Source organism: Lytechinus pictus, chromosome 9 (assembly GCF_037042905.1).
Source record: "Lytechinus pictus isolate F3 Inbred chromosome 9, Lp3.0, whole genome shotgun sequence".
Lineage (NCBI taxonomy): Eukaryota > Metazoa > Echinodermata > Echinoidea > Temnopleuroida > Toxopneustidae > Lytechinus > Lytechinus pictus.
Window position 1 is genome coordinate 17,226,691 of NC_087253.1, and position 288,358 is coordinate 17,515,048.

The 288,358-nt window shown below is 36.5% G+C and overlaps 9 protein-coding genes across 15 annotated transcripts in view; 7 read left to right on the forward strand and 2 right to left on the reverse strand.

Moving 5' to 3' along the window:
• Positions 1-762: 762 nt before the first annotated feature.
• Positions 763-35,014, forward strand: LOC129267639 (cleavage and polyadenylation specificity factor subunit 6-like). 2 transcript variants are annotated; one of them, XM_064104825.1, is made up of 17 exons: positions 1,236-1,343; positions 7,616-7,708; positions 9,383-9,499; positions 10,565-10,734; positions 11,578-11,657; positions 13,185-13,274; positions 13,975-14,504; positions 21,841-21,883; positions 22,270-22,388; positions 22,959-23,087; positions 25,290-25,464; positions 27,665-27,804; positions 28,379-28,858; positions 29,660-29,724; positions 30,534-30,646; positions 32,131-32,290; positions 32,583-33,449. In XM_064104825.1, exons 1-17 carry the CDS (start codon positions 1,284-1,286, stop codon positions 32,800-32,802), a joined length of 2,784 nt encoding a protein of 927 aa, XP_063960895.1. In that variant the 5' UTR covers positions 1,236-1,283; the 3' UTR covers positions 32,803-33,449. The 2 variants fall into 2 exon arrangements, with proteins under 2 accessions (XP_063960896.1, XP_063960895.1); XM_064104826.1 differs by lacking the exon at positions 13,185-13,274 and having other exon boundaries at positions 763-1,343; positions 32,583-35,014.
• Positions 35,015-52,763: 17,749 nt separating this feature from the next.
• LOC129268731 (gamma-butyrobetaine dioxygenase-like) lies at positions 52,764-65,273 on the forward strand. Its single transcript, XM_064104322.1, has 8 exons — positions 52,764-52,881; positions 58,184-58,333; positions 58,616-58,946; positions 59,702-59,997; positions 60,886-60,991; positions 61,876-62,075; positions 62,743-62,909; positions 63,582-65,273. The coding sequence occupies exons 2-8, from the start codon at positions 58,200-58,202 to the stop codon at positions 63,758-63,760; spliced, it is 1,413 nt and encodes a 470-aa protein (XP_063960392.1). The 5' UTR covers positions 52,764-52,881; positions 58,184-58,199; the 3' UTR covers positions 63,761-65,273.
• Positions 65,274-76,572: 11,299 nt separating this feature from the next.
• LOC129268732 (gamma-butyrobetaine dioxygenase-like) lies at positions 76,573-88,759 on the forward strand. 3 transcript variants are annotated; one of them, XM_064104828.1, is made up of 8 exons: positions 76,573-76,594; positions 78,194-78,478; positions 79,725-80,052; positions 81,493-81,794; positions 82,957-83,062; positions 84,305-84,504; positions 85,370-85,536; positions 86,539-88,759. In XM_064104828.1, exons 2-8 carry the CDS (start codon positions 78,339-78,341, stop codon positions 86,715-86,717), a joined length of 1,422 nt encoding a protein of 473 aa, XP_063960898.1. In that variant the 5' UTR covers positions 76,573-76,594; positions 78,194-78,338; the 3' UTR covers positions 86,718-88,759. The 3 variants fall into 3 exon arrangements, with proteins under 3 accessions (XP_063960898.1, XP_054762220.2, XP_063960897.1); XM_054906245.2 differs by lacking the exon at positions 76,573-76,594 and adding an exon at positions 77,282-77,481; XM_064104827.1 differs by lacking the exon at positions 76,573-76,594 and adding an exon at positions 77,901-77,922.
• A 1,993-nt stretch (positions 88,760-90,752) lies between these two features.
• Positions 90,753-97,157, forward strand: LOC129268729 (putative 2'-deoxynucleoside 5'-phosphate N-hydrolase 1). Its single transcript, XM_064104829.1, has 4 exons — positions 90,753-90,925; positions 91,871-91,927; positions 95,947-96,060; positions 96,941-97,157. Exons 1-4 carry the CDS (start codon positions 90,760-90,762, stop codon positions 97,042-97,044), a joined length of 441 nt encoding a protein of 146 aa, XP_063960899.1. The 5' UTR covers positions 90,753-90,759; the 3' UTR covers positions 97,045-97,157.
• A 4,460-nt stretch (positions 97,158-101,617) lies between these two features.
• On the reverse strand, positions 101,618-135,755 carry LOC129267636 (RNA polymerase-associated protein CTR9 homolog). 2 transcript variants are annotated; one of them, XM_064104830.1, is made up of 22 exons: positions 135,675-135,755; positions 133,542-133,640; positions 132,343-132,582; positions 130,199-130,316; positions 128,688-128,777; positions 123,926-124,182; positions 121,926-122,033; positions 121,332-121,451; positions 118,446-118,652; positions 115,837-115,965; positions 114,928-115,111; positions 114,355-114,443; positions 113,545-113,730; positions 112,431-112,574; positions 111,499-111,591; positions 110,984-111,100; positions 109,511-109,728; positions 108,299-108,434; positions 107,488-107,625; positions 106,949-107,091; positions 106,209-106,433; positions 101,618-105,718 (listed from the first exon to the last, which is right to left on the reverse strand). In XM_064104830.1, exons 1-22 carry the CDS (start codon positions 135,729-135,731, stop codon positions 105,442-105,444), a joined length of 3,375 nt encoding a protein of 1,124 aa, XP_063960900.1. In that variant the 5' UTR covers positions 135,732-135,755; the 3' UTR covers positions 101,618-105,441. The 2 variants fall into 2 exon arrangements, with proteins under 2 accessions (XP_063960900.1, XP_063960901.1); XM_064104831.1 differs by lacking the exons at positions 132,343-132,582; positions 133,542-133,640; positions 135,675-135,755 and adding an exon at positions 131,728-131,795 and having other exon boundaries at positions 102,712-105,718.
• Positions 135,756-143,614: 7,859 nt separating this feature from the next.
• On the forward strand, positions 143,615-171,799 carry LOC129268190 (protein kinase C and casein kinase substrate in neurons protein 2-like). Of its 2 annotated transcripts, none has more exons than XM_064104832.1 (8): positions 143,615-143,710; positions 153,078-153,354; positions 159,436-159,638; positions 160,646-160,783; positions 161,738-161,964; positions 162,620-162,740; positions 163,662-163,807; positions 171,628-171,799. In XM_064104832.1, the coding sequence occupies exons 2-8, from the start codon at positions 153,141-153,143 to the stop codon at positions 171,782-171,784; spliced, it is 1,206 nt and encodes a 401-aa protein (XP_063960902.1). In that variant the 5' UTR covers positions 143,615-143,710; positions 153,078-153,140; the 3' UTR covers positions 171,785-171,799. The 2 variants fall into 2 exon arrangements, with proteins under 2 accessions (XP_063960902.1, XP_063960904.1); XM_064104834.1 differs by lacking the exon at positions 171,628-171,799 and adding an exon at positions 166,791-166,908 and having other exon boundaries at positions 143,616-143,710.
• A 6,019-nt stretch (positions 171,800-177,818) lies between these two features.
• On the forward strand, positions 177,819-193,308 carry LOC129268189 (protein kinase C and casein kinase substrate in neurons protein 1-like). Its single transcript, XM_054905773.2, has 4 exons — positions 177,819-177,862; positions 182,287-182,340; positions 186,675-186,823; positions 189,135-193,308. The coding sequence occupies exons 2-4, from the start codon at positions 182,288-182,290 to the stop codon at positions 189,239-189,241; spliced, it is 309 nt and encodes a 102-aa protein (XP_054761748.1). The 5' UTR covers positions 177,819-177,862; position 182,287; the 3' UTR covers positions 189,242-193,308.
• Positions 193,309-201,427: 8,119 nt separating this feature from the next.
• LOC129268188 (tetraspanin-18B-like) lies at positions 201,428-220,086 on the reverse strand. Of its 2 annotated transcripts, XM_064104835.1 has the most exons (8): positions 219,921-220,086; positions 216,725-216,830; positions 214,270-214,399; positions 213,292-213,371; positions 211,001-211,210; positions 209,312-209,413; positions 208,192-208,278; positions 201,428-207,588 (listed from the first exon to the last, which is right to left on the reverse strand). In XM_064104835.1, the coding sequence occupies exons 2-8, from the start codon at positions 216,785-216,787 to the stop codon at positions 207,532-207,534; spliced, it is 729 nt and encodes a 242-aa protein (XP_063960905.1). In that variant the 5' UTR covers positions 216,788-216,830; positions 219,921-220,086; the 3' UTR covers positions 201,428-207,531. The 2 variants fall into 2 exon arrangements, with proteins under 2 accessions (XP_063960905.1, XP_054761747.1); XM_054905772.2 differs by lacking the exon at positions 219,921-220,086 and having other exon boundaries at positions 216,725-216,838.
• A 39,073-nt stretch (positions 220,087-259,159) lies between these two features.
• Positions 259,160-288,358, forward strand: part of LOC129268187 (epoxide hydrolase 1-like) — a 29,775-nt gene continuing 576 nt past the window's right edge. Inside the window, exons 1-7 of the mRNA XM_054905771.2 lie at positions 259,160-259,821; positions 267,202-267,370; positions 268,771-268,885; positions 273,468-273,597; positions 281,427-281,632; positions 284,463-284,694; positions 285,283-288,358. The exon at positions 285,283-288,358 is cut by the window's right edge and continues 576 nt beyond it. Coding sequence (XP_054761746.2) covers positions 259,490-259,821; positions 267,202-267,370; positions 268,771-268,885; positions 273,468-273,597; positions 281,427-281,632; positions 284,463-284,694; positions 285,283-285,484 — 1,386 coding nt within the window. The 5' untranslated portion in view covers positions 259,160-259,489 and the 3' untranslated portion in view covers positions 285,485-288,358. The remainder of the gene's footprint in view (positions 259,822-267,201; positions 267,371-268,770; positions 268,886-273,467; positions 273,598-281,426; positions 281,633-284,462; positions 284,695-285,282) is intronic.

Here is a 288,358-nt window from a genome sequence, read left to right on the forward strand (position 1 = left end):
TTTTACATCCGATTTTGATGAAATTTTCAGCGTTATGCTAGTTGGATTTTTCTCTTTTTATTCAAATCAATTTTTTTTTGGGGTGGACTTGTCCTTTAATCGTAGTTTTGGTCACAATATATAATGTTGCACACAATCCCCGGGGGGCACTTCCATTGACGAGTGGTACCACGCGCGACCATGGGTCTCGAAAAGCACCCTAAACACGTATTTACCATATTCTGAAAGGCATGCACCCCAACAAGTATTGGCGTGTGAAACCCTACCCTTATAACAAGTATTGGAAACAAAACGATACTATTGGCAAGTATTCCCTGAATTGAACCCCTAAACAAGTACAGCGATATTTCAACAGTACTGTTATTTCACGTCACGGACGTCGGTTTTACCTCATACCTACATCATTGGGTACTCTAAACACGTAGTAGTGTTGACCCTTGGGGCAAAAAGTACGTCCTTTATGATGACCTTTATCTTAATTTTTTTATACCCTCGCAAATTTGACCCTAAACACGTAGCTTAATTCCCTAGCGAAAATGAATACCCTTTTTTCATTATTTTAGTTGACACCCTCATTACGTTACGTACGTAACGTGCCCTATCTTGAAAAAGACATAATTTTCACGTGTTTTTTTGGTCGCGCATGGTATCCACTCGTCAATGTAAGTGGCCCCCCGGGACACAATCCCAAACGGCTGTAAGCAGTCGCACCACCAATTGTGAAAGGGGCGTAAATCGAGATCTATATATTGGGGTAAAATCATAGTAGGCCCCTATAGGCCTATCATTTCTGAAAGCCGCTTGGTCAACCCTCGATCGTGCATGAAAACAGCTGTGTTCATGTACAACATTTCTCTCTTTTTTGTAACTTCCTGCCTAAGTCTGGTAACGTTGTCTGGATGTCAAATTCATTCAAATCCTTAATTCTTCTGGCATCATTGTTAAAATAAAATTTGAGACGATAATGTTCGGACTTCAACTGTCAACTCGGTTTGTCTCTGTCTTCGAGTACACGGCCGAACTCGTTATCTACGAATCTGGAGTGGGGCGAAATGGTTGTCTAAATATTAACCTCATTTCCAAAAATATTGTCAGACGTGAATGGATAGTAAACTAAATATTTTTTCAAAAGCAAATATTCATATTTCTTATTCAAAAATAAAGGTTAAAAATCAACAACTTACCGACAATATAAAAAATATTACTTCCTAGCACGTAAAATCGCGATAGGAGATTTCCTACAATTTTTGGAGACGAGTTTGCTAGTTTAGATCACTGTCAAGATGGCGGATGGCGTGGACATCGATTTGTATGCTGATGATGTTGACCAAGAATTTAGCCAGGTACGTAGTGTCCATTATGATGTAGAAATTGAAAAGTGTGAGGGTTTGAATTCTAGAGATCATATTGAAGTTAAATAAAATTGTTCACATGCTACAAAACATCATTTATTTTGACGTTAATTTGATTCAGATTGATGAAGTGAGCAGGTGTCAGCCTATGGCTTTTCTGAGTGTGTGTCCCGCAGTCACGTTGCGGTGTTGTGGGGACGAGCCAGCGCGTCCGCGAGGCCGTGCGTGGCCGTCGGTAAGTCACCCCGGGCAGCCGGCATGTAGCTCCGGCGTCCAAGGCTGAGCTGACACTCAGTCACTGCAGTTCCTGACATGGCTTTATGCTAAAAAAATATAGTCTGGGAGGGGGAGAAGTGTAGACTGTTACGAAAAAATTGAATCGAAAGAGAGGGAGCGAAGTGAATGAGCTTGTCTGAGTTTAGACAGGAATAACGGTCGTTTCTGGGGATTTATTCAACAATTTCTGACATTTTACTGTAATCCCCATTTACCGACGGTAGGGTGTACGTGTGGGCTCGCATGTGTTCTCATTCCCTCCCTTTTGTCAATTCACAGTCCAAAGTTTGATGTAATTTTACACATCGAATTTACAATCTAAGGATGTATAAACAACAAACTTTTAATTCATGATATTCCAACATTTCAATACTTCAAACGATATAGATGAAAAAGGCATGAAAAATATACTTTACCGATGTTTAATTGGGTTGAACACGATAAAAATGGTCAAAATGGCAGCCAAACTATAAAATATTTACAAACGAACGTCAACAATCACGAATGTGATATCGATATTGCTTTCGATATTATACGATCTGCTCCATATGCGAACGAAACCGAAGATAAACGATACTAGTTATACTAGTACTAGTACTAGTTATAATCGCGATATATCGATTCGAGACATTAAGTTAATAACGATAATGACGTCATTCAAGATGGCAACTTGCAAGAAAAACCGTCAGGTCAGGGGAAAATGTCTTAGATGACAGATTTCTCAATCATCCAGAGGATTTTTTTCAATAACTCCGGCCCAAGGTATGCAATTACTTAAGTTATTTATAGTTCCCTGATAATGGAAACCATGAAACTTTCAATTTTGCTTAAAAAACAGTTTTAAATCGCGATCTATAAAACGCTAGTTCACTATACGTTGGCTGTAGGTACGGGGCCCCATCCCCTTCAGTCTATGTATGGTGAGTGCAGCCAACGTAGTTCAGCGGAACAACCAAAATACAGAGACTGAAGCTTTTGGTCTAGTCTGAGTTGTCATTTGGACGATTTTGCCGTTTTGCGTTTTGTAACTTAATTAACTTATTAAGCCTTGGAAGGTAAAATTGAATGATTTTGTGCATATTTTTGGTGAATTTTGTGAAATAGAAAATATGAGTTTTGAAAATTTCTGTACCGGGTTGCAATTGCCCTGCTGTGTAGGGTCATTCTCGAGGTTGGACATTCGGGGATTTTCACTTGCGAAAGTAACTTCCGCATAGCAACCGATCGCGAAGGTGCAAACAAAGCCGGAAGACTCACTGTACAAGCCGGGCGCGCATAGGTATATTGTAAACACCTAATTTTCATTATCCTTTCTACGCATTTTTTATTTTAATAAAGAAATATAGTTTTTATTAATCAAATATGGCATATGATTATTCTGATGGCCTACCTGGTGATTCATTGCGGAGATATAACCAGAAATTAGCAGTGATTGGACTGGCTTGGCGTCTCGCTGGCTCTGTGACTCGGCTGGGCTGCATGTATACCCAATGTTGTGTGTCTGGATGATCAATTTTAGAAAGTCATTTGGAAACATTTACAAGCGAAGTTTCATCAATTTTTAGTACAAAATGTTAGGAAATTAGAGAACAAAATAGAAGATGATTACAACTGTTGAATTCTTTTTTTTTAGTGTACTAAATCCAAAGACAAAAAAGAAGGCTTCAAAAAATAGAAAGTGTCCGGACACCCGACCCCCCATCCTAAAAGGATAAAGCTGGCCATCTTGCCTTGTTCTTGGAACACCTGTACACACAACATATTTTCACCATTGTCCAGCAATTCAAATAAAAATAAAGTACAAAACGCGATGAAAATATAATGGAGAAACAGTTCAAATCAACAAAGTTCCAAAAAACGTCAAGGAAACTGCACAGCCAACACGTACGCTCGCACCCTTTCTTTGCACCTTTGCCAAAATGGCCGATTGCGTTGTTAGAGAAATCATGTGACTGTGACGTCATGTCGACCTCGCAAATTGATTTTGGCATGCCTGATCCCGCCCCATTGGCGCTGATTAATATTAATCAATGATTTACAAACCGAATAGTAAGAGGGTTTAAATTGGAGAGGCAATTGGAATAAATAGAGGTGTTTAAATGCCGCAAAACATCATTTAGATCTAGAGTAGCTTTTGATGCGCCCGACATTTGAAATGTGCCTCCATTCAACTTGGGCCATGGCAAACTAATATTTTACAAGCCAGCACAGTCAATGACCACAACACACACCAAACACATTGTTATACACATGGGCACTATCACACACCACATGAAAGTTTTTATTTCAACTCCAAGATCCCCTTTAAGAAGTCGCCAATAAAATGCAGATTCCGCATTATGTTTCCTAAGCATGTGGCCGCTTAGCTTAGATTTAAGAAGTGGGGTCCCTGAAAAATGTACTAAAAAGAAGAAATCTGTGGTTTTTGTTCCGAGTTCCCGAACGTTCTTGCAAATTTATGATAGTAATGCGGGGGGCCGATAACATAAATAATCATACACTCACTTAGCTCACATGCGCTTCACATCGGGAGAAAGTCCTACCTTTTTCACTTGTAATGCAGGGCTCGAAATTGGTGGCGGTCCGGGGGCAATTGACCGCCTAAAGCTCCGTCGGGCACCCTAAAAGTCGGGTAATAGTGCCCGGGCTGACCACCAGAAAAAATAAATGTAGACAACCGAAAATGAGTAGGTCTAAAACGAATGAAACCTCTCTCATATTTTGTTGCTTAAGTGCTTACAACAATGATAACAATTGCATTAAAATACTTGATACAGGTTTGAAAATGATACAGAGGCAATTTGTCAAAAAAATGAACAATGACTGTATTGTATTCACTGTTAAACACCAACTTCCCCTCGATACACAGTGTACATGTGCGTCTTAAAATAGCACACGCAGAACAGCTAATTGCTGATCTGTGATTGGCCAGCGCTCCACTGATGGGAGTTGCTTTCAAGCGCACGTGTGACCATTATCAGAAAAGGTCATGACTTCAGAGGAAAAAATAAACCCCTCCCCATCTGTGTGAGTGTGTGGGTGTGTGAGAGAGAGAGGGGGAGGGGGAGGAGAAAGATAGGGGATTGGAATCATTGAATGCGGGAACCCTTTCATGTTTCAAAACAAAGCCCCCCTCCCCCATACACAGGCACACCAATTTTCCCCAGAGGCCTAAAAATAACATTCCAACACGTACCCTTCGCCTATTCATTCCATGTCTCGACTAGTCTCCAAATATAGACCCAGTTATAGGTTCAAATTATCAAAAAAATTAATTTGGAACTTAGAAATTCTGATTTTTTAATTGAATAATATTTTGCAATTACTTTTTTTTTAAATACAGTGTGTAGCATCGTGGGCAGTGCAACAAGCTTGGGTATGGCACGTAGGCAAGGGATACATTTTTTCCCAAAAAAAGGTGTCTCTGTCACAAGAATACGGCGTGAATGAATTGTTTACTGTGAATTGGAGACAAAAAAGACGTAATTGGACTTTGGACTGAGCTCTGAACAATGATCTGGACTGATTCATTCATATGCGGGGGTGTATAAAAGCATTGATTCAGGATTTTTTTTAAATTGAAACAATGAACTGAAAGTTATTTCATGTAATTTCTTTTGACATAGTCAAAGAAATCAAAGGAGAATAAATAGTCGTACTTTCATTTGTGAGAAGCAGACCCTTGATGTTCAATGCAGTGAAGTCCAGATAAGTGTGGCATTGAGAGTTGTAGATTTTCTGCATTTTTGGTCACTAATAACTAGGTCAACTTTTGCGAGTTTAGAAGACATGATTCCCGACGAACAATCGAATCATTCGATTGTTTTTTCAGGAAATAATCGAATGGTAAACATGACATTCGTCACAGGCCTAAATGACATGATCACTTGTTTATGTTTTGCCTCATCCAAGCCACTTGTGGTTTTGTTCCCACTCTTTCTGTAATGTATACTTCTGGGGCCCATTTCATAAAAAGTTGCTATAAATTCTTTCGCAGCCAGAGGCTGAATTGTGGAATCTTTTACAAATAAAAAATATAAACATTACATAAACATCATAAATAATTACATAATGCAAAATTAAAATACTAATATGATATCCAAAAACAAACTATGAGTACAGGATATCATGCATTAAAAGAAAACAAATTAAGCACAGAGACTCAGAGTTTACCTTAGAGAGAGTGACAGAGAGAAAGGGACAGGGACAGAGAGAGACAGTTACACACAGAGAGAGGGGGAGAGAAACATGGAGAGGGGGAGCGAGGAAGGGGGGGGGGGGCTGAAAGTGAAGCCTTTATATCAAGTTAGTACATTTAAAAAAAGGAAAAAATAGTTTACACATGTGACAGACCAAATCATGACAACAAGTCTTGGTTTGATTCACTTTATGGAGTGAGTGCAATTCAACATTTCCGCGGCAACGACTGTTAACTTGGTGTGATGTTTTGACAATAAATTTATCATAACCATGATCAAATGTGAATTGAATGATGTTCTTTCCAATTTCAGTTTGGTGAAGAACTTTGTATTCATTTTATTATGCATGGTTTCCCTCAGTGTTGGTGAGGGTGTTGTGCTTTTAGGGCTTTTATTTCAGGAAATGTCATTGACCCTTGTTCATTTCAAAACGTACCTCTAACTTTAAGTCTAAAAATGAACAAGTCTCAAGTAAAACAAAGGTGTGAAAAGGATCATGAGTAATTTGTTTAAATCTCCTTTGAAACAAAGGCTTGAGCTTGTCCTTTTTAATCCACAGAAAGGTTCCACCAGTAATGTAGTGTTTCGCAGCAAACTTACACATACAGAGTTGATACTTTACAATTTGTCATGATACAATATTTTCAATATTGAATTGAATTTATTCAAACCAGTCAAAGGAGAACAAACAAAATAAATGGTTACATTATAAACAACTGAAAAAATGACAGGTTTGGGACCCCAAAGAAGCACAGCTTGTAATCAGGGGCCCCTGCATATGATATTTTCCTCAAACATGGAATAACTATGAGAAGAAAAAAAAATACAAGGTATTTAAAGACCACAACAGGAACGTTACCCACACGCAAGCATACACACACTCACACATACAAACACACACATTCACACTCCAAACATGTCACCCCCAGGTGCAACTAACAACTGGTCTTAAATTTATCAAGTAGGTATTTATGACATAATTTCTTAAACCGAGACAGGGTATGCATGTGATGACCACCTAAACTGCCATTTGACCACCTAAAGTTCAGTCCAGGGTGCCCGGCTGACTTCCAAAAATTAAAGTTAATCGAGAGGCCTGTAATGCACAGCTCTGTCACAACACGTCCGCTATAGCCGGGGGCTGAATGTGGAGTGATGCTTCTCTGAATGCAATGGCGTGTGTATGTAGTTCAGTGTATGGTGCGGTACTGTATTGTGCTGCATTGGTGATGGGTGCAAATGTTCCCGCCGGTGCCGATGATCGTGTGACGTTGTCTATTGTCTGCTTAACTACTATTAATCCCCTAACACTATACTAGTATCTTGAAAATAACCAATCAAAAAAACAAACTGAAAAACTCTTACTGCATTGAATTTGCACAGAATTCAAGTTGACAGCATGCTAGCGGCACGCCTCCATTCGACATGGAGGCCTGCCGCTACTGTACTGTACAGTGGACATAGGATACATCTGTCCTGTTTTAGATTACAGAATACCAGTTTACTATGGTAACCTATCAAATAGTTACATGCTTGCCTTGGAAAATATTCAGGAACATGCTTGTAAGATTAAATGCTTGGATGCCAGTGTGAAGACTATTTAATGCATTGGAAACGTGTAATATATTAGAGGCAAGACCTAAGCAGATATGTAAAGACTTTGCGAGTTCTCTTGCCAAGCATCCACAATTTGAACTTTTTTGTAATATAAGACCTGAGTGAATGTTGTTAAGACCTGAATGAATGTTGTAATAATTTGTTGATTTTCTTTGTCTCCCCATTTTGTAGGAGGCAGAGCAGTATAACTCTAGCTCTGGCGGTGTAGATCTCTATGATGATGTCATAACAGCACCTTCAGACGGAAGCGGCAAGTCTCAAAATGTAAGTCTAATTCTTGAGAGGTTTTTTTTTTCATAAGTATTCATATCTGATTGATACACGCCTGTTATAACTCAAACACACACAGTAGTGTGAATGAGACCAAGGAGTATAGTGGCTATAAGAATTGAAGTTACTGTATAAGCTGTAATTTTCGCGGGGGTTTTATTTTCGCGGATTTCGCGAATTGCCGACCGGCCGCGAATTTAACAACACGCGAAAATATTGACACACTTCTTAGTCAGTGCCAATGTCCCCAGCAGCAAAGCTTTGCTATTGAAAACATACTATATAGTGAGAAAATGGAGATATGCACCTCTATATGTACAAAAAATGAGGCTTAGAAAGTACAGTTAGTGATTCAAAAAGTTAGCTAGAATTTCACTTTTTTTAATTTCTCAAACAAAATCAGAGCCTAAAGTATTTTCTAACATTATTTCATCAATATCTATACACTCACTGTAATATTAAAATGTATTTTCCATGAAATAATTTGATTTTATTGTCATCTGATTGACTCTATACACACGTATTGGCAGCTATTTGCATACTCATTAATATTCATAAGTCACATGACCAGAGCTTTTAAAGGTGAAGATTCTGTTCACAAAATTCCACATTTTTGCACTTTTACCATCTTTTTGAAAAATTAATAGAACAAAACACCAATTCTAAAGATTGCTTAACCCTATAAATTAAAGATCAAACTGTGGCATGATGAATTTTCAGATTTAAAGGTAAAAAAATTGAAATTTAAACCACTTTTTTCCACAGTTTGTAACTGTTTTTACAGGGACATATTTATGTAGAAAACACACATCAGCATGGGGACTTTGAGGAGTAGAGATATGCACGTGATTTGCACTAGATTTACTTCTTTTAAGTGCTGTGGAAATATTTTCTACATCTTCCGATCGCGAATTTAACAACCCGCGAAAATGTCGGGACCCCCGCGATTCGCGAAAAATTCTGTACGCGAAAATAACAGCTTCTACAGTACTAGTACTAGACTGGGATAGGGATGGGTGTTCTCTAAAAAAATAAATTACTGTATCTTGGTATAGGTATGACGTATAAGGAGTAGTTTGAACTTTCTCAACAAGTATGATGGTCTCGTCTTTCAATATGAGTGACGTTGTTTCAATTCCCAGCAAGAATTTGACCCACATTATGCTTCACTCGACCCAGGTGAGGTAAATGGGTACCAGCAGGAAGTAATTCCTAAAAAATGCTGTGAGCACTGGAATCCGTAGACTAGCTTAGCCGGGGTAAAATACGAGCACCTAACAAGGTGGATACGTGCGCTATATGCACGTATCCTGTGGAGCGTTGTGGCCCAGTGGATTAGTCTCCGGACTTTGAAACAGGGTCGTGGGTTCAAATCTCAGCCATGGCGTTTCCTTCAGCAAGAAATTTATCCACATTGTGCTGCACTCAACCCAGGTGAGTTGAATGGGTACCTGGCAGGAATTTATTCCTTAAAATGCCGAGCGCTGGAAGCTAGCTGCTTGAGCTACAGCCGGGGTAATACTATCCAAGTCCTTTGGAAGTGCATAGAGACGTTATTCATAATGTGTTATGCGCTATACAAGAACTGACTACTACTATTATAATTATTATACAAATCCTATATTTTAATTTCATTTATAAACCTCACTCTTTTTTCTCTGCATGCAGGTGTCTGGTGGAGGTGACGCTTCAAAAGCCCGTCGTCATTCCAGCGATCAGCATTCCGGTGGTCAGCCACCATACTCTGGTAAGAGGGTATCCCTCTATGTTGGCAATCTTACATGGGTGAGTCAAAATGAAGTAGTAGTAGTAGTTATAGTATTGATATTGATGATGATGATGATGATTATAATGATGATGATGACGACAACGATGATGGTGATGATGATGATGAGATGATGATGATGATGATGGTGATGATGATGATGACGACGATGGTGATAATGATGATGGTGATGATGGTGATGATGATGATGATGATTATAATGATGATGGTGATGGTGATGATGATGATGATGATGTTGATGATGATTATAATGATGATGGTGATGGTGATGGTGATGATGATGATGATGATGGTGATGATGGTGATGATGATGTTGATGATGATTATAATGATGGTGATGATGATGGTGATGATGATGATGATGATGATGATGAATATGATGATGATGATGATGGTGGTGGTGATGATGACGACGATGATGGTGATGATGATGATGACGACGATGATGATGATGATGATGGTGATGATGATGGTGATGGTGATGATGATGATGATGATGATGCTGATGATGATGATGGTGGTGATGATGATGTTGATGATGATTATAATGATGATGGTGATGATGATGGTGATGATGACGGTGATGACGATGATGATGATGTTGATGATGGTGATGATGATGATGATAATGAAAAAATAAATAATAAATGAATAATGTTTAATACCCAAAATCCTCTCTGCAGAGTGCTCAAGGTGCTATGTCAGAAAGTATAATACATGCACAGCAAGAAATAGAAGTCAAGACTCATTGACAGTTAAAAATAGGAAGCTTTAAATAGGCACATCTACAATTCTTTAACAGGAGGACAGTAATCAGTAGATCCTTTTAAAGCCAGCGGCGCCAGCCTCAAAATTATGTAAATTATCTTTTCACCATTATATCAAAGTTCCATTGATACATGGTTGACCATTGTCACTATCTTCATTATCATTGTCATCATCACCATCATTATCATCACCATCATAACCACCATCATCACCATCATCATCATCACCGTCATCATCACCATCCTTGTCCTCCTCATCCTCACCTATCAGTTATGAATCTGAATTATTAATTGCAGTGGACCACCGACAACGACCTGAAGCAAGCGGTCAACGAACTCGGCGTGAAGGATCTTCAGGATATTAAATTCTTTGAGAATCGGGCAAACGGACAGTCGAAGGGATTTGCTGCTGTACACGTTGGCTCGGACAACTCCTACAGACTCCTCATGCACAACCTTGGAAAGAAGTAAGAGAAACACTTGTCTATCATTGCTTTTCCTCACAGAAATGACAGTCACGTAACTTCAGATTAGTAGTAAAAATGACAAGAACACACTTATCGAAACGTCAAGCTTGGGTTGTCCTTTGACGGAGCAATACATGCCTAGAGAGAATGCATAGTGTAAACCACTACACTTTTTCTTCTCTGCCATGGAAACCTTCAGAAGTTACAACAATCAATTTGATATGGCCAGTTGCTTAAATTGGTAGAAGCTAAAGCCACCCCTCAAAAAGAGAAATGATAAAAGGAATGAGGACAAAATATGAGTAATTCAACCAGTAGTCGGTAAAGGTGCTACATGTTTGATTTGACATGGCATTTGATCAGGTATCGTTCACTCTCAAACTTGTGATTGCATTGCTCATACCATGACGTCATGAACGTAAAGATAATAAAGTTGAAATTGTTGGAATGGAGCATGTCAGGCGAAAAACTTACATATTTACAAAAGTAAGATTGGAGGCAGAGAACTTAGAGTACCAAAAAAATACAAGCTACCGTCCAACCTTGGGTATCTGGTGATATGAGATTAATGTAGTTGACACAATTTAAAAGTACCTCTTGTAGTTGACACCATTTAAAAGGACCTCTTGTTGTAGAATAGGTTTTAGAAAATGAAATGAAATGAAACAAATAATAGTATTGTTTCTGGCTCTTTTTACAGGAAATTTGGTCAAAACTGTTGGTCTGAGTAAATGAATGTAGGGCAAGCATGATCAGAATGATTTAAAAGGTCGTGATCTTAAGCATTTGTTCAATATCAAAATTACTGTGAGTACAATCTGTTATATATTTTTCATTGCACAGAGAAATTCATGGTCAGCTCCCGATGGTCACTCCTCACAACAAACAGAGCTTTGGTCAGTTTGACCAGGCTTCAAAGAAAGGTAGGAAAACATATCTCATCTTCGCTTTATTCGCTGGGGGCCATATTCTGAAGATTGCATCATAATATCTATGATTGTTGTTTACACTTGGTACAAATGATCCTTAGGTAATAGCACGTGTGTCAATGAAGATGATAAGGTCAGAGGTAATCTAGGGGTCAAAAGATGATATTACCTATTTTATTGATCGCAAAATCAGGTGAGACGCGTTTGCGGACTACCTTGTATATATTTTCTGAACATATGCAAATTAATATTTTGATGGAAGAGAAAAAAAAATCAGACTTGGGTATTTGTTGCTCTGGGTTTTTAACCCTATCTAGGCCGGGGTATTTTGGGAGTTCATATGGCCGGGGGGGGCCTCCCAGGCCCCCCCCCTTGAGATCTCAACCGTTGGCTGCGTGATCGCGCCGAAAATGGCACGCAGGTTGTCTAGGACATAATCTACAAAATTGTATAGTAATTTATTTCATGGAAATTGCTATTAAGTGATTATGCTAATTTATGCGTAATAAGTATGCAAAATCATACTTTTCCCTCTAACTCCCTAAATGAAGCTCCAAATGTTCTAATTTTTGGTTTGGAAACTCTTTGTTGGGTTCTTAGCAAGTGTACATGAAAAAAATTGCGATATCAGATCAATTTCTTATGTATTATATTGTTTTTTGCAATTTCTTTGTTTTTTTGACCTTTTGTTTGTCATTGTTTTTTCAGTGAAATTTGTTGGGGACTCTTCTGAGATCATAAACAGCATAAAATAAATACATTTGGACCAGCAAAACTAAAAATAATCATACATTTATGATTTTTGGCTGAAAACACAATTTGCATTGACTTTGTACACAAAATCACGTTTTTGTGCAATATTTCGTCTGACATGCACTTACATAATGTTGCGTAAGTTCAGAACCGCATACCCAGGTGACGCAAAACTGGTCTCAAAAGTTGCGCAAGACTTTAAAATAAAAAGTCAGCGAACGGCGCGGTCAAAAAATTTCGCGTGGCGAAAATATTGCGCGATCGTTTGCCTCGGAGGCCCCCCCGGCCTGGATAGGGTTAAGGGAACTTTCCTTTGTCTCCAGCATTTATATCCACCCAAAAGGATTCGCATACATGTAAAAATCAGCTTGTGATCCCTGATGCAAAATGTGTTTGCCTACAACTCTTTTATCCCTTTTCCGTCATTTCTACAAGTCTTTGACTTATAGTTTGTCAAAGTCACGTCTCAATTTGAAATCAAACAAACAAAATTATCTGCAATTAAGCTTTTCGCAAGGGGACTTCAATCCACAACCTTGCCATTATCGTCTTCTGCCATGCTGACGAGTTACTCAAACTGCTGAAAATATAAGATTCTTGTTCATGAATATTCATGAACTCTTTATGATTTGTATTCAAGAATGTTCATGGTCATGAATATTCATAATGTGTAGTCTTTCACTGAATAAACGCAATACTGAAGACAGAAGCATATCTCTTCGGTTTTACCATCCCTGCCATTGTGTCTCCTCTCTCACCTAACCCCAGCCCAAGATAGCAGGGATCAGCGTCCAGACGGTAGACCTAACCAGGGACGAGATGACCGCTTCAACCCACATAACAACTGGAGAGGCGGTGGTCAGTATAAAAGCAGATAGCTGACCTGATCAACTTGACTTTACTCAGTGTTGTTGGCATCTTGGCATTTCTTTCCAGTAGATTATATAGTCACCAAATTTACAGCAAATGATAAAAGCAACTGAATGTGGGAAAATGATTGGCTAAAAGCTAATTTGTCACAGTAAAACAAGCCATTTGATTGGTTGATAGGGATTTGAAATTGTAAAACAAGCTAGTTTTCTGGCTGATACAAATTTGGCATTATCAAACAGCCCAAATGATTGGCTGATACCAATTTTGCATTATAAGACAGGCCATTTGATTGGCCACAAACAAATTTGCCATTATGAAACGGGCCATTTCTTTGGCTGATATCGAAGTGTTTCATTGTGAAACGGATCCCGAACTGGCAGGGACGCACAATAAATTGGTGCAATATACTATGAAACATTGGAGAAGACACGTAGAATGTAACACTAAATAAATGCCATACCAAATGGAAATTATGCACCAACTTGGTTTCAAACTTGGCCACTGACCAATGTACACCAAGTGATCTATCACACCCCATCAATAGACATTGGTCGCACAATGCTAAAGAAATGCCAAGACACTGGCAACATTGAGTAAAGAATTTTGATTTTGTCATTTTGTATTGTTAAGTCAGGAAGATTTTGTCAACCGGCAATATTTTCTTTTCTTATTGTTCTTTCTGTAGCCCAAGGAGGACAAGGGGATGGCAGAGACAACCGTGACAATCGCGATAATCGTGAATACCGCAACCGTGATGATCGTTACCAGGATAGAGATAGGCGTGGTGGGAATAATTACGGAGGTCCAAACAACAACCAAGGCCCGCCTCCGAGGTTCCAGAACCAGGGACCGCCTCAAGGACCACCTCATATGAATCAAGGACCACCCCCTATGAATCAAGGACCGCCTCCTCCAATGAATCAAGGACCGCCTCCAATGAATCAAGGCCCTCCAATGAATCAAGGCCCTCCAATGAATCAAGGCCCTCCAATGAATCAAGGCCCCCCTCCAATGAATCAAGGCCCTCCAATGAATCAAGGCCCTCCAATGAATCAAGGCCCTCCAATGAATCAAGGCCCCCCTCCAATGAATCAGGGACCGCCTCCAATGAATCAAGGACCTCCCCCAATGAACCAAGGACCACCCCCAATGAACCAAGGACCACCCCCAATGCAAGGCCCACCTCCAATGCAAGGTCCTCCTCCCATGAATCAGGTAAGATGAAGGAGAAAAAGCCCCAAGGGCACCCCCGCCCCCTTGAAATTACTTATAACCCTAAAAGACCAGTGGGTGGTATTTTTTGTGATAACTAAAGCACAGTCCCAGTGTGACTGCATGATTTAAAATATCCTAGAAAAGTTATCTTTCTTGTGATACAAGAGACTAGTTCTGTTATCAATAGCCTCTTTTATCACTAGTCTTGTCTATAATCTCATGTTTTGCCACTTAGCGATATCGATAACCTTTCTCTCATTGTCGATAATACCCACTACTATGTAGGGACATGACAGTGATTTTCCGCGATTGGTAAAAACGGACGGAATTCATGGAAACGGCCTTTTGAAAGTGGCTTTTCAAACAGAAAATCACTGAAAACGTATTTTTCCTCAAAATGCACAGAACAGCAACAGAAATTACTCCAAAATCTCAACAAAATACGAATACTTACTAGCCACAAAAGAACGATCTTTCTTCGCTATAATCATGACAATCCAAACATCGTGACTGCACTCGATCGTTTCGACCAAAAACAAGTACCAACTAACATAGAAGGCAGCACACAGCCGTGTGTTGCTGCCCTCTACGTTCGAAGATGTACAGCACGATATCAAAATGGCAAATAGACGAAAGTCTGTGTCTGCTCAGAACAATGTCCGCTCAGAACAATGTCCAAAAAGCCCCAAATTTATCGATAAAACTTCATCTAACCCTAAAATAATGCTAAAAACGTGAAAGGTGAGGATGTATTTATGCTAAATATATTTGTTAAAAGATGTTATGTAATCGTTTACATTCAATGAAATTGGATTTTAAAGCGTTCTTGGTACAGTGGCAGATACAAATTTTGATCAACGCGAGTACTGTGACATCGCTGATATTTAATCAATGCGTATTGATTATGTTCTTTTGTCGATAGTTATCGGTAGGATATTTTTAGCGATACATCAACAGAGAATTTTCTTACCGATCAGCACTAGAGACCTAATGTTGTTAGAGGAAGATAAATGATTTGGAACAATATTTTGAAGAAAAAAATGAATTTCCAAGATATTCAGCATGGATCATAGAGGAAATAATGGAAGGAGAGGTTCTCACCACTACTTGTCAAATCCCTTCTTCACAAGAGAGATCATACTGGCCCATATTCTGAAGTCGGGTTTAACTTAAACTCAGGTTTAAAGTTGTGGTTTAAGTATGGCGAGCCCATTGTTACATAAATCACTAACAGTAGAGATATCATACTTCAGCTCATTTGGCTCTGAATTCATTCATAATTGTCTAGGAAGTATAAAAAGATTATTTTGGAGGATGACGTCACGGCTTTAAACATGGAGGACGTGTAATTTTGGGAGCTCTCGACCCCGCTGCTTTTTTTTACTTTTTTGGAGGGACTCTTTTGTTTTGGTGAGCTCAAACATTGAATTATTTTGCTATTAGTGAATAACTGAACACATTTTTTCAGCATTCAGTACCACTTCTAATGGAAAAGTCTTATTTCTTAAGGAGTGCAACCATGTCGTCCGAGGGCCAACGCACCAAACAATCTACACCGTCAACGTCAACGGCACAAACCAGTACACCAACGCCGGAGGGCACGGGTGAACCGGAGAGTGCATTCACGCTCGCAGATGTTATGCGCTCTATACGGGAATCTGAAGTTAGAGTCTGTGCAAAATTAGATGGTTTACAACACAATTTGGATCAGATCAAGACGAAAGTGGATGACTTAGAAGCAGCAGTTGATTTTAATGCATCGAAGGTCGACATTATCGAGAAAGAGAAGCTTCCTCAGATTGAAAGCGACCTAAGGAAGGAGGTTGATCAACTTCGTACAAAGCTCATCGAATCAGAGATATACCAGAGGAAGAATAATCTCTTATTCTACGGGGTCAAAATGGAGCAAGGAGAAAATGTCTATGTCGTGATTCGCCATGTTTTTACTCTACTTGGTTTGAGCAAAGAGGAAGCGGAGGCCGTTTGCCTTATCAATGTGCATAGGCTACCCCAACGCCACTCACAAGAAGGTGTCCCCCATCCTATCATAGCCAAGTTTGTCTATATGTCACAACGTAATCGAGTCTTAGCTGCGTTCGAAGAGCGAGCTTACAAGAAGAGAGTCGCCACAGATGCTTCGACTGGAAACACCACAGGAGTCGAATGGAGATACCCACCTGTTACACAAGAAACATCTAGGCTTACAGTGAGAACAGACTTGCCTCCAGCACTGAAGGCAACACGCAGTGAGTTGGCCAAAGTTGCATACAAGTTGAGAAAAGAAAAGAAGCTGTCTACTAAAATAACGGTTGTTAGAGCGAAAGTGGTCCTCTTCTACAGAGAAAAAGGAACCCAGAAATGGGAAATACATAAAGAATAGCGGTCTTGCATTCTCGATCTTCATTTCATTTACAATTACAGAGAACAAAATTCAAGTTCATTTATTTTATTGAACGCAAAGTGCTATTGACATTGGAAATGAACACACAACTTTTGATCAGTTGTTTTGATACTGATATTTATTTGCCCTATATACTGCATTGAATAGAATTTTTTATTTTTTTTTCTGCCACATTGACCATTGTGGTTTCTCCCTCCAGTAATATTCGTGAATTTTGTAAACATGTTAAAGGGTGGGTTTGTTAGCTCCTTTAAGGTTTCATGTCTTCGACATGTTCCTCATGTCTAGCATTCGATCAGTCAGACGTGTCTTAATTTTTTCACATTTATTAATGTATTTGTTCGTGTACAAGTGTTACACATTTAAATTTTCTTTGTATATTGTTTCTATGTACATAGTTTGCCTTTGCCAAAGATGTTCTTTTTATAGTTCTCTTGCGTCAGCTGAAAGCAAAACAAATTCCAAGTGTTGGAAAACAACTACTGTTAGGGCAGTTGCTCAATGTACAATTTTGAAATTTACATTAGCCTTTATAGTAACGGTACTTAGGAATGGTGTTTGCAACAGTGGAAAGTTATATTTAGGCTTCTATATGTTACAGGTGCAAGCCAAAGCAATACATCTGACACCTGTCATAAGTACATGTACATGTAGGATGCACGGTTATGTGTTTGTGGATTGGTACATGTATATCAAAGTTACAGATATGATACCTTGCTATGGGTTTTAAAGAAACGAGCATGAAGTTTTTGTCTTTGAATGTGAGAGGTCTAAGATCAGGGTTTCGGAGGCAAAAGGTATTTGGTTGGTTACGAGAAAAAGAAATCGACATTGCTCTCCTACAAGAAACATATAGTTCAGAAGACGTAGAAAGTAGTTGGTCTTCGGAATGGGGCAGTGATGTACTCTTTTGTCACGGATCTCCTCATAGTAGTGGGGTCATGATACTTATCAATTCAAAACTAGATTATAAAATCATTTCTAAACATGTTTCAGGTAATGGTAGATATTTGGTTTTAAGAATTATTATAGACGGCAATGAATTTATAATTTGTAACGTTTATGCACCAACAGCTGATAAGAAACGTGAACAAAAAATATTTTTTGACCATTTATTATGTACCTTAAATTCTTTTGATGATATTGCGACTACTCCTCTATTAATTGGGGGCGATTTTAATGTGATTTTAAACATGAATGTTGACAGACAAGGTGGTCATCCAACAACCTCGCAGGCAGTAATCAGTCAACTTAAAAAATTACAGAGTGATTTAGATGTCATTGATATATGGCGTGTACGTAACCCCATTACGCGTAAATATACTTGGAAACAATTGCGGCCTTTAATCCAAAGTAGATTAGATATTTGGTTTGTCTCCGAGACCCTGCAGGATTATATTAGCAAGGTAGATATGATACCCGGAGTGGGTTCTGATCATTTGGCTATTATTTTAGAATTTAAAGTACAAGAAGAAACAAGATGTAATGCTATGAATTGGAAATTTAATAACACCCTATGCGAGGATGAAGTGTTTTGTTCTGAAATGACGAAAAATTTAGATCTGTGGATTAAAGATATTTCACAATTTGATGATATGAGAATAGGTTGGGAATTTCTCAAGTATAATATTCGCCTATTTTCACGTAAATACAGTATTGAAAAGGCACGGAAAAGGAAAGAAAGGCGAAGAGAACTGGAAAACAGGCTAAAAAGGTTGCAATTTCTGTTGGATTCCGAGGGTGAAAGGCATGCTGAGGAATATAAAAAGATTGAAAGAGAATATGAGTCTTATTTAGATTATATAACACAAGGCATCATATTAAGGTCTAAAGCAAATTGGATGGAATTTGGGGAGAAAAATACTAAATTTTTTCTTAACTTAGAAAAAGGCCACAAAAATAAATCGTCAATTTTTAAACTTAAGCAAGGCGATTGTATACTTACAGATATGAAAAATATTAATTCAGAAATAAAATCATTCTATACACAATTATATAAAAAGCCTAATGTCGACTCGAGGCAAAACTCCTTATTCTTAGGACAAGAAAATATTCCAAAATTACCCTCGGACTCCAAGAGTAAATGTGACTTGCCGTTAACGTTAGAGGAATGTACATCATCCCTATTACTTATGTCAAAAAACAAGTCACCGGGAAACGACGGTCTAACGGTTGAGTTCTATCGCAAGTTCTGGGGTAAAATTGGACAGCTTTTGGTAGATAATCTTAACTACAGTTTTCAACAAGGTCAACTTTCTAGTTCACAAAGACAAGGTTTAATTACACTCATATCAAAGAAAGGGAAAGACAAAATGTTAATCGAAAATTACCGACCCATCACTCTAGTGAATGTTGATTTGAAAATTGGTTCTAAAGCTCTTGCAGAAAGATTAAAGAAAGTTCTGCCTGATTTGATTCACCCAGATCAGGTAGCATTTATAAAGGACAGATTTATTGGAGAAGCTGTCAGGACAGTTAAAGATGCTCTTTTCTTTTCCGACTTGAAAAATATTCCCGGAATATTATTAAGTTTGGATTTCCAAAAGGCATTCGATTCACTAGACCATTCTTTTTTGTTAAACGTCCTCCGATCATTCAATTTTGGAGAAGGATTTTGTAACTTTATTAAAGTTTTATATACCAATTTAGAAAGCGCGGTAATGAATCGGGGTCTGTCATCGGGTTATTTTCCCGTTGAAAGAGGTGTTAGGCAGGGAGACCCATTGAGTCCTTATTTATTTGTTTTAGCTATAGAGACATTTGCCATAAATATTCGTGAAAACAAGACAATACATGGTTTAAAAATATCGGACAATTTAGAATTGAAATTGTCGCTGTATGCGGACGACATAACGGTTTTCCTTTCAGACAATATTTCATTTAGACACCTTTTGAATACACTTCAGAATTTCCGAAAGGAATCATCACTCTCTATCAATATTTTCAAAACAAAGGCAATGTGGATAGGAGCCTGTAAAGATAATCAACATTCACTAGAGAATATCCAGTTTGAGAAGTCTTTGACAATTCTTGGGGTAGATATAGCTTATTCACCCAATGTTTTTTCTTTACAATTGCAAAGAACACTTGATAAAATTAGAGTACAGTTGAATTTATGGAAATCTCGTCATTTATCTTTAATAGGCAAAATACAAATTGTCAAAACCTTTGCCTTTTCGCAATTACTTTACCTTGCAAGTTTGTCAAAAATCCCAGATTATTATATAAAAGAAGTTAATAAGTTAGTTTTTGGGTTCATTTGGAACGGCCCTGACAGGATCAAAAGGGAGATACTTGTTAAGCAGTATGAAGATGGGGGGCTCAAAATGATATGCTTAAAATCTCTTCTACAAGTGCAAAAAGTCAAGTGGATACAAAGAGTTTTTACATCCAATTCAAAGGGATGGAAGATTATCCTGCTAACACTGCTTCAAAATGTAGGTGGTGACTTTATATTCCATTGTAATTATGATCTTAATATTTTAAACCTGACAATTCCTGAATGGTATAAAGATGTCATGGTTAGTTGGAGCACAGTATTTCAAAAAAACATAAAAATATGTAACCAAATGCTATGGAATAATAGATGCATATTACAAAATGGAAAATCTTTTTATAAGCCAGAGATAAAAAACAAAGGTTTTGTTAAAGTGTCACATATGTTGGATGAGTATGGCAGACCATTAAGATGGAAAGATGCCAAAAATAAAGGCTTAACATTTGTTGAATACTTTTTGCTTCTTGATTGTTACAAGTTTATGCCATCAAAATGGAAAGTATTTTTTCTATCTCAAAACTTTCATCCCATTGTCGACAACATTTCATTGATTCCAACTTTAACTATTGATGGCATCACTAGAGAAGTAACGGGTGTACCAAAGTATATTTTTTACACATTTTTTATGAATGAAAATAACCCATCAATTTCGAATATATTTACACGTTTAAAAGACACTTATGGGTTTCAACAAGAAGAAGTAAGAGAACTCTTAAAACTACCTCTACGTACTACTATAGATACAAGACTTCGAGCTTTACATTTCAAGATTATTAATAATCTGATTCCTACTAAGGTTTGGTTATTCCGTATTAACAAGGTAACTGATACACTTTGTACATTTTGTAAAGTATCACCAGAAACTCTAGTGCATCTTTTTTATTCTTGCCATGTTGTTAACCAATTTTGGAATAATGTTGGTACACTTTTTGCTTCACTAGATCTTCCTGATTTCCTCTCAGAAAGATATGTTCTTTTTGGTATCTGTAAGCCCCAAATTCCCAGATATATATTTATATTGAACTTTCTGCTCCTGTCAGGTAAACAATATATTTTTAGATGTCGATGTGACGAAACAAAACCTACTCTCTCCCATTTTTGTAACTTTCTTTTATCATTTGAAACTGTTGAACATACCATAGCACAAAGGAAATGCAAATTAGAAAAACATGATGGCAAGTGGGCTATCATTCTGAATACTTTAAAGAGGCGATAAAGCAGAAGGCTGTTTTTGTTATGTTTATTTATTTTTTTATATAGGCCAAGTGCCTGATTTTTTTTTTGTGTTGTTGTATACAAACATATGTTTTTTTTATTATATACTATTCTGTATGTTAGACATGTTATTTTATATGCCAACGTCATCTGAACTTTTATATGTGATCCATTATATCATGTATGTTTTGTTATGTATATTTTTATGAAAAGGATCAATAAAACATGAATTACAAAAAAAAAAATAAAAAGATTATTGGCTTCACCATCGATGAATCAGGAAAGAGCACATTAAACGTAAGAAACATACAACTTAATAACAAATTTGATACTTTTGGCTTCCCATACTTAAACCACAACTTTAAACCCGAGTTTAACTTAAACCTGACTTCAGAATACGGGCCACTGAATTTAATTAATGATTTTGTTTTGTTTTGTTTTAGGGTCCACGCGGACCACAAGGACCTCCTCAGGGACCACCTCAAGGTTAGTTAAGAAGGGGTGTGTTTCAAAAATTAGATTATTTACGCTCCTGCTTTCATCTGTCTAGCTTCTTAGTTAAGATGTCATAACATGGTTTACAATGCTTTTCTTAATGGCTATTTTATTATTGTCTTGCGGTCTTTTGTTTAACTTCGGCCTGTTTTGTAAAGACTTTTGTCTATGGCATCTTGCACTCATCGTAATTAAAGTATAAAGATATATTTTGAATGGTAACTGAGTGAATTTGGCATGGAAGTCATCATCATGAAAAAGTTTCCTCAATCTGTAGTATTTGCGGACAGGGTCAGAACATATTTGAATTACTGTGCAGGTAAATTCTCAAAGTGTATTTCCATTGAGCCACTATTCTTGTCATTAATTAATTTCAGGACCGCCACCGCCCAGAGGAATGCCTCCACCCAATCAAGGACCCCCTCCCATGCAGGGACCTCCTCGTCCAGGCGGACCTCCTCCACGTGGCCCTCCTCCTGGTGGACCTCCCCCAGGGGTAAGTATTGTCACCAATCATATTTTCGTCAATTCCAAATATGAACATAGTTTATCAGTGCATCGTCATGTAACAAACAATATATTAAGTTTTCCAATGAAGCGTAAATGTTACGTGATGATGAGGATAATAATGAGGAAGAGGGGGAAGGTGATGAAAATGATGATTATAATGATGAACATGATGGTGCTAATAATGGTGCTGATGAGAGTGATGATAATGAGAATGTTGAATATCATAACGGTGTTTCTGAAGATGCTCCTTTTACTGAAAACGATGGGAGCAAATGATGATGATATTGTCATCAATCTAGATAATGTTAGGCGTCTTACCCTATGCACTTGCAAGAGCTGCTCCTCATCTATGGAACAATCTTCCAGTGAAACTACAAGACTATAGATCAGTAGAACATTTCAAGGCCAGTCTGAAAACTTATCTAATGGCCAAACTGTAAAATTGTAGTGAGATAAAATAACATGAAGTTCATCATGAGCACCTCGTGCGCCCTTAGGGGGGATGTGTTCTTGACATTTATAAATGTCAATTATTATTATTGTTATTACATTTCAGATGCCACCTCCAGGCATGCAGGGACCTCCTCCACGTGGTCCACCTCCCCCAGGTGGGCCCAGAGGCCTCCCTCCCCCTATGCGTGGGCCACCACCTCCCAACATGGATAAAGGACCGCCTCCTATGGGGGTAAGTGAGAACATGTACTTAACCCTAACTAGACCGGGCTTTTTTTGCTGTTCTGTGGCCGGGGGGGGGGGGTTGATTCAACCCCCCCCCCCCTGAGATCTCAACCGCCGATCGCGCGAGCGCCGCAAAAATTTGCACGCTGGTAGAGTGCGATGTAATCTACAAGGCTGTATGGTAAAATTTTCCAAAATAATGAGATTTTATTTTATATGAATTAATTATGCTAATTTATACATAAATCATACTTTTTGCTCTAATTCACTAAATAAAGCTCCTAGAATGCTAATTTTTGGTAAAAATATTCTTTGTAGCATCCTTAACAATCACAATTGAAAAAAACTTCGGTTTGTATTTTATTGTTTTATGAATTTCTTTGTTTTTCAACCTTTTGTTTTTCTTTGTTTTTTTCACCAGATTTATTGCACAACCTTTTTGAAGCATAATTATGCTAAAATCAATTGATTTCAGCTGTTTAAAGCAAAAATAATCATATCTTTATGAATAAGATGAGAAAACTCAATTTGCATTGACTTTGTACACAAAATCACGTTTTGGAACAATTTTTGGTCTGACATGCACTTACAAAATGTTGCGTAATTTCAGAACCGCGTACCCGGGCGTCCCAAATTTGGTCTCGAAAGATGCGCGAGACTTGAAAGTATAAACTCTGTGAGTGGTGCGGTAAAAAAATTTCGCGCGGCGAAATGATCGCAGAAAATGTTGAGGGGGGGTTGATTCAGTTTAGGGTTAATCTTACAAATGACTAATGGCAGGGATGTTGCAACAATATATTTGCATTCAACTGCATATTTCATTACCAATTTTACAAGTGATAGGTCAGTTTTAACTTAGAGGACAAGTCCACCCCAAGAAAAAGTTGATTCAAATAAAAAGATAAAAATCCAACAAGCGTAACACTGAAAATTTCATCAAAATCGGATGTAAAATTTTGTGTTATGACATTTTACAGTTTCGCTTGATTTCACAGAACAGTGATATTCACATCCTGGTCGGAATGCAAATGAGGAGACTGATGACATCACTTACTCACTATTTCTTTTGTACTTTCTTATATGCAATATGAAATATTGAAATTTTCTCTCTTTTGTCGTGTGAAACAATTAATTCCTCCCTGAACATGTGCAATTAGCATTGTTTAATACCATATGGTTCAATCAAGTTGGTCCTTATTGTCAAATCTGTAAAAAATGAAATATTGTTTAATTCAAACAATAAAAATCAAAAGAAATGGTGAGTGAGGGACATCATCGACTGTCTCATTTGCATGTAACTGAGTTGTGCATATCACCGTTTTGTGAAAAATAAGCGAAACTTTGAAATGTTATAACTTTCATATATTACATCCGATTTTGATGAAATTTTCATCAGAATGCTTGTTTGATTTTTCTCTATTTATTCAAATCAACATTTTTCTGGGGTGGACTTGTCCTTTAATTAAGTAGTAATACAGGTAACTTGCCTTAGTCAAATATTTTTGGCCACATAAATCTGTTTGACCGCGGAGAAATTAGACTAAGAAGAGTCATTATAACACATAAAAGATTGCTTTTACTTAAGGCGAATATTTGACTCACTGAAGACTGACTTATTCAAGTTTAACTGTATATTGTGTCGGTACCATTGAATAGGTAACGAGATAGTCAGTACTGTGTTAATGCTATCATCATTAAAAACTTTCCCCTCTAAAAATGAAGTGTTATTCGTTTTGTAACAGTTAACATCTGCTGTAGACCGTAACACAAAGCTTAGCAATGATCGTAGAACATTTTTTTGCGATTGATTGCATCGACTACAATGCGCAATTATATGAAAAATGAAATCCATATTGTATTGTTCGAAATAGACATAAAATGAAATACTCTGAAAATTTGCTTTGCCCAATTGATTGTGGGCCCGGCAGCCGCCGTGCAGCGCCAGATCGACGAGGCTCTTCAATCGTTAAATGCCAAACAGGGTTGCAGCAACGCCCATCTTTTAACGTCTTTTGGTCTGACGCGGCCGGGGTTTGAACCCCGACCTCCCGGTTTTGCGACGGACGCTCAACCAACTGAGCCAACACACCGGTACAATCAATGTACAATGTTAAAATCAAGCGTACGATTAATCGCTAACCTTTGTGTTACGGGACCCTGGTCTTATTTTCATGCATGCACTCTCTCTTTCCTTTCCTTTTACTTGTAGCCACCAGGTGGACCACCTCGAATGCAGGGCCCTCCACCGCCCCACCCCGGTGGTCCCCCACCACCCCATCAAGGCCCTCCTCCACCCCACGGGGGCCCTCCACCTCCCCACGGTGGACCTCCCCATGGTGGACCTCCTCCACGTGGCCCCCCTCCTGGACCCGCCCCAAGACCAGGTAAGCATTCATAAAACAAGGGCCCCGTCTTTCGAATTGCTGCGATTGATCCAATCGACCACAACTATGGAAAGCACCAACATCTAAAATGCATGTTTTTTCATGTTTTTCTAGATATGATATACACTCATACTTTCATTGTTGCCTTGACAATTCAGTGTGCTCCTTTTTGTTTACAAAGGTCATAGTGCAAACTTCTTGTAGGAAAAATGATTACATTGATGGATTTCAATATAGTAAAGGTTGATTTGATCAGTCACATCACTTTGTAAGAGGGGGCTTTATTGCATATTGTCACAATGAGAATCTCATATCCCACATAAGTTAATTTCTTGATTTTGTGGAATTGTATGATAGTAAAACGGAGGGAGGGGGGCTTCATCGTCCCTCTTAAACTCCTTTCAGGGTTAAAGCAAAAAGTGATGTAAAGTTTTGTGTAAGATTACTTACTTACTTACTTACTGCCCATTATGCCGGGTTGGCACGTAGGGCAGCAACAAAAGTCCTCCACTCCACTCTGTCCAAAGCCCGGCGCCGTAGTGTCCCCCAGGTGCAGGTCAGGTCCCTCATTTCCCTCTCTACGGTCCTTCTCCAGGTGTTCTTGGGTCTCCCCCTCTTCCTCTTCCCTTCTGGAGTCCAATAGAGTGCCGTTTTGGTAATGCTACCATCCTCTTTCCTTAGCACGTGGCCAATCCAGCTCCAGCATCTTCTTTGTATAATGCCTTCCATGCATCCCAATTGGCATCTATCATATAGTTCTTCGTTTGATATCATATTCGGCCAAAAAATGCGATATATTTTCCTTAGAGATTTGTTGTGGAAAACTGAAAAATGAGAATCTCATATCCCACATAAGTTAATTTCTTGATTTTGTGGAATTGTATGATAGTAAAACGGAGGGAGGGGGGCTTCATCGTCCCTCTTAAACTCCTTTCAGGGTTAAAGCAAAAAGTGATGTAAAGTTTTGTGTAAGATTATCTAGTCATAATTAGATCACTTACGATTATTTCCAATTGTATCAATCACAAAATAGTTCCAAAAAATAAGTATTGACAATTGTAAGAATTCTCTTATTTCATTTACCTGCAGTTTTCATTATTTCACAACATTCGTCTTGCAAAATGTTATGCAATTTGCTGTGATTTTGATATCATGGTAACATAATTGCTCATTACAACGGCTCAATCATAACTCTAAACCATGATTGAAAGTAGTATACTCTCGTTTGATTAGTTCTAATAGCTCGTATTATTCCTCTCCGTTTTACAGCAATAGACTTGTCTAACCCTATCTAGGCCGGGGTATTTTGGGAGTTCATATGGCCGGGGGGGCCTCCCAGGTCCCCCCTTGAGATCTCGGCTGTCGAACGCGCGATCACGCCGAAAATTGGCACGCGGGTTGTCTGGGACATAATCTACAAAATTGTATAGTAATTCATTTCTTGCGAATTGCTGTTAAGTGATTATGCTAATTAATGCATAATTAGTATGCGAAATCATACTTTTTCCTCTAACTCCCTAAATAAAGCTCCAAATGCTCTAATATTTGGTATAGAAACTCTTTGTGGTGTTCTTAGCAAGTGTACATGAACAAAATTGCGATATCAAATCATTTTCTTATGTATTATATTGTTTTATGCAATTTCTTATGTATTTGTCTTTTTGACCTTTTGTTTTCTTTTTTTTTTCAATCAAATTTGTTGGGGACTCTTTTGAGATCATAAAAAGCATAGAATTAATACATTTAGACCAGCAAAACTATAAATAATCATACATTTATGATTTTTGGTTGAGAACACAATTTGCATTGACTTTGTACACAGAATCACGTTTTTGAGCAATTTTTGGTCTGACATGCACTTATATGATGTTGCGTAATTTTGGAACCACGTTCCCGGGTGACGCAAAATTGGTATCAAAAGTTGCGCAAGACTTGAAAGTAAAAAGTCAGCGAGCGGCGCGGTCAAAAAATTTCGCGTGGCGAAAATATTGCGCAAATCGTTGAGGGGGCCCCCCCCCCCAGCCTAGATAGGGTTAAGACATATGTAATAACATATGATAACATTACTATTCCCTGTAATTTTGAAATTGTGGTGAAATAATGACTGATTAATATTAATTGAGTGTAACTTCAAATCAATGTAGTACACCAAAGTGTGTTTGATTAATTATGATAACTCCTATTCCTTTTCTGTGCTTAGGACCCCCTCCACCTCACATGGGTGGTCCTCCTCCTCCCATGTCAGGCCCAGGTGGACCGCCTCCTCCCAACAGAGGCCCGCCCCCTCCCATGCAGGGACCACCCCCTACAATGCAAGGACCGCCTCCAAATCAAAATATGGTAAGAGAAAAATCCTTTGGTCGTCTTTCATGAAGCTGTTTCCAAATTATGAACGACTTCTGCACAACTGATGTCCTTTTGGGTGTAAATTGTGACTGTCACTAGTTTCTTTTCCTGTTAACTATAGTTAGTTAAAATCTGATATTTTAGATTAAATTGCAGACGTGTATTAAGCATAGATCTGCATTGTAAATTCTGTATTATAGTTTAATATGGGTTTTAGCAAGTGGGCTTTCATTTTATGATGTACATGTATAGAAAATATGGGGATCTGCTATCTGGAAAGATGCACTTTAGTTTCCGCACTTAAGTTGTTTATTCAACAAAGCTGACCTTTCTTTATTTGACTGAAAGTGCCAAGGCAGAAGAAAGGAAGTCAAATAATGAGAGTTGATATCCCAACATGATAACTTTTAAGAGCAATTATGATGACAGCATAGAATATTTATAATGCAAAACATCCATATTTAAAGAACAGTGCCAAATCTGATAGGTCAGGTGGAATGCAGATTGGATAGACACATCAATGTTAGTAATTTTCATTTTGATCTTTTCTTGCTTTATTATGGTACAGATGCAAGGACCACCAAGAGGACCTCCTCCTCCACAGGGAGTCCCACCTCCACATCGCCCTCCCGTCTCTGGACCGCCTCCAAACATGGGACCCCCTCCAATGCAGGCTCCACCCCAGAACATGGCTCCTCCACCCATGCAGGCTCCTCCCCCTCAAAACATGGCTCCTCCCCCTCAAAATATGGCCCCTCCCCCTCAAAACATGCAAGGGCCTCCTCCTAACATGAACAGACCGCCTCCACCACACAGCATGAGTGGTCCCCCACCAGGTATGGTGGCCCCGCCCCACAACTCCATGGTAGGACCGCCCCCAGTTGCACCTGTTCAACAGCCACATGTACAGCAGACGATGCCTCAACCTCAGCAGGTCCAGCCTCCGGTCTCTGGCGCACCCCCGGCTCTCCATGTAAACCCCGCCTTCTTCCCTGGTCAGACGCAGGTACAACCCCAGCAAGCTCCGCCCCAACAACAAGACAGATCAGTAAGACCTGAACATTGATCATTTGCCCACACTTCCTCTCAGTTATGAAATCAAAATTTGTTGAACTTCTGAAACTTAAAAAAAAGAACACCTGAGATCATTATGTTTAATTCTTATTAATTTCTTTTGACATTTCTTGAAAAGTGCCATGAGCACTCTAATTAGTGGCTTTGGCATGTTTTAGGTCAAATTTATTATTATTATTCCATTATTGTAGAGCAATTTGAGACTTCTCACATTAACTTGTGATGGTGATTGATTTTCATATTCTTCTGTACAATACTTGGCAAAATTAATGATTTGGATAGATTCTTCCATGCTGTCATTTATTCCATATATATCTTTGTTGCCTTGAAGTTAGCAGTAGGGCAGTTCCATTAAAAAAAACATTTCGTTGTCCAACCCCATTTTTATCTTCATATCATATCTTCTACTGCTCCATTGATAATAATTTGAGAACGTTAATTATATGTACGACACCATATTCCATAACAGTGACACAGTGGTGCACAGGTAGGGGTATTGGGAGGTGTCCTAAATATGATGACGATGACGATGATGATGACGATGGTGATGGTGGTGGTGGTGGTGGTGGTGAAGGTGGTGGTGGTGGTGATGGTGATGATGATGATGATGATGATGATGATGATGATGATGCTGCTGGTGATGATGATGATGATGATGATGATGGTGGTGATGATGGCGATGATGCTGGTGATGATGACGGCGATGGTGATGATGACACATGTATTTTGGAAAGGTATATGACAATTGATAAATAACCTGTTATTTACTATCTAGATGTATGATCCGTCAAGACAAGCGTACAACCAACAAGAATACAGACCACCTACAGAACCTGACAGGTAGGATTTCCTGATACCTTCAGCATAGAGGGCACTCTTCACATAGTTTCTAAAACCCTTCTGTAAAGTTTTTCCAATTGATTCACCCAGCTGCAGAGGTGACAAGCGAATTGAGAAGCTTATATAGATAATTTAAGAAGAGAATGTGAAATCAGATAGAAATAAATTATCTTGTCAGGTCTGTTCTGTTAATGATATTGATGGTGATCAAAGATTATGACGATGGCGATGCTTGATGATAACGATAAAAAACGATAATGGTACTAATTAAGATGATGATGATGATGAGCATGATTATCTTGATACTGATTCTGATGATGATGCTGATGAAGCTACTGACTTTTCTCCGTTAGAAGACTTCCCAAGAACAGAAATTACTCTTAGGTAAAAAAATCACTACTAAATCTTGCAATTTATTGCTGGTCTTTTCTTAAAAATTTTCTATTGATTTTCCAATTTGTTGAAATCAATCTTTCATTTTCTAATTTAGCAATTAAAAATTGCAATTGATTGCAAGTACGTTTCCTGCGACATTACCCAAGGGTGCTGTCCTACCAGAATGATTTATCCAGCATTTGCTGATGTACCTTACGTATTGTAAGCAGTTTTATTATTTAATCCTTTTTCTTTATAATTGAGAAATAGGCTTGCATTAAAAATGGCTTTGCCAAAAATTCATGGCATAGGCTGGCTAAATCGTCCAGATTTAGTTTGGTTAGTTTAAGAGATAGACAAGATAGCCAGCTTTTAATTGACTTTGCTCTTGGTTCTAATTGATTTCCAAATTCATTTCATTTTGTATTGGCTAGGCAACCATCTCCAGCTCCTCAGTTGAGCGAGGCAGAGTTTGAAGAGATCATGAACAGGAATCGTAATGTGTCGTCTAGCGCCATCGCCAGGGCAGTCAACGATGCATCGTCAGGTAGGTTATACTGAATCTCAGACTCCCAGGCCCGTATTCTGAAGTCAGGTTTAACTTAGACCATGGTCTAACCCTGTGCTAAAATGATGGGAAGCCAAAAGTGTCAAAATTTTTATTAAGTTGTATGTTTCTTATGTTTACTGTGCTCTTTCCTGATTCATTGATGGTGAAGACAATCATCTATTTATACTTCCTACACAATTATGAATGATTTGAGAGCCAAATGAGCTGAAATATTATGTATCTACTGTTAGTGATTTATGTAGCAATTGGCTATCCATACTTAAACCACAACTTTAAACTTGAGTTTTCAGAATATGGGCCACAGTCTTGAGGCTTTTACCTGATTTCTGGCCCTGACAGCTTTCCATTTCAGGCGTTTTTATGCTGTTTAATGTACAGCACATATCGGGTCTTTTTGTGCACTCTCTCTTCTTTTCATGCCCAGTGATTAAAGCTAATGGGCAGCCCTGTATATCTACTTGAATAATGATGAATTTCTTATACCAGTGATGTTCATCAGGTCCAAGCCATGACTCATACCCCAAATCTCCAAGGTTTTCATGGGGCCCATTATATAAAAGTTGTTATAATAACAAATAATAATAGTTAAAGGCACCTAAATCATTCAATCTGATTAGCTAATGGTAAACTGCAACCTGGCCAGGCGATGTTGTTTAGTGGCCATCTGCCATCTCGGACTCCCAGCCTTTACATTTGGAAGAACGATTCTCAACTTGGACCTGATTAACATCACTGATAGTCACTATTACCTTCTTCATTACCAACCTGCCTATATACCCAAGTTTTCGAGTGAATCATCATTCCTGATGACGGCCAGAACACGCTGGTCAAAATTTCGATAACATTTCATTAAGAGCTATCAAACAACTAAGAAAAATAACAAATAGTCAATTTTAGGACTACATACATTGTGTTTACCGCAAAAATGTCTGTAATTCTCAACTATGACATAATACATGTATTTCGTATAATGGCTTATTTTGATGCTTTGTAGTGTGCCTTAGAAAAAATTACCATTCCTTGATCATCATACTCTTTTCATTTTTAATTCAATTAAAAACATGCACTCTTTTTTTAGTATCTTACCAAAAGTCAAAAGCCTTGTCATTGTGGTTGGTTTAGCAAGTGTGCGTTTAATAGGCTGCTTGAAATGCTATGAATCAAGTGACCGGGCAATAATAATTGTGAAGCGCTTTGAGCAGTCGTAGATTGATAAAGCGCTATACAAATGCCAATTATTATTATTACCCCCAGCAATCTTGCAGGCATCTTTTCATCACTAATCCTCACACTTTGTCATAGACAAAGCAATGGGGAATGCAAGAAAGCTGCTGCAAAAGACGCTTAGCACCTTTATCGCTGGATTCCATCTAAAAGGACATGGCGCAGACTTTTGAAAGTTTTGGTAATGTGCCTAATTCCTCTTTTTTGTTATCTCCTCTTTTTTGTTGATTACCTAGGTTCATTCACCAGTGCTATAGACACCTTAGAGACTGCCATCTCGCTAATCAAGAGGTCAAAGGTCGCCAATGATGACCGATGTAAGCTTCTCATTAGCTCTCTACAGGATTGTCTTCACGGAATCGAGACCAAGTCCTATGGTGGCTCGTCAGGATCAAGGTAAGAACAAGAAAAGAAATTATTTATTTTGTTCACATCTGCCTGTAACAAAAACAAATGTGAACCCAAACGTAATCTACTTTTCCAGATAAAGTGGAGTGTTGTACTAAGGACAGTCAACATTTTTAAAGAAAAAAAAGGAACCAAGGTTTTGATAAAAAAATCCCCCATAAAGGAAAGTGTATTTTTCATTTTGTATGAAAGGTTGATTGTTTGTGGCTATTGTTTAACACACTTGAATGGTTTATAATTTTCAATATTTTACACTGTATTTTCGATGTTATACTTTCAGTTCCCGGTCACGCAAGGACAGGAGTTCCAGAGAGCGTGACCCCGAGAGCCGCCACAGGTCACGTGAATCCCGTAGCTCAAGACACAAACGCGAAAGATCTCGCAGTCGGGACAGGGAATACCGAGAGCGTAGCCGGGAGAGGGAGTACAGCGACAGAGAGCGTGGGGATCGTCATCGTGATCGAGATCGCGACCGTGACAGGGAGTACCGAAGACGTTAAGCGCTGCTCCGAGAAGAGTCGTTGAATTTGTAAGTAAACGTTTTTCTTAGTGGTGTCTTAAGATGGTTGACACTGGTTTGCTTATGACTGTCGAGTCTGAAAATTTCTCTCAATTATTTGATAATTTACGAGTTGGTCAGGATTTTCAGAAAGTTTTTCGGAACATTAGTCAAAATAAGATGAGATGGCAGCGAAATGCTTCTGAAAGACATGAGAAAAATCTATCCAATCCTAAAGATATTTGATAAAAACACTTTTCCGTGTGGAACTATCTTTCAATATGTCTGAACCACTGGAAACAAAAGCTAACCACAGCCCCAAGACTTATAACCATGCCATCTCAAACCTACCATTATACCACGTCTGACTTGCAAAATGCCCACACTGACAAAATCAGTGTAATGAAAAGAAAAAAAAGGTACAAAATCTGTACAATTGGGGTATTTTCAAACCGTCTCTGAATCATAATAACCTATTGTCATGGAAACGACTCAACATGAAGAAGTGAACCATTGCCAATGCCAGCCATACTGGATATCAGTAATTATGATCATTGTATATTCCACGTCTAACTCCAAGCATTTCATTTTCAGATGCGCAAATTGGTAAGTACCCTACTGATGTAATAAAATCTTAGTAAATTTTTTAAAAATGGAGATGTTTGCTGTTTCTTTGCAAGTTTTTCTCAAGTTTTCTAGCTAGATGACGACTCCAAACGAGGAATGATCCAAGCAAAGCGTGCTTGACTGTGATGGGAGCTCCCAAGTCTTTTGAGGGTTGGGTAAGTAAATTTCGGTAAGTGAAATTATTTTTATAATATTTGCTACTTTATTTTTATTTTTTTCTTTGAATAATAATAAATTATATATTTTCGTACTTAAAACTACTCCTTCACTGGCAGGGGAAGTGAATTGATATTTAATTGAATTTTGATAATTTATTGATTAAACATTCTTTTTTGAATTTATTCATTGTGTTTAATAGTTGCTACTAATTTATTTTAAGAATGATTCTATTGTTTTTTTTTCTAAATCAAGGTTTCATTTGTTATATAATGAATCACAGTAGATTGTCTGTGATTGTTTTATTTCCTGTGGAAAGTTCTCTTCTCTTTTCTTATAATCACTCTATCCGTTTTCTTATTTTCCTGTTTGTTTAACTTTGAAACATTTTCGATACCTACTGTTTTGAAATTCAAACTTAAGTACCTGATTGTATTAAGTGTTGTAGAGAATGATCTAGGAAAACAAAAGTTCAGTTTCAAAATGCATGTTTGAAGAATGATATATTCATTCATTGATAAAGTTGATGAAATATGCCTCGTCTAACATGCAAGAATGTGAACCGACGTATAGTTTCATGTATTTCTGAGACAATATAACTTAATTAAAGTTATATCTGGCAAGCAATAGTAGTAGACATGTTGGAGACTTGCTTCAAGATGGTTAATTTTCCCCTCTCTTTGTTTTGTATGACAAGAGCTCATGTTTTGAAATTTTATATTTGAATACTTTAAAACCTCAGATTCTGTATTTGTCGGGATGTTGTTTAGCCCAACTCTAACTGAAAGGGAATATACATGTTTTTGTGCTTTTAAGAAAACTTTCTGCGGATGATGTAGACATTTGACTGACTGTATCTTTGTACATATGCCTTTAAAGTTCTAATTGTATTGAAATCTGAGATAAACAAATAATTTCTTTTTTTGCCTCGTTACTTTGGGATTCCCTTTGTGTAAATTATCATGATTGTCATTGCCCCAAAATAAGCATTCATTGTGTTGGGGTGAATTTAAAAAGTGAATAGAAACTCAATTATGTTTTTACAAGGACAGTAGTCGAGGGCATGGCGACTACAGACATGCCAACCGTTCCCTTTTAAGAGTATTGTTCCTCTTTTTTGCTATAAATACACTAATACTTTTTTGTATGATTTGTTACTTTTTTTTTAAATTTCTGATCATGGAGTATGTATTATACACAGCGTGTGACACTAGCGCCGGTCCGACAGTCCCAGACTGGTAAAAATCACTGTCGGGCCAGTAACTTGTTGCATGAAAAGAACAAGTAAATTCTTGCCTACGAGCACATGTTTAAACGGATGAATTATCAAGTTTTCAAGTAGTAATTTCACATGTTTTTTCACCGATCTCACTACAACAGGCTAGTGATTGTTACTTTGAGACAAATTTTTAAAAATACTCTTTTTTGTCAAAAAATACTTTTTTTCTCATAAGAATACTTTAGTTGGTTGTAGCAGGTTGGCAGGTCTGTGACTAGTTTTTAAACATTGTTATTACAAAAGTGATGTATCACAAAGCCCACTAGTGGAGATTTTAATTATGCTAATTGCTATGTCCTTATTGCTCCAAGGAGACGATCTGATCCTTCTGTGCTGTGATTGGATCGTTATTTTTTATCAAATGTTCATTGGAAATGTTAATTATGCATCAGAGACGAAATTCAGTATCAGTACTTTATATGATAATCACCTACCCAATTTCTTTTAGCTTGCATAGTTCCAAAGAGATATTTCTTGTTAAGGGGTTGTCTTTCGTAAGCTATTAGGCGATGCTCTTCTGAATCATAAAAGCATGTCATGTATTCCAGGAAGCGAGGTTTAGGGTTTAACTGAGTTCATACTAAACTTCAAACCTATGTTACACTTTATTGCCAATTTTCCCCTCAAATTGTAATTCCGATACGTCCTACATGTATAAATTGCATCCACTTAAGATAATTTTGACTTTTTTTGTTCAAGTCAACATTAGAATACTAAAACAAAATCAGTCGTGTAAGCTAATAATTACTGGGTTCTAAAGTAGGTGTATAATTAGAAATAATGTATTGTAATTGATAATTAGGTTATTGATAGTCACTTGCTTAGCCCAAGTTTTTGTGATTTTTTGTCATATAAAATGTATGAGCTGGGCTTGTCTACTAAGTGCTCTCAAGGTGGGCCAGTAAATTCAATTAATTACATTTACTACTTCTTTTCCCTTCAAATTTCATAGGCATTTCATGTAACAATTTTCAATGTAGCTTGTGAAATATGTTTTATTTTTTCAAAAGGTTGTGTGATCAAATGAAGATTAACTGTGACAATTTATTTTAACACACATTTATTCTTTTTCTTTATCCGGGGTTTCCTTTTCAGTGAATAAATGATCGTTTTTATTTTGAATTTGCTTGAAAATGATTCTCTTGCCTAAATTACATATTCACAGATTAAATAATCTTATGTGTATTTTTATCAGATTTTATGAAATGCTATAAAGTCCACTAGTTTTTCTTAAAGGTTGATAATGTGTACATATTTTTTATAAATATATGGAAATGAAGTTAAAATGTAAAAAAAGAGCATAACAATGTAGCATAAATTAGCATAGCTTTCATTCTTTAAATTTTAAAACTTAGCAAGACAATAAACCAGTTGATATTTGAATAACTTCTTATAATCTACTAACACTATTTATTTATTTTTAAAATTTTTATGCCATGTTTGTTGAAAAGGAACAGGGTTGCGTTCTGCATTTATTGAAACCTTTTAAAAATGTCAACCGGGGGAGTGTTTCATTAAAAGATTAGTTAGTGATTTTCACCAATAGATGTTATAAGCTACTGAAATCCTTGCATCTGATTGGCTCAGAGCAAGTTAGTGAAAATCAATGACAAAACTCTTCATGAAACACTCATCTGATTATGTAAACTTGCTTTCTTACTATTTGCATTTAAAAAAATGTCAATAAAAAAGTATAGTGAAATTGAACAAAAAGAAAGGGGAGTGTCTAAAATGGGGTGAAGTATTTTGAAAACATACTTGTATAGCATTTTGAGGTAAATTGCTTTCTACGATCTTGACTGATCAGCTTTAATTTTATCAATCTTATCTTCCAAATATTAGTCTGCATTTTTATAAATATCTTCAGATTTCCATCTTGTAAATTGTGATAAAGTATTCTAATTCAACAGCCTCTTTTAGTGAAAGTTCTTGAAATTTGAAAGTATGTAGCATACAAATGAATTTTTTTTTCTCTTCTCATATTTTATGATTTGCTTGCATTCAAGATCAACAGATGCAACTTAAAGGGTACTCCAGGCTGATATAATATCTAATTGAATAGAGTAAAATTCAAAGAGCAAAACACTGACATTTTCACAAAAATCTGATGAATATTAATCAAATTGATAAATTTCAAAGTTTTACAATATTTTGTGAAAATGGCTCTATGAATGTCATTAGGTAGGCTGATGATTTTATGTCCTTGCTTTTCTTTTTTTTTATTTCATAAAATGAAATCATAATTATTCCATATTTTCATACATGATGCAAAATTCAACAATGATTATCATATACATCAAATCAGTCATCAAACCTTTTTTTTTTCCTGTTCTTAGAGGACAAAATCTTAAAGGACAAGTCCACCCCAACAAAAAGTTGATTTGAATAAAAAGAGAAAAATCCAACAAGCATAACACTGAAAATTTCATCAAAATCAGATGTAAAATAAGAAAATTATGACATTTTAAAGTTTCGCTTAATTTCACAAAACAGTTATAGGCACATCCTGGCTGGTATGCAAATGAGGAGACTATGACCTCATCCACTCACTATTTCTTTTGTATTTTATTATATGAAATATGAAATATTCTTATATTCTCCTCATTGTCAAGTGATACGACAATTAATTCCTCTCTGAACATGTGGAATTAGCATTGTTTAATACTATATGGTTCAGTCAAGTTGGTCCTTATTGTCAAATCTGTAAAAAATAAAATATTGTATAATTCAAACAATAAAAAACAAAAGAAATAGTGAGTGATTGACATCATCGACTGACTCACCTAATTGTGCATTATCACATGTTTTGTGAAAAATAAGCGAAACTTTAAAATGTCATAACTTTCTTATTTTACATCCGATTTTGATGAAATTTTCAGAACTATGCTAGTTTGAGTTTTCTCTATTTATTCAAGTCAGCATTTTCCTGGGGTGGACTTGACCTTAAATAAACATATTTCCATGAATAAATTATCAAAGAATATATGGGGGATATGACGACATCAGCTAAGATAATCATTTCAGCAATGGTTATCCTACACATCAAATCAGAAATCAATAATTTTTTCTGTTCTTAGAGGATGAAATTAGAATAAATAAAATTCCATAAATAAAGTACAAAGTGATATGTTGGGGATATGATATCATTAGCTATCTCATGACATATTCATGAAGACATGCATAGAACTTTTATCAAAATAGTGCAAAGCTGTGAAATGTTGTAACTTTGTTTTTACCCTTGTCTGTTCTGTTTTCAGCTTAAAGTACCCCTTTAAATGATATTGTGTCCCTTAATAAGTGATGGACTCAACTAATTTACAATTGAGTCCTTTAAAATATTACACTAGCTATTGAAAATATAGTATATTTAAATGAAAGAAAAATATCCAAATGTTATTCATCATGTTATTGAACTATGTTATAGGTTTGTGAATAGGACTTTCATTAAATTTAGATGTTATTAAAGGGAATTTGGTCAAAATGAAGTAATATTGAATTGTAAATATGAGTGTAATTAGGAGTATTTTTTTCGGGGGGTCCAATTTCCTTCATTAAGTGGGAAACATAAACATTTTTATTTGTAAATGGTGTTTGCTCATTTGGTCTAAGACTCCAAATTCATTTTTTTCATTCATCAGGAAAATTCCATCTAGATTTGATTGATGAACTCTAAATCAGAGTTAGAAATGGTTTGATGATAAATTGTAAGAAATATCTAATCAGATTTAAGAATTTCATCTTTATTCATGCAACTTTCCGATTCTGCAAAGATTTGCAAACTTTCATAAAAAGTGTTTTAAAAACTATATTTATGTAATATTACTGTATTCTCTGACCCAACATTTACACATTTTATTCATGACATTTTAACTATGTTATGTGTAGGCTAGTACTGAATTTTATGTGTCAAAGCTAATCATATATGTGATTTGTGCAGAAGTATTGCCAAAACAATACCCTATGTTTGGATTTTTTGACGTTTATCAGACTTATTTAAGATTTTGAAAATTCACAATTCATTTCTCTTTTCAACAGAAAATGATGTAACTCTTGAATTCATTTTCATTTCAATTTTCCCTTATTTTTTTCTTCTCCTCTTTACACTGTTATCTCTGCTGCTTTCCTTTCATATGATGTTCTGTTTTGCCCTTTATTCATTTTTATGATAACAAAAAATGTAAACACAAGTTTAGTTCAGAGTATTTTTGCACATTATTTTTAGTTTGTTTTTATTGTAAGTTCTCCTTATTTATGTTTTTCCTGTTATTTGCCATTAATTATTTGCAACACTCTAAAAGTAAGTAATTCTTATTAAGTGCAATTCTCTAAAACTTACTGTAAATGATGTCGAGGGAAAATGATGAACCATTCTCATGTTGCTGGGGGTGGGGGAATTCTCATTTTCACTCTCATTAACATTTTTTTTACATTTGAATCACATTTATGCATTTCTGGTTGATCTGTTAAGCAGTTTTCTTTTGCCGAAATTGAAGTGTGTTGAAATTGAGGTCAGCTATGGGGAAAAATGATAAGTAGCATCATATACTAATAATTTCCCCCCCACATTTTGTTTCCATATACTGTGATAACTAAAGTAGGGAAAATGTAAGTTTTTTACTTATACATCTTCATAGGCAAATTAGGCACCTTTGTATAATATTTTATCTTAAAAACTAAATTAGGCACTTTAACTGTGGTGTTCTTAATATTTCGAAACCTGTGTAAGTTTGGCTAAAGATATATCTTATTTTTCATTGATTTATCCTTTGAGAAAATTTGAATTTCACTATCAAGTCAAATACGGACCCTCCCTTCAGAATGTTGTTCATCAAGAATGTTGTCTTTTTCAATGATATTATTCACATGGTGGAATGAACAAAATAAATAAAAATGAATGGTCTTTCACACTCTTTTTAGGCTTAGAAAGATTGTATATCAAACAACTTTTTTCCGTGCTTGTAGTGTTTTTTTAAAGAAAAAACATATATGAAATTAAATTCTGTAGGTTTCCATGACAAAGTTAGACAATGTGGAGAGTTTTCACGGTACATGTACTTCATGTAGACATTTGTTTTATTAAACACAATGTTGAGATTTGGTGGTCCTTTTGGTGTACCATGAAACCTCTACACTATAAGAACAAAAGTTTTTGCTTCCTATATTCTAACAGTAATACCCACACATGATATTTAACATTCCATTTTTCCAAAAAAAAGTGTGTCATGATTTATAATTTATCCAGTAGTAACAGAAAAAAAGTGTAGTATGTCGAAATAATGATAAATGTTGGTAATAAAGCTTGGTTTTACTAGATTCACAAAAGTATTTGCAAGTAAACCATGGATCTGGCTACTGAGGATTATCTATTGTTACTGGGGGTGCTGTGACAATGCTCGGCACCCCCAGTAACAATATACTAATCCTCCGTGGACAAGGCCCCTAAGTAAACATACATATTAAGCATGGTTTAAAAGTAGAAATCTTGTTCACTAATGCACACACTAGTACGTTTCAAAGGTTTCATACAGAAGATGCAAATTGAATAATATTGGTTCAATAATGGTTTCTTGGGGAACCCCCTTTCTTTTGAAAGGTTTGGAAATGTATGTCATCAAGTTATATTTCTGGATTATTTTTTATTCAGAAATTATTTTATTTTTCTCTTTTGCATAGTTTGCAAATGACCTTGTTTGAGGAAAAAAATACATGTTTTTTAATTTCAATTCAATTCTCATGTAGATATTCTTAGAATATAAAGTATCTTGACTTACAATGTTTTGGGGTTCGTCATCAATTACTAAGTTAATTACATTTATACTTAGCCTTTTATGAGCTTATAAGAACCAAAACTTGCACAACATTGATCTTAATCTTGCCAAATTTTCTCTTGAACAGTTGCGATTATTGCATTAATGCAAATTATTAAGTTTTGCAATGGGAAAGTTATGCAAATCTCAGTGATTCATTGAAGACACAGATTTTGTGCGTGTGAATGTTTCTTTTTCAGGAGTATTTGATTTTGTTTCGGAGGGTAGGATTTTTTAAATACTTTTCATGGTAAAATCAACTGTAATTTATATTGTTATGCAGATTCATATTAAATTTTCATTGATAGCTTTCATTGCATATTCAACCAAAAAAAAAAAAAATAAACAAAATATATCATACTTGGTACAATTGCGATTTCATCATCACTTTGCCTTATATACATCAGTCAACATACATACACGTAAATGAAGTATGTAAAATCTAGACACAACTTAGGCGTGACAATATATGTTTATATATCTCTTGTTTTAATTCACTCTCAAGGTTTACATGTATATTTATTGTTTATGCATTGAAACAAAGATACATGTTTTATGTTTAGTGGACAATGCTAGAAAGATGTGAAATTGAATGCAAATAAAAAATTCGAATAAAACTTGAATTTCAAGTAATTAAACCAATTAATTCTTTAGTGGCATTTAAGCAACTCTTATTACAACAACAAAAAAATTGTCAATTAACAATCTGCTCTTCAACAATAAATAGCAGTCTGATATAGATAGAAAAAATTATGTACATGTAGGTATTACAATGCTTTGTCTTAAAGGGATATGTGTTGTTTTTTGCGAAGTTATAATGAATTGCATATTCGGTAATAGATGTTTGGTTGAAAGATGTTTATTTCATATTTATCAAGTTACTCATAACATGTGATTTCTGTTCTCTCACTACAGGTTCCAGGCATATCTTTTTCTTTTTTTACTTTCCTTGTCCACAGTTGTAAAATTTGAATATTTGATGATTTTATGTTTTTCTTCATGTTTGGCAAATGTATTTGATTTATTTACCAAGTGTAATTGATATTTATTTTCATCTACAGTTGAGGCCAAAAGTTTACGTACACCCATGGAATTCAGTGAAATTTGTTCATTTGCCAAACATTGTAAAATTTACTATATCTTCAGAAATATAAATACTACCATGGCAAATTTGGTATTAAATGAAAGAGCGTATTAAGTTCTTTCACATTATTGGGATGCCATTGGGTTTCAAGAATTTCAGGTTGAATTTTCTTTGAAGAAAAAAAGTAATATTCGTGCCAAATGTATTCTATTGTTATTATATTTTCAAACGTCGTTTCATAGAAATGTATAAATGTCAAATCTATGATTTATATTACATTTTTTATCATGATATGTCACCACTGAACAAAAATGTGTAATCTGAAATAATTCTAAGATGTTTGTGTTGAGAAGTAAATAGCACAAATATGAAATGTTTTTGTCAAGTATTTATTTTCAATTTGTCTAAAATATGAAGAATTTTTTTAAGGAAAATGGACACCTAAATATTTTTCAGCTCCTGATGACAAAGCAATGTGATGAAAGCGCATGACATACTCATTTTTTTTTATATCATGATAGCACAAATATTTTATAAGATGCAGTAAATTTGTATGATATTTGGCAAGTGGCTACTGTTCTTTAAATTTCCTGGGTGTATGTAAACTTCTGGCCTCAACTGTATATATGAAATGTCTTATTTTACATGTAAATTTTCTGGAAGAAATTGTTTGACTTAATTATGTCTCTATAATTTCTTCAGAGTATTGCCAATGAAACAAATGTGATTTTTGTATCTCAATATGTTATTAATTTGTAAGACGTATGAGCAAAATGAATTAATAGATTGTGGATCCCGTTTACCTTTTATTAACCCTAAAAAGACTTTGCTATGTTGATGTCCTAAGAGTTGGGAATGACTCTATATCTTCAGCAATTTACTTTGATTAATGTGATTTCAAATTTATTTTCTTTGTATTTATTTATGTATTTCGATTTCTTATCCATATCTTTAGGGGTTTTCAATCCTGGCTTGTATTCTTATTTTTTGTTTTTAATGACTGATTCTTGTCTTGTCAGCAATGTTATCACAACCATAAAAAGTGAGGTTATATCAATGACACTAAAAATATATATTTGTGAATTTTAGCATTTCTTTCAAATACATGAAATTTTGCTTTTATGCATTATCCGGCTCATGCAAATACAAAATTATACATTACTTTACAATCACATAAGTGGGCATCACAGATTTGGTCTTTTTAGGGTTAAGCCAAGCATCTGGTCCTTACAAAATTGAATGGTCAATTTTTTTTCAAAGATCATAAATTATTGGTAACAACTTGTAAACTGACTAAAATTGTTCATTATGAGGAAAAATTGGAAAAAGGAAAATCCTTATTTACATAATTTTGATTAAAGGCACAATTTTGATATAAAGTCAAGAATTTAATTGCTATGTAAAAAATTTTCTATGTGATTATCTGGGGTGTTTATTTTGACTTATCTATTTCAATGTGATATGTTTATTTTGGAATGATATATTGTGTTGAAAATTAGTTGCAATCGATATATAATATATGTCTACCTTTTATACTGAAATATGAGTTTGTGATAATGTAGTTTTATATTGTAGAGAATATCAACCATTTCAAAATTTTTAGAAGATTTTCTGTTGATTTACCAAAATTGGTGTTTCATTCTCTTTTTCTCACATTGATTTAAAAAAAAATCATAAGCAGACATGACGTGATTCGATACTAAATCCTTCTCATTCTTTTCATGTCTATGTTTTATGCTATTAAAAAAATTGTGCCTTTACATTTATTGTACCTGAATATGTGATGGTTGATATTTTCTGTGTAATTCAAATTTGTTCATGCATTCTTTGAATGAAAATGATGTAACTACATGTAATTTATGTTCAATATCATTTGTGTTCTAGATATACATGTATTACGCTGTTTGAATACTTCTGTTAACTTGCAATTTTCTTTCTTCTCCCATTATTTGCCACCCTTCTCCATTTTGTTTTCCACTTTCTAGGTGTTTTAGGTGTTTTCTGCCATCTAGCCGTGGCTGAGTAATCGCTTTGTTACATAATAACCTGCTGTATAAATGCCAGTGGTCATGACCATAGAAATTAAACTGTAGGAACATTCTGGTCGGGACCATAAACTTGTTGTTAAAGAAGGGGACAGTTCTGGTTTGACGTTTAATAGGGAGCAGGGGTAAAGTATGGTACATACGACCTCTTGGTCAAACAATTTCATGTTTCGCCAAGCCACTTTTTTGGCAGATCAAATTGATGGGGAGCGTAAAGGGTTTTGGTTTTTGTAGTTGATGATCCGGGAGTGATGCTGCAGAGATCTTCGCAAGAGAACCGTCGTGGGTCAAGAGTCTTCGCAAGGTGGAGCTTTGAGCGTTTATGGACATCGTCAGTGTCACCGTCATCGTCGCTGCAGCTTCGCAAGCATCTATGTCATCGTAGCATCTCAAGCAAGTGGATCAGAGTATCGTCCATCGTGAAGGACATCACATCAAAGACACCAGCTTCGGAAACCTTCAGCCTTCGAGACAATTCAGCAAGGTTCTTTGTAGCGATTCCTCGCAGCATTGGTCAGAGATACACTGAGCATCCACCACCAAGACATACCAAAGTCCTCACCTCCGACCTGCAGACTGAGGCAAGTTATTTGTACGTGTCTTTGTGTCCAATTGTATTTTAGTTTTCAATATTTGATGATGTAGAAGTAACACCGATCTCCTATTGACAATAGAACTCCTTGTCACAGAATACTCTGCCCTCGATCACCCTTGACAATTCAGACCACAATCTTTGTATACACAAGCAATTGAACTTTGAGATGTAGTTTGAAAACACCAAGTCAGCTCTTTTTTGGGTCACTCTTTAATTTATGGCTGTAAAAGTGCTTCATCAGCAAACGATTGTTATGATTTCAGTATAAACCTTCTATCTTACTTCACAGGAGTCCACAAGATATTGACATGCCTTTAGCCATGATCTTTAAACATCATATCTTGACATTCGACAAGTATTAGTCTTTATTGACAGTTGTTTTCGTGTAAGATATCAAATCTATGTGTTGAGTGCGCACTTGAAATCAGCAATGTCTTTGTTGTTCAATATTAAGTCTGGCATTGCATCTAGTCCGAGGTAGTTACTCTGGAGTGACACCCATGTTAATTATGTGAGAGCAAACCAGTTTGAAGCAGACTGGATTTTAGATCAACCTTTGTATATTTACTATTTTTATCTGCTTTGGGCGTTACTATTTTTACATATGAACGAAATTATCCCAAGTTTGCAGAAGAATAGGCTTGAACTTCAGGACGTTAACATTGTCTTATATTAGAAATTTGTGATGTTTTTGTTGTTGAGTATGATTATATGTCATTCAAAATTTTGCTAGATGTATGAAATTTTGGCACTTACATTACTTCGATGAAATCTGCTCAGTGTAACTTCTTTTTAACGAAACACAATCGGTAGAACATGCGTAACCAATAACCTACATTTGTAAGTTCATTTGTTAATAATTTTATGAGACAAAGTGTCAAAACAAAGATGTAAATATTGCATTCGCTGATGCTTTTGTCATGCTAACTCCACTTTCTCAAATAATTTGTATGTGTATCTGTCCCCCTTCTCCTCAACTTAGCCCCCCCCCCCCCCCCTCTCTCCCTCTCTCTTTCTCTGTCTTGACTATCTGTACATATCTTTTTTTCTTACATAAGCTTTTCAATGTCAATCTGAGCATTTTATGTCAGAAGTGAAGAATTCATCGTTTGTAAATTCCCAATTTGACCTTGTAGATCACTGACTGATGATGAACTAAAAAAAAAACATTCTGTGGTTGCTATCAAAGGGCTCTTCACCCTCTTGCAAAGACGAGAATACATTTACTTAATTGTCAGTCAAAAATGAAATGATCTTTATACTGCATTTTGGGGTGAATTACCACTTGGTCAAATCTCAAATTGTCTCAAGAAAAAAAGACAAATCTTAACATTAGACTAAATTGGTTTAGGCAATGTGAGAACAAAGCCTATTCATATTTGACCAAGTTGCAATTCACCCTTAACATTGCTAAATCATAACCACTTTCTCTTTTTTTTTCCCTTTCCTTTTTTGAGCAGGTTGCAGAGAAAATAGCTTTGATTGTTCTTACATTGCAGAGACCCAAGGAACATTAGTCATCATGTCTCTTCTTTTTTTTTTCATTGAAAATTGAAGTTCATCTTCAATTTCTTCTGAAGATATTTGAAAATGGGGGATGATGATGATCATTCTAATAAGTTTCTTGAAGGACAGATCCACATATTAATCAAGTTCATGAAATTTTGGCATAACTTTAATATTTCAAGAGAAGAAAACGTAGCTTTGAAAAAGACCCCCCAAAAAAAAGATAATAATAAAAATAATAAAAAAAATAATAATAAATAAAAAATAATGATGATAATAATTGAAAGCTTCAAGTCTGTATGTCCTCATTTATTTTCTTGGCACATCAGCATCCCCCCGTACATTTTATTGATGTTCTGATCAGAAAATAAAGGGGGGAAATCGCTATATCAGTGACTTCATTAATGTTTAATGTTTCCTTAACCAAATATAAATGCATCTTTGTTATTTTTATAAAAATTCATGTGGTTGTTATGAATAAATGTTTCACTTTTATCCTAAATGTAACATTTTTTGGTCTATACTTTCTTGCATTGTATTAGTTTTGCTTTATTCTTCCTGTGCTGCGAGAGTGAATGTTCAGTCTGAAATAAGATTATTAAAAAGCATGAAATTGGAGCAACATGGTCCTATTACATAGGGATTTATTATTATGGTATGTTTACCATGTTTTAGTATTACAATCAATACCATGCATGTCTTTATTTGATTAGTTGCATCACAAATTAAAACCTTGAGAATTACATTCTCTCATTTTCCGATAGATTTTCATCAAACCTTCACAAATATATTTCTCGATTCCCCCCCCCCCCTTCATTTGCTTGAAGTCACACCAACTTATGTTCAGACTGAACCACCTCTATAAGTTACCTAATGAGTAGACTGCAGGCGCAGATCCCTGGTTTTTGCAGTTCGCATAGTGTATAATATAGAGTCTGAAGTAGTGAGACTAGATTCATTGTGTACTGTGGCTGGCTCTATCATTTGCCATTCTGCCGTACTTTGGCAAAAGGAAGCAAGTTACAAAAGTATAATTTGTTATAAATGAGCAATGTGTGTTCGTCATTTACATAGGCGTCAATGCAATTTAACAGCATATTTTCTTTAATATCTTTCCATAGAACGATAAATTCTTCCCTAAATTTTGCCTTAACGTGCAAACATACAAAGGGTGTTTCAGAAACAACAATAACTCAAATTTGACTGATATGTCACTTGCTTCCTTTTGCCAAAGTTGGGCAGCATTGTTTTGACACAGAGCCTTTGGCGCCTAGTCTTCACTGTAGACCTGTTATTGGTTAAAATGTCAAATATGAGTATGTGCTTGTAGACTAACCAATGGGCACTTTTACACAGAGCTTTGCAGTTGATTGTATTGGACATTATGCACAATCAAGAAAACTAATCAATCGTGTGAACAATTGCAAAGTTTTTGTGTTGTGAAATGGAATTGAGTATTAAATTGTAGAAAAGAAATTAAGCAGATAAGATCTCTAAAGTTGTGACAGAAATCGAGTATTGAAGTTGTGAAAGAAATGGGAGAAAAGAGCGCTAAGATTGTTTAAGAAATGAAGCAGACATTTTTGCTGAAGTTGTAAAAGAAATGGAGCAGAAAAGAGTGCGAAGTTGTGAAAGAAATGGAGAAGAAAAGAATGCTAAGATTGTAAAAGAAATGATAGAGAAGAGTTTTTAAGTTTTGAAAGAAATGATACAGAAAATAAATGCTCTAGAGTTGTGAGGAAAAAGAGACGGAAAGAAGCGCTAACATGACCTGAGTGAAAGAAAGTAAGGAGAAATGAGTTCATGTTTTGAAAGAAACTGCTTTTTTTTTTCAAAGTAAATTATATACGAGGGGCACTGTCTTTAAAAGATTGGCAACGTGCTCGTACACCGCAGATAATTCCAATGGTTCAAATTATAAACAACTATGTTTTCCTTACCAAAAAGTAATGCTTCGAATATATTTATTTATTTTGCATGGGTGGTGAAATAAACCCTTTTCATGGATCCATGGTTGAAAATGACCCAACCGGGCCCTTTTTCTCGAATCAGTAATTTTTACGTTGTGTGAGAGCAGGGTGTCCACTATGTAATGGCAGTACCCCCCCCCCCCCCTTCCTGTTCAGATCATAAATTACAAATAATAAAAGGAATAAATTGCATCAAATTATTTTTTTGTATAAAATGCAGTACAGAAGGGAAATCCAATAATCTGTACAGATAAATATCGGTATATAACTTTTTCTGAGATTTTATCTTTTCCCCACAAATCAGTATTTGGGGTAAAAGAATTGGGATTATACTAGTACTCATTGACTGGCTGTATATATCTCCATAGTTTAAGCCGGGGGAACACACTCGGACATGGGAAGGGAGGGATGTGCGCCCCCAAAATCTAAAAAAAATATAGGCCTACCCCATGAACCGAAGTTGCTTTGAAACGAGGGGCTTAAGAACTAGAACTCTGCGAATTGGGGTAATCGGGAATTAGAATTTAAAACGTGAAATGGGGGTCTTCGAGAGGCTGAAGCCTGAAATGAGGGGCTCATGAACTGGGGGGGGGGGGACGAGTTGGCCCCCCGTTTAAAATGGTGAAAATTATATGTTTGGAACTGCTGGCAAGGCGTGAAAAGGGGGCCTCATGGGCCGCACATACTCACTCTACCATTAAAAGTGAGTGCCCCCCTTTCATCTTCTTTTAAGGGTCTATTTCACAAGAAAATGTGGAAATACTAGTCCCTTTTTACCAATAAATAAATATACGTTTAGGGATGGTTTGGAATACCCGTGGTCCCGTGCACTAGTTTGAAAATTTACATGGGAGTGAAGCCATATAAAGTGAGCCCTCAAATTTCTTAACATGTTTGGCTTTTTATTTAAAGGACAAGTCCACCACAACAAAAATTTGATTTGAATAAAAAGAGAAAAATCCAACAAGCACAACACTGAAAATTTCATCAAAATCGGTAAAATAAGAAAGTTATGACATTTTAAAGTTTCGCTTAATTAAAAAAAACAGTTATATGCACATCTTATCTCTAAACAATTTTGTATTAATGATAATTCTGATTTTAAATGTTATTGAATTCACTCATTACTGTACATTACCCACTTACTCTTTTATCTATTATGTATATATTGTTATTTTATGTTAACAGGACCAGGCTGAAAAACAGTTAATCTGAGCCTGTTATCCTGTATAAAGATATTTTAATAAATAAATAAATAAATAATCTTGGTCGGTATGCAAATGAGGAGACCGATGACGTCATCCACTCACTATTTCTTTTGTATTTCATTATATGAAAAATGAAATGTTCTAATTCCTCCCTGTACATGTATAGCATTGTTTAATACTATATGGTTCAGTCAAGTTGGTCCTTATTTTCAAATCTGTAAAAAATATTGTAAAATTCAAACAATAAAAAACAAAAGAAATAGTGAGTGAGGGACATCATCGTCTGTTTCATTTGCATGTCACTGAGTTGTGCATATCACTGTTTTGTGAAAAATAGCGAAACTTCAAAATGTCATAACTTTCTTATTTTACATCCGATTTTGATGAAATTTTCAGTTTTATGCTAGTTTGATTTTTCTCTATTTATTCAGATCAACATTTTTCTGGGGTGGACTTGACCTTTAAAGACAGACAATGATAACGATTATCATTAGTATAAAAGTTGAACACACAATACTAGTTCTAGATATCATTTTTGTGAGAAGCAAAGATCGCGGGGTTTTCCCGTCCATCCCAACCATAAAATAATAGATGTCTTCCCCAGTTTATCATTAGCATTCTGACATTTATAATGACAAGATAAATGTAACAACGAATTCTAGTGATAAGAACAAATTAAGTTCATGACTGATAAGAATGTCATTTACTGTGAGCTTATCACTGGTGATCCAAAGTCAAGGACATGATATGCCCTCATCAGCAAAATATGACCCCATCTTTATTCAACAAATGATATTGATCATTCATTATTATCATGGGAAAATTTGGATTTGTTTAAATATGGTTACTCTTTATAGATAAATCAGGGGTGTGAGAGTTCAGATTTTTATCTGATTTCAGATTTTTTTTGTTTTGATTTTCAGCTTATTTTTGGCCTTCCTCTGTACAAAAAGTATGGGAGCTCTTTCTATTTCAGACTTTTTCAACACTCTTCAGCTTTTTTCAGATCTTTTTATTTGTGACCACTCACACCCCTGATAAATAGAGTCGGTACTTGACTATGATTATGAATTTAGCTGCTATCAGAAAAATCCCAAATGGAGGATAGCTGAAGCATACAAGCTAATTCTATCAAATAAAGTAGGACTTCATTTTTAATAGGTAGAAAATCAGTTCTTTTTATTCTTTTTTATGCAGCGCGGGGCCTGAGCCATGTATTTCATTTCACAATAATTTATCATCGTTAAATTACAAATTGGTCTAGATCTAGAAGTCTGTCCAACACCGCCGACTTAATAGGGCTATTTTGGTCCGGCAGCCGTTTGTTGGGTCTGCTGGATCTCTGTATAGGATTAACCGGGAGACTATAGTAGTATACAAAATATGCCAAGCCCCTCCTACCCCCCTCCCATCAAAAAAAGATACTAGAGAAAAATATGAAAGCAGGTCACCCAGATAAAAGCAATCGACTAAATATAATTTAACAAAACTGAAAAATCTAAGTGGCCTCACACCCGCCCGTGTCACCAAGTTCGGTTTGGGTGATTTTGTCCGTCATAATGTCAATTTGCCATTTCGTCTTCTTTCCTATTCTCATGTTATCTATTAACCATTTGGTATTATTTTCATATGATTATAGCTACATGTTCGTTTACTCGAATATAGGGTCCCATTTCTTATACATGATAAAGACATAATGATAAATATGTTAATCATAAGTTAATCTTAATGAACAACTTTATTTTAATTGGCTATCCTAATCGTATAGATCTTCATGAAACGGATGCAGTCGAGTCTTGGGCGAAATGGATGAGCCAAAGAGGGCCAGACATAATTTTTTACGTGGCAAAATTTCGACCTTTTTATATTTAAAATCTAATTTTGTGATCATTTTAGAGTTTTGACATATTAAAAAAATGATATTGACATAATATTGATTTAGACATAATATTAAACAAATTATATCATATTTTCCCTTTTTCATTTCATGGTCATGAAAATTTTTGCGGTCCATGCCCCCAGCGCCCCACCCCTCTGTACGCCACTGAATTGCACTTGTTTTTTTTTTTTGGGGGGGGGGAGGTGGTAAGTTTAGTTTTAGATAAAATGATTATAGTCAAACTGGATAAGAATAGTGCATGATTATAAAACGAAGTGGGAATTCGCTTAGGCGTATAATATAGCCTGAATAAAAAAAGGACTTTGTATTTTGCACGACTCGGACTACGTTTATATTCATTCTTGTCACTCAATGGCGCTCAATAAAAATCGAACTCGGATCAAGCTCTCCCGGGGGCACCACTTTCATTTTAAGGTGGACGCAATGCTAATACACAAAAGCGCGTAACAAGGGGGTACTTTTTCAAGACCAGGGTCCCGTAACACAAAGGTTAGCGATTAATCGTACGCTTGATTTTTACGATTGATTGTGCATTGTAGCCAATGGAATCAATCGTAGAAAAATGTTCTACGATCATTGCTAAGTTTTGTGTTACGGGCCCCAGGGGAGGGTTTCATCAACATTTTTGTCCGACAAGTGGTCAGATCTGATATCTTTCCTTGATTCTGATAGGTTGAGAAGCACTGTTTCTATCTGGTAACTGTCGGATAAAATGGATAATGTCCGACAAGTCATTTCATGAAACGCTCCCCGGGCGGAAGATGTACACGCGTCTAGAGTGAAAAGCTTATAATTGCGAAGGTCGGTGGTATACCTTTCGACATTTTCATGAAAATTAATTATTCGAGTATTAGTGTTTTATTGTTGTGGGAAACATACGACAATCAAGATACCAGGGTCCCGTTGCATAAAAGTTACTATTTATAGTAACTTTGCCATCCAATGGTAACTACCATGGTAACAATGCTAATCAGCCAATCAGAATCATGGATTTCAGGGAAGTTACCATTGGATGGCAAAGTTACTATAATAGTAACTTTCATGTAACTGGGCCCTGTTGAGGATATTTTGCGGTTGAAGGATGATTGATAACTCTTGTTTAGGTTCCATTTGGATAATCCGTAGTGTCCACTCACCTCGAAAATAGTTCAATTAATTTCCATGATTTTATTCATTATATAGATACAATACTAATGGTATAGATAAACTTGTACGAGTAAAAAAATATGAATATGCTAAAACCCTAAAGGGTTTGTCTGAACATTTATCAGATACCTAGAAAAAGAATATTTAGGAGGCTGCACTCTAAAAGCTCGATTTTAGCAGCCTCCTATAATTTATATTCCCTAATTTTCTGTGCTTTATTGCTTATAATGTTATGTCAAGATGTGGAACAAAACATATTATTGAAGTTGAAACTTGATTACCATATATATATATATATATATATATATATAAATTATATATAATATATAAAGACAATGTTATTAATCTACAAACACAGAAATGATATCTTTGGTAATAGGGGACCACAAAATTGTAAATGTTGGAAATGGAAATGAACAAATTGAAATGAAATATCAATTGAGAAAGAACAATATTTGGTATGACTGGATGAAACATCATTATGGCAAAATATATGCTAAAGAAGATGAATAACTTGAATTATCGAATAGTGCCAGTGACCCCGAGCGAGCTCTCAAACTACTGCAAGACTAAAACTGTACTCAAGTGCAAAGGGGAGTGCAATCTGCAAATCAAATCATATTTTGTTTGTTTTGGCACTAAGCCTGCAATATCATGTGTCCTTTCATTTCAATACGTGCTAATTTCTCTTCAAGAAGGGATCTGTTGATACGGTAGCGCATTCGTGTTTTTGATTTCCCTTCGTCTTGATTTCAAGGTAAATTCTTTAAATAAATTTTAAAGAAATTTCAACGCTTTAAAATAAGAATGGGCGGGAAATGTTATGTTTTGGTGATATACTTCTGTTCGGGACGACATATTGATTATTTCAAGAAACAGCGCACAACAATTTGAAGAGAATATTGCAGATCCGTAGTTTATACTCCTACATGAATTATAAGCCTATTGATCCTATTTATATTTTAGATGTTTATTTTTATATAATTAAAATAAAGTCTCATAATTTATGTTACATGTATTTAAGTGAGAAAGTAGAAGTTCATCTAATTATATCGATTTGATTAATTTTCATATACAAAATGGTTATTTCACATTTGGATGAGAGGGCCTATTATTCGGTAAATTCGAATAATTAATAGCAAAGTTGTAGGCCTACTTCAGTCTTAAAATATGAGAATGTGTGTCTCAAGTATAATTCATTCTGCTATTTTGTGTACTGTAGCCAAATAATTTAAAATAGTCATTTTATTATATTCCTGGAATTCCGATTACGACGTTAGAGCCCGACGAACTTTTAAGAAGTTTGTTATGCATGTTGTTAGGTACCATAAAAAGTTCGCAGAGATTTAATTTTAATAAAGATAAGTTCGTCAGTGCTCATTCAGTTTTGCACATTTTGTTTACTTTCTATTTTGATTGTTATTATCATGATCGTGTTTACTTTTTTGTTGCTTTTTCTTATTTGAAACATTTGTTTACTATTCATGATTGTTACTTTATTCTTATAGTATACTTTCCTACGTCGTGCATTTAGGGGCGTGCAATTTGCAATTAATGCACTGACTTGCTGAGAATTGGCTCAGAAAATTGTCTTGCCGAACGATTTATTCGTATACAAATATCAAAAATTTGGATTTAAATTATTTTAGTTTTAAAATTAATTTTCATATATTTGTAAAGGATTTAGATATGTCTATAGAATATAGATATATTTGCAATATTGGCCTACATGAGTCTCTGTTTGGTTGTGGTATTTTTTTTATTATCTTCAGCTCAATGAAATATTTCCAATTTTGGCAAGAGTGTGTTTTTAGGAGTTCCTCAAAAGATGTTGGACTGAAAAGGGAAAATTTCGATATTTCTCATTGATAAAGGAGGATAAATCATAAAACAAAGAAGAAAATGCTGTATATTTGTCAAAAATTGCATTTTTTTTTGGTAATCAATATCGACATGAAAATAATGTACTAACAGTGCGCGGAACAATTATTTAATAGATGTTTTTTTGCTGAAAGTTGTTACATGTAAGGGTCGGGTTTTTTTAGATTAAAAAAAATGAAGGAAAGGGATGGCATCAAGGGGACAGTTTTCCGAGGAAAAATTTGATAAGCAAAAAAAAAAAGGTTTTTAACCACAATTTTATGATATTTCGTCCCCGAAAAATATCTACAAGCAAAAAAAAAGAAAAAGAAAAAAAGGTCTTCACTTTCAAAAGGGGTGGGGGCACACTTTGGTTTTAATGCCATTTTTACATTACAAATTTTAATTTTGCTTTTCAAGGGGGGACGGGCCGGCTCCTCCCTACCCCCTGGATCAGCCAGTGGATGACATATCACATTTCTTTGTGAAATCACCTAAATATTTTATTTTTATTTAAATCATTTTAGGGTTAAAATGAAGGTGAGTGTGAAATAAAACATTAGATGCTTCGTTTACCAAAACTTATATTATTGAATTTTTATTTTCGGGTTTTTTTTACGTTTTATTAACACCTTTCCCTCTTCGCGCGCTGATAAAGGAGACACGCCCCTGCCCCGCCCCCTTCTCCAACATTCACCCCTTGTCTGCACTACTGAATTACCATTATAACCCAATGTCAAAGCAGTCTGATAGTGTTACACGCTATAAAAATTGCACAATTTGCATAAATATCCTTATCTTGTTAATGCATAAAGGTGAAGTTTGATTTCATTGTTTGTTGCCTCTCACTAAATCAAGTAATATCGCTATTCAAATAATGACCTTACGGGAATTTTAATAACTCAGAACGCACACACTGGCATACTGGGTGTGTGTGCGGGGGGCACATGGGCAAGGGGGGAAGTAAGGGAGAAAGAAAGGGTGAAATTTGATTTAATTTTCTGAATATAATATTGAAATACGTAACAAAATTAGATTTGTATTTTTAATATGTTAAAATATTGGTTGGCTCGCTTCGCTTCCTTATGACTTTTCAAAAAATTGTTCCATGTACGCCATGTTCTGTCCTCAAATATTTTGCCCATTACGCCAATGACCGTACTTTTATTAAAGTACCTTATCGGGTTTAATATTTACTTGGTATATTTATTAAAGAGTAAATAGCAGAACACTAACCTGGCGGTGTGAATATCAAATATTAAGTAAGCCCCGGACGCCACTGAGCGAAAATTCGCCAGTCAGTGCCATACGGTTATGACTAACATTATGTAAAATCATCAACTTATACTGGATAATAATATGTGCGCGAAGATAGAAAAACACGAAAGGGAGAGTCTTTGCTGGTTAAAGAGAAAACCCACCCCGAAACAGTTGGTTTGAATAAAAGGAAAATCAAGAGAGCATGATGCAAAAAAATTTCATCAAAGTCAAATGCAAATTAAGAAAGTTATCGCTATTCAAAATTTTCGCAAAACATTCATATTTATTCACAATGAGGATGATAAGAAAAATGAGAGAGCCGATGATTTTACTATTTTGTATCTGTATGATCTGAAATATAGAATATATCACTTTTTGCAGATTTTACAATTACTCATTTCATTCAATCACAGTAAATTCCAGATATTCTGTTTTCTTATAGGGAGAAATCAAACTTGGTTTCGATTATTTTAACAATTTGGACATATTTCAAATACTTGCATACAAAAGAAATAGTGAAACTGATTTTGAAATGTGTCAACTTAAAACAAAAATGCGACCAATTTTGGTGACATTTTCATAATCATACTTGGCATTACCTAATTTTTCTTTAAAGGAGAATGAAACCCTTGAAACCAGCTGAATCCATATCAAAGAGAAAAATCAAAGAAACATATTGTTGAAAGTTTGAGGAAGATTGAATGAATAATAAGAAAGTTGTGAGCATTTGAATATTGAGATCACTAATGCCATGTAGATCCTCCCATTGGCAATGCGACCAAGATCTGTGATGTCACACACGTACAACTCCCTCATTACTTTAGTACTTATTTCACTTATATTCTCACTTTTATAGAGTCTATCACAAGGTGAGGTGTTCTCTTTATGAGAGGACAAGTACAGAGGTTTCACACCATTATATCATTGATGAATCGTTTGTCATATGATTAGAATGAGCAAAAAGAGATGTTTTGGGGTATATTTTCAGTGTCCAAAAGGGGAGAGTTGTTCATCTGTGACATCATAGATCTTGGTCGCATTGCCAATGGGAGGATCTCCATAGCATTAGTGATCTCGACATTCAAATGCTCATAACTCTTCTATTGCTAGTCCTATTTTACTCAAACTTTTGTTGATCTTATTCTTTGATTTTTCTGCTTTCACAAAAGCTAACTTGCTCCAAGAGTTTCATTCTCCTTTAATCCAAATAGACCTATGTTTTATGATTTTAGGCTGATGATGAGGTGTGAACCTCGAAACGTGTTCCGTTTGATAAAATGTTATGTTCTTTTCCTTAATTTCGTCTCCAAATATGCCTATTTTTCTCGAGGTGGACTTCCCCTGTAAAACGCCGAACTAGAGAGAAAGTGAAAATCTATCCTAGTTTGATTTCACCAAAGAGACCAAAAAAAAAAACATTATTTCCCTAGCCCTCCCCCCCCCCCCCCCACTGAAAATTCTATCATTTGGTCAAATAGGCCTACATTATATTCAAAATTGAAGTGTACTGCCAGCCGGAGTATTGGTAAAATTACGTAAATTTTTGGATCCAAAGTCAATATTTAATATGGTGTTGGTCAAGTTTACTCGTTACTGTCGGAGTGTAATGTAAAGAAAATTGGTTATGACTATTTTTAGGTGAGTGTATAGTTCCTCTGTCAAATAGAACCAAATATGGTATCTACCCAATAAATGAAAGGGGATGCTATGTTAGTGGGGATCGGGATAAGGGGGTAGATGGGTTTGTTTCGAATGGGATAATGTCCATCTCAGATTGATTAAAATAATGATTGGCATTTCCTGACACATAAACCGTAACTAATAAAGGGATGCTCCAGGCTAAAAATATTTATATCTAAATAAATAGAGTAAAATTCACAGAGCAAAATGTAAAAATTGTCATCAAAATCGGATAACAAATAACGAAGTTATTGAATTTCAAAGTTTACAAATATTTTGTGAAAAACGGTTATTTATGCACATCGTCATGAATATTCATTAGGTGGGCTGATGATGTCACATCCCCACTTTCCTTTTTGTTATGTTATTACATGAAATCATGAATGTTTCATTTTTGTATACATGTGTAAATGATGTGTCTCTATTAAGATGAAATAAGTTGCGGCAATAAATAACTAATGCACTAAATTAGTTGTCAATCCAATTGTTGTAGTTCTTAGTAGAAGCATTTTGAATTAACCTAATTTCATATGATAAAATACAAAAGAACAAGTGGGGATATGACATCATCAGCCCACCTTATTGATATTCATAAAGACATGCCTAGAACTGTTTCACCGGAAAAATGCAAATCTTCAAAAATTCAATAACTTTGGTATTTGTCATCCGATTTTTATCAAATTTTCAGCATTTTGCTTTTTGAGTTTTACTCTATTTATTGCGATAGAAATATTTCCAGCCTGGACCATCCCTTTAAATAAATTTTAATAATAATAATTGTACATTTATATTGCGCAATTTCTATATGTATACTCAACTGCGCATTACAATAATGTTATTATTATTACCCGGCTATACCCGTGCTGCCTACAGGCGCTCTGGCATTCGAGGAATTTCTTCCTGCCCAATCACCTCACCTGGGTTGAGTGCAGCACAATGTGAGAAAATTTCTTGCTGAAGAAAAACACGCCATGGCTGGGAATCGAACCCACGTCCCTCAGATTGAAGGACGAGAGTCATATCCACTAAACCACGACGCCCCACACATAAACCACATTTTCTGCAAGGAAAGAAAGCAAAACCAACAAGAATAGCATTAGCACATAATTTATATAGAACAACCTTTTGAGAAGTCGTTCATCTCTATAGGTCTTTTTATTTAAATCATCATGATTATATTGTACATTCGAAATTGTAATTTGATTTAACATCTTTATTGTGATGTGAAGTGTATAAAGTTATTTCTTTACATTTCAAAGATCGCCCTCTATCGGCATGGCTTTGTCAGCTCTGCGGTTAACTGCATCACGTTTGGCATCTCCGATCAACCACGCCCTCCCATCAAACTGGTCACGTGCTCTGGTCGCCACGGCAACTGGCTGTACATGGAATGGACGTCTCTCATTCAGGTTTTTCCCCTTCTTTTTGTGATTTATTTTTTTTACATATAAATAATAGCAATAACAAAAAAAAGCAACACAAATAAGATCAATTACAATGCATTGAAGTCGATATACTCCGGGCCTGGGGCCAGCTGGTCAACTTGTTATCTTTGGCAACTAGCTCTTGATCCCTCTTGATTTATGACAGTCATGACAATCTGCCTACATCATACTAACTGAACAAAAAAAAAACTATATAAGGTGTCCGAACTGACATTTCTTACTCTTCGAATCAAATGTTCTTTACAGTACAAGCACCGCGACAAGGACCTGTTGGTCAACTAATCCCGGTACGTACCGACCTTCCAAGATCATCACCAGGACAGTGCAGACACAATCCGCCATCACGACCAATGAGGAGATCGCCTCCATAGCGAGAAATGCCTCTGAGGATTGGTTCGAGATCACATGGAAGGATGGCTTCCAAGGTCAGTACCCTTACGTATGGCTCCGGGACAACTGTCGGTGCGAGAAATGCTACCATCAGGTGTGCTACCAGAGGTCCTTTCTGATGGCTAACCTTGACCCGGAAGTGAAACCTGTACAGGAAGGACTCACGGAGGACGGGAGAATCTTGAAGGTAATTGTAATAATATATTGTGTTTTCGCATTTCTTGTATGATGGACTCACACGAAAAATTGACGTTTAAGAATTGATGATTTCAATTTGATTGGCTTGTATTTTTGTTTTATTTAATAGGCCTATGCGGTCTAAATTTCTGGTTTAGGTATGGTTTTCCGAAATGTGGCAAAATGGTAAGCATAAGCGGCAAATTCGGTACTTATATCATACCAGAATCATCTCGGAATAATTTCCCTTTTAAACCAAAAAATCCATAAGAGAGCATATAGTAAACATTAAAAAAAAAAACATACGCAGCGTTAACCAAATGTTTTAAGGGGGGGTGGCACTCATTTAACTTTCAAAAAGACGAGGGAATCTAAACTAGTTTAGAAACAATATGACTTCAAGTTATCTTATTTCATTTGTGTTCTGGAGGCTTCAGGTTTGTACATTATGCACCTTCGCCGGAATGGTCATAATGTTCCTAATAGTTCTTTTGACATAGATTTAAGGCGACTTCTTGTGTTTGTGGCACAGCCACTGGCAAAAGGAAATCACGACCTGGGCAAGTAGATATGCACATTTCACGGTGCATAATTCACATTCTTGATGATACCATTCTTGTCGCACAGATCAAATGTGTGCAAGATTAATATACATCTTCGCTGGTGCACACTACATGTTTCTCGTCGCACAGATCAAATGTGTGCAAGATTAATATACATCTTCGCTGGTGCACACTACATGTTCCTATTCTTTTCCTCCCACAGATCAAGTGGTCAGACGACCACGATAGTATCTACCCATCCGAATGGCTGAAACTCCATCGCTTCGATGAGACGGACTTCGACGTCGTCCGTAAGATCAAGCCGGTGTCCTGGGGGTCTGAGTGGACGATACCATCCTACAGCTACGAGGACTTCATCAACAACGATAAGACGCTCTACGACTGGATGGACAGCCTCGTGAAGTATGGACTCGTCATGATCAAGTATGCACCAGCTAGTGACGGGATCTGTCAGAAAGTGTGCGACAGGGTCGGCTACGAGAGATTCACCTGTTACGGGTATGTTTAAATTCCATAACTGTCATACAGATATTATTGTATTAATTGAAGTGAAATAGATAACACTTCGATTTTTAACCAACTTAAACTTTTAAGGGGGAGTTAACTCCATTGCCACATACAATAGTCATGATAGTCTTGATACGTACGTATATAACTTTCCAATAAACATTCAGAATTTTTTTCTTTTAAATTTGAGTTGAAATTAATTTAAGTCTCATCATAATTATGACACAATGGAATCAAGATAATACAAATTCCTGTAGTCGGATCTTCATCTTTTTTCTTTTTTTTGATGCTTGGAAATATTCTGGGAATTCTGATTGCGGAACATATTGTGGTTTGAAAATAGCGCGAAATAGTGTTTCATTGAAATGAAATGAAATTATTTTTATGGGCATACGTAGTAAGACTACAAAATCAGTATGATGCATCTTGGGTAAGATGCAGGTCTTAAACCGGTGCTGACATGCGCAGTTCTTCACTCTTCTAACCCGCGAAAATAGCAAAATCTAAAGGTCAGGTCCCACTTGCCGACGGACACAAACCGTATTCATAACGGATACAGCGGACAAGCACAATTTCGGGGTGGCTCCATCCGTTTTTATCCTCTCCAGACAATGGACAAAATGGGAGAACAATGAAATCACGGTGGATGCTCGATGGATATAGAGCGTATGAAACACTTCTGCAAAGAGTACACAACGGATACATAACGTTTTCCAATGGATGGCAAGGTTCTTTTCCGTTTTACATCCTCTCTGAATCCGTAGATGCAGTGGGACCAAGCCTTAAAGAAGAAAAGACGTTACGCATTGATGATATGAAAAAGGTTTCTTTATTTTTCTAATTTCGTATTATTATATTTCACTTATCCACTATACTTAGATCTGATTTTAGGGTTGAAAATTTGTTTGATTCGAGTAGTTTGGCTTTCACAACCAACGAGCTCGGATTACACGTGGATTTACCATACTACGATTACAGGCCCGGGGTAAGTGATAATGGTGATGAAGATGATGGTGTTGGTGGTGATGATGATGATGACGACGACGACGATGGTGATGATGATGATGGCGATGAAGAAGAAGAAGATGATGAAGATGGCGATGATGGTGAAAATGGTGATGATGAAGGTGATGGTGATGATAATGATGATGATAGTGATGTTGATGATAATGACGACGACGATGGTGATGATATGATGAGGGAAATGATGATGACGATGGTGGTGATGATGATGGTGATGATGATGATCATGATGATCATGGTGATGATGATCATGGTGATAAAGATGATGATGGTGATAAAGATGATGATGGTGATGATGATGATGGTGCTGGTGATGATGATGATGATGATGATGATGACGATGGTGGTAATGATGATGGTGATAATGATGATGGTGATAATGATGATGACGATGGTGGTAATGATAATGATGGTGGTGATGATAACGATGTTCTTGGTGATGATGATGATGATGATGATGATGGTGGTGATGATGTAAATGATAACAAAGGAAGAAGGGCGATATGCTGTTGCTGATAATAATAAAAATTGAAATAATGGCGATAATGGTAATGATGACATTTGTATTCATTACAATGATATAATTATCATTATATCATTCTTGTAGCTATTACTAATAATAAGAATATTGCACTCTTTGAAATGATCCAGGAACTACATGGGTAGTTCCGGTGTGGTAATTGTCTTTAAATATTAAGTACTGTCTCACAAAAATACTAGGAAGTTGTTTTTTCTTTTCGTCTCTTTTCCATACATCTTGCATTATATTTTTCATACTCCTTGTATTGTATTTTTTCTGTTGAAAATTAAAAAAATACGATTTGAATTTGAATTTGAATATTCCAGGTTCAACTTCTTCATTGTATTCGTCAATGTGAGGTAAAGGGAGGAGACAGCCAGTTCGTCGATGCAAAGCGAGTTGTAGATAGGCTGAAAGCAGAAGACCCAGAATCCTTTGAGACATTGACCCAAGTCAAATTGGACTTCCGGTTAATCGGAAAGGACTTCATCGATACGCATCTTCAACAGGCAAGACCAATGATAGAGTAAGAGGAAAAACTTATAATCTTCTTCTTTCTTTTTTTATTGGTTTTATGGAAACGATTTTTTTCATTTTTAGTTATAGCTTCTTTATTCTGGGGTATCTTATCCAAAACGAAACCGTCGTGTTCATTATTTCCTTTTCCTTTTTGTCCCTCCCTCTTTCAAAATTGCCTTTCCTCCTTTCATGTTTTTCACTTGTAGGTATTTTCTATGATATGTTAGCCACTATATCGAGCCCAGATAGAATTCAAACTGGCAAATAAGTGCTGTATAAAAAGTAAATGCGTACCTGAAAGGAACTTCCATGACTATTTTCCAGGCCATGCGCGTCAAGATTATGACTATATGACTTTTTTACACATCTATATTTTTACTATCAACAAGAGCAACTGGGTTAGACTTTATAGAAACCAATAAATTTGGGAAGTTTAGTCACTATGTTCATGAAGTTCTGGCACATGCGAATTTTATTCAGGATTCGTTTTTACTTGCCTTGGTATGATATAGGCATATAAGGTTATAAGTTTATTTTATCTTTGTCTAATTACAAAACCTTCTCTGCAGCAACAAAGACATTTTAAAACTTGTTTTAACAGTTTCCAGGATGGTGAATAATTTTCCTTCATAAATCGTTGAATGGTCATATTTCCCATTTTAACCGCGCCACAGACTCACTGATGACGGTGAATTCAAAGGGTTGGCATACAACGACCAAGTGAGGTCGCCCTACATCAATATTCCTGTTCGCCAAGTTAAAGGCGTCTACAAGGCCCTAAAGAGATTCCACACAGCTATGTATAGGAAAGATAACTTTATCAACTACAAGCTTAAAGAAGGTATGTTTCGCCACCTAGGACGTTTTCCTTGAACATGTTGTAACATTGTCTTAAAGAATTCTTTATATGAATGTTTCTAAGCGCTTTAAAGATAAAGGGGTCGGGTAAAACACTTCCTAATTGGAAATTTAACAATCAAAAACGAAAAATTATAGTGTAAAGTGTTTTTATATTGAGAAATAACGATTCAGATTACCAATCTACAGAACTTGGAAATACAAAGAGGAAATCAACGAAGTGTATTGATTTCAACGCTGGTGTTACTAAAATTAGAAAAAAAATGTAAGTAAGCATGAATACAATTAAATGAGTGGTAATTCATTAAAACTATAATTATAAATATGTTATCATTCATTATAAAATGAAATTAATCCTCAATGAGAGTGTGAAAATCTGAAAAATGAGAAGAATTAAAGGTATTGATTTTGACCATTGAAACAACATGGACATACCCGAATGATATATCTTAATGTGTTCGTTGACATCCTCGTCATAGGCAGTCTTAAATTGGCCCATAATCAAACCTGAGCACGACAGGCGTTTTAGACCTAACAATTTATTAATAAAATGGTTCATAAGACCATTCACCAGGCCCGAATTTACTTAGTTTTGAATATCTTTTTAATGTTAACTATTTTCTCTTTCTCTTCTTCAACAATTTTGACTTTCCAGGAGAGGTAGTTACCTTTGACAACAACCGGGTAATGCATGGTCGCAGTGGCTATACAGTGACCTTCGAAGATGGCAAAGACAAGTCCAGGTTGCTTGAGGGCGCCTTCCTGGATTGGGATGAAATTTATTCGCGTATTCGCCTTCTTGATGAAGGGATGAACGGCACACCAAAGCTGTAAAATATATCTGGACATCTGGACTGTAAAAGTATATCTGGACTGTATTTAGAAAAAATCTCTGGACACTATATTTTTAGATGAGCGAAGTGACAACAAGCTACAGATGTGTAGCAGAATGCCCTTGATAGCCTGTGTCGTGTGTGTTGGATATTACAATCATAAAGTGAGCGCTGCCTGACCAGGAGCAATATGCCAGCGTTCTGTATATTCTTTGGCTTTTATTTTTCTGTATCAGCTGGAGATTTTGTTGTTATCATTTTCTTGAAACATGTGTAATATGTACAGACGAGGTATTTTCGGATAATTTTATAGCAGCAAGGGAAGGGGGGAGATAATCATTCCCAAATCGGTTGCTGTACATAATTTAAAAGAAAATGCGGGAAGGGGAAGCCCTGCCCCGGTCCCTCCACTTCTTCGGGATTCCCGCCCCTGAATGGATATGAGATAAATTCTGATTCCTAGAGTCGGATTCCCCCCCCCCTACGAAAAATAGATAAACCATTGGAGATAATAAATTTTCTTCAATATGCTTCCTTAAGTTAGGCTGGTGACCCGCTTCCTGATGCTTCCCTCAGGGATGCACAATAGGACCTCACTTTTTCGAACTATCACTGCTCACCGGTCAAACTAGCATTGTTCGTGTAACAGTTTGCCAGAAGATGCAAAACTCTACCAGGCATTTTCCAATTAAAGTGACTCTGATGACACCGGATTAGACATCTCTGTTATTTGCTGTGACTGATTAGGTCAGGTTGTGTGTTGTTTACAAAATACATTCTTGGTTCCTTCCCGTACTAACATGGTATCGATCCAAACACATTTTGTACATGTCACTGTTTCTCTTGCTCTGACATATCAAATTCCCCATTGTTTTTGTTATCTTATATATTTGTTATAAAGTACGTTTTCCGACACCATAATGAAATTCTCCTTGCCCAGACAAAGAGATAGAGACACAAATCATCTTCAAGGGCGCTACGGGGGGGGGGGGGGGGGGGGGGCACCTGCTTCTATGATTCTCCAAGTAATGAATTAAAAAGTAAAGGCCTTGGACACAATTAAGCCCTTTTTATTATGTTACTATCCACCTCACTATAGTCTAACGTTCTAACAAACTAAAAAAGAATTTAAAGGGTTTCTTAAGAAAAGTATTGGTAAAAAGGAAACATGTTCTGATCGATGGTGGGTGAAATATGATATGAAATGCGTATTTCATGTTCTGCAGCAATTCGTATACTTTCCCGTGTTCTTTATTTTTATACATGTATATTTTTGTTAGTTTTCGATTAGAGGCGCACGGCGCGGTTCCCAACGCACAATGGGTCAACTCCCCGGCTATTTTTCAGTTTTTAGTGTATAACTGGTTTTCTTTGGGTTATATTATTGGCCAAGAATTCAGTGCCATTCTGCATGTATTCCCCTCTGTAACTCTTGTACAATTCGTTTATCTTTGCCAAATAAATAAATATAAGAATTGATATAAATAATTCTTATTTTCCGATGTATTCCACATTTTTAAAGTACACTTGTTTCGATTGCTTTGTCATGATAGTAATTGCATTGGTATTGTTCATATGTTGTTCAGAGACAGCCCGAAATTATGGTTCAATTTCTCTCAAATCTAGGAAATTTGTCATGAAAAACGTAGGAAGCAAAAAAAAACTTTTTACTTGCCTATACCAATTATTCACCATTATGACCACTAAAAATATTTTCCTGGCTCTCAAATTAAGGAGGGGGGCTGGGAAGGGTCCTATTCGCGCCACCCCCCCCCCCCCCCGATTTGCCACTGCTTAGATCCCCTTTCATAGAAAAACAAACGTGAAAACCCCGAAAATGACACATTGAGAACAACAAGACTTTAGGGTAAATAGAAAAAAAAACCAATGAGTATAGGCTATAGGACCGAAAACTACTGATTTTTGGCTCCAAGCCTTTTACAAGAAATGATAAATACATATCGACCTGATATGTATGTTTGCAGATTGAATGGGTACATGTAGTCAACATTCATGCCGATTGCGGGATGAGGAGACTATTGGGTTTTGGTTATAATAATCTTAACACCATTTTCTGAAAGAGATGGATAGAAGAGACCGAGCCCCAAAGTAATAATTTTGATTAATTTTATATTTTTATTAATTTCATAATAAGTGGTAGTATCTTACGCTAAGGGAAAGGTTACTTTATGCGGGTTTTTTGGCCAGGTAACATCTTAGTTTAAAATCAACCGAGTCAGCAGAGTTGTGGTTTAACAGGTATAATGAGATCTTTAGTAGCTCATCAATGTGAATCATACACGCAATGTGTACATTTGATAGGAATTATTAGCAAATATAAATGAAGTGTATCTTATACATATTAGTGGGTGAGCAACATGAGGGGAAGCGGGGTGGGAGAGAGAGAGAGAGAGAGAAGGGGAGAAAAGATAGAGAAGAATGGGATAGATAAATTAAGAGAGGAAAGCAGAAAGAAAGAGTGGAGGAAAAGGAAAGAGTGAGGGAGCGCAGAGAGGGAGAGACAGACATAAAAATAATAGAAGACCGGGGAAGATAAAATGAGAGGAGAAAGGGAGGGGAAAGAAATCGAAGAAGAGGAAGGGACTTTGGAAAAAATAAAGAAAGAATGAATAAGGGGGAGAGAGAGAGCAACCAAGATAAGTCAGAGTGGGGAGAAAATAGTGAGAGAAAGAAGAGAGGGAATGTGGAGAGGGGAAGAGATAAAAGAAAAGTGGGAGAAGTGGCAAAGTTGGTGAAAGAACACGCTATAAAGAAAATCGTATATTAATGAACCTCTTCTTACATAATGAGCCCCCCAAAAAAAACAAAAAAAAATGGTTATAATGGAAAATATTCATCTTATTTTCAAACATTCGGATCATCATGCATGTTTTGCTCATACAGTTACACAAGACTATTATTATGTTCATACTCTTTTTTTTAAAGAAAATAAACAATTCCCTAGTAAAATTATCTTATTAAGTAGAAATAATTCATATTTTAATTACACAAACGTTAATTTAATAGACTTCAGTATTCCTACTGTGAGGAAAGCAAATTCACATCCGAAATTTCAGACAAGATTGTAGAAAATATAAGATTTTCTCTCATCCAACGACATAACTTATACAACTTGTCATACTTTTTTTTTCAATATTTAAGTTAACTTGTCATACTTTTCACCTTTGGTTCAACAATCTCTTGTTTACAAATGATATCACATGACCTCATATGAATTCACTTTATCTCTCTCGTTAACAGAAGCTCTCGATGTAATCGAGAAAACTCGTTAACACATCAAACATAACCTGACAAATTTATCTATTCCAACTATGGGCCTTTATCATTATGTAGTCAGCTCTCGACCTCCATGACCTTAGTCAATAGGCATAGGCCAGTTGTAATCGCGACCTGCCACTCCAAAATCAACAACAAATCCCAAAATGAATTTTGAGATTATTGAGCTCATTTCCAAAGCTTTGAAATATACTTTGTCAGAATTGATCAACAATAAACCCACAAGTACTTGATTGAATTCAGAAGAAACTAAGAGCTTCAAAGAATTAAGAGAAAAGAAGGTGTTAAGTTTGGGTCCCACTAAAAGCAAAGTATTCCACAAATATGATATCAAAGAAACCATCTCATCTTTTTATTTAAGTTTACAACGTTAGATTTTGACAGTATAGGCCCGGGTTACAGCCCTAAAAAATATCTTTCGGAAAAGCGCATTATGTAATTATATACTACTTGAATACCAAATTTGTGCTTATTTTGGCTATTTACTGGCGACTAAACGTTGGTTTTGGGGTAGCTGGTCACATTTTTTTTTCAAGTTGAGTCTTTAACAGGAAGTAGACCGAGTCCACGTGCCACAAAGTGCATGGGGTAAGGTAATTAATTTTGTTCTTTAAAACGATTTCAATGGTTGACTTGAACTTCTTAAATATGCTTTAAACATGAAAATAATCCTGAAATTACAAAGAATGAAAAGTAATAGATTGATTCTGACATACAGTACTTGAGATCACTCCGAATGGATCTCCAATCATTATACTATGAAACATTCAAACTGGTAAAGAAGTATGTGAATCGCAATTATATTACCCCCAAATTATATAGAATTAATCGAACTGAACAAAAAATGAGGTAGATTATTTAAACAATAATAATCAATTTTGCAACCTCTGACATTCAATATTTGATATTATTAATATCATCATATTACTGAATGCTTATTGAGTTTGTTCACTTGATATTTTTCCGTCCTCGTATTGTATGTGTTTTGCGTCTGTGTTACAGGCGTATTCCGCCAGAAGCGTTTGCTTTTATTAGGACCTTCTTCTGTTCACAAATCCGTCATATATATTTACACTCTTAATGACAAATGATTAAGTATAATTCATAGTGAAAATTGATATTTTGTGTAAATAGAAGAAATCAATGTTTATTTGAGAGAATGGAAAAATATACATTTACACACGCATGCGCCCACACTCATCATATCACTCCCACACAAATACAAATGAAATGATTCATTTTACTGTGTATCTTTGACATTTGTTATATATATATATATATATAAGAAGAATTGTAAGAGCAATTACATTCATTTATTTAGTTATTTTCTCTTTAAGGATATTCATAGCAAAGAATGATTAAGAATATTCCAGAATGTCTCACTAAAGCTTTGTTAGGCATGTTCTTTAATAGGCTGAATAATCTCTGTTATTTGTGGAATGTAGACAATAGACTAGTGGCAGTGAAAAGAACAATAGGCTTAGCTATGTTGTTTACATTTGGTAATTTCACTGAGGTCATTCAAGAGGCTTCTAAAATTAGACTGCTCTAGAAATTGGCAGAATGTTCTTTTTGTAGACAATACTAGAAGCTTCCAGGATAGTGAATAATTTATATATAAGCTGGCAGTTTCTTCAAGGAGATCATCACATCATATCAGATCAGAACTCAGAGTTCCACGCCAGACTTTATGTCAGAGTATAGTTTATTTCCAACTGGAATACAGCATTTATCTTCTGTGGAATTATGTACACGCCATCAATGAACTGTTTGCAGTTACTTGAGGGAGGAATTCTCAGTTCTCATCGAGATCATCAACCTGTTTTAATGAACGCTTTTCAACCCATGGATTGCTGGAATTGACTGTTAATCATCATCAACAACATCGTCTTCACGGACATTTCACCTCGTTACAGTGACTCTTGTTATTCATCGTGCTTCAACATTAATTTCGTCATCGCCATCATTGTGAACTTGAATTTACGGAATCTTCGCCAACCAACTTGGATTTTATTGGGATATAATATCATAAACTTGGATTGCACATCTAACTCTTCAAGACTTGTAAGATGTTTTGTTTTTATTTTTGTTGATTGATGTACATGTATTTCCTGTAATTAAAAAAAGGAAATCAAATTTAAAACTAAATTTTCATTGTTATTTGTTGCAGTATCGTAACACATTCCATGTTTAAAATGAGATCCTTTAGTCCTCTGACAGACTGTTTCTTGTGTTTGGATATCAACGCACATACACACACACCCACACACGCACTAACGCACACACCTATATCCATTCACACACCCACCCTCACATCAATAACCACGCACTTACCAATACCCACGCACACATGCAAATCAAAGCACACAGGCCTACTTATTAACACACTCACCCACACACATGCCCACACACAAACACTATAAATTTTGCCTTCAACCTTCGATATTCCTTGTTTGGAATAGGACATTTTTGTCCATGTTGGTTACTGACTTCTCTTTAGGAATACGTAGGGTAACTTGACACAGACATATTTGAAAGCTTGCCAGAGGCCTCCCAAACATAACAACAAGCAATGCACACGCAATCCACAGTCCAAGCAAAGTACTCTACGGTTTGTTCGCTACGAACGCACACGCACGCTCCTCTCATGCATATACACATACACCCACACACACCGCACACCCACAAATACACGTGCTTATCCACGCACAATGGCACATCGAACCTGGCTTTCAGACATGACCGCTATTTCGAGGATAACCATATTTTTTTATGACTGTAAATATTGGCAGAATATCCTTACACAATGTCACCTCGGGGCAAATCGATATAATTCCTTTAAAAAAACGACCATCAATCATCTGCGGTCTAAATTTAGTAGAACCGGCAAAACCTTAAATTTTAGGAGAATCCCTATCTAAATGCTTTGAAGAGGAGTCATTAGCGTTGGCTGATATGCTAAATAAATCTGGTTATGAGCGGTGCAAGTGTTCGTATTTGCTTACTCTCAAATCATAGTAGAACAGGCAAAACCTTGAATTTTAGGAGAATCCGTATCTTTTTTATGATTTTAAGAGAAGCCATTAGCATTGGCTGATATGCTAAATAAATCTCCTTATGAGCGATATTGATAGCCCTATTGTTACGCCTACTCACCATTACGAAAGAAAGAGGACATGTCGCAAATTATATGATGTAATTCCTCTGACTTTTTTTTTAATAGAGAATTATTGGTTAAGTCACAAAAAATTAGAAAGATCAGCTGAAACTAGAAATCCCCCTTTCATTATCAGCCTTAGCTGTAGCCGACAATGTTAATTCCGAAATGGATGTATGTATTTGTGAATGGTACATATTGGATTGTACAAGCGGGGACTTTCTAATAAATATATCCAGTGCGTATCAATACACAGTTTACACTTTGAAAAAGTCCTGGGAATTGAAAAATATTCAACATGGGAATAATCTTTTTTCTCATATATTCTTGGGATCGGGTCTCATTTATCAAAATTAATGAAAGTAACATTTTTGACAGAATGTTACAATTGAGTGAGCACTGTCCACTTTTTGGAAAGCTCCAGAAATTGGTTTGCGCAGAAATCTCATTTTCACGCTGTGTCAAGGATAAAAGGCGAAAACAAACTGACCGTGCGGAAAATTTATCATACATTTCTTTTGCATTTTTAGCCAATTGAAAATTATTCCGATACATTTCATCATTTTGTAACAGCTTTGCCACCCAAATTAACATTTTAAGCATTCGTAAGCACAAGCTTTTCCTTTTTTGTGCCAGCTGGATCTGAGGACATAACTGAATGTAAACAAAATTTTATTTCAGATATCTCCAGAATTCTTTCGCCAAGTTTTTATCATTCAAAGTGGGTTTACATTTCATATATTACTTAATACTCCCCCCATACTTTTCCCAAGCTTTACAATGATTAACAAAACGAAAATCAAGCCTGAGCCATTACATATGAATCACAGCTCCGTGTAAAGCAGATATCATTAAAAATGGCCTTAGTGTATGTGGGGGGGGGGGGCGCAGTTGCGCTCTATGAAGTGTTTTGGGCAAGGAAAAAAGTTAAAAAGGTAGAAAATATCTTCAAATCAATCTTCCTAGCTAAAGTCCATGTGTTCTTGATGATTAACGTCTACTTTAATTCATATAACAATTTCCAAAATGAGTTCTGCGCAAATCACTTTTTATGAACTTTTCAAAGGTAAGTGGTGCTCACTCAAGCGGAAAGATTTTTCGACAGTTATATAGAGAGAGAATATAAAAAGAGATCTGTACCAGTTTAAATTTGAAAAAAAAAAGCCTCAGGATATTACATATATAATTTTATTTGATACGCACTGTATGCACACATAAACCATATATATATATATATATATATATATATATATTGTAAAGAAATGGATGAAGAGAACAATGGTAGGCGTAGCTTAAATCAAGGTTCCCCAGAGCTATCTACCCTTTGGAAAAATTGGTGATGCCGAAAAAATGTCTCTGCCGGGAATCGAACCCGGGCCCCCAGCTTTGAACGCCGGTGCCTTAACCACTAGACCACAGAGACGGGTTAGTGGCTAGGGCGACCCCGATCCAATTGACCGTCAGATAGACAGATTTTCGACACTAGACCAATTATAATTTCCTTTGTCGGGTGAAGGTGGGTTTCGAACAATGACAAGCCGCCATGCTTCAGCTGGATCAAAGCTATTGCTTTGATACAGTACACGTAAGGGAGAACGTATACAAATGTGTAAAGTTATACATGTCAACAGCTTTGGCAACTCTTTTATTTAAATATTGTAAAGAAATGGATGAAGAGAACAATGGTAGGCGTAGCTTAAATCAAGGTTCCCCAGAGCTATCTACCCTTTGGAAAAATTGGTGATGCCGAAAAAATGTCTCTGCCGGGAATCGAACCCGGGCCCCCAGCTTTGAACGCCGGTGCCTTAACCACTAGACCACAGAGACGGGTTAGTGGCTAGGGCGACCCCGATCCAATTGACCGTCAGATAGACAGATTTTCGACACTATACCAATTATAATTTCCTTTGTCGGGTGAAGGTGGGTTTCGAACAATGACAAGCCGCCATGCTTCAGCTGGATCAAAGCTATTGCTTTGATACAGTACACGTAAGGGAGAGCGTATACAAATGTGTAAAGTTATACATGTACAACAGCTTTGGCAACTCTTTTATTTAAATATTGTAAAGAAATGGATGAAGAGAACAATGGTAGGCGTAGCTTAAATCAAGGTTCCCCAGAGCTATCTACCCTTTGGAAAAATTGGTGATGCCGAAAAAATGTCTCTGCCGGGAATCGAACCCGGGCCCCCAGCTTTGAACGCCGGTGCCTTAACCACTAGACCACAGAGACGGGTTAGTGGCTAGGGCGACCCCGATCCAATTGACCGTCAGATAGACAGATTTTCGACACTAGACCAATTATAATTTCCTTTGTCGGGTGAAGGTGGGTTTCGAACAATGACAAGCCGCCATGCTTCAGCTGGATCAAAGCTATTGCTTTGATACAGTACACGTAAGGGAGAACGTATACAAATGTGTAAAGTTATACATGTCAACAGCTTTGGCAACTCTTTTATTTAAATATTGTAAAGAAATGGATGAAGAGAACAATGGTAGGCGTAGCTTAAATCAAGGTTCCCCAGAGCTATCTACCCTTTGGAAAAATTGGTGATGCCGAAAAAATGTCTCTGCCGGGAATCGAACCCGGGCCCCCAGCTTTGAACGCCGGTGCCTTAACCACTAGACCACAGAGACGGGTTAGTGGCTAGGGCGACCCCGATCCAATTGACCGTCAGATAGACAGATTTTCGACACTATACCAATTATAATTTCCTTTGTCGGGTGAAGGTGGGTTTCGAACAATGACAAGCCGCCATGCTTCAGCTGGATCAAAGCTATTGCTTTGATACAGTACACGTAAGGGAGAGCGTATACAAATGTGTAAAGTTATACATGTACAACAGCTTTGGCAACTCTTTTATTTAAATATTGTAAAGAAATGGATGAAGAGAACAATGGTAGGCGTAGCTTAAATCAAGGTTCCCCAGAGCTATCTACCCTTTGGAAAAATTGGTGATGCCGAAAAAATGTCTCTGCCGGGAATCGAACCCGGGCCCCCAGCTTTGAACGCCGGTGCCTTAACCACTAGACCACAGAGACGGGTTAGTGGCTAGGGCGACCCCGATCCAATTGACCGTCAGATAGACAGATTTTCGACATATATATATATATATATATATATATATATATATTTGATATATTCTTATCACTGGAATTTATTCCAAATTATTCTAAGTTGCGGTCTCAGTATAACCTTCCGCATGGTGGCAGCATTTACCAGGAGTTTTGAGGGGGTTCCCGTTACATTTTTCTTGAGTAGCAGCGGTGGGATTGTCTGCATTTTCTGCACAAAAAAAAATAAATTAACATTATGTAAATATACATTAAAATTATGTATATATACATTAACATTATACATTAACATTATGTATATATTTACATTATGTATATATACATACATTACGTGTATATATATATATATATATACATTATATATATTACTCCTATTACATTTTCTGAGAGTAACATTAGTTGATCGTGATTCCTCATCAAATATTATTAATGAATAGATCAATTTAGCAAATACCTGAATAAATAACTTAAGAAACGGATAAAATAATAAAGACATACACACATACAGTACATTAATGAATTAATAAAAAATCACGGAAATACGTTTACTGCGGAAAAAATCGTACTCCTCCTGCACTCAACGAATAGACCAATAAACAAATAAATTGATATATAAACATCTAATTAGAGAAAACAGAAAATAGGGGTATAAATTTACCCCCATGAATCTGTTGACAGACTTGAGTAACTAATCAATTCTTATCACAGTCCATTGAATACATTGATTGTAGCTATCACAACAAATAGCTCATGTCCTTGAAAATTGCTAATCCATTCCAATTGGTTACGATTGTTCTTGAAAGTGACATTGATTTTTAACTACACCAAGGTAACAGTTTACTCTGTCGGCTCTCTATTGTGTTTCAGATATGCTAACTTAATAGCATAGGACTTTTAGTTACAATGTTCGATAAAATGGACATTATATCTCTTTGTTAGCATTTCTTTAAATTTCAACCACGATTGGGAGCAAAACTATCTGTATCCTACAAAAAGACTGAAACTTTGTTTAAACACATTCGATTAATCAGTTTTCATATAAAGGTAATGATATATGTATGATATATATATATATATATATATATATATATATATATGTAGAGATATATATATATATAATTTATAAAAACAACTGTCATTTAAACTTGTCACAATTCACGAATCTTCCCCGAAGAAGGTAGATGACTATCGAAAATTTGGAAAGTGAATAAAAGAACTGGTTGGCATTGGAAACTTGCATTACTCGTGAATATCATTTGTTTCGCATTTCTGATGTCTTATATATATATCTTTTTCTTGTTCATTTGGTAGAATACTGAAATAAAGCAAGGTATTTTTAAATCGATTCTTTAATATGACTTCAAAACAAATTCTTCTATATTTTATGGAAATGCGTTCAATGTGTGTTATGATTCATATATATTTATATTCATTTTATGTCTTTAATTTCCTTTAGAAATTGTTTAGGCTACCGAAGAAGCCAATATGGGCAACAGATCCAATCAAATAATAAAAACGAATAGGTGCATACATAATCAAAATAAGTATTTCAAAGTGCTATAAGTTTCTTGGCTCGTAATCTTATAAAACACCGCGCCGGTTTGAGAGCTGCCATTAAAACTCTATATTTGTAAACAAACCAAAGTCTGTCGTAACATGTGCTTTAGGTCATATACTTACTTGACAATCTGGTTTTGACTGGTTCGAATTAGGTAAATTATTCATAATCTCTGTTTGGTTCAAATATTGCATACAACTGCCAGTATCAAGATATCAAATGTGCCAATTCTATTTTGATATAATTGTCGCTATACGACTCCTTCTATGGCGTGTATGGTATTGTTTTATGTTCAATAAAAGGTCTGTATACTAGTCCTCTGTAATAGTTTTAAAAATTGCATTTTCGAGGTTCCTGAACAATGGATAATAACACCAGACGGGAACTTCAGTTTTAAAAATGTTTTCATAATTGACTGATCAACTTATTTTTATTTTAAATCATTCATTCCTCTTTACCTATTAAATCAATCAATAATTTGACCCTTTTATGCAATACTTCTGATGCTCAAGTATTATGATTGTTGCATTAAGTATTTTACATTTTTTGTGATTGATATGCCTTATAATTCCATGTGTTGTATTCCTATCTATTCAGGAGGACCGAATATAGATTTTTTTATATCATTGTCAGATTCCTGTTACCCTCATTGAATATTTTACATGGCTAAAATGAATGATAATTAAAAACAAAAAACAAGTGGGAAAAGACAAAAGATTAATGGCAAAAGTTTATGTCGGAAATTCAAACCATCGACGTTGTATTTATTACACGTATTAATTTTTTATATAATTTCAATTATGAATTTGAATTCACTATCGATTTGTATAAAAAATATCATATGAATAAAATAAAAGATAATTTAAAAAAAACGTACCAAAGTGCAAAGAGACTATAACGATTTCTGACCAAAATATGTGTTTGTCATTCAAACAATAACAGTTATATTACAGGTTTTTTTTACAATTTCATTGGATTTGAATTCATTTTCGATTTGTATTAAATACCCACAAAATGAATAGCTTATTGTAACCATTCCTGGTCTCAAATGCTGCAATCATCTGCATTCAACTAAACAAAGCAGGGCTCCCTTGTAAAGCAGGCCTCTGCTTGGCTTGAATGGGACTACCCTGCTTTTTTTTTAAAGAAAACATGAATAAATAAATAAACCTGTATTGTTTCTCTATTAAAGACATGTCAACCATGTCAACTATGACTGATTAACCTAGACGTAAAATGTTTCCTAGGTAATTGGTTATATATACCAGCTTGGCGTTTACCAGCAAAACGCTGTCCTGTCGAGTTCCTACGGGAGTTACCATAAACAGAAACAGAAACCGGTTCGCTTGTTAAACAAACTTCAGGACATCGATTGGGGTCACGTTGCAATGTCAATATTATTTACAATCCCTCGATGCCGATTGGTCGATTAGGACACACCCCTCCTTATCCAAAACTGCTGACGAAACAAAGGTTGGTTGATTTCGGGTTGGAGCAAATAATGAGATGGATAAACAATAAAAAAAATATCCTTTGTGAGCTAACTTAAAGCTAAGACCACGCCAGACAAAAATAAGCCATTTCATTTTTTTTTCTTTTAGTAGTAGTAGTAGTCTTTATAAGTGGGGGCGTCATGGGGAATTGGTTATGACTCTCGTCTGCCAATCTGAGGGACGTGGGTTCGATTCCCAGCATGGCGTGTTTTCCTTGAGCATGACATTTATCCACATTGTGCTGCACTCAGCCCAGGTGAGGTGAGATGAATGGGTACCCTGTAGGAATAATTTCCTCGAATGCTTGAGCGCGTATAATGGCAACACAGCTAAAGCTAATATCTATCAAAATATCGGTAGACTCGCTATTTACGATCTTGCTTAAGGTGGCCAATCGACCATATCTCAGAACCTCTTATATTATACTGTTTGATTGTACAAAATCCTTTGGAATCTTTCCATCTTAAACATTTCAAGCAATATATGAATTAGCAGTCTTTTTTTTTCAATTTCAGTAATCAGTATTTAAAAAATCGCGTAAATCATGTAAAATGTATAAGACATACCAAAGCACTTTTGTTTAGACTTTACCGACACTTTTCATCTTATTTACTTTCATTCCAGATCTCCAGGTCAAATTACACAATCATGAGATTCCAAAATTATGGAGTCTGACTCTTGAAGCACGGATTGAATTTTTGTAATCAACAATTTCAGCCATCACGGCACGGGTGTTACCATGGTTACAGCACATTTTGGTAATTTCTCGTTTGGGTAAATTGCACATTTTGGTAGCACACAGTTCTCCTCCTTCAATTTCTTTTGCTGAGCAAAATACAAACGTTCTCTTTAAGCAGGTCGACTGCGTTCACCGTGGCAGGGCGCCCTCGTCGATGAGATTAATACCTCAAGTGCACCTCCTTAAGAAAACTGCTGACGCCATAAACATGATTATGCACGTTAATGAGATGGTGTAAAATGTGTTTTGCTTTTCCAGTATTGCGACATCTTCTATAAAGGCCCCTGCAAAAATTAATTCGCTGGTTATAGCAGTTCGAACGTCGAGCCGGAAAAACAATAGTCTTTAGACGGTTTTTTTTTAATTTAAGCAAACTTGTCCGGTTTCACGAAAAGTTTAATCAGGTAATGTTTAATCTGATTTTTCTTTTTCATCTTGTTTTCCATTGGGTATTCTTTAATTGTTACTATACAAGGGCTAACTGATGATTATCTGTATTCTGTGCCTCGCTTTGTGGTGAAACCACAATCGAACTCACAAATTTCTGCACAAAAATGTCAGTTCATTAACATGATATCTCAGATTGGTGTTCCAGTCCATTCTTTTGTCATATATCTGTTCCTATCGGGCTCATAGTTTGATTTCTTGTAATTAATACCTCAAAATTTATGTAGGACGGATTTATCCAACACCTATAAAAGCACTCATATGAAGTTTTATTTCATCCAGATCATCTATAAACTAATTGGTATTGTTTATACCTTCGAAGTTACAGTACAGATTGATGTTGCAGCTTAGGTTTCACTGATGCACTTATTTATATAGACCTACTCAACTCAGATAAGGTAATTTTTGTTTGGAATTCCTGATGCTCCTCATGATAGTATAACTATTTTATGTATTCTACACTGTCCGATACTTTTACCTCGTCATGTTATGTTCATTTTATATTTTGTTAGACTGAAACGAGAATGAATCTAATCTGAACATGAATCTAAATTTAACCCTCACGGAAAATAATTGACGTACCTATATAACTTTTATCACTTTGTAATAGGTTTTGAGTATGATTGATATAATTTCATGTGTTTTATTCATGTCATTCCTCCTCTCCAGGCTCTACACTCCATTGTAGGTTATTTGCAGTGACGACATCCGAGACCCGACTACCTTCAAGAACTTTTTCGCAGCAACCAGCTTTTCGCTTCCCGCATTTTCTTTTCCCGCGTAAAAGTTTCTCGAAGACCCGCCTAAACTTTCAATGGCACTTTCAACACTCCGTTCCGCTGCATCACGCTTAACCCTCTCATCCTCGCTCCGAAGTGTGTTACCGCGTGCACAGGTGACCACATCGGCGGCAGTTGTCACGAACACGCCGTTACAGCAGCCTCGGTGGAAATGGTGAGTAAATTAGAAGATATTAATTAGAATCTTTCGAAGACAGAGAGAAAGAGATGGATTTATTTCCCAATAATTATCTGATATATAATTACAATACACGTCAACGTAACCTTATCCAACGTCCTAATAATTTAAAGAACTAAGGTTTCCTTGAGTTCTTTTATAACAACTTGTATCGTATCAAGAAATGGAACCAGTAACCTGCTGATATTAGGAACTGTCAAACTGAAAGAAGATACTTGGTGTACCGTAAAACCTACTACACTATTTCTTCTTCGCCATGGAAACCTTCAGAAGTTAGAACTTTCAAACTCTTTACCAGTTTGAATGTAAACTGTTAAAACTGTACCTCTTTAACAATGTGAGTTAATTCCAGTTAGTGTTTATCTTTCAAATTATGAGTTATTTCATAGTTGGCCAGCCTAGACAGATGTATGTGTCTGTGGGTGTGTGAGAGGGTGGTTGGGGCGTGCGTGTGTGTTGTGTGCGTGTTCGCTGTTCTTCGTTTAATATACATATTTGTAGTTTGTCATCTTTGCTTATTATGCATAACTCATTTAGTGTAGGGTCCAGTCACAACCTTCACTTTTTAGGGGTCCTAAAAAACCTTTCATAATGTATTTTGATCTGATCATTTGTCTTCGTTTGTTCTCATCTATCTGGGTTTTTTTTTTAAATTAAACTTGAAACTTGAACTTGAGAAAGATAGATAGATAGAGACGGGGTGGTATGAGGGAGGGAATGCGGAAAGATGCAAAATATATAGGGGAAGATGTGGAGAGTAAATATAGAGTGTCTGAGGTACGGTTAGAGGAGTGCAAACACATAAAACAGAGTGGCTGTCGTAAATCTTTCTAATGAAATTCGAACTGCTATACTTTTTTAACTTGAATGTAGAGTTATTGTACAGGATAAAATGCATTATGTTGACAATGCTGCTTTTTGTTGTTGTTGCACTATTGAATGAATAAACAAATCTTGTTTCCTTCCCTCTTATATCAAATCATTTTAACTTAGCTTACCTCACCTTATCTTAGCATAGCTTATCTTATCTCATCTAAGGTACATTTACATAAGCAAAATATTGCGACAACAATGGCGACACTGCCTGCTGAAGAAAGCTGTATCGGCATATTGTCTTGCAAAGTTTTAACTGTTTGAACATATTTTTGTTCATTTTATTTCTTACTACCTCCATTTCATTAATCCGATGTGATTTTATAAATAAACCCATCTGGTATTTCAGCACGGACTGTGGAAAGAACTGCGGGCTTTGCAATAAAGTATCCACCTTCAAGCCGGTCGTCAGACACGCCCATGCACAGCCGAAGACCGCCATCACGACCGCCGATGAGATAGCCACCATAGTGCGCAACCCCGACAAGGATTGGTTCGAGATAATGTGGAAAGATGGCTTCAAAGGAAAGTACCCTTACGTGTGGCTACGGGACAATTGCCGCTGCCCGGATTGCTACTACCCGAGTTGCCACCAAAGGTCAGTGCTGATGTACAACATGGATCCCAATGTCAAGCCGGTGACTGAAGAACTTAAGGATGGCGGAAGAGTCTTTGAGGTAATCAGACTTTCACTCTTGTGATCAAGTTTGTGGAAGGTATGAGGGGGTGATGTATGGGTAACGAACTATCAGAGAAGAGTTGGTATCTTTGGGCGTGCCGATTGGGGGAAGGGCACGAAATGATAGGTAATTCTATTAAAATGGTATATGCTTGCTCGCTTCGCTTGCACACAGCTTTTTTTTAGGGAACTTTACCGTAACCGCCAGATTTCGCCCGTCAAAAACATTAGCTCATTACGCCACCGATTGGTATGTTTCAGAAAACGTCGGTTTACAAATAGAGTATGATCATTTACAACTGTTGACCACCATATTCTGCTGATCACAACTATTATTATTTTGAAAGACGTAGGTACCGCACCTTGGTCCTGCAATGAATTAGTTTTGCCAACCTTCTTTTATCTATAGATAGCTCTTGACATTTAACAATCAAATGTATGTGCGTAAAGTGGCGCCTTTCTTAATTAAACGAAACACAGAGAGTAATTGACAAATAGAAGGGTTGGAGTCTTTTTTCAAGTTCGACAAAATATTTATTTAGGAGAGCTCTAGACGGAATGAATAGTCAATATTCCACCATGAGAGCTCCACATAAAATGGATCATCATTTTTCTTACGAAGGAACATGTACGAATAAACAATAGGTATACAGATTCTATATCATAAGTGCAAAACATATTAAAATAAGACAAAATTCGACAAAGCTAATAAAATACTTCTTTACATACTGGCGCAAAATTAGAAATAATTAAAATAAGTGGTGAGGTCTATCGAAATGCATGGCTTGTTGAGATGATATGGCTCTGAATATTGTGTGTATCCATCCATTCGTGATAATGCCTACACTCTAAGAAATGTTATAACCATGCTTGTCCCGTATTTGAAACCTGGTTTTCAAAGAAGCAGAAAACGCTTCTAAACCGTTCTTTAGATCCGTTTTTTCTACGCCATTATTAAGACAATACTAATGATGGACTACCAGTCACAATGAAATAATGTTTAAGTATTTTTTTAACCATACTCACACAGCGCGAGCTGCTGGCCATCAGGGCCGAATATCCCAATTCACAACAACAGCAACAACAAACCTGTATAACATAGGCCCCATGTGGGCGGCATACAACATAACACCATGGCGCTACCAGGAATCCTCAAAGGTTCTTTATACAACCAATGAGGTTCTTGACAGTGTGAAGAACACTACCAAGTTTATATAGGGTTCTTTACACAACCTATGTTCTTTACATCATCAAGAACTCCAGATGTTGTATAAAGAACCTTCAAGGGTTCGTTGTAGAACTAGGAAGGACATTTCAGAATCCTTTTCTGCTTTAGAGAACATTTTAAGGTTCAGTACAGGACAAAGAAAGGTTCTGATCGGAAAATTTAATCTAAGAGTAATTTAGATATACCTCCTTATGAAACTTCATTGAACAGGTCAAGTGGACGGACGATCACGTGAGCCCTTTCCCCGCAGAATGGCTAAAGATGCATCGATTCGACAAGACCGACTTTGACCTTGTCCGGAAGATCAAGAAAGTGTCCTGGGGGTCAGAGTTCACCGACAAGATTCCTTCCTTTGACTACAAGGACGTCATCAACGAAGACCAGGCCCTGTATGAATGGATGGAGAGCTTGGTCAAGTGGGGTCTGGTCCTGGTTAGGAACGCTCCACACGATGACATGAATGTCCAGAACATCTGCGACAGGGTTGGCTACGAGCGTTTCACCTGTTACGGGTGAGTACTGTCCTTTCATTGTATTCAGCAGTTCCTTTGAATAAATTCCAACTATCTTCGATTAGATATTTATAAGTAATCCCCGCTGTTAACATGGTTAATGCATTTAACAGTTTGGTGACAATACATTATTTTGTGAGTTTTAGGGTTTTGAACAGATACCACATCTATCCAGTACAGAATGGATTAAAGATTATTCAACATTACCTTATAAATGGATATCAAAAGTATAGCCTACGTGGGAGGGGCGAGGGTTAATTCATAGGTTGGCCGAGGGCAGGAAGACCTTATAAGGTATCGCCATCCCCCATCCCTCACCCCACCACTTTTTACTCTTTAAAAAAATTGTCTACCCCTTTCCATATGTTGCCGTCCATGTCTGTATATAACTCTCCGTTTCGGTTGACAGTGCACAAAATATTCGGCATGCTTTGTCCATTTCGAAAGTTTGGTTATAAAAGGTCAAGTCTAACACAATAGCAAGTTAAACTGGACAATGTTAAAGGTCAAGTCCACCTCATAAAAACGTTGATTTGAATCAATAGAGAAAAATAGGACAAGCATTATGCTGAAAATTTCATCAAAATCGGATGTAAAATAAGAAAGTTATGACATTTTAAAGTTTCGCTTATTTTTCCCAAAATAGTTATATGCACAATTTAGTCATATGCAAACGAGATAATCGATGATGTCCCTCACTCACTATTTCTTTTGTTTTATTATTGTTCGAATTTTTGCAGATTTGACAATAAGGACCGACTTGACTGAACCATAAAATCTTAAGCAATGGTAATTCAACATGTTCAGGGAGAAATAAAACTTTGTTTCACAGGACAAAGAGGATAAAATGAGAATATTTCATTTTTAATAAAATACAAAATAAATAGTGAGTGAGTTTTGTCATCAGTTCCCTCATTTGCATACTGACCAGGATGTGCATATAACTGTTTTGTGAAATTAAGCGAAACTTTAAAATGTCATAACTTTCTTATTTTACATCCGATTTTGATGAAATTTTTCGTGTTATGCTTGTTGGATTTTTCTCCTTTTATTCAAATCAAATTTTTGTTGGGGTGTACTTGTTCTTTAATGATACAAACCACCTGTAACAATTAAAAAACCACCGTCTTATATTGTTCTTTGTTGTGTGAATATATGGTAGATCGGACTTCAGAGTGGAGAACATCTTTGAATCAAGTAGTCTGGGATTCACCACCGCTGCTCTTGGGCTTCATCTGGACTTGCCCTACTATGATTACCGCCCCGGAGTAAGTTAGCACTCCATACTCTTCTTTACGTTTGAATCAGTTTCTTTGAAATAGTCACTGATCGATATCAGTCACTCTACATAAAAATCAGTTATAAATAAATTTAAAAAAATGGTAAATAAACATTCCCTTATTCCCGCTCACGTCTCCCTCTCTCGTTCCATTTCCTTCTCTTCTTTTCTCTGCCCTTTCTTTTGTATTGTATTTTGTATTGTATTTCTGTCTATAGGCGTATCCCGTCACAAGCCTCGGCTTTTAGGGTATACGTCTTTTTCTTTATACCAAACATGTACATATTTATATTCCTCATAACAATTTGATTTTTGTATGAACTAATGTTTATGAAAAGTGTTTTGAAATGGAAGAAAATAAATGTTTATTTGAATTGAATTGAATTGAATATTCTAATTTAATTTTATTTATGAACAATAGTTCCTCCAAAATGAGGCAAACAGTGAGGGAACATTTTCACGAAGAACGTAATTGATATAGTAATATTTGCTTTTGTGAAAAATAATCATGAATATTAAAATTCATACTTATAATCATCCCCATCTTTCACGTTATAAGCATAGAATATTCAGGCTATGGAATTAAGAGATAAATAAAAGAATGTTCAGGAATATAGGGAAATCCAGAATACAACTTGCAAAAATGTTTGACTGAACGCTGAAATTGTTAGAAAAAGAAAGTGTATTTTTTTATACAAATGAAGCTTCATCAATTCAAGTTAGGTTGCAGATTTATAAATGGCAAATTCTGGTAATTTATTCCTCACCATAGCCTTAGCATATATATCAATCATATCTTATTTTTAACTTGTAATTGCTTTCTTTGTTTATTTTCAACCTTCAAATCACATCAGCGCAGAAGTTTTTTAACAGATACAGCCTAGATTACTATGACTAATACAAAATCTCATTTTGAAAAAAAAAATGTTATCAGATTAGCCAGAATTCTTTCCAAACAGATAAAGAATAAATCTCTTGATGCCTGGCTTCTTCTCTGTACTGGAATCGTCGTGCTTTAAATGAATCCATGCTGAAACATGTTGTTGGAGCTCTGGGTGTCTCTTCAATCCCGTGCTTGGACATGCTGCAGAAAAAGTGAGGGCGCTGTTCATGCTCTAGGGAACCACCACCAGTCAGTCGGTTTACATATCAACCAAGAGGCTAAATGTTCGATCGTAATTGAAAGTAGTAACCTTATTCCTCGGAGCCTACGGTTTTATCCCAATCACAGGTACAATTCCTGCACTGCTTGCGCCAGTGCGAGGTAAAAGGCGGCGAAAGTCAGTTCGTTGATGCCAAACGAGTTGCAGAGACGCTCAAGGCGGAGGAACCGGAGTGGTACGAGTACATGACCAAGGTCAAACTTGACTTCCGGCTCCTTGGGATCGACTATATCGACTCGCATCTTCAGCATGCAAGGAACTTGATAGAGTGAGAAAAACCTTTTCATATTCAATTTTCTTCCAATTTCTCCCCAAAAGGTCACAAGAGGGGAACACAGCAACGACGGGCGAACGGTGCCTAGAAAAGCTGTCCTCCCTGGTTGTGACGCTGGCATGACATAACACTGTGTAACCATATGGCTTATTCTCTTGAAATTAATGACGCATAAATGCTTTTCAGGTATAGATTCCGGAGAAGCACTTAACTTGATCAAATGGTGAAATGGTTAGGAGGTGGGTATGTCTGGACTTGAAAAAAAAAACTCCACTTACCATCACGCTTGCTTGCATTCTTTCAAAAATAACGAAAATTACGCATAAATATTCTCAAGGACTACCTTGACCATCTTGCAATCAACAAGTTTTCGATGGGTCCATTTCATATGCAACAAACTAGCGTTTACTTACGTATTCCAGTAAGAGCATCACGTATTTACTTTCAGGATCCTCCTCTGGAATGCCAGCCAAGCCAGGTGGAATTATGCCATCATTCATCGGACGGGTCTTGTTCTTCTGTCAGATGTGTCGTCAGGTTGGATGCTGATCAGCTACCAGATATTTGTTTTAAATCTAGGCCATGCTTGGAATACGTTTTTAAAAACTGGTCATATTCTACCTTATGTCAAGCAATCCCAAATGAAACTTTGACCAATCTGTTGCCAGTCTTCCATTGAACATCTTTTCATAATTTCAATAACCTTGAACAGACAGCCCTTTTGTTCACAATCAAAATATGAATGTCTATGACCACTTATGTTGTATATGAAATGGACCTTCGAAAACGGTCAACAAAGACATAGGAATCTGTCGATTTGCACAATTTGCTAAACATTATTTTCTTGATTTTACCATAGACTTGATGAGAATGGCGACTTCAGTACTCTGGCCTACAATGACCAAACTCGATCACCTTACATGAATGTCCCCGTGGAAGAAGTAAGCAAGATCTACAAAGCTTTGAAGAAGTTCAACGACTTCCTCTACAGAAAGGAAAACTTCATCGACTACAAACTCCAGCCAGGTAAGAAGATAATGTTATAGATTATTTTGCCCGAGAATAAATGAACGTATAAAGGGGCGGCACCACGGGGGGATAGGGGGCAACAACCATTTGTATTAAAGTTTCAAGCAGTGTAAAGAAAAACAAGAGAAAAGGCAGGGAGGGGAGACAGGAGAGAATCAAATAGAGAGCTATGAGTCATGTCACCCTATCATACAAAGAGGACAAAACGATGTCGCATTTTGTCTCATCCACCACCCCCCCCCCCCCCCCCCCTCCCACCTCCGATCAAAATGCCCTCCAGCTGGGACTCCATGGCGCCGCGCGCTACTGCATGTATTAATGCATACATTATACAGGGGCGTTTAGTGTGTCGACCTGTACTTGACAGTTATCAGATGAGTTTACACGGGATCGAGTGACGTGATGCAGTTGGTGGGTTGGAGTATGTGGGTGGGTTGTTATGGTGTGGACATGTGTATGATATGTTTTCTGAGTGCGTGTGTGTGTGTGAGTTGGTGTGTGTTAGAAGGATGAGTGTGTGCATACGTGGATATAGGATAAACGGGTTTTATATGTGCATGAGAAGATTGTGTATAAAATTATGTGAATCATGAGTGTGTATATTAAGAAAGGAGGATGAGTGGGTGGGTGTGAATGTGTGTGAGGGTGTGTGAGTATGAATGAGAAATTGTTGAGGGTGTGTGTATGTCGATGATGGGTAAGAATAAAAATGTGAGGTTTGCATTGATGTGTGTAAATGTGAAGATCGCGTAGTAAAAGCCTATTTGCGGTGGGATGATGCCGTTGTTGTATGGATGAGGGTGTGTTTGTGTATTTGTGTGTGTGTGTGTGTGTGTGTGTGTAGTGAGTGGGTTGTAATGTATGTGAAGGATGGTTGAGTTGAGAGCTTGTTTAGTTCCAGGTCAAATACTAAATGAAAAAAATGCAGGTTGGTGACCGGAATGGGTTGACATTTGCGAAACGGTTTTAAAAATTATTATATTTTTATTTTCTTTGTAGGTGAAATCGTCGCCTTCGACAACAACCGCGTGATGCACGGACGCAGCGCGTACACTGTCAAGTTCGTCGACGGCGAGGACCATTCCAGACTTCTGATTGGTGGATTCCTAGACTGGGATGAAATCCATTCACGCATGCGCCTTGTCGACGAGCGCATGCACGGCACACCGAGGCTGTGAAGCTGTTGATCATACCGATTTAGAAGTTTGAGAAGAAGTATTAACTTCTGTCGACAAAATATGAATATATTTCTCCGTTCTTTCCTTTCATGCATGGAAATCTTAATCCTGAAATTACCTTTTCTATGTTTCGAATACTGACACTCACTTTGTATATACAACCCTTGCTGACTCGTACAATTAGACTTACTGCCGAAAGCATGTAACTAATGTATACATTAAATTAAATCAATCCAAATTTTGTTAGCCACTTTCTGAGTCTTTTCAAATCCTTGAATACATTGTGCAACACTTGCTGACTCGTACAATATTAGGCTTACTGCCGAAAGCATAAATTCAAATTAGATTAAAATCAACCAAGATTCTGTAGCCACAATCTTGAAGCATTTATTGTTGATATTGTGTACATTTATTAAAGCTGATATCGTTTCAAATACAAAAAGTTGCGTAAATAAACTGTACATACATATATTTTTCTTTTTAATGTAAATATGTTTAATCATGTTCGGTATATAAATTTATTTACATTCAATTACTATCAATAAGATTAATCATAGGAATGAATGTAGCTATGTCAAATATCATTGTGTTTAGATTAAATTGGCACGCTTGAATTTCAGTCAATATTGAATTAACATCAATGTTATATGATATTTACATAGGTATGTATAAACAGTATCAGGATAGTACGTTCTGTTATCATGTATACCATACCTTATCGTTCATTAATTTCTCATTGGTGAGGGGGAGGGGTGGTTCTGTTGGAATTTATAATCCCATCATGGAAATGGCACATATGAGTATAGGCCTATATTATGCCCTTCATTTTTTTTTTATTCTTCGTTCGCCCTACAGCTATCCAAAAATAAATCTATCCTGAATTAACCAAACAATAAGATCTAGACCAAGTCTGTGCCATGGGGGAATATTGCCGCGGGGGAAGGCATCCACCGTCACCTAGGGGTTTTTTGTGTTTGTGATTAAAAATGGCGTAAATTGTAAGATAGGTGGAACCCCAACCCCCCCCCCCCCCAAAAAAAAAAAAAATAATAATAATAATAATAATAATAATAATAATAATAATGATAATAATAATAATAAAATAAATAAAATTTTAAAAAATAAAAATTTAAAAAATTAAACGAGAAAATAAAACAAATAGAAACCATTTTGACACCTGGCACCCCCTCTCTCTCAAAATACTCTGATCCAGTCTAGATCAAATCTCACCCAAGCTGATCCGCCCCACATTTTGACAGGAAGATCATGAATGCAAGGAAGAAATTATCCAATGTGCTTCGAAACATTTGACCTTAACAGGAAGTAACGGAAATTATATATCTCCTTAATCTAAAAACAGTAATTTAATAACGTCGAATAGAGTTCATCTGCGCCGGGGAATCCCAAACATTGTTTAAGTTTTAAACTCAAATGCTCAATGCATGGTTTATTGTTGTCATAATTCAATCAGTTACTGTCAAATCATCATTCAGTCAACTGTCAAATAATAGGTCAAAGTTAAATTATTTACATATTCCACATCGGAGAGAAGGTAAATATTTTTTTCTTATTCCTTAATCATGTAAACACACTGCAGATCTGTAGAAAAAAATATAGAATGTGATTATTATTCGAAAAGTATTGTGTTTATGCCTCAATACAAACAATTATTTGTCAAGCTATTTTGTTATTTTTTATTTTTTTGTATTCACAAATATTTGGTGTATGGTCTTTCTAAATGTTGTAAAACCTAAAAAGAGAATACAATTGTGTTTAATGAAAACTTAGCCACATTCTTGGAACGAATAGAAGTTTCATTTTCGTGATAGACCTATTCAATTGCGCATTGCCTTAATAATAACGTACTAGCAAGTTTTATATTTATTTGTGTGTGTATTGGGATGTGAAAACTCCTTAATTTCTACTTCAATTTATTTTACCATGAAAATATTACGTCATCATGTTCAAAACTACATATCAACAATGTGCTACTGTTATTATTTATGAATTGCATGCCTGTAAATAAAATAAATGCAAAACGATTTCGTTCTCTTTCTATTTTCTCCATTGTTATTTTTTTTTTTTGTGTGTGATTTTAGTTAATAATTTTGTATGAATAAGTGTCATTTAGGTCCCGCGATTGCGCCATCTAATTAGGGTGAAATTTACAATGCGTCATAATGATAGAAATAGAATGTCTTTTGTCAGAATATCCGATTACCAATAATCCTCCGGTAAATAAAACTGGAAATAAAACTTGGTTATTTTTAGTTGAATTAAATATTTCGATAGCAAAAATTAACGTGGTTGTCGCCCAAAGAAAATTTACATGCAAAGGAAAAGAAAAGGTAATTGCGAATGAGGATGATCAGATCTCTCTCTCTCTCTCTCTTTCTCTCCCTTACAAGTTAAAAACCTAAATCTTAAATCACCAATTAAAATGACCAAGGCGTGATCCCTTGTTTTGTAATGTTAGATAAACATTTTCATTGTGGTAGAATCATCTGTTCTCACGCGAAATCCAATTATTCAGTTGAATCTAACATGTTCAATAGTATAATCTAACATTTTGAAAATATGGTCACTCCTCGGTGCTTTTTAAGGTTTCGGTGTGAGTGGGTGTGTGTGGAAGGTGTGTTTGAGATTTTACAGACGTGTGTCAAATCATATATGATTATTTACGTCTGGGACCGACCTTTAACGTCACCATCCGAAAGACGTGACCAGCGCTTGAACCTCTGAATCAATAGGCCTATGCGACTTCCCCCACGTAGCTTGTGGATTACAGGCGCACGCCACAGCGCTCAGTGTTTGATAATAATAATAATAATAATGAATATTTAGAGGCGCTAAAAACAAAAAGTACCATAGCGCAGACAATGTATGAATAATAATTTACCATTTGCAATAATTACTCCAATATTCAAGATAAAAAGGGAAATTAATTATTGAGGAAAAAGGTATGTCTTAAGGGAAAATTTGAAGCCAAGAACACTGGAAGCATTTCTTACTGAAAGAGGGATAGCATTCCAAGTCTTGGCAGCTGCTACAGCAAAACGTTTTTCGGCAGAGGAGAGTTTTGACAAGGGAATGCAAAGTCTGCATGTGTCAGTGATTGAACGAAGATTACGAGAGGGTGTGTATAATTTGATGGTATTATTAAGATATTATTAAGATGGTACTATTAAGATATTTCGAGTGCAGTCATTATGATTATAAAAATCCTGGAGGGTCCCCCACCCCTGGATCCGCCGCTGATACTTCTTACCCCTCTTCCTCCCCCATCCTTTGATATAGTCATGTGAAGCCTTTTTATGAGCAAGTGGATAATGATTCTATAGGGTATTTTTCGTGCATATATCATGTAATTGTGAGAACTCAAATTTTTATTTCAATGCACCCACTCCATCAAAGCTTGAAAAACTAAATTCTTATGGGGTATTCTATTCCTATATTAAATAAGGCAAAACAAATTGGGGGAACGTGATTATCAACTTAATTTTGTGATTTGGAAAAGGGGCAGCTTGGAAAAGATTCTGAAATAACCCCGGGTAAGTTTGACTCTCAAATTTGTCCTTAGGCTCCGGTCCTAGTCGAAATTACCCGGCATGAGGTCGATCCGTCGTCACAGAAATTACATCGGACCATATTTCGGTTAGATCTTTTACGGTGTGGTACTAACCGACTCGGGGTCTTATACGTCGATCTGACCAAGAATTTTTTTAGAGTGGGTGCACTGTAAAAACTGGTGTTAAAACTGACACCAGTTGGTGTTAGTAGAGGACCACACCCCGAGGTGTTAAAATTACACCCTAGAGATTGAACATAACACCAGAGTGCAAATGTAACAACCAAATGTGTTGTAATAACACCTATAGGTGTTAAAATAACACCATCAATTTAACACCGGAGTAAAATAACTGGTGTGGTCCTCTATGTACACCGGTTAACACCACAGTTTTTGCTGTGTGGGGCCGTGGGGTGGTATAATACATAATTATGATGTAAAAATGATATTTATTTATACAGTTAAATTGAAGACATGTCTCGACAGTTTCTAAAGATCTACTTCGGACGCAGTATCAGGGGTGGGCAGAAGGAGGAGGATGCTAATGTCTTCGGTTTCCTCGTTCGGGAACTCAAGAAATACGGTGAAGTCCTGACAGAGAAATTTGGAGACGATAAGGCAATACAGAAGGAAGATGAAGGTCGGTCACGAGAAATGTTTTAAGATTTGAAAATAGGGAGCTGTTATTCGAACACACTTAAAATGTTGGGAAACATACTGTCCACTGTGTTGGGAAACGCATGTTGGTAAAAACATATATATATGCTTGGCAATTATTATCCAATTAAGCAAATTTATTACCCAATTATTAGTTTTTATTTCCCAATTTGGGCAGAATTTTAATCAACAGTTGTGTCGACAGTATTTCATATTCAAATTGTTTTATTCTCTCAGTAAAACCTTTACATAAAAACAAATATATTACAAAGTTAAAATACATGTATTACAAATCGGTGTCTAAAAATTGGATTTTGGTTCAGAATCATATATGTTGCCCAAGGTTTGGCATTTTTTGCCCAACTATTTTAAGAGTGAATAACAATGGGTTACAACAATGAGTCCATATGTTCAGGGGGAATCGATCACATTCTGAGGACACATATATCATTTCATATTTCCTTTCGTAAAAGTCGCCCCCCCCCCACCCCTGCATTCGCATATCGACTATATTTTGTAAAATTAAACGAAACTTTTAAATATGCCATAACTTTCTTATTTCACTTCAGATATTGTGTGCTTGTTTTGATATTTTTTGTCTCTATAATATTCCAGTCAACTTTCTGTCGGGTGTTACTGGGCAGCCGGGAATAAGTTGAGTTCATTTTTGGTCATGAACTCATGCAATAAAAAGGGGCACATATTTTATCTGTGACGCGTTTATTTGGGAGAATTATTGGTATACATGTAGGGGCGAAGAACAGTTAAGAATTGTTTTGCGCATGCGCATATCAGTATTTTGGTGAGGTAAATGGGTCGCAGAAGTTGCGTTGCGAATCTAAAGCTGATTAATGTTCTTTTTTGGGGGGGAGATTGTATGCACCTAATCGGGGTGATAAAATTTTCTCTCTTTTTTCTATTTTTCCAGTTACATCTGATGAAGCAATTTACCAAGCTGACATCAAACTTATCGACCAGGCGGATGGTAAATGAGGAATCGTCTTTATTTCCATAAACATGTTTCGACAACATTGACAAAACTTGAAGGTTTTGTTGATACAGGAAAGTTAAGAATTTCATTATCCCAGCTCATTAGACCACTAATAATATTGAAACGGGTGAGGACATGGTTTACGATTATATATATAATAGGCATATACAGGAGGGGGATCCGGCCGGATTTACCAAAAGGGACCCACTAAAATGTTGACAATTAAAACAGGGGAAGCTTTCATCACTCACAGTCACATGATACATTTTCGAGTTTTTGTGGCTTTTTTGTAAAGGGCGTAAGAGGGAAAGGAGCTAAGCCCCCTCCTGGAATCTGAAATACATGAGTTGCCGATTAAACATTTCTATTTTTTGAGAAAAATCTGTGAAGTTAATGGTAAGTGAGGTCAGTCAACAAAGCATGGCTATACGAAGCGGGGAGGCGACACGGGTTGCCCCCTCTCTCCCCAGAAATTTTGAAAACTTACATTCTCCACTGAAAATGTTCACAAACTTCACCAAAAGTGTGCATTAATCATTCAATTTCACTTTAGAAAATGCAAAAGTGTCCCCATAACAAGCTTGTTCGCCATCGCTCCCTCGCTTTGGAGTTTCCCCCCCCCCCAAAAAAAAAATAATAAATAAATAAAAAAAAAAAAAAAATACTCGTCTTGTACCCCCATCCCATCTCCCCAACCCGAAAAACTTATGTGTATGCGCCGAGCAAGGAAACCAACCTAATCAGCTTAGCTTTCATTAACGTTAATTAGCTCTGGCATCAGTCAAATTGTATCTTTAACCTGACTTTGGGCCTTTTCACACGTGAATCTTGAATCATCATTGTAATCAGTGGCGGACCGTGACCCGGAGGAGACAAAGCATTGGGGGGACACAGCATTGTTCACAAACAATACAGTGCCCCCCCCCCCTCAATGCTTGTAATGTTTGCTATTGTAATCATGACTGTGATTCGCGTTCGTGATTCTAATCATGTTCTAGTTTGGTTTCACACGTGCTAAATATTGGTCATTAGCTTTATTTTTTACTGGAATCATCATTCAAATTACGATTTTTTTTTTACCGTGTGAAAGGGCGGTTGGCAAAACTTGGAGAATGGAATTGTGACCGTTTTAAACTATTGAGTCAAGTATGACGTGAGACTGAGGAACAAATGATAATTATTAGCAATTAATAAATTGAAATCCACCACTATTTATTCAAATGTAATTTACCAGAGATAAATTACTGTCCGCCCTCTAAATTCTGATTACAATTCTGAAGCGGCAGAGTGAGAAACTATACACGAATTATCCATTTCGGGTTGATGGAACCAAATTTGACACACAAGTAGGTATTAGTCAGTAACACAATAAATTCAGAATATGATACATCTAAATTCTGCACATGTGGCCGTATAGTCCAGGATAGAAGAGGCATAACCTTGCTTTTTTATACATACAATATTTTTTGATGGTTTCTTGTCAATTCGAGGGTACTGATTATGAATCTGAATGATGCCACTAGTGTAACCTTGAGTATTTTCTGCAATTTTCATGGGTAATTTGCATATTTTGACGGCCATATTGGATTTTGCCAATTTGCGGGAAATGCTCAAGGTTTAACAAGAGTGGCATCATCCAGATTCGTAATCAGCACCCTAGAATTGACAAGAAACCATCAAAATATATTGTATATATAAAAAAACAGGGTTTGGTCAAGTTTCTATGGGGCCTATCCTGGACTAGTAGGACCTTTTTTATAAGTCGTCATCGGGGCATTCCACCCCCCCCCCCCACCCGAGCCTTTCATCCGATTAACATTGCCTGAATGTAAAGTGACAGTTAGGTATAGTAATTAGTATCAGTAATCCATTTTCGAATGATTGTCACATGTTCACGAAAACACAGATTCAATTCACTAAAAAGGGGGTTATTTACCCCTTTCCCTCCACCCCCCATAAAAAAGCAAATAGCACAGAGTTCACGACTATTGCGATGAAACGATCTAAAATTGCTATATATGAAAGTGATTTTTTTTGTGTGTTCAAATATAATTTGTTCGCTTTGAACCAATGTGATACTTTATTTATTTCATGATTTAAAATATTGTATAAGGAAGTGAGATTTTTATGAGAAAAAAAATATTTGTATCGTCAGCGAATAATACAAAAGATAAAATGGATGATGTATTAATAATATCATTGACACATAGTAAAAATAATAGTGGGCCTAAGATGGAGCCTTGAGGGACACCACAATGAACTAAAAGTGAATCAGAGTCGTAACCATTAATGCCACGTATTGTTTTCGATTTCTTAAGAAATCTTTAAACCGAAGGAGGGATTGACCTCGTACGCCGTAATAATTAAGTTTTGAGAGTAAAATGTCGTGATTAAGTGTATCAAATGCCTTACTAAGGTTACAAAATATGTGACTTGTAAAGGCGATTACGTGTATGTATTGATTTCAATATACCTTTTGTTATCCAGGGATGTTTGGGGTTCGATTATTTTTCATTCTACCTATGTGGATATTCTTATCATAATAATGTTGTAATTTATCATTAAAGCGATTATATGATGTGTTGTTTCGATAATTCAATATTACGTCACAATGGATGAGCAGACGAATCATGATAAATCTGTTGGACGAAACAGCTAGTATTTATATTGGCTGCATGCATTCTAAAGGTAAGTTGTAACTGCCCGCTTTAAATCAAATTAAGGCCCCATATTACACATCATCTTTTCTCTAATTATTTTGCCTTTTGACTTCACAGCACCTATATGAAAAAAGTCCTGATGATGATCATTTTTTTTCAATGTAGCCTCATGACTCAAAGCAAGATTTTGAGATATCTCCTATTCTGAATTTGTTTATATATCTACAGTTTTACCAAGTGTTGTTTAATCAACCCAATTGAAATTCATGGTTTTGCCGCTCCACCATTACCTTTTATACGTAATGTATCATCCTAAAGAGAATGTTAATCAAGTCCTATATACGCAACAAGAACTGTTTCGAACTGTGCACACATTGCATGACGTATCGTACACATCTGCTCCAGTATATAGTATTATGACTGTGAACCAAGGGCGGAAATCTCTCCCCAAAGGTAGGGGGACCAGGGGCTTGAAAATTTGACAAGCAAAAAAAAAAGTTATCACACCGAATGTAACGTCATTTCCACCAAAATAAATTTGACAAACCAAAAAAAAAAGGTTATCACCCAAAACGTAAAGTCATCTCGTCCAAAATACATGTTTTATTTCGAATTTGAATGATGTATTTCTTTCCATCATAAAAAACAAAAATAGTAGGGGGATATTTGATAATGTGTCTCCACTACTATTTTACCTGGGATTTCTGCCCATGCTGTGAACGACTGACTTTTATTTCCAGGGGCTTATGCTATGGTTTTGTTTTACTCGCGATTAAAAAATACATAAAACATACACAAAATATGCATTGCATGATCAAATGATTATATACAACAATATTTCAACATAACAATGAATGTAATACAAAATTATAACAATCATATCGTAGGGATAAACCCGTTTTCAGTTTGGCTACGAATAGCCAATATGTTCTTCCCCGGATGGGAGAATGGGGTCCCCCCCCCCTCTCCCTACATGAGTTTTAATCAATTGCAATATTAAGTTAGGATCAGTGGCGCAAAGAATCGAGCATTTTGAGGCAGGGGAAACATGGCGTAGGCCTACGAGGGAGGGGGGAGAGGGGGGTTCGAAAAATAATTGTGCCTGAGTACAAAAATTTACCATTTTTTAAATAAGATTCTAATTGTGTGACCGACTTTAAAATAATATCCAGAAAATAATTTAATATTTCACACTTCACCTTTCATTTTCTTTCTCTGTCATCTTTGGCCCTTTTTTCTTGATTGTGGAACCATAATTTTTTTCGGGAATGACTCATAAGCTATGCTCCAAAGCCCTCTCCGTATACGTCAGTTGTTCTGATTATTGATTCATAAATTGTTATAATTTCACAGTTATGGTAGCAGAAGTTAGCAATCCTTCGATTGGTGTCGGTTACGAGATAGGAAGGGCGCACGATGGGAAAAAGAAGATACTCTGTCTATACAGACCCGAAGGTGCTCCAAAAAGTAAGTGCAAATACTAAAAAATACAATTTGATTACAAGTTTATTGATACAAATCCTGATATTCAAGGATCATCATCAATAAAACAAAATCTGCATATACACGTATATATAATCCATGCCCCCCCCCCCCTTTAGTTGCTGGTTCAAATATCTTTTTAAAAATTTGGGCCTAAGCTATCATTGCTTTAGATAAGTCAAAATCCATACATCAAAAGCATGTATGGCAATTTCTGACAACCACCCGCCCCCGGGGGGGGGGCACTCAGTATAATGCATAGTGGGTATGTGCCGCGGAGGGGACCCCCATTTTTACACTCAAATTTCCGTTCCAAGGCATAGCATTTTGTCTTATTGAGAAAAATAACAAAGAAAGCCGCTCCAAAGCATAGCATTTTCTTCTTATCGAGAAAAAAAGAAGAAAGAAATCCGCTCCAAAGCTTCGCATATTTTTCGTTACGCCGTTCCGGTCGCATTGATCTGCTACAGTGAGCTGCAATTTTGGTGAAAAGCGGCCGCAGAGCGCTGTTTGACCATCGCCTCTGCGCGAGCGCACCCGGCGGAGGCACTGGGCGGAGACCGCGCTAGCTGCATCATGCACGCATGCCCGTTCCATAGGGATGCATACGCACTTACACGCTGGCGATCCACTAGTTCCAAGGACCCCCGTTTTCACAAACATTTGTAGTTCCGAAGCCCGTTCCGAGGACCCTCCTTTTACAATAAGCCCGCTCCAAGGCCCCCGTTTTTTGTCTTGCCCGCGGCACACCCCCACCACTTTTTTGGTCGAGTGCCCTCCCCCCCCCCCCCCCCCCCCATGTTTGTATGCAGTCATTATATATGTATAATATTAAATTTACCTTTCGGTATATGTTTTACTCTAGAGCTTTCTGCGATGATCCGTGGAGCAGATGGGGTCGATAATCTCACCGTCAAGGATTATGATATATCAGACATATCGAACATCCTGGCAGATTACTTCAAATAAAACTTTCACTTTTCAAGCCTGGACTTCCCTTGTAATATTCATCGTGTAATATATAATGTCCAGCTCCTTTTTTAAAGGGGAAGTTCACCCTGAAGAAAACTTTGTTGTAAAAATAGCAGAAAAAATAATGAAAAATATTGATGAAGGTTCGAAGAAAATCCATCAAAGATTAAGAAAGTTATTAGAATTTCAAGTTTTTTATTTGTGACGTCATAATCGAGCAGCTGCCCCATATGTTATGTAATTTAAAATGCATAAATTTTAATTTTTTAATGGTTCGTGATGACTATTTTGTTTTCTTTTTAGAAACAGGGTGAAATGAATTGTCCATTGATATACTGAAGATACAGTAAAAACCATTTTCAATTTTCTGAGAAAATGACATTTCATTGATTATTTGTCATACGATATGTAGGAAACCTGCTCGCACACAACGCCACAAATCAACTAATTAAAATTCTAATAACTTTTTTATTCTTGGATGGATTTTTCTCAAACCTTCAGCATTATTTTTTATTTATTTTCTCTGTTATTTTTACAATAAAATTTTTGTCAGGGTGAACTTCCCCTTTAATGTTGTAAGTTGATTTGAATTAGGAAAAGATGAGTCTTAAAGTATCTTCTCATTATATTTTGTTCAATTAATATTCTGTACTATGTTTAACTAAGTCTATGTTTGATTTTTGCGGTCCTAAATTATGGAACAGTTTACTAATTCATCTTCGATCTTGTACATCTGTAGAATCATGTAAAAGACATAACATAACTATTTTTGTAATATTGGAGAGCTTTATATGTAAAGCGCATAGAGCAATTTTTTTTATTATGCACTATATTATAAGCATTTCATTATTATCATTATTAAATCAGTGTTTAAAGTCTGCGTTTAAACAATGGAAGTTCAAAATGTCAAATTCATCCGCCAAAACCTTAGGTTCTAGCTATTAAACTGGGTTGTAACATGCAAGCACATGTCAAAAGTCTAATCCTGTTTATCAGACATGCCCTAGCATGTTTGAATAGTAACAGAAATTATGCTTTATCATTAAATAGTTTAAGTACCAACATTCTGATATCAAGTATTTACTTTTTATGATAAGTGTCATATTTGACTTCCATGAGTTCATTCACAGGTTCTAAAAATTGTATAGTTTTGTACATCTTATCATTGTTGGGCTGTTAAAAGCTTGTATCGCAATTTCTTTTTTAAAAGAATCGATGACCCAGAAAAAGGTCAATATTAGAGTTGGGACGTAAACGGCAACCTTCTTTTGCCTAGAAATAATTCTCTACATAAAGAAGACTGACTACTTTCAGAGAGTTGCCGTCATTGCCATAATTCTAAAATACTGCTTTTTTAGCCAGCCTCAAAATTTCCCCAATTTTGAGATACGAAATACAATACAAAGCAAATCCATCTATACACAACGAACACAAATACAAACGGTATAAAAACAGTCTTACATGTACTCTACGACATGCTAAGAAAACATATTTCTCTAACCAATTTGAAAAAAATAAATTTGATATCAAAAGTACATGGAAAATAATCAATCGTGTGCTCAACAAAAACACTGATAAAACACACATTCATAAAATCAATACACATGACACTATTATAACAGACGTAAATGAGATTGCTCAAAGCTTGAATGATTACTTTGTAAATATTGGTCCCAATCTTGCCAAAGATATCGAACCCTCAGGAAAAGTATTTTCCAGTTTTCTGGAAGATCCCAACCCCAAAACAATATTTTTTGCCCCAATACTAGAATTCGAGATCATAGACATTGTAAATAACTTAAACTCTCAAAAAAGCCCAGGTTTTGATGGAATCACGAATAAAATTCTAAAACACGTCATCTCAGAAATTGTGACACCAATAACACACATATTCAATCTATCAATAACATGTGGTATCGTCCCCTCACAAATGAAAAAATCCAAGGTCATACCTATATTTAAAAAAGGAGACACCCGAGATATGGGCAACTATAGACCTATATCATTATTGACTTCATTTTCAAAAATATTAGAAAGAACTGTATATACTCGAACGATTAAATTCATTCACGAATGCAATATTCTCAACGAATTCCAATATGGCTTCCGTGAAAAACACGCAACAACTCACGCTATGATTACACTCGTCGATAAAGTCATCAAAGCTATTGATAAATCCCTTCACACTGTTGGAATATTCCTGGACTTCTCCAAGGCCTTTGACACTATAGATCATGATATTCTTTTATATAAACTCGCTTATTACGGTATTAGAGGAAAGGCCTTGGAGTGGTACAGGAATTACTTAACTAACAGAACTCAATACGTTTTTGTTAATGGGTGCGAATCACACCTGGAAAACATAAATTGTGGTGTACCACAAGGATCACTCCTCGGCCCCCTATTATTTATATTATTTATAAACGACTTCCATAAATCTTCTAAACTATTATCTTTCATTCTGTTCGCTGACGACTCCAACATATTTTTCTCCCATCGTGACCCAACAACTTTGATTAATGTTATGAATACCGAATTGAAATCGGTCCATGCTTGGATACGGGCGAACAAACTATCATTAAACATAAAAAACACCAATTACATATTATTTAGTAACACAATACAAACGCTCCATGGTAACATTAACATTAATGGCATTAATATTGACTCTACCCAATCAACAAAATTTCTTGGCATATTCATCGACAATAAATTATCATGGAAAACACACATTGATATTCTTTGTAGAGTGATCGCAAGAAACATAGGTGTCATCAACAAACTTAAAACATTTTTACCTCACAAAATACTTTTGACCCTCTACTCAACCCACATCCTCCCTTATCTAAACTACGGAATTTTATCCTGGGGTAATTCACAAATAACACAAACTAATAGAATATTTTTGCTTAAAAAACGAATTGTTAGAATAATTGAAAATGCCCATTACCGTGCTCATACAAGCCCGTTATTTAAAAAAAAAAAATACTAAAAATCCACGATCTCTATCTCCTGAACCTTGGAACTTTTATGTTCCAGCTATCAAAAAACGAATAACCCACCGCAATTACTTCACTCTTTACCAAAAACACTGACATCCATACATACCCCACAAGACAAGCTATACAACACCAATATCACCCCCCTCTGACTAGAACCACACTCGCACAAAAAAACCATCATTTATACAGGTCCCAAATACTGGAATGGTATTCACCAAAGCCTTAAACAATATAGAAATATAAACACCTTCAAAAAACACCCAAAACTCTCATTCCTTAATGAGTACAATGTATGAAACACATGAACTGCTTTATCTTTTCCACGATACTTGCCTCTCGACCCTATTTCACTTTCTCCTCCCCTTTCCTTTTCTGCTGGGCACATAATCGTTTCTTTTTGTTTTGTTTTTTCCCCCAGTTATTTAATATTCCCTTATCCCTCTAACCTATGTAGTTACTGCCCCCCCCCCTTTCTTTCCTTGTTATTCAAACCTATTTTGCCGTTCTTCATATATGGTCTAGATTGTCTTACTTTACTTTTAATTACATACGATTAAGATTACTACAAATTTATCCTAAGGGGCTTACAATTACAAGCTTCCTCATTTTCATTTTCACATGCTAACTGTAATCTATAATTTGTCTAATCATCAAAATGTATCTTGAACAAAAATTGTATACATTTCATCTATTTCCTACGAATTTGTTAATTGATTATTGAAGTATACTTATAACACTTATTTTGTTTTGTACATTTATACATATGTATATATATGTTTGTTATGTTTATTATCAGAAAATGGAAATGAAATAAACTAAACTGAAACTGAACCTGAAAAGGTTTTGACACCCAGGCAGCGATATAACAACAATAATAATACACTGCAAAAACTCCGGTGTTGATTTAGCACCAGCCTGGAATCTATATATGTCCACACAAGAGAAGTGTTAAACTACACCAGTTTGGTTTCGGTCTAACACCAGATAGGTGTTTATACAACACCAATTAGTATTAAAACAGCATCGGTTTGATTCCAAACTGGTGTTGTTTCAATACTTCTCTGGTGTAGACATACATGTATATAGATTCCAGGCTGGTGTTAAATCAACACCGGAGTTTTTGCAGTGTAGATTGGATCAATTAGTAATGCGCCAAATCCACTCTGCAGAGTGCTCAAGGCGCACTTTTTTTTATCTCGATGTATATTAGTGATAAAATTACCAGATGTCTTCTGATTGTTTTTTTATTCCAAAATTAAATTTATTAGTACTGTGTAATACATCGCCTATGTTTTAACAATCATTCATCTTTTTAAATGTTTTTTTTTAAATAATAATCAGAGAGCCCTGAGGAAGACCAGCTTTTAATGTTTGTATTTTGCATATATATGTCATGTATCTTGCCATTTGTATCTCGTAACATATTATCGTATTTTTACTTTTTATTTGTTCTTTTTTCTGTATCTCACAAGGTCCTGTTACTATGTTTTTTCGTATATTGTATGTTTTTTTATGTTGATTAGGTTACGGAATCAAAAGAAACACAATAAATGCAAGAGAGAAGAGTATTTTATATAAACAAACCTGTTTATTGTATTAAAATTCTTTTACTCATGACATGCATCGATGACATGCTACATAATTACAGTACAAGGGTACTTTGTTATGTCTACATGAAGTCTTTGATAACATTACAAATATTTGGGACTCTGGATTAACAAAGTACTTACTAATTTACAAAGTCGATAGGATATATACAATTTTAACTATGCAAGACAAGACAACTCAGTGAGCCAGTCGCAGGGGTTGTTGCACGAAACTTTGTTGCAATCAAATTTTACTATTATTTGATTTTTCAAAATCGTTGATTGGTAATGTCACTATATTTAAAGGGGGTTAGTAGCTCTCCCCCTCCCCCCCCCCCCCCCCCCCCCCCGAAGAAGAGATTTACTGCTCAAAAGTACATACGACACAAATATTTAGGTAGATTCCTCAAAGCATGATTGCAAAGAGTTTGTAAACAGGCAGCCTATCTCAAAATCGGTGACTTGTTTTAGAAAGGTGGATGTTCAACAATTTTCTAAGAAGGAAAATCTGATGATATTTGTAGGTTCGCATGGTGGAGTTTATAACGTGGAGGTTTACGGTTCACCATGTGTAATATGAAGAAGGGAAGGAAATACAGGCAGAAAGATTGAAAAGGAAAGACGAGAAAGGACGAAAAGAGGAAATTAGAAGTATTCTTTTCTTGAAAATGAGTGAAGTCCTGAAAAGGATTCAACCTGCCCGAAGCGTTGAGTGACCTCTCTTCACTTCATCCAGCTACTACTCAAACCATCGCTACTCAAGCCATATTCAGCTCATCTCATCTGGTTTACAGTCCTTTTCGGGACTTCACTCACTTTCAAGAAAGAATACTTCTCATTTCCCTTATTCATCCTTTCTCGTCTTTCCATTCCAATGTTTCTGCCTGTATTTCCTTCCCTTCTTCATATTACACATGGGGAAGTAAAATCTGTTGGGATGAGATGCAGTTTATTTTGTCTTTATATGCAACTCAAAAGTTAAATTAGTGTAAAATCTTGATGGTTTCACAATCTAAAGAAATTATGAATAGTTTGGTATCAAAATCTCAAAATGCCTAAATATGAAATATGTCATTCTGTTCTTCAACCTTTAATACTAAATTATCACTGTAGAAAAATAGCAAAGATTTAGAAAGGTATATACATTGAAAAGAAAAAGAGAAGTTCTGGGCCCGATAATATTCATATATAAGGTTGCAATCATCAATCACAAAATGTCAATGTCCAAGCAAGATCAACGCTGTGAGTAAACATTGTTCAACATACCCTAGATCTTAGTGTCAATGGGCCCAGGCATCTATAATATTATATCAATAGTATGACCACAGAGTTGCAATTGATCACAAAATGTCAATGTCCAAGCAAGATCAATGCTGTGAGTAACATACCCAAGATCAGCCAATCAGAATCATTCTTAGAAATCATTTGCAATCAATCATAAATCTTGGTGTTATAGGGTCCAGGTATGTATAACATTATATCAATAATGTGACCATATTGAGTTGCAATCGATCACAAAATGTCAATTCTGTCAAAGCAAGATCACTGCTGCAAGTGAATACCATGCAACGTACCCAATCAAACTTGCAATCAATCACACGTCTAGGTGGTTGTGGGGCCCAGGTATTTGTTGTAGGATTAAGATGAGCTATCTTGAAATCGTTGGTAAAGGTTGATCATGTACACAGTACGTGAAAAATGTTGAAAATGTAAAATTGTAATGGTGAGAATTTATAAATTGCTTAAATATCAAAATAATTAGAATTATGCAATCCTGCGAAGTTGATGTCATAATACACAAATATGAAAAGATGGGACTACGTCACTACACAAAACACTTCTTGTTCTGAATTCGAATTATTCTTCTGCAAAAGAGGCGATGATAGACCAATGACAACATATTCATGACACCAGGGCCTCGTCTTACAAAGAGTTGCGATTGATCCGATCAATCGCAACTAAGGACGGCCAGCAACGTCAACTTGTATTAAGCATGCTTGTTCAAAATATTTTCTAGCTTTGATGTATATTCATGCATTAATTGAACTGATGCTCATGACCTGTTAAACACCTTTTAATCCAAGGTGTTCTTGACAACCTGAAACCTTGCCAGAGGCTTGCCAGACATAGCAACAATGTAATGTAAGCAAACACTTCCAGGTATGAGAAGCTTAGTTATCACTAACAGGTGAGAAGAAATACCCTGTCACTAGGTGCCCAGAAAAGAAACATTCATAAATCTGAATCACTTTTGTAAATGAGCTTATTGTTCTCACCACTTTCTAAAAGACAATCTAGGCCCTGTCTTACAAAGAGTTATGATTGATCCAATCGATCGTAACTCTATGGAAATCCATTAGTGTCATAATTTTTCCTACAGGAAATTTGCAAAATGTCTTCTGTAAATGAAAGAGAACACGCCAAATTGTCAAGAGATCAATGAATTTATGGATATGCATTAATATCTAGAATTTTTTTTAATGAACATGTATTTTATATGTTGACTTTGCTGGCTTTCCATAGTTGCGATTGATTGGATCAATCGCAACTCTTTGTAAGACTGGGCCCAGTACTGCATACAATTCCCGAATGATCAATATTTGTCTCATCCTTGTTTTGTTTAGTCTCATCGCATATGGACTCATCTTAGCATCTTAGCTAATCTACAACCAGTAGTTCATCTGCAGCCAGTTTGTCTAATAACCATTTGGTCAAATCGCCACTAAGCCCTTTTCCCATTTTGTCTACTTTCCTGTACCGGCCACACACACACATTAACAGCGCAAACAATGCGCTAACAGAGGCCCTGTTTAAACTGGTAATGTCGCAGCGATGCCGAATACAACAACAACCGTTCATTACATCTTGGATCAACGTTTGACCTCACATTCCGAAAGACGTAACTGGGCCTACTGTAAGTGTTCTGTTAGTGGTAACATTTCTGTACGGTCAGCACTGGGGGCTTTTCGTGAATGGACTTGTCAGACTTTTTATCCGACAGTTACCGTAGTAACAGTGCTTCTTAGCCAATCAAAATCAAGGTAAATTGTCAAATCTGTGAACTTGTCTGATGAAAACGTTGATGAAATGCCTCCTAGATATGATTTACTAATTTTGTTTGATATCTAGTCTGTCTATCATCACTTGGTCTCTAAGGTTAGATGAAGTGCTTGTTAATAACCCAATTTTCCTTTGGAAAAAATAAGAATATCAAGTTGACGAAGTGGAGATTAGACAAACTGAGTATTAGACTAAATGGCCCGTAGTCTGAAGTCGGGTTTAATTAAAACTCTGGTTTTAAGCTGTGGTTTAACTATGGATAGCCAATAGTGGCATAAATCTGTAGCAGTATAATTTCAATGAATCAGCTCATTTTTGTCTCAAATAATTCTTAACTGTTTCGGAAGGATAGAGAGATAGCTTTCTTCACCATTCACGATTTAGGAAAGAGCACAGTAGACATAAGAAACATAAAAAGTAAGGAAGATTTTGACATTTTTGGCTTTCCATAATTTTAGCACAGAGTTAGACCATGGTCTAAGTTAAACCTGACTTCAGAATACGGGCCATGAAGTATTAGACAAGTGGGTACTAGACTAAATTGATAGTTGATGAAATGGGTTTAGCCCATGTGGTGGCTGAATATTCTAAAAGACAACTGCTAGTAGAATAAATGAATATAAAACTGTCTAGCTTGAAATGTAGAATAAGGAAATGTATGAGGATGTGAATGTTCAGAGCAAAACTCAATCTTATTGATTAAAGATGGGTCCATGGATGATGAGTTATGAAATGATAAAACTGCTTCAATCACTTTCCTCTTGCTCTGACCCTGGAGCTGACCCCTGAGCTGACTCTTGACCTGACTCTTGACCTGACCCTTGACCTGACTCTTGAACTGACCCCTGACCTCCATCTGACTCAGACCTTGCCTCTTCCATTTCCTCACCGGCCGGTGAGGCTCCGCCCCTGTCTGATCCCGACTGATCGCTGTCTGAGTCGGAGACCATCCTTCGCTTGATGCGTCCTTGCTTGGGTTTCCTCTCTTCTTCCTCTTCGTCGCTCCCTTGGGTACCGCTACCACTGAAATGGAAAACAAACACAGAACTCAATAGGTGGGTCTACATGGCACAATATACCTGCTAATTTCTTTATCATGACTTAAGAATGAATAAATCAATCTTAATATAAAATATAACAGAGATTATCATAAAAAATGCAACTTTTATTAGTCTACCTGATGCATCAGTTGGCGGCAAGGAAAGAGGAGGAAAAGAGCTTTAATAACTGTAATGATAGTGGTCCTTTCATCCAACCAAACAATGAAGTTAGAAGACTGAAGATTAATCAAATGACAATTATAAATAACAATGTTGAAGATGAAGGCCAAGAAACACATATTTCACATATATATATTCTGTGTTTTGTATACTGTTCTGTTAAATTTGTATGTGAATCTTTTTACTCTGTACAAACATTTACAATTCAGCCATTGGCTGCCAAGAATGTTTTGATGCCTAATAAAGACCATTATTATTATTATTATCTATCCAACAATCCATCTGTTACCTACCTATCAATCGGCACATCCGTAATCTTCAGCCTTTCTCCATCCGAGTCTGAGTCTGTCGACGACAGAATAGCCTTTGATTTGAACTTTCCTGGAACCTCTCTCTCCATCGATTTCAGTTCCTTCATCTTCCTTGACCTTCCACTCTTCTCCTTCCTCTTTCGTTTTCTTGGTCTATCCTCTCCTCCTTCTTCATCATCCGAGCCTAGTCTGTCCTTCTTGCGCGGTCTGAAATAAGAAAGAGATTCCAAACAATAAAGCTTTATTCAGACAAGGCATTGTGGCATGAACATCAGTCAAAGTGAAAATTTTTGAAAGCATTATTTGAAGCAAAATACATGTATGCAAACTGTCATGTTTAAACAGCGATTTGTCATGTTTCATTGCATTTTCAACTTAGTGGATGTTGAAAGAAAATATTTGCAACCAATAGCAAATACTCCATTGCATGTTTACAACTGTAGCTGTAGAAAATCAGATAACACTCCTTAATACAAGAAGATCAAAAATCAATCTCAACTTTGCAAGTAGATACAAGACATATATATGATTGATTCATGGGCGGAATATACACTTACAATTGATCGCAAATTTCTCACAATGCCCCATTATATGATGATTAGTTGAAGACAAATAACTGTTATTCTGAAACAGTACCATATATTGCACAAGAAACAGTAATAAAACCCTGAACATTTAGAATCCTGCATCTCTCTCTCTTTCGCTCTCTTTTGTTATCTAACCTTCTCTTTTTCTTTGGCCTTTCTGCTCCGTCTCCTTCCTCGTCACTTCCTCTCTGTTTTCTCCTCTTCTTCTTCTGCCTGGGTTCTTCGTCCTCTTCGCTTCCGCTTCCTTCGCTGTAGATCTCTCCCGTGTTCTTCCCTCGCTGTTTACAAATCAAACAAAGCGCATTTATATTTTCAATGGAGGTACAAAACGCTGGAGCAGCGTTCCTTCACTTAAAATAATGGATCGTTGGCAGGCTGTTAAACCTTTATCTAAAAATATAGAAATTTTGAGGACAGCTACAAAAAATAGGCACAGGCAAAAATGATCAATTCATGTGCTTTATTACACATGTGCAACCAATGTTCCTCATCACACAAGGTGCTCCTATATTACCCCATCATAAACCCAATGCTGAATTTGGTCATTTGATTTGTGTGTGGAATTTAGAGCGGAGCAATTGTAACTGGAGCACATGTCTAGCAACCACTTTGTCAGCCCAATTATAATGGGTAGGTCAATCACGGGAGACAAAACGATTGGGGGGAGGGCTTACCCTTCCTTTGCGGCCTGCTTTGGGCTTGGTCTCGACAATGTCCGGTAACGTTAGGATATTCTTTGTCTTCTCGATGAACTCGGTTCTCTTCTCAATGAGAGCTTTCGTCCTCTCCTCCTCTTCGTGTCTCTTGGCCATCTGGAAAGAAAAAAAACACAGTGAATTATCGGTTGGTATTGTTTTAGTAATTATTAACCCAGAGTCGCCAACATGAACAAGAACATTTCAGTATTTCAAAAGCCATTAAAAAAAATCAGTACTTTGGTGAGGAAATTAGTATTTTCAAAGAACTATCATAAGACAACGTATAAAACTGAAACTATGGAAATCAGTATTTTGTATGAAACCAACAGTATTTTTCTAATTTTCTTTGTACTAAATACCGATTGGCAGCTTTGTTACCCCGTAAGGTGACATACGTTACGGGTGGTCCCGTAACTTTACACTCTTACGTTGTTTGAAAAAATTATTATAAATATAAATATGAACCATAATGATTTATGAGAGCAAAATGTAAGTTAAAACTGCCTATTTGCACACAGAATACATCTTTTTCTTATTGTTCTTTTCAATTTGATTGTGTATGATTATCTTGATTTTGCTGATTATTGTGTATATTGTTTTAAAATTATTGAAAAATCAATCAATACACTGAAAAAAGACTGCAAACATATGCTACATTCAAACAGCTCCAAAACTGAAAAAGCATTACATTGTGTTGAAAAAAGACTCAATGACTCAAGTCCCGTTTGAACATTTGATTTTGTTTTTCTCTAATTATCACTACCACAACCAGAATGGCTATTCTTACTTGTATCTCCTTGTGTTTCTGTCTAAGAGCCTCTCTTTCTTCTTCCTGCTTCTGTCTCAGAGCTCTCTCCTCCTCGTCCTGACGCCTTGCTCTCTGTACGTGATACTGGGCCTGGCTTAGAAGATCAGCACATTGCCTGCATTGAAATATAAATGAATAGGAAGATGAGGGTGGGCAGTATTCTAATCATCATCATCATGAAGACAACGACGATGATGACGAAGATGGTGACGATGATGATGGTGATGATGGAGATGATGGTGATGATGATGATGAAGATGTAAAGGGGGATGACAACATGGACATGACAATAATGATGGTGGTGATAAAGATCACGACAAACAAAGATAATGATGAAGACGACATGATGATGGTGATGATGATAATGATGTTAATGATGATTATGGTGATGGTGATGATGATGATGATTATGGTGATGATGATAATGATAAAGTTAATGATGATGAAGAAGATGATGATGATGATGGTGATAATGATAATGTTAATGATGATGAGTTTAATGATGATGACGATGATGATAATGATGTTGATGATGATGATTATGATGATTGTGGTGGTGGTGGTGGTGGTGGTGATGATGATGATGTTAATGATGACGATGATGTTGATGATGATGATGATGATGATGATAATGACAATGATGATAGTGATGATGAAAATGGTGGTGATGATGATGATGATGGTGATGATGATGTTAATGATGAAGATGATGATGATGATAATAATGTTAATGATGATGATGATGATGATGTTAATGATGGTGACGATGATGTTGATGATGATGATGATGATAATGACAATGATGATGGTGATAGTGATGATGATGAAGATGGTGGTGATGATTGTGATGATGATGATATGTGGACGATGATGACAATGATGATGACATTGATGATGATGAGGATGATGAGGATGGTTGAGATGATGGCGATTTCAATGATAATGATAATAGTGACAAAACTCATGACTGCGTTGATGGTGAACATGAGGTAGATAATATGATGCCTTTCAAAGTAGCAAATTCCTAATAACTAAATGTATAATCACTGTCATTATTAGCATAAATCATACAAGAATTAGCATTTCATATAATTTTTTAACAATGCTGCCGGAGCCAATAAGATAAGTTAACAAAATGATACCCAATCCCAAACTCAGGTAGCCTCCACTCCAGCCTGATCGCACACTCACCTAGCCTCGACTCCAGCCTGCGTGAGATCAAACCTCATCCGATCCCCTGACTTACTGAGGTACGTGAAATACCTCTGGGCGGTCTTGAGCTCCGACACCGCGCCCAACACGGTCTTGAGATTAGACTTCTCATCACGCAAGACGTACATGGCAATACGCTGTAGCACCAGGGACAGGTTGTATGTTATGAGAGTGTCATGGGGAGAAACACGCTTTGCCTGATGGAAGGTTATGATTAAGAGAATTAAATCCAAGTAAGTATACAGTCATCAAACTCGTACAGAAATACTTGAAATATATTTTAAAACATTTTTAGTTTAAACATTGCCTGTTGAGTGTCTAATAACAAAGATGACTCATTTTATTTCTAGGCCAGAGAAGAACATTATGAATAATGGATACATGCTTTGTATGTCATCAGAACAAATTATGAAAGATATGGACAATCCTTAAAGGGATGCTCCAGGCTGGAAATATTTATATATAAATAAATAAAGTAAAATTCACAGAGCATAATGCTGAAAATTTGATCAAAATCTGATAATAGCGAAGTTATTGAATTTTATAGTTTAGCAATATATTGTGAAAACAGTTATGCATGTCATCATGAATATTCATTACACGGGCTGATGATGTCACATCCCCACTTTTTTCTTATTTTATTACATGAAGTCATAATTGTTTCATTTTTTTCATACATGTGTGAATGTGTCTCCCTTATGATGAAATAAGTTGCAGCAATGAATATCTATTAAATGCACTGAATCAGTGGTTATTCCAATGTTTTTGGTTCTTAAATGAAAAAATTGAAAAAACCTTACTTCATATAATAAAATACAAAAGAACAAGTGGGGATATGACACTGTCAGTTTTCTCATTGAATATTCATGAAGTCTTGCCTAGAACTGTTTCACCAGAATAATGCAAATCTTTAAAATGCTATAGCTTTGTTATTCCTTGTCTGATTTTGATCAAATTGTCAGTATCTTGTTTGTCTGATTTGTCTAAATCTGTTCAAATCATATTTTCTTCAGCCTGGAGTACCCGTTAAATATAAAACTATTGATAATTACATATTTCTATTAACAAGAACACATACAATACACAAATTTGTGACCGTCTGCCTCAAAACTAATAACAAAGCACCAGGCAAGGTACTTTGTTATTAGCTTAAACAGTAATTCTGTCTCTCTTAATTCAAATTTAGTGAATAACCTTATCTTGGAAAGAGAAACTATTTTTCTCCATACTGTCAAAAATATAAATTGTAAATGTTTAGAACCAGGCTAATTCGTACCAAATTTTAGCAGTGGATGTTTCACATCATTCTTGTCTGAGATATGATATAAAACCATAATGAAATGCAATATCTGTTATTTTTTAAGGCACACTTCATTACCCTATAAGACCCAGATACAAATTTTAATAGGAGTGATGAGGGGGTGGGGTTGCTGGAGGAAGGAGACGTGTTACCTTGAGCAAAGTCTGTCTGCACTCCTTCAGCTTTCCTGTTTTGAAGTACGCCCTCGCTAGGTAGCTCAGGACAGTCGTGTTGTGGTACTTGAAGAACTTCTTGATGCAGTTCTCATACTGGATAAGGAAGCAAAAAGAAATGTTAACCAAGATATAATATTTTTTTGAAAGTGCAACATTTTCTAAGACATTATGATCAGAGCTCCGTAACACAAGGTTAATTTGAAAGAACGATTCTGATTGGTTCCTACTCAGTCAACTGAGCAAATTGCGCATGTGACGAAGGTCTTGATAGGTCAGTTCATTTAGCGATTAATCGCTAACCTTTGTGTTATGGAGCCCAGGTCATTAAAGTGGTTCAGTTATTTAATATGCAATGATGAATTCATGAGAAGGGGTGAAGATAGTAAGCAATTTTAGTCTTGCCAATTTGACAAATTACCATCTGTATAGCACTGATTTACTGCTTCTGTTCTACATAAAAGTTTTTTAGTCTTGCCAATTTGACAACTTACCATTTGTATAGCACTGATGTATTGCTTCTGTTCTACGTAGATGTGTGCTAAGTTCAGCCAAACATCAGAGACATCAGCTGTGGCTTCCCTCACCTACGCAAGATTAACAAAAACATTCATGACTGTAACTGGCAAAGAATCATAAATTCCATACAGAAAATTTACATAATCTAGTTCATATTCATGGCAGTATTTGTAGTTGTAGTCAGAGTCACAGTCAGTTGTACTCATAGTTGTAGTAGTTGAAGTAGTAGAAGTAGTACTTTTTTTAAACAAAAATGTACAAGAATACTAAGTAATTCCATCTGTATCAAATCCATGTTGAATTTTGAATATCAGTATGAGAAGGTGTAGAGTTGGTAGTAGCAGAAATAGATGTTGCTGTCACAGTTTTGTAACATTTATCCTACAAGAGATATCAAAGAATAATAATGCTCAAATGCTGATAGCTACCAACCTTATTAGACTTGATCGGGGGTGCATTTTATGAAACAAAATAGTCACCAAAGCTACCAAAATCTAAGCACCTGATTGGCTAAAAGCAAATTTGACAGTGAAAATCACCGACTGTATTCTACATGAAACACTCCCTAGAACTAACCAGAGAGAAGACATCCCTAGCTTCTCTGATGTCACTCTTCATGGCCCCTATTCCACAGGCTGCATATGTTATAAGCTACCAAAACCTTAGCACCCGATTGGCTAAAAGCAAATTTGACAGTGAAAACCAATATTGCTACATGAAACACTCCCCAAAACTAACCTGAGAGAAGACATCCCGAGCTTATCTGATGTCGCCCTTCATGGCCCCTATTCCACAGGCTGCATATATGTTACAAGCTACCAAAACCTTAGCACCTGATTGGCTAAAAGCAAATTTGACAGTGAAAACCACTGCCTGATTGCTACATGAAACACTCCCGAGAACTAACCTGTGAGAAGACGTCTCTAGCTTCTCTAATGTACCCCTTCATGGCTAGGATACACCCTATCCCATTAGCTGCGTAGATGTTACGACTATCGCTCCTCAGCACCTGTTTGTACCGAGCCAAAGCCCTCTCCTGATGACGCTTCTCCTGCATAACATGGAAATATCACATATTGTTGAATGTGGTCGAATCCATCAAATGAGATTTATGGATTTACACAAATATTAGAGCTTACAAATGGTTTGATGAAGAACTTTAATAATCAGTACATAACAATTTGCTTATTTTATATAGAGCGTATCACGTAAGAAAAATGTATCTAAGCATATTACAGATATATTCATTATTACCCTGGTCGTTAGATTTGCCTTGCCCGCATACAGTGTATGTACAATCTCCACTCCCTGCGGAGAACTACGCAGTCATGCATAGTCACTGCACTCTTATTGCTATAAACGGCATTAACATTCGGATTCTATCGGGTATCCATTTACCACCTGGGTGGAGATTGGCAAAGTATGGGTTGATGCCTTGTCTAAGGATGCGAGTGCCTTGTTGGAATTCGAACACACGGCCCTCTGATGGCAAGGTGGCAGTCAGAACCAGCACACCACAACCCTTCCAGACAACTTTGATACCTCTCTTCACCTTATCCTGAAAACTAACTTGCCTAACATCCCAAGCATTATTTCAAAGAAATTCTTTCTTTAAGGGTTCCAAGACATTTGCTCCGGTGACAAAATCTCCGCTGGAAAATCTGCATGTTAAGCCAAACCTATAACGTAACCTCCACAACTAAATAAACCCTAATCCTTATCTGTACATTACTCTGAACCAAAAAGCTCTATTACAATCCTAACTCTAACCCTATGCCCTCTGAGATATTAAGACCAGAGTAAATGTCGCAGGAGCATATGTCGTTTCACCTCCTCAAGACATACTGTACATGTAGCTAGCAAGATATCCGTTATTTCAAAGCTAAGAATTTGACTTTTTTCAACACAGCTAAACCTGACCAAAAAAACAATCCAATTTATTTTCGATGTGAAAGGTCACAAAAACGGTAACGCACAAATAAGCAAGCCCACAACATTGGAGACAAGTCTTTTTTGCAAACCTTTTCTTTGTCCCTGGTGGGCTGGTAGAGGGTCTGTAGCCAGACGTTGCCTAGAGCAAGAAGGGAGTATGTGTCATTCTGGGTTGATGGTTGTTTTAGGATCCTCTCAAATTTCTTCTGTCCAGGGCCCCATTCTTGTTTACCAAGATGGAGATTGCCGATGAGTGACCATGCATCAGGATGATCCTATACAGCAACAAAGGATTCATTCATTAAATAAATCTATTACAATGAGAAAGTAAGGGTCCTGATGAGAGGTGTGTGTTTTAGGATCCTTTCAAACTTCTTATGACCCAGGCCCCCATTCTTGTTTACCAAGGTGAAGAATGCCAATGAGTGACCATGTATCGGGATGATCTGACATAGCAACAAAGAATTTAATTAAAACATCAATCAGTTTGAAAGCAACCAAGTGTCATTTTCAGATAGTTGTTTTGTGATATTTTCAACTTCTTTTCTGCCAGATGTCATTCTTGCTTATCAAGTTTAGACTGCCAACCAGGCATAACCGTTAAGAAAAACAAAAAGAAGGGAATTAATATGAGGTATTAATCATAAAACGAGGAAAATAGGACCCTCAGAACCAATACTCACTTATACTCACTTGATACTGAATAAATTAAAGACATCATTTTCTTGTAATATTCCTCATTCATATGAAATTAAATTAAAACTAAAAAGATATCAGCAATTTAACAATTAATTCCTATCACATAACATATACATATCTCATTGAATTTTATTTTGATTATAATGTGAGTATTGCTCTACTATTAATGGGAACACAAACCTGATTGGTCAATTACTCACCTGATTGATCTGAAGAGCTTCTTTGAACCAATCAGAAGCCTCGTAAATTTGACCCCTTTCTCTTGCCATACAGCCCAGTCTAAGATAGCCTGTAGGCAGAGAGGAATGTAAAATACTTTCTATTGGTAATTGTGCCTGAGTCATCTGTTTTGCGAAATCTGTTCAACTTGGAAAAAATTCTAAGAGGAGAATCGCAGGTTTTGCATTATCTGATTTGAATAAATGCTCCACCCTAGGTAATCATTTACAATAAAAGTTCAACAAAGCAGACTCAACATGAATTTAGGTCCTTTTGCGAAAAAAATTTGCATTGATTACTGAACCTTTCTCAGTGTAAACACTGAATAAAGCACAATTGTATATATAGAAAAATCTGTAGAGAACATGGACTATTGTGAATTCGGATTGAAGTGTCGCACCCATAATGACGAACATTAGCAAGATCCTTACCCAAAATATAACAGTTTGCATTTGTATTATCGTTACAGATGTGGAAAAAGTGTTAAAAGTGGCTTTGACATGGTGAATTTAAACCATTGTAAATCACCCCATGATTTAGTTTCAAGAACTTACAATCAACATAGTTAGGATGTTCTTTCAAGATTTCCTTGTAGAGCTTGACGGCGTTCTCCATGTTGAATTGGGCTTCATGGAGACGGGCAAGATTAAAAGTCGTTGTCACGGAGATGGAGTTGTAGTACATTTCGTCATGTTCCCTCTCTCTCCTAGAGTGTTCCAGAGATGCCTCATAGTAGCGCTACAGGGTGAACAAAAAAATAATTACTTGAATTACTTTGAATTACTATGTATACGGCCAACTTTTCCTCCACTGTTAAATCTAACATATATTTTTAAGAGTGAATTCACTGACAAATAAAACGAAAATGTATATCATGATATACCTAGTTGAAAGGAAAGATCTCAAAACATTTATGGGAAAAAAAACGTTTGCTACATCGTGAGACAACTGGTTATTTCTTCTACTCAATCCTTCACCACGATGAACCTCTTCCACATCATAAAAAAAAATGCAATCAAAATGTCGAAAATATTTCTTCTTTTTTTTGGTATGACCAGTTTCGAAGCATAAAAACATGAAAAAAAAAGAAATGGTATGAAGTTTTCAAAGGACTTTAATATTACAACTAACTGTATGAAGCATGGTAGAAATCTGAATTATCTATCATGTGTCACAAGGCAGAGCTATGAAAAGAAAATCTACCATGATTACCTATGTTATGAAGACTGGTAGAAATCTCAGATGACAAAAGCACAGTCAAAATACAGCAAAATGGTGGCTATTTTTAATTTATGCAAAACAGACACTGGTCAATCACTTCAATTTTCCTACCTTTTTTATGTTATTATGATTAGATGGTAACTATAACAGTTTAATGCAAAAAAATATGTTTCTGTTGCAATTTGTTTCAGGTTTATCCATTATTTTTCCTACTTTTAATGGACTATCACACTCTGACTTACCTTGGCTTCTTGAATGTTGCCGAGCCGATAGTGAAGGGCGCCCACGTTGTTGAGGATCTCGGGAGGGACGTCGGCTTGGACCTTGTCCTTGAGGATTCGCGTAGCTGTACCATACGCAGAGAGAGCAGCCTGTGTTGTTGGAGAAAGATAAAGGTAGATACATGTACATACAGGGACTCGGTTTTATAATTATAAGGGGAGCAATAAAAAGCTCTCCTAGAACTTTTAAGGAGAGCGGTAGAGGAGCACTTCAAAAAGCTCTTCTTCAACATACAAGGGGAGCTTTTGCCCAATTAACAAAATGGATGGAGGAAATGTATGTACTATAAAATTACAATCAACAACCAAAGGAAGTATTTATAATTGTTTTACAATGTATTGTAATTAGATTGTGTGTTGTAAAACCTGTTTTAGTTAGGTTTTGACTTTGGCTAAAAGTCAAGTCACTGACAATTTTTTTTTTTTTTCGGGGGCTCCATTTTAATTTTTTTGTCAAATTTGGGGGGCTCTTTTTAAATGCTACTTTTTTTGTATTTTGAGGAATACCTGTTCACTTATTAAGGAATTATTACTTTTTGTTTAATATTGTATGATTTTTAAAGTTATTTATCATGTTTAGAATCTTGGATGTGGGTGTGTGTGGATGGGTGGGTGTGTGTGTGGGTGTGTGTGTGTGTGTGTGACTGTGAGTTGGACTTGGATATAAATTAATTCAATATATAATTTCTACTCCATTTATTCCAGTACAATACCCTAGTCAGCCATGTACATGTAATAAAGGCCCACTTACGTACCCTAACTTTTCCTGAAGTTCTTTGAAAACGCAGATCTCCATGAAAATTTAATTTCTCTATGGGGGAGTCTAAATTTGGTGAGAATGTATTCATTAAGAACTTAAATATACATGACAATGAAGAAATCATCAAACTTTATTGGCAGTTTTGAATAATATTCCTGAAATGTAAACTCTGTCTGAAACAGAAAATCACCATCATTGAGGCCTTTACTGAGCGAATTGTCCCCCAGAGCTCTGGCAGAGAGACAGAGCTCCAACTGGCTAGCTAGTAAAAGCGCCAATGCGTGAGCCTGCCGCCGTCCTTGTAAAAAAGATGGAGCTTTGTTTGATGATTTATTGTCTGATATAATACCTCATCCCCTAGAAAAAGAAAACAAATGATTTTTTAGTTATAATTGATAAATTAGATAACTTATTTTGGAAGTTAATAAGCCGTTTTGAAAAGCAAAGCCGAATGACAACTCACCAATGCTAGGTTACTAGACTCTGGGATTTATTTCCTGTGTAATTCGAATTATTTTATCACAGAATTGTGATATCTGTAGGGGAAACATGTGCATTCGAAATGGCACACGGTGGTAGTCATAATGGATCCCTATATACATGCAACTCTTTCCCGACCGTTGCGTTGATTTTTTTTTCCATACCTGGTACCATGTGTATGGAAATACGTGGTACAGAAAAAATAACGCAACTTCGGAATTTGAAACTGCGCTACTCGCTACTTTTAAGGCTTATTCGTGATTTTGAGTGTGGATTTTGGATGGTTTTTAAATGGTAAGCGGAGCTCGAGCATATGGCACTAGTGGGCCGTTGAGTTGTTATCACTCGGCAATAATTTCGGGGGCGACATTCAGATTTTATGTCGCCCCCGAAAGCATGATTTTGGGCGATTTCGAGGGCGACTTTAGGCATTTTCGCGCAGGTTAGCTATCGCGAGGTGCGCTATTAATCGCGCTACCAAAAATGGATTAAGGCGCGCATGTAGCGCGCGATCGCTCTCGCGCGCCTTAAAATCGAGTCCCTGTACATAATACTAATCATTAACCGTATCAGACATCTCAGCAGGGAAACTTTAATACAAAATTGCCTGCGTATGACTGTGATCAAATGGTGGGTCAATAAGTTTCCAATTGTTTATCCACGGACCCAAATTATTGCCCGCTCAGGAAAGTCAATGAGAAAATGCGTGGAAATGTAGCGGGCAATAAGGCAGAAAAAACATCCGGGTATTCTACACGTCCTTATATGCGTCATATACCGCGCAACAACAGTATACATCATAATGATAATCAAGAAGAGACAATCTTGATACTGGGCCCCAGGCCAGGGACGCGACATTTCAATTAAGTCACAATGGTTAAGTTCAGAGGCCCAGACTGCTCAACATGACAAAATAGATTCCCATTCTTAAAGGGTAAAATATCTAAATTTTCACGATTTTTGCTCTAGATGTCTGACTTGGACAATAATAAAAATATTGACTGGCTTTTCTTTCGGGGAACATAAAACATATTGCCCTTAAAAGAACCATATTGCCCTTGTCTAAAAAAATGTCCTTGTTTTCTACCTCATAAGGAAAGTTGTGTACTCTCAATTTTTTTAAGACTGGAGCAGTTTGTGCATTGAATTTTAAAAATGGGGTTACATGCAAAGAGAGATTTATTCTTTCAGAAATTTGACCATTCTACATCTTACATCCTTTGTGACCAACATCTTATATCTGATCTCAGTTTGATTTACGATAAATTATTGGTCACACTAAAATTGTTGTATCTATATAAACAATTCTGTTAACAAGATGTGTACTGACCTGTACATCTGTGATCTCGAGAATCTGAGCAAGCTCTATCCAAGCCTCGACGTCGTCAGGTAACTGCTCGACGACCTTCTGAAGGTGACCTTTGGCGATATCTCTCTTCTCTTCGTCTCTGGAGTTTGAGTAGAGGGATCCAAGGATCTTCATGGTCTCATAATTGCCGGGCTGAGCCTTTAACACCTTCTCAAAACACTGAGAAGCCTGGAGAAAGAGGATATGATATTCAGTGGGTGTTCAGTTTAGCGTAATTGTTGGTGTTTAGTGTTGATAGCATGATTTAGACTGCCTGACCTAGCTTCAAGGACCCAAGAATCTTCATGGTCTCATAATTGCCGGACTGAGCCTTCAACACCTTCTCAAAGCACTGAGAAGCCTGCCGTGACATTAATAGAAAGTATCATTCAGTGACTGACTATAAGTTTGGTGTTAGTGTTAAAGTTGAATTAAGAAGGGGGTGAGTTTCCATAAATATGGGTTCCACACACAATATATAGTATATATCAGTTGTTCAAACAGATAGCATGTCACAAAAATCCTCTGCCTTCTCGATATTTTGCTTTGAAAGTCTATAAAATTAGCCACCTGTCAGAGCCCGAGAGACGAGTGTACAGAAAATCACTCTGAGTGTGACGTCACCGAGGGGAATTTAGTATAAGAGGTGCCCGGATGAAATACAGAAATGCTATGCAGAGAGAGAAAGATAATTTTACAATTTTTTTTTCAAAGCAACTCAAATCAAACAAATAGGAATAATATGTACAAATCTTTACTTTCCCTGTATAAAAAACAGTATGAATAACTATCATGAACTCTTAAATCATGATGTAAGATTGCAAACAGTGAGTTATTGAATGATATTTTCACTATTTCTCATTTATTTTATCACGATGTTCCATCAAGTGAGTAGCTGGAAAGTAATTCCGGCGGCAAGCTCAGCTCTGCGCGCGCTGCACGCCTATACTTACAATACACACAACACCCAGGCATTGAGTGTACTGTAGTGGTCTGGTATGTCGACCCGCAATTAATGACCATGCAGCGACCCCCTGGCGTCTTTTTCTTCTTTCCTTTTGTCTTTGACTCCATTTTTATATCCTCTGGATCATTTCTACTCATAGCTCATTCAACAGAACAATCTTGAATCAAACGTACTATTCTTCTCGAATTCTTCACATACAAACGCAATTTGCAAGTGAGTTGAAGACAGCAAGAAAGGTATGTGGTACGGTAGCTCGACAGCTAGCTGCGCCGGAGCGGGCGGCTGGTCGGCACAAAGCAATTCCGCAACCAACTGTGTTTTTTTGCAACAGCCGCGTCACACGCGGATAAATATGTCATAATAACACGTCTGCTACGTTATCGACTGGTGAGAAGATCTCGATCAAATTTCATATTATTAGCCTTGAAATTATTCCTTTAGGGTCTATGGCATCATTCTGAGGGAATTTACATATTTGGAATAATAGTACGGCCATAAATATACTTTTAATCATTTCCTCTTTGCAAGTTCTCCGGCTCCCAGATATAACTTCAACTGCAGTTTATTCCATTATGACTTGTTTCACCACGGACAGTCCCGAACGAAAACAAGGCATTAAAATCGTCTAAAATCGCTACAAAGAAGAACAGTTTTAACAATGTAGGGACATATTATTGACTATATGTCTTTGAATAATTATTACTTCCTTTCAATATCGTTCACATAAAGTCAATAGCGATAAAATGAAGTTTGACACAAAAGTAAATATGAAGGCGTATGTGCATAGTACACAAAACGGCACTGCCTTGTTTACTACACCGGGACCGAATACCCCCCCCCCCCCCCCCCCCCGTGACGTCACAGTCAAAGAACACCCGTCTCAGTAGGCATTGCAGGAGCGAACTCAGGGGAAATGGGTAGGGATAAATCGTTCAAATTCACTATTTTGAAAAAAGAAAATGGGGGGTCGAATCACCTCTTAGTGTTTGGGGGGTTGTAAGGTTGCAATTAATGTAAATATCTCAATATTTGGAATCGTCTTCTTAATTCAACTTTAAGAAAATAATTCAGGTTGTTTAACCTATTGACCCAAGGATCTTCATGGTCTCATAATTGCCGGGCTAAGCCTTCAACACCTTCTCAAAACACTGAGAAGCCTGGAGTAACACCAATAGATATTATCATTCAGTGACTGACTATAAGTTTGGTGTTAGTGTTAAGAAAATGATTCAGGCTGCCAAACCTAACTCCATTGGCCTAAGGATCTTCATGGTCTCATAATTGCCCGGCTAAGCGTTCAACATCTTCTCAAAACACGAAGCCTGAAGTAACACCAATAGACATTATCATACAGTGACTGATACTATGTTTGGTGTTAGTGTCAAGTGTTATTGTTAATAGCATAATTCAGGCCACATTACACACCTCTGAGGATTTTCATGAGTTTCTATTTGTCAGCCTGAGCCCTTTACACCTTCTCAAAACATTGAGAAGCCTCAAGTTATACCAACAGACATCATTCTTCAGTGACTGACTCAAGGTTTGGTGTATGTGTTAGTGTTGAGAGCATGATTAATACCTTACTTTGCTCCCAACGAACATTAATCAAATGTAGCTCCTGGACACAGCAAGAATATACTTTTGTGGGTGGTTAGTTTCAGTAACAAACATTTGCCCCCAAAAGAATATATGGTGTACACTGAAGTCTTTATACTGATTTAATGACTCTTTGGAATAAATCTAAACTTATATTTTCTTGATTTTGCAAATCATATTTATAGCCACCTGTCATCAGGTTTTATACACACATGCAAAACTCATGAATTGCATTAACACCACAAATATATACAAATCTGTCCCTCAAAGAACTGAAAATACAAGAAAATAGAGAAGGGTCTTACGTTCTCTGTGTCTCGTCTGTGAATGTACATCTGACCAAGACCAAAGTGGGGCAGAACAAAGTTAGGGGTGGCGTAGGTTGTTGCTTGGTAGTAGTACTGAAATGCCTGGTCGTAATCACCCTATCAAAAAAAATTAAAGAAAGTTATATGTCATAACTATCCTATGAGAGAAAAAAGACTTATTCTTAATCACTATATGAAACAAAAAGAGGTTTGATTTGTCATAATAACCTAGGAATGAAAATGAAAGAAAATAAGATAGGTCATAATAACCCTAGGAAAGACAATAAAAGAAACCTAGGTTGATAGTAATCACCGACACTCCGACAGTATAAAATGAAAGAAAGATAGGTTGATCATAATCATACTATAATAGAAAACAAAAGAAAGTTATAGATGGCAATAATTCTTTAATTGATCTAATTCAACTCATGGATGAAAACAAAAAAATATCATTAGGATTTAATGTGTAATTTGTGAGAAAGTACAAACCAATAAGAAAAGGCATTTATGGCTAAGGTTTGAAAGAAATCAGACCTTGAATAAGAAAGATATGTATGTTTGACAAAGTTTACGTTCCTCATAGTCACATACCTGAACATGGAATGATCTAGCTAGCTGGTAGCAACTCTCAGCTTGAATGGCCTCATTCTCTGTCCCATGTAGAGCATGTAAAGCAAGATGCTGTACCTTGGTATAGTCCTGTCAATCAAACATTAATATATCTACTAGCGTATCCAGCATCAACTATGACAAAGAAATGTATGGGCTCATGCACAAACATAATAGAGTCACTATTGTCCCCAGACAATTGGGTCATGGAAATGCTTTGTAGGATCTGATGCAGGATACATGCGTGGTATCGGTGGTAGAATTTAAGGCCATATGATAGTGTGATTATCATCAAATGTAATATCAAGAGATGGCACTATATCCATTGTCCCCCTTGATTGATTCTCAAACAATCATCTGTTCAATGAAACAATAAAATGTTGCTGGGGGCCATTTCATAAGCTGTTCGTAAGTAAAGAGCGACTTGAAGAACGACTGGTGATCCTTTCTTGTGGTAAATGGTAAGCACCAGAATGTTCACTGGCTATGGTTTGGCGCATAAGGTCCACCAGTTGTTCTTAAAGTCGCTCTTAAAGGGGAATCCAACCCAAATAAAAACTTGTTTTTATAAGAAAAAGATAAATCAGACAAGTTGATATGTGAAAGTTTGAACAATATTGAACAAACAACAAGAAAGTTATGAATTTTTAAAAGTTGTAAATATTGGTAATCACTATACTCATGGAGACTTCAAATTGGCCACATATGGGATGTCATATTGATGTAAGGCAAGGACTACTCTTCCATGTACTCCAATACATATTATGGCTAAAATGTAATTTTTCCCAAAAGTTTTATTTCAAATTACATTTTTCTTTCATGAGGACATTAAACAATATACTACCTGGGTTATATTTAGATTACTGCCCCAGGGGAATGGGTACTTAGGAGAAAACCACAAAACCCTGATAATAAAGTACATGGCCTATGGGAAAGTTGTCCTTGCCCCTTGTCATAATTTACTTACCCAGTTGCCAATTTGAAGTCTATATACTATTAGTGATCCCAATTTTAAAGCAGCTATAACTTTCTCATTGCTTGTCCGATTTCTTTCAAATTTTCACCATTCTGTTTAATTTATTTTTTTTCTCCTTCCCAACACAACATTTTATGGCCAAGGCTGGATTCCCCTTGTATGAACAGCGTTATGAAACGGCCCCCTGGTTGGTTTTAGAGCTGTATGATTATACAACATACCGGTAATTATTGTGAAAAATGTTCCCAATTATACCATTTTAATCTTCTGCTCAGGCTTACATATAAAACAGGTGCAATGGAGAGGGGGGTTGGTTAGGCTCAACGTTTAGGCTCTTCCATTAGACCCTGGCGAGATTGATTATGGGTAAATTCCCCCTTTCCGAGATTTAGAGCAGTTTGTAAGCACTTTTTGTACTAAAAAAAGTGTCTTGGAATGACAAGTATCACACTTTTGTTCACCATCAAGGAATGAGACTGAAATCCACAAAACATTAAACAATGAAAAATTTGTAACAATTTGCTACCTATAGCTTCAAAGCTAGATAATGATTTTGGTGAAGATTCTATAACGGGAATTAAAATGGACTGTCCGAAAACATTTATAAATCTTACAAACAAGTAGAGTCTGCCATATCACACATGACTGATTGATTTGTTGTGCAATTCTTTTTCACTGAATCATTTATCTTTTCTTTATATTGTAATATTAAATTCTACTCAATTATGTATGCATGCCACTATTCTATTCACTATTTATTATTTAAAGCAAACGTTGAACTGTTGCATTCATTGACTTTTATTTTGTGTACATTGTAACAATTGTAATTCTGTCTCTGAATTGCAGGGAAAATCCTTCAATCAAACAATTATTACTTATAAACAAAAGATTGAACTGTTGCATACTTGACTATTATTTTGTATATAGCATTTCAGTCTTAGAACTGTGAGGAAAATCCTTCAATCAATTTAATTCAATTTTATTTCCATTTTAGAGTGACACTGACCTTCTTGAAGAAGAAATGATTAGCAAGGTGGTTAAGGACCATAGGATTGCCCGAGTCGATGGTGTACGCTCTGCTTAGGAGTTGGACGCCCTTCTTGATGGAGTCTGTAGCTTTCCCATTCGCTTCAAGGATGGCTAGGCCAACGATGGCTCCGACGCAACGGGGGTCCAGCTGCAAGGCTCGCTCAAAGGCTAGCTTTGCCTTGTCAGGTTTGCCGAGACGGACAAAGCAGTGCCCCATTCCCAATCGTACAGCAGCTGTAAGGGAACAAATTAAAGGTGGACAAATGTTTACATTCTATTATTATTTTTATCAACAAAAAGAGCTACATGTAGCTGTAAGGTTCTCAAAGGCTAGCTTTGCCCTGTCAAGTTTGCTGAGACGGACATAGCAGTGTTCCATTCTCAATCGTACAGCAGCTGTAAAGAGACAAATTATGAATGAGAGAAAAAAAATGAATTCACATTGCAGCATATTCACTCAAAAACAACAAGATATAGCTGCAACGGCCTCGGCTAGTTTTGAATTGTCAGGTTTTCCAAGACAGACAGACAAAACAATGACCCGTTCCCACTCATACTGCCACCGTTCTCGCTACCACGCGTCACGGTTGGCGGGCGCCGCCAAGCCTGAAAATTTTCAGGGCAAATCCGCCAACCCTGAACTTCCCCGACAACTGTGGCCGACAACTGTAAAGCAGGCCTAGATCTACACAAAAACTGAATAATATATAAAAAAAATAATCTGCTTTTCAGATCCTAAAATAAACTTGTCGATTATTTCGTCCACGATTTCTTCCCGGGATTTCTTTGACTCACTCACTACTACTAGTGCGCTATATACGATACGACCTCGACTCGAGGCCCAATCTCTTTTGTGGGAAGCGCGAAAATGTTTACCTCGCATTTGCGTATCGCATTGCTCACATTATTTACGTCTTTAAAATGGTAGTAAATACGCTCAAAAAGGGGAGAGGGGTATCGTGGGTTACTGGCTTGGGCAATGTAATTTAGATTATTACGAATTTCAGTTGATATTGTCACTTATTATGTCAAAAATAAAGTGTGTCAAAATTACTATCAAAATTCGATCGAAATATAGTTTCATCTCGTCCCAGGCCCCAGCCTTTATAGCTACATCTACATGAATTCATTGAATGCATTTCTGATGACACTGCCGTAGAGCGAATTGAGAAAAACTATTCAAAGATCACGTTAATAATGACAAAGCCAATGGAATGGATTGATATAATGTCCAACTCATTTACTTACATCAAAATGATTTATTCACATTTAAATTCCGATTTTACTCCATTATTTCCAAAGTCTTGATCTCTACGTCGATCTTTTGAAACTGTTGATTAATTTCGCGACGGCGTGTCTACCAAGGTTTGTGCCACTGCACTCGCGCTCGCAACGGTCACATTCATAATACAAATCGCACATGGCATCAAAATCCTTGATCCGGGGATCCGATAGTCTTCCAAGATTAGATGGGATCCAAAACTAATTTAATTTGATTTTTTTCATATATTCACTGAATCTGTTATAATTTTCATAATTAATAATCTTTATTAATATTATTCACATTTTTTATCATTACGACTCATTTTTTTAATGTGAGTTATACGTACAGTGTATTTTCATTTGTATTGTTCTTTATTACTCTTTGCCTGCCAATTAAATAATGAGCGCACCTGTCGCGGGCCTGAGAAATGTTTTTAGTCATCACAGTGAATGCTTTATGAATTTGTTGTACAATTGCTTAACTACGATTTAAAACAAAATATCATTTGAAATTAATTTGTGTAAAGGAAAAAAAGAGAATGGGGGTGGCCGTGGGCAATGTAGATGAAAATGATGGGATGTTTGTGACTTTGTGGGGAGGGGATTAAGTTCGTAGCGAATGAAATTAATATTCATTTATGGATGTGTCTACTGTGATTGTGGCTGCATAATCTTTATGGCGATTGGAAAATCCACCTTGGGTCGGGAGAGGTACGTGATTCAATAGATTTCGATAGAAGTACACATTCAACAAAGTGGAATTGGCAATTCATTCACAGATATTCGTTTCAAGTACGAATTATTGAAGTTGATATGTGTGAATGTTTTAGAGGATATCGGATATGTATATCGTTTTTTCACGCCCACAATGAGTTGCTAGTATAATTTTAATATCGTTGGATGAATTTTTCAAGTTCACTTATGTCTTTATGTATTATATCGGAATTGTGCTTTTAATATATGAGTTATATCTTGGCAACGTCGTTAGCCTAATTATACTGCGAGTGGATATTATTTATGAAATGAGTTGGAATGTGAACGAGACGCCCCAAAGCCGATGGCACGTGATCTAATTAGTTTTCACTTTCTGGGTTGAGCCAATCATTGTGCTTGAAAACGGGTTTCCCCGAATTCCCGCCCTTGGAATGTGTCCCACGTGTGTGACCTGTTAACCTGTTGTTTGAGTGCGAATCAGCTGATTTCGTGACCTCAAAAACTCTTCATGGTGTTTACGCTGGATGGGGGCTATAAAATTAAGAAGATCTTTCTCTTTTATTCATTTTTAATAAACTGTTCGTGATTTTCAAACTACACCTATAGTGATATTGTGAATTTGTGATGCAATTTATTGAATCACGTACCTCGATCATCCCACTCATGGTGCAAGAAAATATTTTTTTAATTCACCAAAATATACATGTAAGAAAGATTATTCGGCCGTCATCATCGGTAGAAGTATAGACACGTCTATAAAAATGTATTCGCTTCGAATATTGACTTCTTCACCAATCCCACACACACGATCTCAACATCCCCTTGTCATTGTCCACGCCACGACCCCTCCCCTATCGCTCTCTCCCTTCGACCATCCTACAACCCCACCCCTCTTCCTCTCTTTCACACACGCTGTATTTGTAGGCCTACATAATGTATTATGTAAAAATAGAAATCTTATTTCCTGTCAATTAACCTATACTTTCAAAACATTTTAAATCGCAGTTAAGAAAAACCAATTCGTAATATTAGAGTATAATGAATGACTAAAAATATTTCTCACGCTCGTGATGAGCACAGCACATTCATTATTTTATAGGTGAGTAACGAACAATACAAAGGAACACAGCAATAATTGACAGTGATAAAAGAATCTCGATTGGAAATTATTAGTATAAACATCATCAACAGAAGTCTTCTTCTTCTTCTTCAAGCTAGACTGCCTCCTTCAATCCTGAAGATTCTTGCAGTATTGTAGTACCGGGGACCGGCAGGTGCAATACACCGGGTGAACACCCTACTCTTTGACGAATAGTGTATTGGTTTTAACGTGCATAGGTTGTGACTCTCCTATACACGGGACCAACATTTGCGTCCTTTCCGATGGACGGAGTGTTTTCCAACTGCATTCACACCCGCACTGAACACAGCGGTGAGGCACGTTAACACACAACGCTAGCATCAGTTTTTTTGTTAGACGTCTTCCGGCATGCTGCGGGACTCGAACCCAAGTCTTATGAGAGTTATAGTTTCAGTGAGTATCGAATAAACCAAACAAAAAACCATGCAAATTATATAAGTTGGGGACCCCGTCTCATGGATACCGATGCCCATTATTTGGAAGCCTCGGAAGAAAACTTCCGAGGCTTCCAAATAATACCTCGGTCACATTTGCTCTACGGCGAGTCGAAAACAGCCGTTTTATTCATTTTTATTCAAACCACGGTAACCACCTATATTTAGCTGGTACAACAAATGTTAAAACGGCTGTTTTCGACTCGCCGTACGGCCGCCGTAGAACAAATGTGACCGAGGTATAAAGTCGGAACAATCTTTGGATTTAGTAAGGGCGTGACGCAGCGCAAGCTCAAAGGGCTACGCATGCGGTCCGTAGATGCAGTCGGTCATTGACATAAGAAACAACACGCATTCACAAAATTAATCGCACTTTCTAAGGATGTAGCGATATCGATCTGAACATTGGAAAGTATGGAGTTAATTCATCGATGTAAATAGTCTATAAACTGTAAGTATAAAATGAGATTGACTTCAATATTTAAGTTATCAGTAATTGCCTTTCTGCTTCAATCGCAATTCGCGCAACCGTTACGGCTGTGTGGCCGGAGAAGCATTAAATAGACATAAAATGTGGTGCATTTAGCAGCAATCTAAGCTCGTCGATATTGATATTTTCGATAGCTACCGCGCTTTGCGCAGGAGGGGGGGCACCCCCCTCCCGAACCCTCCCGAACCCTCCCCCCCGTGCGTGCTTTGCACGCACCGAGGCCGCTGCGCGGCTTGCGTCGCTTCGCGCCGCCAAGCGTCAGAGTGAACCTGGCGAGAACGTTGCATACTGCAGCTGTGAAAATACAAATAAAGAATGGAAAAAGTAAACTGAAAATTGCATTTGTTTTTTTCATTGTACTGAGATATAGTTGCAAAGCTCTCTCAAATGCTAGTTTTGATTCGTCAGGTTTCCCCCGAGACGGACAAGGTAATGCCCCCTTCTCAATTGTACACCAGCTATAAAGAGACAAATATAGAAAGGAAAATAAACTGAGTTAACAGTACATATTTTCTATAATTCAAAGAGGATCTAGTTGCAAGGCTCTCTCTCTCTCTCTCAATGGTTCTTCAATTTGATTCATGGAAAATTATTATTGTTCTTTTGTTTATCATTTTTCAAATGTTAGCAGATAATGGAGAAGATCTATCATATTTTTTCATTTCTTGGACTCTGGGCTTCTTTTTGACCTACATACCTGGGCAGTTTGGATTTGTTCTTAGAGCTTTCTTATAGTAAGCCAATGCTCCTCGCCAGTCCTTCTTGTTAAAAGAGATGCATGCTTTACCTGCAATTGAAACAAAATAAGAGAATGAAAAAAAAATAAAAAAATTCAATGGAAGGAATAAATATAATTCACACTGCCATACCCGATTCAACAAATTGTTGGATTTTGACATCTTAGGTACATAATCAGATTTGAGTATTTTCATCATCTTGAACTTTCAAAAACAGAGGAGTTAAAATTAAATAATACACTGAGAAGCTGGTTGCATATCACAATTAAAAATTCTTAATTCTCTTCTTCTTTGCTAGATTTTCATCAAACCTTCACCAACTTGTTGTTGGTGTACATTTCTCCTTCAATTGCAAAACGTCAAAGTTTGTACCGATTGGTGTTTCACAGAGCTGTTGGTAAGTTACACACAACTTCACAAACACTTTATGCACTGCTTTATGCTCATCTGGGTCCCGTAACACAAAGGGAAGCGATTGATCGTACGCTTGATTTTCACAACCAATTGTACATTGCAGTCAATGCAATCAATCGTAAAGATATTCTTCTATGATGATTGCTTAGCTTTGTTATGGGCCACTGGCTACCCTTTCTTGGGTGCTCAATCAGATTATGAATAATGTTCATTTCAAATGGCTACAGTTAGAATACTATCTTTGTAGCCTTAAATTCTCAGTGGTTACTAGCGTAAGAACAGAAATTTCAACATTTTTCAAGATTTAATAGGAGTAGAGGAGACGGTATTCTATCAAAGTAAAAACAAGGTTAATTGATTCAGCACATGAAAGGGTGACCAGTCGTGTGCTAAGTCAAGCTCAAAGCAAGAGTAGGGGGGGGTGCACTGGGTGCATATGCACCCTCCCGCTGAGGCAGAGGAGTTCTGACACTGGCAAGCAAAATGACATTTGTACCCCTTCTTCTGCTTTCCACGGCTGATTTTCCAAACTTTAGTTCCACCCAGGGTGCTACATAAGCACTTGCCCGATTGCTCGGGGCAAGTAAAAGTTAAAGTCGGGCAAGTGTTTTGAAATAAAGACCAAAACTACTTGCCCGAATTGGGCAAGCAAAAATTCTCACAGCAGAATGACCACAATTAGGGTCGATATGATATATCGATCCTAAATTTGGTCATGGCGGACAAGATAAAATCACTTAGGAAAAAGAAATTCAAGAACAAGGTACATCAGTTCATGTCAAAAGAGAAAAAAAGGTAAATGGTTTATAAAACTGCAATATTTTCCTTTGAAGAGGTAAAACTTTTTTTTCAAGGATTGTTTTCGGGCAAGTATATTCCAACTATTCAAAAAAATTGCTTCTAAAAATTTATGTAGCACCCTGGTTCCACCTCTCAAGATGTGCACCCCCATACCACTTTAGTTCCACCTCCACAGGATGTGCACCTCCCGATGCTCAAACCAGCCCACGCCCTTGCTCAAATTAAGATCAGTCTTATATTATTGCTGATTGCTTACCTAGTAAAGCTGGAATGTTATTAGGAGCTTGGTTGAGAACAAAGTTAAACTGAGCATCGGCCTGGTCCATTTTATCACCTTCAAGAAGACAGAAACAAGCACGGCCAAGAAGATGGTTCTAGAATGGAAAGAGAAACAAAAAAAATTTGAAAACTCTTTTAACTGACCAGATTTATGTCTTAAAAAGAGTTCAAATAGATTAGAGTCAAAGTTAAATCAAACTAAATTGCGACTGATCTGAAATTCTCTTGACTACACACAGTAAGATCAATCACAATTTGAGTTTGATCTGAATTTATCACTCCTCTTTGTGTCATAGTGCCAAGGACTAGTGTAAAAGTTAAAAGAATAATTACAGCAAAATATTAGAAAGCATAAGATCTTATATTACGTCGTCATGTAATATAAAACAAGTGGAATGCCTCTGGCCGTCTCACCTGCATCACGCGATTCAATATAGCAGCAGTGCTGATTTTTGAAAACTACTATAACTCGCACAAGATGTTCAGTTATACTTGGTTACTCTTATTTCCACGTTTTATGAACTAGACCAATACACTTATAGAGATATGATGGCAATTCAACAAATACCCCCAACGTGGCCAAAGTTCTTTGACCTTACATGACCTTTGACCTTGATCATGTGACCTGAAACTCGCACAGGATGTTCAGTGATACTTGATTACTATTATGTCCAAGTTTTATGAACTAGACCAACACACTTTCAAATTTATGGCTGTAATTCAACAAATACACCAATATGGCCAAAGTTCATTGACCCTAAATGACCTTTGACCTTGATCATGTGACCTGAAACTTGCACAGGATGTTCAGTAATACTTGATTACTATTATGTCCAAGTTTCATGAATCAGATCCATAAACTTTCAAAGTTATGATGGTAATTCAACAGATACCCCCAATTCGGCCAAAGTTCATTGACCCTAAATGACCTTTGACCTTGGTCATGTGACGTGAAACTCATGCAGGATGTTCAGTGATACTTGATTAACCTTATGTATAAGTTTCATGAACTAGGTCCATATATTTTCTAAGTTATGATGACATTTCAAAAACTTAACCTTAGGTTAAGATTTTGATGTTGATTCCCCCAACATGGTCTAAGTTCATTGACCCTAAATGACCTTTGACCTTGGTCATGTGACATGAAACTCAGGCAGGATGTTCAGTAATACTTGATTAACCTTATGGCCAAGTTTCATGAACTAGGTCCATATACTTTCTAAGTTATGCTGTCATTTCAAAAACTTAACCTCAGGTTAAGATTTGGTGTTGACGCCGCCGCCGCCGTCGCCGCCGCCGTCGGAAAAGCGGCGCCTATAGTCTCACTCTGCTATGCAGGTGAGACAAAAACTATGGGATTCTGAATAATGGTGGATTTTTGTGTAGCATTTACGTCTGTCAATTACAACACTCAACAACTACCCTGATTTTGCTATATAGCTGCTAGTGTACACCCAAAACTGTAAAGCTGTGATTGTGTAATACAATAACCCTGTTCACACTGACCTGATCGTACATAACAATCCTATCAGCCATGGTGTAGAGAAGCGTGGCCTGTGTGAACAGCTCCTTCTCAGAGCCTGGTATATTGGGATATCATACGTATTGTACAACTGCCTGTTCATACTTACCTGATCGTACTTAACAATCCTATCAGCCATGGTGTAGAGAAGCGTGGCCTGTGTGAACAGCTCCTTCTCAGAGCCTGGTATATTGGGATATCATACGTATTGTACAACTGCCTGTTCATACTTACCTGATCGTACTTAACAATCCTATCAGCCATGGTGTAGAGAAGCGTGGCCTGTGTGAACAGCTCCTTCTCAGAGCCTAATATATTTGGATATTATACAAATTGTACAACTACCTGTTCATACTAACATGATTGTACATAACAATCCTATCGGCCATGGTGTAGAGAAGCGTGGCCTGTGTGAACAGCTCCTTCTCAGAGCCCAGTATATTTGGATATTATACGTACAACTGCTTGTTCATACTTACTTGATCGTACATAACAATCCTATTGGCCATGGTGTAGAGAAGTGTTGTTTATATGAATAGCTCCTTCTCAGAGCCTAGTATATTGGGATATTATACGTACAACTGCATGTTCATACTCACCTGATCGTACATAACAATCCTATCGGCCATGGTGTAGAGAAGCGTGGCCTGTGTGAACAGCTCCTTCTTGGAGTCCTTGTTCTTCTCCTTACGAGCCTGCTGGACGTAGTAAGCTGCCAGGGTGTCCAGGGCGGTCATCTGGTCTTTCTCGTTGCCGGAGTAATCCAGGTTGGCGTCGGCTTGCCATGATGCGAAGATCTTCACGAAGTCGTCCACGCTGTCTTTCTTGTAGTACTCCAACTGAGAATAATCATATCAAAAAAGTATAAAGAGATATTGTAGGTCCTGTTAAAAAATATTTGTTTTACTATTCAAATGCACACTTTCTATAACAAGTTAACTACCGGCCAATCAAATTGAGTGATTTGAATAGCTAAAACTCTTATAGCAAATTTGTTATTCTAACAAGTTTTGTGAAACAGTACCCTGAGGTGTTCAATAAAGTCCTACGTGTGACTGGAAGCCTTTCTTAAATGCTCGAAGCAGATATTAAGAATTGATAAATATGTTGCAAAGCTCATCCTTTGAGCATTAAGCTGAGTGATGCTGTAACGTCAGACAAAAATTTATTTCTTCTTTTTTTTTGGGGGGGGGAGACTTTTTACAGCCTACTGTGTAAATCTGCAACATTGGATAAGCCTTAACGTTGCAGTGAATAAGGTTTTTCCTGAGCTCTTTTATTCTTATTCTCCAGGGTTTATTTTGAGCATTTCCGGGGTGAAATCACCCAGAGCCCCCGTGTAATTTTGTTTCAGCTTGCCATATTACAAATCACGCACAATTGGTATTTCACAAGCGGCTAACAAGAAATATTCAATCTGTTTGAAATATTCCCTGAGTTTTCCCCTAAAAAGGACTGAAAATGCACTGCAGACAGAAATAAGTATGGGAGAACACACCGACTTTCGACCCAAACATTTGTTTTGGTTATACTGTAATGTCATTGATGATTATAGATAGAGAAAAGGTTAATTGCTGGATATTTTCACCATTCTTCTGAAATATCCTGTAAGGAATATGAAATCTCACTTTGATTTTTAATTCCAAATAAAAAATAACAATCTTAAAAAGGCTTTGATAATTTTAAACTCAGGGCCAACACTGGCAAATAAAACTTGTATTACTGACAAGGTTACCAGGTTCAAATAAGTATAACAAATTAAATTTACATGTAATTTATGAAATGATTAACATCTTACCCCAAGTTCTAGCCATGTTTTAAGAGGGGCATTCTCTGATTTCAAGATGGTGAGGACCTCCTCGCCATCGGGTAGCTGCTCCAAGTCTAATTCAATCACCTGCATGAAAAAGGGATATTTAGAGGTAATTAAGTCTAATACAAGTATACTTAGAATAAATGGCAGGGACAGTGTGTACTGAGTGCTGTCTGCAACATTCACTGGTTTATTTTCAATTGGTCTACTGCCAATTCCTCCAATTAACAACTCGTCTACTGTCATTTGGTCTAACATCAGTTCGTCCACTATCCAAATGGTCTAACTGCCATTTCATCCATTCACCATTTCATCTAATAACCAGTTGGTCCAATAGCCATTTAGTCCATATACCATTTGGTCTAATTGGACTAAGTGTTAATTGGGCAAAATGAATGAACATAAAATGGCTATTCGACCAACTGGTTATGAGACGAAATGGTCATAGACAAACTGGTGATTAGACAAAGTGATGATTGGACCAAATGGTTAATGGAACAAATGGTTGTTAGACAAAATGTTGGACGGAATGACATTAGACAAAATGAAAGTAGATCATGTGGTGAATGGACGATTTGGCAGTAGACGAATTGGCAATTTACCCATTCATCCTTTTCCCCTTACACTCGCTATCCTCCTCTGTTTCCTCTCTGACACGTCACTTCTTCAGATGCATCACACCTGAAGCCACAATTGACCCCTTCAAGTTCTTGTTCTATCCAAGAACGATAAGGAACTGGAACAACCTACCCAGCTCAGCTGTCAACACCAGTTTCAAGGAGGCTGCTCTCCCTGCCATCACAATGATGCAGCCCCCTGTTGGATCCCAAATGATTTAAAGTCAAAAGCTTTGTTTTTACTTGCACTCAGCATAGCATGTTTTACTATATAAAATTGCTATGTCTATCCATCACCATTTCTGCACTTCTTGACACTCCTTCCAATGGCTCACTTTATTCATCATCCCAGTATAGCTTCTGTATGTGCTGCCAAAGGGATTACTACATCAAATATCAAGTATCACAAAGATTCACTTGTTTCGACAGCACTATCTCTAGAACCTAAATTATTCATCACTCTGCAGCTTGCCGCCAATCTCTGAATGATGGAGGGAGGAAATCTAAATTTAGGCCTGCAGGTCACATTTATCATCATCTTGTAGATCTTTCACAGAGGAATATATGGTGTGTCCAACCAAAGTATCTTACAAGTGGTACATGTAAACAGGATGCAAAAGCATTGCCGCAGTCATCCAAACACCAGTTGCTGGTTTCACTGCTTATTTTTTCATTCTATCAGGTAGTATAAAAGCAAAATTGCACCTATTTTTTCATTCTCCTGGCCAGATTTAGTAAACAGATTAGCAAAAAAATGTGCTGGAAATGAAGAAATCTGCAGTTTAGTTCTGAGATTCTGAATCTTCAAAGTGACATATAAAAACTGACCACACAAAACTTGTGCATAAATAAAGTCAAATGCAACTTAACTTCTGGGTTGCCTTGATTCAACAGTAAATTCAAGTGCGGTGTTGATGCAAATGGCGCTGCAACTTTTGAGTTGCATCACATTCATGCATACATTGACTTATTATTATGTCATGAACACGCAAAGTTAAATCACAGCTGTGAAACATGGTGATAAAATATAATTTGAGCTATATATATGTTGAAATTCAACAGTGCAAGGTAATGCTTTTTAGTAGAAATGCTGTTTCATTTTTTTTTTGTCCTACCTTTCCAATGTGTAAATATTTTTATTCAAAAAAATAGAAAGTGAAATTTAAATTAAATTTAAGAGAACAAAAAATGTTACAAAAAAGCAAAACGATAACATGCTAAAATCGAATATTTGGCAGTTTATTCTTATCTCAGGCTGAACACACATTCAATAACCTCCTTTCTTCTTCACATAACAAAACATTAAAAACAGCGCAACAAGCAAACATACACGAATTCTAATGAGTGGGCACACATGGTAAAACTAAAAATGACATTGGAAACGCCATCTGTTCCAACGAAATAACTCTCATACTCTTCTCCTGCTCACAAATTATTGTATTCTATAGAATCTAGAAATCATAATTTTTCAAAAAATATTTCAGAAACATTTAAAACTTACCTCATCCGTGTCCCGGAGAGGGATTTCTACGAATCTTGGGCCAGAAGACAGCACCATTCTGAGTGAGGTTTTGATCTCAATGACACTGATTTACCGCTAGATGGCGCACTAGTAGCAAAATCGATATAGTATAGTATTATTATTTTTAATAACAAGCGTCTTTAATAATAAGACCTTTTTTTATATTGAATTATTTCAGAAAGGTATAGTTAAGGTCTCGGATATAATAGTTGGAGGTCAATTAAGACCAGTTTCATACTGGTATAATCTGAAATTTTCATCTGAAAACTTGCTCAAAATTCAAAAGATATTTTCAGTAATAACAGAAGAGTGGATACAAAATGATTTTATGGAAATGGATACAGACAACTTTGAAATTCAATTGATGATATGTGGGCATGTTCAGAAACTGTGTGATATAAAATCTAGACGAATATATGACCACTTCATTAAAAATTTTCAAATTGATTATGTATTTCATGTTACAGATGGGCAATCCGAATATGATTTGGGAATGGGGGAACTGAAAGAAGTATTTTTGAGACTGAAATGTGCAATGCTATGCAATAAACACAGAGAATTTCAATACAAACAATTACAAGGGGCTGTATACACGAAAAGGGAACTTTTTAAATTTGGTTTTGAGACAGATAATTTGTGTTCCTTTTGTAAAAAAGAAGTTGAGTCTTACCAACATTTATTTTTTCATTGTCCTGAAGTTAAGCGATTATGGGAAGAGATGAGTAAAATATTTCAACTGAATGAATTTGGCAGTGACGTTTGGAAAACAATTTTCATGGGGATATCTGGAAATACTACAAGAGTAGCTTTAATAAACTGTATTATATTCTTAATTAAGTATATTATTTTTAGTTCAATAAAACAGGGAATATTGCCAACCGTACAGAAAGTGACACATTTGGTAAAAGAGTAAAGAGATACGGAATATCAAATAGCGTTTAAAAAGGGGAAGCTGGGGTGCACTTAAGGAAATGGGAACAAATCAATGCATACCTTTCTTAATACTATGGATGTATTGGTTGCTTCATTTTGTTTCTGCTTTGTTTTGTTTATTTGTTCAAATACAGATAGTTGTACCAGAGCAGGATGCATCGTGTGTGGGTGTACGTGTGTAGATGGATGTGTGAGTTTTGTGACGGGGAAGGGGGGGGAGCTGTGGGTGGTGGTGAGTTGAAGTGAGCTTGTGCGAGTGTCTGGGGAGAGAGATGAGGGGGGAGGGGGTATGGGGGTAAAGTGAGTGTGTAGTGACGTTTAAGGATAATAACCTTCCTCTAATTAATCTTCTAAATAATCTTTTATCCTTTTTTTATTTCTTGTACAATTAATATGTGCAAAAGAGATTATTTCTATGCTATTAGGGAAAAAAGTCATCTTTTACAAAGTATGTATTTTTTTTTTGTCGATTGATATGGGTTTTTCCCCTCTGCTTTCACATTGTTGTAGAAGAGAAATTTGGCAGTTTAATTTCATTTGTAATCATTTAAAAACATTTGTAATCTCATTGATATTGATATATTTATTTGTTTGATTGTTTATTGATTGGATATATGCAAAGAATCTTTATTTATATGAATTGTGATTGTAAATTTATTGATTTGAAAGAGGAAGAAAATAAAATATTATTCAAAAAAAAAAAAGTATAGTAGGGGAGGTAATATATTTATTTTTTTCATCTTCTTTTCTTTTTTTTCTTCTTTTTTTTTAAAGGAGAATGAAACTCTTGGAGCAAGTTAGCTTTTGTGAAAGCAGAAAAAATCAAAGAATAAGATCAACAAAAGTTTGAGTAAAATAGGACTAGCAATAGAAGAGTTATGAGCATTTGAATGTCGAGATCACTAATGCTATGGAGATCCTCCTTTTGGCAATGCGACCAAGATCTATGATGTCACAGATGAACAACTCTCCCCTTTTGGACACTGAAAATATACCCCAAAACATCTCTTTTTGCTCATTCTAATCATATGACAAAATGATTCATCAATGATATAATATTGTGAAACCTCTGTACTTGTCCTCTCATAAAGAGAACAGATCACCACGTGATAGACTCTATAAAAGTGAGAATATAAGTGAAATAAGTTGTACGTGTGTGACATCACAGATCTTGGTCGCATTGCCAATGGGAGGATCTACATGGCATTAGTGATCTCAATATTCAAATGCTCATAACTTTCTTATTATTCATTCAATCTTCCTAAAATTTTCAACAATATGTTTCTTTGATTTTTCTCTTTGATATGGATTCAGCTGGTTTCAAGGGTTTCATTCTCCTTCAAAGATGCATACTAATATTTTTTTACACTTAAAATGTAAATTCCAAATTAAAGAATGTCTAGGAAGAGATAACTCATACTTTTATTTCCTGCAACGGAAGAAGTAGAAAAAACATAGGCCTATATTGGACCAAATCAGTAAAAAAATAAAAAAATAAAAAATTATCATTGCAAACCACTCAGATGATGTCAGATTTTTATTTTTATTTTTGTTTTGCTTTGTTTTTTGTATGTGGTTTTTCTTTTATTCAATCAAATGACTTATAGGGGTATTATTTATTTTCATTATCTTAAAATCCAACACGGTTAATTACATGATTAATGAGAGCACTTTTAGCCCCATGTACTCCCCCACCCAGTGGCGTAATGAGCCAACAATTTTGAGGAGCCTAGATATGGCATATCGCATAATTTTTTTTTTCAGTTGCGAGCAAATATTTCAAAATTTTTACTTAAAAAATCAAATTTTGTGTAGAATATTTGACATAATATTCATAAAACATTACTATTTTTTTCAATTTTATCTTTTTCCCCCTCTTGGCCGTGAAAAAATTGGGGGCAAGAGAGGCCCCACCCCCCAAAAAAATACATCAAAGGAATTACCTTCCACTATACTTATTTTTGTCTTATATGAGCTAGTGGTATGATGTAAAAGCCTCGTCCCTAAAATTAAGTTACACATTCACGATTGAAAACTCTACCCTTGTAGGTTCAAATTGCAGGTGGCTTCTTTCACTCAATATGTGTTTTGTAATACTTGGTTTCATCTCTCTGTCTTAAAGTGTATTTAAACTTTGACAATTAAAATTCTTAGATTTACCAAAACTAGACACGAGCTTCAGGCTTGAAGTCCCATAGTGTTAAAATGAGATTCAATCATTATTTTTTGATAGATTTTTAATGCAATTTTCTGAAAATATTTCTCTTTTTCATTTCCTTTAAAAAAATTATTTTATTTTGACCGTCAAATTTGTCGGGAGTCCAGTGCAGTGCCCCAAGCCCCCCGGCACCCCTTCTATACGCAAGTGATATGTTTACACTGCCCAACTGTCCCTTCCGATATTCTTCTTTCTTCAGTGGGCCCCGGCTGTGGGCCCCTTATAATTTTTCGACGTCCCCTTCCCCTTTTACTTCATCATTTGTAAAAAGGAAGATATTCCCGCACCATCTCTGCATCTGTCCAACAAGTTCATGTTTCAGTAGCTTTACTGCTGTTATTGCAAATTAGCTGTTACAAGTTTCATGAAATGGATGTTAAGTAAGAAAGTTATGAAATTTTGAAGCTTCGCAGTTTTTTTTCTTCCAAAAAACAATTTATGCAAATGAGGGATTTGATGACAACATCCAATAACTATTTAAATATCCCAAATATTATGAAATACCTATACCCCGGGTCCTGCCAACGAGTGTTAAGAACATAGGTTGTTAAGGTTAATATCAACAATTTCCTTCTTTATCAAATATGCTCAGGCAGTGGAGACTACTTTGCCATGAGTTGCCGTATGGGGGGGGGGGCTGGGCTTTTATTAAAAGAGAAAAGGAAAAGGGAGGAAATCATGACTTACAACAACGTGAAAACAACAATAGAATTGTGTGATTTTATGGAATGTATGCATGTTCAGCACGAGATTTAGCGCCCTCGCAATCCTCCTTCTGATTTGTTCTGCTTCATGCAGCTTCTAGGCCTCATTTTCCCTAATTTATTTAGACATAAAATCAGAGCGCAGAGCGCATCGAAAGAATGGCTAAAAATGTGGCTTGTTAATCGCCCCGAAAAGGCGATTTTTCGCGCGGCGTAACGAAATAATAACGGGCTTCCGCTATCGTATTAATTTCGGCGGCTCAGCTGATCTCCAGCGGCTAAATTCCTGCTACTTGTCAACGCTTCCGGTCCCAGATTGTCAAAAGTTAATGGGAGTGATATTATCTAATTCGGTAAGTCATTTGATACTCTGTGACAGTTCAAAATCAACGAAATAATCCATAAAATTTGATTTATAAAAATGGCAGTTTGATGTCGTTACTGTGCGAGTGCGCAGTGGCAATATGGAGCCAGCCCAAGCGTAGCGTGTGTGTGTGAATGGGAGGAGGAACGCCTCCGATCCAATTCAGTATTCGGTGACTGCACTCTCTACATCATGTATGTGTGAGTGACTGAGCTGTGTGATCAATGAGAGTTTGACCAACATTTTGTAGAACTGAATAAATGGTGTGTGGTGAATTTGTCAGCAGAGTTGACTCAGGCCGGTTGTGGGCGATGTGATGATTTAAATGCATTGAACTATACTGTAGACTATTTTTTTAATTTTAATTATCTTACATAAAATTCTATTATGTATTAATTCTAGTCAATTATGTAAAATTGCAATGTTTACTTTATCAAGTTTATGATTATCAACATTGTCATTGTCATTGATCTTCATGATTCACCGTTTCAAAATGTAGGTTTGAAAATCAAAGTAAAAAATAGGTATGAAATTTGTTGTCTGGCTTATAATTTTTCTTTTCTTTTCACAATTACCGATGCAAACTCAAAGTTCTGGGGGTGGGGGACTTGAATTTTGTTGAAATGAAACATTGGCATTTCCCTCTTGGAAAAATGTGGAGCTATTGATTGCGTTTTTGCACTGGTCTTGTTGAGGAATGAGGGGGAGAGAAATTTATTTATTTAGACCTATTTATTTATTTTTATTTTATTTTATTTTTTGGTGGGGGGGGGGGGGGGGAGAAAGATGAAGAGCAGGAAGAGGATAAGATGGTTAAAATATATTTCTATATTTCTGAAGATCTTTCATTGAAAAACATTGGATCTATTGTACCAAGTCAGGAGGCATTTTATGAATGATCACCATCCATCATCACCATCATCATCATCAGGTCATCATCATCATCAACTCCATCATCATCAGCAGCAGCAGTAGCCTCCTCCTCCTCCTCATCATCATTATCATCACCATCATCATCATCCATCATTCATCATCATCATCATTTATCATCATCACCATCATCATCATCATCATCATCATCATCATCATCATCATCATCATCATCATCATCATCATTGGTTTCATCATCATAATTGCTTTCCTGTACAGGTTGAATCTGATTAACAATAGTCTCTGGTTAGTCTTTTTCACATGTTTGTAAATTGTAATATCATCTTCAAATTTCATTTTTTTCATGGAATCCAGGGTGTTCTAGCATGTACCACAAAAACAAAAATGCTTTCATAATTTTCAAACATGTACATTACTGTACAGTACGATAAATTGCCAATTCCTCTAGTAGTCTACTGCCAACTTGTCTACTCACCACATGGTCTACTTTCATTTAGTCTAATGCCATTCCGTCATCAACAATTCATCCATTTCAACCATTTGGTCCATTAACTATTTGGTCCAATCATCACTTTGTCTAATCACCATTTCGTCTCATAACTAGTCTAATATCCATTTCATTTTCATTTATTTTGCACAATTTAACATTTAGTCCAATTAGACCAAATGGTATTTATGGCTATTGGACCTACTGGTTATTAGACAAAATGACATGAGGACTTTTAAAATGAAAGTAGACCATGTGGTGAGCAGGTGAGTGGACGTACTGATGGTAGACCAAATGATAGTAGACGAGTTGGCAATTGGACGAATTGGCATTAGACGAATTAGAAATAAACCTACAGTACAGTACACAAGTACATATGTACACATGTATAGTTACTTGTACATACTACATGCATCTACAACACATCAAAATATTGATGTTAATAGTGTCCATGTACCGTACATTGGTATGCCATGCAGAGCACTAATCAATGATCAATCTAATTTGTCAGTGTACATGTACATGTAGCTCAGTGACACTGTTCATGTATCTATAGAGCTTTGTGCAGATTTTTTTTTCTGTGCCATTTTACTAATCTGGTTTATGGATTTACCCCATGGTGTAGTCCCAATCAATCATCTTTAATAGACTTGGCACTCTATAAAACTCTCTATCATCCTAATGGATTAATCTCATTTATTATATGATTGATGATCCAATCAACCAGACTTAACTGTTATCCTTCAGGCTTATATACAAGGTATACAAATAGTACACAAAATTACACGATGGAGCAGTCTGGCAGTAGGCTACTGAGTTCATACTGTAGAAATTCTGTACTCTTATACATGGTGTAAAACTGTGTTATGACGCTCCTGCATACTTTTTTTTGTTCAATGTATAAGTATACAAATAATATCAAAAAAATGTAGGCCTACTGGCACATATGAAGGAGCAGTCTGGCACTACTAATACATTTGTGTACATCGCATGGAGTGTCTCTTGACTATTAAAATATGCGCTATATTTAATAGTTCTTTATTGTTTGATTATAAAGGCTTTTTATACGATTGATACCAGTTTAACTTTAAGATGGATGATTATAAAGCTGACCCTGTTTAAAAATATTATATCAAAATTTTATGTGAACATGACCTTGCACTGGAATAATGGCTGCTGAAGTACAGTTGAGTCAGTGTACAGTGCACATTGTACATGTGCATGTACTGTTTACATTGTGTACATGTATGGCTCACTGGCTCTACCTGTGCATAATTTTCCTCACAAGGCATGATTGATTTTGATTGATTTTAGGCTTATTCTGATCATAAAGCGAAGAATCTGCTTTATTGTCAATACAGAATTTCTATGATAATGTGTACTCCTGACTGCATGCACTACAAATGTACAGGGGCGGATCCAGGATTTTCTAAAGGGGGGGGGGGGCCATTTTTCAGAGGAAAAATGTGACAATCAAAAAAAGAAAAAAAAAAATTTAACCCAAAATTAATGATATTTTGTCACAGAAAAAAAATTGACGAGCAAAATTTCCAAAGGGGGGGGGGGGGACACTTCTGTTGTAATGGCATTTTTACATTACAATTTGTTATGTTGTTTCTCAAAAGGGGGGGGGGGGCGTTGGCCGGCTGTCCCCCCCCCCCCCCTGGATCCGCCAGTGCACATACATGTACATGTACGTACATGCAAGAAACTACCTCAACATTGTAGGCCTTATCGTTGGATTGTACATACTCTGTACATGTAGGCCTAGTGCAGGTCTGGCCATGGAGATGTTTGCATGCGTTGGAGCATTAAACCACACTTTAATAATGCACACACCCCTTCTAAACGGCATTCTTTAATTTGCTGAAAGTACAAAAATACCCAATTCTTCCCCTCGCCTGTTTGCTCATTCATAATTATCAGAATATTTCATAGTGATTCAGTTAGTATGAATTTCGGAAATCCATAGATCCCGTAAAATGCACAAAAGATTGTACGGGGAATGGAATGTAATTCTTCAGATGTATCAATGAATGTCCGCATAGCTTGGACCCGGTCACCATGAAAACTGATAATATTGGAATATAATAAAGTTCAGTCCAAATTCAGTCAACATAGGGATGAGATGGACAATATTCAGTGAAGTAAATCATACCTGTAAGCCTACATACATTTAAATCTACCACCAGAGAATAAGGAACTGAGTATAAAAGTAGTGGGTAATGTATGAAGGAGTGTACAATGGTACAGTGTGCAGATTAGTCTGTCTGAGCAGTATAGACTAGATCATGTATGTTTTTAGACTGTTCAGTAATAAATTATCAAAACTTGGGTTTGCATACAATTTCTGCTGTGATTCATGTACGTCGTGATAGTATTACAGCACAAATTTTTGTTGGATTCATACTATTGAGGGTGAGTAAATATTTCATTTTATATCATGATTGTTTTGTAGATGCACATGTACCTGTATATGTACAGGTATGTATTTTACATGTACATGCATGTAGGGCCTACTGTACTTCCCATGTACTCAATATCTTTTTTTCAATTAATGTTGCAAGGACACAGGAAAGAACCTTTTTCATGTTTGGGTGCTACTCTAAAAACATGTACGTGTACATGATCTTGTGCACTATGATGCACCCTGAAAGTTCATTGCACTATTAGAATGAGACCCTGTTCACATTTAGTCTGCAGGCACAGACCTTCGGTTTTCGCAATTCACAATAATAATGCAGAGTCTGAGGGAGTGAGACTACATGTAGATTGACTGTGTGTATTCACATAGATGTATGTCCTGTGGTTGCCTTTCTTCCTACCTCCAAGTACAGACGGAGAGTATCATGGAGTCTAGTCTTAATATCTAGACACGGTGTAATTAGATAATGTGTCAAATTTGAGTCTGTGCGTACAGACTACAGGTAAATACACATTCATGGTCACTTTCCTAACATTTAGAACCAGGCCAATAATACATTGACTTCAGTGGGGATAATTATGTACACGTATGTATTCATGAGGTCATCTGGGGGCCCCATGGACCGATTCCCACCAAATTTGGTTTGTGGGGGTTTTTCATCCTGTTCTACCAAAATGTGGTATCAAAAACGCTGACGTGCAAAAGGGAAAACCGAAAAATCAATGACGTCATACTTTGGTACTCTATCTGCATACATGTATATGAAACATAAGGCCTAGGGCCTACATTGTACATGTACAGGTATGTGCCTCTTCTATTATTAAAGCCAAGAAACAAGTGAAGTACACTGTATGTATGTGTCAAGACTGTGTAATGGGTGCGAGTTTAAAGCAGGGCCATGCATTTAAGGTCATGGCACACCTTACGACTGTTCGCGATCCGATTTTGGAACAAATCTCACTTTGCTCATTTTCTGAAAATGTGAATGGAACATATCCTTTTATTTGAGGTTAAAATTAATTGAAAGAAGAATAATAATATAACCATTTTGAAAGATTGCAAACCTTTATTTTGGAGTAAAGACCAAATTAGTTTTAAATCGTAGCCAATCGTACGACTGCTATGACGTCATTACGACTAGATATTAAATTCGCTTTTATTCTAAGAAGGGTGATGGCATAGTCACAGATTTGAACATAGGTATTCGTACGATGATTTCGAACATTACACAGTAAGATATTCCAAGTCTCAATATTAGCATCAAATTCTACAACATTATTCTGAAATCGGGTCGCAGACCAATCGTAAGGTGTGCGGTCGCCTTTACACTGCGTTTTTTGTAAAATAGTGCTGACCAAGCAATAAAAGTTGTGATCATTGATTAAAATATAGGTCTGCTGCACTATTTTGTATGAAAACATCGATGAAGTACATTGTAGTCAGGATTGTGTCATGGTAACATCATGTGATTATTAAGTTTCCAAAATTAGACGTTCAATCACATCATTTGCACATAGTGTAGAGTATGCGGGGAAACTGACTGTAGGGTTAACACTTATCTTTATCCTGTTCATGATCAAGTGCGCCCAATTGTAGGCCTAAAGTGTATTCTTTCGTGTCCACCATCTACATGTAGGCCTACATGAATGTATATGTGTATAGCCGTAGAGGATTAAATGTACAGAAGATTCCTAATAGTATAGTAACACTTGTACCTCTTTCATAAACCCATCCTCCAATTAGCCGCCTAAGAGTAATGCAGATAATTCAATAAAAATTGCGTTCACAAACTCCGAAAATAATCCGCACTATTTTTACGAGCGCCCGTCCTGAAAAAGGCGGTTAATCATCATGGCAACCGCACACACCCCCTCCGATTCGGTTGTGTTGGAAAAGGGTGACCTTGTGACCGCAGCATGGCAATTATCCGCATTACTTTGGAAATGCGTTCATAAAGTCAAAATCTGGTCCCGATGCCGCTATTACGCGGATAATTGCAGCATCAAAATAATGCGGATAACTCTGGTCCTCCTCCGATTTTACGACCTAATTATGCTGCTATTAGCCGCATAATTGGGTTTATGAAAGGGGTATAAGTTGTCCAGACTATTTTGGTCCTCGACCTTTCAGAATAACATGTCATCCACACCCAAGATGACATCGTGTCCAGAGCTTTTTCTACAGTATACATATATATACAGTATGTACACCGTACAGTCATCATCATATGCCATACTGTCGGTGGTTAGTCTGCAGGCACAGACCCCGATTGAAACTTTGATCAACCAGTGTGTCTCCACGCAAAGACTAGCACATACAAAACTTGCTGTTTCAATTCAGCTTTCATTACACAAGGCATGAGCAGGCTGCAATTCAGACCCTTAACTCGAGTGAAGGGTTTACACAGCAGACTAGTCTGTGGTAGGTCTGCTTACATGTAAACACAACTTCCCTTTTTCTCTGGCTAATGAAAAGGCATGCTCTCTGGGGGAAAGCCCCTTCTCAGTAGTAAACAACATGTAGGAACTACGTCATGAAGGGGTTGAGTCTATTCCATTCCATCGACACTGTTCCCACCCACAGAACATAAAAAACTCAAGCACAGTAGGCATACAGTGTACACTGTATGATGTACATTTCATGTAATGTACATGTTTTACTGTATCTTGGATTGATGCAACGGTTCCACGTCATAAAATTTGCTCCGCTGTTTATAATTCTATACACTGTAAAGATAAATACCAGTTGTGGTAACAATCTCAAAATGAGTTTGAATAGAATCTAATAAAACTACCACCCAAGTGTTTGAACATGTATGAATAAAAAAAATGTGCCAAATGGCTCTGGAAGAAAATGCATAATTGCGGAGAAATTAGCAAAGTAAACACAGAATTCCATCAAATGTTGGGTATATTTCCAAGTAATATTTACATTGTTCCACATATTAGTGATCATCAGAATATTCAGTTTTGAGATACATGTTATTGATTTCATGATTTTACAATACATAATTTACATTATGAACCAGATCTAGATATATTTGGGGACAAGTAGCCTTGATTTAAAAGACTTTCTCAAGAAATAATTGTTAGCTGCAACTACTTTCTTTATAAACAATGGATAACACTCATATCCTACATGTATGTAAAGTAAACCCAACCCTTAACCTATTAAAACCCTATTGCAACCCTAACCCTATTATCTAGATGAAATAAAGCCCTGAGTATTGTCGCCGGATCAGATGTTGTGTCACCAATACAATATTGATCAGTGCTGGGCATAAATTTCATGGTTTTACTTCCAATTCGTCTAATGCCAATTCGTCCAATTGCCAACTCGTCTACTATCATTTGGTCTACCATCAGTTCTTCCACTATCCACATGGTCTAAAATTTTGCCAATTCGTCCACTCACCATTTCGTCTAATAACCAGTTGGTCCAATAGACATTTATACTTAGTCCATGTACCATTCATTTGGTCTAATTGGACTATTACATGTAAGTGTTAATTGTGCAAAATGAATGAAAACAAAATGGATATTAGACCAACTGGTTATGAGGCAAAATGGTCATAGACGAATGGTGATTAGACGAAGTGATGATTGGACCAAATGGTTGTTTTTTAAAGGACAAGTCCACCCCAACAAAAAGTTTATTTGAATAAAAAGAGAAAAATCCAACAAGCATAAGACTGAAAATTTCATTAAAATCGGATGTAGAATAAGAAAGTTATGACATTTTAAAGTTTCCCTTAATTTCACAAAACAGAATATATGCACATCCTAGTCAGTATGCAAATGAGGAGACTGATGACGTCATCCACTCACTATATCTTTTGTATTTTATTATATGAAATATTCTCATTTTCTCCTCATTGTCAGTGAAACAACAATGATTTCTCCCTGAACATATGGAATTAGCATTATTTGATACTTGGTTCAGTCAAGTTGGTCCATATTGTCAAATTTGTAAAAAAATAAATATTGTAAATTTCAAACAATAAAAAACAAAAGACATAGTGAGTGAGGGACATCGACTGTCTCATTTGCATGTCACTGAGTTGTGCCTATCACTGTTTTTTGAAAAATAAGCGAAACTTTAAAATTTCATAACTTTCTTATTTTACATCCGATTTTGATGAAATTTTCAGTGTTATGCTAGTTTGATTTTTTTTCTATTTATTCAAATCAACATTTTCCTGTGGTGGACTTGACCTTTAATAGACGAAATGTTGATGGACGGAATGGCATTAGACTATTCAATATTGGTAGACCATGTGAAGTGGACGAGTTGGCAGTAGACGAATTGGCAATTCACCATTTTCTTGATACCTACATATTATGTATTTTGTTGTTGGCAACTGTGCTTATTCTAAACCAACTCCTGTACACTTTGCTTTTAAATACACCTCTTGTAGTCTTTCATTATGCACATGTTATGCAGATCTACATGTACATACATTACATGTACTGTACATTGTACATGTATACATGAGAGCCTTGACCTCATGAGCACATTTGTGCATTGTATGTACATTGCCGGGGGGGGGGGGGGGGGGGGGCCACTTACAATGACGAGTGGATACCATGCGCGACAAAAAAAAACATGTAGAAAGGATGTCTTTTTCAAGATAGGGCACGTTACGTACGTAATGTAATAAGGGTGTCAAAAACACTATAAAAATAATGAAAAAAAGGTATCTATTTCGCTAGGAAAGCTAAGTGTTTAGGGTCAAATTGCAAGGGTATAAAAATCAAGACTAAAATGTTTTATAAAGGATGTACTTTTGCCCCAGGAGTCAACACTACGTATTTCGAGTACGATTTGCGCGAGTTGGGCTGTACTATTAAAACCCAATGATGTAGGTCCCGGGGGGGGCACTCAGTATATAATGCATAGTGGGTATGTGCCGCGGAGGGGACCCCCATTTTTACACTCAAATTTCCGTTCCGAGGCATAGCATTTTTGTCTTATTGAGAAAAAGAACAAAGAAAGCCGCTCCAGAGCATAGCATTTTCTTCTTCTCGAGAAAAAAGAAGAAAAAAATCCGCTCCAGGGCTTCGCATATTTTCCGTTACGCCGTTCCGGTCGCAATTTTGGTGAAAAGCGGCCGCAGCTCGCTGTCCGACCATCGCCTCTGCGCTAGCGCGCCCGTCAGTCGTGCCGTCGAGCTAGCTGCACGTACGTTCCATAGGGATGCATACGCACTCGCACGCAGGCGACCCGTTCCAAGGACCCCCGTTTTCACAAACATTTGTAGTTCCGAAGCCCGTTCCGAGGACCCTCCTTTTTACTATGAGCCCGCTCCAAGGCCCCCGTTTTTTGTCTCGCCCGCGGCACACCCCTACTACTTTTTTGGTCGAGTGCCCCCCCCGGGATGTAGGTAAAGGTAAAACCGACGACCGACGTCCGTGACATAACATTGAAATATTGCTGTACTTGTTTAGGGGTTCAATTCATGGAATACTTGCCAAGACTTTCAAGAGGGTATCGTTTTGTTTCCAATACTTGTTATTAAAGGGTAGGGTTTCACACGCCAATACTTGTTAAGGGGTGCATTTTCAGAATATGGAAAAAACGTGTTTAGGGTGCTTTTTGAGATCTCATGGTCACGCATGGTATCCACTCGTGAATGGAAGTGGCCCCCCCCCCCCCCAGGGTACATTGTATGTGCACTGTAGGACCTACATGTACTGTACCTGTATAGATTATGGGGCACAGATTGTTTCTCCATTGTACAAGTACCCGCCCCCTCAAATTACAAAGGGATCTATTGTACTCTCTTGCTATTCAGAACTATAGCAGAGCTTGACACTTTTGGTAGGGGCTTCAGGTACCGGTATGTGTAGGCCTACATGTATGTACATGTAGGGCCTACACTGGCAGTACATGTGTATTATTATGTAAACATTGTACACTTTCCTTCATTGTGAATGGTAGGTGTTTGTTTACAGCAAACTGGTCATTTTACCCAAGCCTCTCTATGAAGAATGAGCATTTAAAAATGTATGTGAGTGTGAATACTTGGGGTGAAGGTGATTTTTTAGCCCCCCCCCCTCCACAAATGACCAAAGCAGCCCCAGTATGTATGTTGCACAACATTTGACCAAGGTTTCACATGTTGGGTAGTCTGTAAGCACAGACTCATATTTGATACTTTAACCGATAACAGGTCTAGAGTAAAGACTAGATGCCAAAGGCTCTGTCTGTGTGTAGAGCCAGCCACAGTACATAGTGAATCTAGTCTCACTACTTCAGACTTTGCATTATATGCAAAAGCAAGGGTCTGTGCCTGCAGACTATTAAGTGTTGGGTGTCTTAAGACATACCTAAATAGTGACAGAAATTGTGTCTCATCTCAGTCTCGGATAGTTTCAGATGCCAATAACTGTCTCTGATCCAGCCAAATCAGCCTTATGACATGAACATTTTATCATACACATCCTGACATGGGGCTGGTCACACAGATCTTAATAGCATTTGATCATAGTGCTTTAATATTTTTAAGCTTGGTATACAAATATACCAGGCTTTGAGTATAAAGTATAGCAGGAATTATTTGTCAGAGGATTAATAATTCCCTCTATTACTTTCAATATAAAAGGCCTGGTATATTTATATCCTACATTTAAAGTTAGAACAACAGATCTTGATGGTCTAGTTCTTGTACACATAGTTCTTTTTTTATCTGAACCAAAATAAAGATAACGCACTGCACTGACTGACCTACTTTTCCTGAAGCTACGCTGTCAGCGTAACGCGGATTTGTGCCTGGGCTGTCCCTTCACAGGACTTGCCCGGCAGAGTCACCTCGCTGACCGGTGCGCCCGAGAGATTGCATGATCTGTGTCAATGATCTGTGACGTCAATGATTTAAAGTGTAGTGCATTATTCCATCATTGACGTCACGGAATGGTAAATTTTCTTCAGTGGGCGTTTCGTTTTCAACATCATCGCAAAATAGTGAGAATATTTTTGGTCACATGATGCTATTTAAACCAATCAACATACAGGATTTATATGCCATTTAAAGAAGCATACTACATACATGTATTAAACCAACTCTACAAACAATTGATCAGCTTTGTGTGACAGACTCCAAAACAACGTGATTTCTGAAAGTCAAGATGAGTGCCATTGAGTTTCAATGGTTGATGGAAACTAGTGTTAGATCTGAAAGCAAACCTAATAAATGTGCTCTGAAACAAATTTTGATTAAAATCATTGTTAAAGGTAAATGCTAGTTTTGGTAACGATATCAAAATGAGTTCGTACAGAATCCAATGAAATGACCACCAAAGTGTCTGTTTGTATAAATAAAACGCATGTGCCAAAGGATTCTGGAAGAAATTGTGTAATTGCTGAGAAATCAGCAAATAAGCACAGGATTCGGGTAGAGCGTCGGGCCCGACGCTCAAAGCAATAACTATACACTGTCCCACGTGCGCTTATCTGTGTTGGGGAAGTTCAGTCTGAACATTATTCAGTGTAGATATCAAGATTTCACAAAGTTCAGTTTATGTATTAAACTGTACCAGATCTAGATCCTCGATGATATACTGACAATTAAGCCTGGTTTTACAGACTTTCTCATGAAATCAGTGTTTACTGCAACTACTGGAATTTCTCTTTAAGGAATGAAATAAGTTTTGGGTAGATCATGATGAAAATAATTTGTGATTTTTCTCATCATGTTCACGTCGGTTGGAAACAAAAAAGTTTCTCGAACTTTTGTGTATCTTGGAGTGTTCTGTGATAGTGATACATGAATACATTGTATCTCTTTCAGAACCATAATGGAGATCTCGGATTCAGTTGATTTTTATTTTTCAACAATAGATCTGCAGTTGTCTATCAATATGCGCCGTTTTCCCTGCAACTTTGAAAGGCATTTTCAAAATTTCTGATTTGATTTGTTGTTTCACATTCCACCAAAAACATTCATCTTTTTAAAATATTATGCAAATTAGAACATTATAACATTAATGACAATAATTGCATTCACTGTTGGAATTTTGCAACTGCCGTGGGGGTCAAAAGTTAATGAACCCCACCGGAAAATGAACTTTAATAAAGTTTTGCCATGATGTTTTATTGCGAAGTCAGGTGATAAAATTTTACATTCAACAAAGTTTGTTTCTCTGGGCTTGCCGAACATTAGTAGTGTTGTTGTCTACATTCAACACTCGGCATGAAGGAGTTCATTTTGTGGTGGTGTTTACTATACTTTTATAAGCAAAACAGTTCATGTATAAAAAAAAGATCACTTCAATCTAAACCAGATTGAACAAACATTTTAAACACTATCATGTAGGCTATGCCTACAGGTAAAAGATTGTTGGTTGAGTTCAAAATACAGACAACCTGATGCTGAAAAGTCTGAAATTTGTCTATTACAATGACCTTGAGGTTGTCTGCACCTTGAAGGTCATTGATGATTTTCTCACTCTCTCTCATCCTTCCTCTCTTCCTCTCTCCCCTCCCAATCTTTCCTGGGTCAGGTTTCACCAAGATTCCTATCAATGGCAAGTTACTTCATACACAGCATGATACTGCACTGTGATTAGCCAAAGCAAGTTTTGTCATAGAATTCTAGCATTTGTTATTGAATTATTATGTTTTGTGAAAGAGGACCTTTTTATTTTTATCACAATGCTTGGAAGCCAAAGAAAATGTAGCCATCTTTTCACAGGCTTTTTTCATAAAATTTTAACTGACTGACAGGTTCTCATCAAGCACTGCTGTTGTTGTTTTTGTACTTTGGCAAGCTTGTGTCCTGTCACTCAAATTGTACTCAAGTTTCCGCAGAGATAATTTCTAGCTGTTTTTAGGTTTAAGTTAATTAAAAAAGTAAAAAAAGAAACCCTTCAAACTGGTTCTTGAAAGTAAAATAATTCTATATACATTGTACCTAGCCGACATGTAACTCTGTATATAATTACATATAGTGCAAGTATTTTACATGGACATTATCATTTATCCCATCTGTTTGAGCCAGACTTATTTTCTGCCTGGTGAAAGTCATTAAATTCTGGGTCAAAGGATATGTACATTGTACATGCTAGCATTTCAAAAAAGCAAACTGTATGATAATATGGACATGCAATTAAAGTTTCTAGTTTATTTTTGGAGGAAGACTATTGTATTATGTTCAACATTAGGTGGGACAATTCATTTTCTTAAACAGATATTTTATAAACAATTATTGAGTAATTTTGTATTTTCTAACTTGAATTTTTACACTGTAGCTTGTACATACATGCAGAATTTTTTGATGTAATTTGCTTTGATGAAATTTCTAAACATAGAAATCAAAAAGTTTCCCTAATTTTTCTGTCTGCCTTTTTCATCTCCCTTCAGGTGTATGGCTAAAAACAGAACCTGAAAACGTGATTGAACAACCCCCTACCCGCTACACACACGATGTCTACCTACAGTCAAGAGAATGGCTTTGACCAGACAAGCAGAAGCTTCTGGGAGATTGGCCAGTATCAGCGGACGGTCAAACGGATGGAGAATGGTCATAAACTGTCCAATGAATTAATTCTACTCATTCAGGAAAGAAGCGATATCGAGAAAAAGTATGCGAAGAGCCTCAAGCATTGGTCAAAAAGATGGAACGAACTTATAGAAAAAGGTGAGAAAATTGACAGAAAATACTTTGGATTTGATAAATGTGTGCAGCTTTATTAAAAAACTTTGATTTTATTTTTATAAGAGAACTTTGTCTTTGACCCTGTTCTCATTATGCTATCTAAAACTAGTTTACTGGACACCGGTTCAGGAAACCAGTTTGGAAGATCGCTTTGCTAGTGTTCCCATTTGATCACTCGAAAGTGGTTTTCAAAATCACTTCACGTAAACCGATTTTGGTGCTATGGGAATGCTCTCAGTGGGGTGACACGTTTGGCGCGAAATTCAAAACCGCATCATAGGCGTTCTACACACAGTGTGTAGAATAGCGCGCTTAAAATGTGCAAAGATCCCTTCCCAAAGAAAGGTTGTGTCCTCACTTACGCTAAAACCAGTTTAACGAGGCAGAGCGATCTTGAAAACTACATCGCGAGGTGGTTATATGAACAGGTTTGGAAAATTGCTTCCGAGATCGCTTCGACCGTTCTCATTACATGTTAAACTAGTTTCCAGTGAACTAGTTTCAGGGAGGTAGTGAGAACGGTGTCTTAGATTTCAATTCTTTCTGCAACGGGCCTGACAACATGTCAGATGAAAATGGTGTTATGAATGCTCTCAGATAAAAACAAAATTTGAATATTTGACAAACTGTCCATTTAACACTCCCCTACAGTGTGCGTATATTCTAAATATGTTTTAAGTAAATCAATCATCAATGTAAAGGTAATATTTCGGATGTTGCATAGGATGTAATCGAGACATGATGCCCCGCCCATGCCCCTCCCATGCCCCAGTACCCCTCCTACATGGAATGGTAAGTACCCATATCCTTTCTCCTGTATGTACGTGTATATGAATAGTTAATAGCCTTTAATAAACGAAGCAATTGCAACAAATTCCATAAATGTCCATATACATGTAGGTAGAATTTAATTTATGATCCGTCTGTACATTAACCACTTCCTTTCCTATGGCTGCAGTCGCCTTTCTATTCATGATCACTTGTCTCCTATTCATCATTTGTCCCATTTGTGGGTCAAAAGTGGAGCCAGATTTGTGGAATGTTTTATAGTTCATTGTACAGTGTCAATGGCATCTATTGTACAGAGGAGAATGTAAACAGTCAGTGAATTGTACTTCATCTAGTAGTAATCCTGATCTCTGTATACTGTACTCTGGACCCAATTAAGGAGTCACTGAATGTCCACAGTAGCTTGTTACTGTATATTGTACATGTTGGTCTACTGGACTTTGGATTGTATGTAGTACATTGTACATGTATGTATTGAATGCATTTGTAGCTCCATATGCAGCCTGATGTTCAGCACATATCGCACATGTAGGTACAAGCACATGTACCTATCTGAATTTACTGTTAATAAGTATTCTGCATAATTCAGGTATCTTCCTGTAGGCCTGTATGAAGCCGTGCATGTATGAAGTCCAATATGTAGAATATACACATTTGCTGTACATACATACATGTACATGTATCATCACCATTTTCATGTGACCAAGAGGCAAATATTAATGAAAAAAATTGAAGTATCATTGGTTGAAGTCCTACATGTACATGTATATTGTTCATATTTCTAATCCTGAGCATTATTATTACTTTTTGTATGTGTGATTATTATCGTTAATTGTTGTTATGATTATTATTATTATTGTTGTTGTCGCCGCTGCTGTCGTCGTCATCATCATTATTATTACCGTAAGTAACGGTGTATTAACCGCACCCGTGTATTAACCGCACCCCCAACTTTGGACTAAAAAAAAAATAAATAAATAAAAAATAAAAAATAAAAAATAAAAATCCTTCTCACATTTACATGCATATTTGAGGTACGAAGAAACAAAAACTAAGTTCAAGATTTCAAAGTATTCAAAGAGATTACCGGTTTGCGGAAATCTGCTGTTCTTGATCAATTCATCTACAAATGTTAGCAAGAAAGAAAGAAATTGGCATTTTTTCCAGTTGTTTTACGGCTTCGTGCCGTCTCTCTCATACGTGGTGCACGGTGTACATGGTATCTTATGAAAAGCAAACAGGAAAGAAAAAAATAAGCTGGCGCGAAACGGGACTTTGAGGGGTTAAAATGAATAGCGCCAGCTTAAGTCGCACTAAAACCACAATACAACGCAAGCTAGCTCTCGGCACTTGCTCAGCTGTGACAATTATTACCGAGAATGCTTGGCGTCTCTTTGAACTTAGCCAGGGAACTTCGCTGCTTTGAATCGAGAATAAAGTCAAAATTAGTGTCATGAAGGTGGGTGCATTTGTTATGGACACTATTTGATTAAGATCGTAATAATCGCTTCCCATTACCCGCGGCTCATACCCCTCTAAACGACATTGCCCTGGGCGGCTACGCCCGGCCACTCGATGTGTTGTGAACTGGCAGACTTCTTACATGTTCGGGAGGGGTTACGCGGGCGGGCTCAGACCTGTCACCGTGGATAAACTGCACCCCCGACTTTTGCTTATATCCCGCCGAGAAAAAGGTGCGGTTAATACACCGTTACTTACGGTACTTTTATCATTACTTATAATAATAATAATATTAATAATGATAATGGTGAATTCTTTTAAAGTGCACACATCCATCAGGCATGACGCTCATGGCGCAATAATTTACAGAATCATAAAAAGGACATAAATACAAATTGTCTTACACCTTATTAAGTACAAACTTTCAAACTTAATAATGATACAGAGCAAAAAAACTGGAGGAAATTTTAATAACACAGATATATACAGAACAGAAACATTTCTTTTTTAATCAAATATACCACTACCGCATTGATATCATAATCAGAGGTGTAAACATTTGTTTGGACAGATAATCACAACTTGCCCTTGAGCTGCATGGCAAGCTGTCATCCACTGGGACAGCGCCTGAGTGGATCTAGACAAAAACACTTCCTGATTTAATCAAATCAATTAAGCAAACAAGCCAAACGCCTGCGACCAACCAGTTCAGGTCAATCAAGACTTGCTCAGCCAACTTTTTACGCATAGGAAATTCGACACCTACATGTATAATGCGTGGTGAGGTTTTGAAAAGGAATCTCAAATCTCATCCAATGACGGTATAAACCAAAGATCTACATGGACATACAATATTACATACATGTACACTGCAGATGCTACTTCCTAATTTCTTTCTTTCATTTTTAAAGGGGAAAATCAACCCGTTGTGTATAGTGTCACAGCATGCATAGTGAGGTTTCGAAAAGGACTCTCAAATCTCTTCCAAAAATGATATCAACTAGTATAGATGCTACTTTCTGTACTTTTTTTCTTTCATTTTTTAAGGGAAAAAATCAACTCGGGGTATACATGTGCACATGTATGTATGGTGAATAAAATATGTACTTGTATGCCTAATAAGCCAGTTCGTAGTTTCTTTCTGCGCATGATCAAAAGATTCTACGCATGATCAGAGGAAGGTCATGTGTACTAAAGTGACATGGTGGTTTAAAATCTAATGAGATAAGTACCAACTTTTGATTTCTTGATTATTCATATTCTTTTGAATTGTGGTTTTCATTTACACCCACAAAAAACAACAATGCGTCCACGAACGACTGGTATTTCACAGTTTGCCAAGTACATTGTGCAACATGCTATGATATGCATTCAAAGTAGGAATGCAACAAATACCTTCATAAGGTGTTCATTGGTGTGCTATTCTAGTCACCTGGTCTATTCAATTTCTTCATCCTGCTATGTAAGGCAAGCTTACGTAATATCTTGCTTTGAAATCTGCCTATCATAATGAAAGAAATGAAAGGTCATTTGACCAAAATTGTCCATGAAGTAACTACGAACTGGGGGGCGTTTCATGAAAGGACTTGTCGGACGTTTTATCCGACAAGTCCCATTTTATCCGACAGTTACCATAGTAACAGTACCTCTCAGCCAATCAACATCAGAGAAAGATGTCAGATCTGACAACTTGTCGGATGAAAATGTTGATGAAACACCCCCCAGGTCTATACAGTCCTCACCCTATTATGCTGCTCTTTTTCCTCCTTCCCTTTTCCCTTCCTTTTCTTCCTCATAATCTATTTTCTCCTTTTTTTGTACTTGAAAAAAACACGATGAATAAAAATGTAATATTTTCATTATAGAGAGGAAGGGCAAGCATTATTATTATTGGGTTGTGATTGATTTTTTTTTTACTGAGTATTTCCCCAAACAAGCATACCCTGTATAAAATACTTAGTTTTAGAAGTGTAAACCTCTTTTAGTTTTATTGCCAGTCATCACACAATCCCTTGTATAACATGTAATGTTGAAGCAGACATTAAAAGAAAATGCCAGTTGTGGTAATGATCTCAAATTTAGTTAGAACAGAATCCAATAAAATGACCACCCAAGTGATAAATGAAAAATATGTCCCAATTGGCTCTTGAAGAAAATATATAATTTGCTGAGAAATGAGCAAAGTAAGCATGGAATTCCATCAAATATCAAAATTAATACATTGTCCGACACATGCTTTTCTGTGTTAGTGATCATCAGAATTATCGGTTTTGAGCGAAGATTTACCGGTAATGATTTCACACAGATAAAAGTAGTGTATGTAATACATTAATGTATCAGATCTAGATGTGTGATAATATGATGATAAATAAACTGATTTGAATAAAATACTTGCTCATGAAATAATTGTTTGCTGCAGCTAAAACCTAAAAAAAAATTAAAAAACTTTCCTGGAATGTTGCCACCACCCCTTTAAATGTCCATGTTGCTTTGAATGTGTGTTTCCGTCATTATGATGTGATGGTATTCTACCAAGAGGCAGACTCCCTCTCTGATGTACAATCCAGAGACGGTTTATACCTGAAATGAACTCATTTTCCCTTTAAAGGGAAATATCCATATTTTATGGGAAACTACATGTAGCTAGTTGGTAATAAGCACCACCATTTCAAATGATACCTAAACATGGCCCGTAGCTTCTATTAGCATCCCCAATTGTCAAATCAAATTCAAAGATTCCTAAACACTGCAGCTGTATTTCAATTGAAAGGGGTAGTCATGTAAATATCAAATTTTAATGTTATTCAAAAAGCAAAATAGTGAAATTCAAATTTGATTTATTATCAGATTAAGAATTGATATAAAGGAAATGTCAGCATTTCGAAGTTTGCAATGTTTCCTATAAAAAGTCAATATTTATAATTGATAATCATCATCACGGCCGTCATTGTCATCCTCATCTGTAGCATCATCACCACATAATTAATTATAGTTATCAATATTATCAACATGATTAATATTATTAACATCCTCCTCCTCCTCTTCCTCATCATCATCATCATCACCACATCATCATCATCTTCATCATCATCATCATCACCACATCATCATATTCATCATCGCCATCATCAATATCATCATCATCATCATCGCCATCATCAATATCATCATCATCATCATCGCCATCATCATCATATCATAATCATCGTCATCATCATGTCCATTATCAACACCACAAACACAATCATTATCAACATTATTATCACCATCATCAATATCGCTTCATTACATGCAATTCGCATTATCATGATAATGTAAAAAAAAAAAAAGAAGTGATTTGAGATAGATGGGCCATGAGTCGAGGAGGGAAGACGATGATCCTGTCTAATGGAATGCGGTGAAGAAGGAAATATTAAAGGTCTGTCTGAATGAGGAGAATGCTCAAGAGAGAAAGAAATGGAAGGAGGGAGTGCCATCATGGCGCAAGCATCAGTAACCCTTCGTAAGAGTGGAAATGCCGACGGAATTAAATTATAAGTGATGATAATGATGATCATCATTATTTTCATCAATATCCTCCTCCTCTTCATCATCATCATTATTTTTAACTGCATTGTATTTGTGATAAAATGGATTCATGCATCGTGGGAAGCTACGTTTACATGGTCTACATGTAGTTCCTCGCCCTCACCGCTGCAATGTTATTATAATATTATTATTATAACATTATCATAAATACTTTTTAGTAACTTGTTTCTGGGCTCTATAAATCTTATTATTATTAGTAAATATTATTATTATCATTATTTGTAGGAACCGAATATGGTACAACCAAGTCGGCCTGGAAGGCGGTATTGACAGAAGCCGATAGGAAAGCAGAACTCCACAGCGAGATTGACCAAAAACTCAATGCAGATGTCATGTCAAGCATCAAGAACTGGCAGAAAGAAAACTACCATAAGAAAATGATGAGCGGCTTCAAGGAAACGTTTGAAGCAGAAGAAGGATTCAAGAAGGTAGCATTGTTGTCTTTTTGGTGAATGCTTGGTGAACACATGGCAAGCATTTGTTGTGTAGTTTTACTTATAAACTCTGAAACGAGTTGTGTCTTATGCTGAGGAATCAATATAAAGTTGGCTATGATTAGGATTAGCTATAATATGGAAACCCTGAAGACACATCTCAGAACATCTTGGTCTAGTCGTTCTTGCCTTTCAATCAGAGGGTCATATGTTCAAATTTAAGCCATGCCATTAAAAAATCCCATGTTCATTCAGATTGTTCTGCCTTTTGAGATAAAATTTTGTTTTACATGATTTTCATAGAACATGTGTTGTAAAATATCAATCAATCAATCGATCGATATATCACCCTCCCATCGATCAATCGATAGATATCACCCTCCCATCGATCAATCGATCGATCAATAGATATCACCCTCCCATCAATCAATCAATCAGTCGATCGATTGATCAATCAATCGATCAGTCAGTCAGTCGGTCAATCAATCAACCAATCAATCGATTGATCGATCGATAGATATCACCCTCCCATCGATCAATCAATCAATTAATCAATCAATCAGTCGATCGATTGATCAATCAATCAGTCAGTCGGTCAATCAATCAATCAACCAATCAATCAATTGATCGATCGATAGACATCACCCTCCCATCGATCGATCAATCAGTCAATCAATCAGTCAGTCAATCAATCATTCAGTCAGTCAGTCAGTCAGTCAGTCAGTCAGTCAATCAATCAATCAATCAATCAGTTGCTTGTTCGTAATCTTCACTTTCATTTGTAAGTCTTGTTTTCTTTTGTGCCATAGTCCTATACCAAAGTGCAGACTGTGGAGAAAGGCTACCATTCTTAAGTCAAAGCAGCGAAGACAACAACACTGCAAGATACTTCTGTATACAAAGATTGTGTGCACCCTGCTAATTAATTCTCTTTATCTATATGTGTTGTTAAATCTCTCTTTTACTTTAATTGTGTTTTGTTTTGTTTTCGTTTACGATAGGCCCAGAAACCGTGGGCCAAGTTCTACACCAAAGCCCAAACAGCAAAGAAAGGCTACCATTCCTCAGTCAAAGCAGAGAAGACAGCAACGCTACAAGAAACATCAGCAAATGGAGATTCAGCTATATCACCAGACCAAGTAAGATAATGACAATAATAATATATAAATTTATAGAGCACAGAAACTATTCCATAAAGTATATATTCTACTGCGCTGTATGGGACTCCTAAAATGCTTGTTATTAATTAAATAGATGTGTTTTGAGCTTTGATTTAAAGTTGTTTATGGATGGTACTTACAGTGTAATTTATTTTTTAATTGAAATTTCAGACTGCCTAACAGTTGCGATTGTCACGATATCCAGTACCAAAAAAAAATTCAATCTATGCAGGTTAAAACCAATACACTATTTGTCAGAATAGGATTTTCAATCGGTGTGATGCACCTGCCAGTCACCGGCAAACCTCAATGGTATGATAATACACCAGAGGTGGTCTGTACCTAAAAGAGGAAGGAAGAAGATAAAGCAAGTTGACAGTTCTAAATTCAAGTTCTAGGTTCTGTTTTATAAACAAAACTTATCAATTTAAACCATGTTGCTTATTTCTATGCTTGATCGTACACAATAATCAATCATTGATATCAGTCCGACGATCAGTCACTATTAAAGTGATTGGTTATTAACATTGGTTTGACTTTAAAAAAATCTGAGCTAGAAGGTCACACTTGTCACCTGTGGCTGTGATATGTTACAAAAATGAAGCCCAGAAAAAAATTGCGTTCGAAAATAATTATTTAGTGCTTCAAAAATTGAAATATAAAGTGACCGAAAACACCATCTTAATTTCATCCCATACACTTATGTGTACTATTTAGGCGTCTATAAGACGCCTATTTACAAAATCGGGGTTTGCCTTGTAGTTTTAGCTTTTCATTCTCAATAATGGTTGTTTTCAGGGTTTATTAGTTCTAATACATGCACTTGTACACATGTTTCATCTTGGTTTGAGAATTTTTTAAATCGGCTGCTCACAAAGTTAAACAATACCTTTAAGCTTTATGTCACTGGTCCCTTATTTCTGCTGATTTCAGGTAAAGAAACTACACGACAAGGTGGAGAAGTGTCGGCAGGAGAGCATGCGAACCAAAGACAAATACGAGAAGGCACTTGATGAGGTCACGACGTACAACCCCAGATACATGGAAGACATGAAAGGCCAATTCGACAGAACACAAAGCTTCGAGAGGCGGCGACTCGAGTTCTTCAAAGAAACGCTACTGTCAGTCCAAAGAGTACTTGATCTATCTGTTAATCCCAGGTTTGCACATTTTTTCCTTCCACCTCTCGTCTATCCCGAAGGGGCAGTCAGTTTCAAGAAATTTGTTTCAGATTGATTTTCAATTTTAGTTGCAAATCAATTTCAACTTAAGCAAATCAAGTCATCTCTTCCAAGATGAAGGCCGTGGAACAGTTCTAAATTGAAGTCGTAATGTTGAAATTAATTGAAAATGCTCGCAATTCCCTCGCAAAGCCGCTTTACTCTAGCCTACTCTGGGGCGCTATTAAGATGTCTTTTTTGTACCCTGTAAATTGTTGTTGCTCACTCATGCATTAGATGTATCGAATGAAAGAGAAGGATCTAGCTTTACATTATTTTGGTCACTTAGTATTTTTCCATCTCTTGTTGGAATGCTCCCCAAGAAGTAGTTGGAGGAAGTGCGTATATTGTGTGCGGGCATGCCAGGATCCGATGACTGGGGTAACAATAATTGTAATGTAAAGCACTTAGAAACATAAAGTATGAAGAGCTATATAAATATAACTATTATTATTTATTATAATTAATGAAATAATGATTTGATAAAACCTTGATAAAGTTCATATTTCTTTTGCAATGCATTGAATAAGCTCGTCATTCAATTTGATTTAATTATCATATCTTTGTGCTCTCTCGGTCTCTGCGACATATTTAGTTTTGCCCAGGTGTACGTAGACTTCCACAACTCCTTACAGAATGCAGACGCAGAGAAAGATTTGAAATGGTGGAAGAATAATAATGGCACCGGAATGTCAATGAACTGGCCCGTCTTTGAGGTAACAAAACTTTCTACATTCTGAAGATTACCATGGCGAAGAAAAGAAGAGTGCAGATGTTTCATGGTACACCATGCATTCCCTCTTTCTTTTGGTTATATGTTGGTCCTGAAAAGGACCACTCAAACTGAATGTTTCAACAAATATGAACTTTTACCCTATTCTGCAAGCTCAGACCCTGATTGAAACTTTGATCAACAAGTGGGCCTTCACACAAGACTAGTGCATATGAAACCTGTTGTTTCAATTTCTGAGTGAGAGGGCCTTCAGTATTCTGTGATAATAGAGATACATGTATGTGTTTATATTCCCTGATTTCAGAGGGTATATAACTTTTTATATTACAAAGGTTATGTAGATTCAAATCAGTGATAGGTCAATGCGCCATCACGTGACCATAGCTACGAGGATCGCATATGATATATTCTAGGTTTTGACGTCACCTCAGTGAATATAAATGCATTGCATTGTAAACTGCGGCGTTATATTCACTAAGGTGACGTCACTGGCTGCTTACAAGTTGCATAATCAGGTAGTTTCTTGATGTATGCGCTAGTGTTTATGCGTCGATTGCATTAAGAATGCGCTTAATACATTTAAAAAAAAAAATTATATTATGACATAAATGGAATAAAGCTACAGCAAGAATTTTGGGTTAATCATAAAGTGATGAATGCAGTCTCTGATGGCGAATATGCATGAATTATATAATATAACAGATATTGCCTTGTCTATCGTTTTGATAAATAAAATTTCAACTTCCCTCCGGAGCTATATTATTCCCTCAGGAGAATCTTTTCCCTCAGCGCTGCGCGCTTCAGGCAAAATATAATCCCTTGGGAAAAATATAACTCTGTCGGGGAGGGGAAATGTTATATTAAAACTCTAGGTAGGCAATATCTGTGTAATCTCTGATTTCAGGAATACACTGATGAGATGCATGCCATTAGCTCAAAGAAGTCCAAAGGCAACATAGGCGGATCGGGAGGGGAGAACGTAGCGATACACACCTACAGATCGACCTCCGAATATTCAAACCAGGATTACGACCAAGGAATAGGCGATAGGTGAGGTTACAAGCACTTCTTGAAAGATCGTTGAGGGTTTATTTATACTGGGTTTATCTGTACCGGGTTTTGAAGGTGTTTGTTTTAACCGTGGGATCCAGTAATCAAGGGTTTTACTAGTTGGGTTGTTTGTAAGGTGGATATTAATAAAGACGGTATCTTTCCTCCGTGTATTATGGTATGGAACCCCCTCTCTCTCTCTCTCTCTTTCTATCTATCTCTCACTGCCTATGTGTATAGTATGTTTGTCTGTCTTTCTGATTGGCTCACTCTAGTCTGTATCTTTTTCTCTCTTTCTTTCTCTCTCTCTCTCTGTCACTGCCTATGTATATAGAATATGAGTGTCTCTCTCCAATTCGCTATCTCTTTACTGTATCTTTCTATCTTTTTGTCTCTCTCTCCCTCTGTCTCTCTCCTTCCTACTTCAACCTGTATAAACACCAAAGGTTGTAACCTGAAACTGTTCACAGTTTTACTACTATAGGCATTTTCTCAGCAAGAGGTCTTCTTAATTGAAAACTACTATAATATATCAATTTAAAGACTATATTTTTAATCCCCATCCCGCTCTGGCTTTTTGATATTCTCTCCGGTTCTCACTCTCTCTTCATTTCTACCTCTTTCTTATATTACTTGACTGCCCTAAACTGGGAAATATCATAAAGCATCTAAGAGAATTGCCTTGTCAATAAAAGTCTGTTATCTTGGTGATTTACATGTACTTATTTTAAGGCTTGGCATAGCAAAACGTATCTAGCACTATACTATTTCAGGAGCGATCACATTGTGCCTTTTAAAAAATCCTATTTCTTTCCAAGTTTACAATAGTAAATGCAAAGATTTAATTTATTACCAGGCCTCACAAACCTGTCCTTTTGGCAGGTTTGGTAGGTTTGGTTGGTTTTAGTGTATTGTGTTTAGTTTTGGTGTTAAGCTTTTGGTTGGTTTTACTGGACTCCATGGTGTTATCTTCATTGATGAGTTCAATGGAAGTCACCTATTGGTCTACATGTCCAGACCTTTGTTGACTCTAAATTCAAGTTTGAAAGAATCAATCCCCATTGACCTATTTCACAAGTACATGTAGTCTATCACTCAAGGTCTTTTGTTTTGTTCCAACAGTCTGAGTTGGTCTACTGACTAGGCGATTTCGTTAGTGAAAATGCATTAACAATTTCCATGTGGAGACCTGCATGGACTCTTAATCAAAATTAATCAAGTCTGGAGATAATCGACCCCCATTGACCTCTGTTAGTCTTTCATTCAGACCTCTTTTGTGTTTCAACAGTCAGGAGTTTGGCATGCAAACTAGGCACCTTTGTTAAGGAAAATGCATTACTATTACTAAAGAAAAATCATGAGTTGATTTTGTTTTGAACCCAGGACCTTCTAGGGCTCTCGCCGTCCATCACCCTCTAAGCCAAAGTGGCTTCACAGCCGATAGATATAGTTTCTTCCATAATCAATCTCATGTTAAAACCAGATATGGAGTTTATCTCTTTTTATTGAAATCATCTTGTTTTGGATGAGCATGTAGTAGTTGGTACTGGGCTAGATCTATTTTTAGACTTTGATTCGAGGCAATTGAGACTTGTCAGGTTAAGCAGCCATCTATCTAAGTTCAAACCGATTAGATCAGTGAGTAGCGAGCAACTGATTTCATTCATTGGCAACAAACATCGTATTAAATCAATGGTAGTTATAGGGTAATCCCCAGGAATTCCTGGGGATTTCCCCCAATAAGCAAGGGGATTCCCCCGATAAGCTAGAGGATTACATGGGCTAAGGCAATGTCCTGGGCCTGGGGAGGGCATTCCATCAATGTTGATATGATACTGATGACTATTCTGTCAAATTGATATGAGGTTTATCAGTTTGTCATTAAGAGACATTCAATAAAAAAATGGATGCTTGTGAATGTGGAACATTGTGGTCCTGTGGATTAGTATCCAGACTTTGAAATGGAGGTTGTTGGTTCAAATCCCAGCCATTTTGTAATTTCCATCAGCAAGACATTGATCCACAGTGTGCTGCACTCAATGTAGGGGAGGTACATGTAAGTGGGTGCTGACAGGAATTAAGTCTTTCAAATTATAGTGTACATAAGTTCAGTTGTCATGGTTTCCTATGCAAATATTGATTGGTCAACTCAATTTTTGTATTCAATGCATACAAAGTTTCACAAGATACCTTCCAGACCTGCAGATTATGCCTTTGACATTTATTTATTTAGGAAATTATTACAATATATATTGTTTTTCACATTTATTTGAATTTATTTTATTTGTTTCTGATTCTCTCTTTGCTTTCCTTGGAATCAATTATATCAACATTTTTTTGGTTATTTGTTTGTTAATTTGTATCGATCCATTTTTGATACATGTACATTATTATCTTTTATCCTTGTTTGATATTGCTTTGTTATCTGTTTTTATTATTACACTTTTCTATGCATACATGTATACCTTTGATATTTTGTTATATTGTCCTGTATTTTTTTTGTATTTGTATTTTGTTTATTTTTTCAAAATACCAATACATATACAAATTGAAAATTAAACATCTTGCGTTTTGTCTGTAATTTCTGATCTCAAACTTTTTATTTATATTTTATTTATTTGATAAACCCAATCCTCCCTATGTCTATATTTGGATGTTTAATTTCTATGTGTGACCACCTTTGGTGTGTTCCTACCTTGTTTGGATGCACAATTTCCATGTTTTTGTATATCCCTACCTTATTTGAATATATGCAACTTCCATGTTTGGCTATTTTGCTACCTTATTTGGAACTTATAAACCACGTCTATACTTGTATTTGACTTTGTTGCTTTGGTGTTATACTTCCTTTTGGATATATTCCTTCCCTCTTCCGATTTGGTATGTTTGGGCATACTGTTCCTAATATGGCAATGTTGCACCCATATTTGGGCATACTGTTCCCAATATGGAAATTCTTCATCCATATTTGGACGTCTTTCAGTAGTGCTAGCCCGCCCACATCTGGTAGCAGCCCTAGACTGGCTTTCAAGTGGCCCCATTACCAGGGCTGGGACGAAGAACCGCAGGGAAGCCAACATAGGTGAGATAGATGACCTTTGACCCTGTGAGGTTGTGACCCTGTCACATTTGACCTTTAATATTTACCCTTTGGTAAATCCCTGTACTGTATATCATTGTGTATCAGAAGTAAGATAGTTCACCTTTGACCCAGTGAGGTTGGGACCTTTTCACCTTTGACCTTTGAACATTTATCCTGTGATTACTGTCTGTAAATATCATTGTTTAACAAAGGTAATATAGTTCACCTTGACCCTGTGAGGTTGGGACCGTGTCACCTTTGACCTTTGAACTTTTACCATTTGATTAATGTTTGTATACCATTGTGTTTATGGTGTGCACAGTGTTTGTTAGAAGAGTCGCCCTTGTGGATAAATAGTTGTAGAGATCCAGTTCAGTTTGAATTTTCTGTACTTAGTCACAGATAGTTTTTTTTTATAGAAATGAATATAGAACTTGTTTGTTCAAAATTGTGAACTTTATTTGATAGTAGTTGTCAGTTTGACTCTAAAACCCAAATTACATGTAGTGTAACTTTTTCTGTGGTATTTCTCACACAAAGTTCTGAAGTATTTCCGTTTTGTAGTCGTCATCCTTGAAGTATTTGCGTGTAGTTATAGAAACCGTGTTCAAATTGTGATCGGTCTTTGGTAGGAGTTGACACATTGGCTTAAATGATACGCAGTGCATGTTAGCTGTGTGGCTGTGTTCATACTTGCTTTTAATCTTAGAACAGGGAATGCGTGAGCACGATAGCGTTTTGCTCTCAGTGTGTATTCATACACTTTAATATATACCTGTTGGCTTTTAATAAAGCTTCTTTGAGACCTTTTGTAGATTGGTTGTAAAAGTAGAATTAACCAGACCATATTCAGTTCTACATTAGGTTTATTTAATATTTCAATTCATTTATTGCTTTGATGGGGAAGCTTTTAGGCTTCATGGAGAGCATTTCTAGAAGCATTGTGTCACTAGTTTTCATTGAACATTGTTATAAGCTACTGAAATCTGCATTTCTGATTGGCAGAGAGCAAATTTGTAAGTGAAACTGTCAAACTGGAAAAGCACTGCCAGGATGTCTAATGGAACACCCCCCATTTGAAATAGTTATTGTAATTTCAGTGTAACTTTAGAATTGTGTGAACCCCACCCTGTGTGCTGTTCTCCCCCCCCCCCCGACTTCTCTGAATAGGAATAGATTATCTACTTGCTCATCGTCGTACGCCAATGAAAGAATCTTATACGAGTCCGCCAAGATGTTCTTCCTCACGTAAAGATGCTCTTTTTTCACTTGCTACTCATGCATTTTGACGTAGATACCTTTATCCATCCACATACATGTGTTATATGATCCACACCTAACCCCTTGCATTTGCTCTGTTGCTTGTATCGCTATCCTTCTTTATTAACCATTTCTCCTGTATTACCTTTATCTTTCTATCTCTCCTTTTCTTCACTACCGCATCTTGCATCCTTTTTGTCCCTTTTTCCCTATTTCTATTCCTTCCTTTTCTTTCCTTTTCTTCTTTCTATTATTGTCTCTTATCTTTTTTTGCTCTTCCTATCCCTTTACTCTCTCCTCTCTGTCTATACTTTATCCCTTTTTCTTCCCTGTGTATTTTACTCCAACTCTCTCACTGTCTATCTCTCTACTCGTCTCTGTCCTCTTTATGTTTCCTCTCCCCTCTTCCATCTCCCCCCCTCATTTTGTTCTTCCTGTTTGTGCCCCCCCCCCCCCCCCCCCGCTCTCCAGAGTCTACCCTGCTTCCCATTTCACCCACTCCCCTCCCTTCCCTTTCCCCACCTTCCTCCTCCCTTCCCTTTCCCCACGTTCCTCCTCCCTCCCTCCCCTCTCCACTCCCTCCCCTTCCCTCCCTCTCCCCCTCCCCACCCCACCATTTAAACCCCGTCCTGCCCCACCCTTAGTCCCTCTTTGTTTCTTCCTTTCTCCTCCTTCATATCCCTTTCTAATCGATTTACATGTACTTCATTTTCCAAGTACAGGGAATAATTTTGCTTTACAAATTTGAATAGCATTTTTGGTCATAAGAGAAAAGTTCTCAACTAAGTAATGTACAGTCCTATGTAAAAATATGCTATACAAAAGACTCAATGCATAGCAGTCTTTCAAAAATGTGGAGCAAATTGCGATGCGATACCAGGAAAATTATTCCCTGAAGTACGACTAAACATTTTTAACACTTTATTGATATTTTTCTTGTACATGTACTTGTTGATTGTAAATATGAAGTATATTTCAAGCAATGCCTTGCATTGTGAGATGGTTTTTTTAGTCTTGGGTAGTGCCATGGCATTGATCCTCTGCTTGTTAGACCTCATTTAGGCTATACTGTTAGACCGAGTTTGGGCTACCTCAGGTCTTGGACCTGGTGCTTCTTTTGAATGAATGGATGGATCTAGGAACCAGACTTAGTACAGGACTTAGAACTGCATTTGATGATCTTGATTGCATTTTGAATGATAGATTCCATTGCTTTCACTGTTTAACCCATTTTTAGATTGAAACCCAAACTTTATCCTAATCACCATTTTAATTACAAAATATTGGGTTCGAAGTGACATTAAAACTACAATTTTATTACCAGGATGTACCTCACGTTTTTATTAGTTTTTGTGAATAATGTAGAAATTAATATGTGATCATTGATCATTGATGATTAATGAATAACTACAGAATAAAATAGTCTGTTAGCACAGGCTCACATTTGACACTTTAACCAATGAAGCCATGTCTAGAGTGAAAACTAGACACCAAACTCTATATCTGTGTCAACCAGTCACACTACAGAGTGAATCTACATGTAGTCTCACTATTTCAGACTTTGCATTATGCACTATGTGAATTACGAAAACCAAGGGTCTGTGCTTGCAGACTATTAAGAATAAACTTGTACACAAGACTACCCAAAGGAAGAAAAAAAAACATATATGAATAGCAGTTGGTCTGTATGGATATATTTGTGCAATTTTATGTTTTAACTTGGAGTTTTGCGAATCCAAATTTGTGGTCTTTTTTATCAGGTGGTCCTTCTGTACCAGGCGTTCGCTAAACCTTGTTTTTCTCAATGAAACATGCAAAGCTTGTTTGACAAATACCTTTGTAATATCTTCTATATTTTTTAATTTTTTTTATAACTAAGGAGATAACCTGTTTTAACCGAAGTTGAAGGATAAAAATGAAAGAATTATTAATTGCCAACAAGCTGTAAGCCATTCTTTGCACTAAACTGTCTCTATCAAAAAAAAAAAAAAAATGGGTAGCATATTTATAATCACATGTTTTACTATTGCAGAAATTTATGCACTTTTATTTTAAAATAAATGTATATAGTGTATAAATAGAATATATATATATATGGACAGAATGGTTATGAATGAAAGGTGTGCAGTAAATTTATGCTACGTGTATATTATAACAGACTTCTCAACTATAAAAAAAAAAATAAGTACAGAATCTTTCAGCTTTTGCCTTTTTGAGCTCTTCTTTTGTTTTAATTTTACTGTTTTTTCTTGATAACCTTTCCTAATAGTACACACTTGTAAGGGAGTACTGTTTATTTTATATCTTTGAGCAAAATCCCCACATTCCTAGTGAATTAAATGAGTGATGTGATTCAATTCAAATTAATTGGTCTGGGAAGTCTGATATAATAATAATCATGATCATTATCACATCAATCGGAGTGAGAATTATTAGATAACTTTGACTTTTCACATCACACAGTAACTTTTTATTATTAAACCTTTGGTTTACATTTATAAACATCTTATTTATAATTAAAAAATCATCATGCAAACACTTTCTAGGTATCTGTGACTGAGAAAAAAGAACATTTAATTTGTCTCCTGGGGAGTCTAATTGTAACAGTTGGGCCCGTATTCTGAAGTCAGGTTTAATTTAAACTCTGGTCAAAATTTGTGGTTGGACTATGGTCTAAGGTTGTGGTTTAACTATGGAAAGCCAATTGTGACATAAATCTTTAACAGTAGAGATTCAATGTACATATTATCATCTCATTTGACTCTCAATTCATTTTAAATTGCCTGGGAAGGATTAATAAAACAGTTGTCTTCAACATTTATAACGAATTGGGAAAGAGCACAGTAAACATAAGAAACATACAATATAAACAAACTTTTGACATTTTTGGCTTACCGTAAGTTTAGCACAGAGTTAGACCATGGTCTAAGTTAAGGCCTGTTCCCACTGGCCCACGGACACGAAACGTATTCATAACAAATATTGTGGATAAGGAAAATTTTGGGGTGGCTCCATCTGTTTTCATCCGCTCCAGACAATGGACAAAATGGGCAAACAATGAAATAACAGTGGACGGATGCTCGATGGATATAAAGTGTCTGAAACATGTATATGCAAAGAGTACACAACGGATACATGTACATAACGTATTCTAACGGATGGCAAGATTCTTTTACATCCTCTCTGCGTCCATAAGTGCAGTGGGACCAAGCCTTTAAACCCAACTTCAGAATACAGGCTTCAGATTTTCTGGATTGAAATTGGGAAGATGTTTCTTGTTTTTTTTTCCCCACTCCTTTAAGTATCAAATAATGATTTTGGGTGCCAATACCTATTACTTAATTTTTACACAACAGAAGTGATGAATAGGGCCTATCAACTCAGAGTTTTAAAAGTCAAATCAATGTTTTAATAAATAACCAATGTCTTTAAAAATCACTATGTCCCTGTATATTAAATCTTGATTATCAATACATAGCTCGTTGGGCGATGAGACCGCGTCAGACAGCGACGCAAGAAAATCGTTCAAACCCACCCCAGCCCCTCGACGAAATGGTTCTTTGCCTACCTCTTCACTTTATCCTGAAATAAATAGTCATTCCTCCTCCTCCTCCTCCCTCCCCTCAAACCGGTGAGTGTTTACCCTGTTATCATGGCAACTTGGCATTTAGAAAAAATCCTGAAAATGTCACAAACCTGCAAGTGCATTCCAAAGCGTTTTATTTCATCTATTAGATTGCTGCACCAAACAATGATTTTCTTTCAAAATTTTTTATTTTCCTTTTAAATTATTTGAATTATTTAGACCGCTGCATCAAACTTTATGATTCTTTAAAAAGTTCTTGATTTCCTTTAAAATTATTTGAATTTTTGAGTCTGCCGCACCAAGATTTATGTTTTACATGCAATATTTTCTTGTTGTTTGCATGAAGCATGTTGTTGGTAAAGTAGGGGCATTGCACATAGCGGGCCCTTTCGCACCTAAGTTAAATGCTTTAAAACGAATCTGATTAGCTTGTAGCAAATACAGCAAGATGTTTTTCCATAAACGAATTGCCTGTTTTGGAATTGGGATGTTTATAGGAACTTACCATTTCAATAGGTCACTGCAACGTGTGGATACAAGGTTCTTGGGAAAATATGTCATATTAGCATTGTTTTAAAGGGGGTCATTACAGTCACTGTCATGAAGCAGTGTTTTAGAACATTGATTTTAATAAAATGGTGTCAAAGAAAAGTTAAAACATTCATATCAAAACTGTGTTTTGATTCACAATTATTAAAGTTCCGAGTGCAATGGTTGTATGGTAAACCATGTATTCTTTTGTGGACATATGTTGGTCCAGAAAAGGGCCACCCAAACTGATAGTCCGGCATTTGATTCTCGGCACAACACTACTGTGAGGCATTTTTATCTACATGTACATGGCTCTTTTAATTGTACAAATACATGTAAATCAAATAATAATAATGTTACCCTCCCTCCCACCCCCCCCCCCAAAAAAAAAAGAACCTAGTGAATGTATTTTTTGCTATTATAAGTTTGTCAGAGCACAGAATCTCGAAGCAAGCTTTTTATTTGTTTGTGTTTTTTGCATGAAGCATTTTGAAAAGAAACCTTGGCATGCATGAGACTGAAGTTTGTTTTCTTCTTAAGATTGACCTCTGCACCAAGCATCATGGTTTGATGATTGTGCATTTGGCCTGATCTTGGCAAAAGCTTGCATCTCCACGAACACAAGTATTCCAATGCGTAGAACATTAAAGAATGATAATTCTGTTTTAACCTCGTTCTCACCAGGTTGCTTTCTTCCACCGATTCCCAGTATTAACCAATTCACAAGACAATATTAAACACTTTGGCCTGTATTCTGAAGTCTGGTTTAACTTAAACTCTGGTTTAAAGTTGTGGTTTAAGTATGGATATAGCCAATTGATACATAAATCACTAACAGTGGATAAATCATATTTCAGCTCATTTGACTCTCAAATCATTCATAATTGTCTAGAAAGTATGAATAGATGATCGTCTTCACCATCGATGAATCAGGAAAGAGCACAGTAAACATAAGAAACATACAACTTAATAAAAAATTCTGACACTTTTGGCTTACCATAATTTTAGCACAGACTTAGACCATGGTCGAAGTTAAACCTGACTTCAGAATACTTCTATACAGTACTTTGTATTTTTGTTTTGAACCAAATATTCAGGTGCAGATCCAGAGTTGAAATTTTACGGGGTGCTACAGGATCCAGGATTTGTAAAACGGGGAGGCACATTTTACCCATTGGAAATTTGACAAGCAAAAAAAAAGGTTGTCACCTAAATTTAAGATCAATAATTTGTCCGCAAATAAATTAACAAGCAAAGAAAAAAATAAAGGTTGTCACCTAAATTTAAGGTCAATAATTCGTCTGCCAAAAAATGAACAAGCAAAAAATAAAAAGGTTTTCACCTATAATTAAGGTAAATTTTCTCTTTTTTTCAAAAAAAAATCCTATGGGGGGCTAGCCCCCCCCCCTGGATCTGCGCCTGATAGTGACAGATACAAATGATGTTCCATTCAATTCAATTCACATTGGTCAACAATGACAAACTTTTCACATTAAATACGTGACAAATTTCAGAAGAAAAACTTAAAATGTAGGCCAACACAAAATAAAGTCACCTCTGATCACATGAACCGGTGCTGTTACATCTTTAGTTTAGATGGGAGCAGTTGACTTTAATGACTTGATATTTAATTAGAACAGACAAGAAGAATCTGTTGATTCAAAAATGTTTTTGGTGGATTTGAAAGTTGTACTGCCATGATGTACAAATAACACTCTGACAATTATGGGTACGTGATCCTGTTATTCCTCTGGAAGTGATTCAAATCAGTGATAAAAAAAAAGCCTTGGTGATTTAAACAATCAATTTAAATCACAATTCAATAAACATCAGCCAACCCTATTCAGTTCAGAGCATTATTTCCCCGCACAGTTCATTTGTACACCTTGATAGCTGTTTCAGTTTGGTTCGGATCTGTTCTGCAATGGAGTGAGAACGAGGTATTCATGTGATCTGTGAATGACGACATTGCAATAATTACGATTCCTTATAATTTACAAACCATACCTTAAGCCTGCATTTATATGAAGATCATTTGCTTCATTGCACGTCTTGGTTGGATTCATTTTTTTTTTTTATTGGTGAGCATGTTTAATTCATTATTTTTCATTTCGCTGCCTCTGTATGCACAATTTTTAATTCTTGGATGTAAAATATTGCTGCCTTGATGAGAAAATGACAGTGGAAATAAATTGCCAGACTTTGCAACAAAGCAGATAGAAAAGAAAGCTATCCTGACTTAACTATGGTAGGTTTTGATTTGGTTTTTCTTGTTTGTTTGATTGAGATTCTTTTGTTGAAATGTCTTTACTTGAAAAGGGCGTATTTCATACTGAGCGGCGATTGCTTGTAAACGTAGCAAAGTTGAGATCTCTCCAGGGTTGGTAACAGGATGCAAAAGGTTTGTAAATTGTTGCAAGAAAGTTTGTGAACAGTTTCTAATGTTGCAAACAATTGTATTGTCACAAAGAAATCTTGAACATGTTCAATTTTTTTTGCCAAACTGATTTTCAATGAAGGGTTGCTAGCGTTCACATCACAGTCATATGCATTGTTGTAATTATCTTCCTTTAATTTTATTTTTACCTATTATTTTGAGGGATGTGTAAATAATTAAAACTGTTTTTAGGGGCAGGAAAAGAAATATAAATAGTGTTAATCTTATTTCTGTAGTGCTTGTCATATTAGAAAAAAAAAGTAAACTTGATTGGTTAAACATTGACGCATGCATGAGTGGTCATCATATTTAGATGAAGAAAACAATAGGAAACCATGTATTTAATAGTATATATTACTCAAGGGGATGGACCTCTTTGCTCATGTGCAAAGTCGACACCTATGTGGTTTATTTTTCCTCTCTTTTTTTCATTTTTTCTGTGTTGCAGTTTCATTTCTTTTTCATCATCAAGTTTCATTTCATTTCCTTGTGTGTTGTTTTTTCTTCATTTTTATTAATTTTAAATCATCTGGAAGGGGGGGGGGGTGGGACTATTGAGTGATTAACAGTCCTGTCATCGTTGATTTGTGAAGGTTGGGTTATCTATTTTTTAATTTTTTTTTTAATAGTTAGGTGTAGGTCTTGATTGAACAGCATTTATTAACCAGTCATAATTCCTTTGCCCTTTCATTCGGAAAGATTTTCAGATGCAATTTCAAATGGAAAGTGCATTTGATGTCATGTTTTGTGCGTTCATTATTTGTTGATTTGTTGCTTTCTTCTAAATCAAAATCAAGAATTTTAATATATTTGCATTTGTACTTTTCTATTTCTTGGTTCCTTAATTTACAATCACAATTATAAAAGTTGTAACATCAACCCTAGAGTAAATGGTATCTCTTGGGCATTTCTTTTGAATTTTCAGAAGTCACTTATAAAATAATTATGTCCCACTTTCTTTCCGAATGAATACATAATTTGGTGCATTATAAGTGAAATGTTAGGAAATCTGTAACATATATTTGTGCAGTGTGGATGGTATTTTGTTATCACTTGTAATAATTATAAACACTGCCGCCTAAAAAGAAAACCAGCCTTATGTTAAACAGGGTACAGTTCTTGGTACTATCAAGCTCTTTTGCTTAAATAATATTTACAAATTTATGTTTGTATTTGTTACGGTAATGATGGATTCGCATTCAAATAATGCGATTTCACAGCTATCTATTTGAGGAAGTTTCCTCCAATTAGTATTGCTAGTATGTAATGGACACTGAGCATTTATTCGAATTGCCACATTTCTAAATTGTTCAAGGTATTACTGACATATATAAAGCAAAGTTAGTGTTGGGAAAAATAACTGGTGGTTTTTGTAAAATTTCTAAAACTGAGTATATCCAAGTAAATCAATAATGTCTTTGAAAATGCAATTGATATGTTTATCATTGTTTTAACTTCGAGGAACTTGCATTCATGAACTTGCATTCATTGCAATGATTGCTCAAAGCTACATCTTTCTGAAATGTGATGTGCCATCAATTTTTTGCAATAATTGTGCATATAACAAGGCAGCACTTTGATTTATCTCAACCATCTTGATTTTTCATTTGTTTCAAATATATTCAAACGTTTCAAATATATTCAAACGATTCCAATTTTCTTTGTCATTTATAAAAAAAAAACGTCAAATGTCAATCACCTCTCGTTCTTATTCATAGATGAATTCAAGTTCAAACAACTTTTTCAAAAAATTTAATTACCTATTAACGTTTTCCTTCATTTAAATAGACAGTCCATTTCACCGAAAATTGAAATCATTCTTTATGTACTAGAAATCACCAATCGCACATCACAATTCAATGTGTTTTCCTGATCATAAAAAGTACATGTACACTCTTAAAACAACTAATAGTCAAATTGACTAGACCAGTAGTCAGCTGGGTGCAACTGATATGTCTAGTCACATTTCGGAATGATATTCTAGTCAGTAATAACTCTGTTCTAGTATTAAGTATGACTAGAAAATAGTCAAATATGACTAGAATAACATTTGCACTCAGCTGACCCTATTAACAAGTCATTTTTGACTGATTTGTTTTAAGAGTGTAGTAGAAGTAATGAATAGCGCATCCTGCATCTCATGAATAATGCATGACGTATGATTTGAATGACAATGGAAACATGACATCATCAAGTCTCTTTCAGCCAATCGCTGAATGTGTTTGTGTTTGTAAAAGTTATGTATTAATCACATGAAGGTGCAAAGCTGGGAAACTCAACTATGTATGATGAAGGTGCAATGAATGTAGTTAATCCACATTTATCCAAATACAATATCATTTTATTCCTTTTTCCCCAAATGCTTGTGTGTCTGTTTTTGATGGTACGTTGTGTTTGTTCTGATGTTCTATGTTTTTGCTGTTTTATTTTCTCCCCTTTCCTCTCTCTTCTCTCCATCTGTAATATATATTCTCTTTTCATTTTTTTCCTCTTTCACATCCTTCTTTTATGCCTTCATCTTTCCTTTCCCTTCCTGTATTATTCCTATTTCCCTCCCTCTTCATCTTTCTTCCTTTTTTTAATTATTTTTTTCCTTGTCTCTTCTCTTTCTGTTTCTTTTCATCTCTTTTCATCCCTCCTCTTTTTTCAACCTTTCCTTTCTCCTCCTTTCATTCCTGCTTGCCTTATCTTTCCTTCTCCCCTCTCTTTCTCTCCTTTATCTTTCTTTTCCCCTCCCACTCTCGTTTCACTTTGTTATCCCTTTTCAATCCCTTTCTATCTCATTCCATTGTTTCTTTTTCTTCATCTTTGTACCCTTTTTTTCATTCTCTTTAATATACCACCTCTTCTTCCTATACCCCCCCTCTCCATCTTTTTCATTCCTTTTTTCACCCCCCCCCTCCTCCCCCCTCTCCCCTGACTCTATTCTCCCATATTTCTTCTTCATTACTCTCTTAATATCTCATTTCTCTCCAACAATCGTAACATCTCCATCTTCACTTTATCTTTCGTTTTGTACATGTACATGTATCTACTGGTATTTGTACCTTTGTCTAATTGTATGTTTGTGTGATTGTCTGTTTGTGTGATTGTATGATTGTATCAAATCAGCTCACAGTCTTATCCTGGCTACTATCAACATTCAGATTACGATCTTGGGTAAGTTCTTACTTGCCCTACGAAGGAAGCACAGCTCTTATGCCCCTTTTCCCCCTCTATTCATGGATTTATTATCATAGAGCAACTCCATGCTCTACTCAAAAGGGAATCCAACTGATATGGAAAAGTTTTTTAGCAGAAAAAAATAATCAGAGAAGATTGGTGACAGTTTAAAGTTGAACAAAATCAGGCAAACGATATTAGGGGAAGCCATGAACTTTCAAAAGTTGTAAAAAGATGTAGTACATGTACATGTAACTACCTAATGTAGGCACGGTTCCAGGTCCGGAGGGTCGGAAGGTTGCGGATGTACTCTGTAATACTAAAATGTGAAAAATTACCTGTGCAGTGTGTAGAATGCATTAATTGCGCACCCTTTGAGTTATGAATTTCTTTTCACTTGTCAAATGTTTCACACACATTTTGCACCCCCTGGGCCCTTTTTGTATAATTTTCATAGGGCAATAACTTTCTTTTATATCTGATTTGGTTCAAGCTCTTGCCATTATCTTTTTCTGATTTTTCTCCATACGAATCATTTCATGATCATTGTTGGATTCCCTTAAAACGCCCATTCCTTGCAATCCTTTGCGCTGGCTAGGGTAGCAATCGCTTTCCTACTTGCGTTGTCGCTTTCCTTCTCCTCAACCAAGAGGTAATCCACAACTAGTTGTTTTGATTGCTAAAAGTGGGTTTTCAAGGGGCATGCAAACAAACATGTACATTTGCATCCCATATTTCTCACTTGGATTAAACCATGGTCTGAAAATCTGTTAAAAGTTATGATTTACCAAAATGTGACATGTCTTTCACAGTTGTATGTCAATCTATTACCTTTGGCATTTCTCATACAATTGAACATTTTCTAATAATTCAAGCGTGAATGATTACGAAAAGAAATGTGTAGAAAAAAAAATAACAAAGTTCGTACATATTGGTTTACCATAATCTAAGCGCTGATGTAAATCTGTGTTCAAAGGTCAAGTCCACCCCAGAAAAATGTTGATTTGAATCAATAGAGAAAAATCAGACAAGCATAATGCTGAAAATTTCATCAAAATCGGATGTAAAATAAGAAAGTTATGACATTTTAAAGTTTCGCTTAATATTTTTCACAAAATAGTTATATGTTCATGTAACTATTTTGTGAAATAAAGCGAAACTTAAAATGTCATAACTTTCTTATTTAACATCCATTTTGATGAAATTTTGAGTGTTATTCTTGTTTGATTTTTCTCTTTTTATTCAAATGAACTGTTTGTTTGGGTGATCTTGTCCTTTGATGATGCGCCTTTGGGAAATTCTTTTTTGTTTGCACCATGAAAACCCACCATTAGTCTTATAGCCAACTCTACCTAAGAGTGAATTGTACCCTTCTATTTCAATTCCCCCTATAACTCTAGTTCCTCAGAAAACCTGAAGTTGGGCAGTTTACCAACCTTAAATTGTTTTGTAACTCCTTGCATTGATGCAAATTGTGATGCAGGCTTCTTTCTTTCCTTTAAAAATCTTCTCCCTGTGTATTTTACATTCTAAGTGTATGTATACAGATTTGGCGGTTGTGAAGTACATTTGTATGTCCAGTGGCATGGATTATATCATCATGAATTTTGTGACCACTGATTGTTATCAAATGTGACAGTGTTTGAAATAGAAGCTTTCAGTCGCAAACTTGATGATTTTTTGTGTGTGTGCTAATTTGGTGCATAAAGAAGATGCATAACTGCCAAAACTTGCAAAGAAGTCATCAAATTGGTTGTCAAAGGTAACAAACTGCTTGTCAAAGTAACAAACTATCAACTTACAAAATCTGTGAATTGCAATTGATGGTCACAAATCCATGATGCTATAACAGGCAAGCAAATGTCTTTCCGACCAACATATTTAACTACTAAAACTAGAACCCTGTGTGCCTACTAACATATTAACTAGGTATTAAAATAATTTTAAGTCATATCAATGTTTTATACATTATGTTTAGAATGGAAGTGCTGGATGTAGATTAATGTTTTAGATTGAGTTTTTTTTCTGTAGGCCTACATACTGTGCAACAAGTATGGTAGTTCTTTTACCAATGGTTGCATATATATTATCATCAAATTAGCAATACATATGCTACAATGGTGTGTAGAGTGTATAGCCTTTAATAATTAATGTGTGCTTGAATGCTTTATACAAGCCTTGAATTACAATTAATGTGATCAATGTTTTTGCCGTTCTTTTAGACTAATTATGGACTACGTGAGCATATTAATATACTGTATATGAATTAACATTGTGTTTGAATATTAAATGTGTGCTTTTAAAATAGGAAATGTATTACATGTATATCAATTGCTGTGAGTTTTTAACTAACCTTGGCTTCAAAATAGGAAAAAAGTATTGTTTTCTGGTTTAACATGAAAGAAAAAGATGATCGTTCTGGAATACATTAAATTTATTGAAAATTGCGCCTCAGAATAGATAACTTTTAGATAGACAGCAATATTTAAATGCCTTATATTTATGACTGCTACTAATTACTTCTACTATTGTGTATTATTATCACTCTTATTATTGTTATTATTATCATCATCATTGTTATCATATTAATGATAGTAATTATAATAAAATAATATTAATAAAATAATGAAAAAAGTGATGATCTGATGATTAATATTACATTTGTAATTATTATGGTTATGTTGTTTCAAAAATTATTATCGGTCCTAAAGATATGTCTTTCAAAATACAAACATGAAACCCTGAAAAGTATGTATTTTGAATGGTAGTTCTGTAGAACAGCAGCATTGTAACTAAGGCCCTTATGCTAAAAAAAGGGTTTTAATTGTATCATCTAAAAAACCATGGACTATACAGATATCTCATATTATTGCAGGTCATTCGAGTCCCCTTTGTCAGAGGCACCCATTTATTTTGGACTTTTTAATAGTGTGCGGGATGAAACAGCATATTGATTGATTGATTTTATTCGTCAAGAATATCACAGGAGATTACAATGAAATTGAAGAATACCTTGACAGGATAGCCCATGAAAGCCGAAAGGCTTATTTCCAATGGGGTCCTATAGTTAGTATAAAACATTAACATATTGTAACAAAAAGTATAAACTACGACAAGTACTGGAATATGGAGAAAAAATAATAAAATACATACATATCCATGAGTCAAATAATATGCAAACATATAATGATAATTTTGTACACAAGATCTGCTTATTCCATGGTTTTGCACAATGGTACAATTGAACCCTCTTTTGATAGAGAATATGGAACTTAAAGTTCATTGAATGCAGCAGAGATGTCGAACGCGATTCTAGTCCAAGCCTTCTTCTGGATCGGACACGTAATTGCATTTACTCCAGCTCTCTTGACCTTTACTTTCAGAGGTCAAACTCAACCGATCTGGGATGTTTGGTAGGTGGGCTTTAAAAGGAGGGGAAAGCGGATTGAATGCTATCCCAAAATAACCACGTTCTATGGTCACGTTTGTATTTTTTATACCTGTTTGTTTGTGATGCAAGCCTTAGGAATTTGTTTGATTGCACCTTTTATAGCCACCCTATCAAAAGTCTGTTCTGTTTTTTACACTGCAAAATAGGAATGTCTCACTCAGCGTTTCTCACAGCCGCTTCAGCCACATTACCGGTACCCATTGCCTTTTCTATGCTGGGACAGGGTTTTATTGAGAAAAAAGACATCATGCGTGATTGCACACTTTCATATTATACAGCATGAATTGGGGAGAGGTGGGGGGTGGGGTGGTTGAAAAGGGCAAAAAGAAAAAAATCTCCAAGGCAAGTGTGAAGGTAAACTACCAATTCGTCTACTGCCAAGTCGTCCACTCACCACATGGTCTACTTTCATTTTTTAGTCTAATGCCATTCTGTCCATCAACATTTCGTCTAACAACCATTTGGCCCAATCATTACTTCGTCTAATCACCATTTCGTCTATGACCATTTCGTCTCATAACCGGTTGGTCTAATATCCATATCATTTTCATTCATTTTGCATGATTAACACTTTAGTCCAATTAGACCAAATGGTATATGGACTAAATGGCTATTGGACCGACTGGTTATTAGATGGAATGGCATTAGACTATAAAATGAAAGTAGACCATGTGGTGAGTGGATGAACTGATGGTAGACCAAATGATAGTAGACGAGTTGGCAATTGGACGAATTGGCAATAAACCAATATGAAGGGCATTGAAGCTAAAATACATATTGGGCATCAAAGTATTATATTTTTTGCCTTGTATTAATTCACTACCTGAATGTGTACAGTGTAAATAAAACGTACTTAAACTTCAAATTGAATTTTAAAGATGAGGGGGGGCTATTATGTATTAATTAATTTATTCAATTTTTCACATGTTTTGCTTTTATGTTCAATTGTTTTTTGTATATTACATGACAGGATGCCAGCGGATGATCTTGAACTTGATAACAAAAACCCCTTTGCTGAGTCACTGTGAGCTTTCGTATAATATTTCCCTTTATTTTACAATCATATTCTCGGCATGATATTCATATAGGCCATATACTTTATTTGAAAATAAACCTTCATAATTTTACTTTTTGTTTACTTTTTAGGCTTTCGTGCATGGTTCAAAGGACTATTCAAAAGTTGAAACCATGGAATGTTTTGACAACTAATAAATAGGAAAAGGGTCTGTAAAGGCCACCGCACACCTAACGACCCGACTGGTCGCCGACTGGCTTGCGACTGAGTGAGGGGAGATGTGACGTCACAGCTCTTGTCAGCTTGAGCGTCGCAGACCGGTCAGAGACAAGTCGCAAGGAAAATCGTAAGGATTTGACATGTCGAATCCTTATGACTGGATCGCAAGCTCAATCCAACTTCCAGCCAATCACACAGCAGAGTTGCACGATGCGTATTATGATAAACAACGCGCATACGCTGTAGTAAGCGCACTTTCTCAGTTGCTATGCCAAAAAGCAAAAAGCGCATGCGTGAGTCGCAGATCTGATCGTAAGGTGTGCGGTGTCAAGGCTTATGACTGCCTTGCGATTAATCTCCCCTCACTCAATCGCAAGCCAGTCGCCGACCAGTTGGGGTGTAAGGTGTGCGGTGGCCTTAACGGCCAGAGTTCTAGTTAAAAGTTAAGCTAATATTTTGGCCATTTTGACCAGTCTGATTTATAGAACATCATATTCCATATTGGTGCCATACTGCCATTCATGAATTAACATAATCAGATTTTATATGATAATATACAGTACATCCCAGAAATACGTAAATATACAGTGGTGCTAAAAAGTTAGTGAACCCCAACAGAAAATGGACATAAGTGTTTGAGTTCTGCCATGTTACAGATATTTAAAAATTGTGCAGTCAGGTGATGAAATATTACATTCAATAAAGTTTGATTCTCTGGTCTCGCCCCACAAAGTAGTGTTGTTGTCTACATTCAATACTCAGCTTGAAGGAATGCATTTTGTGGTGGGGTTCACTAAGAACTTTCTAGCACCAATGTACACTGGGATTTTCAGTTATTGTTGTGTTTTTCAACTTTGGCAATGATTTAAAATTTCATTTAAACCATCATAAAGTGTTATTTTTCTTTTGTATTTTGATAGCTAATATGACACAAAAAAAATTCATGCATAGTAGAGCAAGATGAATTTGAAATTTTAATATCAAATTCAAATTGCGTAGAAAAAAATAGTCACAATTTGTCTAACATATCATGTATTAATAGGAGAATACTAATAATTTGCATTTTTTTGTGTTTGTAATTTTTTGTTCACAGAATTATAAAATTCTGCTCCTAAATGAGCATGAAGAGAGCTTCACAAATTATTTTTTGCAAGTCGTTCCTGACAATCTGCTGTTTTTATTTATTTCTTAGTAATCTGCCATTGTGCAATAGCAGGGTGCTACATAACTTTTTAGAAGCGCTTGCCCGGTCGGGCAAGTAAATTTTTAAATAGGCGGAATATACTTGCCCCAAAATCTATTTCACTTGCCTGAAAAATCCTTGAAATTTTTTTTTACCTCTTCAAAAGAAAGTTTTGCGGTTTTATAAACCATTGACCTTTTTCTCTCTTTTGACATGAAACTGATCTACCTTGTTATTGCATTTTTTTTTTATAAAGTGATTTTATCTTGCCTGCCATGACCAAAATTAGGGTCAATATCATATATCATATCGACCCTAATTTTGGTCATTCTACTGTGAGAATTTTGCTTTCTACTGTGTGAATTTTGCTTGCCCACTTTGGGTAAGTAGTGTTGGTCTTTACTTCAAAACACTTGCCCGACTTTAAATTTTACTTGCCCCAGGCAATCGGGCAAGTGCTTATGTAGCACCCTGCAATAGTAATTTTGCATAGAAATGCATAAATATTATGAATGTATGTGATGAGTGTAAAGGGCACCTTGACATCACCTACATGTGACACTTAAAACAATCATAACTTTTCAACCTTCTCAAATTTCTATACTTTTTTTCAATTATAAGTAATAAAACCAGGGGCCAGTATCATAAAGCTTTAGGGATTGATCATGGGGCTTAGTTTTACGATTGGTCATAGACAATGATCGATGCAATTAATCGTAGAAATCAGCCCTGCAATCGGTGACACGACATTTGCTCCGGTGACAATTGCTTTCTTTCGTCTAAGATATAGGGTTAGGTTTACGATAGGGTATGGTGTTGAATCCAGGGTTGAAGTTGGTCATTCCATTAATGTGTGGAATTTAGAGAGGAGCAATTGTCACCGAAGCAAATGTCGTGGAACCCTGCAATCAGTCACTATTAAAGATCCATGAAACTGGGTCCAGGTTGACATTGGGGTATCTTCTGTTTTGAGATCTCCATACATTAATTTAGCAACAGTATGAATGCTCCTTTGCAGGAAGTGTTCTAAAATATTATTTTTAAATCATGATACCTATTTGTCTCTGAATTTAATATTCATATGAACACAGCCTTGGCATGATGATGATGATAATGTGTATGGCCATGCACCATGAGCATATGGTGAATAGATGCTACATGCCGTTGTCATGGTAATATGTACTGATACGTGATAGCATCATGATGCAAGCATTCAAGTGTTGGAGTTTGATGAACAGTAGACGCACATGTGAAGCATGTTGCTACATGTATGTGCTGCATGTTCATATTATTTTGTCATACACAATTCCTTTTGATTCGTAAGGGAAAGTGGCCTGAATTTGCAGCCTACGTGCTCTGACTGGGACTTGTGTATTGAAGCTTCTCTCATTAGAAGTTGTAACAAGTTTTATTTGTGCTAGACTCGTCTCCAGACCCAGTTGTTGGTAAAGGCATCAGTCAGGGTCTGTGCATCCAGACTAGCTTGTTATTATGATTTATACTAACTCAACTAACAATAACTAACACACAATGCTTGTTTAGCTCATAATCGATGCTCCTAGCTAATACGCAGAGTGTATATTAGCTATAGCATGCTACCGTCACACCACCAATACCGACTCCAAACTGACCGATTAAATTTCATTGGAAATAACGGAACTATTGATCGGTGTCTAGTTGGTTTTATTGGTATGACTGAATCATAAATGCAGTGCACAGTAACTAATGCCAGCATAGTGCTACTAATAAACCTACATATACTGTAAAATGTTTACTCAAAATACCTATGTATAATACTAATTCAAAAAAAGAAAAGTGTTTAACAAGATTCGTTTTGAAATATTAATGTCATAACTACACATATTATGTATCTTATAGGACAATCAATTTTGTACTTTTTACCAGCTGAAAGAAGCCAAGTTAATATGGCAATATACACTATATTTACAATACTGTATGTTTTTTAGTGTATTGAGTATTAATTAATCGTGAATCTTTCAAGAAATTATTACAACTTTCTTAGCTTTCCCCACTTGAATTTGGGTATATCTATTTGCATCTTGATGGGTTTTTTTTTAGATGAAGATCTACATATGTACGTACCGTTACTCATTTTTTGTGCGGTTATGTCGTAAAATCTTCTTTAGAAAAATAGAAAAATAAAAATGGCAAATCACTCACTGTTGATTTACAAACTGCCGAATTATTATAATTGTAATCACAGGCTTATCTGGCAAACCTCCTCAGAAAAGGCTAACATTTTCTGACAACCCAGCCCCCCCCCCCCCCCCAAGAAAAAAAATAATAAAACAAGGATCCGAAGTATAAAAATAGATCATGTCGGAAACTTTTTATTTTTTTATTCATTTTGTCCGTCCAATTTTTACTCAAGACAAAAAATTTGTCACAATGGCTCGACAAGGGTTGGCTGTGACCATAATATTCATACGACCCCTCCTATGATTTTTTATTTCTATTCAGTATTAATTATGGTTTACCTTAATTATTTGTCCCTCTGATAATGATATCCATATTCCCAGCTAATCAAATCCAAATCAAATTTTTTTTATTTAAAAAACAAAACTATTTAAGTTTATTTTTGTGGATGTTTTATTTTTTTATTTACTTGTTTATTTTTTGCATTTTCACTTTTTTAACTTATCAGTCACTGATAATGATATCCATATTCCCAGGTAATCAAACCCAAGCACAATTTTTTTTCTTTCTTTAAAAAATAAAATATGATTTGAATCTATTTGAATTTTTTTTTTTGGGGGGGTTATTTTCATTTTTTATTCTTTTGCTCTTTCACTTTTCTAACTTATCAGCCATCGATAATGATATCCATATTTAAGCGCTTAGAGACATGTTTTGTGATTTATGAGCACTATACAAATATTCATTATTATTTTTTTTATTATTTTTTTGTTCTGTATCTCAGCAGTAACCAGGAAGTGACCAGCACACCGTTCGATGACGATGATGACGAGGATTTTTCCCCGCCCAGTTTAGTACCCAACGGGGGCGTTAAAGTGAGGGCGCTCTACGACTACAACAAAGTAGAGGATGACGAGCTTTCATTTAAGCAAGGTATGATGGGTTAATTACAGACATTTGCTCCTGCAACAGTTGCTCCGATGGAAAATCTTCATGTAAAAAAAGCTTAAAGGTCAAGTCCACCCCAGGAAAATGCTGACTTGAATAAATGGAGAAAAATCAAACTAGCATAGTGCTGAAAATTTCATCAAAATCGGATGTAAAATAAGTTATGACATTTTAAAATTTCGCTTATTTTTCACAAAAAAGTGATATGCACAACTAGGTGAGTCAGTCGATGATGTCCATCACTCACTATTTCTTTTGTTTTTCGTTGTTTGAATTATACAATATTTAATTTTTTATAGATTTGACATTAAGGACCAACTTGACTGAACCATATAGTATTAAACAATGCTAATTCCACATGTTCAGGGAGGAATTAATTGTTGTTTCACTTGACAATGAGGAGAAAATTAGAATATTTCATATTTCATATAATGAAACACAAAAGAAATAGTGAGTGAATGACGTCATAGTCTCCTCATTTGCATACCAGCCAGGATGTGCATTTAACTGTTTTGTGAAATTAAGCGAAACTTTAAAATGTCATAACTATTTTACATCCGATTTTGATGAAATTTTCAGTACTGTTTTTGTTGGATTTTTCTCTTTTTATTCAAATCAACTTTTAGTTGGGGTGGACTTGTCCTTTAAAACCTAACCTCCAAAACTAAATAAACCCCTGCTATTCCTCACATTATTCTGAACCAAAAACTCTTATTACAATCCTTACTCTAACCCTATGCCCTTCTGAGATATGAAGACCGGAGCAAATGTCGCAGGAGCATATGTCGTGTCACCATAGGCTATAAATAAAGACTGAAAGCTTTTATAGTCGTGTGCTTCGTCGGTAGTTACGCTGGACTACGTTTTTCTTCCATCATCCCCTCCATATCGACTGAAGTCATTCTTCCACACAGTACAGGAAACCTATGCCCCCTCCCAGTGGCGTACCTAGGATTTTCCACAGGGGGGGCAAAATCGGCCGCCAAAAAATTTGACAAGCAAAAAAAAAAAAAAAAGGTCTTCAATAAAAAAATTTAGGTTCTCGTACCAGAAATAATTTGACAAGCAAAAAAAAAAAAAAAAAAAAAAAGGTCTTCAGGTTCTATAGGGGGGGCATTAAAGGTCTTCAAGTTCGTCAGGGGGGGGGCAAAAAAGGTCTTTTAAGCTCGTCAGGGGGGGCAGGTATATGTCTTTTGTATGGGTTGTGGCTCGTCAGGGGGGCAGAGTGCCCCCTCTGCCCCCCGAAGGTACGCTAGTGCCCCCTCCCCATATTAACTCTTGATTTTTACCATTAATGGAACATTTTTAATCAAAACATAGGTCTACAGAGCTGCCAATTAGTATGATTTTATCATATTTAGAAGGATTTTAAGGGGAAAGTGACATTGAATATTATTTTCCCCCTAGTAATAGGAATTTTTAAAACTTGTATTAATGATGATTTTTGGTACGTTTTTCAAAATTTTAATAATAATAATAATAATATAGGGTATTTATATTGCGCACATATCCACCTTGTTAGGTGCTCAAGGCGCTCCTATATTACCCGGCTAAGCTAGGCGTTCATAGCGCACACAGCTTTTTAAGGAATTACTTCCTACCGGTACCCATTTACCTCACCTGGGTTGAGTGCAGCACACTGTGGATCAGTTTCTTGCTGAAGGAAATTACGCCATGGCTGGGATTCGAACCCACGACCCTCTGTTTCAAAGTCCGAAGACTAATCCACTGGGCCACAACGCTCCACATTTTAAAGAGAAAATAAATAAAGAATATGTTTTTTCACAATTTGAGTTGGCAGATCTGGGTCTACGAATGAATTAAGTTTGAAAATAATTAGAATCTAGTAATCAACACCTTTTATAATACAAGTATCACTAATTGTCTTGCATCAGTTTCAGATTATATGATTATTAAAGGTTGAATGGCATGTAGGGTAAACAAAACAAAAAAAACTTGGACCATGTTGGGGGTGTTTATTGAAATGCCATCATAACTCAACATTCATTCAAAAAAATTCATATTCAAAATGGTTTATTAAAAATACTTTCTTTGCGGCAAAAGCCGGATTGCAAAAATATACATTTGAAACAAATCATTAATAACAAGGTAAAAATATCTTGGTACTACGAACAAATTTAAGTATAGACATGTATGTAACAGAGTATATCATAAATAAATTTAAATCGATACTCATTGATCAAAAAGGAAAATATGCAAAATACATGTAAATATACCTAACATTGCCAACTTTCACCATTTCCCATCCCGCCTCTCTCTCTCTCACGCATTTCAGGTGATGAGTTATTGAAACTGACAGAGGAGGACGAGCAGGGCTGGTGTCGTGGGAAACACGGAAACATTGAAGGCTTGTACCCCGCAAACTATGTGGAGGAGATGTGAGAATTCATCCATGCATTACCGGAATTCTCAAGACCTTTCTATACATGCTATCCAGTGTTAGGTGTTTACTATGGTGTTAGGTGTTAACTAAGGTGTAAGATTCCCTCTGGTGGGGATTCTCTTGAATGGGATGCTTTTTATGAAAGAGATGTGATTTCATGCCAAATGATTGATGGACATGCACCACTGTGTTTTTTTAATACAAATTTTCAACTTACATGCACATGAAGAATCCAATTCCCATTCAATTAAATATAATGGTGTTTGGTCGGTATGAATTTAACTCTCATTGATGTTTTGATACATCCGACCCCGTCTTAGGTATGAAGCTATGTAATGAACTGCAACCAGTGTATTGAAAATTCATTCATATTTTTTGTTTAAAATTATGTTGTGAAAGTTTTTCATGCTCATATCTTGGCTCTTCACATGTCGTTCATTTGTAAACCAGGAGTTGCGGAAAGGTTTCAAGAGGGGGGGGGGGGGGGGTAGTCTAACCATGAAAAAACCCTGTCAGATGATCGTTGTCGAACCCTCCCCGGTTCCCTGGCCTCTAGAAAGTCATTCATAACTTTGAATATTTTATGAAATAACCTTCAACTTCCTCAAGGTGCTGTAACATACAAGCCTATCACTTGATGTAACATAAACCCCCCCGCGATGTAATGTGTAAATCATATCGCCTTATATTACTTAATCCCCTCCTGTAATATATGAAGCACATTGCTTTACTTTAAATTCCCCCCTTCCCCTCCCCACCTCTGTGATATTTCTTTCATGCGGACAAAACCACAGAGTACAAATAGTCCAACTCACCTTCTTAAATATGTGCAGGGCGGGGCTTCAAAAAGCTGTTCATAAGTCGCAACTTTATTCAAGACTGGTGATCTGTAAAGAGTTGCATTTAAGTACTCGATGGATGTTTTGTTGGACAATGTCTGTTTTATTAGTTTTATCCAACTGTTACCATAGTAACAGTCAGACACCCGCGCTTCTCGGTGAATCACACTCGAGTTGTCAGGTTATCAGACGACATATATTGACGAAACGCTCACCCGATCTTCAGTAACAATATGAAAGTAATACAAGGTCATACCTATTTACATCACCTGACAGTAACCTTTGGTCAGCTGATCTGTCACATTTCAAGTCACATGACTGATTTATCATACAGTAAACCATACCTAACATAAATGAACAGGTTCAATTAACCAATGTGTTTAATTTCTAATCCATGTATTTGAAATGTACGCTATACAATGTAAATATTTTCTTTATTTTTTCATTCGTGTATTCTAAACCATCTGGATAGGTATTATATGAAGTATTTTTGTTTGTTATTGATATTATTTGTTCAGTACAAAGTCGATGCATTTTTGGGAGATACATGTAATCTTTTCTTTATTTCTCAATATGATTTGTACTGTAGGATGAGTACTGCTTATATTACTATCGGTTTACATTTCTATTTATTTATACCTTTTCCTTTTCCCCATCAAACCTGGGCGGTGTTTCACAAAGATTTAGGTATGATTCAAATGGCACAATATCTAACGCAGCACTCCATTGGACAGATCATGTGCACACTATCGCATATTAACCAATGAGAACGCATGTTGAATATCATGTTTGTAACTGTCTGTGAAACCTGCAACTGTATTTGAATATCAAGTAATATTATCTTTAATTATTTTCCTATGTTAGAGCAAAGGATATATCAAATTGTAAAATTGTTTACATTACTTTTTTATCTGTTAGAAGAAGGATCTTTGATATTAAATGTACTAATAAAAGTTTTTTTTTTAAAGAAATCAAAACGGTAATTACAATCACCGAATCGATCATTGTGTGGGTAAACTTAGAAATAAAAATGCGATATCTAATGGGGTGAATGGTAGGAAATGAGTTACATAAATCAGTTTTGTGAGACTGGTTTCACAAAGCATGGCATCCCAAGAAATTTGGCCATGCATAAGCATCCATATTCATTTTTTTGTAAATGTTATATTGAGTAGAGCTTTGAAACTTACATGTAGGTTTTTTTTTAAAAATAAGTTTCATATTCCATTCGCTTATCAGCTCTGGTGCTGGTTTCTATTAAACCATTATAACTGTATATGTACATTCATGTATATACTGATACTTGTTTTGGTCTAATATTCCTTTGATACGCCCCTTCCCCTTATGTCTCCTCCCCCTTATATGCCCCTCCCCTTTATATGCCCCTCCCCTTTCTCTCCCTTATAATTTTGTACAATAAGTGTAATAATCATAAACATAATTGTATCAGTTTGATGTGAAAAATCCGCCCAATGTGTAAATGTGAATGCATCAGGGATAGTGCCAATCGTGTAAATGTTCTACAAAGAAGTATAGCGCCCTCATAGTTAGGAATTAGACACATCACATTATCCCTGTATATAAACTGAACCCCTTTTCTGCTGCAAGACCCCATAGTTTGTGTTTGATATTTAAGATATGTAGACGTCATCACACTTTTGTCTGTTCTTTGGATGTTGAATGTTTTTATACTTCAGAGTAGAAAACGATACTCGTGCTGTAAATACATCTCTAAATATAAATCCTTAAGTTCTCTCGCTTTGATATCCAGTGCATCCCGGTGAACGGGAGACCCATTTTCAGGAATAGGTGTCCCAATCATCAATATTTGTTGGTTTCAAATTTGACATTTACAGAAATGAGAAAAATCTACTAATAGATTTGAGACCAAGTTCTCAGTGGACTCATTACACATTGCAGATTACCACCAATTAATTCATGTTATATAAATGTTTTAGTTGTATTCACTAAACTAGAAGATTTTTCTTAGACCTAGAATAATAAAAAATTTATCTTAAGCAAATAAAATTAACCCTGACTTCAAATTTATTTGAATAAATTAAAAATGCACAAAGGTGAAAAGTTCAGCAAAATTAGATGAAAATGAAAAAAACATGCCAGCAATGTTTTTTCCTTGAAAATTTGGAATATGCATAACGGCCTGGAAGGCAAGTGAACCAATGGCATCACAAAGCATTTGTTTTCTTGCGTATTTTGTTATGTAAGATTATTTCAATTTTCGATACCAGCACATCTATTTTAAGAATAAAGGATGTTAATGCTTATGACTTTTGGAAACAGTTTAAGTCATCATTACTATTATTCATTTGTGATATACGGTATGAGACATATTATTTATACATATGAGTATATATATAATAAGTACATGTATGTGAATTCATAAAATGAAGTCCACTAAAATAAACTTATTTAGAAAAAAATGATATGGTATTTATACAGGGCCTGATATTCATAATCCCTATGCGCTTCACGCATTGCATTAGAAATTTGAAAGAATTATTACTTTATGTCATTAGCTCCCCAATTTACATGAGGACAATGGGCCGGTATCACAAAGATTAGTGATTAATCATACAGTTGATTTATATGTGTAATTGCACATAATGATGAGTGTAATCGATTATAAAATCAGACTTATGATCAAATGCTAAGTTCTGTGATATAGGGCCCATATGTTTCAGTCCTGGTATTGTTGAAGCATTCTGAAATAATAGTCAATATTCAGGTGGTTATTTTGGGGGACATTAGGGCATGTATTTTTAAGGATTTAAAGATAGTACTTAATAACTGTAAATTATGTTAAAAGACAGCTATACGATACATGTAGGTCCTCAGAACATATCTTATAGATTTTAGAAGAATTCTATGAGTTGATCATTTGAACTTCATAATATCATCTCTGATCTTAGTAATCATATCTTTAGTAGCTTTGACTTATTATCTAGTAAAATGAAAGGTTAGACATTGCCAGTGGATCACAAACCTAGCTGCAGTTGTAAAAGATAAAAGACATGTTTGTGTTAACACTTATCTTTGTTAATGAGTCGCATTAGTCTCCTGAAAATGATATCCTTTTATTTTTAGATTATGGGCAAGATCTTAGGTTGATTTCATGGAGTTTTCAAAAGTTAAAAATATATATATGATGAATAAGGGATTTTTTACAGCAGATAATAGCAATAATATATACTTTGATGGAATGAGAATATTTCCTGAATTTGTATCTGTGTTATGATGATGAAAATGTTGTTTTTATGTATATATTGCCTAGCAGTTATTCAATGTACTATGAATTCTCTCTCTCTCTCTCTCTTTCTTTGCTTGTCTGTTGAAAATATTCTGTTAATGAGTTGAATGTCTCCAATATGAATACAGTTCCAAACCAAAATACATACTTTTTTACGATAAATCTTTTATAGATACATTTATTGTTCCTTTTGATAAAGATAAAAGGGTAGGACTTCATGAAAATAAAGAAAATGAACATTGTGAGTCCAAGAATTTTTTTCTTTCTGATTTCATTAAAGTGCAAGCTGTTCCCTCCTCCCTCAAAAAAAAATGTGTGGGAAACGAGGGAATATATGTCCATTTATTCATTCCTCATTAGGTACAATCGTCAGGTTTTGTCTGATTTCACATGCTACACAGTAAAAAAAAATTATACAACGCTGTTTACAATATGAACCTTACAGTAATTGTTTAAACAGTTTAAACAAGTGTTTAAATCTTAAGCAACAAAGTTTAATTTTCAATATCTAATCTTCAAGAAATGAAACATGATTGTTTAAACGGTAAACAAATACTGTAAGGTTCATATAGTAAACAGCGCTGTATAAAATCTTAAACAGCGTTTTTGTCTCACCTGCATAGCAGAGTGAGACTATAGGCGCCGCTTTTCCGACGGCGGCGGCGACGGCGACGGCGACGGCGACGGCGGCGGCGGCGGCGGCGGCGGCGGCGGCGTCAACACCAAATCTTAACCTGAGGTTAAGTTTTTGAAATGACAGCATAACTTAGAAAGTATATGGACCTAGTTCATGAAACTTGGCCATAAGGTTAATCAAGTATTACTGAACATCCTGCCTGAGTTTCATGTCACATGACCAAGGTCAAAGGTCATTTAGGGTCAATGAACTTAGACCATGTTGGGGGAATCAACATCAAAATCTTAACCTAAGGTTAAGTTTTTGAAATGTCATCATAACTTAGAAAATATATGGACCTAGTTCATGAAACTTATACATAAGGTTAATCAAGTATCACTGAACATCCTGCATGAGTTTCACGTCACATGACCAAGGTCAAAGGTCATTTAGGGTCAATGAACTTTGGCCGAATTGGGGGTATCTGTTGAATTACCATCATAACTTTGAAAGTTTATGGATCTGATTCATGAAACTTGGACATAATAGTAATCAAGTATTACTGAACATCCTGTGCAAGTTTCAGGTCACATGATCAAGGTCAAAGGTCATTTAGGGTCAATGAACTTTGGCCAAATTGGGGTATTTGTTGAATTACAGCCATAAATTTGAAAGTGTGTTGGTCTAGTTCATAAAACCTGGACATAATAGTAATCAAGTATCACTGGACATCCTGTGTGAGTTTCAGGTCACATGATCAAGGTCAAAGGTCATGTAAGGTCAAAGAACTTTGGCCACGTTGGGGGTATTTGTTGAATTGCCATCATATCTCTATAAGTGTATTGGTCTAGTTCATAAAACGTGGAAATAAGAGTAACCAAGTATCACTGAACATCTTGTGCGAGTTATAGTAGTTTTCAAAATCAGCACTGCTGCTATATTGAATCGCGTGATGCAGGTGAGACGGCCAGAGGCATTCCACTTGTTACTGTGTAATAACTTCAAAATTATAGTGATTTCTGGCTTTGTAATGTACATCTCATTTGGGGCTTTTATTTTACAAGATTATTTTAGGCCCAGTGAGTGAGATTGGCTGGCATCTCGGGCTTTTACCTTTTACAGTTTCTGTTCTATATAGGTGCGGTTAAAAAGCTTCAAATATCAGGAAAGTATAATGGAGATATTTATAACTCAATGACATATTTTCTGCAGACATCTCTAATGTGTATAGGGGATGTCTCACCTGGTGGGTGTTTCATAAAGCTGTTTGTAAGTTTAGAACGACTGGTGATCCTTTCTTACATACTAAATAATCGCCAATGAACATTTAATATTGAATATCATTAAACACAAGAAAGGATCACCGGTTGTTCTTAAAGTCACTCTTAACTTACGAACAGCTTTATGAATCGGCCCCCCTGGTTGTTTGTAAGTTACAAGCGAATTCACAAAAGACTGGTGATCCTTTCTTAGTGATGTGTATCACTTACCACAAGAAAGGATCACCAGTCGTGTGTAAGTTCGCTCGTAACTTATGAACAGCTGTATGAAACCCCCACCATGGATGACTGTCTCTTTAGATTTGCTATGGTTCCTTTTATTGATTTGTATACAAAATGTCTTTTGTTAATTAAATTCTCCTGCCTACAAGTTAACTTTTATGTTATATATATATGTATGTTATTAATAATTGAGTAGGATATGAAAATGTTTCAATTGTGTACTATTGTCCAAATTAGAACATGATTTTTTGTTGTTGAGAAATTGATTATAACAAAGTGGTTAGACAAATGATTCATTTAGATTTTATATTTGGTTTAATTGAAGATGTATGTATGTACAACAAACATTCAATAAGGGCTTATATATTGATCTATTGATTGCTGTTACGCAGCACTCCTTTGTATATTGTCGTCATGAGCAACACAGATTATTCAGCTGTGAAAAACCAAGAGAATTTCAGAATCAGACATATCTATTAATGTAAAACAGTTTGAAGTTTTACCTATCATTTGTAAGTAAATGAGTTGAAGATTCTACATATGATTTTTGAAGGGCTCGGCAAAACCCTGTAATAAGTAAATATATATATGAGTATGTACTCAGGTCACATGGAGCTAATCATTTAGCACACATGCAATAGTAACATGGAATAGTCAAAATATTACATGTACCTGGCTTAAATCCATGCTATACTCCTGAAACTACATGTATGCTTTTTGCATATTTATAATTATCTTGTTTACTGTTTGTCAGGACGCTTATTGCGATGGCAATGATTTAAATCAAAATAGTTATACAAATGCATATTGGTCAAAGTTGTAACTTAAAAAAGCTATTTGGATTGGCTATGTGGACTATCGACTATCAGACACTTGCTTTTAATACTAACAACAGTAAAAACGTTACAAATTTGTTACGATGTAAATCTGCATAAAAGGTGTAGTAAAGCCATTTCCCCCCCTCCTTTCCACTATAGAAGGAATTTTTCTGGGCCACATTACACAAAGCATAGCAATTGATCGTGGAACTGATTTCTACGATTGATTATACTGATTTATTGTGTATGATTGATCATTGAAATCGTTCCCATTATCAATCACTAAGTTTTGTGTTACTGGGCCCTGGGCTATATGCAATACAAAGATTGATTGCATTGTCCACAATGAATGCATAATTGTACAAAAATCAATCTTACGATCAATTTTACGATCGATTGCAGGGCCCACGATTCAAGTACTTCAGAAAATGGTATTCAGTCAATTTGATGTAAAAATGATATAGTAGCTGTTGTTATGGGAGATCGGTTAAATCGAGGAGGTTTTCCTTGGTAAATGGTGTAGAAAGCCTTTCTAAAGTTAAACAAACATGGAGGTTGAGAAAAGTTCTACTTGGAACTTGGTTTTGCTTGTCAGTTGTCATTAGAACTCTTTTCTTCTGCTGATCTTTGATAGTTTATATGTTAACTTGACTGGTTGCGGATTTACTTTACAACGTTGGGTACAGTATGTACATATAGATGCTGTAGGAATATTGAAAAAACAATGAGATTGAGCTTTAATCTGAACGAGGGTTTGTCCTCTGTAATGTCAGCAAAGGCTTGAATTTCACATTTCATACTGATTTTTAGGGAAAAGGATTATTCTGCGGTGCTTATTAGTGCTTATGACAAAAAAGCGAATCCACATATCTTTCAATTTAGGTGTGCTGACATTTTCTAGAGCTTTCAAAATATAAGAAATATTGTTGGATTATACAGATTATTTGAATTTATAAATTTCATTAATGAATGAATCTTGTATTGCTGCTAAAATCTTTAGATTTTTATAAAGTTTTTGATGAAATTCTTGGAGGTGGATTAAACCTGCAATTATATAGACTTGGGTTTTTGTGTCAAGGCATAGCTTTTCTAATGGCTTGTTAATATTTTTTTTCAAAGCAGATTTCTCAACACTTGAGGTTTGTCTCTGATTTTATACAAAATTTGAATTAGAAGGGTGATTGCATAAGCTCAAAACGTCATTCAAAAGACAATTCGTTATAATCTCCATGGAATTTATTTAATTCATTTTCATGAATTCAAGAATGAAAATTTGGTGGCAAATATATTGAAATTAGCGTTTATTTTGTCATTATTTGTGTTATATAACATTGTCAGTTTAGTTTGCAGGCACAATTCCATGTTTTTCCACATATTGCTTAATGCAGAGTCTGAATATATAGACTAGATTAACGCAAGTACTGTGAACAGAGTTTTTTGGGGCCTCATCACCAAACTAGACAATAGTTTGTGTCGATATTGGGTCTGTTCTTGAAGACTAATATCAGATACATTGTACATCAAATATTTATGGATACTTGCATAATGTCTATTTCATCCGTAGAACATCCATTACCATGGGTTTGTGTCAAATTTGAATCTGTGCTTGAAGACTGCTGTCAGATACATCAAATATTTATGGATACTTGCATAATGTCTGTTTCATCTTAATGGTATCCATTATCAAGAGCCTGTTAATATACTTCTTACAAAATTATTCAAGCGTTGAGAATATCTGCGTCATTCCATTGAATCCATTAGAGCTGCTCCCCCCGGTTATTAAATCTTGTGTATATACATGTAATGAGATTTTGAAAATGTGAAATTTGTCATTTGATTTTGCACTGTCGAAATGCTTACACATCGGTCTAGACATTTTGGTACAATGTATGTCCATGCTATCATTTATACATATAAATATATTATATATATTTAGTCACAAAGTTATTGGTGTGTTGAAGTGTTTTTATTTCCAAGTTTCTCTTTCTTTGTTATCCCTCTCTGTTAACTCTTCATTTTGCATCTTTCTTTATCGTGATTTAAAGTCCTATCAATGAACTCCAGGGCCCGTATTCTGAAATTGGGTTTACTTAGACCGCGGTCTAACTCTGTGCTAAAATTATGGGGAGCCAAAATTTAAACAAAACATTGTTTATATTGTATATTTCTTATGTTTACTATTTTGATTCCTTTTACTTTCATAATGAGGAAATATACTTCAAAATACTTCAGTAATTATTTAGAGACAATTATGAACAATTTGAGTGTCATATGAGTTGATGAATTGGATATGTACTGTTATGGATTTGTACCCCAATTGGCTCTCCATACTTAAACCACAACTTTAAACCAGAGTTAAATTTAAACCTGACTTCAGAATACGGGCTCAGGGAGTGCTTTACATAGATTTAAGTGTGACTGCAATTTGTTCTGCAATTCCTTGTGTGCATTCAGCCCGTCTCACATTTGTTGCGATCCGAATTTCAAATTAATTGCGATGACATTTGATATGGATATTCCAACTAATAAAATCTTACGGATCAGAGATCAGAATAGTGGTAGGACTACTGAAATTGAAATTCAGTCCAGTTAGAGCCTCCCTGAATGAATAAAAACAAATTCAGTTCCAAATCGTAATGACGTCATCATCGGCTGCGACTGTAAGCCGATTTGGACTTTATTCCGACCATAGGGCTTGCCGCAAAGTAAAAATATGATTTAAGTTTTCCTAACAATATGCCAAACTTTAAATACAATAATTTTACTTCTTGGAACTTTCATATTTATTGCAAAATGCGATTTCTTGAAAAAACGTGTCGCACCGGATCGCACAGTGTGAGACGGTCTTTATATACATATACCAGCACTTTATTCCTCTAATCCAGTCAACTTGTAGTTAAGAATTGTGAATTCAAGGGGTATTTCATCCCAACAATATTTTTATTGTATAATTAGCAGAAAAAAAATAATTAAAAAAATATTTGTGAAGGTTTGAAGGAAATCCATAAAAAAATTAAATTAGTTATTGATTTTCATTTTTTTGGGGGTCATTTGTGATGTCATATGCGAGCAGCTTTCTGACATATCGTTTGGTAAAAAATCATTGAAATTTCATTTTCTTTGAAAATTGAAAATGTTTTTTATTGCATCTTTAGTATATCATCAGAAAAGATATTTCACACCTGCTCCTAAAAGAAATATAAAATAAGTCATCACAAACCATTGAAAATTTGAAATTTATGCATTTTATATTTCATAACATATGGGGCAGCTGCTGGTAAATGTATATGACGTCACAAATTAAAAACTTTAAATTCTAATAACTTTGTTAATCTTTGATGGATTTTTCTCAAATCTTCAATATTTTATATTATAATTTTCTGCTTTTTTTTTAATACAAAAAACCTGTTGTCAGTGTGAACTTCCCCTTTAATGTGCTTTTTGTGGTTAATTTTGATAAATCAATTTAGTTTGCAATTGATTGCAAATAGGTTCCTTATACAATTCTCCTTTAAAATATTATATTTCCCCGGTAAGAGAGGAAGTAGATGCAAAAAAAATGAGAGAAAGAGACAAAGACCAAAAATATACATAATATATAAAAACAATGTTGTATACCGTAATTTGTACCCTGGAAAAACAATTTGTCACATAAATATACAGTGTATGTACCAGTACAAAATGAAATGTGAGAAAATAGATGTTGAGAATTTGCACTCGTTTCTTTAGATGAACAGGGACAGACAGGTTGCCATGGCAATGGCTATGTACGTGATAGTTTACAATCAAGGAAAAATCTATAGGTACTCTCTAAATTTAAACACAATTATGGCGCAAGTGTATACTTGGATGAACTTACATGTATTGATTTTCCTCAACGATCATAAAAATATATATATGTATATAGGAGAAATTCTTTAAGGATGAATAAACTTGTTTTCTCAAGTTTGAAGTAAACGATTGCTTCCCATAATTTATCCATCTCATTTTATCTCTGTCGATGTATTTGTTGTGCTTGATTGGACATTTGTGTACTTTTAATAAAGCATATTTTGATTTTTTTTTTTACAATTCACATTTGCCATGTTACCTCTGAAATTGGTATCTCTCTCTCTCTGTCTCTACTCCAAACTTCCCACAAAACTATGTCTGCATTTCAGTTTCGGTCCTTTCTCTCAAAATTATTAAACCAAAGTAAAACCGAGCATATTATTCATATATCAAGAGCTTTCTTTATTTGGTTTTTATTTGGAGCCATGATGTATCCCATGGACCAAAGCCGTTTCAATGGTAATGTTGCAACCCAGTTCCATATATATTATTATATGACACCTAGATAGATCCTTGTCATTTGATTGGTTGTTTGATATCGTTCATTCAGCCCATTTTACAATGACGTCATCAACCGTGCAATTTTAGATCCATTCATCGTGCAATTTTGGATCCATACGATTTTGTCCATTGCACTCGCGCACCGAGACTGCAGCTGCAGGCACCAGCAGTGCGCATGTTGTAATGGCGTAACAATCAACAGACCGTACTCGCACTGCATGAGCATGTTTTGCATCGAAATTCATAAATTTCATATGATAAAAAAAATTATTGAATTGATTAAGGTGAAAGATGAAATAATGATCCATTCAACTCGGCTACGCCTCGTTGAATGGATCATTTCATCTTTCACCTCATGAAGTATTCTGTCCATTGCACGAATAAAAAAACATTCATTATTTGTATACTATATTTTGAGGGGGGAGGGGGTATATTATATTCGTCTCTCTCCCCTATATCTTAATTCACATTCTTTGCTTGTCTCTCCCTCTCTCTATCAGTCTTTCACTTTTTATTTATTCCCCTTCCTTTCATTATCTATTCTTCCCCCTCTCTCTCTTCAAATATCTTTCTATCTCTCCTCCCTTTTGCTACTTCACCTTTCTCTCTGTAAATGAGTTTAAGATCCATTTATTCCCTCTTCTTTTTTAATCCCTCCCCCCCCTCTCTCTCCTCCTCCCCAACCCTCTCTATCTCCCCCTCTCTCTCTCTTTCTCTCCTCCTCCCCCTCTTTCTTTCGTTCTTTCTTCCTCCCCTTCCCTTCCACAAAATGAATGAAACCAAAATAAACCACACAAAGCCGAGAAGGCATAGGGGAGATTAATTTCATTTTATTCATATCAAGTAAAAATCGGACCATACGTGATTGCTGCCATATCGATCATCAACCTTTCATCCCATGACATTCATTCACAAACATACCTAGGGTTTGTTGGATTGATGTTAAACCAAACTGGCAATGTAAGATTAGCAAAGCCTGCATCACATAACCAAATCACGGCCCAAGAACCACTTTCAACATGATTATACACTTGACCGTACTGTCGTCTATACTTAATCACCAAGAACCCTGATGTATATGTACATGCAGTTGGGCAATTATAAACAGGGCATGAAAACATGTATGCTGTCCGACGTTACAGATTTTAAGTGAAAAATGGGCTAGACCATTGGACAGACTAGAAATTCAGTATATTTTCTTGCGGATTTGATTGGATTCCGTTGGATATGTGACGCGGAGGCCTGATTGGTTTGAAAGTCCTACCATGCAGCAGAAGCCGTTCCAGTATTCTGTATACACTCTGAATGTAACATCGATCCAACAACGACCAGATCCATACTGATTTTAAGTAAGACCAGATCTAACATGATTTCAAGCAAGACCAGGTCCAACATGAATATAAGTGAGACCAAATCCAGCATGATTCCATGCAAGACCAGGTCCAACTTGAACACAAGTGAGTCCAGGTCAAACATAAAGTGAGACCAGATCCAACATGATCCCACGCAAGACCAGGTCTAAACTCAATCCAAGCAAGACCAGATCCAACATGATCCCACGCAAGACCAGGTCTAAACTCAATCCAAGCAAGACCAGATCCAACATGTTCCTATGCAAGACTTGGTCCACCATCAATCTAATCAAGACCAGGTCTGACACTAATCCAAGCAAGACCAGGTCCTACAACAATCCAATCCAATCTACCACTGAGTTCCGAGCTAACGGCTCTGTACCATCTCAAATTTATTTGGGCCAACACTGAGAGTTTGAATCAAAAGTCACGGCATGTAAAAAAAAAGAAAAAGTTATGACCAATATCAATATATACAAACAAATACACTGCATTTATAGTTGAAGGGTGACTGCCATAGCTTGTATTGTAAATGACGATTAAACAATTTGAGTTGAAAAACTTAAGGATGTTACATATTTGTACTGTTATTTCAAATCAAAGTACTGATGTGAATAGATACTGATGATGTGAATATATTCTTTAATTGATCCTTTAATTCAACACAGAACGCATTTCTTGAAATTCAGCATTAGTGACTATCACAGTTTTCTCTAACAAACCTCATTCAAATCAATTTTCATATTTTTCCTCAATATTTCATTGTGTACAATGGAATAGATTCCATTGTGTACAATGCCTCAATAATACTTGACAAAGTCTGATCCGGATGTCAGTTCAGAACTGTAATTGCACATCCTATAAAAATGATGTAGTGTCTTCAAATTTTTCTCTTTAATAAACATTTAATTTCTGATTTTACAGTTGCAATATACATGTACCCTGTACAGTCGACCACTGTTCTAGTAAAGTCGACATTCAAACTACTCCTTCCATCATTGCAAAATGGAGGAATAACCACCAGACCATGACGCCCCCTCAAACCTACAGAGTATTCAGACAAATGCAACGCAATTGTTCTTGCAGCCATGCAAGTGAAAAGAATATATTACGAAGAAAACAGTAAATTACTAGCTAATTGATAAGAATGTTTCAAGATAATTTTCATCATAATCATACAAAATAGGGTTTTCACAAAGACTTACTGGTAAGTGTGACTAAAGGTCATGCGTACATGTAAATGCCAAAGTGCACGTTATTCGCAGCGTACGCTCATTGATGATTATACGTCAGCGCTATACCCCCATCATGATCTAATTAATGTGGAGATTCACTACATATCACATGCACTGGGTATAACTATAAAACGTGATTTTTAATCACACTTAAATCTTTGCGGAACACCACACATATTGTCAAAAAGCATAATCTCTTTCTTCGGAGGCGCGTTTGTACGTGTACCAGCTATGGCAGCCACCTATACCTAGGAATCATATATAGATATATACATCCAAATACATTCAAAATTGTGCATAAATCTAACATAATTAAAGTGCCTTTGATAGTACCTACACGTAGTACAATAGTTTCTAGTGATATAGAGCTTCTATTAAAGAACAATCTATGACTGTTTGCTGAGGAATTGGGATTCTGTTGTATAAAGTTAAGAGACTAAAGGGGTGAAAGGTCACCCATATAAGTCACAAAGTTCAAAGGTCATAGTTGAAAGTTCAAAGGCTGTTGATTTCAAGGTTTGAAACAGGTGTAGAATTACAAATTTGTTCTATTCTTCTTATTTCAGAATTAAAGCTCGGGTTTGAAGTTTACAAGGGCTCAAACATTGAGTTGTTTTTTTACGAATAGAAAAGTCAGAGCAATCTCTCACTCTAACAACCAACCGAGATGACCTCTTAAAGAGTGGTATAATTTCTACTATCACACACAGGGTGTATAGCCACTCTCTAATGGGGAATTAGAGTGGAATTGCTCATTAAAAAAAAATGAGAAAAATGAATGAATTTGTGCTTATTTTCAGTAGTAAATCTGGCCCGCCAGAATACCCTTGATACCTCATTCGCTTTACATGTATTCATAATTGTTTGATATTGGTCAATCAATAAGTATTATTTATTCTCTAGCCTAGGCAATATGCTTTTTTTTTCACAGAGCCACTAATCAATTTGATAATTTTGGTTTGGGGATTTTTAGCAGGATAAACTTGAATAGCAAACTACATGTATCTGAGAGTAAAAGCTGTGCGTTGTGAATCTCGGGTGACTCCGCCTCTAAATATCGCAGAAATAATTTAAAACATATCTCCCCCAAATTTTCTCATATGCTATACATTAATTAGAAATCAGTACATGGGATTCTTCTCTTTTTTTCAAAGTTCTTTCTTGAATATTTTTCTGTTGCCTTAAAAAATAGAATTCCAAATATCTGATATGAAATGTGTACATCCTGGGTAATATAAAAAGATAAACATGTTTTTTTTTTCCTCACTTGAGTCACATGACTTTAGACCTTAATCACATGACAGAAGCTAGTCATGTGACACTTTAATTCTAATTGTAAAACCAATTTGTTTGTTTGTCATTTATGGCTCTATACAGAGTTTCATATAGTGACATGAAAACTCATTCATGTATACTCATGGATTGAGATACTATTCGATAAGTGCCAAAAACGCGTTCGCTTTCAAACAATGAAAATTCACGCTATTTCGGCTCTAATCTGGTCTTACTTTTGAAGAGAATCGATTGTTTGATCCGAGATTAGAGGTATATACTGAAAAGAAGGCACAAACAAACTAGAAACAGACGAAAATAAGCACCTACCGACATCATGCATACAGTATACGTAGCCATACAAACAATAATTCACAAAATCCACATGAACATATCCTGGAGAATCGAAAGATCCTGACTATACATGTATACATTAATAATTTAAAACATCACTATGGTACCATAAATGAGTAGTAAAGAGTGCCCCCATTTTGATGCATCCCTATTATCAACAAGCCAGGCTAAATTTGACGACAGTCATCTATCAAAATTCAATCATTGAGACACATGTTTTAAAGAGATAATCACACAGATGTGTTCAATCCTCAAAATCAATTGAGGATGAACACATACATTGTATCACATTCTGATTCATTTTTCCCAACACCATTTTGCATGTATGGGTCAGTTAATCATGATTTTTCATAGATAACCATATCAGACCTTGGAATCTCTTTATTTCTTAACAATACAAAACAAAATCATTTTAAAGAAAAACTGTGTATATAAATCGCACTGCTCCTGTTCAGCATTTCTTTTTGGGAAAAAAAGTATCTATGTTTTTAATCATTTCATTTGAAAGTAGACTTTGCCTACATTTTTCTTCAAGATTTCCCCTTATACACACACCCAAAAGTGACTTATATAGTACATGTACATACAACATCTATTAATACACTTAATACATGAACACACATAATCTATTAGTTACATAATGTTTGAATGCAGAATATATTACAGCACTGAGTCTACTTGTACAATATAGCTACTTCTTCTTGAATAATCATCTGTACTGTCAAATATCATATTAAAGTGCAAATAAAAAATGAAAGTGCTTGAGAATTTCTTTCTTTTTTATAGATGAAAGTATAATTCCTGCAGAATAATATAGGGGATTCGTGTAGCGCAAATATCCACCTTGCGCTCCTATATTAAAAAAAATAAAAAATATAAGAAACAAGAATGAACATATGGGAGTGGCAACATCTTTTTAGATTTCATACTGAAGCTAAAAGCAATTGTAATAAATGAAAATATACAGAAATACTGTATATGAATACAGCAAATAATTTAATAATCGCCATTGGGACATATTTTGCACCCTCGTAAAGGCAAAGGAAACGCTGACTAATACATGTATTTCTTCAACTTTACTATGATAGAATGATTATTTCTCCAACATACTCTGGAATGAATGTGAATGGAGATAGATGTATATCCTAACAATATTCCCTTCCATATATTTGAGAATAGAGATTTATTCCTAGCTATATAGGGCAGCCTCGTTTCAATACATTCTGTACTATTCCATGTCTAATACTGTAAAACAAAAATAATATATTATCATATATATGTACTTCAACTTTATTTGAGAATTACAATGCAACCAACGCCCCTCATTTTTTGGGATTAAAAGTTTCTTTTGTATCAATAAAACTGTTTTAAAGCCTCCATATTAATAAAAAAAAATGTTCAGCCTCATTAATACATTTAAGTCTATTTTCCTCAGGTATTTTCAGTCATATTCTGTCAAATAAACAATAGTTTGATATTGATCTTGTTGAAACCTTAATGTATATCAGCATAATGCACCTCTGCATAATAATAGCCTCCAAATTTTATAAACAATGTTTCATACCCATGTCATAGCCTAAATTTTTTTTTCAGCATGTAAAAGACATAAAGCCTCATTTTTCAGCAATAAAAGGATACATGTATGTTACTGCACGACTGATGTGCATCGTAATCGCAGTCAACCCACACTTTACAATATTACAGAGAAATGTACAAGTTACTTATCGATTTTAAAAGCCTCTAACATTTTTTCAGCATGTTTTGAATGTTTCCCGTTCCTGAAAGCCTCAACTTTTTTTAAATGGAATTTCAGCCAAAATTTACACAAGGTATCATTACACCTACAGTATAAAGGCATTTCTCTGACAAATGCACAGACTTCAAACCTGTGAAATGAGAATTACAATCGGGGAATAATAACACATGACGCAACAAGGTCAATTGTAGTACTAATAGCTGTAGTAATGGAAAATTTTAAGTAAAAAACTAAAACTATTCAGAAAAATCAGTACTTTTCAAGAAGTGAGTAATTAAAAAAAACATACCTGAATATTTCAATTACTTCATAAAAACAAACAAAAACTCTTTATTTTTATAATCACGATGTTAAACAATGCCACGATATAAACAGGTACGACACTTATTACTTAATTGACAGCATGGCAAAAGAAAATATGCAAGAATTGCAGCGAATTAATTAAAAGTGACAAAATAATTTGAGAATGACCAACTTTCTGTCTGTTTAAACAGTCAAATAAAGCATAGTACTACAATTCATTACTTTCTACTCATTCAGCCCATTCACATCGCTTAGAGCTTTTACGCTCTTCCGTTACACACGACACTACGATACGTCACTAGAACAAGATATATACCAACCCACGGGCTATCCAAACGTACTTGCAAATTCTTCGCCAACGATCATTGCAAACTTTTAACATAAGTTATTACACTGCTTGACTTCATACACAAAACAAGTATCACGTTATTACCAATTGACATTGGGATATGATGACCTTTGACCCCATGACATTTGACCTCACAGTACCGAACCATCCCAGACAGCAAGTTGGCCATTACAAATCATCTTTTGGTGGTGATAAAAAAAAATGTTACACTAGAAATTTTCCGCACTCCCTTTTTGAGGTTTCACAACCTGTATTACTTAAGATCAACTACTATAAGATTGACTCCGTTGATCTTAGTCATCTTGACCAACGTTTCTGCACAGACAAACGGCGAAGACCATACAGAAGAGCTGCAGAAAAAAACAAAATGAAAATTACTTTCATATAATTATCAAGACATTAGTCATTTCAGGCTACTTCAATCACATAAGATTATTTTCTTCATCAATCCTCTCTCCATATAGGTTTTTCAACCAATAGTGGCGAAAGCACTGATCCCTGTGGCACAAACAAATGCCTACAATGTATGAAGACTTTTACCAAGTGAGTATCTTGCCACCAGATTATAACAATGGCAAGAGCAATGATACCTGTGGCACGCTTCTCAAGCAAATGCCTACAATACTTTTAAGAAGTTAAGGTCAAACGGGAGTATTTCTTTTTCTCAATTCCTTTTAGAAAGTAAGTACCTGCCTTCTCATGTGGGGTATTGTTATTCATGTACAGTGTATTGCAATTATCACATTTTTTAGGGTGTTTCGCAATCTCCCTGTGGCTGTGCTTCAATTTTCTAAGCTGTTGTTCTTGCTTTTTGTTTTTTATTTTTTCTTATGCATCATGTTTTTTTTTACTATGATTGTATATGATTATCATGATTTTGCTGATTTGTCGTATATTGTTTTTGAAATTATTTAAAAATCAATAAATACATATTAAAAAGTTGACAGTCTTACCTCCAGACAGGCTACACCGATGGCAGTAGCACCGATAACTGTGGAGTACATCTCAAGCAATGATTCGAGAGGCTGTTGGCATCCCTCCTGTCAAAGAAACAAACAATAACACTGTAAACCAACTAACAAATCAAAAACATATCAAAGCTCACAGTTTGAGTTCAAAAGGAAAATAATGATGTAGAGTTTCAAATGAATCAGTAAACAATAGGGTGAAATATTAGCGTCCACCAGCGAAAATCTACATGGGGGCTCTTGGCGATTTTTGCCCCCGAAATGCTCTCGAGAGCCCTGGAAAATGAAAAAAAGTGCCCCCGAAAACCCCCACTCACTGCAAACATGTCTAATGTTGGAGATTTAAGGAGAAGCTTGAGAAAAAATAGCCCCTGAAGATATTAAATAAAATATTTTTGCCTGGCATCCCCCCCCTAGTGAGTCAACTCTTTGGTTCATATACACAAAATAGTAAGGCGCTCAAATTACAATGGCCTGAGCTTCAGCAGTTGGTGAAGTGAAAAAAATGGAGAAAATTGGGGGTCAGAGGTAAAAATGGTAAACTTGATGCTATTTGAACCAATCACTATACAGGATTTAATCAATGTAGGGTATAATTATATAATATTGACTGGCCTTGAGGGGAACAGAAAATATATTACCTGCAATATATTTTATGTTCCCCAAAAGAAAAGCCAGTCAATATTTTTATCATTATCCAAATCAGACATTTTACCCTTTAAGAATGGGAATCTATTTTGTCATGTTGAGCAGACTGGGCCTCTGAACTTTACCATTTTGATGTAATTGAAATGACACGTCTCTGGCCTGGGGACGCAGTATCCAGCGTTGTCTAATCTTGTTTAACATGACATATATGTTACTGCACAGTTCCATGGGATGCGTAGAATACGCGGATGTTAGCTCTGCCTTATTGCCCGCTACATTTCCACGCATTTTCTCATTGACTTTCCTGAGCGGGCAATAAATTGGGTCCTTGGATAAAAATTGGGAAACTTATTGACCGACCATTTGATCCCAGTCATGAGCAGGCAATAATATATTAAAGTTGCCCTGCTCAGATGTCTGATACAGGTAATAAATAATGTAGGGTATAATGACTCACCCTGAGGGATCCATCACTTGACATGCATGATGTGATTTCAGCAGAATTCACATACGGGTTCTCCTGATAGTCCTGTATACCGTTCACACCACAGCACTCGAGCTGAAGGAAGGAATTCACAAAAAGAAATAATTTTTATTCTAATTGCAAGAAAGTTGCAATCAATTGCGAGTCAATTTTGGGTAAAAATGAAGTCTGACAATTAACGATATTATGGACCATTTGATTTATATAGCGCAGCTACTATATTAATATACTCTACTGAGCTTTTATTTGGTATCATAATTATTATTACCCAGGCTGTAGCCGAGCCGCCAAATAGGTGCTCAAACATTCGAAGAATTTCTTCCTATCGGGTACCTCACCTGAGTTGAGAGCAGCACAATGTGGGTAAATTTCTTGCTGAAGGAAAACACGCTATGGCTGGGAATCAGACCCAAGTCCCTCAGATTGAAAGACGAGAGTCATAACCACTAGACTATGACGCCCCCATTAATTGCAAATTCGCACCTGCTTGCAGTAAGCAGTAAAAATGGATTGGACCTTATTGAGAGGCTTCCGGCATTCTTGCCTTCAAATCTTTCTTCAAAACTTACTTTTTTCCTCAATAATTTATTTCTGTATTTTTCTTTGAATGACTGTATTCACAAAATCGAGTTAAACTTTAAAATTGAATTTAAACTTTGTTATTTGTTGAAATTTTCAGCATTTTGCTTGGAGAAGTTTATTCTATTTATTCAGATATATTTTCAGCCCAGAGTACCCCTATAATACACATTACATGTACTAAATTGTACTCTTTGTTTGTTGATTCTTAATGTTCATCATTATAGTTATCAATATTCTTTCCAATGCTGGTTCCGAATATTGGTACATGTAGTTGAATTAATAATAAATCATTAAACTTTGAATTGGCAATGCTGGTTCCGAATATTAGCACATGTAGTTGAATCAATAATAAATCATTAAACTTTGAATTGGCGATGCAACGCGTATTATCATTATTACTACAATGTTAATTGAATAAGTTTGCATGAATGAGTTATCAAAATTCCCTTTACATCCTCCTCTCCAAGACAACAAGATTTTTACCATAAGTCTTTAAATTCTGTTTAAACAATTCTACAGACAAATATAGTTTTTTATCATTTAAAGTGGGTTTACATTTTATTTTTCATTTAATACTTGTTTCTCCACTTCTTTCGCAAGCTTGACAATGATTAACAAAATGAAAATCAAGCCTAAGCCACTTCATGTAAATCACAGCTCAGTGTAAAGCAAATATCGTCACGATGGCCTCGGTGTGTGGGGTGAGGCGCAATGCACTCTTCAAAGTTTTTTGGGCAAGGAAACAAGTTAAAAAAGGGTAAAAGATATCTTCAAATCAATTTACTAGGTAATTTCCACGTGTTCTTCGTGATTAAAGTCTAATTTTATTCGCATAAATATTTCAAAGCTCTGCGCAAATCATTTTTCACTAACTTTTCAAAAGTAAGTGGTGCTCACTCAAGCAGAAATATTTTTGACAGTTATATCGTCATTTGCTTAAATGGATCTGTACCAATGTTAAAATGTGGAAAAATCTTCAGGATATTACAAATATATAATTTTAAAGGATTTTTTCTAAGTGTAAAGGGCTTTACTGTATAAAGCAAGTATCATTATCATATGACATCCTTAAAAACTAACCTGTTCTTGGATAGCATTCCACGCTGCTGTGCCGAGCTCGTTAGCGTAGGTGTCGACACTACCGGTGCCATTTTGCGTGTTGTTGTAGTTAGTCTTAAGGAATTCCACACCCTCATTGGTGACGAAGGTCTTGATTTCGGCCGAGTAGATCGCGGCGAGGATACCGGCTGCAAGCTGAGCGCAGAAGATTAACAGGAGGAGCACAAAGTACTGAAAGAGAACAAAAAAAGAAAAAAAGAAATGAAATCTTGACTGGAGACAGAATTTGATAAATACAGAGCCTTCTACATGTACGTCTGTGGACCAAAGATGTGGAATGGCCTTCCCCGACTTCTAAGGAGAGCAGAGACCCAATCAACTTTCGAGTCTCACCTGAAGACCTTCTGTTCCCCACTCTAACACCGCCGCAAGAATAACATAATTGTAGAACTACTAGGACAGTATTTAATTTGAACTGAATGATGATTCTAAGTACTGTTTAAAGATATGAAACTTGTGAGACACTTCCTTTTAAAAAAAAAGCGCCATGAGCGCCTGCAGAGGCGGATACCGGCGTTATATAAGAACCCATCATCAAATACAGCGGTCCAAAAAAAAAACACCAGAAAATGCACTCCTTCAGGCGAAGTGTTGAATGTAGACCACAACACTACAATGTTCCAAGAGCCCAGAGAAACAGACTTCAACGAATGTAATATTTTATCGCCTGACTTCACAATGAAAAATTGAACAGATGGCAGAACCTGAACACTATATACATGTTCATTTTCTGGTGGGTTCACTTAAACTTCTTAGCACTCCTGTACAAACTCATTCCAGAATTGATTTTGGTTAACATTTCACTTCTCCAAGTAGGGCAACAGTGCTGTAGCCTTATAGTTCTCCGGCAATCGGGGGAGCGTTTCATGAAAGGACTTGTCAGACATTTTATCTGACAAGTACTGTTTTATCTGACAGTTACTATGGTAACAGTTCCTCTCAGCCAATCATAATCAAGGAAAGTTGTCAGACTTGACAAGTTGTTAGACGAAAATGTTGATGAAACGCCCCCCAGATGTCCGATGCTCTGATTGGTCAAGTCGCTGGAGATTTATTGTCCACAAGAATATTAAGAATGTAGGTAGCTGAGCAGTGGCATAATGAGCCAAACATTTTGAGGGGGCTAGAAATGGAGTATCGCGTAAAATAAACAACAAAAAAATTGAGAGCAAGCGAGCAAAAATTTCAACAATTTTATTTCAAAAATCTAATATTGTGGTTGCTTTTGACGTAATATTCATAAAATAATATCACATTTCACCCTCCTCTCTTTCCTTTTATCTTATTTTTTCTTGGTCATGGAAAATTTTGGGGGCTCCCCCCCCCCATCATTTGTACGCCAGTGTCGCTGAAGAGTAATGTTGGGCCACTAGCAATACAATTCTAAAAAATCACAAATAGCTGTCCGGGTCTGGCCATCTGTGGTGCTCCATAAATTGTTTTTTCCTTGAATTATTGGGATGTAAAATTCCAGTATGTTTCTACTTACTTTGTGCGTTGTCGAAGATATCACTCACTAACTTGCTGTTCATACATGTACAATCTCGTAAATGCTATTAAGGTATTTTACAATTTAACATTTCGCTTGGTATATGAGATTTTTCTATGAAGCAGCCCAATGTTGGGCTGATGATGCCGAATGCAGAAACTGAGGGAAATATCCCTGGATGAGGACCCCAACCAGGGTAGAATGGTATCACCTGGTTTCAACAATAAACGATATTGAGAAATTCAAATGTCTCAGAATGGTAGGGCCCTTATTTCTGGAAACTCTCAAGAATTACTCCCCTCTCCTGTGTGCCTTAAAGCAGATACGAACCAACAGCGCCATCTGGAGTCCTCAACTACTCATACCTGGCCAGTTTCCTGACCCATAATGCTAGTGTAGTCTAGTAATATACATGTAGACCCACCTGAATGATAACATGCTAATTAATTACTCAATACATTTATACCGCAACAATCATGTTACCAAGTAGCAAAACAATTACTTTTCTTCTCAAAACATTTAAGTTTCTCTATACAAATACAGTTATAGGTCAATTTATTCTCTGTAGTATTTGTAGATATCTGAAAACGTATATTTTAAGACTATGCATTTATACAGTCAATGAGAGACCACACATAGTTCACTCCTTCTTTAGCATGATATGGAAAGTCAAGGAAGTTTTATGCAGGGAGTCTATATTTTTCTATTCATTATGGATATTTTTATTATTTTGGATTATTTGTAATAAAATTCAGAACCTTACCACTCCCAGCATGCACTTGTTCTCACAACAGGCGCCCCCACAGCCGAATCCAGAAACGATAATGACAAAGCAGCCAGCAGCTGAGTATTGAATGAGAACGAAACAGGATTACATGTATAAAATATTAGTACATTAATATGGACACCATATTACATCATCACCATCATCGTCATCACCATCTTCATCATTATCATCACCATCATCAACATCTCCCTCACCACTATCTTCATCATCTTCACCATCACAATCATCATTATCATCATCATCATCATCATCACCACCACCATCATCTTCACCATCATCATGTTCACCATCAACCCTATATCATCATCACTATCAACTTCACCACCACCACCACCACCACCATCATCTTCATCATCATCATCATCATCATCTTCATCATCATCATCATCATCATCTTCTTCATCTTCATCACAATCATCATCACAATCACCATCATAATCATCACCACCACCATCATCATCATCATCATCATCATCACAATCACCATCATAATCACCACCACCACCACCACCATCTTCATCATCATCATATCAAGACCATTAATACCCTCATCATCTCTATTGCATTCCTGTCTTTTGATAAAGATGTTAGACTCTCTAAAAGTGGTGTGTTTCATATAAAAGCCATTTGCAAGTTACAAATTACTTTACGAATGACAGTTGATCATTTTTTATGAACTAAACCAGTATGAAAATCCAGTGCATATAATTTTACAACAAGAACGGGCCACCAATTGTTCATAAAGTGACTTGCAAATTACGAACAGCTTTATGAAACACAAGCTATTTGCAAAGTTACACATAATTTTACACACAACTGCAAAATATTCTTGGGTATGTATTCAGTTCAACAATTAGCATGAGAAAGAATCACTTGTAGTGCGTAAAGTCATGTTTAGCATACAAACAGCTTTAAGAAACGGCCTACAAGTCGTCAGAAGCGTGGAAAACTCACCGATGATGACGTAAGCACCGACCCGGAGGAGGTCATTTTGGAGAAGGTTGGCTACATCTTCGATCCTAATCCAATCAGTAAAACCCAGAGCTAGGAAAGTCCCGGTTACTATCAGGCCAACACCGCAGAGCTATTCAGGAAAAAAAAGGAAAAGCACAAAATTCATGATAAAATAATGACAGAATTTTAAAGTTTTTTATTTTGTGATGTCACGTGTGAGCAGCCTCCAGCCCAAGTCATTTTATATAAAATCCTTTATACAGGGGGGTGTTTCACAAAGATTTAACTATGACTTTAGAGTCGCACTTAAATGTCGAAGTGTACATGATATGCAGCGCGCAATCTTATTGATCAATGTGCAGTAGTGCGCGTTCTCTTGGCATAATCTGACCAATGTGGTCATGCCTTTTATAACACGAGCAACTAGGCATTTAAGTGCAACTCTAAGTCATGCTTTTCTTTGTGAAACACCCCCAGGTGTGGTTTTGATGCTATACATTGAGGTTGTACAAGTTTGCGAATTATTTTGCAACAATAATGTGCCATAAACAAAAAAGAATTTCGGGCCAATATTTTGGAAACCTAAACCAATTAAGAACTAAAATGAATAAAAAAATTCTTGAATTTCTTAGCCAAGCAAAACACTTTGTCAAAAATTTGCTTTCAAATCCAAATATAGAATTGAATACCAGCCCAGAAATATTTCCTGTTGGGTGTGACCCCCCCCCCCCCCCGACAGGATGGTTTATTTCCAATTGGTCTAATGTCAATCCGTCCAATTGCCAACTCGTCTACTATTATTTGGTCTACTATCAGTTCAGCCACTATCCGCAGGGCCTAATTCGTCTAATAACCAGTTGGTCCAATAGCCATTTAGTCCATATACCATTTGGTCTTATTTGACTAAGTGTTAATTGTGCAAAATGAACGAAAATGACGAAATGTCATAGACGAAATGGTGATTTGACGAAGTGATGATTGGACCAAATGATTTATACTGAACCAAATGGTTGTTAGACGGAATGTTGATGGACAGAATGGCATTAGACTATTAAAATTAAAGTAGACCATGTGGTGAGTGGACGAGTTGTCAGTAGACGAATTGGCAATTTACCATACAGGATGAATGAGTTTGTCAAAGGCGGAGAGAAAGAGAGCAGACGATCTGTTTTGGATTGAATCAATTTCCTCCTCAAGTTGCAATAAAAATAACCGCCAAAAGTTTGTAGACCCAAGTCTGCTAATCTAATCTGGGTACAAGATTTCCTTTCAAATGTTTTATTTGCATGTACATTTGTACATAGGTGGTTTCAAACCGCCTTGATCACAAGAATCCCCGTTAAACTATGAGAACTTTTTCAGGCTAAAATATATCTGTAAAATACTTGTTCACTTGTTCAGTCACTTTCACACCGTCCCGAAACATACCCTTCAGGATAAAGTTCCTGAAGTTACAAGCATGCGCAATATGGTCTGATGATATAAAGCAAACAAGGCACGAGATTCAAAATTGCTAGCTCAACAGCCACCCGTGGTGCTCGCACCCAACTACACGCTGGGCTAAAGGTTCCCGTAATGTGCTTTCACACTGCCAAAAATACCAGAGACCTTGAAAAAAACCCGCGAAAGTTCTCGTAATTTTGACAAGAACTTTTACTATTTAGCGGGTATTTTCTTCAGGGGAGATTACATGTAATTTGCTTTCACACTGCCAAATTACCTGGAACTGACAAACTTTAAGGCGGTCTAAAACCATCCATACACATAGAATTAGAGAGGACATACAATGTGCATACTTGTTAATCTAATCAGCAGAGTCCCTAAAACAATTAAAAAGTATCTCAAATCGTATTTGTTTGGTAAAGATAATTGCTTGTAAGCCGCGATAATTGCACCCACACATAATCACAAATGAACACATTATAAATTTATCTTCCTTTATTTGTAGTCCTTAAAGCCTTGTTCGAATTTTTGGCAAAAGCACAGGGGCTATTAATTCTGTTATTAGAAAATATACAAAAACATATAAAAACTTAAACGAATAAAAGCGTGCGCAAGCTCATGCACTGCAAGTTTTTTATTTGGAAGTGGACTCACTTTGTAAAACTTTGGTTGTTGTTGACAAGAAAGGTTAACTCGGGTGGGGGGGGGGGGGGAACGGTCATCATTGTCCTTGAAAATTTGACATGCAAGCAAATAAAATTTGGTACAAAAAATGAAGCTTCCAATGTCAAATAATAGTTGACATATGCTGATTTTTGCCATTTTTGTGTATTTACTTTCAACAGGGTGGGGGTGGGGTCATACGTACTACCCCAGAAGGCCCTGTAATGCAATTTACAATGTCTGGTGCGCTTGGAGGGGGAGGGGGGGTCGGAGAAGGGTGTTGTTGGGAGACCTGTGGAAAAGGAAGGGGGTGGCTGTGTTAAAGAAGCCACCTTCATTGTATACTTACAAAGATGAGAAGGTTTAAGAAAACCAAGATGAATTTGAGACAGTTCTGAGCACAGCCTTGCATGATGATAGGGTGAGTTTGGTCTTATACAAGAAACAATTAAAATCTGAAAAGAAAAAGAAAATGACAATCATTTGAGTTTGAATTAAAAAAAAGGTCAAAAGCAGGCTACTACTTAATAGTATAATGTAGTTTGAGTTTGGTCTCTCCAGCAAACAAAATCTGAAAAAGAAAGATGATAATAATTTGATTTGAAATTCTCATCTGAGACAGTTCTTACTTCTGACCACAGCAGAAAAATAAGAAAAATCACAATAATTGATTTTGGAATAACATGAATTTCAAGTCAAGTGCAGCCTTTATGACTGTAGTTTGAGCTTTGGTCTTTCAAGAAATAAAGGATCTAAAAATTAGACAGAAAAATATCAACAATATTAATTAAACATTTAAAGCAAAATTCCCATACATGTACAGTAGATATGTAGATTATGAACTTTTTATCTGATGTCTTTATCGTGTATTATCTGTTCGATTTAATAGTGAAACATAGATACTGTAGGCGGCAAGGCCTACTTGATAATTGTTAACTTCAGTTTTCCTTCACTAGTATTTCATGTATTGTTTTTCTTTCATGTACATTGTACATTTAAGGTTACTCATCAGAACAAACATCACAAATGCAGATCTGCCAAAATGAACAAGAACATTGCATTATTCTAGAAGCTGAAAATCAGTACCGGTACCGTATTTGGTGAGGAAATAGGTATTTTCAAAGAAATACCTATTTGGTCAACACATGAAACTGGAACTTTAGAAACAGTATTTTGCATGAAAACCATCAGTATTCTTCTCATTTTTCACTAATATAATGAAAATCAGTACTTTTGGCAGCTCTACAAATGAAATGATGCAAACATTGGAAGATACATGTATTTGTATCTCTATATAATTGATAAAAACACAAAACTGGAACTTTAGAAACAGTATTTTGCATGAAAACCATCGGCATTCTTCTAATTTTTCACTAATATAATGAAAATCAGTACTGCATATACCTCAGTCACATTTGATCTACAGCTGCCGTACGGAGAGTCTAAAACAGCTGTTTTATTCAATCCACCTGTAATGAGGCTATTACAAAAAATGTTAAAACTGCCGTTTTCGACTCGTCGCCGTACGGATGCCATAGATAAAATATAACTGAGGTATAATTTGGCAGCTCTGCAAATGAAACGGCAAGAATTAATCAGACAGCTGACACTCTCATCGAGTGATCTTTCCCTTTAAAGCTACTGTATTCCTGGCTCTACCACCATGGTTGCAATGCTTTGCTATCTGTACATCAGAGCATGCATCACTTGTCAAGTATTTTATCATTTATTCTTCTCAATTCAACTGTGATGGTGTTGAATATTGCATCGGATCGAAATTGATCTGCATTATATATACAGTAGTATGGGTGTTGTTACACACATGTGCAGTATGTAGTTGAAACTCCAAATATATTCACAGTTTGACCTTAAAATAATACTCCAACGGAGCGCCACTCCCTAAAGTCACCCACAGAATAAACATGAATTCATTGAATTGAGAGGCATAAAGATAAGGTGCAGTTGATTGATTGAAAGAGTAAATTCTTTGGCCTGATTAACAATGAAATGATTTTTGATTTCACAGGGATACAAGTAAAAACAATATTTATACACCTAATAGGTGGTTTGAATTTAGTGGTCTGAACCCATTTTACATTGTTTCACAAAATATTTCTAAACTTAAAATTTCAATTTGAACTTTGCTATTTGTTATCAGATTTTGATGGAAAATTTTCAGCGTTTTGGTCAGTGGATTAAAATATAAATGTATCTATTTATTTGCAATAATCAACCCGAGCACCACATTAACAGATGCATTTTGAACATGTTTATATGCATACATAGATGTACATGTACATGTATATAGATTTGATTATTGTTTAATAGAAAGTTATGACAAGAAAATTGTATTTTTCCCTAAAGTAGAATTTTACTGGGTTGGGTCCAGACCATACATTATAGTTTGAAACTTTGACAATATACATGTAATTGTAGCCTTTACACTTGTATACAGTGCACAGTACATGCATGGAGCCAACAGAAGCGGAGGGGAGGGGGGGGGGGTTGGAAGCTGTCCCACTTTTTTTTCCAAATCCATGTACAAAAACATAGATTTTGACCATCTGATTGTAATTTCTTGAATGTTCAGGCCCCCCCCCCCCCCCGGTCCCAATTTTCAAAACCCTTCCGGGGCTCCTGTACAAGTAATGTATTAATCATTAGAATTAAAAAAAAAACATCTTCCACATGCTCCATAATATCTAGCCTATATGCTACATGTAGGCCTACATGTACATGTACATGGTAGTATTAAAGTTGGTACATGCATATGAAATCTATTACTTTTCATTTCAACAAGTAGCCTAAACCTTTGAAAATGGATGAACCATACAGACTTACCACCCAAAAATGTTTAAAATAAAATTGGCTTTCAAAAACTGCCTCAGAAAAGTGTTTTGACTTGTTTCAGTGTAATTACATGTAAATTTATCAGAAAAATACACCCCTAAAGGTCGAGTCAACGAAAATGTTTCACAGTGAAAGGAAATGAAAGCGAGGAATAAATAGAGTTGAAAAACAACAATAGTTGATGACACAGACTTACCACCCAAAATTGTTTAAAATAAAATTGGCTTTCAAAAACTGCCTCAGAAAAATGTTATGACTTGTTTCAGTGTAATTACATGTAAATTTATCAGAAAAATACACCCCTATCAGATCTGTGGAAAGCTACTATACATATAATACACCCTCTTGTGATCAGTGAATTGCACGGTCGAGTCAACAAAAATGTTTCACAGTGAAAGGAAATGAAAGCGAGGAATAAATAGAGTTGAAAAACAACAATAGTTGATGACACAGACTTACCACCCAAAATTGTTTAAAATAAAATTGGCTTTCAAAAACTGCCTCAGAAAAATGTTATGACTTGTTTACAGTGTAATTACATGTAAATTTATCAGAAAAATACACCCATATAATACACCCTCTTGTGATCAGTGAATTGCACGGTGGAGTCAACAAAAATGTTTCACAGTGAAAGGAAATGAAAGCGAGGAATAAATAGAGTTGAAAAACAACAATAGTTGATGACACAGACTTACCACCCAAAATTGTTTAAGATAAAATTGGCTTTCAAAAACTGCCTCAGAAAAATGTTATAACTTGTTTACAGTGTACATGTAATTACATGTAAATTTATCACAAAAACACACCCCTATCAGATCTGTGGAAAGCTACTATACCGGTACATATAATACACCCACATGTGATCAGTGAATTGCATGGTAGAGTCAACAAAATGTTTCCCAGTGAAAGGAAATGAAAGAGAGGAATGAATAGAATTGAAAAACAACAATAGTTGATGACACGCACCTTACATTCCAATTTGTATTCACCACTTTGACTCTGTAAAGAATAATTGTCTCAGAGGGGGCTTTCATACCCACCCAATCACAGAAAACACCAGGGCCCCGTATTCTGAACTCGGGTTTAAATTAAACTCTGGTTTAAAACTGTGATTTAACTATTTTTTCAATTCAATTCAATTCATTTATTTCCATATTCAAATTCAAATCGTACAATATAAAAAATGATAAAAAATACAAAGATTGATTAAAAATGACAAAATACATAAAATACCAATACCAAAAGGTACAAAAATAAAAACAACAACCAAAGAAGCAGAACATATGCAACCTGAATATGGAAGAATTGCCAAAAAGCCAAATACGCTTATCGAGGGCAATCCCAGAATAAGAGTAAAAAATAACATATATATATGGATAGCCAATCGTGGTACAAATACATGTAGATGTCCAATTTATCAACTAATTTGATTATCACATCATTCACAACAGTCTGGGAAGGAAAACAGAAGTCTTTTTCTTCATCATGAATGCAAGGAGAAATAAATAAAATACAAGTAAACAGAGTTTTTATTTTCCGGCTTTCGAAAATTTAGCACAGAGTTAGATCCAAGTTCAGAATATGGGCCCAGGAATAACTAAACATGTACCAGATAAAAATTAAAAAAACCTCAGGATTTTTTTTCAATACTTGCATCAGAAAATAGATGTGCCAGTTACAATGTACATGTACTTTGCAAGTTTAAAAGCAAAGTTTATTACTAATATCCAGGTAGAAAAAAATACATGTACCAGCAAGTTTTTGCTTTTCAATATTACAAGAATATTTGAAAGGATTTCTACAGGAATTTAATAATATAGATTGGTTTCAGGTATTAAAATTCCAAGAAAGAGTAATAATTTTTTATACAGGAATGCAAGTGTATTTCAAGCGCATCTTTTATAGTACATAGTATTCATGTACTGAACATGTACATGTAGCTCAATAATGTGAATTTTATCAGATTATTATCTATAAACTTGAATTACAAGAATCGAGTTTGGCGATTTGGCATCTAGTGTCCTCTCTCGGTATAAATGTTTTTATTTTTTATTGAAAAATAGCCCTTAAGTATTTAATACATGTACAGGTACTTGTACTTTAAATACAAATTTTTATAGTACGTGGATATTAGAAAGCAACAGACAAAACATGTATGTATAAAAGTAACACCCTACATGTATTCCTTGCTTGGAATGGGGGTTAACACAACAAAAATAGAAGATAAAGATAGGAATCTCATATTTCTTTCTCATATCGTGACGAGTGCGAATACACAAAGTAAATCTTTAGGTAATGTACGTGTATCATTTTGAGGCCAAACAACCTTTATAGATACTTGCAATATCACACAGGTGTGAAAGAAGTTCCAACAGTAGTGCACTCTTCATTGCTTGAATGACTTCATGGTATTTTAAACACGCTCCGCACACCTCCTGGTATTGACCGAGTCTAGATTGTAGATCTGGGCGTTTATATTTGTTTGGAAAACCCTACACTCAACTCATTAGGGCTGTCTGCACCAGCCCGAGTTTTCAAATTAGCGCGCTATTTCTGATCCGGCAAATTATCCCGATCTGAACAATCTCAAGATTATTTGTAAAAGAGACGCAATCATCGCGATAGTTCACTGGATTAATCTCGAGATTGCAATCCTAAGTCAACTTTAATAGGATTATTTGCAAAATAGCACACTATTTACGAATTATCCCACTAATTCACAGTTGCAGACGCACTCAAGATTCGACTCTGGATTATTTATTCACGGCGTCGGACAATATTGCATCGATGCCTCGCTCGAGCATGAATTCCTTTTCTTGCGCTGGTAGAGATGGGGTTTCTTGAATCTTGAGATTAAACGCAATGAGGGCTGATCGGGCTATAAAATCTCGAGATTGAGCAAACTCGTGCTGGTGCATGCAGCAACGCCTCCAGCTATGGTATACTCTATACACCACTACACCTGTCCTCCTTTTTTTTCACCTTTCGGGGATGAAAAAGGGGACTAGTGTTAAGTGTGTGTACCAATCATATGCAATGAATAAGTGTAGGGTTTCCAAACAAATGTAAATGTCCAGAGGGCCGTTTCATAAAGCTGTTCGTAATAAAGTTAAGAGCGACTTTAAGAACGACTGGCGAACCTTTCTTATGCGCTAAATAATCACCATTAAACATTTAATAGTGAAAATCATTTAGGCCCTACCATGAGAAAGGATCATGAAACACCCACCAGGGGTCCGTTGCAGAAAGAGTTGCGTTTAAACGCAAGCCAAAAAATAAATCGCAAGTCCAAAATGCGCGCTGTTGATTAGGGCCCATTGCAGAAAGAGTTGCAATCAATCGCAACTCTAAAAATCACACGCAATTTGATTTTCAACCAATCAACAGCGCGCATTTTGGACTTGCGATTTATTTTTTGGCTTGCGTTTAAACGCAACTATTTCTGCAACGGACCCCTGGTGGGTGTTTCAGATCTAGACTAGTATTGACCAGGTAACATGCGGGTCATCGTGATTCAGTTTGCTTTTCGCCTCCCAGGCACAGGTGACGCCAAACAAATAATAATATCATTTTCATGTATTGTTTTATTTTGCAAATCCAATGGAATTCAGCCTAATTCACTGCGATATGAGGATATCTTAATAACAAAACCATAAACCTCTCAAATTTTTTGGCACATAACGCTACTGTTGAATACTGTTGGATATGTAGTGCAAATGTACATGTACATGTATGTAGCATTTAAAAATATTTGATCAGATTGGAAGATTGAGAAATTACAATATCCATTATTATCAGACTGTCATTTTTTTAGGGTCTTTTATAATACCGGGTATCAGATTAAGATTTCCCTCATTTTTCAGACGCCATGGTAGCCTCCCTGAAAAAAAAAAACATTCATGGAAATTCAGCTCCATGCATTGATTGTGCCATCTCACACACACAGTAGGCCTAATGAGCAGGCCTATTAATATGAAAATTATATGTATTTTCATGAGTAACACAGACACCAACTGATGGCTTTTTCTTGAGTCACTATCTGGGGGTGGATTTTCGCTCAGCGGCTCATTAATAGCTGGAGCCTTGTACACAGGCATCATTACAACATCATCAGTATTCTAATTATTTTAATGGCACCAGCAGACACATGCGGAACGAGCATACAACAAACACACACACTGACTCGCTCAAAAACATGTAGGCCTACTGCTGAGAACACAATTATGTGCCTTTAATAGTCTGTAAAAACAGACTCATATTAGACACTTTAAACAAGAACGGGTCTAGAGCAGGGTGCTACATATTAAAGCACTGGCCCGATTGCCCAAGGCAAGTAAAAGTTAGAGTCGGGCAAGTGTTTTGAAGTAAAGACCAAAACTACTTGCCCGAATTGGGCAAGCAAATTTCTCACAGTAGAATGACCAAAATTAGGGTCGATATGATATTGACCCTAATTTTGGTCATGGCAGGCAAGTTAAAATCACTTGGGAAAAAGAAATGCAATAACAAGGTAGATCAGTTCATGTCAAAAGAGAGAAAAAGGTCAATGGTTTATAAAACCGCAAAACTTTCTTTTGAGGAGGTAATTCTTTTTTCAAGGATTTTTTGGGGCAAGTGAAATAGATTTTTGGGCAAGTATTTTCAAACTATTTAAAAATTTACTTGCCTGACTGGGCAAGTGCTTCCAGAAAGTTGTGTAGCACCCTGTAGAGTAAAGATTAGATGCCAAAGGCTCTGTCTGTGGAGCAAGCCACAGTACATGTACATAGTGAATCTAGTCTCACTTCTCCAGACTGCGTTTATGCACTATGCAAATTGCAAAAACCAAGGGTCTGTGAATGCAGACTACATCATAGTCTGCAGGCACAGACCTCTGGTTTTCGTAAATCGCATTAATGAAATGCAGAGTCTCAAGTAGTGAGAATAGATTCACTGTGTACTGTGGCCACACAGACATAGACTTTGGAGTCTAGTCTTCACTCTAGACATGGTACATGTATATTTGGTTAAACTGTCAAATTTGAGTCCCTGCTGGCAGACTAACGACATGTACAGTGTACTGTACACTCTTCTCCAGACAACTCTCATTGCGTAGCTCAATATTCTACAACAGAAAACAGAATGCCAAAAGCCTTTTGTCCAGGAATGCTATTAACTTCATTACAAAATTGCTGTATTTTTAAAGCTAAATGATAGTAGTTGCAGTAAAACACTAATTTCGTGAGAAAGTCTGTAAAACCAAGGTTAAGTAAGACTATATCATCGTGGATCTAGATCTCGTACAGTTACATAAACTGAACTTTGTGAAATCATAAAATCTAAGCTGAAATACGATCACACTGAAAATCGCCAACACAGATAGGCACACGTGGGACAGTGTATTATTATTGCTGGAATAAAGACCCGACGGAAGTGACCGAATCCGCGCTTATTTTGCTTATTTCTCAGCAATTACACAATTTCTTCCAGAATCCTTTGGCACATATTTTTTATTCATACAAACAGACAATTGGGTGGTCATTATATTAGATTCTGTAAAAAGTCATTTTGAGATCGTTACCAGAACTGGAATTTATCTTTAAGGTTGATATTGTGAAAAGGATTGTTAATAGTGAAAAAGCACTACATGTATCTTCAAATGGAAAGAGTACCTGCAGCATTTATTTGTTGATTAAAAATATATAAAATACAATGTACTGCAAAAAGAGAACATCGGTTTAGATTTCAGGCCCAGACTAATATGTAATCGTCATAAAAATAAACCTCAGCAGGATTCCATGTTATCATGGTTCGTGTTAGTGAACACATCATAGTGTTCATTTTATATGTTTTTGTTAAATTTTGTATTACACTGTATGGTTTGTGTTTATGATCCCAATAGTGTGAACACATCCTATAGTGTTCATTTTTATGTTTTAATAATTTTTAATTTCTTATCATGGTTCGTAGTTGTATCCAATAGTGTGAACACATCCGACAGTGTTCATTTTATGTTTTAATTGTTAATTTCTTATTATGGTTCGTGTTTGTAATTCCAATAGTATGAATACATCCTTCTGTGTACATTTGCTATCAATTAGTATCTTTAGTAATGACACTTTAATCTAGTATCATTGACATTGTAACACCTTGTATTATAAAGTTTGTTATCAAAAAGTGTACAAATTATGTATACAGTGTATCTATTATGTATTATATTGACTACATACATGTACATGGGTAAAGGCACATTTGGGTGCTTAGGGTGGATTGTGAGACTCAGTTTAGGATTGTCCACTGTGTATTTTTTAACATTATCATTCTTCTATAGTCACGATTACAGTGTTCATTTTTGCTTTTAATTTCAACAAAATGATTTTCATCGAATTTCCTAAAATGCAGTCAACTTCAAGTTTATTCTTATATTGCTGCAGAAGTCACAGGTACCGTACAGGTGTATAGCATTTTGCAGTAAAGGTGTAGGCCTACATGTACATACAAAAGTGTACAAGAAAAATACGTATCCATGTAGTATGTTTTGACATGTCCTTGTACGTATGTACATACTTTTTTTCATGCATCCTTTATTATGATGAATTTGAACATTGTACATATTTCCATATTGTTATCTGCAAATTTAAAAACACCTCTTCCCATTTTATGTCACAATGGATTTCACAACCTGATGAGCGCCTGTCCTTCTCCTCAAAGCATAGCGACGACGCCAGGTACCGGCTGTTGCCTGTTGTTGTCGAGGGTGCGGGATGGAGGCGTGACAAAAATCAATTTTGAGTTTACAACCCTGAGAGAGAGTGAATAATACATGGCTTTACGACCTGGAATGGTAGAGGAGTTGCCATGACGATTTGCAGAAGAGCTCCCTGCAACAATGCGTTTCATTAGCAGCTGAGGTAATTAGACATGGCTATACAATGGAAAAGCATTTATTATATTTTGCTATTCACTGGCAGCCGCAGGATATGCTCTGTCAGAGTGAAAAGAGCATCCAATTCTGTGATTCATTGTCTTAAAAAAATCTTTGTGTAAAATGCTGGCGATATCAAACTACATTTGTGGAGCTGTCTTGTGCAGTGTAGGCCCTATAGGCATACAAGTAAAATATACAAATTTCCTCGTATGATCTTTGAAACAGTACTGTACGGTAAAGGACGGCCTGTAGTCCTCATCACACATTACATGCCCACCATTTCCAGTATCGGGTACGTGTATGTACTTCGGCCTTTTAATTGAATCAATTATGTAAGATTAAACATGCGAAACACACTGACAAAAACTTTGTCAAATCAGGGCCCCGTCTTACAAAGAGTTACGCTTGATCCGATCAATTGTAACTCTATAGGACATCCAACAATGTCATAGTTTTGCGTACAAAATTTTTTCACAATGTCCTTTGAATGCAAAGAGAAGCACAGTGAATTTCCAAAAAACAATGAATGCATGAATATACATCATAGCTTGAAAATATTTTGAACAAACATGCGTAATAGATGTTGTAATGCTAGCCGTCCATAGTTGTGATTGATCGCATCAATCGTAACTCTTTGTATAAAGACGGAGCCCTGATAATTCCAGTTCATTGGTATTACACGAAAGTGTTGCATCATTACAGTGAACCAGATGCTGGGAAAGGTTAAGACAGATGAAATCGTCAGCTCACACCTTGCAAAAATTCATGAAAGCCATATAACAACCAACATGTTCATGACAATTCATTTCCCACAAACCATGGGGTTATTTTTAATACTGTTTTATAATAATAATCTCATCTGATATTAAATCCCTACATGTATGTCTTGCTTGTTTCAATATTAAATTCAGATCATTTTCGGCCTTCAGCACCCTACTGTACATGTACAATTTATACATGTTTCTCACGATCGATCTTCTCATGTTATGAAAGAACATAACTTTTTAGAAGCACTTGCCCGGGCAAGTAAATTTTCAAATAGTTGGAATATTTCACTTGCCCGAAAAAAATCATTGAAAAAAAAGTCTTACCTCTTCAAAAGAAAGTTTTGCGGTTTTATAAACCATTGACCTTTTTCTCTCTTTTGACATGAACTGATCTAACTTGTTTATTGCATTTCTTTTTCCAAAGTGATTTTATCTTGCCTGCCATGACCAAAATTAGGGTCAATATCATATTATCGACCCTAATTTTGGTCATTCTACTGTGAGAAATTTGCTTGCCCAATTCGGGCAAGTTGTTTGGTCTTTACTTCAAAACAATTGCCCGACTCTAACTGTTACTTGCCCCGGGCAATCGGGCAATTACTTATGCAGCACCATGTAAACTGATGTTTTGCTATCACAGTCAAAGTTATATATGTTGTAGTTTACAAATCACTCTATTCATTCTTTCAAATAGGCGTACATGTACCACTGTGTCAGAGGAAGAATGTGAGATTGCAAATCTGACCTTTTTGTGAGAGCAAGATTTTTGTCATCTATTTGCTGCATTTGTTATCAATAAAAACTTTTACGCAAACAGGTCCCAGGAGGATTAGAACAAGTACCCTTGGAGCGGTGCATCTAGGCCAGGAGTTCAAGTTCACATTCTTGGTCAGGTATAATAATAGATGTAATATGAATCTATGACCCTGGAGTGATGGAAAGTTCATTCCATTGTATTTATGCTCTCTCTCCTTTTAGTCTGCAGGCACAGACCCTGATTGGAACTTTGATCAACAAGTGTGCCTCCACGCAAAGACTAGCACATACAGAACTTGCTGTTCCTGAGCAAGAGAGCCTTCAGTACACAAGGCATGAGTAGGCTGCACATTCAGACCCTTAACTCGAGTGAAGGGTTTGCCCAGCAGACTAAAATCACATCTCATACATGTACCTTTCATGCAAAAAGTGTTTTTTTTTTATCAAACACAATCTTTATAATGATGCATTCGATGTACAAAATTTCAACAAGATTACATTTTATGAAATACTAAACCGCAGCTTGAAAGGTAAATTCCAGTTTTGGGAACTATCTCAAAATGACTTTTTACAGAATTTAATATAATGATCACCAAAGTGTCTGTTTGTATGAATAAAAAATATGTGCCAAAGGATTCTGGAAGAAATTGTGTAATTGCTGAGAAATAAGCAAAATAAGCGCGGATTCGGTCACTTCCGTCGGGTCTTTATTCCAGCAATAATAATACACTGTCCCACGTGTGCCTATCTGTGTTGGCGATCTTCAGTGTGATCGTTTTTTAGCTAGATATTATGATTTCACAAAGTTCAGTTTATGTATAAACTGTACCAGATCTAGATCCACGATGATACATGTATATCAATACTTTACCTTGGTTTTACAGACTTTCTCACGAAATCAGTGTTTTACTGAAACTACGTTCATTTAGCTTTAATCATTGGCACGCTAAAGTAATCCAGGAATAAGAAAACAGGATATGTCCTATTATAATAAAAGAGGAATTTCATGTTGCATTGTCAAAAGCAAAAACATATCTTATTACCTTTAATGATCAAATCAAGCTTGACTTGTCTGGAGTTCACAATCTGTCAGCCTGGAAGAGACAAGAGAGAAAACCACATTATAGAACATGTAAAAATGTAGGATTAGTATAGCAATCACTGAAATCCAAAGAATGAAATTAAAATGAGAAATACAATTTAATAAAGACTCACTCGGGAAATAGCTGTGTTCACAAAATTAACAGTGCAAAAACCCTCTAGTCATGAATATGACTTGGATAAAAGAAGCTACTTTTTCAGGGCTTGCCGACTGACTGTACTCCTCCATAGATATATGATTTCAATCCAAATATGACGACTGTATTCTGAATAACATATTCCTGAGGGAAATTAAGAAATGCACATTACAGTAACTACCACATTATCTGTTAATTTCACACATCCATTTTAAAAGACAATTACAAAATTCCAAGGGTGATCATTATGAGGGTTTAATGGGTCATCATGAATAAATGACACTATACATGTAGTACTTAGACATTTAACAGATGCCATACATCATAGTTGTATGGTGAATGTTGGATTTATTGTCATTATATGGTAGAATTATTAAACATGCAACATAAATTTTATAGGCTACATGTATTTCATTATGAAGATGACCTGTCAATGATACTGATGATTTTGATGGAGTGATGATGATGATGATGACCATGATAATGATGATGATGATGCTGATGGGCGATTCCATGCTAGAAAAATCAGCCATTTTCACAACATTTTTCAGCCTGCTGTCCAAACGAACGAAGAACTTCTATTTGCTTTGTGGTAATATTAAAGTACTACTGGGAAGACATGCAAAAGACTGACAACCAACAAAAACATGTCGTCCATAGATGAATTAGAGCTTAAAATGTTGCGTTTTCGTACGGGACATTTCTCTGTACGACACACAACATTTTCACCTACATGTATAATTTACCTAGTCTGCTGGGCAAACCCTTCGCTCGAGTTAAGGGTCTGAATGTGCAGCCTACTCATGCCTTGTGTACTGAAGGCTCTCTCCCTGTATTGGAACAGCAAGTTTTGTATGTGCTAGTCTTTGCGTGGAGGCACACTTGTTGATCAAAGTTCCAATGAGGGTCTGTGCCTGCAGACTATAATTTACCCATAATCAATTTTTTTTGTATTGGTTATTAGTTTTTCACATGACTACCAACTATAGCTTTATCATTGAAAAAATAGAATATTTTATTGCTCAAGCATTCGGCTAGGAAACTAGAAATTGTTGTCAAAATGTCCCGTACGACACGTATGGAATCGCCCTGATAATCATGATGGTGATAATGATGGTGATAATGATGGTGACGATGATGATGACGATGATGATGATAATGATGGTGACGATAATGCTTGTTGGTGATGATGGTGATGAAGATGATGGTGATGACAACGACAATGAAGATAATGGTGGTGGTGTTGATTAGTGGTAGTGATGGTGATGATTACAATAACGTTTGGTAATTATGATAGTAATGATGACAGAGGTATCATGATGAGGATGATGATAGTGAATGTGACAAGGATGAACATCCTTGTTAAAAGCACACTGTATCCATTTCTTGCTAGTCAAGTGCAAGCTTCAATTGCATATTTACAATCTATAAATCACTTTTAACTATGGCATGTCAAATAAAGCCGTATTTTCTCACGCAAGAACCGGACCAGCAAAAATGAATACAATGCAGTTAAATGCAATTTTGTAAATATGAAGTTATGAATGACTTCGAGACCGAAAGGTGCGTTTATGCACCACTATTTTACCCTAGAATCATGATTCAAATCATGATTCTGCAGAATCACGATTGCCTTTAACGGTCATAAGTGAAAATAAACGTCTTTCAAATCACAAACATGAAACACCGGAATCCGTGGAGAAAGAGCATTGGAATTGGAATGAAGGTCGTCTAAACGCTGATTCTGTGGTATTGTGTGATTCATGTTTGTGCATTGAATCCTGATTCAAATCATGATTCTTGCTTGCGGTCGCATAAACGCAGCCTAAAACTGACTTGCAATCAATTGCCATCTTCTTAATACCTCATCCCCCCCCCCCCAGATATCCTTCTCTCCCAGCAGTCATAAAATTCATCATAAGGTGGTTTCAGACCGCCTCGAAGTTCGCCAGTTCCAGGTATTCTCTGATCGGGAAATTTACCCCGATCAGAAAATACCAGGTATTTTGGCGGTCTGAAAGCAAACTACGCGTAATATCCCCGAAAGAAAATACCCGATAAATAGTAGGTACTTGGCGAAATTACGAGAACTTTCGCGGGGATTTTTCCAAGGTCGTGGGTATTTTGGCGGTCTGAAAGCAAATTACGGGAACTTTTAGCCCAGCGTGTCGTTGGGTGCGGCGCCGTGCATGGGTTGCTGCTGGGCTAGTGATTTTGAATTTCGCGCCTTGCTGCTTATCAGACCATACTGCGCATGCTCGTAACTTCAGGAACTTATCCCGAAGGGTATGTTTCAGGGCGGTGTGAATGCAGGAATAATTAATGGGTATTTTTCAGCCTAAAAAAGTTCTCGTAATTTAACGGGGATTCTTGTGATCGAGGCGGTTTGAAACCACCTATGGACAGTTTCAACTTTGAAATTGTGTATGAAATACCAGGATACCCCGAGGGAGCCATCTAGAATGGCATGCTGGTTGTGGAATCATAAATCATGTCTAGAGATACAGGTTGTAGAGTTTATGAAAAAAATACATGTACTTGCTGATATCATCGTAATAGGTCCATGCTGATATCATGGACCTTCTTGGGGCATCATAAATGTAAGAGAGGGGGGATGTAGACACAATGGAAGGGGGAGGCGAGAAGGGGGGGAAAGGGGAGGGGGAAAGGAGGGGAGGAGAGAGGGGGTGCGAGGGAAGTAGAGGATGAAGAAGCGCAGGGTAAGAGAAGAGGGGAGATAGATACATGTACACATGCAGAGAGCAGGAGGGGTCAGGGAAAGAGAGGAGGAAAAGAGTTAGAGAGGGAAGGGACTCAGGGTGGGGAGGGACAAGGGGGAGGGGCATAATTAAATGTGACAGAGGGGGGCTGAAAATACATGGAGCAAAGTCAAAATGCAACTGGCATATGGGTAACTGGAAACTAACGTGTAATGAGAACGGTTGAAGCGGTCTTCGAAGCGATCTTCTAAACCGGTTCAGAAAACTACCTCGCGATGTAGTTTTGAAGATCGCTTTGCCTTGATAAACTGGTTTTAGCGTACACGTGAGGACACAACCGTCCTTCCCACATTTTGAGCACGCTACTCCCCACACTGTATGTGGAATGCCTAAACTGTGGTTTCAAACTTCGCACGAAACATGTCCCCCCACCGAGTGTTTCCATAGCAACAAGACCGCTTTACGTGAAGTGGTTTTGAAAACCACTTTCGGGTGATCGAATGGGAACACAAGCAAAGCAATCTTCCAAACTAGTTTCCTGAACCGGTTTCCAGTAAACTAGTTTTAGAAGGCGTAATGGGAACGGTGTTGTAATGTCACTGGCCTACATGTACATGTATCTAGGAAAATCGACCCATGTTTTACATATTTACAATGTGACACTGAATATAAAGCCAAGGCCTACCACTCCTACCACATCTTTCCTTCCTATCTGGCTGGCATACTAATGAGTAACATAGAGGCTGTTCTCACTACGTTCCTAAAACTAGTTTACTGGGAACCGGTTCAGAAAGCCAGTTTGGAAGATCGCTTTGCTAGCGTTCTCACTTGATCACACGAAAGTGGTTTTCAAAATCACTTCACGTATAGCGCTCTTGTTGCTATGGAAACGCTCTCAGTGGGGAGACACGTTTCGCGCGAAATTCGAAACCGCAGCATAGGCATTCTACACCTGTCGTGTGGAGTAGCGCGCTCAAAATGTGCGAAGATCGCTTCCCGAAGAACGGTTGTGTCCTCACTTACGCTAAAACCACTTTTCCGAGGCGAAGCGATCTTGAAAACTACATCGCGAGGTGGTCTTCCAAACTGGTTTGGAAGAGCGCTTCCAAGAGCGCTTCGACCGTTCTCACTTAGCGTTAAACTAGTTTCCACTAAACTAGTTTCCACTAAACTAGTTTAAGGAACTGAGTGAGAACAGCCTCATATTAAAACACAGGCTATAAAAGCTAAATGTAAAGTGCATGAGCGTCCAAGTGACTAACAAGGGGGGGACGGGGAGGTGGTGTACACGTAAATCCTAACAGGCGCGTAGCCAGGGGGGTAATGGGGGCGGTCACCTCCAAAAAAACAAAATGCCCCAAAACGAAAAAAAAAAGAGAAAAAGGAGAAGCGAAAGGAGAAAAGGGAAGAAAGGTATAGTTTTGTTGTTCTTTCCTTCCTTTATTGTCAAAATAATAAAACCTAAATGAAAGGTTGATCTTCTCTCTTCAACCAAAATTTTGCTTCCGCACTCCGCGCGGGAAAAATATTAAAATCGCCTTTCCCTTTTTTTTTCAATTCAGAGCTTCAACGCCATTCGAAGGGAAGGAATAGGGTTGATTTCCTTCCTGCATATATCCCGTCATTCTACTCTGTTTTGCGACTTGAGTTAGCAAAATTTAAATCAAATCTGATGTGACCAAGGTACATGTAGGCATTGCTTCTGTTCTCAATTTTATAAGATGTTTTAGCTTCTGCGCTTCGTGTGGTAAGAGGAATTATTTCGAATTCCTCAATCTTTTTCCATTTTGGGGCGCCAATAATTTCTTTCGATTACAGCAAGTCAATTGAATTCGAGTTTAAGGGTACTAGAGACACAGGAAACATCGTTTTCTTTTTATTTGAATTTGATGAGAAATCAAAATCTTTGTGCTTTGCGGGAATAAATATTTCCTCCGTGCATACATACCCGTCTTCTACTCTGTTTTGCGACTTGAGTTAATAACGAAATCTAAATCAAATCTGATGTGACCAAGGTAGGCATTTTATACCACTTCTGTCCTCAATTTTTATAAACATTTTTTAGATTCCGCGCTTTGCGCGGTAAGAACAATTATTTCAAATTCTCCAATCTTATTTCAAATCAACAAGCTCATGATTTCTTTTGAAATTTTTTTTTTAATAACAGCAATTCAATTGAATTCGAGTTGATAAGGGCACTAGAGACGCAAGAGACGCCTTCATTTGATTTGAATTTGATGAGACTCCCTGCACCCTCCCCCCTAGGGAGCGCGCTTTGCGCGCTCTGCATTGGCCCCCTCCAAAATTAAATCCTGGCTACACGGTTAAATCCTAACACCATACCCAAAGTATGCCATACTGGATATGTAGACTGACATTAGAGACTAGTAATGTATAATGAGTGATGCTGTGAGTGTGATGAGATGTTGCTTCATTACTAATATCATCCAGGTTGACCTGTTTGAGGTACTGAACGAGGGAAGAAATTTTTCATCGCCATCCATGACAAATCTTTATAATCAAAGCATGCCAATGCCATACTGTACAAGAAAATGTATGTCTTGAAAGGGATGGGGTGGATTTATTTAATATCTATTTTTTTTTTTGGGGGGGGTGTGATGTATCTTTTAATCATACATGTAAATGTAGAGCTGTGGGTTCATATCCCAGTATGGATCCCATTTTTTTCAAGCAGATCTCAAGGAATCATATGGTAACAAATAATTTTCTTTACCATTTAAAAAAAGCATGGGAAAAAGCACAGTAAACTTATTAAAGAACAAGGTTTAAACGTAATGTGGAGTTCAGATATTGTCATAGGGTAAACTTTGTGGGTGGTATTCTGATGCAGTGTAGCCATGTACACTGTAGTTTAGTTAAACTTGGGTTAACATAAACTGAATTTTTAAAAAGTTTTATGGAGTGCCAGTTGTCAACCTATCCTGCTGCAAAAAGTTTTCAAGAGATTAATTTAGTCGTGAAATGGGAAGAATAGGAAAATGGGCAAATGTGATTTATTCTAATTATCTAATTGGTACATTATAATTTATAACTGCTACAATAATAATAGTCAGTTCTTGTACATGTATAGCGCATAACACATTATGAATAACGTCTCTATGCGCTTACAAAGAACTTGGATATTATTAACCCGGCTGTAGCTCAAGCAGCCTTTCCAGCGCTCGGCATTTCAAGGAATAAATTCCTGCTAGGTACCCATTCACCTCACCTGGGTTGAGTGCAGCACAGTGTGAATATAACATTTCTTGCTGAAGGAAACTACGCCTTCTACAAGTGTAGAAAAAAATATTGTGAAGCCCAGTATATTCCATTGCAGTGTGGTTTAAAATTAAACCTACACTGTAGGTTAGAATACAGTATAAACCATAAAGTGTGTACATATCACTACAGTAGCTCATCAGTCCTTGACTGTCAACTTCTATTGAGATTAATGGCATTGTAATACCAATTATAATGGTGTTATTTCTATTTACATTGTATCAAAGATAGAGAATATTGGGCTTTATAAACCAAAGTACCAGGAAATGAGTAAAGGCCTAGAGTACAAAGGTGTAAAAAATAGGGAGGAAAAAAGCTGAAATGAACAGGGAAAACTACCCACAGGTCATGCATGTAGTCTGCATGCACAGACCCTTGATTTTTGCAAGTCCCATACATGTACATGTAACTGCAGAGTCTGAAGTAGTGAGACTAGATTCAATATGCACTGTGGCAGGCTCTATTTATTTGACACAAACAGAGACTACAACTTGTAGTTTGGAGTTTTGCCTTCACTCAAGACATGGTTTTTGTTATTGTGTCAAATTTGAGTCTGTGAATGCAGACTAGCCTGTACACATGAACATGTACAGGTATAGTATGTTGGGTCGAAAACTTGAACATGAATTCTAATTGTGGAATTCACGTTCACAATAAAATGAATTCGAGCTGACTTTAACAACACAACAAAGTGTGGTATTTAATCATGTACATGTACATTTACCAAATAAGATAGAAAAATATTCCGTTATTAAATAGTTCTTTGACGACCAATAATGTCCCCAAAGTGAGCTTCAGATTTGTGTTTGATTTTCAACGTACAGTACTCAGTAATATTCAGTGATATCATGTACACATCAGTTCCTTCATAATGCAAAATATAAGATCGACTTCAAAGTCATGGTTTTGAGCTAACTTTAATATTAAAGTTCTGTCGTACATGTAGAAGATAAAATCTTTTTTTCATAAGACCCACTTCTTTTTTATTGAATCATTATGTTCTTGAAATACATGTACTCATTATAGCCCAATTTGATTTTATTGTCTGATTGTGTTATAAAATGTGTAAATATCATGAAGCAATAATCTCCAACAAATGATATTGAATTTCACTTTTTATGAATCAAGTGCAAAACTAAAATCTTTGGGAACTTCCCCTAAAGACAATGGACAACAAAGCGAAAATGATGACCGTGCAACAGACGGTTTGATCAAAGTCCATGTACATGTACATCCTACTTTCGAATTGCTACATGTATATAATAAATGTTTTGAAGGGGTTATTTTAAAACATTGGGATTATTTTTACAAACTTCTTAGACAGATTTCCTATTAAAATTACTAATCCTGTTTAATGGTTAATCGCATTGTTTTTATTTTAAAAACAATCACATCACGAACATGTATACCAATGTTTTTCAGACTGCATTTTAGAGGCACATACCGGTATGTATACAAAAAATTGTAAAAATATAATTCAATTTGGCACATACTGTAGTACAATTGTACAAAAACTTGTAAAATCCCAAAACAAGATGAAATGAATTGAATAATCATGATGAAACTCCCACAATAAAGGTCAAGTACACAACCAATGCCCACACAAGAAAAACAAATAACAAAATTCCACATGAAAACTACAATATGTAAATATGACACACCCTACAGTTCCCTGTTCCATAAAAGAACACGGTCACGCTTGATGCATTAATAGTGGTCATTTGAAATTGGAACAGCATTTACGTTTTCATAAACGTTTCGACTCAATTCAAAGTTTCAAAACTGCTTCATCGTGTACATGTACAGGTGTACAGTACATGCAAGAAAGTGAGACACCTCTTTAATACACGTATATGTGTATGTATACCAGTTGTGGTAACAATCTCAAAATGAGTTTGAACAGATTCAAACGAAATTACCACCTAAAAGAAAATGTTCAACTGCTGAGAAATTAGCAAAATAAGCTCAGAATTCCATTAAAAAACCCGGGGGGGGGGGGGCAGTCAAATGCATTGCTGTACACACGCGTGGCCAATTATTTCCAAACACCCCCTAAACAAGTTTTTCGCGCAGGCATTATTGACTTATTTTGGCCCCTAAACAAGTTGTTGCCAAAATATGACCCCTGGGAAAAAGCTTGGGGGAAAAAAACATACCCTGAAACACGTTTGGCTAGTCTTAAAAAAAGCTTTGGAAAAAAAACATACCCTAAATACGTTTTACCCTGCAATTGACCATTGACCAGTCTTTCAAAACTAACCCTTTTAAAAAAAAATCGGTGTTTTTATATCCTTAATGAGTGCCCGCGCGGCCCGCTTTCAAAACTGAAAAACACCCCTTTAAACGCGCTTTTTGGGTCACGCGTGTGTACAGCAATATGTTTGACTGCCCCCCCCCCCCCCGGGTCAAAAGTCATGTATTTTTCGAAGCAATATTAAAACACTGTCCCACATATGCTTTTCTGTGTTTAATAGTGATCATCATCGACTTTTAAGCTATTAATTTCATGATTTTACAAATTATATACATGTAAGTTTTAACATGTACATGATAACAATTTGGCAATCTTGATTTTAAAAACTTTCTCATGACAATAACTGTTTGCTGCAACTACTGTCTTTTGCCTTATCTTACAAACGCAGAATGTCATGAACATGAACACACCCTGATCATGCCCGATGTAATTTTCATCACCACCTTTAATGCTCAATGATTATTGCAATGGGAATATAACTCCTGGGGGGATCAGCGTTCGCACTCGGTAGGGTGATGAACGATCTCCTTCACGTTTCAGCCACTAGCCTCTCAGGTGGCTCAGGTTTCAATTTTCTCCAATAAGCCTTGTCAAAACAAGCCAACGAGATGGCCCATTTAGCGATGTTCACATGGGAATGTTATGGTCTATTCATGAAGTCAACTAATGATGATGATAATGAATATGATAATGATGATGATTGTGATGTTGATGACGATTATGTCATCTTTTCTATATATCATCTTTTACTATATCATCTTTTTTCCCAGTGGCTCAGGTTTCAATTTTCTTCAATAAGCCTTGTCAAAACAAGCCAATGATATGGCCCATTAATACATGTAGCTATGTTCACATGGGAATGTTATAGTCTGTCTATTCATGAAGTCAACTGATGATGGTGATGATGATGATTGTGATGTTGATGATGATGATTATGTCATCTTTTATATAATCTTTGTCCCAGCGGTTCAGGTTTCAATTTTCTTCAATAAGCCTTGTCAAAACAAGCCATAGAGATGGCCCATTTAGCGATGTTCACATGGGAATGTTATGGTCTATTCATGAAGTCAAATGATGATGATGATGATGATGATAATGATGATAATGGTGATGATAATGATGATTGTGATGTTGATGATGATGACAATGTTTGGTATAATTATATCATCTTTTTTCCAGTGGCTCAGGTTTCAATTTTCTTCAATAAGCCTTGTCAAAACAAGCCATAGAGATGCTCTATTTACTACTGATGTTGACATGAGAATGTTATGGTCTAAATCATAAAGATGACGATGATGATGATAATGGTGATGATAATGATGATTGTGATGTTGATGACGATGATTGGTATAATCATATCTTTTTTCCAGTGGCTCAGGTTTCAATTTTCTTCAATAAGCCCTGTCTAACATGCCATAGAGATGCTCTATTTAGTGATGTAAACATGGGAATGTTATGGTCTAAATCATAAAGATGATGACGAATGGACGATGATGGTGATAATGGTGATGATATTGATGACGATGATTGTGATGTTTATGACGATGATTGGTATAAACATATCGTCTTTTTTCCCAGTGGCTCGGGTTTCGATTTTCTTCAATAAGCCTTGTCAAAACATGCCATAGAGAGTGATGTTCACATGGGAATGTTATGGTCTAAATCATAAAGATGATGATGTTGATGATTGATATTTTTTTCAAGTGGCTCAGATTATATCACTCGGTCAACTTAAAGTGACGATGGTGATGATGATGACGATGTATACATGACATTTTCCTGTACACATATTCATGTACATGTAGCTAATTTTCATAAATGAGCCTTGTCAAAATGTACGTACATACTACATGTACACTATACAAGGGGAGCTCTACTTTACAATGTAGCGGTGTTCACATGAGAATGTCAATATATGAATCTCAATTTAATATGTTGATCAACATGATGATGAAGACGATAGTAATTCTTAACCAGCCACCCCACAGAACCTATGTCAAAAGAAACTCCGTTATGGCAGGGCTCGACATTAGCAGTGGCCCGGGGCAACCAAAATGAAGGTTGGGCCACCAGAATTCTGTAAAAGCCAACCGGGCTAGCAAAGTTTTGTATTTGTTTTCTATTGTTTTAGGGCAGCTAAATTTGCTTTACGGGCCATCAAAAATATGAAATTGATGATTTTGGTGGACCGATCGGGCCACCAAGCAAAAAAGTTAGTATGGAGCCTTGGTTATGGCAATGTTTTAAACTACAAAATCATCCTAGTTTATACCCACATACAGACATACAAGTAGGCCGAGACAAATACTGTGTACATACTTTGATTGTACTTTAGAATATGACAGACAAGACTTTATCCAATCTACTGTAATCCAATCTAATTTTACAAGAGGGACACTACACTGATAGTGAGATAATGGCACTTGGATGGGGCACTCAAGTCAAGGAAACAAATGAAAAAGATTTTTATTTTTAATTCTATGCACTTTAGAAATTTGCAGGTACTGCACGACAATGTGCATAGAGGGCCTAATGTACATGTACACTGTTTAGTATGAGGGTGTACAAAACTGCAGACACAACTCAAATGACATTTAATACTGTAGATGTACATGTACATATGAATTGTACCGGTAATAAAAGTATTAGGACCTTTCTCACAGAAATGTACATTGTACTTTACATGTACATGTAGAAAAATGTAATTGTACAATATTATCATGTACAACATAAATTGTACGCATACATGTACATTGTACAGTGTACATGTATGTGTAAAATTTATTGTACAATATTATCATGTACAACATAAATTGTACGCATACATGTACATGTACAGTGTATGTGTAAAATTTATTGTACTTGATAATACAGTTCAATAAAAGATTCTACATACATACATGTAGTACATGCATGTATAAACAACCAACAAGTACATGTACATGTATAATAATATTTACATTTGGTAGCCACTTTTGCATACTGTAGGCCATACAATATAGAGCTGCTATGTTTGTCAAGTCTCTGGCAAGCTCTCTGGTTGTCGAGAACAACTTTTCAACAGATGTACTGTAGAACAATACATGTAGAAGTTTATTATAAAAGGAAAGATGTACCAACATATACATGTAGATGGACAGAAAAGTGATATTAAACACATGTACATACTGTACACGCTTGAAGATATCAGCTCCAATAATTCATCCATAAATTCAAAAAGACCAACTATATATATTAATAATGTACAAAGTACAATGTATGTATGTCGTTAAAATGTACATTTTGGGTGTGTGAGTAATTAGACATCACAACATGGCATGATGAGTAAATACTATTTCTACAGAGTACATGTACATCTACCATAGATTATCCTATTCTATTACCCTCGATGATGCAATGCAACCAATACACTAAATCAAACAACTGTGCATATATAGTACACTATTCCACACACACACGCAATAACACTCTCGCCCCTCGTAAATAACAAACGAACGTCTCCATAAATTCAGGTCACTCACAAGCCAACAGCCTCCTCTCTCTCTCTCTCTGTCTCATCTCGCTTGTATCGTAGAAAACATTATCCTCCGTTTGGCGCTGCGTCCCTCACCCGTGCCTGTATATGCTTCGATCAACGATCCGTGCATAATGCACCTCCCCAACTCCCAAAGCCTGCGCTGTGGCTGTGTCTATTCATACGGTGGCCTCTCTCCGTGGTTCTTGCCAGTGCTTCTCCGTCTAAAATCCCGCATAATTTCACCATTATTCCTCCAGCCATCTCCTCAATTTACACATGAAGGCTTATGCATGCTAGTCTACTGACCAGACTCCGACAGAGTTAATGCCAATTTTTCTCATCATTCATTGTACATGTACATTGAGTTTGCTGATTTTATTAAGTTTAACAACCTTTACATTTTCATAACAATTGTAGAATTTAAACAGCAAATTTGTTTTTCTCTCATGCTCTCAGTCCTCTCTCTTTCTTTGTTCTTTTTATGCATCTTTTTTCAATACCCATCTCTCTCCTCTGCCTCTCTCACTTTCTCCATTTTATCGCCCCCCCCCCCTTCACTCTCTGTAAGTCTCTCTCTCTCTCTTTCCACTTTGTGACAGAACTGGAAGAAGACTGTGCTTCACACCCTTCAAGACACCTCATCACACATACACTACACCTACATACATGTATTCACACTTTGCACATGCAATGTACAAGGTGCGATACACCTGTTGATAGTGACACCCTTTCTTCACACTGTTCTACTACAGTGTAATCCTGTTCACAGAGAGGTCCTACTGCAGTGTAACCCTGTTCACACAAGATATATTTTCAAACAAATTTGGGCAAATAAAGGCAGTTCCTCATCAGCTACTGATTACTGGTAACCTCGCTAGATCTAAAAAAATTCTGGCCCACTTCTTGAAAGAGCTACATGCAGGGCTTCTGATTCAAGAAACCATTTTCCTACAGTATGTGTATCTGAATCAGAACGGGTATTGATTTTCGCTAAGCATGGAATGTGGCTTTAAATCAAAGTCGTACATGTTTGCTATGGAATTTGTTACTTATTGTTTGAATTATACAATGTTAATTTTTTACACATTTCACAAGGACCAACTTGACTGAACCATGTATAAAACAATGCTAATCCCACATGTTCAGGGAGGAATAAATCGTTGTTTCACTTGACAATGAGGAGAAAGTGAGAATATTTCAATACAAAAGAAATAGTGAGTGGATGATGTCATCAGTCTCCTCATTTGCATACCGACCAGGATGTGCATATTAATACTGTTTTGTGAAATTAAGCAAAACTTTAAAATGTCATAACTTTCTTTATATTTTACATCCGATTTTGATGGAATTTTCAGTGTTATGCTTGTTGGGGTTTTCTCTTTTTATTCAAATCAACTTTTTGTTTGGGTGGACTTGTCCTTTAACTACAGGGCCCAAGTTTGGCAGAAACAGCAAGGATACATGTGCATTACAAGAATGAAATGTGCCTTGCTTTCACACTGGCAAAAAATTCAGGTATTTTTTCATTATCAGTTATCATGGAAGTGTGAAAGACCCCATAGACCTGTCCCAAATAAACTACTGTACATACATGTACATGTAGGCCTACAGTACATTCAAGATAGGAGCTTCCATTTGAGGCTTCTCGATTCAAGAATTATGATAACATACTGTAGGCCCTATGTAAAAACAAAAAGTGTTTCACTGGACACACAGGACCCTCTGGCATGTGAGTAGATTACCAAGAAATTTTATCTCCTAATCTGATAAAAATATTTCTGAATGCTACACAAGAACATCTTTATGCCCAAGGGCAATGCCAACACACCCTACATACATGTACATGTAGTAAAATAGGAGTGAGCATTGCAATAGCTTGGCCTACTTTTCTGTGTGCTGTCGAATGTACAGTACAATGTCAATGCAGGGGTTAATTTTTTATTTTTTTAATAATAATCTGTCAGCGTCGCCCCTTTAGCCTCAATTCTGTATTACTGTCAGCGTAGGAAATACATGGAGGCGACTGGCGATTTCGCCCTCATTATTCTTTCTAATTTTTTAGTCGTCCCAAGATCTGTCACGAACAAAATATAAGATTATAAAAAAATCAACATGCTAATTTATGACAGAACATTTGACTTTACTGCATACATGTACATGTAATTGCATGTTGCTCACAAAAGAAGCCCTTAAAATGAAAGAAAAAGCCCCAAAATGTCTGCAATTGCCCCAATGTTAAAAAAAGATAGCCCCTATGAAATAAAAATTACCGGTTAAAATTATTTCCTACCCTATGCAGCATAGGCCTAAATATCAAATTTAAATACATAAAAAAATTGGCCTTTTCAAAAGAGTTTTGCATAAAACACATGGGCTGTATAGACCTATACCTGTATGTAATCTAATGATGTATTTAAAAAAAAAACATCAGAAGTGGTAACGATCTCAAAATGAGTTTGAACAGAATCCAATGAAAATACCACATCCAAGTGTTTGTATCCGGGGTTTGTAAGTATAAAAATGTGAGCCAAATGGATCTGGAAGAAAATGAGTAAAGTGCTGACAAATGAACAAAAATAAGAACAGCATTTCTTAAATGTCAGGTATTTTTCCAAGCAATAATACACTATCCCACAGGTGCTTTCCTGTGTAAAATACGAAGTAATTTTCAGAGTTTATGTTTTCAGCTATTAAAGATTTCACAATGTTAAGTTTGATAAATCTACATGTAAGATAAATACTGGTGACAAATTATTTTAAAGACTTTCTCCTGAATTAATTATTTGCTTCAACTACATGTACATGTTAAAGTTAATTTTTTCTGAGCTTTCTGAGGAGTCCTTGACTTTAAATGAACAAGCTTCGCTTTTCGGTGGATCTCCCCATTTCCAGCCACAAGCATTATAAATCATGCACCACTGTTAAAAAATAGTGATTTATGTTTATATACACATGTACATGTATTCTGTGTTTAATATTCTGATTTTTCAATTACATGCATAGATCTTTAAAGGTATTGTTTAACTTTGTGAGCAGCCGATTAAAAAAATTCTCAAACCAAGATTAAACATGTGTACAAGTGTATGTATTAGAACTAATAAACCCTGAAAACAACCATTATTGAGAATGAAAAGCTAAAACTACAAGGCAAACCCCGATTTTGTAAATAGGCGTCTTATAGATGCCTAAATAGTACACATAAGTGTATGGGATGAAATTAAGATGGTGTTTTCGGTCACTTTATATTTCAATTTTTGAAGCACTAAATAATTATTTTGGAACGCAATTTTTTTCTGGGCTTCATTTTTGTAACATATCACAGACACAGGTGACAAGTGTGACCTTCTAGCTCAGATTTTTTTAAAGTCAAACCAATGTTAACCAATCACTTTAATTCATGTTTCTGTATTTATATACATACATGTAGAACTTTTTTTTTTGGAGATGGGAAAAAATAAAACTGAAAGTGTGTATAGCAAAGGTGATGTAATGATAATATCGGTACATGTATATATGGCCTTGATACAAAATACATGCAGAAAAGTACTGTACATGTACCTGCAGTACATGTATATACTGTATCAAATGCCTATTTTATATGCAGATCCGTAAAGGCATTTTAATACTGGTACATTACACAACAAGGATTGAAACTGTTCATAAAAAGGGCCAAGTGGATGTATTGTATTGTCTTGATTTTACCACTTTATGTGCATGTAGGCCTACATGAACATGTATAAGATAGGCCCTACATGTATGTATACAGTAAGCCTGGTGGGTGTTTCATAAAGCTGTTCGTAAAGTTACGAACGACTTTACGCACGACTGGAACATGTTCTTAGGTCATAACTCAGTTATATAGGGATATCACATAGCACAAGAAAAGATCACCAGTCGGGCGTAAAGTCATTCGTATCTTTAATACGAACAGCTTTATGAAACACCCACCTGCAAAACTTTATGTCACAGTGACTGTACAAGCCCTGATGTGAAATAATGGTATTCTTGTTCAAAATATTAATTCTGATAATGTAGCTGATTGGTCTCAAGGACCTTGTAAAAGTCATTCCGTGTCTCCAACAAGCGATTTCATACTTTGCCCAGGAGAAAATTCATTAGTCACCTCCATTGCAATTAAATTTGCAAAAATCTACAGGCAGGATTACCTACTGTATAGGAAATACCCACACAAAATGACAAATGGCTGATACATGTACGATTAATTACCTTGGATATAGGGGAGAAAAGCCATGTTAGTCTGTAGGAACAGACCTTTGATTTTTAGCATAGTTCATAATGCAGAGTCTGAAGTACAGACTACATGTAGATTAAGAATTCATAAGGTGGTGCTGCACCATCCCGAGTTTGCTCAATCTCAAGATTTTAGCCCGATCGGCCCTCTTCGCGATTAATCTCGAGATTCAAGAAACCCCGTCTCCACCATCGCAAGAAGAGCGATTCCTGCTTGAGCGAGGCATCGATGCATTATGGTCTGACGGCGTGAATAAATAATCCTGAGTGCGTCTGCAACTAAGAATTAGCGCGATAATTCGTAGAATAGGGCGCTATTTTGCAAATAATCCCAAATTGACTTGGGATTGCAATCTCGAGATTAATCCTACGAACTAGCGCGATAGTTGCGTCTCCATTGCAAATAATCTTGAGATTGTTCAGATCGGGATAATTTGTCGGATCAGAAATAGCGTGCTAATTTGAAAACTCGGGATGGTGCAGACTAGTCTTCCCTCTAGACTTGGTATCATTTGTTAAGTGTCAAATTTGAGCCTGTGTTTGTAGACTACACATAGTGCACCATGCCACCAATAGCTTCTTCTTCTTTTTTTTACAAATCATCCAGGCAATTCATGAATAATGGATGAAGATGAGATGTCATGAGTCACAACAGGTTTTGAGGGTGGGGCATGGGTTGCCATAGCAACTTCCCATCATGGCACAGAATTTGAGAGTGAAGGTGGTATTTTTTTTACATCAGTTGCAGTATATGATGGTTCTATTTGAACTTATTAAAAATACTGACTACATCCCGGTGTCCAGGATAACCCACAAAGCTCACCCCCCCCCCATCAAGCTGTTTTAAAATCCAGAATTACATGTATGTACATGAGTAACATGGCCCTACTCTCACAACCTGCTTCAGTTCGAGTTCTGGTAGTTAGGAAATAATTTGGTTTAACAAATTTGATTATCATTTTGAGTCATAAAAGAAAAACTCCCAACTAGGTTCTGCACTATCCAATGTACTATGATACAAAATAATATATTTGTGTAGCACACTTTAAACAAAATGTGGAGCAAATTCCGATGTGATACCAGGACAATCATTCCCTGACCCCTGTGCAGAAATCTAATTTTTATTATTCGATAGGAAATGGCTTGCACTTTGAAGCAATCCTGTTTAGTGTTATCATACACCAAAATGCTTACTCTTAGAAAAATCAAGTTCAATTCATGTTTGCTTGAAATTATATTTGTTTCATTATCACATGCTTTTCCTGGTGAAGCTTTTATACTACATAGCAGAAAAACATGTGGGGCATCAATATTAATTATAAAAAGACATGCATTTTTTTTGTCAGTACTGATCTTCATTTGCTTGTTACTCTGTAATTATACATTTTCCTGAAAAATCATTACTGATAATTATGTTTGGATTTTTCAGCATTATTAAAACAAATAAAAAATAATAACAGTACACATAGACCAAAAGGAAGGCAAGCTTTTAGTCACCGAGTAGTCAATGATTGGAACTCTCTCCCAGCTGAGGTAGTTGAAGCTCCCACAGTAGACACCTTCAAAATCAGGCTAGACCGACACTGGAAATATAAACATTATGATTCCCACTACTCTTAATTAGATATGAGAAGTCAATTTTCACCAACTTGCCCCACTGCCTCCTTAAACTTTTTGAAACATGAATGAAGCAGACAAAATTAGAAGATAGACCTGGAAGCTCGACTGCTAATTCAGCATTCTTCCAGTATTTGCGGTAAGGTAAGGTAAGGTAAAAGCTTCAGTCTCTATACATGTACATGTACATGTAGGTTGTTCTGCTGAACTACGTTGGCTCTCTTCACCAATGGGGATGGTAGTAAAATGTCAGAAATTGTTAAATAAATCCCCAGAAACGACGGTCATTCCAGTCTAGAGTACACATAACAAGCCCTAAATAATCTGGCAAAAATATTGCTTTCCTTTTATTATAACAACACACTTTTTTTAAGTTTGTGTGAAAGATTTCGGAATATTGACCAATAGAGAACCTCTCAAAATATGCTCAAAATTACAGATTTAGAATGCTCTGGTGAATACGAAAATAACAGCCTCTTGAGGTGGAGTGTCTATTGTTCTAATCAGGGAAGTGTACTTGACACAATTACCTATTGGACAATAATGATATATATCTTAAAGACATTTTGGTGTATATGCAGTACTTGGCACAATGAGCAAAAAAAATTGAGGGGCCAAATATTGTGTATCCATATGACATAATTTCTTTAAAAACTGTGACTGTGAGCAAGCAAAAAGTTTGATCTCTTTCATAATACCAAAATATCATTTGTGATTATAGATTTTGACAAAATTGTAATATTCAGATGATACCATAATCCATCACTACTTTCCTTTTTTTTTCTTGGTCAAGATTTTTTTCTTAGTTATTTTTGTATTTTTTTCCATTTCTTATGTATTTATTCACTTAATTCAATTTTATTTATAAATTTATTTAAAAAATTCAATTCTATTTATTCATTGATTTATTTATAAATTTACTGGAGGGGATCCATGCCCCAACCCTCCATTTGTATGCTAGTGAGTGTTAATGTTGTATTGCAAACCTACACTTTTTTGGTACATAGAGGCCCGTATTCTGAAGTCAACTTAGACCATGGTCTAACTCTGTGCTAAAATTATGGGAAGCCAAACATTTAAAAAAGTACAGTGAATGCTTCTCATGTTAACTGTGCTCTTCACTAATTATTTACTGGTGAAGACAATTGTCATACTTATCCTTCCCAGGCAGTTAATAATGTTTTGGGAGTCAAATGAGCCGATACATTGAACCTCTACTGTTAGAGATTTATGTATCAACTGGCTTTCCATAGTTAAACCTCAACTTAAAACCAGAGTTTAAATCAAACCCGACTTCAGAATATGGGCCGATAGGAAAAGGTGGTTGTGGGTACCAATATTATTTTAATCCCCTGGATAAATGATATTCACTGAACGACTGTCAAGGAGGCCAATCCAAAGCAAGTCTTCACTCGAATCTACCAACTTTATGTCAAACTTGTGAAATTAAAGGACAAGTCCACTCCAACAAATAGTTGATTTGAATAAAAAGAGAAAAATCCAACAAGCATAACACTGAAAATTTCATCAAAATCGGATGAAAAATAGGAAAGTTATGACACTTTAAAGTTTCCTGGTCTGTATGCAAATGAGGAGACTGATGACGTCATCCACTCACTATTTCTTTTGTATTTAATTATATGAAATATTCTAATTTTCTCCACATTGTCAAGTGAAACTACGATTAATTCCTCCCTTGACATGTGGAATTAGCATTGTTTAAAACTATAGGGTTCAGTCAAGTTGGTCCTTTTAGTCAAATTTGTAAAAAAAATGAAATATTGTATAATTCGAACAATAAAAAACAAAAGAAATAGTGAGTGAGGGACATCATCGACTATCTCATTTGCATGTCACTCAGTTGTGCATATCACTGTTTTGTGAAAAATAATCGAAACTTTAAAATGTAATATCTTTCTTATTTTACATCCGATTTTGATGAAATTTTCAGTGTTATGCTAGTTTGATTTTTCTCTTTTATTCAAATAAATATTTTTCTTGGGTGGACTTGACCTTTTAAAGTTTTGAAATTCATGAAGGTGGCAGGCATGAATTATAACAGCTAGATTTGAACGTTACATGTAGAAGGTTAAAAAGAGTGAAGCATGTATGTAGATCTAATTAGGCCCTGTACATGTCGGTCTAACTATTCATGGTTTATTAACAAAAAAAAGAAGTTTTTAGAAAGACTAGATTCTAGACTCGTCTCTAGTTTGACACTTTTTTTACAGGAATTATTGTCGCTTCTGGGGATTTATTTAACAATATCTGACATTGATTTATTACTAGGTGAGTGGAGCCAACGTAGTTCAGCGGAACAACCAATGTCTACAGTACAGAGACTGAAGCTTCAGTCCATCTATGTTCTGGGGAGCGTTTCATGAAAGGACTTGTCGGACGTTTTATCCGACAAGTCCAATTTTATCCGACAGTTACCATAGTAACAGTGCCTCTCAGCCAATCAGAATCAAGGAAAGATGTCAGATCTGACAACATGTCGGATGAAAATGTTAATGAAACGCCCCCCAGGGGAGCGTTTCATCAACATTTTTGTCCGACAAGTTGTCAGATCTGACATCTTTCCTTGATGTTGATTGGCTAAGAAGCACTGTTAGTAACTGTCGGATAAAACAGGACTTGTCGGATAAAACGTCTGACAAGTCCTTCATGAAACACTCCCCTGGTTGACCAGTCTCTTATGCATCTATGGGAAGAGTGTCAAGACTCCACGATGAATAGGTATATATGTCAAAATATTAAAAAAAACATCATCATGGAGTCCTCAAGACTAGGCATACCCTCCCTTGTCTGAGGAGTGAGGAGAACTGAGAAAAATTGAAAAATTAGAAAATGTTACGAAAAAATATTCCAAAATCAGCAGATTTTTTAAGTCTAACATAACAAGTTACATTTATTTACATGATTTAGATCTACTTGAATCTTGATCATGTAGATCTTTCTTCAAGTTCTTCAAGCTAACACTGACTGCCTCCTTCAAATCCTGAAGATTATAGTACTAGACTAGTATACAGCCATGGGCATATTTTATGCCAGAAGAACTTTAGTCGAGGGCCCACTAAAATGCATGAGTGTATATAAAGTACGTTTAGATATATATACAGGCACACTGTACTGTACTGTGTAGTGAAACACCGATTGAATTCCCGCAACATTGAGCCCGGTCATTGAGTTGAAAAAATTTAAACAACTTTCTCCCATCTCGCTCGCCATCTCATCAGTTATCTGTACCAAAAATAATCCAGGAATACCACAGGAAAACTCACCTCTAATCCAATTCGATAGATCCTATTAAATGTCCAACCCTCCTCTTTCGCTAAATCACTGATAAGAATCCACAGAAACGGCCAAATTAGAAGTAAATCCGACACAGAATATTGTCCGAATCCTTTCGTTTGTATGTATATGTGGCTAATAGCGAATGCGTACGTTATTTACGTGCGTACTGTACTTCGCGGCGAAATCAGAACGGAAATACGCTACGGAGACTCAATGCATGTGCTTTTTGTTTACATGCGCGAACGCATTTTGACAATAAGCTACATATGGGTGTGGCCAGTTTGTCATTGCGTTCAAGATTGCATCCGCTTTTTATTCCTGCAATACGCGAAGATCGATTTCATTATTTTCCAGAAATTTCTGCTTTTCTTTTGAATTTCAAGAGACGTATACTAGTACCGGTACCGATATTTGTTTGCAAATTATCAGTTTTATTTATTTGTTTCAATGCTCCTTTTTTATATACAGAACGGGAGGCTGGGGCGCGCGCTGGGCTGGCCCAGGGTCGAAAAAGGCAACTTGCACCACGCCCACCACTAAAGCAGGCACTGGAACTCTTTTAAATCCCGCCCTCTTGATATCACGGAAGATCATGTGTGACCTAGACACTAGCAGCAGTCTTGTTTAATTTGGAGGAATTTTTTAATATCTTTTATTTTTTATTACTTTTTGCCTTTTAAATTTCTCATGTAATAGGTGAATGGCGCCCAACGGAGTTTAGCGGAACAACCAATGTAACAGAGACCGAAGTATTTGGTTTAGTTTGACCATGGCAACAGTTAAAAAGGGGGTAAAAGCTTCTTAATTGGTCTCTAACAGTTACGAAAAACTCCGAATGATAATGATCTGAGATTTATTTATTTATTTTTTATATAATCAGATACCAACAAGTCTTGTAAATCCGGTTCGAGCAGTCGAGGGGGGGGGGGTTAGGCGGGGTGATAGCAATTATTGAGCTGAAAATTCAAAATCTTGGGGACACCGCCATGTGAAGGGATATACGTATACGGGGGTATAATCGTGTATACATACCATTATGTCACAATTTATTTTCGATGGCTGGACTGTTTTCATATAAATTACTGAATTACAATTGGGTTGACTGCATTTCAATGTAGGCCTGCGAGTAAGCGAAGCGAGCGAGCAAATTTTCAGAAAAGAGACTCAATGGTGTCTAAAAACTCCTTTCAATTAAAGTGTAAGTATATTATGTGAGGGACGTAAAGCTGCATGGCATGAACGAGCGTAGTGAGTGAGCCTTTATAGAGTTGCTTCAGGGTTAAAAAGGGGGGAAGGGGTGAATATAAGAGCAAAATATAAGGGTCACTTTTCAATCAGGAAATTAAACTTTAGAATGACATTAAAAAGAAATATAGATTGTTAAATCAGAACGAGTAAATGAGATTAAACAGTTAATATTTTAGTCGAAAACTCATTTACTCGCTGGTTAGAGGTGAGATGAAAAATAAAAATAGGGGATCCTCATTATTGGGAATAAAGTTGCCTTATGAAATGAATTATAGGCCATCGCAGACCACAAAATGATGTTCCAATGACGTGGAAATAGAACAAGGATGTAAATGATTGCAGGAAGGACAGATTTTGAAAAAAAAAACATTAAAATTATATTCAGAGATGGTGCACATTGGAAATATTTTTTGACTGTTATCAATGTGATAATTCCCCTTTTGATAAAATTGTAATACGGAAATTGTTGCTGTCCTGATTTAATTTGATATACGATAAAAAAATATGATCATAAATAAAAGTAATTGGCATCGTGTAACTATATTCTCGTGATGTAGCGATATAACATTTGCAATAAAGACAATGTGGGAGTTTATCTGGGTTTGCTACAAATTTCATTTCATTAACCATGTTAACATAACTTTATTTTCTTCCTTTTCAGAAATTTGTTCATTTCGTAAACATAAACTCATACAAATCAATTTTTTTATAAATACCAGTTATATAGTGCAGAAAAGGTGCACGCAAGTTTCCGATAGCAAAAGCTTGTGGCGGGATACCCTGACATGCAGTAAAGGCAAAATTCTCATAAAACATAGAGCGAGTGAGCGGGGCGACCGCGCGAGAAATTTAACGGTTTTAGAATGCAAAATTGAGCTAAATGCAACACTTCGATAGTATTTTCGATTAAATTAACTCATTAGCAGTAGTATTAAACATTATTTTGATGACGAAAAAAAAATACCGTTTCTGCCTTGAAAACAAGTGGGGTGAATATACATGACACCCCCCCCCCCTCCGTCCGAACAATAAAATGTGTGTGTGTGTGGGGGGGGGGGGGTAATTCCCGGATATTCTCAACCCTCCCCCGGATTTACACCCGTGATACACACACACACACACACACCCACACAACTCTTCCTCAGTGCCCCTTCCCCGAAATCCTGACGCAAAAATACTTCAAGTCTGCACCAGAATCATGACATAAATTAATTCATAAATCATAAAATACATGGATGGAAGTAAAATAGACAATTTCATGGACACAATGTGTGAATCGGTGAATAAATGAAAAATATCTTTCAATTATTTCTTCTTTATTCCATTTTCTCCCGGTTGTTTATCAAACTTGAACATCTTAAATATTTGATATTCGATATACAGATCTGGGTGTTTGGCCATCTTAAGACAGATAAGTATGACAGAATAAACAATGTACTTGAACATGTTGAAACAAGGAAATGACATTAACATAAGTTTAGTGAAAGGATATGACTTCTTTTAAACAATGACAAAGTGGAAATACTTCTCAAACTTTTTGCTGAAAGTGATATTTTAAGAGGATATTTATATTCAGGGTCGATTTCTTGAAAATTATCCGACAAACAAGAATTCACTAATCATGTATTATACATAAACAAGGAAATAATTGTCTGGGGAAAATTATGACTATTCAATAAAAAGACTTCGGTTTTTGTTAAATGAAATATGTTTTCCTGTCAAAATCGGAATCGTTTTCACTTAGGGGAGACACTTTTGTCACAGATTCGGGGGAGGGGTCTCATAGACCCTTTAATTTTTTAAAGAAAAAATGTAAAGCAAACATGAGTGGTTATAATTAAAGTCCCCTATTTCCTCTCTTTGTATGTATTTTGCTGTGCAAACCTTCACTCGAGTTAAGGACGTTCCACAGTTAAAATTAAATCCATGTCATTTTCACCAAACTTTTTACATAGATACTTCAGAACCTGAATAATCGAAATATGCAAAAATTAACATCGGTCCATGCGCTTGATTTTTTTGCTATAGAGCTTCAAAGTTCACTCAAATGGATGTTCTCAAGAATTGCGCATTCAAAAGAATTTGCCAATTTTAGACCTCACGAGATCACTACAATGAGTTCAAACCTCTAATACTAAGTCAAAATCCATGAAAATTTCATCAAATTTCGCAAGAGTTAATAATTGTATCGTTAAGATTGAGCATATATTTATAGTGCTATTTGTTTGCTCTTTTAAGTCTAACAGCACTGTCAGTTCTTTAAAAATAGCGTAAAAGATAAAAAAAAAAAACCAATCTAAAAAATGTGAAGTTTCAATAACAAACTAGAAAATAATAAATGCTGCATTTTATTAAAAATCCATGACATTTTCACAAAACTTTGCAAAGTTGTATAGGAAGGTATACTATAAGAGGTGCTTTTTAGCTTCATAAAATAACGCATCGTATTTGCAGTTAGAGTGCAGATAATGAGAAAAATTAGCTCATACCTACAGCTAATTAATCACCTGTTCATCCATTGTGACGTCAGCGCGCAGAGTGTAAAATATGTGCAGATCATAATGCGCACGTCCTTAAGGGTCTGAATTGCAGCCTACTCATGCCTTGTGCACTAAAGGCCCTCGAATTGAAACAGTAAGTTTTGTATGTGCTAGTCTTTGCGTGGAGACACACTTGTTGATCAAAGTTTCAATCAGGGTCTGTGCCTGCAGACTACTTTGTGTGTGTGTGTGGGGGGGGCTGGCAATTACTTAATTACCCGACCCACTCTTTACCAACTCTGGATTCGCCCTACAGGCACTCCATGCATGTAACATATGTTACTTTAAATCACTGGCGGATCCGGGGGGGGGGGGCAATGCCGGCCCGTGCCCCACCCACTTTGGAAAGGCACAATTACAATTTGTGATGTAAAAATGCCGTGTTTTTTTTTTTGCTTGCCAAATTTGTCCTCGGGGAAAATGTGCCCCCTCCCTTTGAAAAATCCTGGATCCGCCCCTGCTTTAAATAAAAAAAATTATCTGAGGTAATTCTCTAATTGTGTTCCTTAAGATATAATGTCATGTAATGTTTATCTTTATGTTAATCATGTACAGTTGTGAACGGAAATCAATTCATTTTTTTTTACAGACCTTTAAAAAAGAAACATTATTTAGCTTTGAAAATAATTATGATATCGATGACAGGATCTTTTGAAGTTATACGAGTATTTTTTTCTGAAGAGTGTTGTCTTTGATTGTATCTTGTTTTTTTTTTTTAGAGAGATGTGAAATAAATGAATTTGATTGCGGAAACTGATGTATTTGCTCCTGACCACTTATGAATCAATAAGGAAAGCGCATTGATGTTGGGGAGGGGCGGTCCAGGGCTGCTGAACAAATTATTTCGTGGCTTGTCAAGTTTTTGTTCCCCAAAGCAGCACCCCTATTAAAAAATCGTTCCCATCAGGGCCTAGGAGCAGAAACGTTATTTGTACCTAACTCAAACTTGTTATATGATTTATTTAGTTAATTTTACTTTATTTTTGTAAAATCATTTTTTATGTTTCCCCCAAAATACAATTTTAATATATTTTGATATAATTAGGCCTATATCAGAATCAAACGTCTATATCATTTTGCCATGTCATGCTTTGTTTATATTTTGTCATAAACTAGATGATATACTATCACACAAAAGATCAAAGAAGCCTAATTATTATTCACTCTTTTGTGGAAAAAGACACATTTGGGGGCAACAAGGGCTGACGCTGCTGACATAAATGCTGAGAGCAAATTAATTGTTATCGCAATCAAGTGGACATAATTTTTAAAGTTCGAATACTGCCCGCTTTTGGCACATGCTAGTTAGTCTGGTTTATAAAAAAAAAACATTATCCGGGGTCCCGTATAACCCAAAGGTTAGCGATTGATCGTACGCTTGATATTCACGATTGATTGTACATTGTAGTCTATGCAATCAATCGAAGAAAATTGTTCTACGATCATTGCGAAGCTTTGCATGTTACGGGCTCCAGATCAGTGGATAGAATTAGTTGGGGGGGGGGGGGGGGTTCTGGCTATATACATAGAGGTTGATTGTCACATTGTGGTCGGCTTATTACACCTTTTTTACTTCTCACTAAATAAGTATATACCACCTGTGGTTTATTGTCGTATTTCCGTATTGACATGATATAATATTTTGGCAACTTTTGTATGCAGATGAAAATAAAGTACCAGCAAATAAACATTTTGGGTTAAGCAACTTAAATTTGAAAAAATAAAAATGGTTTAAAACTACTCCTGCATGCATCCTTATATGACTTGTACAGATAACACCCAATTCCAGATAAGCGACGGGTTATATCGATTTGCACACTCTCCTAACAAAAAACACAAAAAAAAAATATATATAAAAAAATCATTATCGCTTTGAGGAAATGTTTATTAAATAAAACAATATAAGAACCGCACTTTTGATGACGGGTGTTGATTTCTGATATCATTTCAGCACTTATGATAATTATTAACAGGATAAACAGGCTGAAGGAAACCGAAGAATTGAAAATTAATCATTTTATTTTCAAATCAATAAGGAAACGTCTAAGATTACATGACAATTGAATTCAAGTGAGGATAAGTGTAGCTATTATTTCCGAACGACTGGGACTTTTTAAGAAAGTTAGATATTATTTGTTGTTGAGGCGTGTGATTTTATAGTAGGCCTAATTTGGCAAGAGAAGGATTAGGGTCGACGAATCTGTAAAACTAATCATTAGCAAAGTCACCAATCAGGAGGCAAGGAGGTCTTTTTATTTTTCATTCAACCTCTTTCTTTGAATTCAAGTGAGGATAAGTGTTGCTATTATATCCGAACGACTGGGACTTTTTAAGAAAGTTAGATATTATTTACTTAATAATTGTTGAGTCGTGTGATTTTCATTAGCAAAGTCACCAATCAGGAGGCAAGGAGGTCTTTTTATTTTTTATTCAACCCCTTTCTTTCCTTTCCCTTCTTATTGTTTTAGTTTTTCTCCTTTCTTTCTTTCTTTTTTTTTCTTCCTTCCTTTCTTTCTTTCTTTCTTTCTTTCTTTCTTTCTTTCTTTCTTTCTTTCTTTCTTTCTTTCTTTCTTTCTTTCTTTCTTTCTTTCTTTCTTTCTTTCTTTCTTTCTTTCTTTCTTTCTTTCTTTCTTTCTTTCTTTCTTTTATGTTATTTTCATCTAATTCTTGTGAGTTTTATCTTTGCTTTTTCGCTTTCATCATTGACCCTCCCTCTTTCTGGGGCCGCGAACGGGGGGGGGGGGGGGGGGGGGGCCGTAGGACTCAGCTCCCCACTTCCCAAAACTGTTTACAAAAACATAAAAATTACTATCTGATTGTGATTTTTTAAAGCATGGTCAGCCCCCCACCCACTTTTAAAATCGTTCCCTGTATGAGATGATCGCGATCTTATTAAAATCTTCTGCCGCCTTAAAGGAAACCAAAACCCAAATAGAGAAGCGATCTTATTGGAAAGAGTAAAATGAGAGGAACAATTATAAAAAAGTTTCATCAAAATCGATTATGAAATAGGCAAGTTATGGACGTTTGAAAACTCTTGTTGTACTTTCTATGGGGATCCTCAAATTGGCAAACGTAGTTCCAAATGGCTGATTTTGTGACAATTCCCCAAATTTGTACACAAATTTTCAAATATTCCTCATTATCTTTCAAATTGCATCTTGCCTCCTTTTGAGCACAACATAATTATGTCATGGGAGAATATAATTCACATCACATATATCAAGGTCAGGAGAAGATACTGTGAAATATGTAAACTACCAAGAGTTGGATATTTTTTCTTTAACCAATTGTTGTGTGGACAGTATGTTGCCCAACATTTTAATAGTGTACCCATATGGAGACTTTAAATTGGCCGCATATGTAATGTCACGGTGGTGTAAGGCAAGGACTACTCTTAGATGTATTCCAATACATAAAATGGCTAAAATGTAATTTTCCCCATTTTTGTTTTTTACTTCAGATTATATTTTTTTCGTGAGACCATAAGATAATATGCTACCTGGGTTATGTTTAGATTGCTGCCCCAGGGGAATCGATATTTAGGAGAAAACCACAAATGCCTGATAATTAAGTACATGGATTTTGAGAAAGTTGTCCTTGCCCCTTATCACAATTTATTTACCCAGTTGCCAATTTGATATCTACGTAGTCTTTTTTTTTCTTTTTTTCCTGTTTTTATTATAACAAATTGAAATAAATCACAAAATTTACAAATCTACATAGTCTTAAGGCCACCGCACACCTTACGACTGTTCGCGATCCGATTTTGGAACAAATCGCATTTTGCTCATTTGCTAAAAATGAAAATGGAACATATCATTTTATTTGAGGTTTAAATTAATTGAAAGAATACTAACATATATAACCATTTTGAAAGATTGCAAGCCTCTATTTCGGAGTAAAGGCCAAATTAGTTTCAAATCGTAGCCAATCGTACGACTGCTATGACGTCATTACGACTAACTTTTTTTAGATATTAAATTCGCTTTTATTCTGAGAAGGATGATAGCATAGTCACAGATTTGAACAGAGGTATTCGTACGATGATTTACAACATTACACAGTAAGATATTCCAAGTCTCAATGTTAGCATCAAAGTCTACTACATTTTATTGCGAAATCGGGTCGCAGACCAATCGTAAGGTGTGCGGTCGCCTTTAGTGATCTCAGTTTTAAAGGAGCCATAACTTTTTATTGCTTGTCCGATTTCTTTCAAACTGTAACCATTCTGTTATTTATTTATTTTTCTCCTTTCTAACACAACATTTTTTTTTGGGGGGGGGGGGGGCAAAGGCTGAATTCCCCTTCAATGCTCAGTTGTCTTCTTCACAAGAGGGCGCTCTTTGTCTATGATGCTCTAAAGCAATTGAGTAGGAACGGTAGCAGTGTTGTATTTTGGACGGCAATTGTCATGCTCATTTCCGTGGTCATGCCCCATTGGTCAACTATCTGTAGTTCATCGTGGACAATAAAAAAATATTTCAGACTTTTAAATCCATGAACTATTGAAAATATACAATTTGCTATTAGTTTGACGATTTACATAGAGTCTTGACAGCAAGTCCACACTGTTAAGCAACAAAGAAAAAACAAACAAGTAACTAAACTCAACCAGAAGTACACGGCCCTGGTAAGCGGGAGAGTTGGGGTGCTGAGACACACCCCCCCAAAGTCCTTGGGGGTGCTGCGTGTATTATTCTCCGTAGGCAGCAAGCCCAGGACGTTATTCAGGAAGATATGTAAAAAAAAAATGCAACCAAAATTACCTTCATTTTGTATTGAAAACCTCTTTTTTTTTGCTTTTCAAATTACATCAGCACCCCACTCAAAAAAATCGTTCCCAGGGCCATGCAGAAGTAATGGCATTTCTAAGTTTTGCTTCGTTGCACAAATCCATTTAATAATACTTCTTGTAGGCCCTATTGTTATTTGTATACTTTTTCAAAGAGGCCTATATTTGTCTTTCTTTCTTCATTCCTAAACAGCAAAAACAGCGGTGTTAACCGGTGTACATAGAGGACCACACCACTTATTTTACACCGGTGTTAAATTGGCAGTGTTAGTTTAACACCTATAGGTCTTATTACAACACATTTGGTTGTTACATTTACACTCGTTGGTGTTATGTTCAATCTCTAGGGTGTATTTGCCTCAGGGTGTCATTAACACCAATGGTGTCAGTTTTAACACCACAGTGTTTACAGTAATCCTTTCTTTCTTTCAGTTTAATTCTGTCTTTCCTCTCTTTCTTTCTTTTTTCTTTCTTTCTTTCTTTAATTCTGTCTTTCCTTTCTTCCTTTCTTTAATTCTGTCTTTATTTCCTTTCTGTCTTTTTTTCTTTCTTTCTTACCCCGCCATTGCAAAATTTCAAATGAATCATCATGATTTTTTTTCGTATTTCTGATGACAACTATTCCCCAAATCTATCAAACTTTAATCCTACGGACCCCTTTATCGGAATTAAGACTGGGTAACCAGTAATGGGGGAGGGGCTTAATGAAAGTTGTCGACACTGACCCGTCATTGCTGACAAATTTTTCAGTGTTATCCTTGGTTTTCATCGATTGAGACTCGCTGGTCTCTGACTGTACTGTTTCTTTATGTCAGTCAGAGAAAGACAAGATTTAATTCGGGGGAGGGGCGTGGATCGCCGCCAATGATGGACCTAGCTCCCCCCGCGGGCCCCTCCCTCATCTGGGCGATCGTATGAAATATCCAGGGACGCGCGCGACGTCCGTGTGGGATCGATCTTATGTAATCATTGACATTGTGAGACCTGTAAGTTCGGACGGCTGGCGGGAATTTACGTCCAATAAACATTCAATATTCTATTTTCTTCGTCAAGGAGGTAGATATTTCACTCAGTCAAAATGGGCTGGAAGTTGACATTGTTCATCGTTTTGTCCGCAGTTGCTGTTGGGTATATCATTCACATTACCTTGAACCCGCCATTGAAAGCCGCGCCGCCCTCAGACATCGGAGACGGGTGGTGGGGTCGAGGCCTGCCTGAAGTCTCGGGGAGCAAACAGGACACCTCCGTTCGCAAGTTCCGTGTGAATGTGTCGGATGATGTGCTGAATGATTTGGATGCCCGGCTTCGGAATACTCGTTTTGTAGACCGCGTAGAAGACGCTGCTTTTCATTATGGCTTTGATTCTGATTATATGAAACAGGTCCAGAGATATTGGCTTGAGAGATATAGGTAAGTATAGATCAGATGGATATGAGAACACTTAACGAAATGAAAAAGGGTTTGGATTTGGAAGTTTTCAGTCCCAGATGGAAGTGGGCGGGGATAGTGGCGCCTTGTCACGAGTCAATGTCCTTGACATTGGTATGCCCTGAGCATACCAAACTTATGTAGTAGCGACTGCCCTGGGGGCCTAGGTCCGGGGATTTCCGGAAGACATCGGGATGATTCGGCGGGGTTTCCCGACCTGTGACCCGGGGTCGCGGGTCGTTCTCCGCTGAACCGACACATGTGTTCAGAGCTCGAGAGACAAACATTGCTTTTACCAAACCTTTTGGAAAGTGCTGTTTTGGGATAGAATTCAACCAAGCCGGCTGACTAGGTTCAGGTGAGTCGAGTACTTATCTTAATTTAGGTCCCGCGCGGCTTCATTGGCGTCACGGACCGGATCTGTGACAAATTTGGGCCAACCCTAGCTAAAGAAAAGTAATTTGGTCGGGTCAAATCGGTAGGCCGGGAACAGGTAGCAGTGGGATTTCTGCGACCGAGGGCACCCGGGCTGTATTTTTCCCTTCCGTTTTCCCTTTCTTTTCTCGGTTTTCCTTGACTGTCACTGTCTGTTCTTTTTTCATTTGTATTCTCTATTCTCTTTTCGACGGATTTCCTACTGTCTTCTTCTTGTGCCTTTGTTCGGTTGCCTTTTATTATCAATTTTACCCGAGGTTGCTTGTTGTTGTGCAGTGATTCGGGTTGATCGATCGCGCGGTGAGTGTGCACCGCGAGTGGTGACCCCGTTTACACTACCGCTTAGTTGTAGGCGGTGGGGGTTCGGGGTTTCCTGGCAGCCTTGTGCACCGATTTGTGTAGCACCCGTTATATTCGAATTGCTTTTCTGCGATAGTGCTTTGATTTATTGATTTATCGTTTCGATTATTGTGTTGATTGTTTGTTACATTGTGTTGCGTGTGGACCCACCCACTCGGTGTAGTGGGGAGTCCGTTACCAAATTAAAATAGAAAAATAAAAAAAAAAAAAAAATAAAAAAAAAAAAAAAAAAAAAACAACAACAATTTTTTATTGAGAGAGTGTGGAGTGATTGTGATTATTTGTTGGGTGCGTTTAGATTCAATTGTATTATTGTATTGTAACCGGTGACCTGATCGGTTAAATACAGCCTGTCGTAGAGGCTGTCAAGTGCAGGTACCTGTGGATTCATCTTGAACTTGACGTAGTCTGACAATTCAGACTCTTGTGTACCGGTTACACCGGTGTTATTGCAAGGGTTTGATTTTTGTGATATTTGTTAGATTTAAAGTTAATTGGTAGGGTTATTGTCAATTAAGATCAACGTTGGGTTTTTGTGAAATAAACTCAGGGTTAGTCTGATTAATCAGACCCTTTGAGATAAACTTTACGAAGTGAAAACATATTTATTTTTATCGGCCCCACTTAATTATTTTACATATTGCTCGTGGTTTGGAGTACAGTTATTCTGTATTTCAGACTTTATCTTTAATAATTGTTAGTCTGTATGCCAGACCCCGGTTGACAAATTTCGTCGGCTAGTCGGGGTTTCAGACCTATGATTGTTTGTACTGCTCTTAGTTAGCGGTTAACGTTTGTACAAATTTTCTGATCTATATTTTTACGATTTTATATTGGGCTAGTCTAGATAATCAGACCTGTCGATTAATTAAGAGTTAGTCTAAATATCAAACCCTGTTGATCTAATCAAAAGTCAGTCTATATATCAGACCCTGTTGAGTTAATCAAAGATTAGTTTATATATCAGACCCTGTCAATTTGATTAAGGGTTAGTCTATATAGATCAGACCCTATTGATGTAATTCAGAGATAGTCTGGATATCGGACTTTGGCTTTTAATAAAAAATATATTTGATCGATTGAGCAGTTATATAATTTAGACTGATAGTGTTACATCAACATTTAAGCTAGTCTTTACATCAGACTCTTGGTTGATTAAAATTAACAAGAGGGTTTATTACCCTAGTGGATATAATTTTTGGTTACCAATACAGAGCTTATTTTTTAGAAGGATAGTTATTACCAGGTACCTTGCACGGAATCGGATCAACGCCAACTATTGACTCGCGAACATTCGGCCGGGCAACCGTTATTAAAATTACCTTCCGTGTCGTGTAGGCTTGGCGCACCGTTAGCTGCGACACAACAAATAAAATATTATTAAAGACTTTTTGGATATCAAAGAAATAAAATATTACAATACCTAAAGACTTTTTGGAAACAACTAAAATAAAATATTTGTAAAGGCGTTTGGAGAATTTTGGATATAAATAAACAATAGTTAAATATACTGGATATATAAATATATATCTATATTGGAATATAGTGGCTATATATATATATATACTCAGCGGCAATTGTAGCTGTGTATAATTAAATTGCTTCCCTTCTCTTTTAAGGGTAATTAGTCTTGGCTTATTTCAGTACATGGATGAGAATAATTCAGATCAGTTTGTTATTGAAATTAGGGGGAGGCTACGTCTTCTGCGATTTCTTTTATTAGCATACCGTGCAGGAGCAATTACAAGGGCGGAATTAATTCAAGTATTGGTGGATCTATTTCCGCAATAGAAATTACTGATTATTAATATATAGGCATAATCAGTTAGGTTATTTGATAAAATGGCGGAGTCAAACCGACTCCCTATTAATTCATGTTCCATGTTGGAACTTGCGGCTGTGCCCGGCATGACTGCCGCGGGCCTTGCGGTCATCGCCGAGGCCAGGTCACACTATGGGACCATTACACCCGACCTGTTTGCGTCGGCCCCATTTCTTGGGGATATTCCGGTGGAGAGTTTCGATTTCGCACCTCCATCCGTATCCACCGCATCATCGAGCGGTGCCACGCCAGCGCGTCCCGTGGATAGTTCGGCAGCATTCCACTCTATGCCGGAGCTGCGTCCGATGGGGGCGAGCACACCCCGCGGCAACCAAATTCCGGATCCATATCGGTTTGACTTCTATCCGCCTCCGGAATCCCACGGGAGCAATGGGAGGGCGAATGCCTCCGGCACAAACGGAACTAATCCGCGTGCCAATGCCACACCAGGCCCTCGCCCGAGAAGGGATAATCCCTTCCCTGGGGACGGTTCCGGTCATACACCGGATCCCCAGATGCCTCATGCAAATGCTGGGTTAGACCCACATTCGGCAAGAGATGCTTCACACCAGGCAAACCCTAGGGTATCTCTGCCCTATAGGGATATCCGAACTGTGCCCCACAGTGCACCGGTGAGTGGGTTTAGACCCCCGGTGGTCTATGCCATGGGCCGCCCTCGCACCGGTCTGTCTTTCCAAGGACTCCCCAAAGGTCTCTCATTTGATGGGAAGTCTCAATGGGATCCGTTCTTTCGGAAGTTTTCACTTCTCGCTGCTGACAGAGAGTGGGATGGCCAGGAAAGCTTGGCCCAGCTGTGTTGGTGTTTGGAGGGCAAGGCCCTTGCCTACTATGACCGTATAGCAGCTCAGAATCCGGGAATGGATTACACTGTCGCCGTCAGAAAGATGGCTGCCCGATTCAACTTCTCGGAGCTTCCTGAGTCCTCTCAGTTAGAATTCATGGCCGCCAAGCAGGGGGCCGATGAGTCATTGGAAGAGTGGGCGGACCGCCTTCTGGAACTTGCAGCTAGGGCATTTCCAGGCAGTCCTGAATCCTTCCTCCAGCAACAGCTTGTATTGCGCATGTGCCAAGGAGCATATGATCGCAATGCAGGGTTCCAGGCCCTGAATCACCGTCCGAAGTCGGTGGAATCCGCGGCGGATGCTATCCGGTGGGCACAGCATTCCCACACCGCGGTTTTTGGTCGCTCAAAACCTGCAAAGGTTTCCTTAGCCGAAGTTGGGGATCACTGGGAATGGGCTGCGAATCAGATTCAAACTACGCCTACCCAGCAGCGGAGCACCGCTGGATCTAAGTCAAGTCACCCACGCCCAATCGGCCCGGGCGAGGTGATGAAGCGAATGTTTGATTTTGAAGACTGCCTTGATTCCATGTCTAAGAATGTGGCTAGGTTATGCGAAGCTGTAGAGGCTTTGAAAGCACGTCCTTCCTCTGAACCCGGGGCATGTTTCAAGTGTGGATCCACCGGACATTACCTCAGAAATTGTCCAAAGCGCAGCTCCGGAAACACCAAGCCCTCAGTCTCCCTCATAGAGCTTGAGGAGGGAAACGAGGAGGGGTCGGGACTGATGGCCGAGTCTCGATCCAGGAGCCATTTGGCCGAATTGATTCCAGAATAGATTCACCAGTGCTGGCACGCGATCCTCTTGATACAAGTGCTGATGCTGAGTTATCATTGTGGTGCTTGTGTCCTGGCAATCATGGAGGACAGACGCCTGCTGGCGATCATCTAGATCTGGAAACAGATATGAGAGATCTCAAAGACCTTGAGACAGATCTTGGGGATCTCATAGATCTCCATACAGATCTGAACGATCTCATAGATCTCAATACGGATCTTGGGGATCTCATAGATCTCCATACAGATCTGAACGATCTCATAGATCTCAATACAGATCTTGGTGATCTCATAGATCTCTCAACAGTTCGTGAATCAGTTACACCGGATACTCTGAATCAGAGTATACAACCCGGTGAATCTTCAGAGATTCTGTCTGAGAATGAACTGGAGGTGGACGCAGTTGTCTGCCGCCTTAATACCAGTTCCATGGCCTCTATACCTATGTCATCGGGAGGCCTATCCGAAGACTCCGGATATGAAGACTTGGAGGAGTTTCCTCTAAGCCTGCCCAAGACTGTAGGGCAAGAGCAGAGCTGTACGCTTAGCCCAGAAACTTCCGGGTCCGCTCCAACAACTCTGGATGCAATAGTTCCTCAGGAGGAGTGGTTTGCTAAGCGCCATGAAACAGTTTTGAAGCTGTTAAGTCTTGATGATTCTTTCATACAGCTAAAATCCTGTAAGCCAGGATCAGCCCATACTGGTGTCACCAATATGTACTTGTCCTGCTGCATCACAGCAGGAAACCATTTCCGGAGGGGACATCCAGTGGCATTGCCTGACACCCGGCAGAGGAGGCTATGGGATCCGGGAATTAACAGACTTCCTAAGAAATCCTTGGGAAACACCTGACTCGAATCAGGGACCGCTTGGGAGATAGATTGTCTCCAAGGAACACCCGTGAATAGTTCGGGAATTCCGGAGCAATGCTATAAGACGTTGTGATCCGGTTATTGGGACCACCGCTTATCTACATGAAGGGTTTGGTTTTTAGATTTTCGCGGTGAATGTCTTAGTAAATTCTCCCTTTTCTGAAGGATTGTCTGGGTAGGTGTTAATTCCTCATCTACACAGTAGGAAGGAAGTTGATCCTACAGGCACGGGACACTATATGAATCCCACCACATCGTGGGAGTGGTGGGCGTGAGTCCCTAGAGGTGGATTCAATTGCATTGCATAATATCGCAGTGCATACCCTGAATGTTATCCCAGGGTTACCGGAACGATTCGGTTTTAGTGAATCCCAGGAGGATGGGAGTACTCAGAATACTGGATGAGTGTCTCTTATTGGAGATTGACTCCCCATACTTGCCGGTTCATGGCCTCCAGGGGCCAGACTCCCCATTGTATATTGGGGGGTCCTGCAGACAGAGTATATACTTTGTCACAACCGGGACGCCTTTCGGCTGTATTTCCCGGGAGCCTGGCAATAGGCCGGGTTGTATCCAGGGTGCTTCCCCCAGTGATATAACTACTGGTGTGAGTGTTCCCTGGGTTTTTCCTTCAGGAGGCTTGGCCTTCTGGAAGGTTTGTAATCATTCTTTAGGCCACTTTGTTTAGAGTATTGGGAGATTGTTTGCGGCCTCCAAATTTAATGTTTTAAGTGGCCGGGTTATATTTGTTTTTGGCTAACCCATGTTTTAGGGGGTGGGTTTAAAAAAAAAAAAAAAAAAAAACTTTATTGGACTCTCGGTGGAAATTTTCCGGGAACCATTGTGGGTCAGTCGCTACTTTTTTCCACATTGGGTGGCAGAATTTTGTCCCCATTTTTATTTATTTTTTGGAAATGCGGCCAAAATTTTTTAAAACGGGGGAGCCTGTAGTAGCGACTGCCCTGGGGGCCTAGGTCCGGGGATTTCCGGAAGACATCGGGATGATTCGGCGGGGTTTCCCGACCTGTGACCCGGGGTCGCGGGTCGTTCTCCGCTGAACCGACACATGTGTTCAGAGCTCGAGAGACAAACATTGCTTTTACCAAACCTTTTGGAAAGTGCTGTTTTGGGATAGAATTCAACCAAGCCGGCTGACTAGGTTCAGGTGAGTCGAGTACTTATCTTAATTTAGGTCCCGCGCGGCTTCACTTACAATGGAAATATTTCAACATGATTGATATTAAAAAATGCTTCTGAATTCCTATATTTTTAATGAATCTATTCTATCTTCTGTCACTGCATGTCATTATAATCATAATGTTTTACAAGCGTGCTGTCCAACATTCCAAGAGACACAAACATAATATATCATTATCAATTGGATTTTTTTCTGTTAAAAGTGAGCTAATATAAAGTAATGAGAGCTAAAATGATGAATTATTGGAATATGAAAATATCAAACTTCTGTGTAGAGAATGGAAGCTTAGTTTGGTTTATTACTGTTAAGTGTGTACTGTTTTATCCCATTTCAACTAGTATGGTTCAAACTTGATTTGATCAATTCAATCATCGTGGAAAGTTTAAAGTTAATAGGCCGGTATGTACATGCTATAGGACCTTATTTATCTGTTTATTATAATATTGAGATTTATAAACAAAGTAATATAAATCTATTTTCTTTTTTGTTTTATTATTACCAATACCATGCCTGGCTTGTGGGGGGGGGGGTCTCCTTTTTTGTTTGGCAACCAGTCAATTTGACTGCTTTTGCCATCATAAATATTCTTTTGTTTTCTTGAAAGAAGAAGAATATATATTTCTTTTAATATCTTACTTTTTGTTTTCCTTTCCTCGCTCTTTCCTTTTTTTCTTTTTTCCAAGTATATAGTAGACCCTACTTGGATTAAAGTCATGTAGGTGTGTTTCAATATTAAATTCAGGGCTTTTACTGAAAATATATGTAGATATAGGCTGAAAACTTAGGAGGGAGGGAGATGATACAGAAAGGAAAAAGGAAAGTCACAGCTCCAATCCTACACCCGTACCGGAGTAGGGGGATACGTCTTGCCTAATTATACTATTGCGAGCCCTGACCCATAGAAAACAATTTTTTACTCACTTCTCCTTTTCTGACATTTTACGTATTTATATTGAATAATTCTGTATGATTTGTATGTTTTATGGCCGAAAAATGAAATTTATTATATTTTTGCTGATCTTTTTTTTGGTTTTAGTTGGAGGGATGCAGAGAAGAGGTTGAATCAGTTTGATCAGTTCCTGACCAATATCGAGGGTATCGATGTTCATTTCGTCCATGTTAAACCTAAGCTAAAGCCTGGACAGAAGGCTAAGCCTATCATCATCGTCCATGGGTGGCCAGGATCAATTTATGAATTCTACAAGGTGGGTCTAAAACGTTCAGTGGCCTGTTTCATAGAGAGTTATTAAAACTATGATAACTTTGCCATTATGTCAACTACCATGAATGAGAACCTTGATTGTGATTGGCTGCTGAGCCCTGTTACCATGGTAGTTGTAACAGTTGTAAGTCCTTTATGAAACGTTTATGAGAAAATTTGTAATGGGATACAAATCTTGTATAGTGAAAGATAAGACATATGAACTAAAAATAATAATTTTTATAGAAATGATGCATCATAAAACATAAAATTGTTGAATCTAAAACATCTAAAGAAGTGTGTCGACTACCATGAATGAGAACCTTGATTTTGATTGGCTGCTGAGCCCTGTTACCACGGTACAGTAGTTGCCATTACAAGGAAAAAATTACTACAGTCGTAAATCCTTTATGAAATGTTTATGATAAAATTTGTACTTGGAGGTACAAATCTTGTATTACCAGATAACATTATTAATAAAAATCATAAGTGATAGACTAGACGTATAAATTAAAAATGATAATTTTTATAGAAATGATGCATCGTAAAAGATATAAAACTGTTAAATATTAAACATCTAAAGAAGTGTGACAAAAAGCCCTTTTTCTACTGATCTGAAATTTTGAGGAAGATTATCAATGAGTAATAAGAAAGTTACTTATGAGCATTTGAATATTGAGATCACTAATCCTATATCTAGATTTATCCATAAATTGGCAATGCGACCAAGGTCTGTGATGTCATACACATTAAACTTCCCCATTTCTTATTAAACTTTGAAACTTTAATTTTGTCTTTTATCTACATGTAGTCTATCTCAAGACCAAGTGTGTTCTTATTTTTTGATATAATAGAGGTTTCACAAAATCAAGGATGACTGGTTGAAAATTGTCATAACATTTAGTATGAGTGAAAAAGCAATGTTTTGGGGTATATTTTCAGTCTCCAAAGGGGGAGTTGTTCATGTGTGACATCATAGATCAGGTTCACATTGCCACTGAGGATCTTCATAGCATACATGTACATAATCTCGACATTCAAATGCTCATAACTTTCTTATTATTGTTTGTCCAATATTACTCAAGTGTTGGTTGATCAATCTTAACCTCTGATATTTCTGCTTTCACACAAGCTCACTTGCTTAGCAATGTTTTTGGGATATATTTTCAGTCTCCAAAGGGGGGGGGGGGGGAGTTCATGTGTGACATCATAGATTTGGTTCGCATTACCACTGAGGATCTTCATGGCATACATGATCTCAACATTCAAATGCTCATAACTTTCTTATTGTTTGTCCAATATTACTCAAGTGATATTTCTGCTTTCACACAAGCTCACTTGCTTAAAGGGTTTGGGTTTCATTCTCCTTTTATTTTCCTTTCTCTTTAATACATTTCCCTCCAGATGATCCCAATGTTGACTGACCCTTTGAGCCATGGAGGGTCAGCTGAGGATATCTTTGAGGTCATTTGTCCAAGTATTCCTGGTTATGGATTCTCTGAAGCACCTCACAAACAAGGTAAGTATTTCGAGGCTTTTTTTTTGTATTATGTGTCCTGTATGTTTATTAATGATAATGATAATAAAAACATTCAGCTTGTATGATAATAATAATAATAATATAGGCATATTTACCCAGGGTAGCCACTTCAGTTCCAAAATCTGTTCTCCGAGCAGGCCCTGCTATTATTATTACCCTGGCTTTAGCTGAGCTGCATAGGCGCTCAAGCATTCAAGGAATTTCTTCCTACCGGGTACCCATTCACCTCACCTGGGTTGAGTGCAGCACAATGTGGATGAGTTTCTTGCTGAAGGAAATTACGCCATGGCTGGGATTCGAACCCACGACCCTCTGTTTCAAAGTCAGAAGACTAATCCACTGGGCAACAACGCTCCACATGTAGTTATAGTTCATAATATTTCAGAACAATATCTTTAAGCCCTTCACAGATTATCACCTTGGTCATTGGATCCTGGATAACTGCTGACAATGTAGGCACTTTCTCCACTCCTTGGGGAGCATTCCAACAAGAGTTCCAAGCCTCAATTGCTAGGCATACTACATACATGTACATGTATTTGCATACTACTGGGTACCTGGCATGTACAATGTAACACCTGGGTGGAGAGTGGAAAAGTGTGGATTGATGCCAAAAATTTTGCCAATAAGGCCGCAGTGGGATTTTAAAACATGGCGGCCTGATTACAAGGCGGGAGTCAATCTGCTTCACATACATTTACAAGCCTTTCATGTTTTATAATGAACAAGAATATTGCAATCTTGAAAAAAATTATTATTTGTTCATTTCCTATGTAAAGATTCATTAATTAGTGAAGCGCATATAAGGATTATTAGAGTCAATCTGCTTCACATACATAAATTTACAAGCCTTCCATGATTTATAATGTACAAGAATATTGCAATCTAATAAAATTAATTATTTGTTCAATTTCCGATGTAAAGATTCATCAATTAGTGAATCGCATATAAGGATTATTATAGTGTTAAACATAGTATTACTGTTTTTCATGAGTAATACTAATAATGCAGAATAATATGTATGGCTGTGTTTAATGACATTTGGTTTTGAACATTCGAATTCTTCATACAGACTCGACATAGTAATATCCTAAACTAATTATAAAGATAAGTGTGCCTTAAATTAAAAAAGTATTTTGACTTTCAGTTCTTTTGGCCTCACTTGCGGAGAGCAATGTCATGTCGTCTGCGATCACCCCATTGGTTTATTTGATTTAGCTCACCCATTGATAATCTTTAATAATAGGAGTGGGCTATAAATGGGTGATTTTTAGTTTTACTGTGACAACAGTTTTTTTGTGTTCCTTTTACCTTATCTCAACATGAAATGACAATATTTTTTGTCTCGGGTCCGAGAAAAAAGTGTGCCGGGCCAAAATCCAAAATGGCCGCCAAAACCCCCCAAAATGACAGTTTTGGCCACAACTTTTTTATTTGGTGGTAATTTTCTCTGGTTTTGGTGTCTATTCATATGTTTTGGGGGGCAGGCAATTTGTTTTTCCTATAATTAGTACTTTTAAACCATTATTTGTAGAGTTTAAAGGTAATTATACCTAAATTTTCCCATTTTTGTAGCCTTTTTTCAGCCAAAAAGTGGGTTTTATCATCCTGGGGTTCTGGGATATTAGATGGTACGAGGTCAACAATAGCAAGCAGCTTCATGTAGCTATATTGCTTTTATTCCTCCACTTTGGGTTTTACGGATATTTGTGAAAAAATCAAATATATCTTATCAAATAAAAGAAAATGTCATTTATCCATAGGGGCTATACGGTGTACAATGCACTGTACATACTACACTGCATATACATGTATCCATGCATTGACCACCATGGCATATGACAAGGCCTGTATATAAACTATAGTGTCATAGAAATGAGCTTCAAAGGTTTAGAATTAGATTGTGAATTTGATTCCTTGTCAGCTGATGTACATGGTGAAACCAGCAACGTAAATTACACTTACATGTATTGATATCACATACATGTATATATACGTACATCACATTTTTAGCCATATCTTCTTCATTTGGAGGCTTTTTTTAAAACCTGGTTCTGGTGTCTAACTGGCCTATGTTTATGGGGTCAGGTAACTACTAGTATCATGGTAATGCTGATCAACAGCCAATCAGAATAAAGGATTGCATGCAAGTTACCATTAAGTTAAGTTAACATAATGGTAAATTTTTATGCAACGGGGCCCAGAATAGCTACTGTGTAAATTACCTCCCTCCGCCCCCTGAATTAGCATATTTGACAAAACATGTCCTCAATTTCTGAGACAAAACATATCTTCAATTTCTGAGGCATCTAATTCTAAACCTGAGAGCTCATTTCTATGACACTATAGTTTATACAAGCCTTGTTATCTGTCATGGTGGCCAATGCATTTATGCAGTGCAGTATGCATGTACAGTACATTCTGTATAGCCCCAATGGATAATTGACATTTTTTTATTTAATAAGATATATTTCACAAATATCCGTAAAACCCAAAGTGGAGGAATAAAAGCAATATAGCTATATGAAGCTGCTTGCTATTGTTGACCTCGTACCATCTAATATCCCAGAACCCCAGGATGATAAAACCTACTTTTTGGCTGAAAAAAGGCTACAAAAATGGGAAAATTTAGGTATAATTACCTTTTAACTCTACAAATAATGGTTTAAAAGTACTAATTATAGGAAAAACAAATTGCCTGCCCCCCAAAACATATGAATAGACACCAAAACCAGAGAAATTGACCACCAAATAAAAAAGTTGTGGCCAAAACTGTGATATTGGGGGGTTTTGGCGGCCATTTTGGATTTTGGCCCGGCACACTTTTTTCTCGGACCCGAGACAAAAAATATTGTCATTTCATGTTGAGATACATTACAAGGAATAAAAAAAAACTGTTGTCATATTGAAATTACAAAAAAAGTATTTTTGACCCATGTATAGCCCACTCCTATTAATAAGCTCTGGCATTTTGTCTGGACTGAAATACCCTGAGTGCTGCTCAAGATAGTGCCTTGCCAAAAGATAATGTAACACAGTGCAAAGTTGGAGGCATACATGTACATACAGATCAAAGTCCAGTTTTGGTGTATAACTTAACCAGTAAAATACATGTACATACATTTACTTAAGTTATATTTAGAAAAAAGCATAAGTATAGAAGTATCTTCAAAACGTTAGGCTAGTAAGTGGGGGTATTGTAAATTTGTACAAGCATCAGTTTGCATTACAATTACCATACACAATCAGCATGTATACACAGTGGACTGACTTCTCAGATGATTGTGCAGGATTCACATTTGCATATGTATAGGACAAGGCAACTTTTCTACAAAGGTGTACATTATGACTCTGTTGCAGCACAAACAGAAGAAAAAAGAATACAAAAGGGTGCCACAAATCCCCAAGGCCAATCAGGGGAAAATTGAGGGCAATCAAATCAAATGGGCATCTAAAGCCATGGCACAAAAAAAAAATGAAAAAAAATAAAATGGCCCCCAAACTAGTTATAAATATAAATATATTGTACTGTATGTACAGCAATCTCGAGGAGGAGGAGGAGTGTGGGGGGGGGGGGGGTTGTGTTTTATGTAAGTTTAATGTACCACAGCCGTGTCAGTTCCTCTTCAAAATGATAATGATGGAGAAAGGAAAAGGGGAGGGAGGGGGGAGGGTGGCTGTTATTTTCATGTAAGTGCAGTGTACCACAGCAAAGAATTCCTTTTCAGGGACATCCTATAAAGCAAATGCTGTGAAATAAATAGGATCATGAAATTTGTTGGACTAGAAAAAATATGTGGCCATGTGTATCATACATTGTTAGAAAAAGACTACCTGAGGCAACATAATTTTTGCTAAATTTCTCAGCACGTACATGTAGATCACATGTACTCGTACCGGTCTTTTAGATTATACAAACACTTCTGATCATTTTGTTTTATAGATTACTGTTACCACAACTGGAAATTATTATAAAGAGTCTTACTGTAGGTTTATTTGGTACCAAGACAAATTAAATAGTTGAAGACAAAGAACTTGTGCTTCTATGGTATAACTTGGTATTATGCAGAGTAGGCCTATGGAAGGGATTTTACGTTTGGTATACTTGACCCAGGTGTGGTAAATGGTGGGACCTTATTCCTTGAAATGAGAAAGCCTGTTATTTGCAGTTATGCTAAAGCCTGCAACAATAGGCAGTGCTTTATAGAAAAGTTTTTACAATACATTAATAATGATAATAATGATGATGATAATAATAATAATGAATATAATATGATGATAATGATAATAATAAATATGATATAATAATAATATTGAAAATAATATTGAAAACAATATTCAATAGTATGTGCATATCACGTGCCATTTACCATGGAACTTGGATTACCATGGCATGCCTTTCACAAAACACTTTAAAGCATTCCCAGGGCTAAATGTACCGGTATATTAAGTGCTGCAAGTATTATATAAATGTTGCATATTATCATGTTTAAGAAACAACTTCTTTGTAAGAATTGAAATGAAAATGACCCCCTTTCTCCCTTTTTCTTTTATCTGACAGGTTTTGCAGCTTACGCTGCAGCAGGAATCTTTAACAAGCTGATGCTTCGCCTTGGCTTTGATAAGTACTATGTTCAAGGGGGCGACTGGGGAAGTATCATTACACTTAACATGGCCATCATGCATCCAAGGTAATTAACACCCATTGTCAATGGTGTTATCCTAGGTGCTAGTGTTAATCATTAAGTATGGTCATAACCGCCACTGATAACTAGATACGTGATGACTCATCATGTATCTAGTTATCACTGGCGGTTGTGCTTGGTGCTACAGTAGTTTTAATAATCAAATTTGGCAATTATTTATCCAAGGTAATTAGCACCCATCAGCACTTGTGTTCTCCTAGGTGCTAGTGTTAATCATTAAGGTTGGTCAGACATCATGTATCTAGTTATCGCTGGCGGTTATGCTTGGTGCTACAGTAGTTTTAATAATCAAATTTGGCAATTATTTATCCAAGGTAATTAGCACCCATTAGCAATGGTGTTATCCTAGGTGCTAGCGTTGTGGCCCAGTGGATTAGTCTTCGGACTCTGAAACAGAGGGTCGTGGGTTCGAATCCCAGCCATGGCGTAATTCCCTTCGGCAAGAAATTTATCCACATTGTGCTGCACTCGACCCAGGTGAGGTAAATGGGTACCTGGCAGGAATTTATTCCTTGAAATGCCAACGCGCTGTAAAATATGGTGGCCCTGAAGGGACATCGCATATAGACCAAATCGCGAATATTCACGACGAAATTCACGACGTCGCCAATTTCGTCGTGAATTTCATCGTGAATATTCAAATTGACGACGAAATTCACGACGAAATTGGCGCCAATTTCGTCGCCAATTTAAATATTGACGACGAAATTCACGACGAAATTCGCGACATCGTAAATTTCGTCGCCAATTTCGTCGCGAATTATTCACGACGTCGTGAATTTTGTCGCCAATTTCGTCGTGAACTTGTTTTGCTTGCCTGGGCGGTATGCGGGTTGAAACCAATTCGTCTGCTGCTAATTCCTCCACTGCAGGGTCGATCTACATTCATTTTACTCTAATGCAATTCTGGCCATTAACTTTTCGCCTAACAACCATATGGTCCAATAACCATTTGGTCCAGTCATCACTTCGTCTATAATCACCAGTTCGTCTATGACCATTTCGTCTCACAACTAGTTGGTCTAATATCAATTTTATTTTCCTTAATTTCGCCCAATTAACACTTAGTTCAATTAGACAAAATGGCATATGGAATAAATGGCAATTGGACCAACTTGGTTATTAGACAAACTTGGCAGTTAGACCATGTGGATAGTGGACAAACTGATGGTAGACCAAATGAAAGCTGACGAGTTGGCATTAGACCAACTGAAGAAAAAACATTGAAACGACAGAACGATGTCCACTGCTATCCATATGCATAGGCGGATCCAGGGGGAGGGGGCCGAGGGGCCCGTCCCGTCCCCCCCCCCTATTGGCGGAGCAAAAAAAAGGAAATAAGGAAAGAAAGAAAAAAAGGAGGGAAAAGAGAGTAGAAAAAAGAAGAGGAGGAGACGAGTGAATAAAGTAAGATGAGGGGAAGACATGGAAATAAAAAGAATATTTCATGTCACTACATAAAATTTTCGCTCGTGCTTCGCGCTCACATTGCCTGTTAGGTGATTTTAATAATCTTGTTCAATATGGAGTTTAGATATCAAGTTTGGAAGTCAATATACAAAACATATTTCATCTCGAAAATCAAACTTTCATTATTTTGCGTGATTTACAAATTGATTTTTAAAAAGTGTTCTGTAAATATGACAGTTTTATGGTCTGAATATTAACATTTCCCGCTCGCGCTGCGCGCCCGCAAATTTCGATTTATCAGGTACCTATTATTTTCGTGTATTCCATAAAGTTGTCAAAATATCCCTTTTCAGGTCTGATTGTCAAAACGTATCAGCCAGCGCTACACGCTCACATTTTGATCGTATATGTCTCAATATTGATTATACAATCCCCTTTTCATGACAATGCAAAGATTTAGGCTCGCAATTTGCGCTCGCATTAATTGTTAAAATATATTAACTGATGCATAGCACGAAATGTCCAGTTTTCAGGCCATCGACTTCACGCCCTCATTAAGCATTAATGAATAAGATATTAATTTAATAATCAAATTGTCCCTTTTGTTTCATCTCGCGCTTAGCAAGAGGAATAGGAAGACATTCATCATTTTCATACGATGACATGTCCTATATGTCCTAAGGATGTACCGGTCCTATGTCAAAACTCAAAGAATTATAATGAAAAAAATCAGCTCTGTGTGAACCATATCCACTTTACAACTTTCTTACAAAGTGCTTGAAATATAGAATATCAAATAGTTTAAGCTTGTGCTTCGCGCTCGCTTTGATTTTCATGATAAAAGATGTATTTAGAATGCCTAGATTCTAGGTCTAAATATGAAACACGCGCGCGCATGTTTATTCAGATATTCAACTTGTTCTCTATTTAAATTATTATCCAGTTTCAGATCACAATATAAACAATTTTCTGCTCGCACTTTGTGCTTGCATCATTAATGTAGGAATTACTCATTCTTTTCCAAATTTACAAAACATGAATAGAGTGTCCCGTGTTTCGGTCTAATCTCGATTTTTTCCGCTCGCGCTTCGCACTCGCATCAATTGTTTAGTTATATGGCTATCCTGTTCACTATTACAAAAATTGATTAAAATTTTCCATTCTTTATGTAGAAATGTCAAAATTTTTCAGCTCGCGCTTCGCGCTCGCATCAATTGTTTATTATATACCTATTCTGTTTAAGTTACAAAAAGTCCTTAGAATTTCCATTTTTGTCTCACCTGCATAGCAGAGTGAGACTATAGGCGCCGCTTTTCCGACGGCGGCGGCGGCGGCGTCAACACCAAATCTTAACCGAAGGTTAAGTTTTTGAAATGACAGCATAACTTAGAAAGTATATGGACCTAGTTCATGAAACTTGGCCATAAGGTTAATCAAGTATTACTGAACATCCTGCCTGAGTTTCATGTCACATGACCAAGGTCATTGGTCATTTAGGGTCAATGAACTTAGACCATGTTGGGGGAATCAACATCAAAATCTTAACCTAAGGTTAAGTTTTTGAAATGTCATCATAACTTAGAAAATATATGGACCTAGTTCATGAAACTTGGACATAAGGTTAATCAAGTATCACTGAACATCCTGCATGAGTTTCACATCACATGACCAAGGTCAAAGGTCATTTAGGGTCAATGAACTTTGGCCGAATTGGGGGTATCTGTTGAATTACCATCATAACTTTGAAAGTTTATGGATCTGATTCATGAAACTTGGACATAATAGTAATCAAGTATTACTGAACATCCTGTGCAAGTTTCAGGTCACATGGTCAAGGTCAAAGGTCATTTAGGGTCAATGAACTTTGGCCAAATTGGGGGTATTTGTTGAATTACCATCATAACTTTGAAAGTATGTTGGTCTAGTTCATAAAACTTGGACATAAGAGTAATCAAGTATCACTGAACATCCTGTGCGCATTTTAGGTCACATGACCAGGGTCAAAGGTCAATGAACTTTGGTCATAATGGGGGTATATGTTGAATTACCATCATTACTTTGAAAGTTTATGGATCAGACTCGTGAAACATGGACATAAGAGTAATCAAGTATCACTGAACATCCTGTGCGAGTTTCAGGTCACATGATCAAGGTCAAAGGTCATGTAAGGTCAATGAACTTTGGTCACCTTGGGGGTATTTGTTGAATTACCATTATATCTCTGTAAGTGTATTGGTCTAGTTCATAAAACGTGGACATAAGAGTAACCAAGTATCACTGAACATCTTGTGCGAGTTATAGTAGTTTTCAAAGTCAGCACTGCTGCTATATTGAATCGCGTGATGCAGGTGAGACCGCCAGAGGCATTCCACTTGTTAAGTAAAAATGTCAAAAAAATTCAGCCCGTGCATCGCGCTTGCATTATTTGATTTTTAAAATATATAACGTCTTCATGACTAACTGCATGCTGTCTTTAACATGTACCTATTCCACCAGTTCATTTCTGCTCGCGCTTCGCGTTTGTAGTAATTATTTATTTGCATACACATCTTTTTTAGGAAAACAAACATTGCCCAGAATGTTCAAATTATAGGAAAAAATACATAAGATTTCCAAGAAAAAATTAGCTCGCGCTTCGCGCTCACATTATATAAATAAGGATTATGATATTATATATTTACATTGATTTATAAGAATAAAGCTAAGAAGACCACCCCTTCACAGAAACCAAAAATCATCTTCGAGCGGCCGATCGGGGAAAATATGGCTGAAAAATAATTCCGCCCCCCCCCTATTGGCGAAGGCTGGATCCGCCCCTGGAACACCTAACAGGCAATGCGAAGTGATGACTGGATCAAATGGTTATTGGACCATATGGTTGTTAGGCGAAAGGTTAATGGACAGAATTGCATTATACTAAATGAATGTAGATCGACCCTGCAGTGGAGGAATTAGCAGCAGACGAATTGGTTTCTCAAACCGCATACCGCCCAGGCAAGCAAAACAAATTCACGACGAAATTGGCGACGAAATTCACGACGTCGTGAATTTCGTCGTGAATAATTCACGACGAAATTGGCGAAGAAATTTACGATGTCGCGAATTTCGTCGTCAATATTTAAATTGGCGACGAAATTGGCGACGTCGTGAATTTCGTCGTGAATAATTCGCGACGAAGTTCACGATGTCGTGAATTTCGTCGTCAATTTCGTCGTGAATATTCAAATTGACGACGAAATTGGCGACGTCGTGAATTTCGTCGCCAATTTCGTCGTGAATATTCGCGATTTGGTCTATATGCGATGTCCCTTCAGGGCCACCATAGTAAAAGGCTGCGAGGCTAAAGCCAGGGTAATAATATTCAATTAAGCGCATAGGGACGCATTTGGCAGTGATATGCGCTATATAAGCATGTTGGTATTATTATTAAGTATGGTCATCATGTATCTAGTTATCGCTGGCAGTTATGCTTGGTGGTACAGTAGTTCAGGGTTCCCAGCCCATCAGGGAAATCTAGGAAATCAGGGAAAATTATTTAACTTTTTTCCATGTCAGGGAAAAATCAGGGAATTTGATAAAAATATACATCAAATCAGAGAAAAATGCCCTCAAATGAGGGAAAAATCAGGGAATCTAATCGGCCCAAAAGTCGAAAGCACAGTAGTCAGTCAGACTCTGTTATATTTTGTTGCATATCAAAACAACATCCATTGAATGACTGGTTATGGTGATACTAATTAGTTTTACATTATCATTTTTATACTGAAAGTACATGTAATTCACTGCAATAACTTAAAAAACATCAAAACTGGGAATGGGTTTAAATAATTACTGGTATCAGGAAATTTTTACACTTCATCAGGGAAAAGTCAGAGAATTTTGATTTCTTGAAAAGCTGGGAACCCTGGTAGTATTAATCATTAAATTAGGCAATTATTTATCCAAGGTGATTAGCACCCATTAGCACTGGTGTTATGTTCAGAGTTAGTGTTAATCGGTGTTATGCACAAGGGTATACCCAGGTCTCCTTAGCTTGACAATATGATAATTTGTGTGAAAGCATAAAGAATATAGAATAAAAGAGGTATGAAGACGCAGGAAGCATTGATATGGATGTTTGAACACATACCAAATTCAACCAATTTGAAACATTCATTCATATATATAAGTGTAAGATCTTTTTGTTCAAAAGTAAACCTCTGATTGCTCAGGATTCTTTCACAGAGGTTTACTTTAGCCTATAATCTTGGTGGAGTTTTCAGCTATTGATGTTGCTGTTTAGAGTCTGGTTGGGTGAGACTACAAACAGTGGATGCCAATCACCAACCATCTATACCTTCTTGTCTTGCTTCAGTCATTATTTTATTATTTAAAGGGCAATGAAACCTTTGGAACAAGATACATGTAGCTTGTGTGAAAACAGAATCAACAAATGTTTGAGAAAAATCAGACAAATAATGAGAAAGTTATGAGCATTTGAATACTGCAATCACTAATGCTATGGAGATCCTCACATTGGCAATGCGACAAGGATGTGTGATGTCACATGTATATGAACAACTTTCCCTTTGATGGACTCTAATATACTCCCAAATTGTTTCTTTTTATTTTTCTTATGGTGATCCAAACTATTTATCCATGATGTATTCTTTAAAAATCTGTATTACATGCCCTCCTATAGAAATAACTAATGATCTACTGACAGATTTGATGAAAGAGGCAGTTTAAGTGAAATATATACTAAAGTAATGGGGAGAGTTGTTCACAAGTGACATCACACATCCTTGTCGCATTGCCAATGTGAGGATCTCCATAGCATTAGTGATCGCAGTATTCAAATGCTCATAACTTTATCATTATTTGTCTGATTTTTCTCAAACTTTCGTTGATCTTTTTCTTTGATTTTTCTGTTTTCACACAAGCTATCTTGTTCCAAAGGTTTCATTCTCCTTTAATCATCAAGTTCAATCAAGGTCGATGAAAAGAAAACAACTAAAAGGTAGGAGAGGGGTTTAAAGCATTGGATGCTTGGCAGCCACTGTTTTTGTAGTCTCCTCGTATCAAATGTATCGCTTACGTTCAGCATAACAAAAAAAGCTACGGACTCTGCGTAGACTTTACACCATATTGACTTTGTTAGATGTTTCACAAATATTTAAGTATGACTTAGACTAGAGTCACACTAAAATTCCTAGTTGTTTGTGTTGTAAAAGTGGAAGCGTCGTGGTGTAGCGGTTCTGACTCTCGCCTTGTAATCAGAGGGTCGTGTGTTCGAATCCCACCATGGTGTAGCGTCCTTTGGCAAGGCGTTAATCCACACTTTGCCACTCTCCACCCAGGTGTTAAATGGGTACCCGGTAGGATGTGAAAGCCTATATGTAGTATGCCTAGCAATGGAGTCTTGGAACTCTTGTTGGAATGCTCCCCAGGGAGTGGAGAAGGTGCATACATTGTATGCGGGCATGCAAGGATCCGATGACCGGGGTAATAATATGTCTGTAAAGCGCTTAGAGACGTCGTTCCGATGTATTAAGCGCTATATAAATGCGGAATATTATTATTATTATAAAAGGCATGACCGCATTGGTCAGATCATGCCAAGAGGACGCGCACTACTGCGTATTAATCAATAAGATTGCACGTTGCATATCACATACTGTGGGCGCATTGTGGTCTAGTGGTTCTGACTCTCACCTTTCAAACAGAGGGGGTTCGAATCCTAGCCATGGCGTTTTTTCCTTCAGCAAGAAATTTATCCACACTGTGCTGCACTCGACCCAGGTGAGGTGAATGGGTACCCAGCAGGATTAATTCCTTGCATGCACTGAGGTGGTGGTAGCTACATGTAAGCCGGGGTAATAGTAGCGCTTTGTATCCTTAGGCAAAAAGCGCTTTATAAATCCAGCTATTATTATTATCATTATTATATACATGTCGGCATTTAAGTACGACTCTAATACCCCTTTCATAAACCCAATAAAACATATCCTCCAATTAGCCTCCTAAGAGTAATGCGGATAATTCAATAAAAATTGCGTTCACAAACTCCATAAATTATTTTTACGAGCGCCCGTCCTGAAAAAGGCGGATAATCGTCATGACAACTGGACACGCCCCCTCCAATGCGGTTGTGTTGGAAAAGGGTGACCTTGTGACCGCACCATGGCAATTATCCGCATTATTTAATAAAGCCAAAATCTTGTCCCGATGCCGCTATTATGCGGATAATAGCAACATCAGAATAATGCGGATAACTCTTGTCCTCCTCTGATTTTACGACCAAATTATGCTGCTATTAGCCGCATAATTGTGTTTTATTGGGTTTATGAAAGGGGTATTAGTCATACTTGAATCTTTGTGAAACACCCCCCTGATGATAGAAACCTTTTTTTATTCTGTCACAGCAACGTGAAAGGATACCATGCCAACATGGGTGCCCAGTCCAACCTGAAGTCGTTCCTGTACCCCATCCTAGGCCAGTACCTCCCTTCAATCTTCCTCCCTGACAAGAGAGACCAAGAACGGCTCTTACCAGTTATGGATAGGATGGTCACTCTGCTTCAAGAGTCGGGTTACATGCATATACAGGCTACAAAGCCTCAGACAGCAGGTTGGTTTCAATTAATAAGATTTACATTCTTAATTCAGTACTGTCCTTCATGTCTGTTCCTGATAAGAGAGACCAGGAATGGCTATTACCAGTGATGGAAAAGATGGGCTATCTGCTTCAATGTCAGGCTACATGCATTTACAGGCTACAAAGCCTCAGACAGCAGGTTGGTTTCAATTAATAAGATTTACATTCTTTTAAAGGTCAATACTGTCCTTCCATGTCTGTTCCTGATGAGAAAGACCATGAGCGACTCTTACCAGTAACCATAATATGGTCGATCTGCTTCATGCAGGCTGCTACATACAGGCTACAAAGCCTCAAACAGCAGGTTAGTTTCAATTAATAAGATTTACATTCTTAGGTCAATACTGTCCTTCCATGTCTGTTCCTGATGAGAAAGACCATGAGCGACTCTTACCAGTAACCATAATATGGTCGATCTGCTTCATGCAGGCTGCTACATACAGGCTACAAAGCCTCAAACAGCAGGTTAGTTTCAATTAATAAGATTTACATTCTTAGGTCAATACTGTCCTTCCATGTCTGTTCCTGATAAGAGACCAGGAGCGGCTCCTACCAGTGATGGATATGATGGTCGATTTGCTGCAGGAGACAGGCTGCAAAGCCTCGGAGAGCAGGTTGGTTTCTATTGATAGATTTTAATTCTTAGGTCAATACTGTCCTTTCATGTCTGTTCCTGATAAGAAAGACCATGAACGACTCTTATCAGTAATCATGAGATGGTTACACTGCTTCAAGAGACTAGCTACACAGCCTCAGATAGCAATTTGGTTTCAATCAATACATTGAAAATCTTTGGTCAGTACCGTCCTTCCATCTTTATCCCTGATAATCGAGAACAGGAATGGCTCTTACCAGTGATGGATAGGATGGGCGATCTGCTTCAGGAGACGTGATACAAAGCCTCGGATAGCAGGTAGGTTTCAATTAATAGATTTACATTCTTAGGTCACTACTGTCCTTGGATAAGATGGTTACACAGCATCAAGAGACTAGCTACAAAGCCTCAGACAGCAATTTGGTTTCAATTAATACATTGACAATCTTGGGTCAGTACTGTCCTTCAGTCTTTGTTCCTGATAAGAGAGAGACCAGGAACAGAAAAGATGGTTGATCTGCTGCCGGAGACAGACTACAAAGCCTCTGAGAGCAGGTTGGTTTCAATAAGATTTACATTCTTAGGTCAATACTGTCCTTCCATGTCTGTTCCTGATAAGAGAGACCAGGAACAGGTTTTACCAGTTATGGAAAAGATGGGCTATCTGCTTCAATGTCAGGCTACATGCATATACAGGCCAAAAAGCCTCGGACTGCAGGTTGGTTTCAATTGATAGATTTACATTCTTAGGTCAGTACTGTCCTTCCATGTCTGTTCCTGATAAGAAAGACCATGAGCGACTCAGTAATCATAAGATGATCGATCTGCTACATGCAGACTGCTACATACAGGCTACAAAGCCTCAGACAGCAGTTTGGATTCAATTGATGCATTGACATTCCTAGGTCAGTACTTTCCTTCCGTCGCTGTTCCTGTAATAAAAGAGAGTCCAGGAACGGCTCTTACAGTGAGGGTTAAGATGGTCGATCTGCTTCAAGAGATGGGTTACATGCATACACAGGCTACAAAGTCTCAAACAGCAAGTTGGTTTCAATTGATCTGGATCTGGATGTATACAATGTGGGGCCCTCCTGGGCACTTGACCTGAATTTTGCCGGGACCGGCAGGTGCAATACACCGGATGAACACCCTACTCTTTGACGAATAGTGTATGGGTATTAACGTGCATAGGTTGTGACTCACCTATACACGGGACCAACATTTGCGTCCTTTTTGATGAAAGGATAAGATATTAACACTGCTTCAAGAGACTAGCTACAAAGCCTCAAACAGCAGTTTGGATTAAATTGATACATTGACATTCTTAGGTCAGTACTGTCCTTCTATCTCTGTTCCTGATAAGAGTCAAGGAAAGGCTCTTACAGTGAGGGATAAGATGGTCGATCTGCTTCAAGAGACGGGTTACATGCATATACTGTACAGGCTACAAAGCCTCTGATTACAGGTTGGTTACAAATGATTCATGTACATTCTAAGGTCAGAACTATTCTTTCACCTTCCCTATTGACAAGAGAGACAGTAGGGTCCCGTTACAGAAAAATTTTACCATTATGGTAACTTTACTATCCAACGTTAACTACCATGGTAACTGTGCTTAGCAGCCAATCAAAAACAAGGATTTCAGGGAAGATATCATTGGATAACAAAGTTAACATAATAGTAACTTTAATGCAACGAGGCCCAGGTTGGTTTCACAGGTTGATCCTGAAATGGGTTTACAAAAACAAGGTTAAGTAACACCAGTTTTGAAAAAAAATTTGAAATGGGGTTCAACATTCTTACATTTAGTGGAGCATATATCCCAATGCTTCATGGGTTTGAATCTCAGTCATGCTGTAATTTCCTTCAGCAAAAAATCGATCAACATTATGCTGCACTCATTCCTAGTGAACATTGGTACCTGGCAGGAATTCATTCCTTGAATGCTTGTGTGCTGTAAAAGGCTTGCTGGGCTAAAACAAGGGTAATTATATCCAAGTTCCTTTAATAGAAGCACTTGGAGAAGTTAAGTTAAATGGTACATAATATGTGCTACACAAGAACTAAAAACTATTAATACTGTTCTGTAAAAATTCCCTCCCTCTCTTCCTAGAGAGGGCCTTCAAATATCCAAAATTTAGTGCAATCCTCAAAGCCACTTAATAAATAAATAAAAATATAACTTCAATTAAACTCAATATTCTGCAGGACAGGGAGTCAATGATTCACCGATTGGACTGGCCGCCTACATCCTGGAGAAATTCTCGACATGGACTATACCAGAATGGCGTGACTTACCGGATGGTGGACTGACCAAGTTCTTTACTCTGGATGACCTATTGACCAATGTGATGATTTATTGGGTCAACGGGAACATCGCATCTTCCATGAGGTTGTACAAAGAAGAGCTTGGAGGAAATTCAAAGAAGTATCATGAAATGTGAGTATGGTTTAAAACATTTTTGTGATATTCATTTCAGATTGGTTATCACATATTTCTATGAAAACTGTAGGATGTCCACTTGTTCTGATGATCGAACACTTGTATGTAATAAAAATGGACACATTTATTATCGACAACATATTATTTGAATTGTGCAATTGATTATTCTGAACGAATTTGTGATTGAATAATCAATATGAATGATATTGATGCTCTAATTAATTCAACAAAATACCCCCAAAGTGCTCATTTTTGGTCTAGATGCTTTTTGAAGGATTTTGATTAATAACATTTGCTTTTTTTCCATTTGGTCTTAGAATACGATAATACATGTAAACACCTATTTGTGATGAAAATAGGCATGTACATGTACATTACTGACAATGCATTCTTGAATTTCTGTTGTTGATTTACTAATACTATAGACAAATTTGTGATTTAATAACAGTATAAATAATACTTGCAGTAGTAGCGCTCTAATTAATTCAATGAATACCGAAAACTGCTCATTTTTGGTTGTGACGGTCTTGGTATGATTTTGATGAAATACATATTTATTTTTTGGTTTGTTTTGTTTACTTGTAGCTATGCCAACCTGGTTCCTATGGGCTACGCAGCTTTCCCCAATGAACTCTTCTATAATATAGAGGCGGTCACCAAGCACTACAACCCTAACCTGATGAGTTTCAATTACATGCCCCGAGGTGGACACTTCGCTGCTTTCGAAGAACCTCAGCTCCTGGCGGAAGACATCAGGCAGTTTGTCCGAAAGGTGGAAGCCCTATAAAGGGTGTTGAATTGAAATTCTTCCAAACATCCTGATACCATTTGTTTAAATCAAGAAATTATTGGACAAAATTTTATGGCATCAGGAAATTCTTTCATAAAGTGGAGGTATTCTAGAGGACTGTCTTCCAAAACTTTTTCCAAAAGTCATGATACTAATCGATTAGAATAAGACAGATATTTGATAGAATTATGTGCATTGATTTGGCAGTTGGTTCGCAAGCTGGAGATCATCTAGAGGTCTTTTTAAACTGAATCTGTGCCAAAAACTCTGATACCAGTTGATTTAAATCAATTAATGTTTGACAAAAGTTTGTGGCTTCTTTCAAAAAGTGGAGGCCCTTTAAAGGGCAGTCTTCCAAACCTCCTCCTAAATCATGATGCCTTTGATTAGAATAAAAATATATATTTGATAAAATTATGTGGCATTGATTGAACAGGTGGTCTATAAGCTGGAGGCCCTCTCATCGGCACTACTGAAATTCTTCCATAAATTCTGTTACAATTTGATCAAAATCAATGAACTTTTTCCAAAAAGTGGAGGCCCATAACAAGGTGGTCTTCAAAACTCTTCTAGTAATCATGATAGTATTTGAATGGGATGAAAAATATATATGTGATATAATTATTTTGCATTTATTAAAAATCATTGAATACTTTTCAAATTATATGGTATCATGTACTGTGTCCTCAAGATGGGGGTCTTCCGGAAGGTCTCAACCAAACCATCCCAACCATCTTTATACCATTTTATTAACATCAATTATCATTTGACAAAATCATGTGGCAACAGGCAGTGTGTTGACACTGCTAACATCAAAGCCACATTAAATAACACTGCCATGAATATTAACTGCCATTGAATTCTTGATTTCAATCAACTGTTTAGCTCTGGTGCTTCAGTGATTACTACTGATTGCAAATTTATCTTGGACCCTGTTCTCATTGGTTCCATGACATGTACTTCTGTGATAATATTCTCCGCTGTAATTTCCTCACAATAATAAAATCAATAAATTCAACCCTGGTGGGTGTTTCATAAAGCTGTTCGTAAGATACAAATGTCTTTACGCACGACTGGTGATCCTTTCTTGTGCTATGTGATATCCCTACATAATAGAGCTATGATCTAAGAACATGTTCCAGTCGTGCGTAAAGTCATTCGTAACTTTACGAGCAGCTTTATGAAACACCCACCTGGATTTAATACTATACCCTATCCTAAACCTACCACATCATTGACTTCCATTACTGCAGTTCTTCACTATTTCTTCTTGATCCACAACACGGTGCACCATCCATTGGTTTCAGCGGACAGGCCAAAATTTGCAATGCCTCACGGGAAATAGTCGAAATCTGTTGCACGTGCTACTACATGTACTATAGTACATGCATGCATGCATCTGATTATTAAGCGCTGGCTGACGTGGCTCGACTGGATATGCTGTTTACTAGGATCCAGGAGGTGGGAGAGAAATTTGCCCGCATATTTCTTTGCGAAATTTAGACCATTTTTGGTGAATTCTTGCCACATGGTTTTCATTTTTGAAGCATCCGAGTCACATTCCTGTACTGTGCACTGGCTGCACCCGTGCGCGATGTCGACCCCCAACTAAGTTAGAAATTTGGCCTGCTCACTGCAACCGATAAATGGCATATTATATTGTGAATCCACCGAATTCATGTTGTACTAAAGCGATTTGGGGTCATGTATGTTGCACCAAAGAAATATATGAAACTGAGGTTCTTGGTCAGTTATTAAATTAACAAGCAATTGATTTCGTTAAATGATTTATTGACATCACTATAATGTTTTGTTTCCTTTTTTTACTTTGATACAAAGAAGTATTGAAATTTCAATATGAATTCTTGTAGCCATTGAAGAGTTACACAACTACTTCATGCATAAGATGTTGATTTGAACAAACTAACAGAGAAAAATTAAAAAAAATATGCAACACTGAAATTTCAACAAAATCAGACAGTTCAGTGGTGGCCGCAGAAACGTTGGTTAGCCTAACAGTAAGCCCAGTCACATCTTTTGGATTGTGAAGTCAAAACATTCATTTCAATGTGTAAGTAGTACATCGTTGTAACATTAGGATTCGCTGCCACAATGCCGGTTGTAACAGGGCCTATGTTAGTGCATTGTTAGCACTAACAACATGTCTGTGCTGTCAGTACTGGGCCCGTTTTACAAAGAGCTACGATTGATCCAATCAATCGTAACTATGGAAATCCATCAGTGTCATGAATTTTTTTACAGGAAAAAAATCTGCACAATGTCTTTTGAAAACAAAGAGCACAGTGAATTTTTAAGAAAAAAATAAATGCATGAATATACATCATAGCTAGAAAACGTTTTGAACAAACATGATTGATAGATGTTGATGTTACTGGCTGTCTATAGTTGCAATTGATTGGATCAATCGCAACTCTTTGTAAGACGGGGCCCTGGCCTTTTAGATTTTGCACATTTCCACAAAACTGTTATGCACATCCTGGGACCCATTTCCTACTTGTTATAATAACAAATGCAGTCTCTGTATATGATCAGCCAATGAAATTGATTGATTTCAGTAGCTTTAAACTGTAATTGGAAATTTGTCATTATAACATGTTTTGTAAAACAGGCCCCTGATCAGTATGCAAATGAGGGAGTCATTGCTGTTACACACTCACTCTTCTTTTCTATTTTATCATTTAAAATCTCAAATAATTCATTATTTTAGAGTAGATTTGGTGATGAAGAAGATTTGAATAATGATTTTACATGGTCATTTTGATAAACCCAAATGTACTGTAGCTATGAAAGTTACCAGCCATGATTCATGTTGATTTTAATAGGGATTTGAGGCCCTGTCACATCTTCCCA

Bases quoted from the DNA above. Each gene is read 5' to 3' on its own strand.
- LOC129268189 (XM_054905773.2), top strand. From the start codon at position 182,288: ATGCCAGCGGATGATCTTGAACTTGATAACAAAAACCCCTTTGCTGAG. The intron at 182,341-186,674 runs GTGAGCTTTCGT...TCTGTATCTCAG, and splicing joins AACCCCTTTGCTGAGTCACT to CAGTAACCAGGAAGTGACCA. The intron at 186,824-189,134 runs GTATGATGGGTT...CACGCATTTCAG, and splicing joins CGAGCTTTCATTTAAGCAAG to GTGATGAGTTATTGAAACTG.
- LOC129267636 (XM_064104830.1), bottom strand. From the start codon at position 135,731: ATGGTGCTGTCTTCTGGCCCAAGATTCGTAGAAATCCCTCTCCGGGAC. The intron at 115,966-118,445 runs GTCAGTACACAT...CCAACAACACAG, and splicing joins TCGAGATCACAGATGTACAG to GCTGCTCTCTCTGCGTATGG. The intron at 115,112-115,836 runs GTAAGTCAGAGT...TTCACCCTGTAG, and splicing joins GCAACATTCAAGAAGCCAAG to CGCTACTATGAGGCATCTCT.
- LOC129268188 (XM_064104835.1), bottom strand. From the start codon at position 216,787: ATGCAAGGCTGTGCTCAGAACTGTCTCAAATTCATCTTGGTTTTCTTA. The intron at 211,211-213,291 runs GTAAGGTTCTGA...GTTCTCTTTCAG, and splicing joins ACAAGTGCATGCTGGGAGTG to TACTTTGTGCTCCTCCTGTT. The intron at 207,589-208,191 runs GTAAGACTGTCA...TTTTTTCTGCAG, and splicing joins TCGGTGTAGCCTGTCTGGAG to CTCTTCTGTATGGTCTTCGC.
- LOC129268190 (XM_064104832.1), top strand. From the start codon at position 153,141: ATGTCTACCTACAGTCAAGAGAATGGCTTTGACCAGACAAGCAGAAGC. The intron at 159,639-160,645 runs GTAGCATTGTTG...CGTTTACGATAG, and splicing joins CAGAAGAAGGATTCAAGAAG to GCCCAGAAACCGTGGGCCAA. The intron at 161,965-162,619 runs GTTTGCACATTT...CGACATATTTAG, and splicing joins GATCTATCTGTTAATCCCAG to TTTTGCCCAGGTGTACGTAG.
- LOC129268729 (XM_064104829.1), top strand. From the start codon at position 90,760: ATGTCTCGACAGTTTCTAAAGATCTACTTCGGACGCAGTATCAGGGGT. The intron at 91,928-95,946 runs GTAAATGAGGAA...ATAATTTCACAG, and splicing joins ACTTATCGACCAGGCGGATG to TTATGGTAGCAGAAGTTAGC. The intron at 96,061-96,940 runs GTAAGTGCAAAT...GTTTTACTCTAG, and splicing joins ACCCGAAGGTGCTCCAAAAA to AGCTTTCTGCGATGATCCGT.
- LOC129267639 (XM_064104825.1), top strand. From the start codon at position 1,284: ATGGCGGATGGCGTGGACATCGATTTGTATGCTGATGATGTTGACCAA. The intron at 1,344-7,615 runs GTACGTAGTGTC...CCCATTTTGTAG, and splicing joins TTGACCAAGAATTTAGCCAG to GAGGCAGAGCAGTATAACTC. The intron at 25,465-27,664 runs GTAAGCATTCAT...TTCTGTGCTTAG, and splicing joins TGGACCCGCCCCAAGACCAG to GACCCCCTCCACCTCACATG.
- LOC129268731 (XM_064104322.1), top strand. From the start codon at position 58,200: ATGGCTTTGTCAGCTCTGCGGTTAACTGCATCACGTTTGGCATCTCCG. The intron at 58,947-59,701 runs GTAATTGTAATA...TTCCTCCCACAG, and splicing joins AGGACGGGAGAATCTTGAAG to ATCAAGTGGTCAGACGACCA. The intron at 62,910-63,581 runs GTATGTTTCGCC...TTGACTTTCCAG, and splicing joins CAACTACAAGCTTAAAGAAG to GAGAGGTAGTTACCTTTGAC.
- LOC129268732 (XM_064104828.1), top strand. From the start codon at position 78,339: ATGGCACTTTCAACACTCCGTTCCGCTGCATCACGCTTAACCCTCTCA. The intron at 81,795-82,956 runs GTGAGTACTGTC...AATATATGGTAG, and splicing joins GAGCGTTTCACCTGTTACGG to ATCGGACTTCAGAGTGGAGA. The intron at 83,063-84,304 runs GTAAGTTAGCAC...TCCCAATCACAG, and splicing joins ACTATGATTACCGCCCCGGA to GTACAATTCCTGCACTGCTT.